The sequence below is a fragment of the Anomaloglossus baeobatrachus genome, unplaced genomic scaffold (genome assembly GCF_048569485.1).
Source record: "Anomaloglossus baeobatrachus isolate aAnoBae1 unplaced genomic scaffold, aAnoBae1.hap1 Scaffold_386, whole genome shotgun sequence".
In the NCBI taxonomy this organism is placed as follows: Eukaryota; Metazoa; Chordata; class Amphibia; order Anura; family Aromobatidae; genus Anomaloglossus; species Anomaloglossus baeobatrachus.
The window spans coordinates 1104-289461 of record NW_027443201.1 but is presented as its reverse complement, the minus strand read 5'-3'; the positions used below and the strand labels follow the sequence as shown (position 1 = coordinate 289461).

At 48.1% G+C, this 288358-nt stretch overlaps 5 protein-coding genes and 1 long non-coding RNA gene across 6 annotated transcripts; 2 read left to right on the top strand and 4 right to left on the bottom strand.

The window, feature by feature from the left end:
- Nucleotides 1-96770: 96770 nt before the first annotated feature.
- On the bottom strand, nt 96771-107231 carry LOC142275765 (uncharacterized). The gene is made up of 6 exons (XM_075332588.1): nt 107088-107231; nt 106779-106958; nt 106574-106697; nt 106393-106490; nt 106105-106195; nt 96771-99804 (listed from the first exon to the last, which is right to left on the bottom strand). The coding sequence occupies exons 1-6, from the start codon at nt 107163-107165 to the stop codon at nt 98732-98734; spliced, it is 1644 nt and encodes a 547-aa protein (XP_075188703.1). The 5' UTR covers nt 107166-107231; the 3' UTR covers nt 96771-98731.
- A 16519-nt stretch (nt 107232-123750) lies between these two features.
- LOC142275764 (uncharacterized) lies at nt 123751-133588 on the top strand. The gene is made up of 2 exons (XM_075332587.1): nt 123751-124750; nt 130049-133588. Exon 2 carries the CDS (start codon nt 130055-130057, stop codon nt 132698-132700), a length of 2646 nt encoding a protein of 881 aa, XP_075188702.1. The 5' UTR covers nt 123751-124750; nt 130049-130054; the 3' UTR covers nt 132701-133588.
- Nucleotides 133589-143848: 10260 nt separating this feature from the next.
- LOC142275767 (oocyte zinc finger protein XlCOF7.1-like) lies at nt 143849-287675 on the bottom strand. The gene is made up of 6 exons (XM_075332589.1): nt 287613-287675; nt 279208-279357; nt 278899-279078; nt 278694-278817; nt 150035-150148; nt 143849-146609 (listed from the first exon to the last, which is right to left on the bottom strand). The coding sequence occupies exons 2-6, from the start codon at nt 279283-279285 to the stop codon at nt 145669-145671; spliced, it is 1437 nt and encodes a 478-aa protein (XP_075188704.1). The 5' UTR covers nt 279286-279357; nt 287613-287675; the 3' UTR covers nt 143849-145668.
- LOC142275766 (uncharacterized) lies at nt 158884-159807 on the top strand. Its single transcript, XR_012739371.1, has 3 exons — nt 158884-159094; nt 159173-159329; nt 159456-159807. It is a non-coding gene; the product is annotated as an uncharacterized LOC142275766 (long non-coding RNA).
- Nucleotides 164298-183924, bottom strand: LOC142275762 (uncharacterized). The gene is made up of 9 exons (XM_075332586.1): nt 183781-183924; nt 183472-183651; nt 183267-183390; nt 183086-183183; nt 178619-178768; nt 178310-178489; nt 178105-178228; nt 177908-178021; nt 164298-167072 (listed from the first exon to the last, which is right to left on the bottom strand). The coding sequence occupies exons 1-9, from the start codon at nt 183856-183858 to the stop codon at nt 165205-165207; spliced, it is 2916 nt and encodes a 971-aa protein (XP_075188701.1). The 5' UTR covers nt 183859-183924; the 3' UTR covers nt 164298-165204.
- Nucleotides 255369-273946, bottom strand: LOC142275761 (uncharacterized). The gene is made up of 3 exons (XM_075332585.1): nt 273934-273946; nt 273158-273271; nt 255369-259258 (listed from the first exon to the last, which is right to left on the bottom strand). Exons 1-3 carry the CDS (start codon nt 273944-273946, stop codon nt 256734-256736), a joined length of 2652 nt encoding a protein of 883 aa, XP_075188700.1. The 3' UTR covers nt 255369-256733.
- Nucleotides 287676-288358: the final 683 nt, after the last annotated feature.

The window sequence follows — 288358 nt, the reverse complement described above, 5'->3', positions numbered from 1 at the left end:
AAGGGGCAAAACACGAGGGACTTCTTCAAAAAGAATGAGGGGCTATGTACAGTTCAGCTGCTTCTTACTTCTTTACATGTAGGGATTCTTCTCCAGCTCCCCACCTGGCAGCAGGTAGACAGCGGTCAGCACAGTCTGCGTCTGCTGGTCTTGGCGGGCCGCGCCTGGCATGGCGGCGGCCTGTATTGGAGTCACTGCTGTGACCGATTCTTGACGGGCCGCACCTGGCGTGGCTGCGGCCTGGGCTTGGCGTCGCTGCTGCGGTGTGGATGGGCGCCGCTCTGGCGGCGAAATCTTGGCGGGCCGCACCTGGCGTAGCTGCGGCCCGGATCGGCGTCGCCGTGCCGGGCGTCCCTCCAGGGACCGCGGGCATGGCAGCGGGGGTTGGGGCTCTCGCGCCGGCAGGGGCATTAAATGACTCACCCCTCAGTAGCATCTCCGGCGTTCTGGTGGTCGCTGTCCTGCTGCAGGGTGCTGGTATCGGAGCTGCGGTCGTGGCACGCGCGCCTGCAGGAGGACCGGGCAGGAACCCCACCTGGCAATCCGGGCTCCGCCGGCTGGGGGTGTCACTCTCTTTACCCGGCTCTGCAGCGGCTGCTGTATCTTCTCCGCTCTCCAGGACGCAGGACACAACCCGGTTCTGAGGTGCGTGTCCCAGCTCGGCCACTCCTCCTCTGGCCGCTCGTTGCTCGGCGTCCATCCTTTTAGCTTCTTCACGCGCCATCTTTTCTTCCTCCGCCTTCTATGGCGGGCACCGCTTCGCGCGCTTTTCTTGGACAAGGGGGCGGGGCTTCTCTTCGCGCCCTTTCTTCTGACACGCCCCCCTTCTTCCCGCTCTCAGCAGCGCTAATGGCGGCGGTTTCTCAATAAAATACACAGTCTGTCACACGGTTCTTCAGGCGCACAGTACCCGGTTAGACCGGGCACGAAATCCTGTTCGTGACGCCAAAATTGACTCGCCCACCCCAGGGCTGTGGGACACCCGGTGCCGGGCCGGACTAGTCCGGTGGTAGTCAGTGGTGGCTGGGCCCGGCTCCGTGGCCCTGGTGGGTGTCAGTAAAATATGTGGCTGATGACTTTAATGTTTGTGTTCGTAACGCCACCTGTGGTAAGCGGCTATTAAGCCGCCGCTGCGGTATGAGGCCTCCGGGAGATGATATGGCAGCAAGGGTGGTACTGCTCCCCACAGGTGGAGCGATGCCCGGGGCACAGTTGGTGCTTGTAAGTGTCTATGCAGATGAAATAACAGAGGCAACTCCAAGGGTGCAGTTCAAGTTCTTTACTCACAGTTCTTGTCACAATTGTAGGGACCCTCAGACTGCTGGGACCACTGTCAGGGACCTCCGCCGTTTCTGGATGATTCAGAGCGTGAAATCCGGTACCCTCCTCTTAGTGTCTCTTTCTCTGCTGTCTTCACTAGCCTTGCCTTAGTTAGGTGGACTTGGCTTGGCCTCCATTACAGCCTCCAGGCTGGGGGGTCACCTGTCGGCTGATTACCCCTTTTCTGAAGATCTGCTCTGGGTTCTGGCCCTGGGAGCTTACAACGTCCCTGGGCCTCGGTTTTTACTGTTTGGATATTGTCTTTGCACTCCTCCAGTCTCTAGGGACCGTCCCCTGTCGCAGCTAATCACTCCACCGATGTCACTGTGGACCAGGCCACCGCAGCCTGCAGCTACTCGTAGCGCCTCTGGGCCCTCGGCTTCGGTACCCAACAAGGACTGCTCGTGGTACCTACAGGACTACCCGCGGCCCTGCGACCCCTTCTGTCTCTGCGTGGTGTCACCTGGACCTCTGGGTCCCAGGTTCTTCACCAGAAAGCGTCTCCTTCAGTTCCTCTGCTCCTGACTGACTTGGAGCCTTTCTTTCCTTCTTTCTTTCTTTCCTCCTTGCCTGCCTCCAGCAGGCCTCCTCCTCCCTCCTTGCTCTCGTTCTTCTTCTCCAACTACATGCTGGCTCCTCACTCTTTCACTCCCTGAGGTAAACTGAAACTAACTTGACCTTCCTTTCTCTATCTGCTCTCTGGTGGCTCCTCCCACCTCCCCAGTTGCTAAGCTACCACCCTATGGGAGCAGGGATGGGTCTTACAGCCCCTCTCAGCATGCAGCATGGGAGGGTTGCCTGCCACTTTCCCTGGTCCTGTGTGTCCCTAGCAATGGGTGTAGTGTGGATTTACCAGGGGACCGGAGTTCACTCTCTTCCTCTCCCAGAATGGGGCATCACACCGCTGATGGGGTGCAATGACCTGTGGCGACGGAAGCCTCAGGGGCGCCACACTTGCGTATTAAAAAACAACCTACTTTTATGTTTGATTCAGAATTTTTGGTGTCATGGAATGCAATTCTATCAGAGTGCTCCACTAAATTAATGAAGCTCATAGTGGAGAAAGAACAATCCAGAATCATAACTCTGGAGGAGGAGATCAAAGAACTGGATGCATCGCTTGTGAAATATAAGGATGATTCCTCGTATACAAAGCTTAAAAAGGATGTTTTTGAACGACTTGAGAAATTAGAAAATGACATCACGGAAACTAAACGAAGAAAATTCACCCGTGATAGGAGAGACTATGACAATAATGAGGTGTACACATGGCGGGATATCAGAGCTATGAGAAATCCAAAGTCTATACTAAGGAACAGCTCGGATGACTACAGATTAAACCGGCGTGAATCACGGGTGAGTTTTTCTTCTACAGAATTAGACACCACTGAGGGAGAATCAGATCCTGAACCCCTGGCCGGGACGTCAGAACGTAACAGCAGTAATAATATTTTTTTAGGCCAAGGAGCCAAAAAAACCAGAAACCAACAAGGAGGTCGGGGAGGAAGCATAAACCAAATAAAAACCCATGGTTGTTCGTTCAGGAATCGCAAGTGAAAAATGGCAATGAATTCACAGTTCTCAATTTATCAGCTACTATTCTGTCTGAAGATGAAACCAATGTACTCAGGAGAGGCCTGAATTTTGTGCCAAGTAGGAACTTTGATTTATATTCCACCTTCAAAGACGTGAATAAATTCGTCAGGCAATTGACTATAAAGAAACATTTTTTTCAGCCAGAAACAGAAGATCATGATACTAGTGAGAGAAGGTTGTTCCCAAATCAATTTGAGAATTTAATGTTTATGAAGCAGGTTACTTTGCAGAATTTGGAATCATTGAGTACCAACAGTGGGGAAGATCTAGATTTAATAACTGACACTGATTTTTCCAGTAGAGTGCCAAATCCGCAGTTTTATCCTTTGGCTTCAAGATCTCCTGCCATGGATGATTATCAGCATGTGGTGTTCGAGGAGCTTAAAAAGCTGCATGCGGTTAATAGTGGAATCCTGGATAATGACAACATGACCATCCAGGAACGAACAGCCTTGAATAAATTAAAATCCAACGATAGAATCATTATTAAAAACTCAGATAAAGGCGGCTCAGTGGTAATCTTGGACCGTGGCCTCTATGAAGGACAATTACAGCTTATGTTAAATGATGAATGGACATACCGCAAAGTTGATAGTGATCCAACTATTGGAATACGGACGGGCTTACAACTATTACTGCAGAGAGGTGCAGACATGGGATTATTAACTGAGAAACAATTGGAGTATATGGTGCCTGAAACATCTAGGATCCCTTTATTCCATGCACTTCCAAAGACCCATAAGGGTGTCTTTCCTCCACCCTTTAGGCCAATCGTGTCTGGAATAGGGTCCCTGTTTGAAAACATCGGAACATGGCTGGATGAGAGACTCCAGCCCCTTATGAAGTCCTCTCCAGCATACATCAGGGACTCTAAACATGTTCTTACTGTAATGCAGGAAATTGAATGGCAAGAAGGCTACTCATGGATAAGTAGTGATGTTACTGCTTTGTATTCGTCTATACCCCACAATTTGGCTTTAATTGCATTACAGGAACAGATGCTGGTTTGTACAAGCTATTCGGAAGAATTACAAGAATTTATTTTGGATACAATTTCTTTTTTGCTTAAAAATAATTATTTTATTTTTTTGAATCAGTTTTACATCCAGATCTGTGGCTGCAGCATGGGGGCAAAATTCTCACCATCGCTAGCCAATATTTACATGAATTGGTGGGAGAAGCAGTTCATTTACAACTCTTGGAACCCTTTTCTTTCTGATATATTCTGGTATGGTCGCTTCATAGACGATATTTTGATAATATGGCGTGGATGTGAAGCGGCCATACCAGACTTTTTTAAGTACATTAATTCTAACATGTTCAATCTGAAATTTGTTTCTTGTAGCCAGCGGGAGTCTATTTCCTTCTTAGATCTCACTCTTGTTGGTGACTCAGTGAACAAACGAGTTAACTCTGAGCTCTACAGGAAAGATGTATCAGGGAACTCCCTCCTTTATGCGACTAGCCACCATCCTAAACATATAGTAAGGAATATACCTGTAGGGGAATACGTTAGGGCCAGGAGATCTTGCAGTACTGAGACAGCCTATATAAGAGAATGCGAGGTCATTGATGGTAGACTGCGGAATAGGGGTTATGATAGAGCAATGATTAATAGAGCCAAGACTAAAGTAAATCTTGAGTCCAGAGCACACTATTTGAAGCAGAAAATCCCTATGGAAAAAACAAATCAGAACAGTGTTCCAGTATTTTCTACCCAATATAGCAATAGCTTTTGGAAAATTACTGAGATTGTACGTAAGTTTTTGCCCATTTTATCTGTGGATAAAACTCTTAAAAATATTTTGGACATAGGTTGTAGATTTGTTTCTAGACGTGCCCCCACAATTGGCAGTCTTATCTCTCCTAGTGATGCATATCTGGCAAAACCTGCATGCAGTTCAATAAAAAACTGGTTACCTACATGTGGCTCCTATAAGTGCGGCAAAAAGCAGTGTGGGACATGCTCTCATATGTATAATACCAAAGAGAGTGTTAATTCCACTACTGGGAAACGCTATAAGATTAATTCTTTCATCAACTGCAGTTCAGATCACTGCCTTTATGTTATAACTTGCGAAAAATGTCGCAAACAGTATGTAGGCTCCACAAGCCGCACTTTAAGGAGACGCATTGGGGAACATTTATACGATATCATGAATCCCGCCTCAAGGAACTTGTCAGGGACTTCACAGCATTTTTTATATAATCACAATGGGGATGTTAGTTCCTTTAAAGTGAATGCTGTGGAACAGATTCCAGCCCCTAGAAGAGGTGGTGACCGTATTCAGATACTGCGGGACAGGGAAGCCAGGTGGATTTTGACATACAACACCTGCATGCCAATGGGCATGAATATCAAAAGTGATTTAATGTATATATATTAATATGTTGATTATTGTTCTGAATGCTTTCGGTATTTATTGCATACAGGTATATTTATGGTTGTAATCATTATTCATAATTGATCCATTTTTTTGAAAGGTGTATATTCATGGAGAGTAATGGATATGGATTTTTCCTGTATGGGATCTTATTGAAGTTAATGAATTATATTTGGCACATCCCAAAGGGTTAAATTGATTCGGGAAGATCTCCTTTTGCAATGTATTAGGCTGCTGCCTTGCTGACATAATTGGGTTAACCTGTGTATGTTTGACCGGATGTAGCATTCTGGGAAGTGAAGAGGTTTTTTTCTATATATTATGTGTTTCATTTGGATAACATATGTCTATGACTAAGGGCCACAATGGCCAGAAACGCGTAAGACGCTTTCTTTTTAAAGAAAACATTTTTTGGATGTCATTCTGATGATTGGTATTTTAATAATTTTTCAATAAAATGAATTTTTAATTCACATCTATCTCGGACGTGTTGCTGGATCAGGAAAGGAATTTCCACCACTTGCTGCTTTATATTCCTGAACACGGAATTTACATCCCTGCACCGCTCTGGGTCTTGGAGCCAGGTGAAATAATACTACGGGTGAGCTGAAAAAAAACTTTCCTTTCTTACACCAGTGACTATGCAAGGGGAAAAAAATCTCTTTGTTCATATGTTCATGACAGTAATGCAGGTTCCATTTTTCACATTTCATTCTCACATATAGCTATTGGATTTTTCATGTCAGTATTCACACAGCAGTTTCTGCTATTACATTTATTCCCCTTGCATAGCAATACCAATATTTGGAAATGTAGAATAGTTCTCCTGATTAGGCATGCCCTTACCTCATGAGCAGGGTATTGCAGCTTTGGTAGCAACAGTTACGACATGGACTCTGCTGCTGTGGACCCGGGGAGAGTGGGTGCAGATTCATGGCAACCACACTCCTCACATGGAGGGTCTGCACTCCTAGAAAATGGGGGATACGTTCCCTGAGCGTGTCCCCCCATATTCTAGACGGTCCAGAGTCGTCATGGGACCCCCTTATTTTTTTTCCTCACAATAAATTGGTGAAAGAGGGAGTGTTTTGGGGACTGTTTTTTCAAATACATTTTTTTTTGTCTATTTTTTGTTAGTACTGACAGTTTGTGATGTCGGGTATCTGATAGACGCCATGACATCATAAACTGCTGGGCTTGATGTCAGGTGACCTTACAGCTAGTATCAACCCCATTTATTACCCCGTTTGCCACTGCACCAGGGCAGTGAGCTGGGGTGAAGCGCCAGGATTGGCGCATCTAGTGGACGCGCCAATTCTGGGGCGCCTGCGGCCTGCTATTTTTAGGCTTTGAAGGACCAATAACTATGGACTTTCCCACCCTGAGAATACCAGACCACAGCTGTCCGCTTTACCTTGGCTGGTGATCCAATATGGGGGGACCCTACTTTTTTTTTGTAATTATTATTATTTATAAAATAATTATAAAAAAAGAGCCTGGGGTGACCTCCACATTGGATCCCCAACCACGGTAAAGCTGCCAGCTGTGTTTTTCAGGCTACAGCCATCTGCTTTACCCTAGCTGGCTATCAAAAATGGGGGCACCCCACGTCATTTTTTTTTTAACTATTTTTTTAAATAAAAAAAATTAATGGGCTTCCCTGTATTTTGATTGCCAGCCAAGGTAACGCCAGGCAGATGGGGGTGGCAATCCGAATCTGTCTGCTTTATCTGCGCTGAGAATCAGAAATACCGTGGAGCGCTACGTCATTTTTTTTAATGATTTATTTTTACAGCACTGTGATGTCAGGCAATCAAAATACAGGGAAGCTCTTTTTTTTTTTTAGTTATTTAAATAAATAATTAAAAAAAATATATATGGGCTCCTGCTGCATTTTTTGTATTGCTAGCTAAGAGTAATCCAAGCAGCTACTGGCTGCTAACCCCCACTGCTTGGTGTTACCTTCACTGGCAATGGAAAATCCAGGGAAGCATTTTTTATTTTTTTTGCCAAAAAACTACAAAAAAAAAATGACATGAGCTTCACCATATTTTTGTATGGTAGCCAGGTACAGCAGGCAGGTACGGCTGCCCCCAACCCCCAGCTGCCTATTTGTACCCGGCTGGGAACTAAAAATATAGGGAAGCCCTTTTTTTAATTATTTCATGAATTTCATGAAATAATTAACCGAACTCGAACGGAGCCTCCGTTCGACGAACCAACCGAACTCGAGTCTTCAGAGGCTTGCTCATCTCTACTAAACACCCTTTAGTGCCACATGAAAGTCACTAACTAAACGGTGCCAGCTTAGAATATGCAGGGGGGTGGGACACTCATATATGTGTGTTTTACCTCTGTCTATCTATCTATCTATCTATCCATCCATCCATCCATTCATACTAGCTTTTTAGGCTATGTGTCCATGATCAGTGTTTGCAGTGTTTTGGATGCAGAGTGTTTGACTGCGTCCAGAACGCTGCATTGTGTAGCACAAGTGCAGTGGAAGGATTTTTGGAAATCTCCTGCCCACTGAGCTTCTTTTCTCTGTAGCATAAACTGACTTGTGGCGTGGTTTCCTGAGCCTCAGCATGTTAATTGTTTGCTGTGGAGATAAGAGTGTTCTCTGCAGTGACAATATAGCTAAGGACCGCAGCGCACTGAACCCTGATTGTGGGCACGGGCAGCTGCGTTCTCCCGTGGACAACATTCATATCTCTGCAGGAGGGCTGGCACTGCGTCCTAGACACAGTGGCACCGGATCGTGGGCACATAGTCTAAAAGTGAGAAATTTGCTGCTTCAGCAACATTTTTATGAACTACTACTGGATTCAAAATGCTTACTATACCCCTGATTAAAATCCTTGAGGAGTCTAGTTTCCAAAATGGGGTCACTTGTGGGAGGTTTCTGCTGTTTAGGTACCTTAGGGGCCCTGCAAATGCGACATGGTGAAAAAACTAAAAAGCTAGCACTAAATGTGCACTACAGCACTAGAAAATTCCAACTGTACTTTTTATAAATTTGAGACTTTTGGCAAAAAATTGCAATTTCTTGAGCTGCCCTGCCACGTCACGGCAAATCTCTATTGGGGCAGTCGTACACTAAAATATTTTTATAAAATGTGCCAAACGGCCTCACATATGAAATAGCAGAACTGCTCTTAGCAGCACTCACCTGGTCTATTTCAATCCCGTACTCGTGACTGAGTCATGGCTGTGGGCGGGACAGGTCCAAGCAAATGCTGCATGAAGTAAATAGTCTGTGGACAGGGCCTGATGACTGAATGTGAACAGTCACCAACCGTCAAAATCTAGATAGGTGGGATATATATATATATATTTTTTGGGGTTTTTTTTTTTACAGGTTTTTAGCAACAAAAATAAAACCAATATAATACACTGCAGTGTGGAGCTAAGATGTGAATACACTGAAAAGCACCAACAAAAATGGTAAAACGTGGCATCGAAGGGCGTTACGGAAAGGGTTAATGACTCCACACTGTATTGTGATTGTTTTACATTTGTTGTTAAAACGGAAAAAATAAATACAAATAAGAAACCGACTTCAGCCCTGAATAAGAAACTGGACCAATAAGAAACCAACTTCAGCATCGAGTTTTTATTGCTGATATTGAGCGATACTGGTGAGAAAATAAGGGAAATGTCTGTTATTACCATATACCGTATTTTTCAGATTATAAGACACACTTTTCTTCTCAAAACTTTGGGAGAAAAATTAGGGGTGTTTTTTAAAATCTGAATATAGCATCTGTGTGGCCGGTGGTTGGCATCTTTGTGGCTTGCGGCGTGTATCTGTACGACCGCCATCCTTGTAGCAGGCAATGGCAGGCATCTGGGCAGCCAAGGACGGGGAGTACTTCAACTAATAGTGCTATTGGTGCCCAGAGTCGCCGCATGCACAGATGGAGATCTCAGCTCAAGCTGTCATTAGTGCAGGCGCCGCCATTTCTTTGAAGCCCCAGTGCAGAGAAGAGCAGAGCCCGATGCCCCAGGAAGAGCAGAACCCACAGTACCAGGATAGAGTAGTGCCACAGCCCGCAGTGAGTATCTGGGTCCTCCTCTGCACCACCCGCAGCATCGCCTACTCCAGCACTGCCCTTGCCTCCTGTGACCACCGCTGCCACACCCCTCCGGTAAAACACCACCGGGTTATAAAACGGACCCCATGTTTTTTTTCTTGTTTTTTTTCTCTAAATTTGGGGTGCGTCTTATAATCCGGTGCATATTAAAAAATGAAAAATACAGTATATACCCTGCCCCCCTAAAGTGACTAACAGCCGCTCAGCATTAGAACCTCCTGTCAGTTAGTACCGAGAGCACGTATACAACCACTGATCACTGTATACTGAGCAATAACTAAAACCTCATCGGGGCCATCCCTATGACTAAAAGCCGGACACTGTCATATTATATGTTTATTATATGTTTATGACCACATGTAAATATTTCTTAGCTATTTTGTAACACTTATTATTTTGTATATGTGAGGCAAACCCTGGGATATGAAGATGAATTATGACTTCCAGTCATAATCGCTCTCATCACTCCATGGCAGTGCCCCCTCCCTTCTTGTTCTCAATGTCCACCATCTGGGAAGGTGTCACATCCCACTTACACCTCCAACAGCCATCTCCTGTGATATGGAAATGAGATGATGTGGGAACAATGGACACAGGATGACTCCCTGCCGTGACCCTGTAGTAGGGGCTGCTATCTAATTAGCAAGGCTATGGAAGTATCCAGACAGAACGACTCCAGTAAAAAATGGTTCATATCTCGCAAGCCATATTTCCGATAAATATGGCAACCATAAAAATGGTGTCTCCGCATGCGGACGATGCTGGCACACCCTTTTTATGGGAGCAGGACCTGGGGAAATACCCCAGGCGTGATATCAGCCAATGGGGAACTAGTAGACAAGTCATGAGTCCTCTCGTTCCGTAGCTAAATTCATAGCTGTCACAATGAGAGCGTTGGCGTCCGCCTACGACGCTCCCAGGCAAAGTTATGGCCCATATTCCATGTTGGGATATTGTCCATAACTCAAGCCAGGGGTGGAGCAGTGCTCCCTCTGAGGTCACGAAGGTAGGAGGGGACCTGGATTTGCCCAGGTTGATAACCCTACTTCGGCCATTTTCCAGCGTTCTTTCGCTGGGGGTCACGTGCAGGAAACATCTGTGGGAGTTCCTAGAAACCTGGTCTACAGCGCCCCCCTGTGGCCAGACGCACAAGGTAACTGATTGAATTGCATACCTGTTTGTAAACCATGCTTTATCTGTAACTGTACTCTGACATGTATATTCTGTAGATTCCCTATTGTATATATTGTAGTTCTAGTGTGCTTTAGGCTGATTAAATTATATAATTAATCTTGGGCTGTTCTGTTATCTCGATCTTGAATCCCACGTCTGTGTGTTCGGCTAATAGTTACCGTGAAGCGGTTGGTGGCAGCGAGTTGTGCCAAGGATTATTGTGGGGAGGCCAGTGAGATCCGGGGAGGTTTTATATATTCCGCCCGCGGAGGTCGGGGGAATATATACCCTACTCTCACTGGGGACCCTTCAATAATCGGCATAAGTAGTATAGCGGCCTCCTTGCTTATTGTCGGGCAATTCCATAATTGGCCTGACTATAAGAGGGGCGCTAGAGAGCGCGTCACGTGCTCTGTCTGTCGGTCGGGAGGTATAAAGGAGGGGTGACCCCCACTTGTTACCCCCCGATTGTGACGTACTGGTAGCCAGCGCGGGGGATTTCTGAGTGACCCCCCCCGGTGGTTCGTGACAGTATATATGGCTGTTTTCTTTACCTGATTGGAGCTAATAAGATTTGGATTGACAGTGGTATCTTCCTATAGTTCACACATTTGGGGGGAGGGGGTTAGTTCTGTATTTAAATATTTGTTATTTTCATCTTCTTTTATAACTGGGGCTGATCTAATGACTCAGCAGTGATGACATAACCTCTGTGTATGGGGGAGAAGGCACCATCAGTTTTTTCTACACTGTTTCCATTAAATCCTGAAAATAAGCCCTAGTAGGATTTTTGGGGCTTTTTTGAGTATAAAGCCCTTGTTCTGTCCTCCCTACACGAGCCCTGAGGCGTGTGAAGCTTGACAGGCAGCTAAACCTTTATCTACTATAGGTTAATAAGGAGACTGTTGCTTGAAGTCTGTTTTTATTACACATTGCTAAATGTGTTTGGTGAAACTAGGACCTGAACTTGACTTAAACTTCATTTGAAGTCATTAATTGGGCAGTTCGCATCTCCACCCACATGCAGCCATAAACAGTTCACGTCCATAGGAGAGTTGGTTAGTTTATTTTCTATTTTTTTTTTTTTTTTTTTGGGTGGGTGCACACTACTTCCGATCATGCTGTTGTTACCCCCAGTGCAAGCCGATAAACACTGCAAGCTGCTCGCACCGGGATGAGCACCGAGCGTACCCGAGCACAGCGATAATCGCGAGAGTGGTTTGCATATGTAAAGCATCCACTCTGAGTTTGTACCGGACACTGAACTTCAGGTTCACTCATCTCTAGTGGTGAATAAAAATCACTTTTCTAGAAAAAAATCAGTTTGTGTCGCCATTTTCTGACATCGGTAACATTATTCTTTATGCGTCGATGGAGTTGAGTGAGGACTTGTTTTTTCCTTGATGAGCCAACATTTTCATTAATACCATTCTAGGTGCAATATGGATAATTCATCACTTTTCATTGTATTTATATTGCTATAAAATAATGTGCTACTTTTATCAGTCAGTTTTACTACTTATATAGCACATTTCATGTAGATATTTTTTTTCCTACTCAAGTGATATCTCACCTCCCTTATTATCTGCAGTATGTTACATATGGGCTCATCTCCTTCCCATTCAGGTCCTTATAATTTCAGATCTTCTCAGTGGTTTTAATCTATATAAGAGAATTCTCCTGATTTCCCCGTGAAGGATGGATATGGACAGGGACAAGATGGCGGAGAGGATATTACACCTCACCCTAGAGATCCTCTTCCGGCTTACTGGAGAGGTGAGAGATTCTGATGACGTCACATTACACTATTCTTATCTATGGGAATAACAGATGGACAGAACTGGAGAGGTGAGGACTCTGGAAATGTCTGGAGTGAGATTTATTACTGTGTCTCTCCATAACCAGGATTACACAGTAGTGAAGAAGACCTCTAGTGAGCGCTGTCAGGCCCCTGTGTCTGAGGGATGGGGAAGACCCCTGAGTCCAATCACGGGGCCTCCATCTCACCCCCCGATACATGAGGACATCAATGACCAGAAGATCCTAGAACTCACCTACAAGATGATTGAGCTGCTGACTGGAGAGGTGACACTGCTGGGAATGCTGGGACATTATACAGTAATGCTATGAAGGGATCAGGGGTGATGGTATCATTGTATGTGTCAGGTTCCTATAAGGTGTCAGGACGTCACCGTCTATTTCTCCATGGAGGAGTGGGAGTATTTAGAAGGACACAAAGATCTGTACAAGGACGTCATGATGGAGGTTCCCCAGCCCCTCACATCACCAGGTAATAGACAGGACTAAATACACACGGCCTATAAGTATCTGTATGTAAGGAATGAATTCAGTCCCTGTATGTGTCTCCTCCAGTTCTATCCAGTAAGAGGACAACACCAGAGAGATGTCCCCGTCCTCTTCTCCCACAGGACTGTAACCAAGAAGATCCCGATGTTCCTCAGGATGTGTTTCCTCCAGCTCTATCCTGTAAGAGATATCTACTCATGTACTTTCTGCACTTATTTTGTATTTACATTTTTAGACTTTGCTCTGTTTTTTTTCAGCTGTATTTTCTTTGCTTCTGATTCTTCTGCTGTTTGTTTCTAGTCCCTTCTCTATGTTGTTGTGAAGGCAACTCAAAGACCTGCAGAGGGTTCGTGAATACCCTATTTCCTTGAAAATAAGACCTACCCCAAAAATAAGCCCTAGTATGAATTTACGGGATTTGTGGAGAATACTTGAAAAATAAGCCCAACTCCAAAAATAAGCCCTAGTTACAGTCAGGGCCAGCTTTGGGAGCAATTTTTCAGGCACTCCACTGTCTTAGGAACCCCATCAGTGTTATTCTGGGACGTCTGATGACTTCAAACTCATGTGACATGATGTAACGAAAGGTCTACTAATTGCAGGAGTCCAAGGGGTACTTTGCACGTTGCGACATCGCTACTGCGATATCGTCGGGGTCAAATCGAAAGTGACGTACATCCGGCGCCGGTAACAACGTCGCAACGTGTAAAGCCTAGATGCGCCGATAAACGATCGCAAAAGCGTCTTAAATCGGTGATCTGTGTAGCGTCGGACATTTTCATAATGTCGCACCAATAAGAGATACGATGTTGTTTCTCGTTCCTGCGGCAGCACACATCGCTGTGTGTGAAGCCACAGGAGCGAGGAACATCTCCTTACCTGCCTCCACCGGTTATGCGGAAAAAAGGAGGTGGGCGGGATGTTTACGTCCCGCTCATCTCCGCCGCACGACCCGACCCCTTAGGAAAGAGGCGGGTCGCCGGCCAGAGCGACGTCGTAGGGCAGGTAAGTTCGTGTGAAGCTGCCGTAGCAATAATGTTCTCTACGGCAGCTATCACAAGATATCGCATGTGCGACGGGGGCGGGTACTATCGCGCTTGGCATCGCTAGCATCGGATAGCAATGTCGCAGTGTGCAAAGTACCCCTAAAGAACTGAAAAGAAGACAGGCTGGCATGCAGGACTGGCATTAGAGGAAAGGGAGAACAAAGTGGGCAATTTCACAGGGCTCCCATTCTCCTAGGTGCCCCAGTGTTTATATGCCGATTATAGGACTGCTTAAAAACCTTTTCGACATCACGTCATGTGACCAAAGGTCTTAATTGCAGGAGTATGAAGGTGAAGAGGAGACAGGCTGGTGTGTGTGTTCACGCCAATTTTAATCAGCTTTGCCAAAATGAGCAAAGCTCAGCCAGAACAAGGGTGTGATGCCACGGTTTCTCTAATTCATACCAAACTGGGACATTCCTATGCCAAAAATCTCACTCCAGTCCCTGACGTAATTTTCCAGTGTACATCGCCACAATCGTTGTCCCGGACAACCCCGTTAAATATCTGGTATCTGTCTGTAACTTTTATTTTCGAAAAAAAATCTCTGAAAATGTCTATGTTGTGGATCACTGTTGCAAGGAGATTTTTGCAGGTTTGCCAACTGTCATGGCGGTGTCAGGATCTATGGAAATTATAGCTTCTTATACATTGCATGTTAACTTCTCTGATGTCTGTGAGCAGCGCAGGGAGACACAGGCGTCGAACCACAGACTTAGGCAGGCTAACAAGAGTTATTCTCTGCGGGGCTGCTTGTTAATGTCTTTGATCACATGCTGTAGAGTAGAAAGTATCATTTGCTCCCCCTCCTGTATATGCTGGCTGGACTATTTGATTAATGCCAGCTATAGCTTACCTATACTGGTCTGGTCAAGTGTTGTGATCCAGACTTACGGGTGGTTGTTGTGCATTATTACTGTGAGCTGTTGTGGTGTTAACCCTTGTTGTCTTTTTATTGCTGCTTTCCTGCTGTTTCTTTTCTCCTTAGTCTTTCACTGTTTGTTTCTGTGAGTTTGCGATGTGTTTCATCTGTCTTAATCTGTGTTTCCCGTCTGTCTTATTCTGTTTCCATCATATTTCTGCCCCTTCCTTCCTCTGGGGATTACAGATTAGATCTCATCAGCAGAATAGTAAGGCACGAGACTCCAGCATCTCCATCTTCAGGGGTATTCCAGAGGTTAGGAATAGCTTAGGGTCCTCTAGCGTGAGGGACAGTATAGGAGCCCCCTGTCCCTCATTATCCTGCAGTCACATTGTGACAATCAGTCAGATTATTTACTGTAGCACATTCCAGAGAACTGGTGCTAGGAATGGGAGATCTGAATTAACGAAGAAGTAACAGATGTCAAAATTGGCCAACAGATTAAGAATACATTTTTTTCCTAATTTAATTTCTGATGTTATGGTTTAAAAAAATAAATGAACTTTCAAGATAATATGATTAAAAAATAATAACGTTCTGTTTATTTTTAGCACATGACTGTATTGGGAGTTCAGATGGATCTCTAATATCTTCAGAATTTATAACCGATAATGACAATATCACACATAATACATATGAAGAACATGATGTTGTCCCAAATTTACCTCCAGTCCTTCTTCGGAAAGCTCTGTCATCTGATCTTTTCAAACAAGACCAAAATTCCAATCATCAAAAAACTCTCACTGGGGAGAAGCCATATTCATGTTCAGAATATGGGAAATGTTTTATGCAGAAATCAAAACTTGTTGGGCATAAAAGATCTCACTCCGGGGAGAAGTCATTTTCATGTTCAGTGTGTGGGAAATGTTTTATTCAGAAATCAGATTTTGTTAGGCATCAGAAAATTCACACAGGGGAGAAGCCATTTTCATGTTCAGAGTGTGAAAAATGTTTTAGTCAGAAATCAAACCTTGTTACACATCAGAAAATTCACACACGGGAGAAGCCATTTTCATGTTCAGAGTGTGGGAAATGTTTTATTCGGAAATCAGAACTTGTTGGACATCAAAGATTTCACATCGGGGACAAGCCATTTTCATGTTCAGAGTGTGGAAAATGTTTTATTCAGAAATCAGACCTTGTTAGACATCACAAAATTCACACAGGGGAGAAGCCATTTTCATGTTCAGAGTGTGGGAAATGTTTTATTCAGAAAAAAGAACTTGTTTGGCATCAAAGATCTCACACAGGGGAGAAGCCATTTTCATGTTCAGAGTGTGGCAAATGTTTTATTCGAAAATCAGAACTTGTTAGACATCAGAAAATTCACACAGGGGAGAAGCCATTTTCATGTTCAGAGTGTGGGAAATGTTTTATTCAGAAATTAGAACTTGTTTGGCATCAAAGATCTCACACAGGGGAGAAGCCATTTTCATGTTCAGAGTGTGGGAAATGTTTTATTCGGAAATCAGAACTTGTTGAGCATCAAAAATTTCACACCGGGGACAAGCCATTTTCATGTTCAGAGTGTGGAAAATGTTTTATTCAGAAATCAGTCCTTGTTAGACATCACAAAATTTACACAGGGGAGAAGCCTGTGTGAAAAGGCTCCACCATGAGTGGTTCTAACCACACAAGGGGTTTTACCAACAGTAGATATAAGAAGACTAGGTTTCAGCAGTTCAGTAGCATTCTACGGATCCTAGTGTGTCATCTCCAATACTAGTCAGTGTTAAAGACAATAGTTCACAAAACATTGACCAAGCGATCCCTCCTGTACGGACCACTAACTACCCCCCTACAGTCCATGAGAAACACTCATATCTTCCTCCTTCTATTGAGGTTAATAAAATACACATTTCTTCTTCTATTGCTCCTATCAATACTAATACAACGCTTATGGGGACAAATACTCTGTCCTCGGATGGTAATAAGGTTTTTCATACCAATACAGACAAATTGAACACTGATACAGAACAGGATTTGGCTATCATTCAGACGCGAATTGATAAATTGAGGAAAGAGATCTGTGGTTTCTTTGATGGCAACTAATTCCAGCTCCTTTGAGGAGATTGGAATATTTGACTCTCTATCTAAAGGCCCCGTTACACGCAATGACATATCTAACGATATGTTGTCGGGGTCACGGAATTCGTGACGCATATCTGGCGTCGTTAGCGACGTCGTTGCGCGTCATAGCTCCGAACGAGTGTTAACGATCAAAAATACTCACCTTATCGTTGAGCGTTCATTTCCAAAATCTCGTTGGTCGTTATGGACGTAAGTTGTTCGTTGTTCCTGAGGCAGCACACATCGCTACGTGTGACACCCCGGGAACGACAAACAACAGCTTACCTGCGTCCTCCGGCAATGAGGTGGGCATGTCGTTAATGCGGCTGTTCTCCGCCCCTCCACTTCTATTGGTCGGCCACTGTGTGACGTCGCTATGACGGCGCACGAACTTCCACCTTAACGAAGAGGTTGTTCGCCGCCCACAGCAACGTCGCTAGGAAGGTAACTATGTGTGGGGCCTAGCGATATTGTGCGCCACGGGCAGCAATTTGCCCGTGACGCACAAACGACAGGGGCGGGTGCTTTCACGAGCGACAGCGCTAGCGATGTCGGTGCGTGTAAAGCACCCTTAAGCCTCTGGCATCTGATAGAAATATTAACCCTCTAGTATCTAATACATGTAGCAATACTTCATTTGATTTGCTTGATCTCACCATTCATGATAATACAGAGGATTTTACTGCAATCCCTGGTTCATCCTCTACTCTACCTGATCATAATAAACTTATCACTATTGATAATTGCACTAATGCTGCAACATTGGTGCTTTTTTTACCCAAGGCCACCCCCGGTCACAACAATGGGATAACCAATTATCTAACTCCCAAGTCGGTAAAAAAAAAAAAGCGTTACAGAGGGACCAGAACTGGAGCCAAAACAAAGATAAAAATGGAAAAAAGTTCATCTGCTGGATGCTTAAATAAGACAAATAATATATTTCATCTTTCAGATTATACACCTACTACTGCTGAAATTTCTTTACTTAATAAGGGCCTTTCTTTTTGTCCCACTTTTAATAAAAAATAATTTGATTTATTTACCGATCTACAGACATTTATTAGAAAATTGACTCTGCAGAGACACTATACCATTATGGCAGGTAGGGAGACATCCAATAGTGCACTTTCAGGTGATTTAGTCACCGATCAATTCTTACACACTGACCTTAGAAGGACCTCTCATTTTTATCCTACGGAAAGTAAAGGACACAATTTACACACATTCTGTGAAATTGTGCTTCAGGATTTCAACCTGTTAAAAACCCGATGCGGAAATATTCCTTATAACTTATCCAGATCTGAAAAGAGGGCATTAAACTCTCAAAAAGGGAATAATGATATCATCAGACCAGTTGTAAAATAATGAGTTTATTAAAAATGATTATTTGAACTCATTAAATACAGGCCTTTAGCTTGTATGAATGTATAGACCCCTCATCCCTAAGACGTGTGTTTGTGAGTTTGAAGAATTTCTAGCCAAAGCACCTGACATGATAAATCGCTAACTGGCTGACAGCCAGTGCTATTCTTCATCTGGTCTCTTAGCAACGGTCTGTGATTAGCCATGAACAGCTTATATACAGTTAGGTCCAGAAATATTTGGACAGTGACACAAGTTTTGTTATTTTAGCTGTTTACAAAAACATGTTCAGAAATACAATTATATATATAATATGGGCTGAAAGTGCACACTCCCAGCTGCAATATGAGAGTTTTCACATCCAAATCGGAGAAAGGGTTTAGGAATCATAGCTCTGTAATGCATAGCCTCCTCTTTTTCAAGGGACCAAAAGTAATTGGACAAGGGACTCTAAGGGCTACAATTAACTCTGAAGGCGTCTCCCTCGTTAACCTGTAATCAATGAAGTAGTTAAAAGGTCTGGGGTTGATTACAGGTGTGTGGTTTTGCATTTGGAAGCTGTTGCTGTGACCAGACAACATGCGGTCTAAGGAACTCTCAATTGAGGTGAAGCAGAACATCCTGAGGCTGAAAAAAAAGAAAAAATCCATCAGAGAGATAGCAGACATGCTTGGAGTAGCAAAATCAACAGTCGGGTACATTCTGAGAAAAAAGGAATTGACTGGTGAGCTTGGGAACTCAAAAAGGCCTGGGCGTCCACGGATGACAACAGTGGTGGGTGATCGCCGCATACTTTCTTTGGTGAAGAAGAACCCGTTCACAACATCAACTGAAGGCCAGAACACTCTCAGTGAAGTAGGTGTATCTGTCTCTAAGTCAACAGTAAAGAGAAGACTCCATGAAAGTAAATACAAAGAGTTCACATCTAGATGCAAACCATTCATCAATTCCAAAAATAGACAGGCCAGAGTTAAATTTGATGAAAAACACCTCATGAAGCCAGCTCAGTTCTGGAAAAGTATTCTATGGACAGATGAGACAAAGATCAACCTGTACCAGAATGATGGGAAGAAAAAAGTTTGGAGAAGAAAGGGAACGGCACATGATCCAAGGCACACCACATCCTCTGTAAAACATGGTGGAGGCAACGTGATGGCATGGGCATGCATGGCTTTCAATGGCACTGGGTCACTTGTGTTTATTGATGACATAACAGCAGACAAGAGTAGCCGGATGAATTCTGAAGTGTACCGGGATATACTTTCAGCCCAGATTCAGCCAAATGCCGCAAAGTTGATCGGACGGCGCTTCATAGTACAGATGGACAATGACCCCAAGCATACAGCCAAAGCTACCCAGGAGTTCATGAGTGCAAAAAAGTGGAACATTCTGCAATGGCCAAGTCAATCACCAGATCTTAACCCAATTGAGCATGCATTTCACTTGCTCAAATCCAGACTTAAGACGGAAAGACCCACAAACAAGCAAGACCTGAAGGCTGCGGCTGTAAAGGCCTGGCAAAGCATTAAGAAGGAGGAAACCCAGCGTTTGGTGATGTCCATGGGTTCCAGACTTAAGGCAGTGATTGCCTCCAAAGGATTCGCAACAAAATATTGAAAATAAAAATATTTTGTTTGGGTTTGGTTTATTTGTCCAATTACTTTTGACCTCCTAAAATGTGGAGTGTTTGTAAAGAAATGTGTACAATTCCTACAATTTCTATCAGATATTTTTGTTCAAACCTTCAAATTAAACGTTCCAATCTGCACTTGAATTCTGTTGTAGAGGTTTCATTTCAAATCCAATGTGGTGGCATGCAGAGCCCAACTCGCGAAAATTGTGTCACTGTCCAAATATTTCTGGACCTAACTGTACATTACATTAGGTTAAAGGTTAACTACCCTTGTTCTGGTAAACAAGTGCTGCGCATGACATATACATACAACTTAGAACTCATATTCGATGGTTACATCATGCAAAACCAAGAATGGGAATGAGGTGTATATTGGGTTCCGAAGACACTGCAGAACCATGTTTAGTCAGTGGAGTGAGTAGCGCTGTAGCAAAATAGTATATAAGCTGGGTCATATTCTATGGGTTCAGAATGCCCCCACCATTCTCAACCAAAGACTGATGGAAGATTGCCGTGACATCACAGCTATGTAAGATAAATGGACTCTTTCTTTTTCTTCTTATTACTCAATTTTAATTAAGCCAAGCATTCTTTTTCTGTAATGATTTTTAACTCTAAATAAACCCATATGTTTTGCACCTAATTTTCTCTCTAAACAATCATTATATACTGGCTAAGTATATATGCCAATCCTAATTTTTCCACATTTGGCGAGCTTCAGCCTGATTGATTGAGAGGCACAGGTGTCTTTCCCGTTTTGGCATGCGTGGTGAATTTTCACTTTCACGTTAGTTCTTGCTGTTTTTTTGTTTACGGGACTTTTCTTCCGTTACACTTCCCTGGCCTTTTGTCCAAAGAGGGGGGTGCAGTGAGGAGGAGTAATGTGTTTGTTCAAAAGACTGTAGGAAAAGACCCACACTGCGTCTAAATCAAAGGGAACCTTAGAAGAGTGACAAGAATTGACGTAATTCCACCGCAAGAAGGTCGTATGAGTCGTGCCCTGACGGACATCTGAGGATCCATCCAGGACCATCAATCCAGGAAATCCCCAGGAGAATCCTTCCAGGACACAAAGACCATCAATCCACAGACGGTTGGACCCATTCCAGGACAAACGCATCTACATCTACCTATAGGTGAGAAAATGGATTTTATTCATGATATTTCTAAGAAAAGTAATGTGGAGTATACATTTGATCATAAGCATAGTGATGCTCAATTATGGTCAAATCTGTGCCGGCAATGTGAAATTGAGAATACTAAGATAGATAAGAAGATCTTTACTGTGAAAAAACTGCAGAAAAAGATACAGAATGTATTAGGCATGGTTTATACTTATAACTCCATGGTGGGTGGGGCACAGCCAACACACACCATCTGCATGGTTACAGACATATCCAATACAACGGACACACACATAGCAGATGCAGAAACAACAGATTGTCCAAATTGTTCAATATTGGCTGAACATATTGAAAATTTGGAAGATCAATTGGAAACTAGAGCAGACTTAATATCAAAATTATGTAAAGATATAAAACATGTGTCTGCCAATACATGACAACAACAAAGGGATGCCTCAGCATCACCTGGCTCAGGTTCAGATGTTCCTGAACAGTTGAACACAACTGTGGATGAAGGTCTGAATGAGGAAGAAATACGTAAAAAGAAATTACATGAAAAAGCAGCCTGTCTTAATATTAAAATCCATGACCAATTAATAAAAATCATAAAAGACATACCCAAATATGATGATAAAATGGACGCCTTCCATAATGCGGACATTTTTGAATCGAACGCAGATGAATACAATCTTACGGATGATCAAAGGAATAAAATATTTAGGGTATGGCTTCCCTCTCATATGACAAAAAGGTTACAAGCCACACCTAGGACAAATGAACACAATGACCTGATCCATGATACAAAGGAAGATAGGCTGAAACAGTTAATTCTATTCACAACAGGAGAATGTACCCCAACTGTTGAAATTTTAGAAAATCTTAAAACACACATACAAGAGAATCCTTTTGTTTTTTTGGTCAAATTCGAACAAGCTTACCGAATGATAATGGAAATCGGATCTGAATAAGAACCGACTTCCATGGTCAAAGCTTTTGTTAAAAAAATTAAAAATTTTGACCCTGCTTCATTCGAAATCGCTTCTAGGATGGACAATCTACAGGAGGCCACGACATTTATTGATAGAATACGGAGACAAATGAAGCAAAATCAGGTAAAGTCAAAAATAGCCATGATAAAGGAGACAAATGATGACAAAACAGTATCACAGAAAAAACAAAATAATAAGAACAAGAGACCCATACTGAATTCTAAGAACAAGGCTTCAGGGGGGGCAAGCAAAAAAAGCAACATTCATTGCTTCTTCTGCAGCCTTCCTGGCCATCTTAAGTGGGAATGTAAGAAATTCCTAAGGGCGGGAGCTGAGGAAAAGCTGGGTAAAGAGAATGGACTGATGCCAATTACATCAAGCGCACCTCCCCCATCTTCAGCGCCTCCTCCTTCATACACACCCACTCATACTGACTACAGGAATAACCAATCACCATATGCACCACTGACCAAACAAATTAGGGAAATGACCATAAAGGAGTTGGATGCAAGGAACAAGACACCTGCTGTTCTTCTTCCTTCTCCATCTTCCTGACTAGCAAAGCCAGTCCCCAGACTTCATCCACTGGAATTTGTCACTCGAGTTTCAATGGATAGCTGTGGTCGACCATTTTTAAAGGTACATCTTAACGGCCAGGAAGTAATGTTTCTCCTTGATACAGGTGCGCAATTGAGCATAACAAATGTTGATCTACATTTAAAGCCAGATTCCCCTGTATGTGCAATTGTTGGTTTCAGTGGCAAAAATGCAACAACGGTAACTTTAGCTCAGGATGTTTTTCTGGAAATACCTGGTTCTGTGGAAACAAAAATGGATATCTGGTGTTGTCGGGATACTGAGAACATAATTGCCACTGATTTTATGGAAAAGCATGGCTGGATTATTGATTTGGGTAACAAAACAATTTGGAAAGACTCTAACGGTTGTTTGAACGATGTAGTGTCCTCTGATCATTTGTGGCCTGAAACTGGTGGTAATGAAGTATTGACTGAGATAGTACAACGGTTTCCTTCTCTATGGGCTCAGTACAGAAATCAAGTAGGAACTATGAAGGATTTAGTGGTGAAAGTGGAAGGGCGGGATGCGCCTCCACAGCGTCAGTATAAGTTGCCCCCAAAGTCAATTGCTCCGATGTCTAAAATTATTCAGGAATTGTTGGATCAAGGTGTCATACGTAAGGCAAATTCTGTTTGTAACAATCCATTGTGGTGTGTACTGAAAAGCGATGGTAGCTATCGGATGATATTGGACTTACGGATGTTTAATAAATTTACTCCCAATGTTGCACCGATTGTAGCTGATACACATAACATGATGTCAAGATTGAATGCAAAGGCAAAGTATTTCTCAGTATTGGATATCAATAATGTTTTTTTCAGTATACCGATTGAGAAAAGTTGTCAATATAAGCTTGCGTTCAACCATCTGGATCAACAATACATGTTCTGTAGGCTACCTCAGGGGGCGCATATGTCGCCAAGCATTTTTCATCAGGCGCTAGCAAAACTTTTGTCAAACTTTTCTCATCTGGAATGTATATTGCAATATGTGGCCGATATGTTGCTATGTACAGAGGATGAGGAATTGCATATTTCTCTATTGGCAGAGTTGTTTGAACTTCTGCATGATGCAGGATTGAAACTGAATACCAAAAAGGTCAAACTGATGCAGACTGAGGTCAGATTTTTAGGAGTTCTGCTAAGTCCAGCTAAAAGGCTACCCCTACAGGACAGAATAGAGGCAATAGCATCCCTTCCAATTCCAACATCACACAAGGCACTAAGACATTTTTTAGGACTTGTAAATTATTCAAGGGATTTCATTGAAAATTTTGCTGACAAATCCAGACCTATGTATGATCTTTTAAAAGGTGATAATGATGATTATTTTGGTCCCTGGAGTGTCGAACAGGAAAAAGCCTTCACACAATTGAAACATGATCTACAACACTCACCTGCGTTAACTATGGTGGAAAAGAATGCACCTTTTGCGCTCCAAGCACACACTTCAGAGACAAGTATCTCTGTGGTTTTGCTGCAGCTGCAAGGGGGGGAATAGAGAATCTTTGGTTACTTCTCTAAGCTTCTCTCACCTGTTGAGAGGGGGTTCAAGGTGCGCGCAAGACACCTGGTGGGAGTGTATTTCGCAATAAAAATAACAGAACATATACCGTATTTTTCGGATCATAAGACGCACTTTTTTCCCCCCAAATGTTGGGGGAAAGTGGGGGTGCGTCTTATGGTCTGAATGTAGGGCTGCGCGGAATGAGGGTGCTGCGGTGGAGCGGGTTATCGGGGGCATGAGCAGGCTGTAGCAGCGCCTGCCGTGACCACGTGGACCCGCTCATTTAATATGCACGCCCATCCTCCCGCCCATCGTCTCTCAGCGCAGACAGGTGGGCGGGTGGATGGGCGAGGGATAAACAGCAGGCCCACGTGATCACCCCTGGCAACTACAGCCTGGAGTGATCATGTCCGGTTGTATTCACTGCCCCCCGTGCATCATCATCAGCGCGGGATGCAGTGAATCAGTACACTCACCTGTCACCGTTCCCCTGCAGTACCGCGATCTCCTCCTGGCTGCCGGCGGCTGCTGAGTGGAGCCGTCCCCGTTCCCCTGCAGCACCGCGATGTCCTCCTGTCTGTGCGGTGGCCGCTGAGTGGAGACTAGCGGTGCGCACAGCGATGACGTCATCGCTGTGCGCACGTGTCCACATGCAGCCGCTCGCAACCAGGAGGACATCGCGGGGCTGCAGGGGAATGGGGACGGCTCCACTCAGCGGCCGCCGGCAGCCAGGAGGAGATCGTGGTACTGCAGGGGAACGGTGACAGGTGAGTGTACTGATTCACTGCACCCCGCACTGATGATGGTGCACGGGGGGCAGTGAATACAGCCGCACATGATCACTCCAGGCTGTAGTTGCCAGGGGTGATCATGTGGGCCTGCTGTTTAACGGGGACGGCTCCACTCAGCGGCGCTGCCGCTGACACAGGCGGGAGGAGGAGCGATGCTGCAGGGAGTGAGGTGAGGTAAGATGAGTATGAACGTTTATTTTTTTTATGTGCCACAGGATGCGGGCCGTATACCAGCATGGGGGTGTATAGCAGGATGTGGGTATGAGCAGGATGTGGGTATATTATGAGCAGGATGGGGTATATTATGAACAGAATGGGGGTATATTATGAGCAGAATGGGGGTATATTATGAGCAGAATGGGGGTATATTATGAGCAAAATGGGGGTATATTATGAGCAGGATGGGGGTATATGAGCAGGATGGGGGTATATGAGCAGGATGGGGGTATATACTGTATATACAAGGCAGGAGGATCATTACCAGGATGGGGTATCTTAGTAGAGAATTTGGGGATATTACCCCCATAAAAGTGTCAGCAGCAGATCCTCACCCCAGTGTGTCATGACTCCATTTTTTGCTTAAAATGTTATTTTTCTATTTTCCTGCTCTAAAACCAGGGTGCGTCATATGGTCAGGTGCATCTTATAAGAAGTAACAAGGCACTCCCAGGGTGTGATGAAAAAGTATATTTATTGTGCTTGAAGAGAAAGTGGATTCCGCGCCTGCAGTCCATACTACATTCCTCCTCACATTTGGTAAGCACCTCGGCGTTTTCACGTTTGATTCATGTCATGCTTCGGTTTCCTCTCAGCCTTCTCTTCTGACGGTTATTTACTTCTTTACAGATCATCCATTAAATCCTTTCCCTCTCCTTCACAATACTCATATCTAGTCTTCCACTTTCATTACACAATACTTACAATTCCTATAAACATTCTCCCACACACAGCGCTCACATCCATACTAATCCACCTTACTCTATAATCATACTATCACATCCTACACCCCTGATGGCTATACACATATGCTATCCACTGGTCTCTCCCTGTTACCATTCTCATCCACCCATATAGACATTTTACTACAGATCTTCCTCCCTCCCTCCATTAACCCTGTACAAACCAACATTTTCTTCTTTTTTCTTTTTCTTCTTTTTCTTTTCTCTATGGTTCTTCTTTTTCTTTTCTTTTACTCCCCTTTTCTTCATTTTATTTTCAAAAATTCTCTGAGTCAATATGAATCTGTTTATTACAGAATGATGTATATATTGTCACATATATGGAATGAATATATGTATGAGACCTTTTCCTGTCAAAGAATATGAATTTGAATATTATAATGTACACTGTCATTTATTTGAAACTATTTTGTTTGCCCTCAGTGTTATATACATCTTATGTATTTATGTTATTTATTACTGTATTTTATTTTTATGCTTAGTGCTACTGAGGAAGGTCCAATTTGGGCCGAAAACGTTCTCTTCAAGCACAATAAATATACTTTTTCATCACACCCTGGGAGTGCCTTGTTACTTCTTGTATTATGGCTTTGGAACCTGAAGTGCACCCCGGCATCTTTTGAAAATACATACGAAGGAAGTGCCGTTTTCTTCTTTATATCTAAGGTGCATCTTATAGTCCGAAAAATACGGTAATTGGGTTCAATCGAATTATTCTCCAAACGCCACATTCCACACTAAAGCTCCTCTTTGAGAAAAATATTCCAGGTGTGTCACATCAGAGATTTGCCCATTGGTTACTCTCATTGTCTCGAAATCAAATTGAGGTACAGTAGATTATAAGGCCAAATATGTTCTTCCTCAATTGATGCAATATGAAGTACAAACCCATGATTGCCTACAAACGTTCCAAGAACCAAGTCCATCTCTCTTCAGACGTCAGTCGGAAGACACAGATGAACCTTTGTTTGTAGACGGTTCTAGATTTTTCAAGAGGGACACTTTTACACAGGATATGGAATTTTCTATTCCAAAAGAGGACAAGTGGTAAAGCACAAATTACCAAGTCATTTCTCAGCTCAATGGGCAGAGCTAGAAGCGGTAAGAATGGTCCTACAGCTGAATGAAGCTGATGACCAGGTTCCAATGGTAATTTACAGCGATAGCTCCTATGTTGTCAGGTCCCTAATCGATTATCTGCCTATCTTGGAGAGAAGAGGTTATGTGGATTCTTCCAACAAGACCTTGGTGCACAGTGACACTTTAAAAACAATTTTTGAAATAGCATCTAGGGCCCCAAATAGGTTTGCTATAGTGAAAGTCGCTGCACATAAAAAATCTGATGAGTTATCTGTAGGAAATGCAACCGCAGATGCTTTAGCCAAAGAAGCTGCCCGGACTGGAAAAGAAGTGTTTGACTCTGAACCTTCTGAGATTTCAGCAGTTCAAAGAGCAGATACATACATACCTTCATTTGCAGAAGAACAGATGAAAGATCCTTCTCTTGTTACTTCTCAGGATGATCCAAAACCTCCTTTTATCTGTGAAAATGGGGTTTTGTGTCACAATTCAAATGGAGAATTGCGTCCCGTTGTACCAAAACATCTACAGGTAGAATTCACTCGATATAACCACGAGAGCTTAGGTCACTTGGGCCAACAAAAATTGTTAGTCATTCTCAAAGAGAAATTTTATTGGGAAAAAATAAACGAAACAGTTCAAAGTGTTGTACTATCATGTCTCATTCGTGCCCAAATAAATCCAAGACCTAAAGGACAGAAGCCACCACTTCTACAAATCGCACCTGCAGATGGTCCATGGTCTATATTACAAATAGACTACATTGGTCCTTTACCCTCAGGTAAACATGGTCTCAGGTATGCATTGATTGTGGTAGATGTGTTCTCAAAATGGGTAGAAATTTGACCTGTTAGGAAAGATGATGATTTGTCCACAGCAAGGGAATTGGTACAACATGTCTTTTGTACTTGGGGGATCCCAAGGATGATTACCTCTGATCGAGGAAGCCATTTCACAGGTAAAATCATGCAAACTGCTTGTGCTATTCTAGGGGCACGACAACAATTTCATGTCCCCTATCATCCACAATCTGCGGCAATTGTGGAAAGAATGAATAGGACAATCAAATCCAGAATTGCAAAGATGCTTTTGGATAAAGGTAACACCTGGGTTGATAAGGTACCCTTCATACTAATGAGTATAAGAGGTTCAATCTCCTCTACAACTCAATTCACTCCTTTTGAGTTGATGACAGGAAGAAAAATGCCATTGTGGTTTCCACATGAGCCATTTTTATACACTCCGCAAAAAGATTCCATCTCAAGGTCCCAATGGTTGAGAACGCTACAGGAGAACCTGAAAGCAATTCTGCCATATGCGGCATCAAGAATGCAAAACATGGAGCCACCCTATGAGTCCAAATTCAAGAAAGGTGCTCTAGTGATGATCAAAACCTTTCGCAAGAGTAGTCCATGGGAGTGTAATTGAAGTGAAGTCTTTGAGACTATGGGACAAGTCATGATTCTCGTGTAACGAGCATCCAATGTGGTAAAAATACCCGCAGACAACAGAAAGTGTGGGTCCACATTGACCAGTGCAAATTGTTTGTAACAAAATAATGATACTGCATTTCTTTACAGAAAGAAATGGATTCCGATAAGAACTGGAATAAGAAACCTAAAGACTTTGACGGAAAGATGACATCAAGCCTTCCGGAAAAAGAACATTTTCCCAAGCTCAAGAAAAGCTTCTATGTGATGGGAACTACTTTCCTGCTGCTTTGTCTTATTTCAATCATTATCTACAAGGAAGACATGTTACAAGGAACAATCACCAATGATGTGAATGAGCGGACCAGAGAGATTCAACATTCACGAAGACCAAGAGGATCAGTAACGCTGAACTTACTAAAAGAGAACATCATGGATGATTCTGTGGAGATAACAGGAAATATCTGCATGGGATATGGAACAAAATGTTGCATTGAATTGCATTTTATACACAACACAGATATAACATTAGATGCTATTGCAGGACCTAAAACTAGATTCACACAATTACAAGGAGAATATGTACATAATAATAAGACAGGTACATGGGAATGTTCTCCTACTGATGTACTATACTGGAACATAGAGATCAGAGGTGATGAACCTGCTGTATGGTCCGGTGATATTACAAATGATATGATTGCTAGGGGAAAGTTTGGAAGATCCAAAACAGAAATTTTGTTAAAAACACAGGTTTTTGGGAAAATTTTGGATCCTTCATTACTCTCCATTACAGAAGGAGATAAAGATTGGGTAAAAACATGGAATTTCCAGATAACACGGGACCCTGTACAAGTTCAGGTATCTGTAGTGTTTACCGTTACCAACACTATATGGTAGTTCCAGAAATAAGGGTTTCACCACAGACAGTACATAATAAAGAAAATACTTCCCCTATAATGTTAAAATGTAACACAAGGTTGACATTGCCTTCTGAGTCTCTGTTGACATGGACCAAAAATTCATCATTTTTGGGAAGTTTTTTAAATAGTCCAACTAATGTCATTCACAGAGGTCAGATTGGTAATATCAGATGGATGGATGATAACTTATTTTTTTCCATAGAAAATCCATCTTCCAAGGACTCTGGAATGTACCAGTGTTGCGTTGTAACAAGGACTCATTACAGACAATGTAAAGACGTTAGTGTTAATATTTGGTCAGCAGCAGATAATGCATGCACAAACACAAGGTTTATGCCATCTACTCCTCTCCAAATCAATCAGTTTCAGTCTAAGTCTTTATTAAGGGATGGAGAAGTTATGACAATGTTATGGACTTTCAATATGTCGCATTGGAAAATCTCTACCAGGTTTCCTCAGTGTCAATCACATCTTACTAACATGGAGATGGGGATAGAACAATGGTTTGGGAGAAGAACAACTCAGACTAGAAGTAAGACAGGAGTGTTAGAAGGAATTCTGGGAGGAATAGGGACAGTGGGAAGTCTGACTAATGCCATGAATATACAGACACTTAAGTCAGATTTGGATAATATTGGTTTTATTGGAGGAAAAGGTGTAAAGATTCAGAAGAGTTTGAATCAACTTCTTGAAAAGATGGTAATGAATACAGCTGCTGTACTAGGGTCTTCCGTGTCACATCTACAGGATGCTACATTAGCTCTCGTGGAAAGCACACACGAAACACAAGTAGCTAAAGCGTGCCTGGAGATACAGATCGAGTATTCCACCAATCTGAAAATGATTGCTCAAGCTTTACAGAGTGGAATTACTCCACTGGGAATACTGCGAAATTTACCTGTAGAGTATGATTTTGCATTGAATCATACGGATTTGTGGGTAAATAAGTGGTTAGGATGTGAACGAAACATTTGTGTTGGCACATCACTAATCCCGGTGATCGGAAGAGAGGGAACTATTGTTCCTGTTACAGTTTTGGGTATACCTGTGAGTAACACACAACAAGTGTTCTATCAACTGCAGTACACAGATTTTGCATTTGATGGAGTGAACACTGAACAATTAGACATTTCTTCATGTTTACATTTTGTTTCTAAAGTGATGTGTCTACCTGGACAGGATAAGGTAATCTATCATTCATGTTTTCATAATCATTCCTCTTGTCATGCGAGAATAGAGACTGTACAGACACTACATGATCTGGTGACTCCAGTAAGTCCAAATAAGATTTGTTTCCAGGTCATGTCTGAGACAGAGATGGTTTCTGCTTTCTATTCTACTTGTGTGCATAAGGAAAATCTACCTATGGGTTTGTATTGTATAGAAGGAAATGTGAGATCTCTTTCAAAGAAGGAAGGAAGTTTTAATATCACTTCTATAGGAAAGAGAAACTTAACGGCATTTCCCATACAATTCAATTTATCACAAATAAATGATTTTCCTTGGGATATGTGGACAAGTGAAATAAAGAAAGATAAGGGTTTGTTAGATTTATTAACGAAACAGTTAAAGGAAGCAGAAATCATATTCAGGCATGAACAACGTGAATTAAGTGATATTGAACACGAATGGAATGGAATGTCAGGTAGAACTTGGTGGAGAAGTTTTGGGAAATCGGTACATTCCTGGTCTCAGTCATCTTTTCAGTCAGCGGTTGGAAATGTTTTATTTAATCCCATCATAATCATATTTTTATTAGTTTTGATGTGCATTATTTATCAAGTTTTTGTGATGTGTAGAATTCAGAAGATATATAAGAATATAAAAATAGAAATGAAAAAGGAAGATAACATTCTTAGAGGAATGTTAAATCGTAAGATGACTTTTTGACAGAAAGTTTCAGATTGGTTTATCAAGTCAAATATTGGTCTAGAATTTTCAACAAGAATGTATGTGATACGAATGATGATGAATGAGTTAGGGTTTCCCGGGGATTCATCAAATCTTCAAAAGGAGGGACTGTAAAATAGTGAGTTTATGGAGATTTGATTCATAAACTTGAATACATACATTCATATAATGTGTGTATTTTGCCCATCCCTTTAAGAGAGTTTGTAAGTTGAAAATACTAACCAAGGTCTTTGACATGGTAGAACCAAAGCCATCTGCCATTGTTCATCAAAGCTTTCAACGTAGTGCTATATTCTATTTGGAATTTGTGCAAAGATCTGAAATTAGCTTTGAGAATCTTCTTACTGTTACACTAGGGTCAAGGGTCAGCGAGCTTCAAAGAGTTCTATATATTTTCTATGTCGAAGTGGTTTAGTCTTACAAGTCTCCACTGCGCAAGACACCTATTTTGCAGAAAATATGAATCACGTGATATGACATAAGCTAGAACTAAAAAAGATAGTTCTTGTAACAGCATGTAAAGAGATAAGGAGAATCAGGGGGTGGGGTTTGAATTATAAAAGAGGACCACACTTCAAAGGGTCAGAAGAAGAAGGGAGGAGAAGAGAACTCAGAGGTAGAATGGGAGCATTCGACCAGACGATCCACAGAGAGACGGCTTATCACAACATCAGAGCTATGTAAGATAAATGAACTCTGTTTTTTCTCTACTTATCTATCTACCCATCTATTAACTCAAGCCAAGACAGTAACTTTTCTGTAATGACTTTAACTTGAACTTTTACTGAATAAATCCATATATGTTTTTGCACCTATTTTGCTCCAATCATTAATATACTGGCTTAGCATATGTCACGTCAAACCGTATTTTTAACAGTTACCAACTGTGGTGGCGGCCTGCATCGACGCCCTATCCATGCCTACCTCTGGCTTAAAGCCGCAATGGGTTCAACACATGGAGGTGTGCTCTTTCGGAGCATAATAGAAGACTGCGCACCTCCTTGTTGGCTCCAGCCCCTTTTATAGCCTGGGTCCCCCCCAAACCAGGGTGGACCACAATGCACCTCCTGGAGACAAAAGCAGAGTGACACGTCATGAGTGGCATAACTAGCGTCCTATTCGGAACCGCCACTTCAATGATGACTTCATGGCAGCCACGACCCAAACACCTCTCCAGTTATCGTCTGACCAACAATAATGAGGTGACAAGTCATAGGGGCGGGCCTCTGCAAGCCAGTTGGGAGTTGCCTGGCCACATCATCAGGACACCTGATGCCCTGTGGTCTATATGGGCCCCCCACATCAGGGGCAGAGCCAAAGAGTTCATTACCGGACCTAGCCTCTGATGCAATAAGTGCCTGAGCATGCTCAGTAGCATGAAATACAGTCTCCGAAAAAAGACTATCAGCTTCAGCATGCTGTCTAGGCACAACACAGGACTTAGATCCGGCCAGAAGTCCAAGTACCTGTGCAAAGAGGCTTTTCGCACTAAGTGTGGGAGCATGCGCTGTAGCCCGAAATGAAGACTAAGCCTCAGGAATGGCACAGTCAGGCTGAGCATACTCACTAGGCGAAACACTGGAGTTAGGCTGCGGCTGGGGTAAATCGGCACACGCATGCACATTAGCCGCCTCTCCACACTTAGACGTGGAGGAGAAAGCAGCCAGCTGGACAACCCGAGGCAAAGCCCTAAATGGCAGCTGACACCTGGGCGCAACTGGAACCGCAGCAGGTTGCTTGCGTTTACGGCAGCACCAATTCATAACAACAAATAACAGCCAAAATAACAGGTGTACTTCTTCCCGTGGATAATCTGATATGATCCTTTTTTCAGGAACACGACCATCGCTAACAAATGTAGATGAGGCATCAAAACAGCAGCTGCTTCAATGGATCTCAAGTGCGCCATAAAGTGGCCTTTCCTCCACCTCAAGTTCAATAGCACAAATACTCCATTCCACTGTGGTGTCAACCCAATCGCACTTGCTTCATAACAGCTCTCAAGTTTCCACCAGCCCTGCTGAGTATGGGGTAACAGAGATGGTTGAGTCTGCAGAGCTGATCAGTCAGTCACACTATAGCCTGGGAATCAGAGGTCTGCTCCAAAGCTGCAGTGAGTACAGACAAAGAAATTATTATTATTATTTATTTATAGAGCACCATTGATTCCATGGTGCTGTACATGAGAAGGGGGTTACATACACAATAGATATACAAGTAACAATAGACAGACTGGTACAGAGGGAAGAGGGCCCAGTGTTATGATCCAGAACCATGGAAGACCACCACAAATCATTGGCAAAAGGTGACAAGAGCATTGGCAACTAATCTGGCCGCCATCTCCTTACTAACCATCACAACTAGAAGTAGCCGAGGGGTGAACTAACATCCTGTGCACCGCGAACCCAGCCGGAGAACTAACTATCCTAAAGGTAGGAAAGATGAATAACTCTCTGCCTCAGAAAATAGACAAGAATAGCAAGCCCCCCACATTAAAAGACTGCGGTGATATAGGAAAAACACAATACACAGGTAGATGACAGGATTAGCAAAAGGTGAGGCCCCCACTGACTAAAATAGGAAAGGACAGGAAAGGGACTGATGGTGGCCAGAGAAAAACACTGCAAAATACCAACTTCCTGATAGTACAAAAAGGCCCTCAGATTGCACAATCTGAACTCCGTCCTATACCAGGTGCCCTTGTCATACCAATGAACAGAAAACAAGAATCATAACAAATTCATTCGGGGGCGGAGCTGGACATGGCCGGGTAAAGACGTGTTTCTCTGGAGCTCCTGCTTATAATCCTCCATAACGCCAGCTATTATACATAAAATGGGCAAATCATCGGCCAAGAAGGGCAAGCCCTGCACCCCAGGACGGCCACCTGCTCCCCTGAATAATATTGGAGCCTACTTTACCCGCTCCAAAGAATCGGGGGCAACCTCGCAGCCGGAGCAGGAATCGCGGCCTGCAGAATCTGAAATGTATCCTGCCCCTGTCCGGATGCCTGAGGATACAGCAACTTCGGGGACCCGAGAGAAGGGTGACACAGCTGAGATCCCCCATGATGCGAGAGGGCCCACCGGGAGACCCACAGCAGCGGTGAGCAAGATACAAAGCCCTGCGGCGGGGGAACTAGTGAAGCTGCAGACGCCATTCCAAGATGGCGCTCACCTACCTGAACCGCAGCCCAAGGGTCCGGTGCTGGAAGACGGGACACTCGTAGCCGTGACCTCGCCTGCCTCACGCGCCGCTGCATCGCCGATGGGAGCGGTGAGTCCTCGCAGCCCACCCGCAGCTGGTGTCGGCGGGATCAGGGAGATATCGGCGTGCGGCCGTGGATTGCACGCGAGGTCAGGCTTAGGGGATGAGTCACCGCTCCAGCCTCAGACTCAGGGAGAGCAGGCTCCACGCAGAGCGGCTGAGGCCCAGACAGGAGCAGCAGATACCCCTAACAGACTGCCTGATCACAGGCCCCCAGTGCAGGGCTGGAGGGGGGACCTGCTGTCGAGGGCCCATATCAGTAGTGGCAACAACAACACAAGCCACACTTCCTGGCCAAGGGACACACAACCCCTGAGGGGTCCAGTGACTGGAGGGGGACTGCATGAATCCAGGGAGACGGCCACCGAGTTCTGGGGGACGCCCCAGATGGAAATACCCCCCACCTCACCCAATAGTTGGTGCACAGGATCCTCCTGGGCTGAGAGCCTGGGGGACACAGACGGGGTTCCGGAAGGGGGTGTACTGATGCCCATGAATAAAGGGCCCATGGTATCAGGGGCAGCCCCACTTCGTCTTGTAACCGTGTCACCATCATGGAGCGGCATAAATAATCCCCAAAGTACACAGCAAATGATATACGGTCCAGTTGTGCAGGACTCTTTCAGTGCACACCCCAATATATCCTACGCTGCAGCCTCAACAAGTGAGGACCGCCCGGCGTCCTTGGCAGACCTGCGATCACTGCTGCAAGCGATCCCCACCAAGAATGACATTGCAGCACTGGCTAATCAAGTGGTGGCGGAATGTAAGCAAGAATTTATCCAGCTGCGATCTGATCTTTCCTCACTCACCCATAGGGTTGATACCCTCACTGAGCAGCAATCAAATTCACAAGTCTCCATACAATCTATCCAAGAGACAGTACAAAATCAGTCTAAGCAGCTATTTGCCCTTCAACAACACGTTGATGATCAGGAGAACAGAAATAGAAGGAACAATTTAAGAATCAGAGGCCTTCCTGAGTCTATAGCTGCTCCGGACATCCCCGGCATCCTCCGTTCCATTTTTAATAACTTGTTAAAGAAACCGCCGGGTGCCCCTCTAGAGCTCGATAGAGCACATAGGGCTCTACGTCCCCCAGATCCGGATGATCCCCGCCCAAGAGATGTGGTCTGTAGGGTGCATTTCTTTGCAGCAAAGGAGGCTATTCTACAGGCAGCCAGGAAGAAACCAAACTTGTCATACAATGGATCTGCCATCCGCATAATGCCAGATCTCTCCAGGCACACTCTAGCCCAACGTGCTACTTTGAAGCCCCTTCTGGATGTTTTGAAAGAAAAGGGACTTCCGTTCCGGTGGGGGTTCCCATTCTCCTTGGCGGTGCAAAAAGACTCTCAATGGCGGGTCCTGCGCTCCCCGGAGGACCTCCCGGCGTTCATCAGGAGCCTGGGCCTACCTACAATCCCTATAGCGGCCTGGCCGACTACTCTGCTTCAGACCTGGACCCCCAGGGAAAGGATCACATCCACCAAACCAACCCCATTCCCGGGGCCCAATAGGGGCCTGCCTCCAAGAGGAGAACGGGGCCGTGGGGCAGGACGCTCTCGATACCCGACATAGAGAAGCCCTGAGGCCGTGTGCGCCTTTATGACTTATTCTACACACAGTTATTTACAGTTATTTACAACTAAGTGACTTTCATCTGCTGCGTTTAAACCTATTCATTGCCCGTATTACATTAGCCATCAATACCTTAGCCGGTGCTTATGGTTATCCTTAATATTTTTAGTATATCCGGAGTTCTGTTTTGCTTTGCTATGTCTGACATCCTTTTTCCCCAAATAGGTGGGGATCCCCTGTCCTGCCAAGCAAAGGCGGATATGTTCCCTAGGAACGTTTGTTCGAATCTAGTTTATTATACAAGGTTTTGTGCTCTGATGTTCTCTTTGTCTTCTTCTTCGCTATACTCTACTTCTTTCAACCCTCTCCCTCCTTCCTCTCCTGGCGGCCGGGCTGATCGTGTTCGATCCCCTCTCTCATGTATCTTTAATGTCACACTCTCTTATAGATGGCGGACCTGACTATTGCCTCTTTTAACGCCAGGGGCCTCAATGTTCCGGAGAAACGAACACAGATCCTGTACCACTTCCATAAACAGAAGGTGAGCATGGTGTGTTTCCAGGAGACCCACTTCAAACAAGGGCATGCCCCCATTTTCAAAAATAAGTATTATCAGACATGGGTATCCTCAGACAACCCGGATTCCCGATCTAAAGGGGTGGCGATAGCCATCCATAAATCCCTCCCACATCAAATCCTAAAATGTACGACTGATAGTCTTGGACGGTACATCATCCTCTCGCTGAAGGTAGGGGATCAAACACTCACAGTCATTAACGCATATGCCCCAAACCAAAAGCAAGATAGCTTTGTCACCCGCCTGGTAGACGTTGCGGTCCCTCTGATACAGGGTACAGTGGTTCTATGTGGCGACCTCAATGTCACCCTCGACCCCACATTGGACAACTCCAGGGGGAAATCTAACATTGCTTACAGCACAATCAAACGTATTAAAAAAGCTCTATTGCGTATTCAACTGTTCGACACCTGGAGACTGAAACATCCGTCCGACAGAGATTATAGTTTCTATTCCCACACTCAAGACTCATACAGTCGCATAGACTATATACTTTTACAACATAACGCTCTCCCCTGGATTCGACACACTGGGATGGACAACATACTATGGTCGGACCATGCTCCGGTCTATTGTACAATTGAGATACCCTCCCTCTCGACCCCCAGGGGTTCGTGGCGGCTTAATGAGTCGTTGCTGTTGGATGAGCTCTGTGTTTCCGACGTTCAGACCTCTATCACGGGGTTCGTAACAGACCACTTAACTGATGACACAGCCCCCACTTATAAGTGGGAAGCATTGAAATGTGTCATACGAGGTATTTTTATTAAGCATGGGTCCCGAATCAAAAAAGAACGGGCCCAGGATATAGTAACAGCCCTTCGTAGGGTCTCTGAACGTGAGCTTATCCACAAACGAGCACTATCGGCCGCGAACCTACAGGCCCTTTTACAGGCTAGGATGGAGGTCAAAAAGTTGTTGGATTCCTCATATAAGCGCCTGAAACAGGTAGGGAAAGGGAGGTTTTATGAGTTCGGAGATAAACCGGGCAGGTTACTGGCCAACGCGTTGAGAGAGGGAAGAGCCCACACCCTTATACCTTGCATCAAGAACTCACGTGACGAACTACTCTACGCCACCCCCGACATCTCCAACACGTTTCATGACTATTATTCCAAGCTATATAATTTACCTGTCGAACCCTCTGAGTCGAGTGCCGAGTGCCCCTCAATGCCCTCACCCGTTAAGCGCCTTGGTAGCTCCACAATTGAGGACCTGGAAAGTCCATTTTTATTGAATGAATTGTTGATGGTGATCCGTGATACACCGGGTAATAAGAGTCCTGGACCTGACGGATTCCCCGCTAAATTTTATAAAGCCTTCTCGGAACAGTTAGCACCCTTAATGCTCCTCTCTTTCAACTCAATCTCGGACTCGGTCCCTTTCCCGCCCCATTCAACCACGGCCCATATTTCTCTAATTCGTAAGGCTGGAAAGGACCCCACAATATGTAGCAGTTTCAGACCGATATCACTCCTTAATGTAGATTTAAAAATCTATGCCAAGCTTTTGGCAAATAGACTGGGCCCTTTGCTTCCTGACCTGATCCATCCAGACCAGGTCGGGTTTGTCCAGGGCAGAGAAGCTAGGGACAATACTATAAAGACCTTAGACCTAATCCAACATGCGCACACTAAAAAACTCTCCTTGATGTTGTTATCTTTGGATGCTGAGAAGGCCTTCGACAGAGTCTCATGGCAGTCACTCTCACAGACATTGGAGCATATGGGCCTGGGACCCATTTGCTCCTCTAAGATTATGGCTTTATATCACTCTCCGACTGCATACATTAAGATTAATGGCACTCTGTCGAGGCCCTTCTCCATCCGGAATGGGACCCGGCAAGGATGCCCCCTATCACCTTTATTATACGTATTAGTAATGGAACACTTACTGTCGGCCATTAGGGCTAACCCGGATATTCAGGGCATTCGGGTTGCCAATCGGGAACATAAATGTGCCGCGTTTGCCGATGATCTCCTTATTTATTTATGTAACCCTCTTACATCCCTCCCGTCCCTGCTAGTGGAGCTAAACCGCTTTAGTAAATGGTCCAACTTCAAAATCAATTTTGACAAGTCGGAGGCGCTGAATATCTCTCTGCCCCACACAATGGTAAACGCCCTAAAACCAAGCTTTCCCTTTAAATGGCCATCCCATGGTAGCATTGAATACCTGGGCATAAAGATTCCCTCCGACCTGAATAGGCTCTTTCAATTAAACTATCAAACTTTTCTGTCAAGACTCGAGGGAGACCTAGCCTCATGGCAAAAAGGCACTCTTTCGTGGTTTGGCAGGATTGGCGCTCTCAGGATGACCGCCCTGCCGCGATTACTGTACCTGGTCCAGACGGTTCCGGTATATATCCCGGCAACATACTGGGCCAAGATACAACGCATATTTAACCAATTTGTCTGGTCCAAAAAACGCGCTCGCTTGAGATGCAGCGTCTTAACCAGGACCAAAAACGCGGGGGGAGCAGGTCTGCCCGATTGTAGGCGATATTATATGGCAGCCGCTTATGCCAGGGTCTTGGACCTTTTGCACTGCTCTAGGTCTAAGCTCTGGGTCTGCCTGGCACAGGATCTGTGCCCTTTATCGACATCGACCTTGCCGTGGACCTGGCCCCTCCTCACCAAGCATAAAATTGAGATGTCCTATAGTACCAAACAAACACTACGAACGATACACTCTATATCATCACGCAACCTCATGATCCAGCCTAGGGGACCCCTTATGCCACTAACTGACAACCCGGAGTTTCTACCGGGAGCGTCGTCTAAAAACTTTCTGGGACGCACGAAGCTAAACCCCCTGAGGTTAAACCAGGTAGCTTCGGGAGGATCCCTCCTTCCGCTCCGGGAGATTGTAGAGAACCGCAACTTCAAACTGCGGTTCCACTTTGAATATGCCCAGCTCAAACATTTCTTAACCTCCCAGGACATTGATAGAGCCCACCACTTGCCCCAAACGCCTTTTGAAAACCTTTGTAGTGGGTCCTCTGATGCACGCCATGCAATCTCAAAGGTGTACAAATGTATGACGAACGCGGCGGAGACGTCTCCCCCCGCTTCTGTGCGGCATGGGAGGCGGAGCTCGGCCAGACTTTCCCTGAGAATCAGTGGAAACGTTGTTTCCGTTTGACCCACAGGTCCGTGGTGGCCACCAGGATGCAAGAAACCAGCTATAAAATACTTTCTAGATGGTATAGGGTCCCAGCATCTCTTCATGCATGGTATCCCGAAATTCCTGACACGTGCTGGCGCTGTGGAGCGCAGGGGGGCACTATGGCGCATATCTGGTGGTACTGCCCGAGCTTGTCGGCCTTTTGGAATAAAATACTGGCGGCCATTCATGAGGTTACCGGGGTTGCGGTCCCGAGTCGCCCAGAGGCGGTATTATTGTACATCTTTAATGTATCCGAAAAGGTCTATAAAAATTCTATCCTAGGCCATCTTCTCCATGCAGCCAAGACAGTGATTCCACGATGATGGAAGGACTCTGCTCCCCCTTCGTTGGAAGAGTGGGTAATGGAGGTTAATGTGATCCACCGTATGGAGGTGGTGATGGCCCAGTCACGCGGGCAGACAGTGGAGACAGCCACCAAATGGTCCCAGTGGGAATCTTTTCTGTCTAGTAAAAAATTCTTGGATCTAATGTAACTCCTGAGGAACAAGCACCCCGGCCCCCTCTCTTCTTCAGACGACACACATCATCTTTTCGAATGGCCTTGGTCCAGCGGACAGTGTATTAGCCCCGGTCACCGCGCTCTACTTTCTATTTTTCCTCCTTTCTCTCCGACTTACGCTATCTTTCCTACATCTCATGACTGCTACTCTCCCCTGTCTTTCCTCCCTGTGTTACTGGTTTCTACGGTTTAAAATGAGGATCCATGTGTTACCGTAATGACTTATAATCCATTATGACTCCTATGACAGTTTAATTTTGTCCAGATGTTTGATGAAAACTATCTATCATTACATGGTCCCATGCTCTTTTGCTGTATGCTTATGAAAATTCAATAAAAAAATTTTAAATTGGAAAAAAAAAAAAAGAATCATAACAAATTCAACAAGCCACAAACACATGGACTCAAAGGAGCTATACTCCACACAGAACTGCAGGGAGTTCCCCAACAAACCACTGAGGGGGAAAATCCCTGCATGCAAATAAACTGAAAACAACCACAGCAAATGACAAACCCAGATAAGCAAAAGAACCAGACAATAAATAAAGAGCAAGCACTTATCTGGGATAGATGTGGTGTAGAGCAGGATGAAGCAGGCTGGAGATACAAAGAACAACTGACATCCGGCAACAGCCTGCAATCAGACCAGAATTTAAATAAGCAGAGAGTTAGCAAAGGAAACACCCATTGCACAACACACCTGGTCCAAGTCCAAACCATTCCTGGCCACCAGAGGGAGCCTCCCAGCAGCCACAACATAACTAACATTCACAACAGCCCAGCCCTTGCGAGATTACATTATAAAGTATTTCGGGGAGGAGACAGTAGGTGTGGTGTAGGTTTGGCGGAAGCTACGCACGGTGGTGGTGTCATTGAAGGTTATAGTCATTTCTGAACAGATGATTTTTCCGGTTCCGTTTGAAGCTTGTGGGTGTAGCAGATAATCGGACGTGTTGAGGCAGCGAGTTCCAGGAGACAGGGGAAATGATCTGCACAGATGGCCAGAAGCTTTGTGAGTCAGATCCAGGCCCCGATGAAGAAGGTGCTGAGCATAATGTACACCCTCACTTCCAAAACGTACATCATCCTGGTGGAGATAATGGGGAACATGATGAGGAGACTCAGATACCTGATTGTAACTACAACTTTGCTATTCGGTCAGGGCAGGAAGAGGTTGTCACGGAGGACTCAGGATGAGGGGAATGAAAAACACAGGGTGATGATGAGGTTGGAGACCCCACTTACTGTCAAACCAAAGTCAGCCAGTCAATGACGTCAGCAGAGAAGGTGGAGGAGGATGCTACTGTTGACGAGTTTACGTTGTGTCTTCCTGGACAGAGACAAAGTACTGGAAACACGTCAACAACAGAATCCTCGGCCACAACTCTGCCTCTGAGCATAAGTCATGTTGGCTATGCAGGTCGCATGGGCTGTAAGCCTTGCCTAGCCTGGGACTTTTTGGACATCGCAAAGGATCACCCAAGTCATGTAATCTGTAAGATTTGTCAACAATCTCTAAGTAGAAGGCAAAAACTCACAATTTTGAGATCTTCCTCCATGAAGTGTCACATGGATATGAATTGATAGCATGAGGGTGTATTGCTCAGCTTTAGCCACTGTCAATGCTACATGCTTATTTGCCATTCATTGCATGCATTGTTGCAGACTACACACAAGGGGCTGCTGTTTTTTGGATCTGCCTTTGTCTGTTTGGTTACTATAGCAATAGCAAATTGGTCTTCGGGTGTGGACTTGGAGATGATGTCTATGAACAGAAGGAAAAGCTAAAGGTGTGTGTTACAGCAAGGAGCCCCCGCGGAAACATTTCGTTCAATTGTGAGGGGAGTCATGTTGGAGTTTGGTGAGGAGCACCGTAATGCCAGTGAGCAGCATCCTGTGCCACAGACCAACATTCTTCCGATGCTGTCTATACTGTTTACCGTGAGAGGAGCGTAAAGCCTGCATTTCTGGCAACTGGACATCACAGTACCCGGGTACGGTACACTGTGCCCAGACAGTAATGCGTGCACGCAACACTTTGTTTTATTAGCAAAACACATATCTGTTCTGGGTAGGCCAACTATATAGACAATAAGACTTGCTGCCTCTGCACTGTCAAATTGTCACTTACAGTTTAAATCATAGAGGGACAGCGATACATATTTGCATTGACTGTTGCTTTTCAAGATTTCCATGACTGTTTTGCAGAGCTGTGTGGTTTGCATTCACACTGTTATCATCTGCCTTATCTGTGAGGTTTCAGCTAACAAGGGGGGGTAATGTGTTTTGTCTATGTTTAGGTAGATAACTTTGAAGCTTTTGTGATGCGTCACTGGTAAGTCGTGTTCGCACACACACACACGCACAAACACACAATTACTGCTGCTACGCAGAGGGATTAGCAGGTAGTAGGCAGCTGAATAGGTTGTTCTATTATTTAAATTTTATGCATGGTTCTTATTGTTTGTTTTGGGAAAGTTAAACAATCATTTATCAAACTAACTGCCTAGAGTCCTTTTCCTGTTGCGTGGTTTTGCTGCATACTGGGGAGCCCACCAAGTACAAGACTTAAAATGAAGCACAAGTCGCAATGGGAATTTCACTGTGCTACAATGCGCTCTAGCGGGGCTGTGCAACCACCCTCTTCCCCATCAAGTGCATCTGCGAGCTCTTCATCCTCTGTGACTGTGGGGACAACAGTCACACATTTTTCACAATGAACTTACACCCCTTTACCCATAAGCGGGAGTGTGATTGGCAGGTCGTCACTTGTTTTGGAAGTGGAAACAGATGGTATTGTTCACCTGTCAGACATCGAGAGAACCACCATTGGATGAAGGCAACATTATATCCACGCCTGCACCTTCGTCACAGATTGGCTGGACTACCTGCAGTTAATAATTGCATTCCAGAAATGGAAAGGAGTGTAGAGTGCACATGTGTTTTACCTTGCTTGGCAGCAAAGGAACACTAACTTAGTATTCCAGACAATTTTAGGATTGCAGAAAAAGAGTCAGCTCTTTTGGCAAATAAAATAGCGTGGCAAAAGTGGGCAGGTGAGTACAGTGGCCGTGTTCTGTGGGTACCAGGACAGTAAAGGAAGCCTCACTTTTTATCCCTCCTAATGATGAAATGCAGCAAGGAATTCCCAGAGTTTGCTATAAAAATAGCGTAGCAAAATGTGAATGAGGGTTGAATGCAGAGGTGCTGGAAAATGCTTGGCACCAGTGGGACAGCAATGGAGTATAGCAGCCACTTTTTGGATGCCACTTATGTTCAGCACTGTTTGCTATAAAAATAGCGTAGCAAAATGTGCATGAGGGTTTAATGCAGAGGTGCTGGAAAATGCTTGTCACCAGTGGGACAGCAATGGAGCATAGCAGCCACTTTTTGGATGCCACTTATGTTCAGCACTGTTTGCTATAAAAATAGCGTAGCAAAAGTGGGCAGGTGGGTACAGTGGCGGGGTTCTCTGGGTCAGTGGACAGGAAAGGAAGCCTCACTTTCTATCCCTCCTAATGGTGAAATGCAGCAAGGAATTCCCTGAGCTTAGGTACAAAGACGCTGTTATCTGAAGCTGTATACAGCGTTTCCACGGACCTGACTGTCACCTATGGCTCTGAGCCCGAAGAAATGAGCCCTGAAAAGGGCTGAAATAAACTTCTGTCCCTAATCTGTAGAGCGCTGTGTGTATAGCGTACACAGCCAGAGCAGCGCCAGGAGCTGCGTGAGCGGTGACTGTCACCTACATGCAGAAAGCAGATAATGGCGCCGTGAGGGAAAATGGCCGTATTTATAATGCAAGGACATATGACATGGACAGCCTATGACACATGCCCTTGCTTGTCTGGCAAAAAAGACCACTTAGCTGTGGGTGTGTCTGGGATTGGCTGACATGCTGGCCCGCCCCACTGCACGCACGCTTAGGGAAAAAAAAAAATGGCGATCGCCATTATCCCAGCAGCACTGATCTAAACGCGCCGCCCCCGCACACTATACGCTGAAATTAGATAATAATGTGAATCACAGAGTGACTCACACTATTACAATGAAAAGCCAGCTAGTAACTAGCTACTCTTTTTGCTGATCGAATCGTTCTCGAACGTAACTCGAGCTATCGAGCTTTTAGCATAAAGCTCGCGTTCGAGTTCGATCTCGAGCAGCCCCAAAATCACTTGAACATGAAATTGGCGAACCTCGAACATCGCTCAACTCTAGTAGGGAGTGAAAGAGGGATGCTAAAAAGTAATAGCAAGTTTTAATAGAAATAGAAAAGAGGGAGGGAAGGGAAGGTACAGGAAAAATTAACCCTTCAAAACCTTCACCCCAGGCGATTTTCCGTTTTTCATTTTTGTTTTTTCCTCCCCTTCTTCAGAGAGCCTTAACTTTATTTTTCCAGAAATTTTGCCATTTGAGGGCTTATTTTTTTGTGGGACGAGTTGTGTATTTGAATGAAGTCATTAGTTTTACAATATAGTGAACTGGAAAACAGGAAAAAAATTCCAAGTGAGTTGAAATTGCAAAAACAGTGCAATTGCACAATGTTTTGGGGAAATTTTATTCAGTGTTCATTTTATGGTAAATCTGATACCTCATGTCGTTACGAGTTCGTGGATACTAAACATGTATATGTTTTATTTTTGTCTAAGGAGTTAACAAAAATTCTGAAGTTTGTCCTAATAAAAATTTTTCGCTTTTGGCAACATTTTCTGAGACCCATAGCGTTCTCATTTCTCGGGATCTGGGGCTCAGTGATGGGTTATTTTTTGCATCTTGAGCTGACGTTTTTAATTTTACTATTTTTCTGCAGTTGCTAAGTTATGATCGCCTGTTATTATATTTTTAAACAATATTGCAGTGACCAGAAAACTTAATTTTGGCGTTTGGAATAGTTTTCTTGCCACGCCGTGTACCGATCAGATTAATTGATTTTATATTTTGATAGGGCATTTCTGAAGGCGGCAATACCAAATGTGTATTTTTTTTATTGTTTTTAACAGTTTTATTTTCAATGTGGCTAATGGAATATGATTTGAACTTTTTAGATTTTTTTTATTTTTTGTTTCATATTTTTCAAAACTTTTTTTTTCCTTTTAATAGTTTCCCTAAGGGACTTATCTGCACACTGCGAGCACTTCTTCATTTCTGCTGATCAGAGCAACATCGCTGTGATCGGCAGAAATGCAGCGTTCCTGTGAGTGCCGCTGCTCTCTGGGCTCTCACAAGATAGGAGTTATGGTAGCGTCAGGGGTCATCAGCTGACCATGCACTACCATGTCAATACCAAGGCGCCTTGTGATCACGTCACGAGGCGCCGATGGCAGCGGGGAACAGCACGATCCCCATCGTGGCCATTTAAATTGTTCTGTCAGCGCAATCTAAAGGGTTAACAGGTGCGGGTGGATCAGATCAGCAGAGATGTGTGAGGATTACCACGGGCTTGCCGCCGGAGCCTGCGGTAACCAGGAGGAGGCGACCAAGGGCGTACCAGTACGTCCTTGGTCGTAAAGGGGTTAAGGAAAAAGGGAGGATATGACAAGCGCTATATATACTTGCAATGTCGCTTATTATTTACTTTTTAGTCCACGATAAACCCAATGTTTAGTCCAAGGTTAATGTTGTTTTTAATCTGTATTTTCCTAAATGAAAATAAAATTCCATAAAATGTTGCTTAGTCTTTAAAAACCTTCTGGATTTTTCTTCTTTCATCTTTTAAGGCAGGCACAAGAGGCATCTTTGTGAGTCGGGTGCCGCACTCCTGCTTCAATTCTATGACGTCACCTTGTCTCTGTCAACGGGGGTGTTTATTATTGGATAGGGCTTCCCCTGATGGTTCTTGGAATTATCTTTTCTTTCATGATACAGGTGCATCTCAATAAATTAGAATATCATGAAAAAGTTAATTTATTTCAGTAATTCTATACAAAAAGGTAAATGCATATATTATATAGTCATTACACACAGAGGGATCTATTTCAAGTGTTTATTTCTGTTAATGTTGATGTTACAGCCAATGAAAACCCAACAATCATCTCAGAAAATTATAATAATTGCCACAAAATACAGTCAAATGTTTCCACACACAGATGTATCCAGGACATGGGCTTCTACTGTCGCATTCCTTGTATCAAGCCCCTCATGACCAATAGACAACGCAAGAAGTGTCTTACCTGGGCCACGGAGAAAAAGAACTGGACTGTTCTCAGTGGTCCAAGTTGTTGTTTTCAGATTAAAGTGCATTTTGCATTTCATTGGGCAATCAAGGTCCCAGAGTCTGGAGGAAGAGTGGAGAGGCCACAATCCAAGCTGCTGGAGGTCTAGTGTGAAGTTTCCACAATCAGTGATGGTTTGGGGAGCCATGTCATCTGCTGATGTAGGTCCACTGTGTTTTATCAAGACCAAAGTCAGCGCAGCCGTCTACCAGGAAATTTTAGAGCAGTTCATGGTTTCCTCTGCCGACAAACTTTTTGGAGATGGAAATCTCATTTTCTAGCAAGACTTAGCACCTGTCCACACTGCCAAAAGTACCAACACCTGGCTTAACCCCTTCCCCCAGGGCCATTTTCCGTTTTGATGATTTTTTTGCCTCCCCTTCTTCCGAGAGCCGTAACTTTTTTTATTTTTCTGTCAATCTTGCCATATAAGGGCTTATTTTTTGCGGGACGAGTTGTATGTTTGAATAAAATTATTAGTTTTACGATATAGTATTGTAATGAACCAGCAGGGGGAGCTGGAACGTCAGGAGAATGCTAGGTAGGGATTCCCCACTAGATGGTACTAGACTTAACAAACCAGCAAGGGGAGCCAAAGTACCAGGAGAGTACTGACAGCAATCCTCCACTGGAGGGTACAAGTCTCCCCAGTGGAAGAAGTGGAAGGTCGGACGGGTCCAAGTCAGAACCAGGAGGTCAATGAGGTACCAGGGGTCAAACGGAGACAGTCTAAGGAGAGCTGAGTCAGGAAGCTAAGAGAAAATGGCAAAGACCGGGGAAGCGCGGAAACAGAGTTAATAGACAAGCCGAAGTTGGAAGCCAGGAGAGCAGGTAGTAGCAAGGAGGGCGGAACAACAGGGGAGGGAGGAAGGAGTCCGAAAGGAACGGAGGCGGTCAGGATGGAAAGCTTAGGGGACGAAAAGTCTGGACAGGAGGCAGGGAGTACGTACACAGTCAGAACAAGAGGCGTGGGGAGCAGACACAGTGTACGTGAGGCAGGGAGAAGGAATGTAGTAAGGACGGGATGCAAAATCAGAACTTACAGGGACAAGCGGTACAATGTGGAGCAGAATTATAACTGGCACCGCATAAAAGGAAGTGCCCTGAAGATAAAGGCACCGTGATTCCAGGAACGAGGAATGGAGGAGAGGCTCCTCCCCCTGGCCACACTTCCGGAAACACTGACAGCCGGGGTCATGACAGTACATCCTTCTCAAGGGGGGCCACCGGACTCAAAGGTTTCCCAGGAAACCCCCGATGAAAAGCCCTGATCAGTCGGTCGGCTCGCACAGAGTGCACCGACACCAAAGACCTATCTTCGGGCACGTAACCCCTCCAATGAATCAAATACTGGAGGGAAGTACGAACCCTCTGGGAGTCGACAATGCATTGAACTTCATACTCCGTCTCACGATTCACCAAAACAGGAGGAGGTGGAGACGGTAAGTCCAAAATGGAACGTACAAAAGGTTTGAGCAACGACTTGTGAAAAACATTGGGAATGCGTAGAGACTGAGGAAGATGCAACCGAAAAGCAACTGGGTTAACCACCTCAATAATCTCATAAGGATCAATAAACTTAAAGTCCCATCTGCCAAACTGGGTCCTAAGCTCGATGTTCCTGGTGGACAACCACACCTTATCCCCTACCTGAAAGACTGGCCCCACGGAACATCTCCTATCCACATATCCCTTCTGGCGACCCTGAGCCCAATTTTCTGCTGGACCTCCCTCCAAACTTCCCCAGATGCTGAATAACAGAATCAACCCCCGGACATCTAGAATCTACAGTACCTTGCGAAAGTAATTGGGCTCCCTTGAATTTTTCAACCTTTTCCCACATTTCAGGCTTCAAACATAAAGATAAAAATGTTAATGTTCTGGTGAAGAATCAACAAGAAGTGGGACACGATTGTGAAAGGTGAACAAAATGTATTGCTTATTTTAAACTTTTGTAAAAAAGAATAGACTGAAAATTGGAGTGTGCAATATTATTTGGCCCTTTTACTTTCAGTGCAGCAAACTCACTCCATAAGTTCATTGAGGAGCTCTGAATGATCCAATGTTGTCCTAAATGACTGATGATAAATATAAGCCCCCTGTGTGTAATCAAGTCTCCGTATAAATGCACCTGCTCTGTGATAGTCTCAGTGTTCTGTTTAATACACAGATAGCCTCATGAAGACCAAGGAACACAACAGGCAGGTCCATGATACTGTTGTGGAGAAATGTAAAGCCGAATTTGGTTACAAAAAGATTTCCACAACTTTAAACATCCCAAGAAGCACTGTGCAAGCGATCATATTGAAATGGAATTAATATCATACCACTGCAAATCTACCAAGACCCGGCCGTCCATCCAAGCTTTCATCTCAAACAAGGAGAAGACTGATCAGAGATGCAGCCAAGAGGCCCATGATTACTCTGGATGAACTGCAGAGATCTACAGCTGAGGTGGGAGAGTCTGTCCATAGGACAACAATCAGTCGTACACTGCACAAATCTGGCCTTTATGAAAGAGTGGCAAGAAGAAAGCCATTTCTCAAAGATATCCATAAAAAGTGACATTTAAAGTTTGCCACAAGCCACCTGGGAGACGCTCCAAATATGTGGAAGAAGGTGCTCTGGTCAGATGAAACTAAAATCGAACTATTTGGGCGCTGTTACGGTTGCTGTGGCACTGGAGACTATGTTCGGATTTCTTGCTACTGCACATGTGCAAGCACTGGAGACTATGTTCGGATTTCTTGCTACTGCACATGTGCAAACGCTGGAGACTATGTTCGGATTTCTTGCTACTGCACATGTGCAAGCGCTGGAGACTAAGGGCGGCTTTGCACGTTGCGACATTGCACGTGCGATGTCGATGGGGTCAAATCGAAAGTGACGCACATCCGGCGTCGCAGTCGATATCGCAACGTGTAAAACCTTTTTCATACGATGAACGAGCGCAAAAGCGTCGTTATCGTATCATCGCTGCAGCCTCCGACATTTCCATAATGCCGCTGGTGCGACAGGTACGATGTTGTTCCTCGTTCCTGCGGCAGCACACATCGCTGTGTATGAAGCCGCAGGAGCGAGGAACATCACCTTACCTGCCTCCCGGCTGCAATGAGGACGGAGGTGGGCGGGATGTTTACATCCTGCTCATCTCCGCCCCTCCGCTTCAATTGGCCGCCTGCTGTGTGACGTCGCTGTGACGCCGCACGACCCGCCCCCCTAAGGAAGGAGGCGGGTTGCCGGCCAGAGGGACATCGCACGGCAGGTATGTGCGTGTGAAGCTGCCGTAGCGATAATAATCGCTACGGCAGCTTTCACTAGATATCGCACGTGCGACGGGGGCGGGACTATCGCTGCAGCATCGGTAACACATTGTTACCGATGTCGCAATGTGCAAAGCCCGCCTAAGTCCTATCTTGGAGCCATTGCACATGTGCGGGTGACATCATCGCTAACATGAGGTCACATGTCTCTGACACCTTCTAAGCTGATTGGCCGCTGGTCATGTGCTTGTGACACGTGGTCACATGTCTCTGACACCTTCTATGCCGATTGGTCGCCGGTCATGTGTTTGTGACGCTTTGCTCGGTGATAGGCCAGCGTGACGTCATTGCTGTCGTTCTGGCAGCGGATTGGCTCTGGTGTCCTCCATCTTGGATGAGGCACAGAGTCTATATAAGACCCTGACGCACGCGCTCAGTCCTCTTGGTTCATGCATGAGAGTAGATGCTCTGTGCACGTACCTCTAAGCATCTCTCTGTCTATTCTAGGTGAGTGCTACCGGCAGGGTAGCGTTCTTGTACCTTACAGCTTCGGCTGCAGTCCGTATCCTTACATCTTAGTGGAGCGGACATAGGCAGGTGCCTGAGGCACATGGTCCGGCTGGGCCTTGTGATTCTACTCGTAGGTGGAAGTTACCGCTAGGGTAACGTTCCTTATACTGCGTCTGGCAGTTGTTCGTATCCTCGCACACTAGGGGAGCGAACATAGGTAGGAGCTTTGTGCGGCTTGTGCTGCTGTCCGTCTCTTTTGCACCACTAGTGGAGCGGACCTAGGCAGGTGCCATATCTAGTGGTTCGTGTCTTCGCACACTAGTGGAGCGAACACAGGTAGGAGCTTTATGCGGCTTACGCTACTGTCCGTCTCCTGGCACCACTAGAGGAACGGACCTAGGTAGGTGCCATTTCACACTCACTGCTTTTGTCTCTGTGATCATTAACAGAGACCATACCACACACCCTCCGAGTAAGGGAGGAATTGCTTTATTTCCTAACTATATGCCTCTGTGAGTTTAACAGAGGTATTGCACTCTGCACTTGTGCTACTACTATTTACAGCGGCACACTTATATACTCTTCCTCACTCATTAACCTATCCCTTTTTACGTTAATGCTAAATACGGTAGTCGCTGTGACTTTAACAGTACACGCCGTGATTGGCTCTAGTGTCACTGAGACGTATCAGTCTCAGTACTGCTTCCGTAGTACAAGATACCCCTTATTCTCTGCCATAGTCTGCAGCAGAGTCTTTGCACGGTGGACCCTGACTGTCTGATATCCCTTTGGTTTTTATAATCAGACAGCCCCCGTAACATTAGGACTGAGCCAAGGGTCTGGCAGTTATGGCAGAATATCAGCTGTTACACCGTTACATACAAGTACTTGAGTCGCGGCTCAAGAGTATAGAGGATAAACCTCAGACCATGGTGACATCTGCACATGATCCTCGACTTGCTCTGCCAAACAGATATTCTGGCGATGCCAGATCATGTCGTGGTTTCATTAGTCAGTGTCAGATACACCTAGAGGTCAACTCTTCTCGCTTCTCTACGGAGAGGTCCAGAGTAGGCTTTATCATCTCCTTACTTCAGGACAAAGCCTTAGGCGGGCTTTGCACGTTGCCACATCGCGAGCCGATGCTGCGATGTCGCACGCGATTATCCCCGCCCCCGTCGCAGGTACGATATCTTGTGATAGCTGGCGTAGCGAAAATTATCACTACGCCAGCTTCACATGCACTCACCTGCCCTGCGACCGTCGCTCTGGCCGGCGACCCACCTCCTTCCTAAGGGGGCGGGTCGTGCGGCGTCATAGCGACGTCACACGGCAGGCGGCCAATAGCGGCGGAGGGGCGGAGATGAGCAGGATGTAAACATCCCGCCCACCTCCTTCCTTCCGCATTGTGGCCGGCGGCAGGTAGGAGATGTTCCTCGCTCCTGCGGCTTCTCACACAGCGATGTGTGGTGCCGCAGGAACGAGGAACAACATCGTACCTGTCGCAGCACCGGCATTATGGAAATGTCGGAGCCTGCACCGATGATGCGATAACGACGCTTTTGTGCTCGTTCATCGTATCATCTAGGATTTACACACTACGACATCGCAAGTGACGCCGGATGTGCGTCACTTTCGATTTGACCCACCGACATCGCACCTGCGATGTCGTAGTGTGCAAAGCCGCCCTTAGAATGGGCGACTCCCCTATGGGAGCGCTCTGATGTGGTTACTCTGAGACATCAAGACTTTTTTTATGCTCTTAAAGCGGTATTCATGGGTTCGCAGGTTACCCATGATGCGGCCCTGAGACTGTTAGATCTATATCAGGGTTTGTTATCCACTAGTTCTTATGCCATTGCTTTTAGAACTCTAGTGGCAGAACTAGATTGGCCAGAGAAGGTGTTGATTCCTATCTTCTGGAGAGGGTTGGCAGGCTATGTCAAGGATGCTCTTGCTACTCGTGAGGTCCCTGCTTCTCTGGAGGACTTGATCACAGTAGCAACGAGGATCGACGTACGCCATAGGGAACGTAGACTCGAGGTCTCTTCCTCACGCCCTAAGCATCGGGCTATTCCAGTTGTTGAGGGTCCCCCACCATCTTCCTCAGCATCTGAAACATCTCCCATTCCTATGGAGTTAGGTCATACGTCCTCCAGACTACGCAAGTCTGATCCTCCTATGTTACGTATGTCGTCAGGCTGGGCACTATGCCAACAAGTGTCCTAGCCATCAGGGAAACTCCCAGGCCTCGTAACCATTAGAGGGGGGTTACTAGAGATGTCTTCTGCACCCTCTAAGTGTAGTATCCCAGGTCAGCTCTCATTCTCTGAAAATACATGGCCTATTATGGCTTTTGTGGATTCCGGAGCTGACGGGACTTTTGTGTCCTCAGGATTTGTAAAGAGGCACAATATTCCCTCTATCATGTTAGAGGCGCCTATTCCTGTCCGTGTTGTTAATGGGACTATGTTGTCTGACTCCATTACATTGAGGACAGTTTCCTTGCGCCTTTCCCTGTCTCAGGGTCACATAGAGGAGATTTCTTTTCTTGTTTTGCCTGAGGGTGTAGACGACGTCCTTCTGGGTCTCCCATGGCTTCGTACTCATGCCCCTCTAATTGACTGGGAGTCCGACAGCATTATTAGTTGGGGTTCGAAATGTCAGTCCCGATGTTTTCCCTTCCCACCTAAGGTCGTTGCGGTTGCATCAACTGATCTCTCTCCCATACCTACACCCTATTTGGATTTCGCTGACGTGTTCTCCAAACAGGGTGCTGAGGTTCTTCCACCCCATAGGCCGTATGACTGCGCCATAAACCTTATCCCAGGTTCGGTTCCACCTAAGGGCAGGGTTTACCCCCTGTCAATACCTGAGTCGGAGGCCATGTCGACCTATATAAGAGAGAGTTTAGAGAAGGGGTTCATTCGTAAGTCTGTCTCTCCCGCGGGAGCTGGTTTTTTCTTTGTTCGGAAGAAAGAGGGTGATATGCGTCCCTGCATAGATAACAGGGGTCTCAACGCAATCCCAATAAAGAACAAATACCCGTAACCTTTAATTTCGGAGCTCTTTGACAGACTGAGGGGAGCTCAGGTTTTTACGAAGTTGGATCTGTGGGGTACGTATAACTTGGTACGAATTTGAGAGGGTGACAAATGGAAGACCGCTTTTAACACCCGAGACGGTCACTATGAATACCTCGTCATGCCTTTTGGTTTATGTAATGCACCTGCAGTATTTCAGGACTTCGTAAACGATGTGTTCAGGGATTTACTGTTATCCTCCGTCGTGGTGTATCTGGACGACATCCTGATTTTTTCTCCTGATCTGGAAACTCATCGTCAGGATGTCGTTCGTGTCCTTTCCCGTTTAAGGGAGCACTCATTGTTTGCTAAACTCAAAAAGTGTGTATTTGAGCAATCATCCTTGCCTTTTTTGGGTTACATTATCTCACAAGAGGGTCTGGCTATGGATCCTGCGAAGCTCTCTGCTGTCCTGGAATGGTCCGAACCTCATTCCTTGAAGGCAGTGCAACGCTTCTTAGGATTCATAAATTATTACCGTCAGTTTATACCCCATTTCTCCACTTTGGTGTCCCCTTTGGTGGCCTTGACTAAGAAAGGTGCTAATCCAAAAGTCTGGTCGACTGAGATGTCGCGGGCGGGGAGGAGGGTGTCAGCACTGCGCTCACCCCTCTGCTCGGGTCCGGCTGCTGCTGCTCAGTGGTGGCTCGAGCGGTGGGCCGGATCCCGGGGGTCTCGAGTGGCGCTCCTCGCTCGTGAGTGAAAGGGGATTGGGTTTTGGGATATAGTCTATTGCAAACTTTCAAACACAAAAACTCAGTGGTGGTCCCAACGGGGACTGCTGCAGCGGACATCCGCTGCCCTTACTGCTGGTAATCAGCTTCGGCTTCATCTGAGGGAGGGGGTGCAGAACCCACACGGCTCTCCTGGCTGCCCCTCAGTTTTGCATCTAGGGCGAACCACCCCCTCTCTCCACAGTGCCGGGTGTACTGCACAATGTCGCCCAGCATTAGGTTACAGCCGGGATGCTCCTCAGGCAGGTGGGCATTCACATCCCGCCGGGCTACAAACACTTCGGCCTCCAGGCCCGGTTCATATATAAACCCGTAGCCCCGGCGGACATCAAACCGCCTCACCTGCCCCTCGTACAGCGGGCCCCGGACACGGAATGTGGCCTGGCGGAGATTCTCCTTCTCCCTTATTGCTCGGGCCACCAGCTCGGCCTTCTTCCTTTCTCTTTCACCGATCTCCAGGCCCAGCGGTACCAGCTCCCTGTCCCAATACGGCGCTGCTGCGAGCTCCGGCGCACGGGTCGGGCCCCGCGGGACATTCTGGACGCTGCCCACTGTCAGGGATCTGGGCGGCGGGCCCCACGGTGTCTTGGCCTTGGGCGCTGCCTTACAGCTACAACCCGGCGCTACCTCAGCCGAGGTGTGGGGAATGGGCACAGGGGCTTTTTGCGTCTGGGCCTCCGGCTCGGAACGGGTCATCAGCTCCGGCTCGGGGGACTTCTCGGGGGATGCCTCCGGTGCAGACTTCGGGGCCTTCCATGGCAACACCTCCGGTCGACTACGGGCTCCGGCTACAGGTCGGCCCGCCTGGGCGGGGACGCTTTGTATTGCTACCGGTTGCGGTGGTAGCAGGCCTAGTGGCAGGGTCACAGCCTCCGGGACGGGTGGCGAGGGAGGCAGCGGGGGGAGAGGGCTTGGACCGGGTCCCGCAGCCGCGATGACCGGCCCTTCAAGGGCATCGGGGCGTGGGTCACTCACCCTCCCTTCCTCCGTTTCCTCCTCGCGTCTCCGCACGGCTGCTATAACGTCCGCCATGTCGGTCTCCCACTCCTCCATGAGGAGCTGCATCCTGACCTGCAGCCGCTGGTAGAGCTGCGCGGTCCGGATCTCCACCCACGCCGCGGTTCCAGGCGCGGGGGCTAAGGTGTCGCGGGACGGCATCCACATGGTGACTTCTTCCAGGAACAGGGTGTCTGCAGAGTCCTGGCGTCCCTGCTTTTATAGCTGCGCTCACATGCAGCCTGCCGCCATCGCGACCCCCTTAGCTTCTTTTCCGGCCCCTCCTCTATTGGGGCGGGGTTTTGGCCTTCGCGCCTCTGCTACTCGAGAAGACGCTCGAGCGGGAACTTTTCGCGCCAAAGATGGCGACTTCTGAAATTTTTCAGCCGGATACCTCGGCGGTCACAAGGCGCACCTCTACCCAACGGCAGAGCGGTAAGATCCTGTTCGTGACGCCAAGTTTTTGCGGGCGGGGAGGAGGGTGTCAGCACTGCGCTCACCCCTCTGCTCGGGTCTGGCTGCTGCTGCTCAGTGGTGGCTTGAGCGGTGGGCCGGATCCCGGGGGTCTCGAGCGGCGCTCCTCGCCCGTGAGTGAAAGGGGATTGGGTTTTGGGATATAGTCTATTGTCCGTGACGCCACCCACGGTCGTGGTGATTTGTTGACACCACCGCTGCTCTGTATGGGGATCCCGGGAATGATGGTGTGGAGCAGCAAGTTGTTGCGTTGCCCCTCCGTGGGTAGGGGTTGGTGATCCCGGGGCCCAGTGATGTGGTGGGTGATGCAGGGCTTGGTGGGATGAGAAACATGAGGACAAGAGTAAAGTGCAAATATTGACAATTTTTATTGAATACACAACAAGACATATATTACATTAAAATGATGCACTACCAGTACATCCTGGGGATGCCAACATAGGATAGACCAGTGTATATAGCTAGGAAAGGTCAAAAAGACAAACTAGTCACAGTCTATACATATGTGGCTACAACTAGCCTAAACCCTTACCTAAAGTGCTGAAGTGCAGACTAAGCCAGTGCAGATCGGCCAGCCGTGGACGCAAACAGTTCCTATGGAGTGTGGGAAGGCATCCTCAGGTTTCAAAAGGTCTCCATCCAACGCGCGTTTCGCGGGGATAGCTTTTTCAAGGTGGAAAACCAAGGGAATACTTCCGATTTGCACACTTGTGTTATATGGTTGTTGCATGTTTATTCCCTGCTGTACTTTTATGGTTATTTGCAGCATAGCCAGCGACATCACCATGATTCCCCACCCTTTTATGGTGGGCAACCACGGTTTGATTTGACCTACAACAGTTCCCTTGTTACTGGGTATGTTCCCAATTATTGTGACCTGTTTAGGCTAGTTGTAGCCACATATGTATAGACTGTGACTAGTTTGTCTTTTTGACCTTTCCTAGCTATATACACTGGTCTATCCTATGTTGGCATCCCCAGGATGTACTGGTAGTGCATCATTTTAATGTAATATATGTCTTGTTGTGTATTCAATAAAAATTGTCAATATTTGCACTTTACTCTTGTCCTCATGTTTCTCATTCCTGTTATGAGTAGTGCTGGCACCTTTCCTGCCTAATTGAGGGAGGCTTGGTGCTCATTTTCATATGGCTCTTGATGTGAGTTATGTTATGTTAGGGCTTGGTGGGAGCAGGGATGCGGGGGCAGCGCCGTGCCTTGCGGCACTGTGGTACTCACTCATCCTGAGACGATGACACAGTTCTCGGTAAAACACACGGCTGGAAAGACGGTTCCCACGGACGGCTGCACTTGCTTTTCCCCAGTAGTTGACGGTGACGGTCTCTTTGTCCTGCACCTAAGATGGTTGTGGTTGCGATGGGTTCCCACCGGTAACCCGCTCCCCGGCTTGGATATGGGTCGGAGGAGCCCTACTTTGCCCGCAGGCGCTGGCCCTGAGAAACTGGTGCCCTGGCGGTGGCGGTGTCTCTCCGTTATGGTCGGACTGTTGCCTTCTATTGGGACTTGGTTGTTGGGAGACAGTCGTCCCCTCCATTAACGGATTTGGCAAATTATGGCGACTCCTAGCCTTGCCGGGATCCGAAAGGCCCCTGCCCTGGTGCTGACTGTTCCTTGTGTAGTGGGTGGGCCTACCCCCTACTAGTTTAACATAGTTACCCGGCATTGTGATTATTAAAAGTGTTGAATTTTATGTTTTTATGTGATGTGTAAGGGCACCCCCTAGTGGCCGGGTGGGACGGCTGTTGCCACCGGGGAGGAGGAGTCGGCCGGATATCTAGGCTAGGTCTGAATGTGTGTGGGAGAGAGAGATCCGGGTCAGCGGAGTGCGAGCATCTGCAGCGGCAAGTGCGAAAGTGTGAGCGGAACATCAAGGGACACCGGAGAGGAGGAGGTGGACGTAACCTCAGAGCCTATTCTGCCGGTGTGGGTCCGGTGTATGCTTGGCTGAATAGTGGGTGCCCGAAGGAAGTAGAGTACGGAGGGCATATCCCCACCCGAGGTGGCGTTTGGTCAGAGTGTCCCCAGCTCCACTAATATTGCCGTGATCCGCTGACCGGAGTGGTTTTTACCGGAGTGTCTGTCAAGCTGTGAGATCCGGGACAGCAGTGTGTGCACTTGGGCAGAGTGTGAGCGAAACAGCACGGGACACCGGAGATAAGGAGGTGGACGCAACCTCAGAGCCTATTCTGCCGGTGTGGGTCCGGTGTATGCTTGGCTGAATCGTGGGCGCCCGAAGGAAGTAGAGTACGGAGGGCATATCCCCACCCGAGGTGGCGTTTGGTCAGGGTGTCCCCAGCTTCACTGAAAGTCTACAACTGCCTGTTTCTTTACTGTCTGCTGTTCGGATTATTGGACTGTGCTGAATAAATGTTCTCTTTTATTGCATTCAACTACTGCCTGAAGTCTTTTTGTGTAAAGGAGAACGAAGACACTGACACACACTGTTTTAACTCTAAAGAAGTGATGAAGACAGGGATGGGCCTGCACCATAGTGCTGCCACAACTACACAGCCAGAGGCCTCCCTGCCTGGTCACTTCATGTGGCGTAGTCGGCAGGATCCGAGTCCCTTGCCGGAGAACCAGGAGTCTGAAGACCAAGTAGTGCCTGAAGCACGGAATTCGGACGATGAAAGAAGATTCCCAGTCCCAGGGTGGGAGGAAGAAGTGCCCAAGGCGTTGGACCGGGCACAAGATGGCGTCAGGATGGCCGACGTCTGTGAAGAAACAGAAAAGGCGCGGAAAATTGGCGCCAAAAGAAGAGCCTGGGGCTGGCCGGCGCCGAAGAAAAAGGACAGAGTACTCCGCCCAAAGAGGGGAGGCGCCAGCTCCAGGGCATTAAAGACGAAGAAAAAGGAAAAAAAGTACCTCAGCGGAGGAGTCGAGATGATGCGCAAGGCTGGGGGTGGAGTTTGTTCAAGAGCGGGAAACGAAGACCCGCCTCCACTTCCTCCAGTCTCAGCGTCGACACCACCGCCATTACCAGCGATTCCGTTGAGAACCGAGATGGAGAACTTTGGGCAACCTGCGGAGTTGGCGACGACTATGGCCCTCATCAGCCTTGGCCGAGGCCGACCCCGGTTCGCCCCTGCTAACGAGGCCGCGATAGCGGATCTCCCCATTGGGCCGGGAGGCTCTACAAGACCGGACAAGGTCTCTTGGAAGACCTCATGGGACGCTCAAACCGGGAGCACCATTACGGAAGTGAAGGCGACCTATGCTACCCCGCCCATGCCAAGCCGTCCGGGGGTTGCTGTTTTCCCTTGGGACACCCCGCAGCTTAACGCCGCCGCCACACCATTTGTCCCGGTGCCGGAGTCAGCCGAGGAGTTAGCCGGGCGTCTAGAGGAGGATCACCTGGGCTTCTTCTGGGACCCAGTCATCGCCCCGCCGGAGAGGGCGCGTCCCAGTGTTCCGCCCCCGAAGCCTGATCCCGTCCGGGAACGGCTCCTGGCTGAGACCATAGTCCGGGAAATGCTGTCCGGTCCCGGTGGAGAGGATCTGGCCCAGCAGTTCGTGACCGGGGTGGTTGTTAAATTCAACCAGCAGGAGGGGTATGGATTCATCCGTGAAGTAGAGACCGGGGATGACTACTTCTACAACCGAGTTCACCTGGATGTAGAAGGACTCCCCAAGCGACTCCATACCCTGTGGCCGGGCGAGAAAGTCAGCTTCTTGCCGGACAAAGGTAGCCGCGGTCTGTTTGCGGTGTGTGTTTCCCGCATGCCCACCACCCGGGAAGCGGAGCAGTGGCAGGAGGAGATTGCGTGGGAGGAGCAGCAAGAGCGACGACAGAGCCGTACCAGACCGGCCGCGCCTCCTCAACCCCGGCGCGTACCGACGGCTGCCCCGGAAGCAGAGGCAGAGCCAGCCCTCGATCCGGAGAGGCTTCCAACTGTGGTGGCGGTGACGCAAAATGTCAACAACAGGCCAGTTTTCATGCTGGACGCGTCGCCCGCCGCACCACCACCGTCCCGGGCAGAGACGCCATCACCACCAAGAGGTGCTGCAGCAGCTGTGCCGGAGGAGCCGTGCTACGCTCCGGTGTCTTTCAGGCGGATCCGCCGCCAGCCAGGACAAACTCTGGGGGCCTATATCCAGGCTCAAGCGGAAGAATGGAAGAGAGCCTGGCCCCCAGAGTAAGCTGTTCGCTCCAGCACCTGTGAAGACCGGAAATTGTTGTAAACCGGCAGAAAGTTGCTTTTGTTGAAAAGTTTTACGGGCCTGTTGCCCTTCAGCAAAGACCGGGAGCGCTATTGAAGCCTCCGGGCACCTCCAGCAAAGACCGGGAGCGCTCTTGAAGCCTCCGGGCACCTTCAGCAAAGACCGGGAGCGCTATTGAAGCCTCCGGGCGCACATCTAAGACCGGGAGCGCTATTGAAGCCTCCGGGCGCACATCTAAGACCGGGAGCGCTGTTGAGCCTCCGGGCGCTATCCAGAGACCGGGAGCGCTGTTGCGCCATCAAGCGCCCCTCAAGACCGGGAGCGCCGCTGAACTGGTGCCGCTGTTGAGGACTGAACCGAAAGGTTTTTATGTGTTTATGTTTTTAGGTGTTTAAGAGCCTTGCCGGGAGGCTCGGATTTTTAAGAGGGGAGGCATGTAGTGGGTGGGCCTACCCCCTACTAGTTTAACATAGTTACCCGGCATTGTGATTATTAAAAGTGTTGAATTTTATGTTTTTATGTGATGTGTAAGGGCACCCCCTAGTGGCCGGGTGGGACGGCTGTTGCCACCGGGGAGGAGGAGTCGGCCGGATATCTAGGCTAGGTCTGAATGTGTGTGGGAGAGAGAGATCCGGGTCAGCGGAGTGCGAGCATCTGCAGCGGCAAGTGCGATAGTGTGAGCGGAACATCAAGGGACACCGGAGAGGAGGAGGTGGACGTAACCTCAGAGCCTATTCTGCCGGTGTGGGTCCGGTGTATGCTTGGCTGAATAGTGGGTGCCCGAAGGAAGTAGAGTACGGAGGGCATATCCCCACCCGAGGTGGCGTTTGGTCAGAGTGTCCCCAGCTCCACTAATATTGCCGTGATCCGCTGACCGGAGTGGTTTTTACCGGAGTGTCTGTCAAGCTGTGAGATCCGGGACAGCAGTGTGTGCACTTGGGCAGAGTGTGAGCGAAACAGCACGGGACACCGGAGATAAGGAGGTGGACGCAACCTCAGAGCCTATTCTGCCGGTGTGGGTCCGGTGTATGCTTGGCTGAATCGTGGGCGCCCGAAGGAAGTAGAGTACGGAGGGCATATCCCCACCCGAGGTGGCGTTTGGTCAGGGTGTCCCCAGCTTCACTGAAAGTCTACAACTGCCTGTTTCTTTACTGTCTGCTGTTCGGATTATTGGACTGTGCTGAATAAATGTTCTCTTTTATTGCATTCAACTACTGCCTGAAGTCTTTTTGTGTAAAGGAGAACGAAGACACTGACACACACTGTTTTAACTCTAAAGAAGTGATGAAGACAGGGATGGGCCTGCACCATAGTGCTGCCACAACTACACAGCCAGAGGCCTCCCTGCCTGGTCACTTCACTTGTACACTGCTCCAGACCGCCGGGTCACCACCCGTCCGCGGTCCTTCCAGTAACCTCCGAGCAGTCACCTCTGCGGACAATCACCACCGTCTGGTGACCTTGCTGTCTCTCAGCCCGGGGCACACACCCGGACCAACTTCAGGCTTTACAAAACTGTCACTTTTCACTTTACTTCAGCTTAACTGCACTGTTTACTCCTTTCACTTTCACTGCCCTAGCTGGACTGCCTGGTTTTCCCGCCTCCAGAGCTGTGAACTCCTCGGTGGGTGGAGCCAACCGCCTGGCCCACCCCCTGGTGTGGACACCAGCTCCTGGAGGAAGGCAACAAGGATTTTGGGGTTAGCTTGGTGTTCCTAACTGGGGTGTAGGGTGTGGTGGTTCAATGACCTGTGACCCCTGGCTTGCCCAGGGCGTCACAGAGACATCCCAGGCTTTTGAGGAAGTAAAAAGACACTTTTCAACTGCTCCCGCTCTTCAAAGACTCGATGAGAATAAGCCCTTCCTCTTGGAAGTTGATGCCTCTTCAGTGGGTGCTGGTGCGGTCTTGTATCAAAAGAACGGTGTAGGTAGAAAAAGGCCGTGTTTCTTCTTTGCTAAAACCTTTTCACCAGCAGAGAGAAACTATACCATTGGGGATAGGGAACTGCTCGCCCTGAGATTAGCCTTGGAGGAGTGGCGTCACTTGCCAGAAGGAGCGAAACATCCTTTCCAGGTCTATACAGACCATAAGAATCTGACGTACTTACAAACAGCTCAGCGTCTGAATCCTCGCCAAGCCCGCTGGTGCTTGTTTTTCTCCCGCTTTCACTTCTCCATCAATTATCTGTCTGGGAGTAAGAATAACAGGGCAGATGCCCAATCTCGCTCTATGGTTTCTACCCAGGAAGAGATTGACGAACCTCGTCTTATCCTTCCCTCCAGGGTTTTTCATACGCTCTCCCCTGTGACGTTAGACCAAATCCCACCGGGCAAGACCCTTGTTCCGCCTGATCGACAGAATGATATACTGTCGTGGGCCCACACCTCAAAGGTGGGTGGGCATTTTGGTATTAGACGGACATGAGAGTTACTCGAGAGGTGGTATTGGTGGTCACACTTAACCAGCCACGTCAAGAGATATGTCGGTTCCTGCTACTCGTGTGCTTGCAACCGTCCGTTACGGCAGAGACCGGCTGGGCTCTTGCATCCTTTACCAGTGCCAGATAGACCATGGGAGGTAGTAGGCATGGACTTTGTGGGTGATCTTCCGTGTTCACAGGTACATAGATTTGTGTGGGTCATTACGGACCATTTCTCCCGGATGGTTCATCTCGTACCGTTATCGAGAATACCATCTTCCAAGGTACTAGCCAAACTATTCCTCAAGCATGTCTTTAGGCTTCACGGGATGCCAGATCATATCATTTGTGATAGAGGCCCGCAATTTGCTTCCCGTTTCTGGCGACATCTTTGTAGCCTTCTGCAAATTGAGTTGAATCTCTCTTCGGCATACCATCCGGAGACCAATGTTTTGGTTGAGCGTACCAATCAATCCATGATTATATACCTTCGACACTTTGTTGCTGAGAACCACGATAACTGGTCATCACTCCTACCCTGGGCAGAATTTGCCCTTAACAATTCGCTGGCTGAGGCCACTGGGCAGACACCGTTCGTACGCAATAATGGGCAACACCCTAGGGTACCGGTACCGTTTCCCGCTGCTGCACCTCCTCCTCTTGTGGCCGACTGGGCAACTAATGCCAGGGAGGTCTGGGATCGGACTCAAGAGTCGATCCAAGCAGCTAAGGACCGTATGAAGACAGTGTCCGATCGGTTTTGTCTTTTCTCCAGGGGATTTTGTGTGGCTCTCTGCAAAACACGTGAAACTTAGAGTGAGCTCTGTCAAATTTGCTCCTCGCTTCCTGGGTCCTTATGAGATTCTTCGACAGGTAAATCCTGTAGTCTACCAAGTGAAGTTACCCGTCCATCTTAGGATCCATGACAAATTCCATGTTTCACTGTTAAAGCCGGCTATTTTACCTCATGCTTGTGAAGTGCACTCTCCTGCTTTTGATTCCTCTCGCTCTAGCTATGAGGTACGAGCCATAGTTGGTTCTAAGATGGTTCGAGGGCGCATGTTCTTCTTGATAGATTGGGAGGGCTACGGCCCGGAACATCGCTCTTGGGAGCCTGAGGAGGCTGTCCATGCTCCTGACTTGTTGTCGATTACCTGCGTCGCCGGGAGGGGGGCCCTTGAGGGGGAGGTACTGTTACGGTTGCTGTGGCACTGGAGACTATGTTCGGATTTCTAGCCACTGCACATGTGCGAGCACTGGAGACTATGTTCGGATTTCTTGCTACTGCACATGTGCAAGCGCTGGAGACTAAGTCCTATCTTGGAGCCATTGCACATGTGCGGGTGACATCATCGCTGACACGAGGTCACATGTCTCTGACACCTTCTAAGCTGATTGGCCGCTGGTCATGTGCTTGTGACATGTGGTCACATGTTTCTGACACCTTCTATGCCGATTGGTCGCTGGTCATGTGTTTGTGACGCTTTGCTCGGTGATAGGCCAGCGTGACGTCATTGCTGTCGTTCTGGCAGCGGATTGGCTCTGGTGTCCTCCATCTTGGATGAGGCACAGAGTCTATATAAGACCCTGACGCACGCGCTCAGTCCTCTTGGTTCATGCATGAGAGTAGATGCTCTGTGCACGTACCTCTAAGCATCTCTCTGTCTATGCTAGGTGAGTGCTACCGGCAGGGTAGCGTTCTTGTACCTTACAGCTTCGGCTGCAGTCCGTATCCTTACATCTTAGTGGAGCGGACATAGGCAGGTGCCTGAGGCACATGGTCCGGCTGGGCCTTGTGATTCTACTCGTAGGTGGAAGTTACCGCTAGGGTAACGTTCCTTATACTGCGTCTGGCAGTTGTTCGTATCCTCGCACACTAGGGGAGCGAACATAGGTAGGAGCTTTGTGCGGCTTGTGCTGCTGTCCGTCTCTTTTGCACCACTAGTGGAGCAGACCTAGGCAGGTGCCATATCTAGTGGTTCGTGTCCTCGCACACTAGTGGAGCGAACACAGGTAGGAGCTTTATGCTGCTTACGCTACTGTCCGTCTCCTGGCACCACTAGAGGAACGGACCTAGGTAGGTGCCATTTCACACTCACTGCTTTTGTCTCTGTGATCATTAACAGAGACCATACCACACACCCTCCGAGTAAGGGAGGAATTGCTTTATTTCGTAACTATATGCCTCTGTGAGTTTAACAGAGGTATTGCACTCTGCACTTGTGCTACTACTATTTACAGCGGCACACTTATATACTCTTCCTCACTCATTAACCTATCCCTTTTTACGTTAATGCTAAATACGGTAGTCGCTGTGACTTTAACAGTACACGCCGTGATTGGCTCTAGTGTCACTGAGACGTATCAGTGTCAGTACTGCTTCCGTAGTGCAAGATACCCCTTATTCTCTGCCATAGTCTGCAGCAGAGTCTTTGCACGGTGGACCCTGACTGTCTGATATCCCTTTGGTTTTTATAATCAGACAGCCCCCGTAACATTAGGACTGAGCCAAGGGTCTGGCAGTTATGGCAGAATATCAGCTGTTACACCGTTACATACAAGTACTTGAGTCGCGGCTCAAGAGTATAGAGGATAAACCTCAGACCATGGTGACATCTGCACATGATCCTCGACTTGCTCTGCCAAACAGATATTCTGGCGATGCCAGATCATGTCGTGGTTTCATTAGTCAGTGTCAGATACACCTAGAGGTCAACTCTTCTCGCTTCTCTACGGAGAGGTCCAGAGTAGGCTTTATCATCTCCTTACTTCAGGACAAAGCCTTAGGCGGGCTTTGCACGTTGCCACATCGCGAGCCGATGCTGCGATGTCGCACGCGATTATCCCCGCCCCCGTCGCAGGTACGATATCTTGTGATAGCTGGCGTAGCGAAAATTATCACTACGCCAGCTTCACATGCACTCACCTGCCCTGCGACCGTCGCTCTGGCCGGCGACCCACCTCCTTCCTAAGGGGGCGGGTCGTGCGGCGTCATAGCGACGTCACACGGCAGGCGGCCAATAGCGGCGGAGGGGCGGAGATGAGCAGGATGTAAACATCCCGCCCACCTCCTTCCTTCCGCATTGTGGCCGGCGGCAGGTAGGAGATGTTCCTCGCTCCTGCGGCTTCTCACACAGCGATGTGTGCTGCCGCAGGAACGAGGAACAACATCGTACCTGTCGCAGCACCGGCATTATGGAAATGTCGGAGCCTGCACCGATGATACGATAACGACGCTTTTGTGCTCGTTCATCGTATCATCTAGGATTTACACACTACGACATCGCAAGTGACGCCGGATGTGCGTCACTTTCAATTTGACCCACCGACATCGCACCTGCGATGTCGTAGTGTGCAAAGCCGCCCTTAGAATGGGCGACTCCCCTATGGGAGCGCTCTGATGTGGTTACTCTGAGACATCAAGACTTTTTTTATGCTCTTAAAGCGGTATTCATGGGTTCGCAGGTTACCCATGATGCGGCCCTGAGACTGTTAGATCTATATCAGGGTTTGTTATCCACTAGTTCTTATGCCATTGCTTTTAGAACTCTAGTGGCAGAACTAGATTGGCCAGAGAAGGTGTTGATTCCTATCTTCTGGAGAGGGTTGGCAGGCTATGTCAAGGATGCTCTTGCTACTCGTGAGGTCCCTGCTTCTCTGGAGGACTTGATCACAGTAGCAACGAGGATCGACGTACGCCATAGGGAACGTAGACTCGAGGTCTCTTCCTCACGCCCTAAGCATCGGGCTATTCCAGTTGTTGAGGGTCCCCCACCATCTTCCTCAGCATCTGAAACATCTCCCATTCCTATGGAGTCAGGTCATACGTCCTCCAGACTACGCAAGTCTGATCCTCCTATATGTTACGTATGTCGTCAGGCTGGGCACTATGCCAACAAGTGTCCTAGCCATCAGGGAAACTCCCAGGCCTCGTAACCATTAGAGGGGGGTTACTAGAGATGTCTTCTGCACCCTCTAAGTGTAGTATCCCAGGTCAGCTCTCATTCTCTGAAAATACATGGCCTATTATGGCTTTTGTGGATTCCGGAGCTGACGGGACTTTTGTGTCCTCAGGATTTGTAAAGAGGCACAATATTCCCTCTATCATGTTAGAGGCGCCTATTCCTGTCCGTGTTGTTAATGGGACTATGTTGTCTGACTCCATTACATTGAGGACAGTTTCCTTGCGCCTTTCCCTGTCTCAGGGTCACATAGAGGAGATTTCTTTTCTTGTTTTGCCTGAGGGTGTAGACGACGTCCTTCTGGGTCTCCCATGGCTTCGTACTCATGCCCCTCTAATTGACTGGGAGTCCGACAGCATTATTAGTTGGGGTTCGAAATGTCAGTCCCGATGTTTTCCCTTCCCACCTAAGGTCGTTGCGGTTGCATCAACTGATCTCTCTCCCATACCTACACCCTATTTGGATTTCGCTGACGTGTTCTCCAAACAGGGTGCTGAGGTTCTTCCACCCCATAGGCCGTATGACTGCGCCATAAACCTTATCCCAGGTTCGGTTCCACCTAAGGGCAGGGTTTACCCCCTGTCAATACCTGAGTCGGAGGCCATGTCGACCTATATAAGAGAGAGTTTAGAGAAGGGGTTCATTCGTAAGTCTGTCTCTCCCGCGGGAGCTGGTTTTTTCTTTGTTCGGAAGAAAGAGGGTGATATGCGTCCCTGCATAGATAACAGGGGTCTCAACGCAATCCCAATAAAGAACAAATACCCGTAACCTTTAATTTCGGAGCTCTTTGACAGACTGAGGGGAGCTCAGGTTTTTACGAAGTTGGATCTGTGGGGTACGTATAACTTGGTACGAATTTAAGAGGGTGACAAATGGAAGACCGCTTTTAACACCCGAGACGGTCACTATGAATACCTCATCATGCCTTTTGGTTTATGTAATGCACCTGCAGTATTTCAGGACTTCGTAAACGATGTGTTCAGGGATTTACTGTTATCCTCCGTCGTGGTGTATCTGGACGACATCCTGATTTTTTCTCCTGATCTGGAAACTCATCGTCAGGATGTCGTTCGTGTCCTTTCCCGTTTAAGGGAGCACTCATTGTTTGCTAAACTCAAAAAGTGTGTATTTGAGCAATCATCCTTGCCTTTTTTGGGTTACATTATCTCACAAGAGGGTCTGGCTATGGATCCTGCGAAGCTCTCTGCTGTCCTGGAATGGTCCGAACCTCATTCCTTGAAGGCAGTGCAACGCTTCTTAGGATTCATAAATTATTACCGTCAGTTTATACCCCATTTCTCCACTTTGGTGTCCCCTTTGGTGGCCTTGACTAAGAAAGGTGCTAATCCAAAAGTCTGGTCGACTGAGATGTCGCGGGCGGGGAGGAGGGTGTCAGCACTGCGCTCACCCCTCTGCTCGGGTCCGGCTGCTGCTGCTCAGTGGTGGCTCGAGCGGTGGGCCGGATCCCGGGGGTCTCGAGTGGCGCTCCTCGCTCGTGAGTGAAAGGGGATTGGGTTTTGGGATATAGTCTATTGCAAACTTTCAAACACAAAAACTCAGTGGTGGTCCCAACGGGGACTGCTGCAGCGGACATCCGCTGCCCTTACTGCTGGTAATCAGCTTCGGCTTCATCTGAGGGAGGGGGTGCAGAACCCACACGGCTCTCCTGGCTGCCCCTCAGTTTTGCATCTAGGGCGAACCACCCCCTCTCTCCACAGTGCCGGGTGTACTGCACAATGTCGCCCAGCATTAGGTTACAGCCGGGATGCTCCTCAGGCAGGTGGGCATTCACATCCCGCCGGGCTACAAACACTTCGGCCTCCAGGCCCGGTTCATATATAAACCCGTAGCCCCGGCGGACATCAAACCGCCTCACCTGCCCCTCGTACAGCGGGCCCCGGACACGGAATGTGGCCTGGCGGAGATTCTCCTTCTCCCTTATTGCTCGGGCCACCAGCTCGGCCTTCTTCCTTTCTCTTTCACCGATCTCCAGGCCCAGCGGTACCGGCTCCCTGTCCCAATACGGCGCTGCTGCGAGCTCCGGCGCACGGGTCGGGCCCCGCGGGACATTCTGGACGCTGCCCACTGTCAGGGATCTGGGCGGCGGGCCCCACGGTGTCTTGGCCTTGGGCGCTGCCTTACAGCTACAACCCGGCGCTACCTCAGCCGAGGTGTGGGGAATGGGCACAGGGGCTTTTTGCGTCTGGGCCTCCGGCTCGGAACGGGTCATCAGCTCCGGCTCGGGGGACTTCTCGGGGGATGCCTCCGGTGCAGACTTCGGGGCCTTCCATGGCAACACCTCCGGTCGACTACGGGCTCCGGCTACAGGTCGGCCCGCCTGGGCGGGGACGCTTTGTATTGCTACCGGTTGCGGTGGTAGCAGGCCTAGTGGCAGGGTCACAGCCTCCGGGACGGGTGGCGAGGGAGGCAGCGGGGGGAGAGGGCTTGGACCGGGTCCCGCAGCCGCGATGACCGGCCCTTCAAGGGCATCGGGGCGTGGGTCACTCACCCTCCCTTCCTCCGTTTCCTCCTCACGTCTCCGCACGGCTGCTATAACGTCCGCCATGTCGGTCTCCCACTCCTCCATGAGGAGCTGCATCCTGACCTGCAGCCGCTGGTAGAGCTGCGCGGTCCGGATCTCCACCCACGCCGCGGTTCCAGGCGCGGGGGCTAAGGTGTCGCGGGACGGCATCCACATGGTGACTTCTTCCAGGAACAGGGTGTCTGCAGAGTCCTGGCGTCCCTGCTTTTATAGCTGCGCTCACATGCAGCCTGCCGCCATCGCGTCCCCCTTAGCTTCTTTTCTGGCCCCTCCTCTATTGGGGCGGGGTTTTGGCCTTCGCGCCTCTGCTACTCGAGAAGACGCTCGAGCGGGAACTTTTCGCGCCAAAGATGGCGACTTCTGAAATTTTTCAGCCGGATACCTCGGCGGTCACAAGGCGCACCTCTACCCAACGGCAGAGCGGTAAGATCCTGTTCGTGACGCCAAGTTTTCGCGGGCGGGGAGGAGGGTGTCAGCACTGCGCTCACCCCTCTGCTCGGGTCTGGCTGCTGCTGCTCAGTGGTGGCTCGAGCGGTGGGCCGGATCCCGGGGGTCTCGAGCGGCGCTCCTCGCCCGTGAGTGAAAGGGGATTGGGTTATGGGATATAGTCTATTGTCCGTGACGCCACCCACGGTCGTGGTGATTTGTTGACACCACCGCTGCTCTGTATGGGGATCCCGGGAATGATGGTGTGGAGCAGCAAGTTGTTGCGTTGCCCCTCCGTGGGTAGGGGTTGGTGATCCCGGGGCCCAGTGATGTGGTGGGTGATGCAGGGCTTGGTGGGAGCAGGGATGCGGGGGCAGCGCCGTGCCTTGCGGCACTGTGGTACTCACTCATCCTGAGACGATGACACAGTTCTCGGTAAAACACACGGCTGGAAAGACGGTTCCCACGGACAGCTGCACTTGCTTTTCCCCAGTAGTTGACGGTGACGGTCTCTTTGTCCTGCACCTAAGATGGTTGTGGTTGCGATGGGTTTCCATCGGTAACCCGCTCCCCGGCTTGGATATGGGTCGGAGGAGCCCTACTTTGCCCGCAGGCGCTGGCCCTGAGAAACTGGTGCCCTGGCGGTGGCGGTGTCTCTCCGTTATGGTCGGACTGTTGCCTTCTATTAGGACTTGGTTGTTGGGAGACAGTCATCCCCTCCATTAACGGATTTGGCAAATTATGGCGACTCCTAGCCTTGCCGGGATCCGAAAGGCCCCTGCCCTGGTGCTGACTGTTCCTTGTACACTGCTCCAGACCGCCGGGTCACCACCCGTCCGCGGTCCTTCCAGTAACCTCCGAGCAGTCACCTCTGCGGACAATCACCACCGTCTGGTGACCTTGCTGTCTCTCAGCCCGGGGCACACACCCGGACCAACTTCAGGCTTTACAAAACTGTCACTTTTCACTTTACTTCAGCTTAACTGCACTGTTTACTCCTTTCACTTTCACTGCCCTAGCTGGACTGCCTGGTTTTCCCGCCTCCAGAGCTGTGAACTCCTCGGTGGGTGGAGCCAACCGCCTGGCCCACCCCCTGGTGTGGACACCAGCTCCTGGAGGAAGGCAACAAGGATTTTGGGGTTAGCTTGGTGTTCCTAACTGGGGTGTAGGGTGTGGTGGTGCAATGACCTGTGACCCCTGGCTTGCCCAGGGCGTCACAGAGACATCCCAGGCTTTTGAGGAAGTAAAAAGACACTTTTCAACTGCTCCCGCTCTTCAAAGACTCGATGAGAATAAGCCCTTCCTCTTGGAAGTTGATGCCTCTTCAGTGGGTGCTGGTGCGGTCTTGTATCAAAAGAACGGTGTAGGTAGAAAAAGGCCGTGTTTCTTCTTTGCTAAAACCTTTTCACCAGCAGAGAGAAACTATACCATTGGGGATAGGGAACTGCTCGCCCTGAGATTAGCCTTGGAGGAGTGGCGTCACTTGCCAGAAGGAGCGAAACATCCTTTCCAGGTCTATACAGACCATAAGAATCTGACGTACTTACAAACAGCTCAGCGTCTGAATCCTCGCCAAGCCCGCTGGTGCTTGTTTTTCTCCCGCTTTCACTTCTCCCATCAATTATCTGTCTGAGAGTAAGAATAACAGGGCAGATGCCCAATCTCGCTTCATGGTTTCTACCCAGGAAGAGATTGACGAACCTCGTCTTATCCTTCCCTCCAGGGTTTTTCATACGCTCTCCCCTGTGACGTTAGACCAAATCCCACCGGGCAAGACCCTTGTTCCGCCTGATCGACAGAATGATATACTGTCGTGGGCCCACACCTCAAAGGTGGGTGGGCATTTTGGTATTAGACGGACATGAGAGTTACTCGAGAGGTGGTATTGGTGGCCACACTTAACCAGCCACGTCAAGAGATATGTCGGTTCCTGCTACTCGTGTGCTTGCAACCGTCCGTTACGGCAGAGACCGGCTGGGCTCTTGCATCCTTTACCAGTGCCAGATAGACCATGGGAGGTAGTAGGCATGGACTTTGTGGGTGATCTTCCGTGTTCACAGGTACATAGATTTGTGTGGGTCATTACGGACCATTTCTCCCGGATGGTTCATCTCGTACCGTTATCGAGAATACCATCTTCCAAGGTACTAGCCAAACTATTCCTCAAGCATGTCTTTAGGCTTCACGGGATGCCAGATCATATCATTTGTGATAGAGGCCCGCAATTTGCTTCCCGTTTCTGGCGACATCTTTGTAGCCTTCTGCAAATTGAGTTGAATCTCTCTTCGGCATACCATCCGGAGACCAATGTTTTGGTTGAGCGTACCAATCAATCCATGATTATATACCTTCGACACTTTGTTGCTGAGAACCACGATAACTGGTCATCACTCCTACCCTGGGCAGAATTTGCCCTTAACAATTCGCTGGCTGAGGCCACTGGGCAGACACCGTTCGTACGCAATAATGGGCAACACCCTAGGGTACTGGTACCGTTTCCCGCTGCTGCACCTCCTCCTCTTGTGGCTGACTGGGCAACTAATGCCAGGGAGGTCTGGGATCGGACTCAAGAGTCGATCCAAGCAGCTAAGGACCGTATGAAGACAGTGTCCGATCGGTTTTGTCTTTTCTCCAGGGGATTTTGTGTGGCTCTCTGCAAAACACGTGAAACTTAGAGTGAGCTCTGTCAAATTTGCTCCTCGCTTCCTGGGTCCTTATGAGATTCTTCGACAGGTAAATCCTGTAGTTTACCAAGTGAAGTTACCCGTCCATCTTAGGATCCATGACAAATTCCATGTTTCACTGTTAAAGCCGGCTATTTTACCTCATGCTTGTGAAGTGCACTCTCCTGCTTTTGCTTCCTCTCGCTCTAGCTATGAGGTACGAGCCATAGTTGGTTCTAAGATGGTTCGAGGGCGCATGTTCTTCTTGATAGATTGGGAGGGCTACGGCCCGGAACATCGCTCTTGGGAGCCTGAGGAGGCTGTCCATGCTCCTGACTTGTTGTCGATTACCTGCGTCGCCGGGAGGGGGGCCCTTGAGGGGGAGGTACTGTTACGGTTGCTGTGGCACTGGAGACTATGTTCGGATTTCTAGCCACTGCACATGTGCGAGCACTGGAGACTATGTTCGGATTTCTTGCTACTGCACATGTGCAAGCGCTGGAGACTAAGTCCTATCTTGGAGCCATTGCACATGTGCGGGTGACATCATCGCTGACACGAGGTCACATGTCTCTGACACCTTCTAAGCTGATTGGCCGCTGGTCATGTGCTTGTGACATGTGGTCACATGTTTCTGACACCTTCTATGCCGATTGGTCGCTGGTCATGTGTTTGTGACGCTTTGCTCGGTGATAGGCCAGCGTGACGTCATTGCTGTCGTTCTGGCAGCGGATTGGCTCTGGTGTCCTCCATCTTGGATGAGGCACAGAGTCTATATAAGACCCTGACGCACGCGCTCAGTCCTCTTGGTTCATGCATGAGAGTAGATGCTCTGTGCACGTCCCTCTAAGCATCTCTCTGTCTATGCTAGGTGAGTGCTACCGGCAGGGTAGCGTTCTTGTACCTTACAGCTTCGGCTGCAGTCCGTATCCTTACATCTTAGTGGAGCGGACATAGGCAGGTGCCTGAGGCACATGGTCCGGCTGGGCCTTGTGATTCTACTCGTAGGTGGAAGTTACCGCTAGGGTAACGTTCCTTATACTGCGTCTGGCAGTTGTTCGTATCCTCGCACACTAGGGGAGCGAACATAGGTAGGAGCTTTGTGCGGCTTGTGCTGCTGTCCGTCTCTTTTGCACCACTAGTGGAGCGGACCTAGGCAGGTGCCATATCTAGTGGTTCGTGTCCTCGCACACTAGTGGAGCGAACACAGGTAGGAGCTTTATGCGGCTTACGCTACTGTCCGTCTCCTGGCACCACTAGAGGAACGGACCTAGGTAGGTGCCATTTCACACTCACTGCTTTTGTCTCTGTGATCATTAACAGAGACCATACCACACACCCTCCGAGTAAGGGAGGAATTGCTTTATTTCCTAACTATATGCCTCTGTGAGTTTAACAGAGGTATTGCACTCTGCACTTGTGCTACTACTATTTACAGCGGCACACTTATATACTCTTCCTCACTCATTAACCTATCCCTTTTTACGTTAATGCTAAATACGGTAGTCGCTGTGACTTTAACAGTACACGCCGTGATTGGCTCTAGTGTCACTGAGACGTATCAGTGTCAGTACTGCTTCCGTAGTACAAGATACCCCTTATTCTCTGCCATAGTCTGCAGCAGAGTCTTTGCACGGTGGACCCTGACTGTCTGATATCCCTTTGGTTTTTATAATCAGACAGCCCCCGTAACATTAGGACTGAGCCAAGGGTCTGGCAGTTATGGCAGAATATCAGCTGTTACACCGTTACATACAAGTACTTGAGTCGCGGCTCAAGAGTATAGAGGATAAACCTCAGACCATGGTGACATCTGCACATGATCCTCGATTTGCTCTGCCAAACAGATATTCTGGCGATGCCAGATCATGTCGTGGTTTCATTAGTCAGTGTCAGATACACCTAGAGGTCAACTCTTCTCGCTTCTCTACGGAGAGGTCCAGAGTAGGCTTTATCATCTCCTTACTTCAGGACAAAGCCTTAGGCGGGCTTTGCACGTTGCCACATCGCAAGCCGATGCTGCGATGTCGCACGCGATTATCCCCGCCCCCGTCGCAGGTACGATATCTTGTGATAGCTGGCGTAGCGAAAATTATCACTACGCCAGCTTCACATGCACTCACCTGCCCTGCGACCGTCGCTCTGGCCGGCGACCCACCTCCTTCCTAAGCGGGCGGGTCGTGCGGCGTCATAGCGACGTCACACGGCAGGCGGCCAATAGCGGCGGAGGGGCGGAGATGAGCAGGATGTAAACATCCCGCCCACCTCCTTCCTTCTGCATTGTGGCCGGCGGCAGGTAGGAGATGTTCCTCGCTCCTGCGGCTTCTCACACAGCGATGTGTGCTGCCGCAGGAACGAGGAACAACATCGTACCTGTCGCAGCACCGGCATTATGGAAATGTCGGAGCCTGCACCGATGATACGATAACGACGCTTTTGTGCTCGTTCATCGTATCATCTAGGATTTACACACTACGACATCACAAGTGACGCCGGATGTGCGTCACTTTCGATTTGACCCACCGACATCGCACCTGCGATGTCGTAGTGTGCAAAGCCGCCCTTAGAATGGGCGACTCCCCTATGGGAGCGCTCTGATGTGGTTACTCTGAGACATCAAGACTTTTTTTATGCTCTTAAAGCGGTATTCATGGGTTCGCAGGTTACCCATGATGCGGCCCTGAGACTGTTAGATCTATATCAGGGTTTGTTATCCACTAGTTCTTATGCCATTGCTTTTAGAACTCTAGTGGCAGAACTAGATTGGCCAGAGAAGGTGTTGATTCCTATCTTCTGGAGAGGGTTGGCAGGCTATGTCAAGGATGCTCTTGCTACTCGTGAGGTCCCTGCTTCTCTGGAGGACTTGATCACAGTAGCAACGAGGATCGACGTACGCCATAGGGAACGTAGACTCGAGGTCTCTTCCTCACGCCCTAAGCATCGGGCTATTCCAGTTGTTGAGGGTCCCCCACCATCTTCCTCAGCATCTGAAACATCTCCCATTCCTATGGAGTTAGGTCATACGTCCTCCAGACTACGCAAGTCTGATCCTCCTATATGTTACGTATGTCGTCAGGCTGGGCACTATGCCAACAAGTGTCCTAGCCATCAGGGAAACTCCCAGGCCTCGTAACCATTAGAGGGGGGTTACTAGAGATGTCTTCTGCACCCTCTAAGTGTAGTATCCCAGGTCAGCTCTCATTCTCTGAAAATACATGGCCTATTATGGCTTTTGTGGATTCCGGAGCTGACGGGACTTTTGTGTCCTCAGGATTTGTAAAGAGGCACAATATTCCCTCTATCATGTTAGAGGCGCCTATTCCTGTCCGTGTTGTTAATGGGACTATGTTGTCTGACTCCATTACACTGAGGACAGTTTCCTTGCGCCTTTCCCTGTCTCAGGGTCACATAGAGGAGATTTCTTTTCTTGTTTTGCCTGAGGGTGTAGACGACGTCCTTCTGGGTCTCCCATGGCTTCGTACTCATGCCCCTCTAATTGACTGGGAGTCCGACAGCATTATTAGTTGGGGTTCGAAATGTCAGTCCCGATGTTTTCCCTTCCCACCTAAGGTCGTTGCGGTTGCATCAACTGATCTCTCTCCCATACCTACACCCTATTTGGATTTCGCTGACGTGTTCTCCAAACAGGGTGCTGAGGTTCTTCCACCCCATAGGCCGTATGACTGCGCCATAAACCTTATCCCAGGTTCGGTTCCACCTAAGGGCAGGGTTTACCCCCTGTCAATACCTGAGTCGGAGGCCATGTCGACCTATATAAGAGAGAGTTTAGAGAAGGGGCTCATTCGTAAGTCTGTCTCTCCCGCGGGAGCTGGTTTTTTCTTTGTTCGGAAGAAAGAGGGTGATATGCGTCCCTGCCTAGATAACAGGGGTCTCAACGCAATCACAATAAAGAACAAATACCCGTAACCTTTAATTTCGGAGCTCTTTGACAGACTGAGGGGAGCTCAGGTTTTTACGAAGTTGGATCTGTGGGGTACGTATAACTTGGTACGAATTTGAGAGGGTGACAAATGGAAGACCGCTTTTAACACCCGAGACGGTCACTATGAATACCTCGTCATGCCTTTTGGTTTATGTAATGCACCTGCAGTATTTCAGGACTTCGTAAACGATGTGTTCAGGGATTTACTGTTATCCTCCGTCGTGGTGTATCTGGACGACATCCTGATTTTTTCTCCTGATCTGGAAACTCATCGTCAGGATGTCGTTCGTGTCCTTTCCCGTTTAAGGGAGCACTCATTGTTTGCTAAACTCAAAAAGTGTGTATTTGAGCAATCATCCTTGCCTTTTTTGGGTTACATTATCTCACAAGAGGGTCTGGCTATGGATCCTGCAAAGCTCTCTGCTGTCCTGGAATGGTCCGAACCTCATTACTTGAAGGCAGTGCAACGCTTCTTAGGATTCATAAATTATTACCGTCAGTTTATACCCCATTTCTCCACTTTGGTGTCCCCTTTGGTGGCCTTGACTAAGAAAGGTGCTAATCCAAAAGTCTGGTCGACTGAGATGTCGCGGGCGGGGAGGAGGGTGTCAGCACTGCGCTCACCCCTCTGCTCGGGTCCGGCTGCTGCTGCTCAGTGGTGGCTCGAGCGGTGGGCCGGATCCCGGGGGTCTCGAGTGGCGCTCCTCACTCGTGAGTGAAAAGGGATTGGGTTTTGGGATATAGTCTATTGCAAACTTTCAAACACAAAAACTCAGTGGTGGTCCCAACGGGGACTGCTGCAGCGGACATCCGCTGCCCTTACTGCTGGTAATCAGCTTCGGCTTCATCTGAGGGAGGGGGTGCAGAACCCACACGGCTCTCCTGGCTGCCCCTCAGTTTTGCATCTAGGGCGAACCACCCCCTCTCTCCACAGTGCCGGGTGTACTGCACAATGTCGCCCAGCATTAGGTTACAGCCGGGATGCTCCTCAGGCAGGTGGGCATTCACATCCCGCCGGGCTACAAACACTTCGGCCTCCAGGCCCGGTTCATATATAAACCCGTAGCCCCGGCGGACATCAAACCGCCTCACCTGCCCCTCGTACAGCGGGCCCCGGACACGGAATGTGGCCTGGCGGAGATTCTCCTTCTCCCTTATTGCTCGGGCCACCAGCTCGGCCTTCTTCCTTTCTCTTTCACCGATCTCCAGGCCCAGCGGTATCGGCTCCCTGTCCCAATACGGCGCTGCTGCGAGCTCCGGCGCACGGGTCGGGCCCCGCGGGACATTCTGGACGCTGCCCACTGTCAGGGATCTGGGCGGCGGGCCCCACGGTGTCTTGGCCTTGGGCGCTGCCTTACAGCTACAACCCGGCGCTACCTCAGCCGAGGTGTGGGGAATGGGCACAGGGGCTTTTTGCGTCTGGGCCTCCGGCTCGGAACGGGTCATCAGCTCCGGCTCGGGGGACTTCTCGGGGGATGCCTCCGGTGCAGACTTCGGGGCCTTCCATGGCAACACCTCCGGTCGACTACGGGCTCCGGCTACAGGTCGGCCCGCCTGGGCGGGGACGCTTTGTATTGCTACCGGTTGCGGTGGTAGCAGGCCTAGTGGCAGGGTCACAGCCTCCGGGACGGGTGGCGAGGGAGGCAGCGGGGGGAGAGGGCTTGGACCGGGTCCCGCAGCCGCGATGACCGGCCCTTCAAGGGCATCGGGGCGTGGGTCACTCACCCTCCCTTCCTCCGTTTCCTCCTCGCGTCTCCGCACGGCTGCTATAACGTCCGCCATGTCGGTCTCCCACTCCTCCATGAGGAGCTGCATCCTGACCTGCAGCCGCTGGTAGAGCTGCGCGGTCCGGATCTCCACCCACGCCGCGGTTCCAGGCGCGGGGGCTAAGGTGTCGCGGGACGGCATCCACATGGTGACTTCTTCCAGGAACAGGGTGTCTGCAGAGTCCTGGCGTCCCTGCTTTTATAGCTGCGCTCACATGCAGCCTGCCGCCATCGCGTCCCCCTTAGCTTCTTTTCCGGCCCCTCCTCTATTGGGGCGGGGTTTTGGCCTTCGCGCCTCTGCTACTCGAGAAGACGCTCGAGCGGGAACTTTTCGCGCCAAAGATGGCGACTTCTGAAATTTTTCAGCCGGATACCTCGGCGGTCACAAGGCGCACCTCTACCCAACGGCAGAGCGGTAAGATCCTGTTCGTGACGCCAAGTTTTCACGGGCGGGGAGGAGGGTGTCAGCACTGCGCTCACCCCTCTGCTCGGGTCTGGCTGCTGCTGCTCAGTGGTGGCTCGAGCGGTGGGCCGGATCCCGGGGGTCTCGAGCGGCGCTCCTCGCCCGTGAGTGAAAGGGGATTGGGTTTTGGGATATAGTCTATTGTCCGTGACGCCACCCACGGTCGTGGTGATTTGTTGACACCACCGCTGCTCTGTATGGGGATCCCGGGAATGATGGTGTGGAGCAGCAAGTTGTTGTGTTGCCCCTCCGTGGGTAGGGGTTGGTGATCCCGGGGCCCAGTGATGTGGTGGGTGATGCAGGGCTTGGTGGGAGCAGGGATGCGGGGGCAGCGCCGTGCCTTGCGGCACTGTGGTACTCACTCATCCTGAGGCGATGACACAGTTCTCGGTAAAACACACGGCTGGAAAGACGGTTCCCACGGACGGCTGCACTTGCTTTTCCCCAGTAGTTGACGGTGACGGTCTCTTTGTCCTGCACCTAAGATGGTTGTGGTTGCGATGGGTTCCCACCGGTAACCCGCTCCCCGGCTTGGATATGGGTCGGAGGAGCCCTACTTTGCCCTCAGGCGCTGGCCCTGAGAAACTGGTGCCCTGGCGGTGGCGGTGTCTCTCCGTTATGGTCGGACTGTTGCCTTCTATTGGGACTTGGTTGTTGGGAGACAGTCGTCCCCTCCATTAACGGATTTGGCAAATTATGGCGACTCCTAGCCTTGCCGGGATCCGAAAGGCCCCTGCCCTGGTGCTGACTGTTCCTTGTACACTGCTCCAGACCGCCGGGTCACCACCCGTCCGCGGTCCTTCCAGTAACCTCCGAGCAGTCACCTCTGCGGACAATCACCACCGTCTGGTGACCTTGCTGTCTCTCAGCCCGGGGCACACACCCGGACCAACTTCAGGCTTTACAAAACTGTCACTTTTCACTTTACTTCAGCTTAACTGCACTGTTTACTCCTTTCACTTTCACTGCCCTAGCTGGACTGCCTGGTTTTCCCGCCTCCAGAGCTGTGAACTCCTCGGTGGGTGGAGCCAACCGCCTGGCCCACCCCCTGGTGTGGACACCAGCTCCTGGAGGAAGGCAACAAGGATTTTGGGGTTAGCTTGGTGTTCCTAACTGGGGTGTAGGGTGTGGTGGTGCAATGACCTGTGACCTCTGGCTTGCCCAGGGCGTCACAGAGACCTCCCAGGCTTTTGAGGAAGTAAAAAGACACTTTTCAACTGCTCCCGCTCTTCAAAGACTCGATGAGAATAAGCCCTTCCTCTTGGAAGTTGATGCCTCTTCAGTGGGTGCTGGTGCGGTCTTGTATCAAAAGAACGGTGTAGGTAGAAAAAGGCCGTGTTTCTTCTTTGCTAAAACCTTTTCACCAGCAGAGAGAAACTATACCATTGGGGATAGGGAACTGCTCGCCCTGAGATTAGCCTTGGAGGAGTGGCGTCACTTGCCAGAAGGAGCGAAACATCCTTTCCAGGTCTATACAGACCATAAGAATCTGACGTACTTACAAACAGCTCAGCGTCTGAATCCTCGCCAAGCCCGCTGGTGCTTGTTTTTCTCCCGCTTTCACTTCTCCATCAATTATCTGTCTGGGAGTAAGAATAACAGGGCAGATGCCCAATCTCGCTCTATGGTTTCTACCCAGGAAGAGATTGACGAACCTCGTCTTATCCTTCCCTCCAGGGTTTTTCATACGCTCTCCCCTGTGACGTTAGACCAAATCCCACCGGGCAAGACCCTTGTTCCGCCTGATCGACAGAATGATATACTGTCGTGGGCCCACACCTCAAAGGTGGGTGGGCATTTTGGTATTAGACGGACATGAGAGTTACTCGAGAGGTGGTATTGGTGGCCACACTTAACCAGCCACGTCAAGAGATATGTCGGTTCCTGCTACTCGTGTGCTTGCAACCGTCCGTTACGGCAGAGACCGGCTGGGCTCTTGCATCCTTTACCAGTGCCAGATAGACCATGGGAGGTAGTTGGCATGGACTTTGTGGGTGATCTTCCGTGTTCACAGGTACATAGATTTGTGTGGGTCATTACGGACCATTTCTCCCGGATGGTTCATCTCGTACCGTTATCGAGAATACCATCTTCCAAGGTACTAGCCAAACTATTCCTCAAGCATGTCTTTAGGCTTCACGGGATGCCAGATCATATCATTTGTGATAGAGGCCCGCAATTTGCTTCCCGTTTCTGGCGACATCTTTGTAGCCTTCTGCAAATTGAGTTGAATCTCTCTTCGGCATACCATCCGGAGACCAATGTTTTGGTTGAGCGTACCAATCAATCCATGATTATATACCTTCGACACTTTGTTGCTGAGAACCACGATAACTGGTCATCACTCCTACCCTGGGCAGAATTTGCCCTTAACAATTCGCTGGCTGAGGCCACTGGGCAGACACCGTTCGTACGCAATAATGGGCAACACCCTAGGGTACCGGTACCGTTTCCCGCTGCTGCACCTCCTCCTCTTGTGGCCGACTGGGCAACTAATGCCAGGGAGGTCTGGGATCGGACTCAAGAGTCGATCCAAGCAGCTAAGGACCGTATGAAGACAGTGTCCGATCGGTTTTGTCTTTTCTCCAGGGGATTTTGTGTGGCTCTCTGCAAAACACGTGAAACTTAGAGTGAGCTCTGTCAAATTTGCTCCTCGCTTCCTGGGTCCTTATGAGATTCTTCGACAGGTAAATCCTGTAGTCTACCAAGTGAAGTTACCCGTCCATCTTAGGATCCATGACAAATTCCATGTTTCACTGTTAAAGCCGGCTATTTTACCTCATGCTTGTGAAGTGCACTCTCCTGCTTTTGATTCCTCTCGCTCTAGCTATGAGGTACGAGCCATAGTTGGTTCTAAGATGGTTCGAGGGCGCATGTTCTTCTTGATAGATTGGGAGGGCTACGGCCCGGAACATCGCTCTTGGGAGCCTGAGGAGGCTGTCCATGCTCCTGACTTGTTGTCGATTACCTGCGTCGCCGGGAGGGGGGCCCTTGAGGGGGAGGTACTGTTACGGTTGCTGTGGCACTGGAGACTATGTTCGGATTTCTAGCCACTGCACATGTGCGAGCACTGGAGACTATGTTCGGATTTCTTGCTACTGCACATGTGCAAGCGCTGGAGACTAAGTCCTATCTTGGAGCCATTGCACATGTGCGGGTGACATCATCGCTGACACGAGGTCACATGTCTCTGACACCTTCTAAGCTGATTGGCCGCTGGTCATGTGCTTGTGACATGTGGTCACATGTTTCTGACACCTTCTATGCCGATTGGTCGCTGGTCATGTGTTTGTGACGCTTTGCTCGGTGATAGGCCAGCGTGACGTCATTGCTGTCGTTCTGGCAGCGCATTGGCTCTGGTGTCCTCCATCTTGGATGAGGCACAGAGTCTATATAAGACCCTGACGCACGCCGCCCGGCGCTCAGTTCTCTTGATTCATGCATGAGAGTAGACGCTCTGTGCACGTCCCTCTAAGCATCTCTCTGTCTATGCTAGGTGAGCGCTACCGGCAGGGTAGCGTCCTTGTACCTTACAGCTTCGGCTGCGGTCCATATCCTTACATCTTAGTGGAGCGGACATAGGCAGGTGCCTGAGGCACATGATCCGGCTGGGCCTTGTGATTCTACTCGTAGGTGGACGTTGCCGCTAGGGTAACGTTCCTTATACTGCGTCTGGCAGTTGTTCGTATCCTCGCACACTAGGGGAGCGAACATAGGTAGGAGCTTTGTGCGGCTTGTGCTGCTGTCCGTCTCTTTTGCACCACTAGTGGAGCGGACCTAGGCAGGTGCCATATCTAGTGGTTCGTGTCCTCGCACACTAGTGGAGCGAACGCAGGTAGGAGCTTTGTGCGGCTTACGCTGCTGTCCGTCTCCTGGCACCACTAGAGGAACGGACCTAGGTAGGTGCCATTTCACACTCACTGCTTTTGTCTCTGTGATCATTAACAGAGACCATACCACACACCCTCCGAGTAAGGGAGGAATTGCTTTATTTCGTAACTATATGCCTCTGTGAGTTTAACAGAGGTATTGCACTCTGCACTTGTGCTACTACTATTTACAGCAGCACACTTATATACTCTTCCTCACTCATTAACCTATCCCTTTTACGTTAATCCTAAATACGGTAGTCGCTGTGACTTTAACAGTACACGCCGTGATTGGCTCTAGTGTCACTGAGACGTATCAGTGTCAGTACTGCTTCCGTAGTACAAGATACCCCTTATTCTCTGCCATAGTCTGCAGCAGAGACTTTGCACGGTGGACCCTGACTGTCTGATATCCCTTTGGTTTTTTTAATCAGACAGCCCCCGTAACAGGCGCAATGCCAAACGATATGTTTGGCATAAAAGCAACACAGCTCATCACCCTGAACACACCATCCCCACTGTCAAACATGGGGGTGGCAGCATCATGGTCTGGGCCTGCTTTTCTTCAGCAGGGACAGGGAAGATGGTTAAAATTGATGGAAAGATGGATGGAGCCAAATACAGGACCATTCTTGAAGAAAATCTGTTGGAGTCTGCAAAAGACCTGAGACTGGGACGGAGATTTGTCTTTCAAGAAGACAATGATCCCAAACATAAAGCAAAATATACAATGGAATGGTTCACAAATAAACATATCCAGATGTTAAAATGGCCAAGTCACAGCCCAGACCTGAACCCAATCGAGAATCTGTGGAAAGAGCTGAAAACTGCTGTTCACAAATGCTCTCCATCCAACCTCACTCAGCTCCAGCTGTTTACAAAGAATGGGCGAGAATTTCAGCCTCTCCATGTGCAAAACTGATAGAGACATACCCCAAGCGACTGCAGCTGTAATCGCAGCAAAAGGTGGCACTACAAAGTATTAACTTAAAGGGGATGAATAATATTGCACGCCCCAATTTTCAGTTATTTATTTATTATAAAAGTTTAAAATATGCAATTAATATCGGTCACCTTCACAATTGTGTCCCACTTGTTGTTGATTCTTCACCCCATAACATTAACATTTTTCTCTTTATGTTTGAAGCCTGAAATGTGGGAAAAGGTTGAAAAAATTAAAAGGGGCTGAATACTTTTGCCATGCGCTGTATATGTTAACATAACAGGTGCACTAAATACATTAATTAGACAGGAGGTGCACAAAATATAATTTCAGTGTAACATATCACATTAATGCGGATTATTAATGGTGGACACAGATTTATTCATGTTTTATTATTTAATGTCAATTACAGATAAAAGTAATGAACTAGTGGAATTATCATCATTGTTTTTATATCAGTTTTAATAATAATATGATAAGAATAATAATAATCTTTATTTCTGTAGCGCCAAAATATTCCGCAGCGCTTTACAATTCTGGAGGATCATATACAAACAACTAAGAGTTATAGAAAATACAATATTTAAATGGAAAAAAGACAACCCTGCTCGTGAGAGCTTACAATCTACAATGAGATGGGGGGGGCAAGGTACAAGTGCTTATTTACAATGACAATCCAGCCATATCAAGAAAATGGGGGATAGATAATGGGTTCCTGGACCAGTTGGCCAGGGCTTTGAGATGCATTTGGGTGCCATGGAGTTTGACGTGGGGTTATTTTCTGAGACGTTGTGGAGGGATTAGGTGAAATTAGTTTGGCTAGGAAGTTTGATAGGCCGCCCTAAAAAGATGCGTTTTTAGGGTGCGTCTGAAGCTGAGTAAGTTGTGATTCGTCCTAACTTCTTGGGATAGAGCGTTCCAGAGGATTGGTGCAGCTCAGAAGAAGTCTTGGATCCAGGAGTGGGAGGTTCGAATTAGTGTGGATGTTAGTCGAAAGTCTTTTGCAGAGCGTAGGGAATTGGTGGGATGATAGACAGAGAGGAGGGTGCTGCACTGTGGAGAGCTTTGTGGTGATAGACAGAGAGGAGGGTGGCGATGTAGGGGGTGCCGCACTGTGGAGAGCTTTGTGGTGATAGACAGAGAGGAGGGTGGCGATGTAGGGGGGTGCCGCACTGTGGAGAGCTTTGTGGTGATAGACAGAGAGGAGGGTGGCGATGTAGGGGGTGCCGCACTGTGGAGAGCTTTGTGGGTGATAGACAGAGAGGAGGGTGGCGATGTAGGGGGGTGCCGCACTGTGGAGAGCTTTGTGGTGATAGACAGAGAGGAGGGTGGCGATGTAGGGGGTGCCGCACTGTGGAGAGCTTTGTGGTGATAGACAGAGAGGAGGGTGGCGATGTAGGGGGGAGCCGCACTGTGGAGAGCTTTGTGGTGATAGACAGAGAGGAGGGTGGCGATGTAGGGGGGAGCCACACTGTGGAGAGCTTTGTGGGTGAGAACAGTTTTGACATGGTTATTTCTCCATATGTATTTACTCAGGTGGCGTATGTATAGGCATTAGAGAAAGTATTTTTTCATTGTACTATTGCTATCCATAAACACGTTCTGGAAATTAAAAGGTTAAATTGAAATGTGTTTCACTGAAATTACATTTTGTGCACCTCCTGTCTAATTAATGTATAGATAGAGATAGGAACTTTTTCTTTTTTATATAGGTGATTAGCAAAATATTTACCCGCTAGGAGTCTGATTGTTCTAACAGGAGAGACTCCAAAATGGTTACTGGTTCTTTCTCTCGAGTTGTATTGACGATTTCATTACTCTCAGACTTCTAGTGGCTCCTCTTTAAAAGCAATTTTCTGCGGAAAGAATGGACATCTGTTATGGCTGTCAACGTGTCTAAGGTTTTGGAAGGAGAGAATGTCCGACCTTTAGAGAAAAAGCTGATCTGAGGTGCAGGTAATATATGCATGGAAAGGTTTACTACCTGGAGATGGGCTTCCAGTCTAATGTTCTGAAGACAGGTCTCTACAACATGGTGTTTATGTTTCCCAACTGATCTTGTTGTAATCACATCAGTTCGTCTGTCCTTATTCTGATGTCAATTTTAGATGATCCACTTTCAAGAGAAAAAGTGACGCTATGGATGAACTTCTAGATGGGGGGGGGCATCAGAAGACCTTATGAGTTTCATAGTTATTGTGATCTCTTTGAAATGTTTTTTTGTTTTTATGGAACTTATTTCCTTTTCCCAGTTTTCAAAAATGTACCCTCATGACACTTCCACTATTTGGCTGCCGGCCATGTGACTTACCCTTATGACGCTTCCACTGATAATCGGTTGCCGGCCACTAGCAGGTCTACGTATACCAAACCAATTCCCTTTTTTGACACAACCCTTTAACAAAGAAAGGGTGAAACGCTCGTTAGGGTGTGGTGATGCACAACTATCACTCTGCCTTACATGTGAGTGTTACTATAGGGATTACCACTATGGCCCCATATAGTGCAGTGATCTTTCCATGTTCTTTGGTGCAATGTATGGTTATATCTACTTCTATGGACTCTATACATTAGTATATTGTACGCTCCTCTCTATTCCTCCTGGTTACTCTATACATACTCTAATACTTAGTGGATACTTATACACATGTATGTCTCCATAACTTGCATCCTATCACTGCTGTATATATTGCACTCTGCTTGTACCTTTCCTTCATTTATTGTGGTGTATATATGTGCACATTATGATGAGTCTATATTGCTTTGTCCCATGGTAGACATTATTACTCTGATGTTTGCCTGTCCCCGTCTCTTCTTCATACAGACCTTGTGTTACACGCTAACCTTTGTATGTTATATTTGTATTCCATATATTTATACCTCCTGAGATATTTCTTCTGCCTCCTTTTCCTTTGGAGACTTGAACCTGAAACGGTTGTTACAAAAGTGTAAAGAAAAAATCATTGTGTGAAAGAAATTGTGTTTAACCCCTTCACCGCTATTTTTTTTTGCTCCCCTTCTTCCGAGAGCCGGTACTTTTTCATTTTTCTGCCAATCTTGCCATATAAGGGGTTATTTTTTGCGGGACAAGTTCTATTTTTAAATGAAACCGTAAGTTTTACCATATAATGTACTGGAAAGCAGCAAAAATCTCCAAGTGCAAAAAACTTGAGATTGCGAATAAACTATCCCAAAAACAATCATGCAGTGTTCACTATATGGTAAAACTGATGTGTCGGTGTGATGCCTCAGGTCGGTACGAGTTTGTAGACACCAAACATGTATAGGTTTATTTTTATCTGATGTCTTAAAAAAACTTCAGACATTTGTCCCAAAAAAGGCGCACTTCTTGCGCCATTTTCCATGATCCATAGCGTTCTCATTTTTCGGGATCTATGGCTCAGTGACGGCTTATTTTTTGCATCTTGAGCTTATGTTTTTAACGGTACAATTTTTGCGCCGAAGCGCAGTTTTGATCACATTTTGTGCAAAATTTGCGCAAATGTAATTTTGTCGTTTAGAATTATTTTGCCGCTACACCGTTTACCGATCAGATTAATTGATTTTATATTTTGATAGATCTGGCATTTCTGAACGCGGCGATACCAAATATGTGTATGTTTTTATTTTTTTAACCCTTTAATTTTCAATGGGGCGAATAGGGGGTGATTACAATTTTTAGGTTTTTTTTATTTATTTTTAATTTTTTAAAACTTTTTTTTATTTTACTAGTCCCCCTAGAAGACTGTAAAGATCAGCTGTCTGATCGCTGATTGTTTCTTGTAGATCAGAGCAGCATTGCTCTGATCTGCACAAAAGCTGCTCTCCCCTCTGCCGGCTGTAAAAGGAACTGACCCATGATAGCTACAGGAGTCATCACATGACCCTGTGCTACCATGGCAACCATCGGATCCACGTGATCACATTACGTGACTTCTAATGGCGCCGTGTATGTGAATGTTTACCATGGCAAGCATATACAGCGCGCTGTAAGGGGTTAACAGGCATAACAGGGTAGCGAATCCACACGTTCCTCATACCCGCACATGTCAGCTGTTCAAATCAGCTGACATGTGCAGCGATCACTGCCAGTGGCAGATGGCAGAGATGAACCTGACTTCATCTATCTCTACCCAGTACATCATATGTCGTGAAAAGGTTGAATGTGATCTAAAATAAAACCCTAAGGAGATAAAGGCCGCACTTTTTATACATCTGTGGGGAACAATCCGACCCTTCCTGAATCCCTACATCTAGATGGGTGAGAAATGGATTTCATCAGGTATTACGAGAATCAGCCGCCTATTGTCCAATAATGATTTCTGCTCGTTTCAGCAATTAGAAGAATTTATCCTCCTCATAGATGTTGTTATCGATATATTCAGGTCTGATCCAGTAACAAGCGTTTATTACACAAAATACAATTAAAGAACTTGGACAGCGGTCAGACATGATGCTGAGCACAAAATCTAATTCACGGAGAACGTCTGGTGAGATTTCTGTAAATTATTATAATTGTAAAATCCTAATCCGCAGGTTTGTTCGGAGACACCAAGGTTTTATATAAGGGAATATAGAAGAACTTACACTGGACATGCAGCGCCCCATGGGGCAAGTGTTTTTAATCTACTCGTTGGCCGGTCGGGGGTGCAGATCCTCTGCGTCGTCACGGGGTGGCCTGGTCCGGTTCCGTTTCCCCCGAGGCGTACAGAAAGGGAGGGTGGTAGGAAGGATGGAGGTGGTAGTTGGTGGATGAGGGTGGGGGTGACGGGTGAGGAAAGTCTCTAGATGATCGTGATGCCACCTGCGGTACGCAGCCACGGAAGGGCCGCCGCTGCGAGTGCTGCTCTCTGGGGCTGTTGTTCAATGTCGCAGCCAGGATGGTGTTGCTGCCTGCAGGTGGAGTGGGATTACCCCGGGAAAATGATGGAGGACAGGGATGGTGGTGGTAGTCCCCGTTGGCGCCACAGCGCTTAGCGCCGGCAAAATGAGAGGCAGAGGCAGGGGCTTCGGTTCCAGATATTTTACTCACAGTTTGTCTTAGTGCTGCCCCAGAGTACTGGTCCCTGCCACAATGGGCTCCAGACGATTCTGGATCGATAGGTAGAAGGTCGATACCAGTGTCACAGCCAGTGAGCCCTTCCTCCTTTGATGCTCTAAGTATTGGATCCCCATGGCGTGAAGCACTTGGGGATCCCAGTGTCAGTTAAAGGGGTTGTCCGACATAACAAAAATGTTTGAGTTTAAGCTAATCTGTGCTGTATTGTCATATAAATCACCCCTACATTGTTATTTTTTGTTTTCTAACTTTTGTTCCTCTTGAATTCACCCTTTATTCTCTGCAGCTTCTTGTTTACATTCAGCTCCAGCAAACATGACCACTTCCTGTGCAAAACCTCCCAGTCACAGCTGCCACCGCCCGGCCTCAGTGTCCAGCCCCACCCCAGTGTCCAGCCGCACCCTCTGCCCACCCCCTGCCCACCCCCTGCACACACATTCCGTCAGTATATTCTGCCCCAGCACTGACCTCTCATCACTACACGGCAGGACACTACACGGCAGATCACTACAGGGCAGGACACTGCAGGGCAGCACATTACAGGACAGGACACTACAGGGCAGCACATTACAGGACACTACAGGACAGGACACTACAGGGCAGCACATTACAGGACACTACAGGGCAGGACACTACAGGGCAGGACACTACAGGGCAATGTGGCGCCCCTGACCTGGTCAGGCACCACTGAGTACTGCACCCATGCTGGGGACAGTACAATACAGGTAATCCAGAAGGCTGACTGGGGTGTGGAACACAGGCGCATAGTGATCAGGTCTCACACATGTACCCATGAGAGGACCCCTGGGGATCCCAGGAGGGGGAAAAGCCTTCACCTTCACTGGAATAGTGGAGGGGGCCAAAAGCCTCCATCTCCTCTCAAGGGGTGTGGTAAGAGAATCTGGTTGCTAGGTGGCGTAGGCAGGCACAAAAGGGAAAAGAGAAGGAGGAGTAAACAGTCTAGAGTCTGCAGCAGAGTGTGGAGGAGTGAGGAGCAGGAAAGTGAAGCTCAGACAGGAGCAGCAGTGAAGGTCCCAGATGTGAGCCGGTTCAGAGCAGAGTCCAGGGAGCTCCGAGGAGAGCTGACCCCTTCCCCTGGGCTGCTGTAGTCTGACAGCGTCCGCGCAGTGGCTACCGATGGGGGAGAACGGTCAACTAGGAGTGCTACCCGAAACCCATCTCAGCTAGAGAGAAGAGCACGGAGTGGGAAGTAAGGAGACTGCTGGAGAGTACCAGGCCCAAACGGGCGGCAGATCCCGAAGCGGAGATAGATCCAGCTTTCTTTTGCTAAACCTGCCGGTGTGGGGCTCTCAAAGCCCACGCCACAACACCACAAAAGCCGCAGCCACGTAGCCACAGTTAGGGCCCATAGGTCACAGGAGGCAAGCAGCTGGAGTGGCCTGGCCCAGGCAACAAGCACACGGCAAACGAAGGGGAGTGAGGCTTCAGCAACTTCCCTGGGTGACCCCCATAGGGACTCAAAGTCGGGGTCACCCCAAACCACCAAGGGCTAAGGAAGGCGAGTTAGTAGTCACCCTCACAAGTCAGCCTGAAGGATACCTGGTTCCCGCCTGGTTCATCCCAGCTACGCCCGGGTTACTCACCCTGCCACCTGAAGTGAGTAAAAACCCTGAAAGACATTCTGCCTGTGTGGAGTTATTCTGCGCCTTGTGGTTCTACGCACCTACACAGGGCCCTGGGGCTTGCCTCACTCTCAGGAGGCTATTCCAACTAACTGCACTCACCATCAGCCCCAGGCGTCCCTCAACCTGCAGTGGCGGTCCCCACTGACCGCAATACTGAGAGTGGCGTCACGACAAGAAGAAGATCTCCTACCTGTGACCAGATCCAGCCGAGTGGAGTCCCTGAAGGTAATGCACCGACACTACACCGGTGGGGCTTCACATCTGGCGTCACGAACAGGATAAGGACTAGACCTGTTCAGACAGGTGACCATGTGCCTGGGCGGTCCGCTTGAAAAATTGGAAGCGCCGCCATATTGCCACCATGAAAAGCGCGCTGAAAAACAACAGCAGCCCGCGCTGGAAGAAGTTACCGCCCACGAAGAGGTGTGGCTACCCAGAGATCCCCTGCAGAGTTCTGACCTCGCTTGTGAAGAAAGCGGGAGCGTCCAGAGACGTCGGGACAGAAAGGGAGCCACAAGCCTGCTGCTGGGAGAGGAGCTGCTGAAAGAGGCAGAGCGGAAACTGAACAGCTTGCTACTAGAGGCAACGGCGAGTCCACTGCTGGGAAATCGTACAGAAGAGGGCGCAGAAGAAATGGCGTCTGACCGCAGAAACCCAGAACCGGGCTCCGCTGCCTGGTGGTATCGGGAGCTGGCCCAGTTCTGCGACCGACTGGAGACCCGGGTCGTGGAGCAGATCAGGGAAGAACGCATGGAACTTCTGGAGATGGCTGCCGCGGTTCAGGCCTATGAGAGGGGAGCCGCACGACGAGTGCCAGACCGGACGGCGACGACTCAGACCCCGATGCTGCCACCGATGGGTGAGTCCAGTATTACCCCTGCCGGCCCGGATGCCCCGACCCCTGCTGCCACGCCCGCGGTCCCTGAAGAGGCGCCCGGCGACGCTGAGCCAGGCCGCAGCCACGCCAGGTGCGGCCCGCCAAGCCCAGGCCGCCGCAGCGATGCCCTGCTCGGCCCGCCAAGACCCGGCCGCCGCAGCGATGCCCTGCTCGGCCCGCCAAGACCCGGCCGCCGCAGCGATGCCCTGCTCGGCCCGCCAAGACCCGGCCGCCGCAGCGATGCCCTGCTCGGCCCGCCAAGCCCCGGCCGCCGCAGCGATGCCCTGCTCGGCCCACCAAGACCCGGTCCCTGCAGCGACGCCCAGCCCAGCCTGCACAGATCCCATCGCAGCTGCGACGCCGATCCAGGCCGCCGCCATACAGGGCGCGGCCCGCCAAGACCAGGCCGCCGCCATACAGGGCGCGGCCCGCCAAGACCAGGCCGCCGCCATACAGGGCGCGGCCCGCCAAGACCAGGCCGTCGCCATACAGGGCGCGGCCCGCCAAGACCAGGCCGCCGCCATGCCAGGCGCGGCCCGCCAAGACCAGGCCGCCGCCATACAGGGCGCGGCCCGCCAAGAGATTGCATCACCATTTTCCCCGGCCTGCAAGGCCAGAGCAGACACCGCTCCCCAGTCCAAAGAGGTCCCTGCTGGAAAGCCCACGCTGGGGGAGGACCCCGCATACTGGCAGCTAAAGGCTGACATGGAGGCCAAGTTTCCACAATGGTTGGTGGACCGGTACATGCTCCCTCCGCATACCCCCAAGAGGATTCCAGCAACCCCTGCAGCAACCACGCCAAAGAGTCCCCCGCCTGGGCCTGCTGAAGAAAGCCCATCCCCAGCACTGCCACCAAAGGAGTGCCAAGAAGAACTAAGGGGGAGAGGAGGCCAGGAAACTGAGGAGCTGACTCAGGAGCCAGCAGCAGTGCTAGTCCCAGAGCCGGAGATGCTGCCATATTCCCACTGGGACGAGGAAGACCTGACACCTCCTGCTGAAGAAGACCTGCCCAACCGCCCTACCTGGGAGCTTGTAAGCTGCACTTCGCAGAATCCAGCCCGCAAGATACAGCGCCGCAGCAGAACCCAGTTTTCCCCTGCACCGCCATCCCCAGAGCAGAGAGAAGTCACGGCCAGAGACCTACAAGAAAAACGGTTCCTGAGAAGAGCCAAAGCACAGGTCAGAGGACCCCTTTGCAGAGGAGTAGTGGAGGACTTCAGCCTCAAGTCAGGATATGGGTTCATCGTAGCACCTGGTATAAAAGAAGGTATTTTTGTCAATAGAAGAGATGTGAGAGCTCATCTGCCCAGAGGACACCCTGGCAGAAACTTAAAGATGGGAGACTCCGTACAGTTCACCATGCACCAAGGAGAAAGAGGGTGGTATGCGCTAGATGTAGTGCCATGTCCCAAAGAAGAAAGGAAAGACAGCCATAAGGAAAGAAAAGACAAAGAACCTACTGAAGAGACAACTACAGATGAAGAAAAAGGTCAAGAAAGCAACAGGTGCCGCAGCCCTACAGGCCCAAGCCCTGGTGAAGAGGAATCTGCCTAAGTTTAAGTAAAATACAGCAAGTTACCAGTTTGGAAAGTTTGTTTTGCAACGTTTTAAAAGTTCAAGATGTGCCCACATAAACTAATGTGAGAAATAAACCTTAAGGCTATGAACTGGCTATAGCCACAAACTCTCGCAGTGTAAATAGTTACACCAGAGGGCACCACCACCACCAAAGTCAGCCTGTTTAGGGGCTTGGCTCGTCTGCAACCAGGAGGAGCCCGTCCGTATATAGGGCCTTGGCTCACCTGCGACCAGAGAGCATGCCTGTTTATGGGGCCTGGCTCTCCACCACAAAGAGGGTACCTGGTCAGCACCAACTGTGGAGGCCGCCTCTACATCCTGCCAGAAGAGGCTGAAGGCGCGGATCCACCAGGCCAGGTATACCCTGAAACCACCAGCCCATGTAAGCCGCCTCTACATCCTGCCAGAAGTGGCTGAAGCCGCGGCCAACGTGAAAGGGTTTTGGGTGGGTTAACGGACTTGTGGGTGGAGGGTGGTGATGTATGGTACCTGGTGCTTTTAAATGTTTTACATGTTTTAATGTTTTATGCATTTTAAAATGTTGTCTTGCAGCCCGAGGACGTGCTGGTGATAACTAAGGGGGAATGTGGCGCCCCTGACCTGGTCAGGCACCACTGAGTACTGCACCCATGCTGGGGACAGTACAATACAGGTAATCCAGAAGGCTGACTGGGGTGTGGAACACAGGCGCATAGTGATCAGGTCTCACACATGTACCCATGAGAGGACCCCTGGGGATCCCAGGAGGGGGAAAAGCCTTCACCTTCACTGGAATAGTGGAGGGGGCCAAAAGCCTCCATCTCCTCTCAAGGGGTGTGGTAAGAGAATCTGGTTGCTAGGTGGCGTAGGCAGGCACAAAAGGGAAAAGAGAAGGAGGAGTAAACAGTCTAGAGTCTGCAGCAGAGTGTGGAGGAGTGAGGAGCAGGAAAGTGAAGCTCAGACAGGAGCAGCAGTGAAGGTCCCAGATGTGAGCCGGTTCAGAGCAGAGTCCAGGGAGCTCCGAGGAGAGCTGACCCCTTCCCCTGGGCTGCTGTAGTCTGACAGCGTCCGCGCAGTGGCTACCGACGGGGGAGAACGGTCAACTAGGAGTGCTACCCGAAACCCATCTCAGCTAGAGAGAAGAGCACGGAGTGGGAAGTAAGGAGACTGCTGGAGAGTACCAGGCCCAAACGGGCGGCAGATCCCGAAGCGGAGATAGATCCAGCTTTCTTTTGCTAAACCTGCCGGTGTGGGGCTCTCAAAGCCCACGCCACAACACCACACAAGCCGCAGCCACGTAGCCACAGTTAGGGCCCATAGGTCACAGGAGGCAAGCAGCTGGAGTGGCCTGGCCCAGGCAACAAGCACACGGCAAACGAAGGGGAGTGAGGCTTCAGCAACTTCCCTGGGTGACCCCCATAGGGACTCAAAGTCGGGGTCACCCCAAACCACCAAGGGCTAAGGAAGGCGAGTTAGTAGTCACCCTCACAAGTCAGCCTGAAAGATACCTGGTTCCCGCCTGGTTCATCCCAGCTACGCCCGGGTTACTCACCCTGCCACCTGAAGTGAGTAAAAACCCTGAAAGACATTCTGCCTGTGTGGAGTTATTCTGCGCCTTGTGGTTCTACGCACCTACACAGGGCCCTGGGGCTTGCCTCACTCTCAGGAGGCTATTCCAACTAACTGCACTCACCATCAGCCCCAGGCGTCCCTCAACCTGCAGTGGCGGTCCCCACTGACCGCAATACTGAGAGTGGCGTCACGACAAGAAGAAGATCTCCTACCTGTGACCAGATCCAGCCGAGTGGAGTCCCTGAAGGTAATGCACCGACACTACACCGGTGGGGCTTCACAGCAGCACATTACAGGACACTACAGGACACTACAGGGCAGCACATTACAGGACACTACAGGACAGGACACTACAGGGCAGCACATTACAGGACACTACAGGACAGGACACTACAGGGCAGCACATTACAGGACAGTACAGGACAGGACACTACAGGGCAGCATATTACAGGACACTACAGGACAGGACACTACAGGGCAGCACATTACAGGACACTACAGGGCAGGACACTACAGGGCAGCATATTACAGGGCACTACAGGACAGGACACTACAGGGCAGCACATTACAGGACACTACAGGACAGGACACTACAGGGCAGCACATTACAGGACACTACAGGGCAGGACACTACAGGGCAGGACACTACAGGGCAGCACATTACAGGGCACTACAGGGCAGCACATTACAGGGCACTACAGGACAGGACACTACAGGGCAGCACATTACAGGACACTACAGGGCAGGACACTACAGGGCAGGACACTACAGGACACTACAGGGCAGCACACTACAGGGCAGGACACTACAGGGCAGCACATTACAGGGCAGCACATTACAGGACACTACAGGACAGGACACTACAGGGCAGGACACTACAGGGCAGCACATTACAGGACACTACAGGGCAGCACATTACAGGACACTACAGGGCAGCACATTACAGGACACTACAGGACAGGACACTACTGGGCAGCACATTACAGGACACTACAGGGCAGGACACTACAGGGCAGCACACTGCAGGGCCCTACAGGGCAGGACACTACAGGGCAGCACATTACAGGGCAGCACATTACAGGACACTACAGGACAGGACACTACAGGGCAGCACATTACAGGACACTACAGGGCAGGACACTACAGGGCAGGACACTACAGGGCAGCGCACTACAGGGCAGCACACTACACGGCAGCGCACTGCACGGCAGCGCACTGCAGGGCAGCGCACTACAGGGCAGGGCACTACAGGGCAGCGCACTACACTACAGCATTGCAAATAACAGCCCCACATCGGGCTCTGCACCCCACACCACATCGGGCTCTGCACCCCACACCACATCAGGCTCTGCACCGCATACACACACATCAGTCTGTGCACCGCATACACAAACATACATACACACACATCGGGCTGTGCAACACACACACACACACACACACACACACATAGGGAGTACATACTCACCCGTCATCGGTCCCCGCCGCTCCTGCACGTTCGCGCGCTGTCTGTGCTCTAGACATATCAGCACAGTGGTGACGTCACCGCTGTGCTGAAGAGAGCTCAGACAGCGTGCAAGATGAGAAGCTGCGCTGCTTCTCATCAGCACTTTCAAATGTACCGGCATCGGTGATCTGTGATGCCGGTATATTTGAATGTGTGATCCTGAGCAGGGGGGCCGGTGCTGGAGCTGACACCGCCGCCAGGTCACGGACCCCCACAGCAGTGCAGGGGGAGCTGCGGGGGAATGTGTGGGAGGGTGCAGGGAAGGGGGTGGGGCTCATCGCACTGTACAGCCCAGCAGGGAGGCGACATGCTGTTTCCACATTTGCGTGTCAACATGGCCCTGCCCATGTAGACATGAAATGACCGGAAGCAGCAAAATCGCGGCAGGAGCGGTCACATGACCACTCTGAGCCGGGGGAGAGGGGCTGACAGCAGGGCAGGTAAGTGGTCTCTATCTACTTACCTGCCCCAATGTAGCCCAATAGGGAAATAATAAAAAAAAGCAAATTAAGCCGGATAACCCCTTTAAGTGTCCCGTCCTGTATGCTGATAGCGCGGTTCCGATGTGGGGCTAGCCGAAGACTTTGGCCCCGGATTCTATGTGCTATTTGGCTCCAGGAAAATGTGACAGGTCTGGTGGCTTTCAAGCCAGTTCCTGTGACCCTTGCAAAATTGGTAGATAACTTAAAGTATATCTGCCCTGGGGTCTGTACCCCGAAGAGTCGGTCCTGTGGAAGCAGCCGCCTGCTTCACCCCAGTGACCGTGTGTAGACTCCTTGGTTCATGGAGCTGCTGTCCAGCACGTCCACTCAGCTGTGTCTGCAGCTACACTCCCCATTGCGTGTGTTGTCGGTTCAGGAAGCTGTTGCCCCCAGCCGCTGCCACCATTGCGTGTGTTGTCAGTTCAGGAAGCTGTTGCCCCCAGCCGCTGCCACCGGCTGGTTCACTACTCTCACTAGGTCAACCTGTTTCCCTCCCGTGTGCTCCTAACTTCCCCTGATGGCTGCCTATCCCTGACCTTGGGTCCCGGTTCAGTGGATCCGGGGAGCCCCTGGTGCGGAGGCATCCTATAAACCCAAACTGTAAAATCGGGGATGAAAGAAGACGAGTTTTTCAGCCGCGCTATGAACCACACCATTGGAGATTACTTAAGAAATTTTTATTGAGCCATTCCAAATAAAAAAAAAATTTCTTAAGGAATCTCCAATGGTGTGGTTCATAGCGCGGCTGAAAAACCTGTCTTCTTTCATCCCCGATTTTACAGTAACCACTTCTGACGGGGCCGCTGCTGAACCAGCTCAGCACTCCCATACGCTGTTATAGGGGTTGTGACTATCACAACCATACCAGGTGAGTGCATCTCTTTACTTTCTTTTACCCAAATATCGGGTAAGACCCTATTGCGCCCTTGTTTTCCCTACCACAGATTCTATAAACCCAAACTGACATAGTGACCCCCTACTTTAACCCGACCCTTGCCCAGTCCCCACTGGGGAGAGCAACCTTACCGTGTAAGTGTGTGTTTTTGTGGTGTAACTGGCATCGACCTTCGTTAGACCCAGGATAGGTACTACACCCTAAGTAAGGTGCAGTACCCTGTGGCGCCTGAAGCCGCAGGGGCTCCACAAACACACATGGGAAAACTGCTGTAGGACGATTATTGTTTCTTACACATAAATTGATAACATTTAGATGGATTCAGACGGCCCTACGACAAAACGTGATTAACAAAGTCATTACTACAGGAAGGTATGAGAAGGAGATTTATTCTAAAAGAAACTCTGGAGCCAAAAATGAGAGAATCTGGGCCCTGGGGCTGGAGACTTCGGGCTTCCAGCGTGTCAGTATGAGACGGGGTCTTTGTCCCTGGAGCTTCTCTACTCGGTATAATGAGACTCACTGATCTTATTCATATAAAAAGCGTCTGAGTAAAATAGAAACTGCCTAAATATGAGGAGCTTGTCTGATCTAGAAGTCATTGTATAAAGAGCTATGGAGACAGCGCTATTCTTCTGTATAACATATGTGATGTCGCTGTAGCCCTAGTATTTCTGTACATGTTGTCTCTGTATATTCTTACACAAGCATTATGGATTGGGAAACCGTGGAAATGGAAGAGGGGCATTTTACTGTAATTTTTGTTAAAAAAATCATTAATATGATACTTCATCCCACCATTTTTGTTGTGCACTCAAAATAAAATTTGGAGTTTAAAAAAGAATTAAAAATCATAGAAAATGTAATCAAGGACCTCGTGTGGAGAAATAAACAGCCGAGGAAAGGAAAGAAAAGGACAAAGAGGTCATACTGTCTACATTAAAAATAAAAAAAAAACAGAAGATAAGCTTAAATTGTTATGTCAGGCCTTACAGAGTTATAATGGATATACAGCACTTTTGGGGAAAACATAGCAAACAGTTAAAGCTTTGTTTGTGAGAAATTGCAGTAATAAGAGTATTGTATCCAAGATATTTAAGGCCATAATAAGGGAACAGGTTGGGCGACCTCTGCTCCTATTCCTCCTTATTACTCCTATGATTCCTGTGATACGGTCAAGGCCTCCAGTACTAGACGCAGCAAAGCAACCCCATAGCATTATGGATCCTCCACCATGCTTAGAGGTTGTTAGGGTGTTATTTTCCTTAAAAGCTTCATTGCACCATCTACAAACAAACTGCTGCTTTGCAATGCCTAAAAGGTCTATTTTTGTATCATATGTCCAACATTTTCCCGGAAGGAGTGCAGTTTCTCAATATACTTTTGGCAAAGATCAGTCTTTCCTTTTTATGTTTTTTCTTCAGCAATGGTTCCTTCCTTGGCTTTGCCCAAAAAGCTCTGCTTGGTTTAGTATGTGGCGTATGGTACTTGTTGAAACCATTATCCCAGAATGTTCCAAGTTGTCCTTCAGGTCTTTGAATGTTTGACAAGGTGGTTTTTCCTCTATTTGCACCAACCTTCAAATACATCTCTTGTAAATTTTCCTCTCTTCCCCATGCCCAGGGAGGCTCTTGATGGTCTCATGCTTGGCAATCTTCTTAATAACATTGCACACTGTTGAAACTGGGATACCAAGGTCTTTGGAGATGGCCTTACACCCTTTGGAAGTCTTGTGTTTGCAATTAATAGCAGTTTTGATGTCCTCAGACAGCTCCTTTGTCTTCACCATTGTGAGAAAAGAACAGGGCCTAATATGTGGCTTTTTAAAATACTAAAGTCATTATTCATTGTCTAATTCATGTCACACAGGCACTGACAATTTATCACAGGTGATTCTCATTTGAAATTGACCACATGTGAGTCAAAATGTGTTTCCATACTAATTTAATGTAAAGGGTGCCGATACCAGTGTCACAACAGCTTTATGTTTTTTAACTTTTCCTTCCCATTGTTTTATGTTTTAAATTGTTGTTTATCATTTTCTCTTTTGTATTTAACATGAGTGCTCTATACAAAAAAGCTGTTTCACTTGATTTATTTTTTTCAGGAGATATTCCACATTATGTACTTCAACTTCTTGGGTGTCAATAATGATGAGCAAGACTGAATATGATTTCTCCCCATGTGAATTTTTTTTAGTGGTAAATTATTAATTTCAATTAAACCATTTCTCACCTTCTAGGTATGATAATGGCTTCAACCATTGTGAGTTTTGTGATGTTTAAAATGATGCACTTGTGTAAAGTATTTCCTTCATTCTAATCACAAGGGTTTCGCCCCTGTATGATGTCTTTGGTGTTTAGCAAAATTTTATTGATCTGCAAAACATTTCTCACATTCTGAACATGAAAATGGCTTCACCTGTGTGTGATTTCTATGATGTATAACAAAATTTGATTTATTTGCAAAATATTTCCCGCATTCTGAACATGAAAAGGGTTTCTCCCCTGTGTGAATTCTTTTGTGTTTAGCAAGAGTTGATTGACCTGCAAAACGTTTCCCGCATTCTGAACATGAAAAGGGTTTCTCCCCTGTGTGAATTCTTTTGTGTTTAGCAAGAGTTGTTTGACCAGCAAAACGTTTCCCACATTCTGAACATGAAAAAGGTTTCTCTCCTGTGTGAGTTCTCTGATGCATAACAAGATTGGATTTATGTACAAAACATGTCCCACATTCTGCACATGAAAAAGGCTTCTCCCCTGTGTGAATTCTTTTATGTTTAGCAAGAGTTGATTGAACTGCAAAATGTTTCCCACATTCTGAACATGAAAAAGGTTTCTCTCCTGTGTGAGTTCTCTGATGCATAATAAGATTGGATTTACGTGCAAAACATGTCCCACATTCCGCACATGAAAATGGCTTCTCCCCTGTGTGAGTTCTCTGGTGTCTAACAAGATGTGATTTAAGTGCAAAACATTTCCCACATTCTGAACATGAAAAAGGCTTTTCCCCTGTGTGAGTTCTCTGATGTGTAACAAGATGTGATTTTTGGTTAAAACATTTCCCACATTCTGAACATAAATATGGCTTCTTTTCTGTGTGAGTTCTCTGGAACATAACAGACTCTGAAGAAAATCTTTTCTCCCCTCTGTGAATTTTTTTATGGATTTTTCCATATTCTGAAGTTGAAAACAGCTTCTTTGCTGTAAGAGCACTTTGATTTGTAATGCCTCTTTTGTGACTTTTATTTTTCTTAATAGACTGTGATAAATCAGAAGATTGGACTTGTTTAAAAGAATCAAATGATAGATCTTTGCTGTGAAGGGATGATGGTGTATCTGGAATAGAGGCATTCACTTCAGTTATATCTTGTGTGATATCAAGGTCATCTGATTTAAAAATTGAAGATGTCAGTTGTGCCTCTAATCTCCTCGTACAGACATCTGCCAAGAACAAAAATTATTTTTAATAATATATTCAAAGTTAAGGATATAAATTTATAAAATAGCTTGTAATGCCGTTACTGGCATCCCCGCAGTTTTACCTTCCCGGCCGTCCAATGGTGGCTTCCATGTCCACAGTCCCTGCCACAGTCTTTCCGGACCTACAATATGCCAGGCAGGTCTCCTGGGAGTGTGCTTAAATCATTTGTGCTCCTCTTACTAAAGGGTCAGTGTACCCTAACCCAGCCTCTCAACTTATGTCTAAGAGGCACTAGGAATTTAAGGCATCCTCCCTCTATGAGAGGTGCTTGGGCAACGTGGTCTATCCTTAGATACGGGTTGCTAGTTGTCAGTTTCTGTTCTATTAGCTGAGTCTTAGGCTATATGCGCATGCTGATGTTTTTGCATATCTCAAAAAATCTTAATTACTTACCAGTAATGGGATTTTCAGAAGCCCATGACAGCACCACCTGAGAGATAGGTTCCGCCCACATCAGGACAGGAAACCCACTGATAAAAAGGCGGTACCTCTCCTCCACATCAGTAGGTTTACAGAGCCAGAGAGGACCAACAAAACACAAACAAAAATGTTAATCACACCACCACCAAAGGAATACACCATTAACTCTAACACTCCCCGAAGGGTGCCCATAACCAGTGAATAGGGGGGGAACTAAGGGTGCTGTCATGGGCTTCTGAAAATCCCATTACCGGTAAGTAATTAAGATTTTTCCCTTTCGCCCATGACAGCACCACCTGAGAGATTCTAGAGACCAATCACCTTAGGGAGGGACCACCGCCTGTAATACCCGTCTACCAAGAAGGGTCGGCCGTGGAGAACAAGTCAAGTCTATAGTGACAGAAAAAGGTAGAGGAAGAGGACCAAGTGGCGGCCCTGCATATATGATCAATAGACATTAGTTTCCATCAGGACAGGAAACCAAACTGATGTGGAGGAGAGGTACCGCCTTTTATCAGTGGGTTTCCTGTCCTGATGTGGGCGGAACCTATCTCTCAGGTGGTGCTGTCATGGGCGAAAGGGAAAACGCTGCGTTTCTGGACACAAAAAACACAAAAAAACGCACCCGCGGCAAAAACGCATCGGTAAAAACGCTGCGTTTTTTATTGCGTTTTTGGCTGTGTTTTGCTGCGTTTTTGATCATTGCGTTTTGCTGCGTTTTTCCAATGCATTGCATGGGTGGAAAACGCAGAAAAGAATTGACATATTCAGGTGTTTTTTCACCTTAAAAACACGGCTTAAAAAAAGCAGGTTGCGGACAGCAAAAAGAAAAAGTCATAGACTTTGCTGGGGAAGCAAAGTCATGCAGTTTTAAGCTCAAAAACACACCACAAAAACACGGTAAAAAACACAACGTGCGCACATAGCCTTATGCTGTGTGTTCGAACAGGTGTCTGTATCCTGGCATCCGCTGTGCCCAGGAAATATGCTGCATGTATCTATATCAGCTGTGCCTGCCGTATCTGCTGTACCTGTCGTTTCAGCTGTCAAATCTGCTTAGGCCAGATGTCAAATCTGCACCCAACCACATCAGTGACTGTCAGTATCCAATCCCCGCTGCTGCAGTACCAGGACTACCCGGAGTAGCACCTGGCATCTACCTTCCAACAAAAGCCTAATCTCACCATCAAAGGCTCTAGTGAAGCTGAGGTAGCCGCTTAGATACACCCCTCCTGGTTGAGACGATACTGCGGTCCATTGGGCCCACTCCCATTTGCACCGGCAAGCATAACAGTTTGCCCAGGCCATGGCTCCCACTGGCTCCAGAACTCCTCAGCTCGCAGGTATGCAGCAAGAGAACGTCCATCAATGGGAACAAAAAGACCGGATCCTGATCAGTGGCTATGTCAGTGGACACCCGTTTGCAAGCCTTCTGTCCAGCACAAACCTATCCTCATCATCAGAGGCTCTACTGAAGATGAGGTAGTTGCTTAGTTATGCACTTTCTGGTTGATTCAGTGCTGTGGCCTAGTGGGTCACTCTCGCTTGCACACGTGTGTATAACATAGCTAAAGAAATTACAAGTTATATAAATTGTAATTACCGTATTTTTAGGACTATAAGACGCACCAGACCATAAGACGCACCCTGGTTTTAGAGGAGGAAAATAAGAAAATAAAATTTTACGCAAAAAATGTGGTCATGACACACTGTTATGGGGCGATAATCTGCTGCTGACACTGTTATGGGGGTAATGTCCCCAAATTTTCTACTAGGGTACCCCATCCTGGTAATGATCCTCCTGCCTTGTATATATATATAGGTCCCTCATACTGGTATAGCCCCATCTTGCTATATACTGCCATCCTGGTATGTGCCCCCATCCTGGTATGTGCTCCCATCCTGCTATATACGCCATCATCCTGCTATATACGCCATCATCTGCTAATATACCCCCCATCATCCTGCTATATACGCCATCATCCTGCTCATATACCCCCAATCATCCTGCTCATATATCCGCCATCATCGTGCTCATATATCCCCCATCATCCTGCTCATATACCCCCCATCATCCTCCTGATATACCCCCCATCATCCTCCTGATATACCCCCATCATCCTGCTATATGTCCTGCATCCTGTGGCACACAGAAAAAAAATAAACGTTCATACTCCCCTTTCCTCGCTCCACGCAGCATCGCTCCTCCTCCTGTCTGTGCCGGCAGTGCTGTTGGAGCCGGCCACGATCCCTGCAGCATCGAGATGTCCTCCTGTCTGTGCCGGCGCGGCTGTGGGGACACGTGCGCACAGCGATGACGTCATCGCGGTGAGCACCGCTAGTCTCCACACAGCGCGGCCGGCAGACAGGAGGACATCGCGATGCTGCAGGGATTGTGGCCGGCTCCCACAGCGCTGTCAGCAGACAGGAGGACATCGTGCTACTGCAGGGGAACGGTGAGTACACTGATTCACTGCACCTCGTGCTGATGATGACGCGCGGAGGGCAGTGAATACAGCCGCACATGATCACTCCAGGCTGTAGTTGCCAGGGGTGATCACGGCCGGCTCTTTACTATGCGCGCACCTCTCGCCCATCACCCCGCCCACCTGTCAACACCGGCTTAAGCGCTGAGAGATGGGCGGGAGGATGGGCGTGCATATGTAAGGAGCGGGCCCACGTGATCACGGCAGACGCTGCTGCTGCCTGCTCGTGCCCCCGATGACCCGCTCCATCACAGCACCCTCATTCCCAGCAGCCATGCCCTACATTCAGACCATAAGACGCACCCCCCACTATCCCCCAACATTTGGGGGGAAAAAAAGTGCGTCTTATAGTCCAAAAAATACGGTATTTATACAAGAAAACCATTTACAATCTCACAGTAGTCCTCAGAGCAGGAACCAGTAGGCCATGATGTTCAACCCTCTATATTCATTTTGCTTCTCGTATATTGGAATAATAAGCCATCAAATAATATTTGGTAGGATAAAATTATACCAAACTGCTTCTCTATCTGTGGAAAAATGGAGGATTTCCACAATGGTTGTAGCTGAAAGACTCTTGATAAAGAGATATGGCTTCCTAATCCAATCCAGCAAATCCCAGAGCCAAATATCCTTGATGCTTCTCAGCCTTGCAGTGCACCCAGACACTGTCACTATCCACATGTTTGGCATTGCCACAGGGAAGAACCCACATAAATATTCACAGTTTGTCTCGTGGAGCACAAGCCGGGCATTATGTGTTGGCCACTAAAATGGTAGATTTGCAATTTTCACTCTGCAACATCCACTCCATGCTAATTTCCAGAGTCATTTAGTCTAAAGCAGAATATGGTAAATGCTATTTACTGACTATATGTTGTGGCTTCACTATTTGTTTTAAGAGCATCAAATGCAATGTTTGATCACTTCTAATTCTTTTACATTTTTGGAGAATTTCAGTTGTTTTTAAATAAATACAAAACAAATGAATCTTACATTACAGCTAAGATAAAGTAGAGTATGCCACAGAAAAAATCTCAGAAACACTGGGATCAGATTCAGCATTATAAAGGTGTTATCATGTAAAGTGATAGATGTCAGATTGGAGAAATGGGGCCTGGATAGGAGCAGAAAACTGGCTGCAGTGGAAAGCCACGAAATAAGAGCGGCTTTGGTACTAACTACTATAGAGGGAGGGGAGCCAGCACGATCTCAAAATGGCATGCATCATATAAAAAGTGCTAATTCACGGATTTATTCCAACTGTACTATAATAAAAAAATGAGATTTTTATCAAATAATTGATCAATTTTTTGAGCCACTCCTGCCAACGTCACGGCAAAGCTCAATAGGGGGATCCTACACTATATTATGTATTTCATGTGCCATGCGGCCTCCTAGATAAAATTAAAAGCAGAACCTAATGGAGCACACATACCTGTAAACTGTATATAACCGCTTCCATGTTGCAAAAGAGGTAATAATGGATAAAGGGCAGCCCAGGTCCCAGCATGTGGAGCAAGCTCTACACATACCAGGACTATATCAGAACTGACCTTCCCAGTGCCAGAGAGCAACCATTGATAAAGGCGGAAATTAAATACATAATATAGAGTAGAACCCCCCCTATTGAGATTTGCTGTGACGTTGGCAGGGGTAGCTCAAAAAATTGATCAGTTATTTGCTAAAAATCTCATTTTATTATAGTACAGTTGGAATAAATCCGTGAATTAGCAATTTTTACATGATGCATGGATTTCAGATCATGCTGGCTCCCCTTTCTCTGTTACAACCACTATAGGAGATAACTGTGACTATAGAAAATAACATATTTACTAAAATGACCGCCCTCCACCCCGACAGCCTTCACCGTCAGTGATTTAGTAACTAGAGGTGACACATCTGGAGTAATTACAGTATGTGGCTCGGGGGCTCTCGGCAATCCAGACTATTGTAGGGACCAATATTTTCTGATAGATGCGATTCCTGAAGACATATTAGACATGCTCCAGTACAATAGTGACAGAACTAAAATATATAAATAAAATATCACATTTTTATTGAAAAGTACATAAAAAAAACATTCATGCAAAGAATATAAAATCAGGACAGGGATACACCCTAATAGCAGCAATACAGGGGACAGTACAAGTAAAACCATATATAATACTATGAAAAAACAATATAGTGCATGGAATAGTAAAATACAGGGCCTATGGAGAACTGAAACTGTATTAAGTGTGCCAGTGCAAAAAGAATCCCCAAAATACACTGTGAATATCAACATATGTAAGGTCTAAGGGACAATCGTAAAATAAGCGCAATGATATAATAGCAAGTGGGTATTAAATGAATACCTTAGTAGATGGTCAAAATATTCTGCAAGCTGCTGACCCCGACGTATGTTTCGTCTGCAAGTAACTTGCTCGGGGGGTGCTATTTCTTTTTTTATGTAATTTTCAATAAAAATGTGATATTTTATTCATATATTTTGGTTGTATCACTATTTTCGTTTTGGTGGTTCTGCCTACACCTCTTGGGGAATTTTTGATTTGCACATTCACTTACTGTGACTAAAAACAGAGTTTTTGATTTTTGATGCTTGAGTACAAGTTTTTTTTATAGTGAACATTTGTGGAATTCTAAACAAACAAAATATCTTTCAGTTTCTTGAAGGTAAAAATATCAGAACTTTGTGTTAATTACTTTCCTTTTTTTCATTCTAATTATATTGTGGAAATCACGTGGGTGGACTGACCGGCCTCCATGTACCCTCTATGGGATAATTCAACCCTATCAGCACATTCAGAAGAAGGGACAGAAGAAAGATCCATCAATAAGATGCCAAAATACTAGGAAGATGGATTCATTGTTCTAAGTGTGAGAAACAATAGGAATCTTGTATTTATGATACTTATTAATGGCGAATAAAAATATAATAAATGATATTACAAAGCAAGCTTTCCAGTCCACTGAGGTCTGTTCATCAACTACAAGATTATTATTTTGTTTCTCCCACTGAGAGCAATCAATGTTTATTCATCTGGTGAACACGGCACCAAACTAAGAATCTAGGATGTCACCAGCATCATTACCCTCCGCTTTCTCTTAGGTGTCCACCATACTGATTAGATTCTTCTTCCCATGATTTCTAAGTTGTCTGCACATTCTACGTACGCTGTCATTTGGCTTTACAGATAGGAAATCTGGGCAGCTTGGGTGGAGGAGCATGTGGTGGTCTAGCAGCAGAATGGTGACCATTTGATATGGCCGGACTACAACCCTGATAAAGCAGCCACAGCCGGTGACTGAGAAGAATCTGTGACATCTGTGCATTTAGTGGTCACTACTCACCTGGGCGGTTATCTGTAGGAATCTCCTCTTTACTCCGCTCATCACCCCTCACACATGTCTCTGTAGTATTAATATGGTGCAGATCTTCCCCCTGAAACAAATATTGTAAAAGGCACAGACAGATGGAGAAGTCCCATCTATGATCAGCTCTAATCCTGCCATCTCCACCACTCTCATTACACAAGTATAACACATATAATACTGGAGGATAAAACAAGACTGAGCACAAGACCTTCACAGCCGTCTACACATCATAGGGGGATTTCATGGCACCTTCTCTCCATCTACCTGATGATCCTGAGGAACATCGGGATCTTCTTGTTTACAGTCCTGTGGGAGAAGAGGACGGGGACATCTCTCTGGTGTTGTCCTCTTACTGGATAGAGCTGGAGGAGACACATACAGGGACTGAATTCATTCCTTACATACAGATAATTATAGGCCGTGTGTATTTAGTCCTGTCTATTACCTGGTGATGTGAGGGGCTGGGGAACCTCCATCATGACGTCCTTGTACAGATCTTTGTGTCCTTCTAAATACTCCCACTCCTCCATGGAGAAATAGACGGTGACATCCTGACACCTTATAGGAACCTGACACATACAATGATACCGTCACCCCCGATCCCTTCATAGCGTTACTGTATAATGTCCCAGCATTCCCAGCAGTGTCACCTCTCCAGTCAGCAGCTCAGTCATCTTGTAGGTGAGTTCTAGGATCTTATGGTCATTGATGTCCTCATGTATCGGGGAGTGAGGTGGAGGCCTCGTGATTGGGCTCAGGGGTCTTCCCCATCCCTCAGACACAGGGGCCTGACAGCGCTCACTAGAGGTCTTCTTCACTACTGTGTAATCCTGGTTATGGAGAGACACAGTAATAAATCTCACTCCAGACATTTCCAGAGTCCTCACCTCTCCAGTTCTGTCCATCTGTTATTCCCATAGATAAGAATGATGTAATGTGACGTCATCAGAATCTCTCACCTCTCCAGTAAGCCGGAAGAGGATCTCTAGGGTGAGGTGTAAGATCCTCTCCGCCATCTTGTCCCTGTCCATATCCATCCTTCACGGGGCAATCAGGAGAATTCTCTTCTATAGAAGATCTCCACTGAGAGGATCCGATATTGTAGGGACCTGAATGGGGAGAAGATGACGATGGAACATCATGAAGAATCCGCTGTAATAATACAATTACTGGAGAGAATAAGGGGAAACATATAATGGGAACATTCCGGGGGAACATTACACTGTGTAGGGGCAGAAAGGGGCCGAGGACCGAGGGCAGAAAGGGGCCGAGGACCGAGGGCAGAAAGGGGCCGAGGACCGAGGGGAGAAAGGGGCCGAGGACCGAGGGCAGAAAGGGGCCGAGGACCGAGGGGAGAAAGGGGCCGAGGACTGAGGGGAGAAAGGGGCCGAGGACTGAGGGGAGAAAGGGGCCGAGGACCGAAAGGGGCCGAGCACCGAGGGCAGAAAGGGGCCGAGGACCGAGGGCAGAAAGGGGCCGAGGACTGAAGGCAGAAAGGGGCCGAGGGCAAAAAGGGGCGAGGACTGAGGGCAGAAAGGGGCTGAGGACCGAGGGCAGAAAGGGGCTGAGGACTGAGGGCAGAAAGGGGCTGAGGACTGAGGGCAGAAAGGGGCCGAGGACTGAGTGCAGAAAGGGGCTGAGGACTGAGGGCAGAAAGGGGCTGAGGACCGAGGGCAGAAAGGGGCCGAGGACTGAGGGCAGAAAGGGGCCGAGGACTGAGGGCAGAAAGGGGCTGAGGACTGAGGGCAGAAAGGAGCCGAGGACTGAGGGCAGAAAGGGGCCGAGGACTGAGGGCAGAAAGGGGCCGAGGACTGAGGGCAGAAAGGGGCCGAGGACTGAGGGCAGAAAGGGGCCGAGGACTGAGGGCAGAAAGGGGCCGAGGACTGAGGGCAGAAAGGGGCTGAGGACTGAGGGCAGAAAGGAGCCGAGGACTGAGGGCAGAAAGGGGCCGAGGACTGAGGGCAGAAAGGGGCCGAGGACTGAGGGCAGATGGGTTTCCTCACTTCCGGCCTCTCATAGTTGGGGCGTTTGTATCTATCAGAGGAAAAGGAACAAAAACCTCACGATTCATAGAAATCAGCGATAGAAAGACACCAAGAAAGTCTCAGAGCTGAAGGGGTTCATGCCGCCTGCCCCAGTAATGGGGAATCTCCACACACCTCCACCTGCAGAGCCGCACACTAGATATATAATACCCTGCACCTACCTCCACCTGCAGAGCCGCACACTAGATATATAATACCCTGCACCTACCTCCACCTGCAGAGCCGCACACTAGATATATAATACCCTGCACCTACCTCCACCTGCAGAGCCGCACACTAGATATATAATACCCTGCACCTACCTCCACCTGCAGAGCCGCACACTAGATATATGATACCCTGCACCTACCTCCACCTGCAGAGCCGCACACTAGATATATAATACCCTGCACCTACCTCCACCTGCAGAGCCAAACACTAGATATATAATACCCTGCACCTACCTCCACCTGCAGAGCCGCACACTAGATATATAATACCCTGCACCTACCTCCACCTGCAGAGCCGCACACTAGATATATAATACCCTGCACCTACCTCCACCTGCAGAGCCGCACACTAGATATATAATACCCTGCACCTACCTCCACCTGCAGAGCCGCACACTAGATATATAATACCCTGCACCTACCTCCACCTGCAGAGCCGCACACTAGATATATAATACCCTGCACCTACCTCCACCTGCAGAGCCGCACACTAGATATATAATACCCTGCACCTACCTCCTCCTGCAGAGCCGCACACTAGATATATAATACCCTGCACCTACCTCCACCTGCAGAGCCGCACACTAGATATATAATACCCTGCACCTACCTCCACCTGCAGAGCCGCACACTAGATATATAATACCCTGCACCTACCTCCACCTGCAGAGCCGCACACTAGATATATAATACCCTGCACCTACCTCCACCTGCAGAGCCGCACACTAGATATATAATACCCTGCACCTACCTCCTCCTGCAGAGCCGCACACTAGATATATAATACCCTGCAGCTACCTCCACCTGCAGAGCCGCACACTAGATATATAATACCCTGCACCTACCTCCACCTGCAGAGCCGCACACTAGATATATAATACCCTGCACCTACCTCCACCTGCAGAGCCGCACACTAGATATATAATACCCTGCACCTACCTCCACCTGCAGAGCCGCACACTAGATATATAATACCCTGCACCTACCTCCACCTGCAGAGCCGCACACTAGATATATAATACCCTGCACCTACCTCCACCTGCAGAGCCGCACACTAGATATATAATACCCTGCACCTACCTCCACCTGCAGAGCCGCACACTAGATATATAATACCCTGCACCTACCTCCTCCTGCAGAGCCGCACACTAGATATATAATACCCTGCACCTACCTCCACCTGCAGAGCCGCACACTAGATATATAATACCCTGCACCTACCTCCACCTGCAGAGCCGCACACTAGATATATAATACCCTGCACCTACCTCCACCTGCAGAGCCGCACACTAGATATATAATACCCTGCACCTACCTCCACCTGCAGAGCCGCACACTAGATATATAATACCCTGCACCTACCTCCACCTGCAGAGCCGCACACTAGATATATAATACCCTGCACCTACCTCCACCTGCAGAGCCGCACACTAGATATATAATACCCTGCACCTACCTCCACCTGCAGTGCCGCACACTAGATATATAATACCCTGCACCTACCTCCACCTGCAGAGCCGCACACTAGATATATAATACCCTGCACCTACCTCCACCTGCAGAGCCGCACACTAGATATATAATACCCTGCACCTACCTCCACCTGCAGAGCCGCACACTAGATATATAATACCCTGCACCTACCTCCACCTGCAGAGCCGCACACTAGATATATAATACCCTGCACCTACCTCCACCTGCAGAGCCGCACACTAGATATATAATACCCTGCACCTACCTCCACCTGCAGAGCCGCACACTAGATATATAATACCCTGCACCTACCTCCTCCTGCAGAGCCGCACACTAGATATATAATACCCTGCAGCTACCTCCACCTGCAGAGCCGCACACTAGATATATAATACCCTGCACCTACCTCCACCTGCAGAGCCGCACACTAGATATATAATACCCTGCACCTACCTCCACCTGCAGAGCCGCACACTAGATATATAATACCCTGCACCTACCTCCACCTGCAGAGCCGCACACTAGATATATAATACCCTGCACCTACCTCCACCTGCAGAGCCGCACACTAGATATATAATACCCTGCACCTACCTCCACCTGCAGAGCCGCACACTAGATATATAATACCCTGCACCTACCTCCACCTGCAGAGCCGCACACTAGATATATAATAACCTGCACCTACCTCCACCTGCAGAGCCGCACACTAGATATATAATACCCTGCACCTACCTCCACCTGCAGAGCCGCACACTAGATATATAATACCCTGCACCTACCTCCACCTGCAGAGCCGCGCACTAGATATATAATACCCTGCACCTACCTCCACCTGCAGAGCCGCGCACTAGATATATAATACCCTGCACCTACCTCCACCTGCAGAGCCGCACACTAGATATATAATACCCTGCACCTACCTCCTCCTGCAGAGCCGCACACTAGATATATAATACCCTGCACCTACCTCCACCTGCAGAGCCGCACACTAGATATATAATACCCTGCACCTACCTCCACCTGCAGAGCCGCACACTAGATATATAATACCCTGCGCCTACCTCCACCTGCAGAGCCGCACACTAGATATATAATACCCTGCGCCTACCTCCACCTGCAGAGCCGCACACTAGATATATAATACCCTGCGCCTACCTCCACCTGCAGAGCCGCACACTAGATATATAATACCCTGCACCTACCTCCACCTGCAGAGCCGCACACTAGATATATAATACCCTGCACCTACCTCCACCTGCAGAGCCGCACACTAGATATATAATACCCTGCACCTACCTCCACCTGCAGAGCCGCACACTAGATATATAATACCCTGCACCTACCTCCTCCTGCAGAGCCGCACACTAGATATATAATACCCTGCACCTACCTCCACCTGCAGAGCCGCACACTAGATATATAATACCCTGCACCTACCTCCACCTGCAGAGCCGCACACTAGATATATAATACCCTGCACCTACCTCCACCTGCAGAGCCGCACACTAGATATATAATACCCTGCACCTACCTCCACCTGCAGAGCCGCACACTAGATATATAATACCCTGCACCTACCTCCACCTGCAGAGCCGCACACTAGATATATAATACCCTGCACCTACCTCCACCTGCAGAGCCGCACACTAGATATATAATACCCTGCACCTACCTCCACCTGCAGTGCCGCACACTAGATATATAATACCCTGCACCTACCTCCACCTGCAGAGCCGCACACTAGATATATAATACCCTGCACCTACCTCCACCTGCAGAGCCGCACACTAGATATATAATACCCTGCACCTACCTCCACCTGCAGAGCCGCACACTAGATATATAATACCCTGCACCTACCTCCACCTGCAGAGCCGCACACTAGATATATAATACCCTGCACCTACCTCCACCTGCAGAGCCGCGCACTAGATATATAATACCCTGCACCTACCTCCACCTGCAGAGCCGCGCACTAGATATATAATACCCTGCACCTACCTCCACCTGCAGAGCCGCGCACTAGATATATAATACCCTGCACCTACCTCCACCTGCAGAGCCGCACACTAGATATATAATACCCTGCACCTACCTCCACCTGCAGAGCCGCACACTAGATATATAATACCCTGCACCTACCTCCACCTGCAGAGCCGCACACTAGATATATAATACCCTGCACCTACCTCCACCTGCAGAGCCGCACACTAGATATATAATACCCTGCACCTACCTCCACCTGCAGAGCCGCACACTAGATATATAATACCCTGCACCTACCTCCACCTGCAGAGCCGCACACAGATATATAATACCCTGCACCTACCTCCACCTGCAGAGCCGCACACAGATATATAATACCCTGCACCTACCTCCACCTGCAGAGCCGCACACTAGATATATAATACCCTGCACCTACCTCCACCTGCAGAGCCGCACACTAGATATATAATACCCTGCACCTACCTCCACCTGCAGAGCCGCACACTAGATATATAATACCCTGCACCTACCTCCACCTGCAGAGCCGCACACTAGATATATAATACCCTGCACCTACCTCCACCTGCAGAGCCGCACACTAGATATATAATACCCTGCACCTACCTCCACCTGCAGAGCCGCACACTAGATATATAATACCCTGCACCTACCTCCACCTGCAGAGCCGCACACTAGATATATAATACCCTGCACCTACCTCCACCTGCAGAGCCGCACACTAGATATATAATACCCTGCACCTACCTCCACCTGCAGAGCCGCACACTAGATATATAATACCCTGCACCTACCTCCACCTGCAGAGCCGCACACTAGATATATAATACCCTGCACCTACCTCCACCTGCAGAGCCGTACACTAGATATATAATACCCTGCACCTACCTCCACCTGCAGAGCCGCACACTAGATATATAATACCCTGCACCTACCTCCACCTGCAGAGCCGCACACTAGATATATAATACCCTGCACCTACCTCCACCTGCAGAGCCGCACACTAGATATATAATACCCTGCACCTACCTCCACCTGCAGAGCCGCACACTAGATATATAATACCCTGCACCTACCTCCACCTGCAGAGCCGCACACTAGATATATAATACCCTGCACCTACCTCCACCTGCAGAGCCGCACACTAGATATATAATACCCTGCACCTACCTCCACCTGCAGAGCCGCACACTAGATATATAATACCCTGCACCTACCTCCACCTGCAGAGCCGCACACTAGATATATAATAACCTGCACCTACCTCCACCTGCAGAGCCGCACACTAGATATATAATACCCTGCACCTACCTCCACCTGCAGAGCCGCACACTAGATATATAATACCCTGCACCTACCTCCTCCTGCAGAGCCGCACACTAGATATATAATACCCTGCACCTACCTCCACCTGCAGAGCCGCACACTAGATATATAATACCCTGCACCTACCTCCACCTGCAGAGCCGCACACTAGATATATAATACCCTGCACCTACCTCCTCCTGCAGAGCCGCACACTAGATATATAATACCCTGCACCTACCTCCACCTGCAGAGCCGCACACTAGATATATAATACCCTGCACCTACCTCCACCTGCAGAGCCGCACACTAGATATATAATACCCTGCACCTACCTCCACCTGCAGAGCCGCACACTAGATATATAATACCCTGCACCTACCTCCTCCTGCAGAGCCGCACACTAGATATATAATACCCTGCACCTACCTCCACCTGCAGAGCCGCACACTAGATATATAATACCCTGCACCTACCTCCACCTGCAGAGCCGCACACTAGATATATAATAACCTGCACCTGCCTCCACCTGCAGAGCCGCACACTAGATATATAATACCCTGCACCTACCTCCACCTGCAGAGCCGCACACTAGATATATAATACCCTGCACCTACCTCCACCTGCAGAGCCGCACACTAGATATATAATACCCTGCACCTACCTCCACCTGCAGAGCCGCACACTAGATATATAATACCCTGCACCTACCTCCACCTGCAGAGCCGCACACTAGATATATAATACCCTGCACCTACCTCCACCTGCAGAGCCGCACACTAGATATATAATACCCTGCACCTACCTCCACCTGCAGAGCCGCACACTAGATATATAATACCCTGCACCTACCTCCTCCTGCAGAGCCGCACACTAGATATATAATACCCTGCACCTACCTCCACCTGCAGAGCCGCACACTAGATATATAATACCCTGCACCTACCTCCACCTGCAGAGCCGCACACTAGATATATAATACCCTGCACCTACCTCCTCCTGCAGAGCCGCACACTAGATATATAATACCCTGCACCTACCTCCACCTGCAGAGCCGCACACTAGATATATAATACCCTGCACCTACCTCCACCTGCAGAGCCGCACACTAGATATATAATACCCTGCACCTACCTCCACCTGCAGAGCCGCACACTAGATATATAATACCCTGCACCTACCTCCACCTGCAGAGCCGCACACTAGATATATAATACCCTGCACCTACCTCCACCTGCAGAGCCGCACACTAGATATATAATACCCTGCACCTACCTCCACCTGCAGAGCCGCACACTAGATATATAATACCCTGCACCTACCTCCACCTGCAGAGCCGCACACTAGATATATAATACCCTGCACCTACCTCCTCCTGCAGAGCCGCACACAGATATATAATAACCTGCACCTACCTCCACCTGCAGAGCCGCACACTAGATATATAATACCCTGCACCTACCTCCTCCTGCAGAGCCGCACACTAGATATATAATACCCTGCACCTACCTCCTCCTGCAGAGCCGCACACTAGATATATAATACCCTGCACCTACCTCCACCTGCAGAGCCGCACACTAGATATATAATACCCTGCACCTACCTCCACCTGCAGAGCCGCACACTAGATATATAATACCCTGCACCTACCTCCACCTGCAGAGCCGCACACTAGATATATAATACCCTGCACCTACCTCCACCTGCAGAGCCGCACACTAGATATATGGCTGCTCTGTGCTTCCAGGACCTGTGATGATGTCACATGGAGGGGAGGAGTCAGGGTCACATGAGCAGCTCCTCAGTAGTGATGGGTAAACTGCGGTTTTTTGGTGAGCCGGGGCTTTTGGCTCTGAAAACGGCTCTTCATTTCCTATTACCTTTGGCTTTAAATTTGAAGCCCAATTCTGGTATGTTTTAACCCATGATTGTACCTTTCAGTAAAAATCTACACATGTGCCAATTTATGACATAAAACAGAATAGTTTCCAGAATATCCAGATTTTATATTATTTGCTGTAAAAACTTTGACAAACACAATGTTTGATAAAAAAAAAGTGCAGAAATCAAACAAGTGCAATTCAATGAGCTCAACACTACTGGCAATTGTATGCAGAATGGGATGTGATGTGAGAGGCTGCACTGCCTTGTATAGGACTAGTTCTGTGCATGGAGGTGGTCCCTCAGATTGGCACTGCTATCATGTAACAGGGGCTGCTGGGAGGTCATTCACCAGAAACAACAGAACCATTCCAAGCTGCACTAGCTAATGGTGCATTTACACAGTCGCTGCAGCACCCGAGCCTGCGATCCAGTGATGCTCAATCCAGCATCGCGGATCATTTGTTCTCTTCCATTCAAGTGAATGGGAGAGAACAAGGGACGCACATTTCCATCCGCTGTTTCTCGCTCAGCGAGGATTTACAAGCTGGCGGGAAATAACTATAATCAGGCTAAATCCAGATGTCAGTGTTCTTTTAATAAAGTGCCTGACTGCTGCTTGTCACAGATTGGAGGGAGCGGGGCTGTGAGTCAGTGCTATGTGCGGCAGCAGGAGGAGCATGCATTCTCAGTCTCCTGGATAAGATCAGAGTGACTACTGCCGGGAGGGAGGGGCCGAGAGGGGCGGGGCAAGAGGGGACTGACTGTGGAAGGGAACTGGCAAAGAGCTGTTTACATTTCAATTGGCTCCCTGCCAGGAGCCGACTCATATGATTCACTATGAAGAGCCGGCTCGTTCAGGAGCTACCCATCACTACAGTGTATGCAGGACTCTGCTGTGCTGGTTGTCATGGTGCTGGATGAGGGGAAGTTTATGTGTGGGGTCAGGAGGGGTTTACAGTGTGGATGTAGCAGAGCCGTGTGTGTACGAGGTGTACGGAGCGGAGCCGTGTGTGTACGAGGTGTACGGAGCGGAGCCGTGTGTGTACGAGGTGTACGGAGCGGAGCCGTGTGTGTACGAGGTGTACAGAGCGGAGCCGTGTGTGTACGAGGTGTACGGAGCGGAGCCGTGTGTGTACGAGGTGTACGGAGCGGAGCCGTGTGTGTACGAGGTGTACGGAGTGGAGCCGTGTGTGTACGAGGTGTACGGAGCGGAGCCGTGTGTGTATGAGGTGTACGGAGCGGAGCCGTGTATGTACGAGGTGTACGGAGCAGAGCCGTGTGTGTACGGTATGTATGGAGCAGAGCAGTGTGTGTACAATGTGTACTGAGTGGAGCCACGTGTGTATGATGTGTATTGAGTGGAGCTGCGTGTTTATGATGTGTAGTGAGTGGGGCTGTGAGTGTATGACGTGTAGTGAGTGGGGCTGTGTGTGTATGATGTGTATGGAGCAGAGCCATGTGTGTATGACGTGTAGTGAGTGGAGCTGCGTGTGTATGACGTGTAGTGAGTGGGGCTGTGAGTGTGCAGTGACCCAGAGTAGACACTACTAGAATGTCCCCTGATGGGCCGTGTGTTTCTCTATAATGTTGCGCATTATCTGTGCCTTCTGAAGCCTTGCTCTGAGAGTTGGAGCATCTACACTGACCTCTGCTGGCCGTTCTCAAAACTACCTTTGCCTTATATGGTAAAAGGAAGTGACGCAGCAGAGAGGAAATTTCTGGGTCCTTTTCTGACAGGAAAAAGAGAAAGATGTCTGTGTCTGAGGACTCAGGAGGTGAGGACTGAGTATTGGGGGGAGAGGTGTATGACGCTGGAGGCGGTGGGGCTATTTTCAGTCACTTCTATCCTCTATTTACAGTGTTTGGTAAGAAGGAAACTCTCTGTGGAAAGGAAAATCCAGGCTGCCATTTATCCTAAATCAATGAAGGCCCCTAACATAGCGAGAGCCAGAAAGCCACAAACTGCTCAAAGCCAAGACGGTTATAGAGGCCAAGATGCTACCTACTCCCAGGAGGAGCTTGCACCCAGCTCCACCTGTTTTATGTACATCTTTTTATATTAATTAATCCATTTTTACGGGCCTTGGAGTGGAGCCACTTTTTCTTCTTCTCTCGATAATACTTCGGACATTTTATTTCTCATCTGAGTGTGCTCCTCGTGGCTCATTTTGTTACAAGGACTGGAGCAGCTTTCCTTCAGCCACGAAACTGAAGCTAAACCCTGGTGGTGCAGGATCAATTTATTTTTTAAATTTGAAGCCCACTAGAGGTCACTAGCATCCGCAGAAGGATGCAATAGAATGGTCGATCAAGCCGTAATTCAGTACCGGGAAGTCACGTAGGTACAGAGGGATAAGTGGAGCTGGAGTCAAGTGAGAGCCGAGGGTCGGAAAGCCAGGAAGTATCGTCAGGAGCCGGAGGGGAGCAGAGCTGTAGTCAGATAGCAAACCAGGGTCGTAAACCGAGAGGACAAGGAAGTATAGAGGGAGTGGAGACGGGATAACAAAGCAGAGGACGGGTTAGGGAGACAGAGAGGTAAGACAAGACAGGAAGGACGGAGGTCAGGGAAAGGAGTACTAGGTAGCGGGCAGTATCAGAACAGACTCACAGGAACCAGAAGCGCACACTGCAGAGCAGGAACTATTCACTCGTGGCGTACCAAGGAAAACAGTTCCAAGATAAGGCAGGGTGACCCAACGAGGCACGACAGAATAGGGTCCTCCCATTGGACCTAACCCTGGAGAATGCAGACAGCAGGAAACCAAACACCTACAATGGCTCTCCACAAGCAAAGTCAGACAAGAATCATGACAGTAATATTTCTGATTTTATTGAACTCTGCAAGCACTAAGTCCAGGAAAGTGTCCAAAAAAATGACCCTGGCTTTCAAGGGGTTAACAGCTCAATTTTGGAAAAAGATGTATTAATGTCTTGTCCTGTATCATATACAAATTAAAATAACCATAAAGACTCCTATAAAGGGGGTCAGCTATGAAGCTGACCCTGTCCTTTGGAAACAAGTAACTAAAGAGATTCCTCTACCAGATGTAAGGCCAATCTCATCGTAAATGCACAAGAATGCAGAAAAGGACAGATTTATGACCGATAGAGATAAGAGCAGCAGTGGAACGGAAAAATAGCAAATAAATTCAAATCCTTTGTATCGCCTTACAGAAAATATGAATTGAGGTTTTATGAACTGCATTGTTAAATAGAAAAGTCATATTTTCAAATTTGTGATAAAACGGAGAATGCAAAGAATTGTTTTGCATCATTGGGTGATGGCCAGGGTCTCACCAAATGGATACTGGCCAAAGAGATGAAAATATCTATGCAATGTTTCCTATTTTTGAACAGATAAAATCATGAGAGGAAAGATGACAGTAATATCTTCCGCCTAGAACCTCCAGTGGCAAAGATATTGTAAAAGTTGGTAATCTCATAATTTTCTAAAGGGTGCTTTACACGCTGCGACATCGCTAGCGATAACTAGCGATGTCGTACGCGATAGCACCTGCCCCCATTGTTCGTGCGACATGTGGTGATCGCTGCCGTAGCGAACATTATCTCTACGGCAGCGTCACACGCACATACCTGCTTCGCGACGTTGCTGGAGACACCGAACAAGCTCTCCTTTAAGGGGGAGGGGCGTTCGGCGCCACTGTGATGTCACACGGCAGCCGTCCAATAGCAGAGGAGGGGCGGAGATGAGCGGCCGTAACCTGCCGCCCACCTACTTCCTAACTCATTGCCGGTGGACGCAGGTAAGGAGATGTTCCTCGTTCCTGCGGTGTCACACATAGCGATGTGTGATGCCGCAGGAAAGAGGAACAACCAGCGGCATGCAACAGCAACGACATTTGGAAAAGGAGCGACGTGTCAACGATCAACGATTTTTTCCGTCTTTTTGATCGTTGATCGTCGCTCCTAGCTGTCACACGCTGCGATGTAGCTAACGGCGCCGGATGTGCGTCACAACCACCGTGACCCCGACGATATATCGTTAGCGATGTCGCAGCGTGTAAAGCACCCTTAAGACTTAGACACATTCTGTAGTTATCTGAAGTCCAGCCGTGTTATGTGTCACCAGAAGGGAAGTATGTGGGTGTAACTTGTGTTAATAAAATGCTAATGCCAAATATGATCCTCATTCAATGAACGCAACATTGCTGTATAGGATTGTTCCACGTTCCATTGGCGTCCTTCCCTCTATAAATCAGAATCTATGTTCGTGATCCAGGTTCATTTATTTTCTCTCGTTATTCCCTTTTATTTTATGTAATTGTATATGCTGTAATGTTTTGTTCCCCTTTGTAATATCTTTTGTGTATTTTTATAAATACAGCCTACTTTTCAGATGAAATATATAAAATTTAATAGCTTATGAATTTGGGATGTTGTTTATGGAGTAAGAGGAACAAAGCTACTTGTAATGTGTGTCCAATTAACCTGCATAAGCAAAGACCCTGATTCCAGCGATGTGTCACTTACTTGGCTGCTTGCTGAAGTTTTGAAAATCAGTTTTCTTTGTTTAAAATCTACCAGTTCTTGAACTACTGCTCTGTGTATAACCCTCCCACACCACTGATTGGCAGCTGTGTACAATGAGCATAGACAGAAAGCTGCTAATCAGGGTGGAGTTATACAAAGCTTATGGAGATAGAGGATACATAGCAGCAGGTTTACTAGTTCTCTAGTGATAATCCCCTAGTGATAACACAGTGAATTTATCAAAACTACAGCAAGCAGCCCAGTAAATCAGAGTCCCTCTCTGTCAGGTGTGTCACGGGTGACTGTAAAATAGTGAGTTTATGGAGATTGATTCATAGACTGGATTACATATATTCATAAATATATGTATATTTCCCCATCCCTTTAAGGATGCCTGTGAGTTGGAAAATGCTAACCAAGGGTTTTGACATTGTAGAACCACAGTCATCTGCTAGTTGTTCATCAAAGCCATCTGACATTGTTTGTCAAAGTTGTCAAAGTAGTGCTATATTCTGTTTGGAATGTTGGGCTAAGAGCTGAAATAGCGATGAGAACCTTCTTACTGTTTCTTTAAGGTCAAAGTTCAGCGAGCCTCAAAGGGTTTCTATATATAAGTTGAAGTAGGTTTTGTTACAAGTCTCTAGTGCGCAAGTACACTTATTTCGCGGGTAAAATGTACCACGTGACATGATGTAATGCTCAACCTAAAATAAGGATAGTTAGTTTTTGTGTTACCATGTAAAGCAGGGGTGGGCAATTAATTTTCCCATGGGGCCGCATGAGAAATTGGGATTGGTTTAGAGGGCCGGACTAATATAATTACCTCAGTTCTACCCAATATACTACATCACTACACCCCCTCCATATACTACACCTGTAATATACTACACCACTACACCCCTATATACTACACCTGTATTATACTACACTCCCTCCATATACCTGTAATATACTACACCCCCATATACACCTGTATTATACTACACCACTATATAATACACCTCCGATATACTACATCATTACACCCCTATATACTACACCTGTAATATAGTACACCTCCATATAGCACACCTGTAATATACTACATCACTACACCCCATATACTACACCTGTAATATACTACACCTCTATATAGCACACCTGTAATATACTACATCACTACACCACTATATAGCACACCTGTAATATACTACACCTCCATATAGCACACCTATAATATACACCTCCATATAGCACACCTGTAATATACTACGCCTCCATATAGTACACCTGTAATATACTACACCTCCATATAGCACACCTGTAATATACTACACCTCTATATAGTACACCTGTAATATACTACATCACTACACCCCATATACTACACCTGTAATATAGTACACCCCCATATAGCACACCTGTAATATACTACACCTCCATATAGCACACCTGTAATATACTACACCTCCATATAGCACACCTGTAATATACTACACCTCCATATAGCACACCTGTAATATACTACACCTCCATATAGCACACCTGTAATATACTACACCTCCATATAGCACACCTATAATATACTACATCACTACACCTCCATATAGCACACCTGTAATATACTACACCTCTATATAGTACACCTGTAATATACTACACCTCCATATAGCACACCTGTAATATACTACACCTCTATATAGTACACCTGTAATATACTACATCACTACACCCCATATACTACACCTGTAATATAGTACACCCCCATATAGCACACCTGTAATATACTACAACTCCATATAGCACACCTGTAATATACTACACCTCCATATAGCACACCTGTAATATACTACACCTCCATATAGCACACCTGTAATATACTACACCTCCATATAGCACACCTATAATATACTACATCACTACACCTCCATATAGCACACCTGTAATATACTACACCTCTATATAGTACACCTGTAATATACTACACCTCCATATAGCACACCTGTAATATACTACACCTCTATATAGTACACCTGTAATATACTACATCACTACACCCCATATACTACACCTGTAATATAGTACACCCCCATATAGCACACCTGTAATATACTACAACTCCATATAGCACACCTGTAATATACTACACCTCCATATAGCACACCTGTAATATACTACACCTCCATATAGCACACCTGTAATATACTACACCTCCATATAGCACACCTGTAATATACTACACCTCCATATAGCACACCTATAATATACTACATCACTACACCTCCATATAGCACACCTGTAATATACTACACCTCTATATAGTACACCTGTAATATACTACACCTCCATATAGCACACCTGTAATATACTACACCTCTATATAGTACACCTGTAATATACTACACCTCCATATAGCACACCTGTAATATACTACACCTCCATATAGCACACCTGTAATATACTACACCTCCATATAGCACACCTGTAATATACTACACCTCTATATAGTACACCTGTAATATACTACACCTCCATATAGCACACCTGTAATATACTACACCTCCATATAGCACACCTGTAATATACTACACCTCCATATAGCACACCTGTAATATACTACACCTCCATATAGCACACCTGTAATATACTACACCTCCATATAGCACACCTGTAATATACTACACCTCCACATAGCACACCTGTAATATACTACACCTCCATATAGCACACCTGTAATATACTACACCTCCATATAGCACACCTGTAATATACTACACCTCCATATAGTACACCTGTAATATACTACACCTCCATATAGTACACCTGTAATATACTACACCTCCATAGAGCACACCTGTAATATACTACATCACTATACCCCCATATACTACACCACTATATACACCTCCATATAGCACACCTGTAATATACTACACCTCCATATAGCACACCTGTAATATACTACACCTCCATATAGCACACCTGTAATATACTACACCTCCATATAGCACACCTGTAATATACTACACCTGTAATATACTACACCTCCATATAGCACACCTGTAATATACTACATCACTACACCCCTATATAGCACACCTGTAATATACTACGCCTCCATATAGTACACCTGTAATATACTACGCCTCCATATAGTACACCTGTAATATACTACACCTCCATATAGCACACCTGTAATATACTACACCTCCATATAGCACACCTGTAATATACTACACCTCCATATAGCACACCTGTAATTTACTACACCTCCATATAGCACACCTGTAATATAGTACACCCCCATATAGCACACCTGTAATATACTACACCTCCATATAGTACACCTGTAATATACTACACCTCCATATAGTACACCTGTAATATACTACACCTCCATATAGTACACCTGTAATATACTACACCTCCATATAGCACACCTGTAATATACTACACCTCCATATAGCACACCTGTAATATACACCTCCATACAGCACACCTGTAATATACACCCCCATATAGCACACCTGTAATATACTACACCTCCATATAGCACACCTGTAATATACACCTCCATATAGCACACCTGTAATATACACCCCCATATAGCACACCTGTAATATACTACACCCCCATATAGCACACCTGTAATATACTACACCTCCATATAGTACACCTGTAATATACTACACCTCCATATAGTACACCTGTAATATACTACACCTCCATATAGTACACCTGTAATATACTACACCTCCATAGAGCACACCTGTAATATACTACATCACTATACCCCCATATACTACACCACTAGCCTGCACCCCCATATCACACACACTACACCCCCTTATGTCACACACCATGCCCACATATCTCACCCTGCCTGTACCCCAACTTACCCCTCTCAAACACTCTGCACCCCTTCACATCCTTCTGTCAGTCTGCAGCCCTCATATGCCACTCACCCTGCAACTCCATCTTCCCTCATATGCACTCACCCTGCAGCCCCCTTCCCCCTCATGTCCCCTCTTTTCTCATTACCGGTCATCATGTGTCCACATCTCCTTCAGGATTCAGCATGTCTTGCTTTCTGCCCGGCATCCTGTGTCTCCTCCCACACAGTCACATGGGCGTGACATCATCGCAGGTCCTGCAAAATGAATTATTCCGTCTGCTGTGCTGCTCCTTCTCCTGCAGGGCGGGCGGGAACTTTTGAAATGACACACGCAGCGCAGTACTGACAACGTCGGAGCGCGCGTGTGTCACTGACAATTAGTGCCGGCAGGGAACAGAGGAAAGACTCCTGCGTTCCGCTGCCTGCACTGACTGTGCGGACCTGCACAGGATCTCCCCCTGCTCGGCACGCTGCAGCCCGGCTCCACTGCACCGGCTGAAGACGGGCGGGCCGGTCACAGAGAGCAGGCGGGCCGGATGTGGCCCGCGGGCCGCCCCTTGCCCAGGTCTGATGTAAAGAGATAAGGGCAATCAGGAGGAGGGGTTTTGGGTTATAAAAGAAGCCCACACTTCAAAGGTAGTGGAGAAGGAGGGAGAGGCAGAAGGTGACAGGAGAAAGACGGACCCATCCGACCAGATCATCTACAGACCATCCCGAGACGACTTACACACTACAGCGATGTAAGACATATGAACTGTTATTTTTTTCTATCTGTCTCCATCTATTAACTCAAGCCAAGACAGTTATTTTTCTCTAATGACTGTAACCCTCCAACTCTTATCTGAATAAATTCATAATATGTTTTTGACCTATCTTCGCTCCAATCATTATATACTGGCTATGCAGTTGTCGCCGTAAACCCATTATTTAACATTTGGCGAGCACCAGCCTGAATGATTGTGAAACACAGCTGTTTTCTGTGCGAGGTGATTTTTTTCACGCTGCCTATTCTTGCAGAAGGACTTTTTTTTTTTTTTTTTTTTTCTCACGTCATTCCCTGCCCTTTGTCCGAGAAGGGGGGTCTGTGGGTCTGTGAGTAATTTCTGTCCAAGTAATGCAGGCAAAGACGATACACTGTGTCCACATCAGAACCTAAGAGAGGGTTAACGTGACAAGCTGCACGGAGGTCGTATGTGTCAAAGCCATTCCAGGACCATCCTTCCAAAAGACGGTTGGAGACATCTCAGGACCATCCATCCAGTCGGTTGGAGCCATCCGAGGACCATCCATCCATAAGACGGTTGAAGCCATTCCAGGACAAGCATCACATATTGGTGAGATATGGATTTCATTCATCATTATTCTAATAATTGTCATGTAGAGTATACATTTGACCAGAGGCACACTGACGCACAGTTATGGTCAAATTTGTACCGGCAATGTGAACTTGAGAATACTAAGTTAGATAAAAAGTTTTTTACTGTGAATCGGTTACAGAAAAAGATACAGAATGTATTGGGTATGGTATACACTTACAACTCCATGGTGGGTGGGGCACAGCCATATGCACACACTATCTGCATGGTGACTGACACACCCATAACAACAGGCACGCCCAATACAACAGACACACACGTCACAGATTCAGAAGCAACAGATTGTCCAAATTGTTCGATATTAGCAGAACATATCGAACATCTGGAGGATCAGTTGGAAACAAGAGCAGATTTAATATCAAAACTACGGAAAGATATTAAATATGTATCTGTTAATACGAGACAGAACACGACAGGTGCTTCCCAGTCACCTGCATCAGGTTCAGGTTCAGACATGCCGGACAGGCTGGATACGGCCGAGGACGAGAGTCTGAATGAGGGGGAACTTCGGAAAAAGAAGTTACATGATAAGGCCGCCCGTCTTAACATTAAAATCCATGACCAGTTAATGAAAATCATTAAAGACATACCGAAATATGATGATAAAATGGACGCCTTCCATAATGCGGACATTTTTGAGTCACATTCCGATAAATATAATCTAACAAATGAACAGAGAAACAAGATTTATAGGGTATGGCTTCCCTCCCACATGGCAAAAAGGTTACAAGCAACACCTAGGACTGACGAACACAATGACCTGATCCATGACACAAAGGAAGATAGGCTGAGACAGTTAATTCTTTTTACCACAGGAGAGTCTATCCCAACAGTCGAATTGTTAGAAAACCTTAAGACACACATACAGGAGGATCCGTTTGTCTTCTTAGTGAAATTCGAGCAAGGATATCGTTTGATAATGGAAATCGGATCTGATCAAGAACCGCCTTCCATGATCAAGGCCTTTGTTAAAAAGTTTAAATATTTGGACCCTGCTTCATTCGAAATAGCTTCTAGAATGGAAAGTCTACAAGAAGCCACATCATTTATTGATAGAATACGTAGACGAATGAAGCAAAATCAGGTAAAATCAAAAATAGCCATGATAGAAGGGAACACTGACACATTAGTATCCCAGGAAAAACAGATCAAAAACAACAAAAGACCGGTGTTGAATTCTAAAAACAAGAATTCAGGGGGGGTAACAGGAAAAGCACAATTCACTGCTTTTTTTGCGGCCAACCCGGACACCTGAAGTGGGAATGCAAGAAATTCCTGAGGGCGGGAGCTGAGGAAAGGCTGGGTAAGGAAAATGGACTGATGCCAAACACATCCAGTGCACCTCCCCCATCTTCAGCACCCCCACCATTATACACGCCCACTCATACTGACAACAGAAATAACCAATCACCATACACGCCCACTCATACTGACAACAGAAATAACCAATCACCATACACGCCCACTCATACTGACAACAGAAATAACCAATCACCATATGCACCACTGACCAGACAGATAAGGGAAATGTCCATACAGGGATTGGATGGAAGGGGCAAGACACCTGCTGCTCTTCTCCCTTCTCCATCCTCCTGACTCGCAAAGCCGGTCCCCAGGCTGCATCCACTGGAATTCGTCACTCGAGTTTCAATGGATAGCTGTGGTCGACCATTTTTAAAGGTAAATCTTGAAGGTCAGGAAGTAACATTTCTCCTTGATACAGGTGCGCAATTGAGTGTCACAAATGTTGATTTACATTTAAAGCCAGATTCCCCTGTATGCACAATTGTTGGTTTCAGTGGTAAAAATGGAACAAAGGTGACATTAGCGCAGGATGTTTCTTTGGAAATACCTGGTTTTTTGAAAACGAAAATGGATATTTGGTGTTGTCAGGATACTGAGAATATAATTGGCACTGATTTTATGGAAAAGCATGGCTGGATTATTGATTTGGGTAACAAAACAGTTTGGAAAGATTCTAACGGTTGTAAGGCGGTAGTTATTGATCCAGATGAATATAGTCATGTCGGGACCATTTGTTTGACCGATGTAGTGTCAGCAGATCATTTGTGGCCTGAAACTGGTGGTGATGAAGTATTGACTGAGTTAGTACAGCGGTTTCCTTCTTTATGGGCTCAGTACAGGAATGAGGTTGGAACAATGAAGGATGTAGTTGTCAAAATTGAAGGCCGAGACCCGCCTCCACAGCGTCAGTATAAGTTGCCTCCGGAGTCAGTTGCTCCGATGTCGAAGATTATACAGGAATTGTTGGCTCAAGGTGTCATACGTAAGGCAAATTCGGTTTGTAACAATCCATTGTGGTGTGTTCTGAAAAGCGATGGTAGCTATAGGATGTTGTTGGACTTGAGGATGTTCAATAAGTGTACTCCCAATGTAGCACCGATTGTAGCTGATACACATGACATGATGTCGAGATTGGATGCTAAGGCAAGGTATTTCTCAGTATTGGATATCAGTAATGGTTTTTTCAGTATACCGATTGAGCAAAGTTGCCAATATCGATTTGCATTCAACCACCTCGATCAGCAATATGTATGCTGTAGGCTTCCTCAGGGGGCAAGTATGTCGCCAAGCATTTTTCATCAGGCGCTAGCGAACGTTTTGTCGAAATTTTCTCGTCCGGAATGTTTATTGCAATATGTGGACGATATCTTGTTGAGCACGGAGGATGAGGAGATGCACGTGATCTTGCTTGCAGAATTGTTTGAGCTGCTGCATGATGCAGGTTTAAAACTGAATACCAAAAAGGTCAAGCTGATGCAGACTGAGGTCAGGTTTTTAGGAGTTCTGCTAAGTCCAGGTACACGGCGACCCCTACAGGACAGAATAGAGGCAATTGCATCTCTTCCAATTCCAACATCACACAAGGCACTAAGACATTTTTTAGGGCTTGTAAATTACTCAAGGGATTTCATTGAAAATTTTGCTGACAAAGCCAGACCTTTGTATGATCTTTTAAAAGGTGACAATGATGATTATTTTGGTCCCTGGAGTGTTGAACAGGAAAAAGCCTTCACACAATTGAAACATGATCTACAACACGCACCTGCGTTAAGTATGGTGGAAAAGAACGCACCTTTTGCGCTTCAAGCACACACTTCAGAGACAAGTATCTCTGTGGTTTTGCTGCAGCTGCAAGGGGGGGAATGGAGAATCTTGGGTTACTTCTCTAAGCTTCTCTCACCTGTTGAGAGGGGGTTTGAGGTGTGCGCAAGACACCTGGTGGGAGTGTATTTTGCGATAAAAATCACTCAACACATCATCGGGTTCCAAAAGGTTATTCTCCAAACGCCACATTCCACACTGAAACTTCTCTTTGAGAAAAATATCCCAGGTGTGTCAAATCAGAGATTTGCCCATTGGTTGCTCTCATTGTCTCCAAATCAAATTGAGGTAGATTATAAGGCCAAGTATGTTCTTCCTCAATTGATGCAGTATGAAGGACAAACCCATGATTGCATAGAAACGTTCCATGAACCAAGTCCATCTCTCTTCAGACGACAGTCGGAAGACGCAGATGAACCTGTGTTTGTAGACGGTTCTAGATTTTTTCTGGAAGGACACTATCACACAGGATATGGCATTTTCTATTCCAAGCGAGGACAAGTGGTAAAACACAAGTTACCGAGTCATTTCTCAGCTCAAAGGGCAGAGATAGAAGCGGTAAGAATGGTCCTACAGCTGAATGAAGCTGATGATCAAACTCCAATGGTAATCTACAGTGATAGCTCCTATGTTGTCAGATCCCTAACCGATTACCTGCCTGTTTGGGAAAGGAGAGGCTACGTGGACTCGTCCAACAAAGCCTTGTTGCACCGCAAAACTCTAGAATCAATTTTTGAGATGGCATCTAGGGCCCCAAATAGATTTGCTATAGTGAAAGTCGCTGCACATCAAAGATCTGATGATGAGTTATATGTAGGAAATGCAACCGCAGATGCTCTAGCCAAAGAAGCTGCCCTGACAGGAGAGGAAGTGTTTGACTCTGAACCTTCTGAGATTTCAGCGGTTCAAAGAGCAGACACGTACATACCTTCATTTGCAGAGGAACAGAGAAAAGATCCTTCTCTTGTTATTTTTCTGGATGATCCAAAACCTCCTTTCATTTGTGAAAATGGGGTTTTGTGTCACAGTTCAAATGAAGAATTGCGTCCAGTTGTACCAAAACATCTACAGGTAGAATTCACTCGATACAACCATGAGAGTTTAGGTCACTTGGGACAACAGAAATTGTTAGTCATTCTCAAGGAGAAATTTTATTGGGAAAAAATGGACGAAACAGTTCAAAGTGTTGTACTATCATGTCTCATTTGTGCCCAAATAAATCCAAGACCTAAAGGACAGAAGCCACCACTTCTACGGATCGCACCTGCAGATGGTCCATGGTCTACACTGCAGATAGACTATATTGGTCCTTTACCCTCAGGTAAACATGGTCTCAGGTATGCATTGATTGTGGTAGATGTGTTCTCAAAATGGGTAGAAATATTACCTGTTAGGAAAGATGATGCTTTGTCCACAGCGAGGGAATTGGTACAACATGTCTTTTGTACTTGGGGGATCCCAAGGATGATTACCTCCGATCGAGGTAGCCACTTCACAGGTAAAATCATGCAAACTGCTTGTGCTATTCTAGGGGCGCGACAGCAATTTCATGTCCCCTATCATCCACAATCTGCGGGAATTGTGGAAAGAATGAATAGGACAATCAAGTCCAGAATTGCAAAGATGCTTTTGGACAAAGGTAATACTTGGGTTGACAAGGTTCCTTTCATACTGATGAGTATAAGAGGTTCAATCTCTTCTACAACTCAATTCACTCCGTTTGAGTTGATGACGGGAAGAAAAATGCCATTGTGGTTCCCACATGAGCCATTTTTATCCACTCCACAAAAAGATGCTATCTCAAGGTCCCAATGGTTGAGATCGCTGCAGGAGAACCTGAAAGCGATTCTGCCATATGCGGCATCAAGAATGCAGAAAATGGAGCCACCCTATGAGTCCAAATTCAAGAAAGGTGCTCTAGTGATGATCAAAACCTTTCGCAAGAGTGGTCCATGGGAGTGTAATTGGGAAGGTCCTTTTGAAGTCCTTGAGACTATGGGACAAGTCATGATTCTTGTGCACCGAGTGTCAAATGTGGTAAAAAAGACCCGGAAAACACAAAAAGTGTGGGTTCACGTTGACCAGTGCAAAATATTTGTGACAAAATAATGATACTGCATTTCTTTCCAGGAAGAAATGGATTCCTATACAAACTGGAATAAAGAACCTAAAGACTGTGAAGGAAAGATGACATCAAGCCTTCTGGAGAAAGAACATCTTCCCAAGCTCAAGTCAAGCTTCTACGTGATGGGATCTACTTTCCTGCTGCTTTGCTTTATTTTCGTCATTGTTTACATGTTACATCAAGGAACAATCGCCAATGATGTGAATGAACGGACTAGAGAGATTCAACATTCTCGAAGACCAAGAGGATCAGATACACGGAACTTACTGACAGAGAACATCACGGACGATTCTGTGGAGATAACAGGAAATATCTGCATGGGATATGGAACAAAATGTTGCATTGAATTACATTTCATACACGACACAGACATAATATTACATGCGATTGCAGGACCTAAAACTAGATTCACACAATTACAAGGAGAATATGTACACAATAATAAAACTGGTACATGGGAATGTTCTCCTACAGATGTACTATACTGGAACATAGAGATCAGAGGTGATGAACCTGCTGTATGGTCCGGTGATATTACAAATGACATGATTGCAAAGGGAAAGTTTGGAAGATCCAAAACAGAAATTTTGTTAAAAACTCAGGTTTTTGGGAAAATTCTGGATCCTTCTTTACTCTCCATCACAGAAGGAGATAAAGATTGGGTCAAAACATGGAATTTCCAGATAACACGGGAACCTGTGCAAGTTCAGGTATCTGTAGTGTTTACCGTTACTAACACTATAGTTCCGGAAATAAGGGTTTCACCACAGACAGTACATGATAAAGTAAATACATTACCCATAATGTTAAAATGTAACACAAGGTTGAAATTGCCTTCTGAGTCTTTGTTGACATGGACCAAGAATTCATCATTTTTGGGAAGTTTTTTAAACAGTCCAACTAATGTCATTCACAGAGGTCAGATTGGTAATATCAGGTGGATGGATGATACGTTCATTTTTTCCATAGAAAATCCATCTTCCAGGGACTCTGGAATTTACCAGTGTTGCGTTGAAACAAAGACACATTACAGACATTGTAAAGACGTTAGTGTGAATATTTGGTCAGCAGCAGATAGTGCATGCACAGACACGAGGTTCATGCCGTCTACTCCTTTCCAAATTAATCAATTTCAGTCCAAGTCCTTATTAAGGGATGGAGAATTTATGACAATGGTGTGGACTTTCAATATGTCTCATTGGAAGATCTCTACCAGGTTTCCTCAGTGTCAATCACATCTCATAAACATGGAGATGGGGATAGAACAATGGTTTGGGAAAAGAACAGCTCAGACTAGGAGTAAGAGAGGAGTGTTAGAAGGAATTCTGGGAGGAATTGGGACAGTGGGAAGTCTGACTAATGCCATGAATATACAGACACTTAAGTCAGATTTGGATAATATTGGTTTTATTGGAGGAAAAGGTGTAAAGGTTCAGAAGAGTCTGAATCAACTTCTTGAAAAGATGGTAATGAATACAGCTGCTGTACTAGGCTCTTCCGTGTCACATCTACAGGATGCTACATTAGCTCTCGTGGAAAGCACACACGAAACACAAGTGGCTAAAGCGTGCCTGGAGATACAGGTAGAGTACTCTTCTAATTTGAAGTTGATTGCACAAGCTTTACAGAGTGGAGTTACTCCACTGGGAATACTGCGAAATTTACCTGTAGAGTATGATTTTGCATTGAATCATACGGATTTGTGGGTAAATAAGTGGTTAGGATGTGAACGAAACATTTGTGTTGGCACATCGCTAATCCCGGTGATTGGAAGAGAAGGAACTATTGTTCCTGTTACAGTTTTGGGTATACCTGTGAGCAACACACAACAAGTGTTCTATCAACTGCAGTACACAGATTTTGCATTTGATGGAGTGAACACTGAACAAGTAGACATTTCTTCATGTTTGCATTTTGTTTCTAAGGTGATGTGTTTACCTGGACAGGATAAGGTGATTTATCATTCATGTTTTCATAATCATTCTTCTTGTCATGCGAGAATAGAGACTGTACAGACACTACATGATCTGGTGACTCCAGTAAGTCCAACTAAGATATGTTTTCAGGTCATGTCTGAGACAGAGAAGGTTTCTGTTTTCTATTCTGCTTGTGTACATAAGGAAAACCTACCTATGGGTTTGTATTGTATAGAAGGAAATGTGAGATCTCTTTCAAAGAAGGAAGGAAGTTTTAATATCACTTCTATAGGAAAGAGAAACTTAACGGCATTTCCGATACAATTCAATTTATCACAAATAAATGATTTTCCTTGGGATATGTGGACAAGTGAAATAAAGAAAGATAAGGGTTTGTTAGATTTATTAACAAAACAGTTAAAGGAAGCAGAAATTATATTCAGACATGAACAAGGTGAATTAAGTGATATTGAACACGAATGGAATGGAATGTCAGGTAGAACTTGGTGGAAGAGTTTTAGTAAATCTGTACATTCCTGGTCTCAGTCATCTTTTCAGTCAGCGGTTGGTAATGTTTTATTTAATCCCATCATAATCATATTTTTATTAGTTTTGATGTGTATTATATATCAAGTTTTTGTGATGTGTAGAATTCAGAAGATATATAGGAACATAAAAATAGAAATGAAAAAGGAAGATAACATTCTTAGAGGAATGTTAAATCGCAAGATGACTTTTTGACAGAAAGTTGCAGATTGGTTTATCAAGTCAAATATTGGTCTAGAATTTCCAACAAGAATGTATGTGATACGAATGATGACACGATTGAGTTAGGGTTTCCCGGGGTTCATCAAACTTCCATATAAGGGGGGACTGTAAAATAGTGAGTTTATGGAGATTGATTCATAGACTGGATTACATATATTCATAAATATATGTATATTTCCCCATCCCTTTAAGGATGCCTGTGAGTTGGAAAATGCTAACCAAGGGTTTTGACATTGTAGAACCACAGTCATCTGCTAGTTGTTCATCAAAGCCATCTGACATTGTTTGTCAAAGTTGTCAAAGTAGTGCTATATTCTGTTTGGAATGTTGGGCTAAGAGCTGAAATAGCGATGAGAACCTTCTTACTGTTTCTTTAAGGTCAAAGTTCAGCGAGCCTCAAAGGGTTTCTATATATAAGTTGAAGTAGGTTTTGTTACAAGTCTCTAGTGCGCAAGTACACTTATTTCGCGGGTAAAATGTACCACGTGACATGATGTAATGCTCAACCTAAAATAAGGATAGTTAGTTTTTGTGTTACCATGTAAAGAGATAAGGGCAATCAGGAGGAGGGGTTTTGGGTTATAAAAGAAGCCCACACTTCAAAGGTAGTGGAGAAGGAGGGAGAGGCAGAAGGTGACAGGAGAAAGACGGACCCATCCGACCAGATCATCTACAGACCATCCCGAGACGACTTACACACTACAGCGATGTAAGACATATGAACTGTTATTTTTTTCTATCTGTCTCCATCTATTAACTCAAGCCAAGACAGTTATTTTTCTCTAATGACTGTAACCCTCCAACTCTTATCTGAATAAATTCATAATATGTTTTTGACCTATCTTCGCTCCAATCATTATATACTGGCTATGCAGTTGTCGCCGTAAACCCATTATTTAACAGTGACAGACAGTAATGTGGTATCTGGCAATAGAAGGTCACAGCGTTTGGCTGTGCAAAATGTTCCCCGATTTTCTATTTTTCCAGCTGTTAGTATTCTGTGTACTAGGTATCTCCTCTGCTGGGTTTTCATCCTTTTACTTTAGGACACTGGGGAGCTCCTGTTTCGTTCAGTTGATAATCATCTGTATTTCCTCTTGGGTTAAAATATTCTCATTTTTCCTGGCCTTGTGATGGAGATATTCAGTTCCTTCACAAGCTCTGGATGCAACCAGGTGGCTTGCACACACCAGTAGGATCGTTGTTGCTCTTTACTGAACTTCTTACTGAGTCGTCTAGCAGTACGTTGTTTGTTGTTTCCCTTGTTTGTTATTCGTGTGTGTCCTTTAGTACTTAGTGAGGTTGATGAAGAGCTTATCCCAGCCGTTCCCTATTTAGGGCTCAGTTCAGGGTCAGCCTAGGGTCAGGTATCTGGCTCGGCGCATAGGTGTGGAATCTATATAGGGTGGTGAAGCAACTCAGGGGCCCAGCGGTAGGCTTGGTCAGGGCTCTCATATCCCCTTACCCTAGGCACAGGGTTTCCCTTCCCTTTCGCTTGGTACCTAGAGTGACACTGTCTACATTATTCTGATTTTTAATTAAGTGACCGAATCCCATTGAATTCACAGAACCCCAGCATAAGTATCATAAATGTTACTTCCTCTCCACCAAGAGATAGACCCCTTTCAGTTCTGGCTTCTTTTACACCCATAATCTAAACTGGAATAAACCTTTGTGGGCAGAGACGAGTGAACCTAAATAGTATAGTTCAGTGTTTGTACCAAATACAGACTTTATACAAAAAAATCAGTGTTAGAGTTCGGAGTTTTGGTGCTTTATGTTTCCTAACCGCTCGATCTATCAGTGCTTGGCCAGGTGTGAGCTGCTTGTAGTGTTTGAATGGCTTTCACGGGGAGGTAAAAACATTGTTATAAGATGTATTGTGTACAAGGAAAAAACCCCGCCATCCGTCCCCCGGTAATAAATGGCTGGATGCATGTGGGCGGAGACCCGAACTACCCAATCAGTGACTTCCAACAGCGTTTAGGACCAGTCCGGTTTCCGAACTTAACTTTATCTAAAGTCCAACTGAGAAAGCTGAACCCAAACTTCAACAGGTCTGTTCATCTCTATTTGTGGGTAGCCCTACAAAAAAATAATCCATTGGATATCAGACAGATAAAATCCTTTAGTTTTTTAATTACAATAATTATCCTTTGTAAAGGGCTCGTTCTTATAACATAAAGGGCTCAATTTATGCGGGGGCCACTACTGATTCATGAAATGGTGCTTGCCTCTTCATGAATTTGGAGCGTTTGACGAGTGGTATGTGCCTCCTAGTGCAATGCAAGAAATATTACTCCCATCAGGGACTGGAGTGAGATTTCTGTATGAAGGAAAAAGTTCTGCTACAACCATGTAATATGCTGGTGCTCAGAATTTTTTTTACATTAATACTAATATTTCTGGCACGCACAGGAAAAAGATGTCAATATGGTTTTGAAGAATATTTTATTTTCATAATCTGCAAAAGGAGTCAACCAAAATGCCAATGTTTCGGCTCACATTTGAGCCTTTTTCAAGGCATGTATATGTGTCGCTCCCATGTCAGCAGACGGGCTGCTCGGATCTGGGTGCTCGGTGGCTCGAGGATCTCCGGACCCGGGGGTCGTGCGGCCACTCAAATGAAGGGGGATATTTACAGGGGGTAGTTAAAGGGTTTGTGACGGCACCCGTGGTATGTGGTAATTCGGAGTACCACCGCTGCAGTTGGGAGTACCCGGGGGTGATGGAAGGGGGCAGCCAGGTGTTAGTACCCTCTACGGGTAGGGGGAATGCCCCAGGACTCGGTGATGGTGTTGGGGAGTGCCGTGGGGAGAAAAGGGGGTCACAGTCGTACTCAGTCCAAAAAGCTGACACCGACAACTGGATAAACCAAAGTTCTGGACACTGCTGCCACTGAGGGCAGCTAGTTTGGGTTCCGTCCCTGATGGTGCTGTCTGGTGTTCTGTGACCTTCCTCCTGGCACTTAGTTCTCTTCTCGGTTGGCCCCGGTAGCATAAAACTAGTCGGGTCCCGCTCCCCAGTATGGCTAACTGAGGGAGCTTGCTCTCAGGGTTCACGCTTGAGATTTTCTGGACCGTATTAATGGAAAGTCCTATCCCCCTCGTTGTGCTAGTACCCCAATTCTGGAGCAGGTGGAGAGCGGATCTTGAAGGCTTCGTTCTTGTCGGGGAAATTGTCAGGTTGCCTGAAGCTACTCCCTGACCTAGGGTCCACGTACCCAGTCGTTCCCTGAGCCCAGCCCGGTGATGGTACAAGGCCGCCAGCTGTCCTCCTCGACAGTTCCGTGCCCCTTGTCATGATCCCCTGCGACCAGGAGTCCAGCTCCTACTAGGCCCAGACCACCGTCTGTCACCTAGTTACTACCAAGGAGCCCAGCTCCTGACCTCCTCTCTCCTTCACCTCTAACGCAACACTGACCTACTCCTGACCTCCCCTTACCAACCCCCCAAGTGGGAGACCCTATTCCACTAAGGCCATCCACTGGTGTGTCTGGTGGGTGTGGTGCAGAGTGTACCTAGGACTTTAATTGACTGATGTTGGCAACACCATACAGTTGGGGACCCATAACCAAGGAGGAGATGGATATTGCACAGAAGGGCTGATTTCACAATACCCTGTGACGCCCTGATAATCCAGGGGTGTCACATATATCTAATAACCAAAGTAAATATAAAGACAATGTCAGTCAAAGGAAAAAAATGAAAAATAAATAAAAAGAAAACAAAAGTATGTACAGATATGTGCATGGGTTACATAGTGCACTTTAACCATAAACATATTGAATATAATAATTGACGATATGTCATACAGGAATCCATAAGGAAGAAGAATTAAATTATGACATAGAATATATTTTACATCATATGGATGACTAGCATACAGTCTTAATGGCAAATGGAAATTGAGGAACGAGATATATAAGCACGAAATAGTAATACCAAGAACATGGGTCATGTATCTCAATGAGGAAAAGGCTAGTTGCATAAAATTTGGTAATATATGAGTAACGCAGCATGAGGCACCCATACCATGAGGCAGGTAAGCGCAAGTATAGGTGCTCGGCAGAATAGGCTTAAGCGGGCTTTACACGCTACGATATCGTTAATGATTTATCGTCGGGGTCACGTTGTTTGTGACCCACATCCGGCGTTATTAACGATATCGCAGTGTGTGAAACGTACGAGCAACCTTTAACGATCGCAAAAGAGGGCAAAATCGTTTGCCGTGGAGAGGTCGTCCTGAAACAAAAAATCGTTATCTGCTTTTTAGCGATGTGGTTCGTCGCTTCTGCGGCATCACACATCGCTGTGTGTGACACCGCAGGAACGACAATCATCACCTTACCTCCATTCACCGGAAAAGGAGGAAGGAAGAAGGTGGGCGGCATGTTCCGGCCGCTCATCTCCTCCCCTCCTTTTCTATTGGGCGGCGGTTCAGTGACGCTGCTGTGACGCTGAATGAACCGCCCCCTTAGAAAGGAGGCGGGTCGCTGGCCAGAGCGACGTCGCTGACCAGGTATGTGCGTGTGACGCTGCCGTAGCGGTAATGTTCGCTATGGTAGCAATCACACAATATCGCATGTACGACGGGGGCGGGTGCTAACGCACTCGACATCGCTATCCGATGCTAGCGATGTCGCAGCGTGTAAAGTCCACTACTAGCAAATACCTAGGGAAGATAGAGATGACATGAGTATATAGCAGAGTATAAAATCAACAGTATGAAAGGGTAGAAACATACTAGAGGATGGGGGGAGGCAGAGGTGAGTCATAGGAGACCAGGGTAAGTAGGTGATAGTGCCTGAAAAAGTAATGGTATATTTGTAAAGCTTAATCGTACAGTCTACACAAGTGAAAGGGGGAGAGCGGTGAGATGGAAAGTTACCTGGAATGAAAGCATGCTGGGTGCAGAAGGAACTATGTCCGGTGAACTGGCTGTCTGGTGGCAAGGTGGTGAATGGATGGCACCAGAAACTTTTATAGAAGTCAGGAGGAGGTAGTGTTTCCCGGGTGACTGTGTGGATGTGCGCGAAAGTGCAGACAGGAGGAGATAGGGAAGGTAGAGAGTGTGCATGTGCGGAGATACGCCGGGACATACGCAAAAGGTGTAAGGACGGCGTAAATATGAGGAAATGGAGTAAAGAATGAAAGTAAGAGCCTGATAGGTACGCGCATGCGTGAATCAGCGTGAAACTGTGTGAATGGAGTGTAAGAGCAGCATGTGTGTAGGAGAAAGATGTGATTGGTTTAGGAAGGCAGTAGAGAGTGCTTGAGAGTATTAGAACGGTCCTGTGGTGGGTGGATGGAGATGCCCAGGTACAAAAGCATGGTAGTATAAATTGCATATAAATAGGAATAACACTATGGATGAATAGAATATCATCACGTGATCCATATACATATCAAGACAAGTTACACAAAAACTTCGTATTCCCTGTTTAGACAAAGTGGTTCCAGGGGCTGTAGTGTGTGAATTCAAAAGGATTCACGTAGTCGTAGTCTCTGGATCTTGTTACCACCTCTGCGAGGTACAGGGATATGTTCCAGAACCTGGAACTTAAGCTGTGAAATAGACTGACCTTTGGAAATGAAGTGTGCTGGAATGGGTAGTAATGTTTGCTTGCAATGGATTGTAGACTTGTGCTTGCTAATGCGATCTCAGATATGTTGGGATGTTTCACCCACATATCCGAGACCGCACGCGCATTTAATAAAGTAGATCACATAAGATGAGTCGCAGGTGAAGAAACCACGGATCAGGATTCCCTTATCAGTCCTAGGATGGAACACAAGATCTCCTTTCAATATGTTAGAGCATTGGACACAACCTAGACAGGGAAAAGTGCCATTGCGGCTTGTGGTGAGAGTAGTCTGCCGTAGAAAAAGTCTAGAGGGCCCAATATTAGCCCGAATAAGGATATCTTTGAGATTGCGGTCACGTTTATGACAAAATAATAGTTGTGTTTGAAATTCAGGAATGTGAGGGTAGGAATTGGTTAGGAGGGGCCAGTGGTCCAATATGGTGTTACGTATCAATGTTGAGAAGGGGTGAGACGTGTTCACAAAGGCCACCCTTTTTGTTTCCTTGTTTGTTCGAGTAGAGTGAGCTGTCGATGGTTTTGCAATATTGGGTGGGTAACCTCTTGCCAAAAAACGTTCGTTCATCTCTGTATGTGTGCTTTGTCGTGCATGATGTTCCGATACGATCCGCTCAACACGAACCTGTCGAGATTTAGGTAGAGATTTCTTTACAAGCATGGGATGGCTGCTTTTAAAGTGTAAGAGACTATTCTTGTCTGTGGATTTGGTGTAAAGGTCGGTGATAAGGTGATGAACCTCATCTATAATGACCATCGTATCCAGGAAATTAATACGTCTGGAATCATGATGTAAGGTAAATGTAATCCGTGCTGGGGTGTTTAGATGAGCAAAGAATTGTGTAAGGTCATCTAGGCAGCCATCCCAAATACAGAACATGTCATCAATGAAGCGCTTCCAGGTTTTGGCATGTGACATGAAGAGGGGGTAAGGATAGATGTATAGGTCTTCAAAATGGGCCATAAAGATATTTGCATAAGGTGGTGCAACGTTACTATCCATAGCGGTCCCTTTCTTCTGAAGGTAGAAGTCATCCTCAAATAAGAAGAAGTTTTTGGTTATTAACCTGCTCATCTTGCTCATCTAAACAACACCTATAATATTACTAATTCGTGCTTATATATCTCGTTCCTCAATTTCCATTTGCCATTAAGACTGTATGCTAGTCATCCATATGATGTAAAATATATTCTATGTCATAATTTAATTCTTCTTCCTTATGGATTCCTGTATGACATATCGTCAATTATTATATTCAATATGTTCATGGTTAAATTGCACTATGTAACCTGTGCACATATCTGTACATAATTTTGTTTTGTTTTTATATAATTTTATTTTTTCCTTTGACTGACATTGCCTTTATATTTATTTTTGTTATTAGATATACATGCCTTGAAAAAGGCTCAAATGTGAGCCGAAACGATGGCATTTTGGTTGACTCCTTATGCAGAATATGAAAATAAAATATTCTTAGAAACCATATTGACATCTTTTTCCTGTGCATGCCAGAAATATTAGTATTAATGGAGTGAGATTTCTGGCATATGGAACACCACAGCTCGTCATGAATTTAAGGAGTTGTGGTGTCACGCCCCCGTCCCACCCAAACCCTGCCAATATTAGAGTGAAAATGGCAAGAGCCCCCAAAATTTGGCACAATTATGAATTGATCCAAATTTTTGTGACTTTTCAAAGCTTTTGTGACATTTTTTTGGCATAAAAGCTTCGATAAATTGGGACCAGAATGTCTTAACAACTTCCACATATCCAGGACGCAGAATGCGATTCACTTCTCCCCTATCACGGCTGAGGATAGAAGCTATACTATCCGTATAGTACAATACAAAGGGAAGGCAAAAAGAATGCCCTATCACTAGGGAAAGAGGGAAGTGGTGACCCCTGACAATACAGCTCACCCTCACCAACCCTATATAGGTTCTGCACTTGTCGCCGAGCAGCAATACCTCACCCTAGGCAAACCCTGATCTGGGACTAAGTAAGAATGGCAGGTATGAGTTCTTAGTCAACACCACTAATGCTAAGGGAGACAAAAGGAAACAATACAGGGGAGACATAAATGCTACCACCTGAGCCCAGGTACATAGCAAAATTCAAACACTTATCTTAGGAGCAGCTACCACAAACGTCTCTGGAACAACAAGAGGAGACAACCGCTGCAAACAGCAGCCAAAATCAACTATAAACCTCACACAAGGCACCCCAGGGTGAGGTTTATAAAGGAAGTCAGAGGCTGGCAACTGAGAGGAAAAACTGACAGTTTTCCAGAGTCATAGAGTCCGCTGCTGCAAAAACAAAGAACTGTCAGTTAACAACACATTCTGCAAATCTCTGGGATTTTTCAAAACTTCTGCCACTGGATTGTCAGCCGGCCGTGACACCTCTGTGACATCCCCTCACTATTTTTGTGCTAAATGTCTACAGATCTGCCTCAACCCCAGAGGTTCTGAGGCAAAATCATCACATCTAAACAATAGAGAAAGACAGGCAAGAATAATATATTGTATATTGTACAAGCATTTATTAACAAAACAAGTTTTGAAATGCAATTATATACAGTGTGATATACTTAAGAGTTCCTATCTCCAATCTGGGGCTGCACTTTTTAGTAAATAAAGCAGTGGGCAACCTGAGATTACTGAATTATCTAAATATAATCCAGTATCAAAACATTTCACAAATGTTCCTAAATGCTCTTGAAATACCCAACTTACTAGCAAAGTGGAGCTCGAATTTCCATTTTGTGGGATCTTAGTGTGCAGCGTGGGATCCCACAAATCTCTGCAGCTGCTCTAAGCACAAGTAATTGCTCTCTCAACTAATCCAGCGTTGTCACATACTGTTTAAAGGGGTGGTTCACCCATTTATTTTTTTTGTTCTACTTACCTTTCTAGGAGTTTTCTCCATTGTCTTCTGTTTCCAGTTCTGGCACTGAGCGGCGCTATCCTGCACGCTCAGTGCCTGTCACATGACCCCCTGGAGCTGTGGCCTCCAGCATCCTCTGACGTCCCGGCATTTCCGGGCTCTCAAACAAGACGGGTACGTCAGAGGAGGCTGGCACCACTCAGATTGAGTGACAGGGCTGTGGGCGGTAACTACCGCACATCACAGCCCAGTATCGAGGGGAGGAGCCGGAGGACTTCACTGTGGAGCCGGCAAAGCGTCCTGCAGATGGTGAGGCACGGGGCGCCAGTGTGCAGTACAGGAGGGGGTGTCTTCAGCTGAATCCCCCCCTGCACGTAAGTATGTGATCACACTCTCCACCCGACCACTCTGCTGCGATGTCAGGAGAGCGGCCGGTGTCGGGCAGTGTGATCATCTGCTCCTCCCAGCAGCAAAACACTGACAGGCATGTCACCGCTGTGCTCTGCCATCTGTCCTGCTGCATGGGACCAACTGTCTGCACTCTGTCACCTGCACCACAAGTCACAGAGTGGAGACAGTTGGTGACAGAGCACCTCTGCCCCCCCCCCGTTCTTTCACCACTCTCTTCTCTCCCCCCACTCTTCTCCCCCTCCCCTCTCTTCTCTGCCCCCTCTTATCCCTCTCTCCTCTCTTTTCCCTCGCTCTCTTCCCCCCCTCGCTCTCTTTTCCTCCCCACCGTGCTCTCTTTTCCTCCCCACCGTGCTCTCTTTTCCTCCCCCCCCCGCACTCTTTCCTTCCCCCCTCACTATCTTTTCCTCCCCCACTCGCTCTCTTTTCCTCCCCCCGCGCTCTCTTTTCCTCCCCCCCTCGCTCTCTTTTCCTCCCCCCGCGCTCTCTTTTCCTCCCCCCCGCGCTCTCTTTTCCTCCCCCTCGCTCTCTTTTCCTCCCCCCTCGCTCTCTTTTCCTCCCCCCTCGCTCTCTTTTCCTCCCCCCCCCGCGCTCTCTTTTCCTCCCCCCCCGCGCTCTCTTTTCCTCCCCCCCGCGCTCTCTTTTCCTCCCCCCGCGTGCTCTCTTTTCCTCCCCCCGCGTGCTCTCTTTTCCTCCCTCCCCTCGCTCTCTTTTCCTCCCCCTCGCTCTCTTTTCCTCCCTCCCTCGCTCTCTTTTCCTCCCTCCCTCGCTCTCTTTTCCTCCCCCCCCTCGCTCTCTCTCTCTTTTCCCTCGCTCTCTCCTGGCATGGTCAGTACAGAAATCTCTCCATCGTGGAGGGGTGAGAGGGAGTAATAAACATGGAGTCCCTACTGTGTCTGTGTATTTATTTCGAATAAAGTATTTTTCTCTATGTGGTCTTTTTTTTTTTTTTTTTTTAAACCCTTTATTGGAGATTCTTAATGGCCAGGTCAAACTTGGCCTGACATTAAGAATCTCGGGCTTTATACCAGCTGGTAAAACATAGCTGGTATTAACCCCTTATTACCCAGCGTGCCACCTGCCACCAGGGCCACTGGAAGAGTTGGATACAGCGCCAGAAGATGGCGCTTCTATAAAAGCGCCATTTTCTGGGGCGGCTGTGGACTGCAATTCGCAGCGGGGGGCCCAGAAAGTTTGGGTACCCTTCACTGCGGATTCCAATCCCCAGCTGCCTAGTTGTACCTGGCTGGACTCAAAAATTCGGCGAAGCCCATGTCATTTTTTTTTTTTAATTATTTCATGAAATAAAAAAAAAAAAAAAAAGGGCTTCTCTATATTTTTGGTTTCCAGCCGGGTACAAATAGGCAGCTGGGGGTTGGGGGCAGCCCGTAGCTGCCTGCTGTACCTGACTAGCATACAAAAATATGGCGAAGCCCACGTCATTTTTTTAAAAATGTTTTCAGGCAAAAACCTTTATAAAAAAAAAAATGCTTCCCTGGATTTCTATTGCCAGTGAAAGTAACACCAAGCAGCGGTGGTTAGCAGCCAGTAGCTGCTTGGGTTACCCTTAACAATAGAAAATGCAGCGGGAGCCCACAAACAATGTGATTTTTTTTTTTATTTTTAATGAATTTTTTAAAAAAAAAAAAAATCGACATGGGCTTCGCCCATCGAGCACCAGAGCATTTTACTGCTCAATTCATCCCAAGTAATCAGATGACTCCAGTGTCGGCCGATTACTTGTTCTGTGTCCCCCTGCATCCATTGCAGCGTGTACGGGCTGTGAGGTCAACGGAGTTCACTCCAGCACTGGAGTCAGCTGATCTGAACTCAGCTGAACTCCAGCCTGCACACGCTGCGATGGATGCAGGGGGACATAGAACAAGTAAGGTCTAAGCCACATGGCGAGAAAAACAGTGCGAGTGGAGTGCGATAAAACATCGCATTCCACTTGGACCAATATTAGCCTGTGTGTCAGCACACATGAGCGATTATTTTCTCCGCCCTAATTGGACCGAGAAAACAATTGCAGCATGCTACAACTGTAATGCAAGACTCTCTCTTTTACCCATTCAAGTGTATGTGGTGAGAGAAAAAAAATCGCACTGCACTTGCGGTACATCGGTGGATTACGGAGGAGAGAGTGAGAGAAATCCCTCCCACCCCTCCTCAGTGCTGGCCCACCCCTCGAGTGCTGGACCGCCCCCCCCGCAGCTGAGGTCTGCTCGCACAGTCGGACCTCAGTCACAGGGACACACGCATGACACTCAGCTCTGCTGTACTGAGCGTGAGCCGAGTGTAATGCGAGGGGATCGCAGTAATCCCCGTGTGGCCCCAGCCTGATCGGCCGACACTTGAGTCAGCTGATCTGAACTCAGCTGAACTCCTGTAAACACAGCCCGCACACACAGCCCGCACACGGTCACATGTGACCGGCAGCAGGCAGCGACTGCTGTTAAGGCTACATTCACATGCCTGTTCCGTTTTTGCGGGCCACAAAAAAACGGTCCTTTTTTTCACGGATGCATCCTAGTGGCATCCGTGTGACATCTGCGTGCCTTCAGTTTTTTTTGCGGACCGCAAAAAACGGAAGCAGCAAGAAAGATAAATAGATGAGTAGATATAGAGATGAATAGATAAATATAGAGACAGAGGGATAGAGGGATGAATGAATGAATGGATAGATAGATAGATAAGAAATACATATATAATGTCTTACCCCCTGCATATTCTAAGCTGGCACCCTTTTGTGACTTTCATGTGGCACTAAGGGGTGCTTAGCCTTGTATTTAGCCAAAAAATAAATAAATAATAAAAAAAAAAATGACATGCGGTCCCCCTATCTTTTGTAGCCAGCTAGGGTAAAGCAAACGGCTGCAGCCTGCAAACCACAGCTGGCAGCTTCACCTTGGCTGTTAATCCAGAACAGAGGGCACCCCACGCTGTTATTTTAAATTAAATAAATAATTTAAAACAAAAAACACGGGGTCCCCCAAAATTGGATCATCAGCCAAGGTAAAGCGGACACATACACACACACTGTATATACGCGCACACACACTTTCTTCCCCTGGCTGTGCAGAGCTGCTGCTGTCTCTGTGATTTCTCTCAGTGCACATCCACTGGGAAGAGGCAGGGAGGAGGGTTTGGGTGGAGAGCAGAGTGGGTGTATTAGACACAATGGGTGTGTTAGATAAGCTAGACACCGTTCTAGAGCCACAAAGAATTCTAGGACTTGTAGGAACTGAACACAGGAAGTCAGAGGAGAGATTACCCCATCAGAGCTGGAGCCAGCAATGACCGTGTGCTGCTAGTGCACAATAAAAGGTAATTTTGCTGAAAAAACATAATAGATGTGTTGAGGGGCACATATTAGCAAGATTTATCAGAAAAAAAAAAAAATCAATTTTGGTAACTGGACAACTTCTTTAAGGTTTTACTGAACTGCTTAAGAAGGATGCTGCAGAGCTGGGGTCGTAGAGTTCACTCTTCCACTGTGATTGATCACTGATGGTTGTGGGATCTAACAACCTGGAAGTTCCTTTTGGAGACATTAGGGACAGTTCCAAAAGTTTTAGTACTGGATTATATTAAAAAAAAAAAACACTAATCTGCGGCTCTTCACTGTTTTAGGAAATAATAAAGGCAGCCACAGATTTGTTATAAGCACTATTTAAAGGGAAAGTCATCAAACACATAGAAACTGGGGGATATTACCCTCATAAAGTGTCAGCAGCAAATCCCCCCATAACAGTGCGTCATGACCACATTCTTATGGTCTGAAAAATACGATAAGTTTAAAAAGAGAGAAAATGGTTCTTTCCCTCACCAATTCTTACTTGAGCAATTGTAGCTGATTTTTAAATAAAACCAGTTGAATTCTAGTACATCATGATGGCTTCTCCCATGCGACTCATCTGACAACAAGACCTGATTAATGATAAAAAAACATTTCGCAAATTCTCCAAGCAAGAATGGCTGCTCTGATCTGTTGGTTTTCTGATGTCGGCAAGACTTGATTTGCCAGTTGAACAATTCAATTATTCACAACATGAAAAAGGTTCCTTCCCTGTGCGGCTTCTTCACATGTTTAACAAGATCTGATTTCCTAGTAAAACATTTACCACATTCTGGGCATGAAAACGGCTTCTCCCCTGTGTGATTTGTCTGATGTCTAACAAGGTGTGATTTCTGAAAAAAACATTTCCCACATTCGGAACATGAAAACGGCTTCTCCCCGTTGTGATTTATCTGATGTCTAACAAGGTGTGATTTGTGAATAAAACATTTCCCACACTCTGAACATGAAAATGGCTTCTCCCCTGTGTGACTTTTCTGATGTCTAACAAGGTGTGATTTCCGAATAAAACATTCCCCACACTCTGAACATGAAAATGGCTTCTCCCCTGTGTGAATTTTCTGATGTGTAACAAGGTCTGCTTTCCGAATAAAACATTTCCCACACTCTGAACATGAAAATGGCTTCTCCCCTGTGTGAGTTCTTTGATGCCAAACAAGATCAGATTTCCAAATAAAACCTTTCCCACACTCTGAACATGAAAATGGCTTCTCCCCTGTGTGAATTTTCTGATGTGTAACAAGGTTTATTTTCTGAATAAAACCTTTCCCACATTCTGAACATGAAAATGGCTTCTCCCCTGTGTGAATTTTCTGATGTCTAACAAAGTCTGCTTTCCGAATAAAACATTTCCCACACTCTGAACATGAAAATGGTTTCTCCCTTGTAGGAGCCGTTTCATGTTCCACATCCCTTCTGTAACTTTTATTTTGCTTACAATTCTGTGATAAATGGGAATTTTGGACTTGTTTGAAAAGATCTGATGATAGAGTTTTCCATGAAAGGACTGAAGGTATATCTGGGACAACAGCATGCTCCTCATATGTATAATGTGTAATACTTTCATCATCTGTTTTAAATTCTGAAGATATTAGAGGTCCATCTGAACTCCTGATACAGTCATCGGCTACAAATAAAAACACAATATTATTATTTTTTAATTATATAATTTTGAAAGTAGATTTATATTTTAAACCATAACATCAGAAATTAAATTAGGAAACAAATTATTCTGAATCTGTTTTCCAATTTCGAGATCTAAGAGTTACATCTTCGTTAATTCTGATCTCCCATTCCTAGCACCAGTTCTCTGGAATGTGCTACAGTAAATAATCTGATTGATTGTCGCAATGTGACTGTAGGATAATGAGTAATGAGGGACAGGGGGCTACTATACTTTCCGTCATGCTAGGAGACTTTAGGCTATCCCTAACCTCTGGATTACCCTGAACGTGGAAGAAAGGGGCAGGAGTATGGTGGAAATACAGATTAAGACAGATGGGAAAACCAAAATTCAGACACACTGCAAACTCCCAGAAATAAACAGTGAGATACTAAGGAGAAAAGCAAGAGAAGGAAGGCAGAAACAAAAAGACAACAATGGTTAACACCACAACTGCTCACAGCAATAATGCACAACAACCACTAGTTTGTATCACAACACCTCACCAGACCTGTATAGGTAAACTATAGCTGGCATTAATGGAATTATCCAGCCAGCATATACAGAAGGGAAGCGAATGATACTGGCTCCCCTACAGCATGTGATCAAAGACACTAACAAGGAGCCCAGCAGAGAATAACTCTTGCTAGTCTTACTAAGTATGTGGTTCGATGCCTGCGTCTCCCTGCGCTGATCACAGATAACAGAGAAGTTAGCAAGCAAGAGTGCCAGAATGTGTAATTTCCACAGATCCTGATGCTGCCATGACAGTTGGCATGCCCTGCAAGCATCTCGTTGTGACATTGATCCACAACATAGACAATTTCAAAAAGGTTTTTTTTCGAAGATGAAAATATAATAGAGACAGAAGCCAAATATTTAATGGGCTTGTTCGGGACTGTAAGATTGATGGCCAATCCTTAGGCTTTGGAACCAAGCAGGTAGCATGGTCTTGCTATCTGTGCAGGTATACATTAGGGCTCCAATTCATCAAGACCGGCGATGTACAATGAAAATTGATGTCAGGGACTGGCGTGAGATTTCTGGCATAGGGAACGCCACAGTTTGTTATGAATTAGAGAAGCGGTGACATCACACCCGTCTTCTGGCCAAGCACTGTCCATTTTTGCGTAGCTGGTTAAAATTGGCGTGAAACCTCCAAAAGTCACACAATTTATTTTTATTTACATTTATTTTTTATTGACTGTAGAATGGCTATGATGTATCAATGTTTGGAATCAGCGGTACAAAAGGATGTTGATGAAATAGAGAATCATGACTGTAAGGCACTCGGTGTTAATAAGTGCTGAGGAAACCATGCAATGTAAAAACAACAACGGTCATTGTAATCAAAACAAACAAGAGACTATAAAAATATAGCTCTGCAGAGCAGCCAGGCAACCATCTGTCTTTATAAAATCCTTCTCCAGTCTTCTTTCGAAGCTTATTGAGTAATTCACGGGGGGCAAAAAATGGGTTTTCAGGTTCCATCTGGTACCAACCATCAATGGTGTATTTACTAGTGTCAAGACCAACATAATACAAAAGCTCAAAAGGACCCATTTGGTAACGGACTTCCAATTTCATTGCAACATCCATGTCTTCCTTAGATGCATGACCTCGTTCATGAAGATGCACAAATTCCATTAGGTATGGTACCACAAGACGGCTAGCAATGAATCCTGGGGTGTCTTTACATGACACAGGCATCTTTCCCAGTGCTTTACTGAAGTCCATGAGAGAGTCAGAAGTCGTTTGGCTAGTCATTGGTGTCTTAATGACCTCCACCAGCTTCATCATTGGTACTGTATTAAAGAAATACAGCCCTACAAACTGATCCTGCCTAGTTGTAGAGTTGGCTATGTCAATAAGAATGTGTTGCTGGCAAATATGGTGTGTTCTGGTGCAAATTTGTCCAGTGTCTTGATTAGTGCATTTTTCCACTTCCAAGTTTTCTATTATGGCTTCCACCACCAGATCATTGCTGTGCACTACGGCCGCTGGGTCTGTGCTTGTGCTGAAGTTTGAGAGGGTTTTGCTGATGAACTGTGCAGCAGCCTCAGACTTGTCCGCAAACATCTTCTTAGTGACCCTTTTCAAGCTGTCTTCAATACTTTTTGCAGACTTTTTCAAGATGTCATCAGTCTGGTCCACTAAAACAACAGTGTGTCTGGTTGCTGCAGTTACCTGCGCTATCCCAGCACCTATCAGACCTCCTCCGATCACAGTCACGTGCTTGATAGTCAGATTATTCGCAGTGGCGAAGGCCATGGCGAGGCCATGTCTGCTTGTACTTCTGGGAGCTGAAGGACATGCGAGTGATGTCAGCACAGCGCGCCATGATGATTTAGTCGCACAATCTTTTTTCACAACTCTGTGTTGCACAAAAAATTGATTGATAAGTGATCTCTGTCAGAATTCTGGCATTATTGCTTTGAAGAATCAGGGTCTAGGTGTCAAATCTCCTTCTGTAGGGGTCTCCATTCCTCCCAGGGTAGTTTGCCAGTAGTTCACATTCTCTAAAGCAATAATTTTATTAGCTATTTTTAGGTAGTTTAAAAATGTGGTATTTCAGTGTGCGGCTGTAGTCTTTTTTTCTATTATCTAGCTATACACACACACACACACACACACACACACACACGCCAGCCTGTCTCCTCTTCAGCTTTAGACTCCTGCAATTAAGAGACCTTTGGTCACATGACGTGATGTCAAAAAGGTTCTTAAGCAGTCCTAATCGGCATATAAACACTGGGGCCGCTGGGAAAATGGGGGCCCTGTGAAATTGCCCAGTTTTCTCTCCCTTTTCCCTAATGTCAGTCCTGTATGCCAGCCTGTCCTCTGTTCAATTATTTTAGACTCCTGCAATTAAGAGACCTTTGGTTACATCATGTCACATGACTTCATCAGAGGTCCTTAAACAATCAACTTCTGAATACAACTGATGGTGACCGTAAACGCCACTTTACACACACAGATAAATCTGCGGCAGATCTGTGGTTGCAGTGAAATTGTGGACAATCAGTGCCAGATTTGTGGCTGTGTACAAATGGAACAATATGTCCATGATTTCACTGCAACCACAGATCTGCCAAAGATTTATCTGTATGTGTAAAGTGGCCTTAAGAGACTGGGGTTCCTAAGAAATTGCACAGTTTGACTCCTCCCAATGCTGGCCCTGACTGTAACGAGGGCATATTTTTAGGGAAACAGGGTATTCATGAACCCTCTGCAGGTCTCTCAGTTGCCTTCACAACAACATAGAGAAGGGACTAGAAACAAACAGCAGAAGAAGCAGAAGCAAAGAAAATACAGCTGAAAAAGAACAGAGCAGAAAGTCTAAAAATGTAACACGCAAATTAGTGCAGAAAGTACATGATATCTCTTACTGGATAGAGCTGGAGGAATCACATCCTGAGGAACATCGGGGTCTTCTTCTTTACAGTCCTGTGGGGGAAGAGGACGGGGACATCTCTCTGGTGTTGTCCTCTTACTGGATAGAACTGGAGGAGACACATACAGGGACTGAATTCATTCCTTACATACAGATAATTATAGGCCGTGTGTATTTAGTCCTGTCTATTACCTGGTGATGTGAGGGGCTGGGGAACCTCCATCATGACGTCCTTGTACAGATCTTTGTGTCCTTCTAAATACTCCCACTCCTCCATGGAGAAATAGACGGTGACGTCCTGACACCTTATAGGAACCTGACACATACAATGATACCGTCACCCCCGATCCCTCCATAGCGTTACTGTATAATGTCCCAGCATTCCCAGCAGTGTCACCTCTCCAGTCAGCAGCTCAATCATCTTGTAGGTGAGTTCTAGGATCTTCTGGTCATTGATGTTCTCATGTATCGGGGAGTGAGGTGGAGGCCCCGTGATTGGGCTCAGGGGTCTTCCCCATCCCTCAGACACAGGGGCCTGACAGCGCTCACTAGAGGTCTTCTTCACTACTGTGTAATCCTGGTTATGGAGAGACACAGTAATAAATCTCACTCCAGACATTTCCAGAGTCCTCACCTCTCCAGTTCTGTCCATCTGTTATTCCCATAGATAAGAATGATGTAATGTGACGTCATCAGAATCTCTCACCTCTCCAGTAAGCCGGAAGAGGATCTCTAGGGTGAGGTGGAATATCCTCTCCGCCATCTTGTCCCTGTCCATATCCATCCTTGATGGGGCAATCAGGAGAATTCTCTTCTATAGAAGATCTCCACTGAGAAGATCTGACATTGTAGGGACCTGAATGGGGAGAAAAAAGGGGCTGGGGACCGAGGGTAGAAAGGGGCCGAAGACTGAGGGGAGAAAGGGGCCGAGGACTGAGGGGAGAAATGGGCCGAGGACTGAGGGCAGACGGGTTTCCTCACTTCCGGCCTCTCATAGTTGGGGCGCTTGTATCTATCAGAGGAAAAAGAACAAAAACCTCATTATTCATAGAAATCAGCGAGAGAAAAACATCAATAAAGCCTCAGAGCTGAAGGGGTTAATGCCGCCTGCCCCAGTAATGGGGAATCTCCACACACCTCCACCTGCAGAGCCGCACACTAGATATATAATACCCTGCACCTACCTCCACCTGCAGAGCCGCACACTAGATATATAATACCCTGCACCTACCTCCACCTGCAGAGCCGCACACTAGATATATAATACCCTGCACCTACCTCCACCTGCAGAGCCGCACACTAGATATATAATACCCTGCACCTACCTCCACCTGCAGAGCCGCACACTAGATATATAATAACCTGCACCTACCTCCACCTGCAGAGCCGCACACTAGATATATAATACCCTGCACCTACCTCCACCTGCAGAGCCGCACACTAGATATATAATACCCTGCACCTACCTCCACCTGCAGAGCCGCACACTAGATATATAATACCCTGCACCTACCTCCACCTGCAGAGCCGCACACTAGATATATAATACCCTGCACCTACCTCCACCTGCAGAGCCGCACACTAGATATATAATACCCTGCACCTACCTCCACCTGCAGAGCCGCACACTAGATATATAATACCCTGCACCTACCTCCTCCTGCAGAGCCGCACACTAGATATATAATACCCTGCACCTACCTCCACCTGCAGAGCCGCACACTAGATATATAATACCCTGCACCTACCTCCACCTGCAGAGCCGCACACTAGATATATAATACCCTGCACCTACCTCCACCTGCAGAGCCGCACACTATATATATAATAACCTGCACCTACCTCCACCTGCAGAGCCGCACACTAGATATATAATAACCTGCACCTACAGAGCCGCACACTAGATATATAATACCCTGCACCTACCTCCACCTGCAGAGCCGCACACTAGATATATAATACCCTGCACCTACCTCCTCCTGCAGAGCCGCACACTAGATATATAATACCCTGCACCTACCTCCACCTGCAGAGCCGCACACTAGATATATAATACCCTGCCCCTATCTCCACCTGCAGAGCCGCACACTAGATATATAATACCCTGCACCTACCTCCACCTGCAGAGCCGCACACTAGATATATAATACCCTGCACCTACCTCCACCTGCAGAGCCGCACACTAGATATATAATACCCTGCACCTACCTCCACCTGCAGAGCCGCACACTAGATATATAATACCCTGCACCTACCTCCACCTGCAGAGCCGCACACTAGATATATAATACCCTGCACCTACCTCCACCTGCAGAGCCGCACACTAGATATATAATACCCTGCACCTACCTCCACCTGCAGAGCCGCACACTAGATATATAATACCCTGCACCTACCTCCACCTGCAGAGCCGCACACTAGATATATAATACCCTGCACCTACCTCCACCTGCAGAGCCGCACACTAGATATATAATACCCTGCACCTACCTCCACCTGCAGAGCCGCACACTAGATATATAATACCCTGCACCTACCTCCACCTGCAGAGCCGCACACTAGATATATAATACCCTGCACCTACCGCCACCTGCAGAGCCGCACACTAGATATATAATACCCTGCACCTACCTCCACCTGCAGAGCCGCACACTAGATATATAATACCCTGCACCTACCTCCACCTGCAGAGCCGCACACTAGATATATAATACCCTGCACCTGCCTCCACCTGCAGAGCCGCACACTAGATATATAATAACCTGCACCTGCCTCCACCTGCAGAGCCGCACACTAGATATATAATAACCTGCACCTGCCTCCACCTGCAGAGCCGCACACTAGATATATAATAACCTGCACCTGCCTCCACCTGCAGAGCCGCACACTAGATATATAATACCCTGCACCTGCCTCCACCTGCAGAGCCGCACACTAGATATATAATAACCTGCACCTACCTCCACCTGCAGAGCCGCACACTAGATATATAATACCCTGCACCTGCCTCCACCTGCAGAGCCGCACACTAGATATATAATAACCTGCACCTGCCTCCACCTGCAGAGCCGCACACTAGATATATAATACCCTGCACCTGCCTCCACCTGCAGAGCCGCACACTAGATATATAATACCCTGCACCTGCCTCCACCTGCAGAGCCGCACACTAGATATATAATACCCTGCACCTACCTCCACCTGCAGAGCCGCACACTAGATATATAATACCCTGCACCTACCTCCACCTGCAGAGCCGCACACTAGATATATAATACCCTGCACCTACCTCCACCTGCAGAGCCGCACACTAGATATATAATACCCTGCACCTACCTCCACCTGCAGAGCCGCACACTAGATATATAATACCCTGCACCTACCTCCACCTGCAGAGCCGCACACTAGATATATAATACCCTGCACCTACCTCCACCTGCAGAGCCGCACACTAGATATATAATAACCTGCACCTACCTCCGCCTGCAGAGCCGCACACTAGATATATAATACCCTGCACCTACCTCCGCCTGCAGAGCCGCACACTAGATATATAATACCCTGCACCTACCTCCGCCTGCAGAGCCGCACACTAGATATATAATACCCTGCACCTACGTCCTCCTGCAGAGCCGCACACTAGATATATAATACCCTGCACCTACCTCCACCTGCAGAGCCGCACACTAGATATATAATACCCTGCACCTACCTCCACCTGCAGAGCCGCACACTAGATATATAATACCCTGCACCTACCTCCACCTGCAGAGCCGCACACTAGATATATAATACCCTGCACCTACCTCCACCTGCAGAGCCGCACACTAGATATATAATACCCTGCACCTACCTCCACCTGCAGAGCCGCACACTAGATATATAATACCCTGCACCTACCTCCACCTGCAGAGCCGCACACTAGATATATAATACCCTGCCCCTACCTCCACCTGCAGAGCCGCACACTAGATATATAATACCCTGCACCTACCTCCACCTGCAGAGCCGCACACTAGATATATAATACCCTGCACCTACCTCCACCTGCAGAGCCGCACACTAGATATATAATACCCTGCACCTACCTCCTCCTGCAGAGCCGCACACTAGATATATAATACCCTGCACCTACCTCCACCTGCAGAGCCGCACACTAGATATATAATACCCTGCACCTACCTCCTCCTGCAGAGCCGCACACTAGATATATAATACCCTGCACCTACCTCCTCCTGCAGAGCCGCACACTAGATATATAATACCCTGCCCCTACCTCCACCTGCAGAGCCGCACACTAGATATATAATACCCTGCACCTACCTCCACCTGCAGAGCCGCACACTAGATATATAATACCCTGCACCTACCTCCACCTGCAGAGCCGCACACTAGATATATAATACCCTGCACCTACCTCCACCTGCAGAGCCGCACACTAGATATATAATACCCTGCACCTACCTCCACCTGCAGAGCCGCACACTAGATATATAATACCCTGCACCTACCTCCACCTGCAGAGCCGCGCACTAGATATATAATACCCTGCACCTACCTCCACCTGCAGAGCCGCGCACTAGATATATAATACCCTGCACCTACCTCCTCCTGCAGAGCCGCACACTAGATATATAATACCCTGCACCTACCTCCACCTGCAGAGCCGCACACTAGATATATAATACCCTGCACCTACCTCCACCTGCAGAGCCGCACACTAGATATATAATACCCTGCACCTACCTCCACCTGCAGAGCCGCACACTAGATATATAATACCCTGCACCTACCTCCACCTGCAGAGCCGCACACTAGATATATAATACCCTGCACCTACCTCCTCCTGCAGAGCCGCACACTAGATATATAATACCCTGCACCTACCTCCTCCTGCAGAGCCGCACACTAGATATATAATACCCTGCACCTACCTCCTCCTGCAGAGCCGCACACTAGATATATAATACCCTGCCCCTACCTCCACCTGCAGAGCCGCACACTAGATATATAATACCCTGCACCTACCTCCACCTGCAGAGCCGCACACTAGATATATGGCTGCTCTGTGCTTACAGGACCTGTGATGATGTCACATGGAGGGGAGGAGTCAGGGTCACATGGTCAGCTCCTCAGTGTATGCAGGGCTCTGCTGTGCTGGGTGTCATGGTGCTGGGTGAGGGGAGGTTATGTCAGGGGGTCACAGTGAGGTAATGGAGGCTGTATGTAGACAGGACACATCCTGGAAGCCGTGGACGGACATGGAGCAGATATCCTGGAAATCCAGGGATGAGCAGTGAAGTCTGAGGGGGCAGTGGCCACAGCTGTTTCTAGATTGTTCCAGAACTATTTACCCCGGCCACAGTAAGGCTGCTTTCACACATCCATTTTTCGCCGTGCGGCACAATCCAGCACTTTGCGGGGAAAAACGCATCTGGGGTTTTTTTTCCCGCCAGATGTGCTTTTTCCTCATTGACTTTTATTAGCGCCCGATTGTGCCGCATGTATTCGCGTTTGATCTGGTTTTTGCCGGATGCAGCAAAAATCGTCACTCCGGCGGCCGTACAGGACGCAAAGAGGAACTTTTTTTGCCAGCGGCAAAAAACTGCATAGTGCTGGATGCGGCGCTGTGCGGCATGGTACATAATGAAAGTCTATGGGCGCCGGATCCGGAGGCATGCGTCAAACGCCGCAAGCATGTACCGGTTTTTACTTCTGAGCATGCCCAGAAGTGATATAAATTCATTGCTGGTCAGAAAATCACTCACTCACTCACTGACTGCTCTGGCAGCTTCTACTGATTTGAAAATGCCGGCCGCTCATTATTCCATCTTGTATTCACTGCTTCCCCCGCCCACCAGCGCCTATGATTGGTTGCAGGCAGACACGCCCCCACGCGGAGTGCCAGCTGTCTCACTGCAACCAATCACAGCTGCCGGTGGGCAGGTCTATATCTTGCAGTAAAATAAATAAATAAATAATAAACAAAAAACAGCGTGTGGTCCCCCCAATTTTGATACCAGCCAAGGTAAAGCCACACGGCTGAAGGCTGGTATTCTCAGGACTGAGGAGCCTCACGTTATGGGGAGCCCACCAGCTTAAAAATATCAGCCAACAGCCGCCCGAAAATGCCGCATCCATCAGATGCGACAGTCTCGGGGCTCTACCCGGCTCTTCCTGAATTGCCCTGGTGCGGTGGTATTCGGGGTAATAAGGAGTTAATGGCAGCCCATAGCTGCCATTAAGTCCTAAGTTAATCATGGTAGGTGTCTATGAGACACCCCCAATGATTAACCTGTAAGTGAAAGTAAATAAAACACATACACCCGAAAAAATACTTTATGTGAAATAAAAGACAAAAAAAACCCTCTTTCACCACTTTATTAAAATCTCAAAATACCCCTCTAGGTCTGGCGTAATCCACAGAGGTCCCACAATGCTTTCAGCTCTGTTACATGAAGCTGACAGGAGCGGCCACAGACCATGACCACTCTCTGTCAGCTCCACGCAGCAACTGAAGTGAATCGCTCTGTGAGCGGGATTGTCACTGAAGAAGTGCCAGTGTATGTGCAGTGATGATGGGGGCGGTAGTGCCGTAGTGTGTGCGGTGATGATGGGGGAGGTAGTGCCGGTGTATGTGCGGTGATGATGGGTGCGGTAGTGCCGGAGTGTGTGCGGTGATGATGGGGCGGTAGTGCCGGTGTATGTGTGGTGATGATGGGTGCTGAAGTGCCGGAGTGTGTGCGGTGATGATGGGGGCGGTAGTGCTGGTGTGTGCGGTGATGATGGGGGCGATAGTGCTGGTGTGTGCAGTGATGATGAGGGCGGTAGTGCCGGTGTGTGCAGTGATGATGGGGGCGGTAGTGCCGGTGTGTGCGGTGATGATGGAGTCTCTCTCTCTCTCCTCATTTGGCATTGAAAATAAAAACAAATAAAAAAAAATCCGTTTTTCTACCGGATCCGTCACATCAGTTTTTACACAATATAAGGCTGCTTTCACATATCAGTTTTTTGCAATCAGGCACAATTCGGCGCTTTGCAGAAAAAACTCATCCGGTTTTTTTGCCGCCGGATGCGTTTTTTCATCATTGGATTGTGCCGTATGGCTTTGCGTTGCATCCGTTTTTTGCCAGATGCGGCATGTTTAGCTGCTGCGGCGGCCGGATGGAAAGTTGCTTGCAGCGTTCTTTGTCTGCGGTGAAAAAACGCATCGCACCGGATCCGGCGCCATACAGCATGATTTATAATGGAAGCCTAAGGACGCCGGATCCGGCCCAATGCAGAAAAAAATGGATACGGTCGCCGGATGGTTTTTTTTTTTAACTGAGCATGCCTATTGTCCCTGACTACTTCTTGCCAACACGGCAAGACTTTCTGCCACAGAGAGCCCACTGCAGAGAGTCAGCCCGCACGCCGCAGAGAGCCAGCTCGCCCGCTGGAGAGAACCAGGCCGCCCGCCAGAGAGAACCAGCTCGCCCGCCCGCCTGAGAGAAACAGCCTGCCCGCCGCAGAGTTCCAGGCTGCCCGCCGCAGAGTTCCAGGCTGCCCGCCCGCCCGCCACCGAGAGCCAGGCCGCACAGACCGCCTACCAATGCCAGGCCACCAACTGCCAGGCAACCAACTGACAGGCCAGCCACCAACTGAGTGGCCAGCCACCAACTGCCAAGCCAGCCACCAACTGAGTGCCAGCCACCAACTGCCGGGCCAACCACCAACTGCCGGGCCAGCCACCAACTGAGTGCCAGCCGCCGCAGAGAGCCAGCCAGCCAGCATGTCTTCTTCTGGGAACCCTCCTGCTCCTTCTCAGCAAAATGAGGTTTGTTTTTTTTAATTTATTTTTTTTTTTTTAACCCATTTACGACCCACGACAGATATATTCGTCATGGATTGTGTAAGGTTAATCTCCGCCCCCTGCCGTGGGCAGGTCGCGAAGATCCGCGCACATATCAGCTGTTTTTATCAGCTGACATGTGTGCCTGCTAGTTGAGTGGAATCGCATTATTCCACCCGCAACTTTTAACCCCTTATATCTCGCAGCCAAAGTCTGGCAGCGAGTTGTATGTGCGCGTGGCATTTTTTTATACACCGTACATACAAGTAAAACTATACATGTTTGGTGTCTACAAACTCGCACCGACCTCAGGCATCACAACAACATATTAGTTTTACGATATAGTGAACATGGTGAATTAAATATCCAACAAAATGTTGTGCATTAACACTTTTTTTGCAGCTTTTCCATACTTGGAATTTTTTGGTTGTTTTCCAGTACACTATATGGTAAATCTTATGGTTTGTTTCATTTAAAAGTACAACTTGTCCCGCAAAAAAAACAAGCCCTCGTAGGAGGAAAAATAAAAAAAGGGAAAATGCGCTGGGCCTGAAGAGGTTAACAATCAAAATAAATTACAAATCGATTTACCTTTTTTTTAACAGGAATATGAACAACGTGAGGCGCTTCCAGAAGGGGACGCGAGGGGTGGAGAGATACAAGGAGTGGGCGCACAGAGTGTAAGTTTATTTTACATGCATCACAGAAAGATCACAGTACACCCAACACATCCACAGTGCACCCAACACATCCACAGTACACCCAACAGATCCACAGTACACCCAACAGATCCACAGTATACCCAACACATCCAAGCTTATTTTATTTTTTTTTTTGTTTTTTTCAGGCTTCCAATTCTGGGGCTCGTGGTAGAGTTGCTCCCAACCCCTCCTCCCATGGTCGTCGGCATAATCGTCGCGGCGGTCACAGTGTAAGTTGTTTTTTTGTTTTTATCTATTTCATTGTCATTTTTGTGTCATTTTTTTTTGTTTATCTGTTTTCAACAGGCTTCACAGCGGGATCCTGACTCGGACGGTGAGGAGGCAGGATGTATCAACAACATCGACCTCCTCATCGATGAAGTTCGAGAGCGGGAGCCGCTGTGGAATATGGGTGACCGCCGCCACGCTGATTCGGTTGTAACCCGTCGGCTATGGGAGGAGGTTTGCCGTTAAGTGGTGACAGGTTGGGAGGACCTCAATCCTAGAGCCCAGAATCGAGCAAGTAAGTATTCACAGTTCAGTAGGTTATGTTGCAGGATGTAATGTTTTGTATACTAACCATTGTGTTTTCACTTTTCAGGGGAAAAAGTTCAGAACCGGTGGCGGTCCATCAGGGATCGCTTCAAGAAGGAGTTGAACAAAGAGATGCTGGCCCCGAGTGGATCCGGAGGACGCGTCTTAAGATATAAGTATTTCAGAGTGTTGGCATTCCTCCGGACAACAATGGTGTGCAGAAGGTAAATATTTCACACAACATCTACAAAGTTAAACTGTTTACATGTGTAACCTTTTTTGAGTTTCAGCAAGAGACAGGCAATAGCAATATAATTAATTTATTTTTTTTTGTTTCCGTTCTTCCACAGCATTGTCTGCAGCACCCGGGAGCCAGCATCAAACCGTCCTGAAGCGATCCCAACACAGTCATCCACCGGAGAACACTTGGACAGACCCCACCCTTCTGCACCTTCCCTATCTTCTGGTCCCTCTGTCCCATCCACCAGCGCTGGAGCATCTGGTGAGGCTTCATTACATGAAGCTGCTGCTGACGAGGTAGTTTTTCCCCTACCCCACCCCTCTGACACTGCTGCCCTCAGTAGAACACCTTTGGGTTCTAGGCGGCAGCGTCAGAGGGCTCTGGATAGGAGCTATGCGCCCGAGTTCTTGCTTCTAAATGCAGCCTTCCAGAACGCAATCAAATTGCTCTCCGAGCAAACCAGTGCTGCATTCAGCCTGGTTCAAAACACTATTCAAAATAATACGCACTAATGGTGCACGCGTCTGGACAGGCTGCATTTAGATGTTAGAAAGTCGACCACTCATTGTTTTTTCCAAGCAGTGCTCGAGCGCATGGAAAACCCTTTTCCTGAGCAGCAGATGCATGTAATGCAAGCCACCCAGTATGCTCTGGCGCAGGTTACCTCCCAACCACCTCCAACCACCCTAATTCCTGCCGCACCTGCCCCCCCTCCAGCCACTGTCCCTCCTCCCCCTCCTATACAATACCAGCATCCTGTCCCGTTCCAGCATCCAGCCCCGTACCAGTTCCCAACATCTGTGCGTCCACTCCCTGCCCCACCTGTACTCCCTGCCCAGTACCACCCGTCTCCTTCCATACCCATCCTGCCCCAACTACGACACTCTTCTTCAACCACCACCTCTTCTGTCCCCCAATCCCTCCACCCCTCAAATCCTTACCAAATCCCATCCCATCTCCTGTTTTTCCTCTTTGTTTCTCCACCACCACTACTTTACCTTTTCTTTCTTGTTTTCCTTCACCCTCACCAAAATCCACCCTCCATACTCCCACTGTCCAAGTGTTCCCATCTGACAGCCCCAGCCCCTCCAGTACTATCTCCACTCAAGAATTTTTAAATTTATAATTTTTCCATTAAAAAAATTAAGTTATATAATAAATAATACTTTATTGGTTTAATGATTTATTGTGGTTTTTTTTTTTTAATCATAAGCAAAAATGTTATGTTATGAAGGTAAAATGTGGTTTAACAATAAAACAAATTTTAAAAAAAAGGTACAAGGTATTATAAAAGGAAGTAAACTTTAAAACAGTAATCAGAAATATTACGAATCTAAGGGGTACTTCTCACATAGCGAGATCGCTGCTGAGTAATGGTTTGTGTGACGCACCAGTGACCTCATCAGCGATCTCGCTGTGTGTGACACTGAGTAGCGATCTGGCCCCTGCTGTGAAATCGCTGCTTGTTACACACAGCTATGGTTCTTTTTGTTGCTCGTTGCTCTTCTGCTGTGAAGCACACATCGCTGTGTTTGACAGCGAATGAGCAACGATCTTAACGTGCAGGGAGCAGGGACCCAGCGTCTGGAAGCTGCGGACGCTGGTAACCAAGGTACACATCGGGTAACTAAGCAAAGTGGTTTGCTTGGTTACCCGCTATTTACCTTGGTTACGAGCGTCCGCAGCTGCCAGAAGCCGGGCTGCCTGCTTCATGCACACGTAACCAAGGTACACATCGGGTAACTAAGAAACCCGATATTTACCTTGGTTATAAGCGTACGCCGCTCTCAGGCTGCCATTGCCTGTGCCCTGCACACGTAGCCAGAGTACACATCGGGTAACTATGCTTTGCTTAGTAACCCGATGTGTACCCTGGCTATGAGTGCAGGGAGCCAGCGCTAAGTGGTGTACGCTGGTAACCAAGGTAAACATTGGGTAACAAAGCACAGCATTTTGCTTAGTTACCTGATATTTACACAAATGATAACTTGAAAAAAAGGGTTGGTCTCACCCATTTACGGATCCGGGTCAGTCGTTGGAGGGGGTCAATATTCCCATAGGGTCGGAAAGCTGTCCACAACCGGGCATACGATCTCTCCCTAGGTGAACTCTATATACCCTCAAAAAACCCATAGACTCCAACCCTTACTAGGGCAGTACCAATCTGACTCTATTTAAGCTGGCCCTGTCATAGCTTCAACTGGGAGGCTGTTGAAGCTATGAAAGGGCCAGCTTAAATAGGGTCAGATTGAATTAAATAACAATTCTAATGTAATGCATTTTTATATAACTATGAGAGGGTACTCTTGTATGATACTAACAATGTACCATCATGCAGCATTAATATAAGTCTGGGAGAGTACTATCATTTTTTGTTCCCACTGGAGCATATTGGTTGAACTAGCACATTAACGGGTATAGGTTTCTTTGGCCTAGCAATCAGATCATATCAATTAATTAGGAGCATCTGTAAACCTTGGATACCTTTTGAATATTTGAACCTATGGAGCTTGTCCGAAGTATACTTATACATTATTGACAGTAATCACTCCTAATCGGTGTGCTAGCTCCTGCATTAGTTCATTGTGATTTGGTCCAGACGGATTTGAATTGGGTTTTTTGTTTGCACAAATTGTATAGTTGCATCACTGAGCAAGGTTTTAACTAATACTTTATTAAAGGTTATGTATTAAATTCCTCTTTTCAACTTTGCTGAGAATTAACCTTGATCCAGAGGTACCATTGGTGGCAATCAATTATCCCCATTACTTTTAGCAGGATACATCATGGAATATGGCACTTGTAAGCCGAGCAGGCGTTTCTTAATCTCAATAAATTGCGCCCTTTTACGTTGTACCTCCATGGAAAAATCAGGGAAAATAGAGATCTTCCTCCCATTAATAGCAAGTTCCTTAATATCTCTGGATCTGCGCAGAATAGCATCCCTGTCTTTAAAATGCAGAAGTTTGAGCAAAATAGGACGTGGGGGTGCTCCTGGCTGGGGGGCACGAGTAGGGACCTTGTGCGCTCTCTCAATAGTAAAGAATGGGGATAGAACATCTTTGCCAAAGGTGTCCATTAGCCATTTTTCAAAAAAACCCAGTGAGTCATTGGAATCCCACCAGGCACAGATTACTGCTACGGCAACGGTTCTCTAAGTCGTCCACCTTGTTCAGCAGTGTTGTGATATTTTGCGCAGCTTTTCCCAGCTCCCGTGTCATTGGTGGCAATTTATCCTCTGCTGCACTCACAAGTTCCTCCAGCTCTCCCACTCTGGCAGTCACCCCCTGCAGCTCATGTTTGATACAGGCTATATTCAAGGTGACAGTTCCCATTTGATTACTTAGAGTGGACAGTGTGGTATTGCAAGTGTTAACTGCTGCCAGGATTTCTCTTAGTGTGGGTTCAGCGGGGACAGTCTCTGGTTGTTCCACATCTCCCCCTCCCCCACCCTCTATTACAGGCCCTGGCGTCTGCATTTGCTGGGCTGCTAAGCACACAGAGTTCAAGTTACTCACGGCCCCCTCCCTGGGTGCACGATCTTCCAGCTCCAAGGTGTGATCAGCGCTTTCCTCAGACTTTGCACCGGAGGACAGATCATTAGCAAGAGGCACCCTAGCATAACGCTCCAGCCTGCTCGCGACTCTCGCTGCTCCACTACAGGACAACGTGGTTTTGGCCGGCGCCATCCTGGCTGCTGCAGGGACACGCTCCAATGCTTCCTTATCTTTCTTGCTGACACGAATCGGCATAATGCGAGGATCCTCTGTTTCCCAGATGCCCAGGGGGATTGTTACAGGGGGCTGTCTGATAATAACCTAAAGGAGTATCAGACAGTCAGGGTCCACCGTGCAAAGACTCTGCTGCAGACTATGGAAGAGTGCAATACCTCTGTTAACTCACAGAAAGATATAATAAGTAAAGCAATTCCTCCCTTACTTGGAGGGTGTGTGGAATGATCTCTGTTAATAATCACAGAGACAAAGGCAATGTGTGCGAAATGGCACCTACCTAGGTCCGCTCTTCTAGTGGTGCAAAAGAGACGAACAGCAGCGTAAGCTGCACAAAGCTCCTACCTGCGTTCGCTCCACTAGTGTGCGAGGACACGAACCACTAGATATGGCACCTGCCTAGGTCTGCTCTTCTAGTGGTGCAAAAGAGACGAACAGCAGCGTAAGCCGCACAAAGCTCCTACCTCTGTTCGCTCCCCTAGTGTGCGAGGATACGAACAACTGCCAGACGCAGTATAAGGAACGTTACCCTAGCGGCAACGTCCACCTACGAGTCGAACCACAAGGCCCAGCCAGACCATGTGCCTCAGGCACCTGCCTATGTCCGCTCCCCTAAGAGGCAAGGATACGGACAGCAGCCGAAGCTGTAAGGTATAAGAACGCTACCCTGCCGGTAGCGCTCACCTAGCATAGACAGAGGAATGCCTAGAGGAACGCGCACAGAGAGTCTACTCTTATGCATGAACCAAGAGGACTGAGCGCCATGCGGCGTGTGTCAGGGTCTTATATAGACTCTGTGCCTCATCCAAGATGGAGGACACCAGAGCCAATCCGCTGCCAGAACGACAGGAGTGACGTCATGCTGGCCTATCACCGAGCAAGGCATCACAAGCACATGACCAGTGACCAATCGGCATAGAAGGTGTCAGAGACATGTGACCTCGTGTCAGCGATGATGTCACCCGCACATGTGCAATGGCTCCAAGATAGGACTTAGTCTCCGGCGCTCGCACATGTGCAGTAGCAAGAAATCTGGACTTAGTCTCCAGCGCTCGCACATGTGCAGTAGCAAGAAATCTGGACATAGTCTCCAGTGCTCGCAGCAACCATAACAGGGATATTGCAGCTGTCCAGGTCAGTTATGGCCGTCAACAGGGCCAGTAATCAGGATTTTTTATCGGATCCAGGCAGGAGCTCCCCCGTGCTGCTTCCTCCCTACATGAGGTTCAGGCCACGCCCCTACAGGGACATATATACTAGGACAAGAGCCATATATACCAAGATGGGGATCATATATTCCAGGATGGGATAAAGATGGGCAACATATATACCAAGATGAAAGACCTATATACGAGTATGGGAGACACATATACCTGGAAGGGCCCAGTATGGGGGACATTAGTACAGAATTGGGGGATTTTATCCCTGTAACAGTGTCAGCAGCAGATCCTACCCATAACAGTGCTTGATGACCACATTTTTTGCGTTAATTTTTTCACTATATTCCTCCTTTAAAACCTAGGTGTGTCTTATGGTTCAAAAAATACAATAATTTCTAAAAAGAAAGAAAATGGTTCTTTTCCTCACAAATTCTTAAGGAATTGCAGCCGATTTTAGGATAAAACCCTTTGAATTATGATACATCATGATGGCTTCTCCCGTGTGACTCATCTGACAACAGGACCTGATTAATGATAAAAACATTTGGCAAATTCTGAAACCAATATTGGCTGCTCCGCTCTGTTGGTTTTCTGATGTGGGCAAGACTTGATTTACCAGTTATACATTTCAATTATTCACAACATGAAAAAGGTTCCTTCCCTGTGTGGCTTCTTCACATGTTTAACAAGATGTGATTTATGAAAATTACATTTACCACATTCAGAACATAAAAATTATTTATTTTGTGTGATTTTTTTTATGGTAAACAAGACCTGATTTCCTAGTAAAACATTTCCCACATTCTGAACATGAAAATGGCTTCTCCCCGGTGTGAGATCTTTGATGCACAACAAGTTCTGATTTCCTAGTAAAACATTTCCCACATTCTGAACATGAAAATGGCTTCTCCCCAGTGTGAGATTTTTGATGCTGAACAAGTTTTGATTTTTGAATAAAACATTTCCCTCACTCTGAACATGAAAATGGCTTCTCCCCTGTGTGAAGTTTTCCATGGTCAACAAGACTTGATTTACTAGTAAAACATTTACCACATTCCAAGCATAAACATTTCTTTGTCCCTGTGTGATTTTTCTTATGCCTAACAAGATTTGATTTCCGAATAAAACATTTCCCACATTCTGAACATGAAAATGGCTTCTCCCCGGTGTGAGATCTTTGATGCACAACAAGTTCTGATTTCCTAGTAAAACATTTCCCACATTCTGAACATGAAAATGGCTTCTCCCCGGTGTGAGATCTTTGATGCTGAACAAGATTTGATTTCTGAATAAAACATTTCCCACATTCTGAACATGAAAATGGCTTCTCCCCACTGTGACATCTTTGATGTACAACAAGATCTGATTTTTGAATAAAACATTTCCCACATTCTGAACATGAAAATGGCTTCTCCCCGGTGTGAGATCTTTGATGCTGAACAAGAATTGATTTCCGAAAAAAACATTTCCCACAGTCTGAACATGAAAATGGCTTCTCCCCTGTGTGAATTCTTTGATGCACAACAAGTTCTGATTTCCAATTAAAACGTTTCCCACATTCTGAACATGAAAATGGCTTCTCCCCGGTGTGAGATCTTTGATGCTGAACAAGTTTTGATTTCTGGATAAAACATTTCTCACATTCTAAACATGAAAATGGCTTCTCCCCGGTGTGACATCTTTGATGCCTAACAAGATCTGATTTTTGAATAAAACATTTCCCACATTCTGAACATGAAAATGGCTTCTCCCCGGTGTGAGATTTTTGATGCTGAACAAGTTTTGATTTTTGAATAAAACATTTCCCACATTCTAAACATGAAAATGGCTTCTCCCCAGTGTGACATCTTTGATGCCTAACAAGATCTGATTTCCGAATAAAACATTTCCCACACTCTGAACATGAAAATGGCTTCTCCCCTGTGTGAAGTTTTCCATGTTCAACAAGACTTGATTTACTAGTAAAACATTTTCCACATTCCAAGCATAAAAATTTCTTTGCCCCTGTGTGATTTTTCTTATGCCTAACAAGATTTGATTTCCGAATAAAACATTTCCCACATTCTGAACATGAAAATGGCTTCTCCCCACTGTGACATCTTTGATGCACAACAAGATTTGATTTCTCAATAAAACATTTCCCACATTCTAAACATGAAAATGGCTTCTCCCCTGTGTGACATCTTTGATGCCTAACAATATCTGATTTCTGAATAAAACATTTCCCACACTCTGAACATGAAAATGGTTTCTCCCCTGTGTGAAGTTTTCCATGGTCAACAAGACTTGATTTACTAGTAAAGCATTTACCACATTCCAAGCATAAAAATATCTTCGCCCCTGTGTGATTGTTCTTATGCATAACAAGATTTGATTTCTGAGTAAAACATTTCCCACATTCTGAACATGAAAATGGCTTCTCCCCTGTGTGATATTTTTGATGGTTAGCAAGGGTTATTCTCTGAGTAAAACCTTTTCCACATTCTGAGCATGAAAATGGCTTCTTCCCTGTGTGAGTTTTTTGATGGATATTAAGATGTGATTTCCTGGTAAAACATTTCCCACATTTTGAACATGAAAATGGTTTCACCCTTGTAGGAGCCGTTTCATGTTCCACATCCCTTCTGTAACTTTTATTTTGCTTACAATTCTGTGATAAATCGGAATTTTGGACTTGCTTGAAAAGATCTGATGATGAAGCTTTCCGAGGAAGGACTGGAGGTATATTTGGGGCAATAGCATGCTCTTCATATGTATCATGTGTGATACTTTGATCTTCTGTTTTAAATTCTGAAGATGATAGATTTCCATCTGAACTCCCAATACAGTCATCTGCTAAAAATAAACACAATGTTATTATTTTTTATGATATTATCTTGAAAGTACATTTTTTTTTAAACCATAACATCAGAAATTAAATTAGAAATAAATGTATCCTGAATCTGTTGTCCAATTTCGATCTAAAGCGGGCTTTACACGCTACGATATATCAAACGATATATCTTCAGGGTCACGTCGTAAGTGACGTACATCCGGCGCCGTTTGACATATCGTAGCGTGTGACAGCTACGAGCGTCTGTTAACGAGCAAAATTACTCACCTTATCGTTGCTCGTTGACACGTCGCTCATTTTATTTAAAAAAAAAAAAAAAAAAAAAAAAAAAAAAAAAAAAAAATCGCACGTCCTACTGCGCGCCGGTTGCTCATCGTTCTCGGGGCAGCACACATCGCTCTGTGTGACACCCCGGGAACGCTGAACTGCAGCTTACCTGCGTCCCGCCGCCAATGCGCAAGGAAGGAGGTGGGCGGGATGTTTACTTCCCGCTCATCTCCGCCCCTCCGCTTCTATTGGCCAGCCGCTGTGTGACGTCGCTGTGACGCCGAACGTCCCTCCCCCTTCAGGAAGAGGATGTTCGCCGCCCACAGCGAGGTCGTTTTGAAGGAAAGTACGTGTGACGGAGGTTTACGACTTTGTGCGACACGGGCAACAAATTGCCCATATCGCACAAACGAAGGGGGCGGGTGCGATCGCAAATGCGATCGCACGAGAAATTGATACATGTAAAGCAGGCTTAAGAGTAGTGATGAGTGATCCCCCCCGATGGTCGGGATCGGGGAGACTCATCGAATCATTTTGTGAAGTTCGAGATCGGGATCGAGATAACATGATCGTGCATCCAATCACCGATCTTGGACTTTACAGTTATGGGATGGGGCGGGGGGCTGTAAAATAAAGAATACAGTTAATAATAAACATTATCATTATACTTACAGGTCCCGCGACGTATCCTGCACTCTGTCTCCCGCTGCTTCTGCTTCCGAGTACGATCATCGCGGTGTCCTCCCGGTAACCAAAGGACCTTCCGTGACGTCATAGCCATATGATCAGTCACATGGGAATGTTGTATTATCCCATTGGCTACAGACTGGGTCACATGATTATGACATCGTGCAAAGGTCCTGTAGTGTCAGCATGCTCGCCGGTACACGGTGCTTTCCCAAGCAGCTCAGTACTCTGTAAACTCAGCGACCGCAGTGTACCAGCGAGATGCTCAGGCACATGCTCGGCTCCCCCTCCCTGCATGTTGGCGCTCTTTACACAATCAGCCAACATGCAGGGATTGGCTGCCACAGCCGGTGATGAATAGCGGCGCCAGAATCAGGTGATCGGAGATCACCGTTACTATAGTATAGTAACCCGTTCGTTAGGCTACTGTGGCAAAGGTGGCAGCAGTGAAATCCCCGCTTACCAACCCAAAGCCTCTGATCACTCATTGAGTGATTAGACAGTGCGGGAGCAGCAGCAGCAGCGCTCTTCCTCCCCCTCGTGCATTCTGATATAGCAGAGCTAGATGAGTGACAGAAGACCAGGATCGTGGAGGGGTGAGAGGGAGTAATAAAGATGGACTCCCTAAGTGTGTCTGTGTATTTATTTCTAATAAAGAGAAACCAAGGAAAAAATTGTGAAAACATACCCTGCTGTAACTAAATAAAAGCATAGTGCATATAAACATAGGGTACTTAGTAAACACTGTTTTTGATCAAAAAAAGCATAAAGCTATCCCACCAAACGTCAAGGTGTACCCAGTTGGGATAGTACCTACACTCTCTAATATTAAAACCTTACCATAGGTCTAAAATAGGCCTCAATGTGGCTAAGGGCTGAGAGTGACCGGGTCCCAACAGGTCACACAGTCCGGGGATGCACAGAATGAAATGCCCAGCTCACTGAGAAAGGGGCCACTCCCTGTTTGTACTGAACTCAAAAAAAATACATAAAAACAAAAAAGTGAGCACAATATATAATTTTATGAAAATAAATGATTTTAAAAAATGATGATGTAGCGCTCCGCTATATTTTTGATACTCGGCGCAGATGAAAGCGGACAGCTACTGGCTGCCACCTTCACCCCATCTGCCTGGCTTTGCCTGACTGGCAATCAAAATACAGGGAAGCCCATTATTATTATTTTTTTAATTATTTAAAAAAAATAATAATAAATAAAAAAAAAAAAAGGTGTGGGCTCCCGCTGTATTTTGATCGCCAGTCAAGTTCAGCCAGTCAGCTGGGGGCTGGGATTCTCGGCAGTCCGCACCCGCCCCTGGAAATGGCTCATTGTTCCTTAGCGCCTTTTCCAGGCGCTTTACCCGGATCATCCAGTGGCCCTAGTGGTGGTGGCACGCTGGGTAATAAAGGGGTTAATACCAGCTTTGTATTCTCAGATGGTACTAAGTCCGAAATTCATGGTTTCACGCCAAATTAGACATGGCCACCATGAGTTTCTAGTAAACAGAAAAAAAATACAACAGAGAATTTTTTTTTTTATTAGAAATATAACCAAAAAAAAACCATTTAGAGAATCCATCTTTATAATAAAAAATCCTTAGTCCGAAGTAATCCACAGGTAGAGCATTGTCAGCTTCATCACTCTTTACAGACACAGTCTATACACAGTGAGAAGCAGAGAGCATTGCCAGCTCTGCTAAATCGCTCTGTACAGAGCAAGAAGCAGGCTGACAGTGAGGGGATGAGTGCACTTGCGTCTCGCATGGGCATAACCCCGCATGGACTGATCTCAGGACAGGAGCGCTTCAGCTGCATGGAAACACAAGCAGCAGACCCGCTGCTGTCTTGAGATTGAGTGCCGTGATGCGATGCGACACTCACACAGTCACAGTCAAAGTTCAATCGAGTCTATGAGCCATGGACTCGGGTGAACCCTGACATCACCGCGAACATGGCCGAAAACAGCCAAGTGACGAGCAGTGCAGTGAATACCCTCGGAAGTTAAGAGGACCTTTGAAAACGTCATAGTCATGTGACCAGTAAGTATGATCATAAAGTTTTTTATTTTAATAATGTGCTTTCTTTTTACAGCCCCTGGTCCCGATCTGGACCAATCTGTAACACGAGCTTTCCAGGAAAGCTCGTGATTGGGATCGTGCACACGATCACTATGTGATCGGTACGATCTCCGATCTTTACAAATCGGGATCTCCCATCCCTATCTAAGAGTTACATCTTCGTTAATTCGAATCTCCCATTACTAGCACCAGTTCTCTGGAATGTGCTACAGTAAATAATCTGATTGATTGTCACAATGTGACTGCAGGATAATGAGGGACAGGGGGCTACTATACTGTCCCTCACGCTAGGGGACCCTAAACTGTTTCTAACCTCTTGATTACCCCTGAATATGGAGATGCCTGAGTCCCGTGCCTTACTATTCTCCTGACTAGATCTAATCTGTTATCCCCCGGGGAAGGAAGGGGCAGGAATATAATGGAAACAAATATTAAGACAGACAGGACACATTGCAAACTCACAGAAATAAACAGTGAGAGACTAAGGAGAAAAGCAAGAGCAGAAAGGCAGCAACAAAAACACAACAAGGGTTAAAACCACAACAGCTCACAGCAATAATACAAAACAACCACCCATAAGTCTGGATCTCAACACCTCACCAGACCAGTATAGGTAACCAATAGCTGGCATTAATAAAATAGTCCAGCCAGCATATACAAAAAGGGATTGATAGATACTTTCTCCTCTACAGCATGTGATCAAAGACATTAACAAGCAGCCCAGCAGAGAATAACTCTTGCTAGCCTGCCCAAGCCTGTAGTTTAAAGCCTGCGTCTTCCCTGTGCTGCTCACAGACATCACAGCAAACATGCAGAGTACCAGAATCTATCATTTCCACAGATCCTGACGCCACCATGACAGTTGGCAAAACCTGCAAAAATCTCCTTGGAACATTGATCCACAACATAGACAATTTCAAAGAAATTCTTTTTCAAAGACTAACATAAAATAGTTAGAGACAGATGGACAGATACCGGATATTTAACGGGATTGTCCGGGACTATAACGTTGATGGCCTAACCTTAGGCTTTGTAACCAAAGCAAGTAGCAGGGTCTTGCAGATAAACATTAGTGCTCCAATTCATCAATACCGGCAATGGACACTGACAAATGACACCAGGGACTGGAGTGAGATTTCTGGCATAGGGAACGCTGCAGTTTGTTATGAATTAGAGAAGCGGTGGCATCACACCCTTCTTCTGGCCAAGCTCTACCCATTTTGGCAAAGCTGGTTAAAATTGGCGTGAACATGCGCACACACACACACACACACACACACACACACACACACACACACACACACCCCCACACACACACACAGACCCACCTACCAGCCTTTGGTCACATGACGGTATGTCAAAAAGGTCCTTAAGCAGTCCTATAATTGGCATATAAACACTGGGGCCGCTAGGAGAATGGGGGTTCTGTGAAATTGTCCAGTTTGCGCTCCCTTTCCCCTAATGCCAGTCCTGCATGCCAGCCTGTCTTCTGGTCAGTTCATTTAGACTCCTGCAATTAAGATACCTTTGGTTACATCATGTCACATGACTTTGAAGCCAACAAAGGTCCTTAAACAATAAACCTCAGAATACAACTGATGGGGACCCTAAGAGAGTGGATTTCCTAAGAAATTGCACAGCTTGACTCTCGCAACGCTGGCCCTGACTGTAACTAGGGCTTATTTTTGGAGTAGGGCTTATATTTCAAGTATTCTCTTAAAATCCCATAAAAAAGAGAATTTTGTTTACTTACCGTAAATTCTTTTTCTTATAGTTCCGTATTGGGAGACCCAGACATTGGGTGTATAGCTTCTGCCTCCGGAGGACACACAAAGTACTACACTCAAAAGTGTAGCTCCTCCCTCTGAGCTTATACACCCCCTGGAGAAACCAGATCTAGCCAGTTTAGTGCAAAAGCTGAAGGAGACTAGCCACCCATAAGTAAAAACAGAGCAAGAACCGGAACAACCGGAGCCTCTGTCTACAACAACAGCCGGTGATAACACGCGGAACAAGGAAACTGCCAACAGGCAACAGGGAGGGTGCTGGGTCTCCCAATACGGAACTATAAGAAAAAGAATTTACGGTAAGTAAACAAAATTCTCTTTTTCTTTATCGTTCCTATGGGAGACCCAGACAATGGGACGTCTCAAATCAGTCCATGGGTGGGAATAAACAGAAAAACTGAGAAGTAGGCAGAGCCTAACTTCACAAGTGGGCGACAGCCGCCTGAAGGATGCGTCTGCCTAAGCTCGCATCTGCCGAAGCATGAGCATGCACTTGGTAGTGCTTTGAAAAGGTATGCAGGCTAGTCCAAGTGGCAGCCTGACAGACTTGCTGAGCCGTAGCCTGGTGCCTGAAAGCCCAAGAGGCACCGACAGCTCTGGTCAAGTGTGCCTTGATCCCCGGCGGGGGAGGCACCTGAGGACCCAGGTAGGCATCCGAAATGGTGGACCTAATCCAACGGGCTAAGGTCGGCTTAGAAGCAGAGAGGCCCTTGCGCCGACCTGTGGTTAGCACAAAAAGAGAGGTGCACCGCCTAAGGGCAGCGGTGCGAGACACATAGATCCGGAGCGCCCGCACCAGATCCAGAGTATGCAACGCTTTTTCAAAGCGATGAACAGGAGCCGGACAAAAGGAAGGTAGGGTAATGTCCTGGTTAAGGTGGAAAGGAGAAACCACCTTAGGGAGAAAGTCCGGAGTCGGACGGAGAACCACCTTGTCTTGATGAAAAACGAAAAAAGGGGACTCCGAAGAGAGCGCAGCTAAATCAGATACTCTCCTGAGGGAAGTTATGGCCACTAGAAAGACCACTTTTTGTGAAAGACGAAACAAAGAAACCTCCCTAAGAGGTTCAAAGGGGGGTTTCTGCAAAGCCGTGAGAACCAAATTGAGGTCCCAGGGATCCAAGGGCCGCCGGTAAGGCGGAATGATGTGAGACGCACCTTGCATGAAGGTGCGGACCTGAGCCAGCCGGGCGATACGCCGCTGGAACAGCACTGACAGAGCCGAGACTTGTCCCTTGAGAGAGTTGAGGGACAGTCCCAGCTGCAGACCGGACTGTAGAGACGACAGAAGGGTCGGCAAGGAAAAAGGCCAAGGAGAATGGCCAGAAGAGCGACACCAGGACAGGAAAATTTTCCAAGTCCTGTGATAGATCTTGGCAGAGGAAGACTTACGGGCCCGAGTCATCGTGGAGATGACTTCAGGTGGGATACCAGTAGCCGTCAAGATCCAGGACTCAAGAGCCACGCCGTCAATCTGAGAGCCGCAGAATTCTGGCGGAAAAACGGACCTTGTGAGAGAAGGTCTGGACGGTCCGGAAGATGCCACGGCACCTCTACGGACAGATGGAGCAGGTCTGGGTACCAAGCTCGCCTGGGCCAGTCCGGGGCAATGAGAATGACTCGACGGCCCTCCATTCTGATCTTGCGCAGAACTCTGGGCAAGAGAGCTAGAGGGGGAAACACGTAGGACAGACGAAACTGGGACCAGTCTTGAACCAGATCGTCCGCGGCGAAGGCCTGAGGATCGTGGGAGCGAGCCACGTAAACCGGAACCTTGTTGTTGTGACGGGATGCCATTAGGTCCACTTCCGGAGTGCCCCACTTGCGGCAGATTGACTGAAACACTGCCGGGTGCAGGGACCACTCGCCACTGTCCACGGTTTGACGGCTGAGATAATCTGCTTCCCAGTTTTCCACGCCTGGGATGTGGACTGCGGATATGGTGGACTTGGAGTCCATTGAAGAATGCGTTGTACCTCCAACATTGCCAGGCGGCTGCGTGTCCCGCCTTGGTGATTGATGTAGGCAACCGCTGTCGCATTGTCTGACTGGACTCGGATGTGCTTGCCCGCCAACAGGTGGTGAAAGGCTAGGAGAGCTAGAAGCACAGCTCTGGTTTCCAGCACATTGATCGAGAGGGCTGACTCGGACGGAGTCCAAGTGCCCTGCGCTCGGTGGTGGAGACATACCGCTTCCCAGCCGGATAGACTGGCATCCGTGGTGAGAATCACCCAGGACGGAGTCAGGAAGCAGCGCCCCTGAGACAGAGAGAGAGGCCGAAGCCACCACTGAAGAGAGCTCCTGGTCTGTGGCGACAGAGCCACTAACCTGTGCAAGGAGGAAGGCCGCTTGTCCCAACAGCGGAGAATGTCCAGCTGCAGAGGACGCAGATGGAACTGGGCAAAGGGAACAGCCTCCATTGACGCCACCATCTGACCAAGCACCTGCATCAGGTGCCTGATGGAATAACGGCGGGGCCTCAGCAGAGAGCGCACCGCCAGTTGGAGGGATTGCTATTTGATCAAGGGCAACTTCACAAGTGCCGGAAGAGTCTCGAACTGCATCCCTAGGTACGTGAGACTCTGGGTCGGAGTCAGAGTGGATTTGGGCAGATTGACCAGCCACCCGAATTGGGCTAGAGTGGCGAGAGTGAGCGAGACACTCCGCTGACAGTCTGCGCTGGATGAAGCCTTGACTAGAAGGTCGTCCAGGTAAGGAATCACTGCCAACCCCTGTAGGTGCAGGACCGCAATCACTGCTGCCATGACCTTGGTGAATACCCGAGGGGCCGTGGCTAACCCGAAGGGGAGAGCCACGAATTGGAAATGTTCCTCTCCGATTGCAAAACGTAGCCAACGCTGGTGAGAAACTGCAATTGGCACATGCAGATAGGCATCTCTGATGTCGATGGATGCCAGGAAATCCCCTTGGGTCATTGAGGCAATGACTGACCGCAGAGATTCCATGCGAAAATGCCGCACCTGAACATGCTTGTTGAGAAGCTTGAGATCCAGGATGGACCGGAAGGAACCGTCCTTTTTGGGGACTAGGAAGAGATTTGAGTAGAAACCTCTGAACCGTTCCCGGGTGGGAACCGGTACAATTACTCCGTTGGCCTGCAAGGATGCCACGACCTGAGAGAAGGCGGCGGCCTTGGAACAGGGGGGAGTTGACAGAAAAAATCTGTTTGGCGGGCTGGAAGAGAATTCTATCCTGCAGCCGTGGGAGATGACATCCCGCACCCACTGATCGGAGACGTGTTGAAACCACGCGTCGACAAAGTGGGAGAGCCTGCCACCGACTAAGGACGTTGCTGGCGCGGACAGATAGTCAAGAGGAGGCTGTCTTAGTGGCAGCAGCTCCTTGCGGTCTTCTGTGGACGCGCCTTTGTGCGCCAGTTGGATTTTTGGTCCTTGGCTGAGTTAGTGGACGAGGCCGAGGGCTTAGAGGACGACCAGTTGAAGTAACGAAAGGAACGAAACCTCGACTGGTTCCTACCCTGGACAGGTTTCCTGGTTTTGATTTGTGGCATGGAAGTACTCTTCCCGCCAGTAGCTTCCTTAATAATTTCATCCAGTTGTTCACTGAATAGCCTGGACCCAGCAAAAGGGAGCCCAGCAAGGTACTTCTTTGAAGAAGCATCTGCCTTCCACTGTCGAAGCCACAAGATCCTGCGGATAGCGAGGGAATTAGCCGAAGCCACCGCAGTGCGGTGAGAAGCCTCCAGCATGGCAGACATGGCATAGGATGAAAAAGCGGAAGCTTGGGAAGTTAAGGCAACCATCTCGGGCATAGATTCCCTGGCGAGGGAATGCATCTCCTCCAGAGAAGCAGAGATGGCTTTGAGAGCCCATACTGCTGCAAAAGATGGGGAGAACGAGGCCCCTGCCGCCTCATATACAGATTTGGCCAGAAGGTCAACCTAACGGTCAGTGGAATCCTTAAGAGAGGTGCCAATCAGCCACAGAGACCACGGTCCGGGCTGAGAGTCTAGACACCGGAGGGTCTACCTTTGGTGAATGAGCCCACTCCTTGACCACCTCCGGTGGAAAGGGAAAACGGTCATCAGAACCACGCTTTGGGAAGCGTTTGTCAGGACAGGCCCTAGGCTTGGTCACAGCGGCCTGAAAACTGGAGTGGTTGAAGAACACACTCTTTGTCCTCTTAGGCAAGGTAAACTGGTGCTTTTCTGCCAGAGAGGGTTGCTCCTCTGATACTGGTGGATTGAGGTCCAGTACAGAATTAATGGACGCAATCAAATCACTAACATCTGAGTCACTTTCGGACAGATCAATGGGGCACATGGAGGTAGCATCCGAGCCCCCTGTATAGGCATCCTCCTCGTCCCGCGAGTCAGCCTCTGAAACAGAGCCGCGGGATGAGGAAGGGGAGGGAGCCCTACGTCTCCTCTTAGGAGGATGGGGCCTGGGACCAGATGAAGAATCCTCTGTGAGCTCCGCTGAGAGAGCCCTAGCAGCAGAGGCACCCTGTGAAGGGGGCTGATGCATGTTCAGCAAAGTCCGGGACAGCTGTCCCATGGAGTCTGCGAAAGACTGGGTAATAGACCTAGATAAGGATTCTACCCAAGCCGGGGGTTCAGCCACAGGAGCCGGAGCAGCCGGAGATACCCCTGGGGGTACGATTCCAGGCTGAGGTATCGTCAGGTTAGAGCAGGCAGCACAATGGAGATTGGTGCTCTGTTCAGCAGTAGGAGCTTACATGCAGTGCATATTGAATCCAGCTTTGGAGCCTTGCTCCTCGTGTGAGACATGCTGCTGAAGTGGGGGCTCTGCCAGTGTGACCTCAGAGAGTATATACAGAGGCCCACAACCAGAGGTTGTGGCTTACCAGACCGCTGGAGCGGTGTTGTGTGCCCTCCAGATCCCAAAGCCCGGACCCCCAAGCACCTCAGCAGGGATGCTGCAGCCAGTGATGATCGCAGAGAAAAACGCTGATAAAATGGCGCCGGAGCGAGGAGAGGGGTAGGGACCAACTTTGAGAGCGGGATCTGAAGGGCCAAAGAGACTTACAGGGGAGGAGACACGTACTCAGTGAGGAGTGTCTCTTCCCTGTGCAAAACAGCCGCTGGGTGGAGCCGCACTGTCCTTCTGCATGAATGACATGCGAGGGCAGTGAAACCGAAAGTAGGCCTCCGGCAAAGCCGGGGCCTAAATTTGAGCGGTGCGGCCGGCGCGCAGGCACCATCGGCGTGGTTCTCAGGCGACAGCCAGAGAACCGGCCGGAAATGTCAGAAAACTCACTCAGCACACTCTCCCACCATAATAAAGTACAGGGACCCCCCGAATATAAACGTCTCAGGTACTTAGCTTGCTGAGACGCAGGGCCAGGTCCCTGGGGATGAGTGCTCCGTCCAGCAGGATCCAGAAGGGCTGCGGATGGAGACCGGTCTCCTGCAAAGCATGGAGAACCGTGCTGGCTCCCACTTCAAGCCAGAGCCCGAGGGATGGTGAAGGAGCGCGGCATGTAAGGCTCCAGCCTTGGAATCAACCTTAACAGCACCGCCGACACAGTGGGGTGAGAAGGGACATGCCGGGGGTCCACACTTGGACCCGCTTTTCTTCAAACTCTTTCCAAAATTAAAAAATCAGATGAGAATGCATGTGTGGATGTATGCCTCCTGAACACAAAGCAATGAACTGGCTAGATCTGGTTTCTCCAGGGGGTGTATAAGCTCAGAGGGAGGAGCTACACTTTTGAGTGTAGTACTTTGTGTGTCCTCCGGAGGCAGAAGCTATACACCCAATGTCTGGGTCTCCCATAGGAACGATAAAGAAATCATGCTAGGTCTTATTTTCAGTGCAGGTCGTATTTTCGGGGAAACAGGGTATTCATGAACCCTCTGCAGGTCTTTGAGTTGCCTTCATAACGACATAAAGAAGGCACTAGAAACAAACAGCAGAAGCAAAGAAAATACAGCTGAAAAAAAAAACAGAGCAGAAAGCCTAAAAATGTAAACAGAAAATTAGTGCAGAAAGTACATGAGTAGATATCTCTTACTGGATAGAGCTGGAGGAAACACATCCTGAGGAACATCGGGATCTTCTTGTTTACAGTCCTGTGGGAGAAGAGGACGAGGACATCTCTCTGGTGTTGTCCTCTTACTGGATAGAACTGGAGGAGACACATACAGGGACTGAATTCATTCCTTACATACAGATAATTATAGGCCGTGTGTATTTAGTCCTGTCTATTACCTGGTAATGTGAGGGGCTGGGGAACCTCCATCATGACGTCCTTGTACAGATATTTGTGTCCTTCTAAATACTCCCACTCCTCCATGGAGAAATAGACGGTGACGTCCTGACACCTTATAGGAACCTGACACATACAATGATACCGTCACCCCCGATCCCTTCATAGCATTACTGTATAATGTCCCAGCATTCCCAGCAGTGTCACCTCTCCAGTCAGCAGCTCAATCATCTTGTAGGTGAGTTCTAGGATCTTCTGGTCATTGATGTCCTCATGTATCGGGGGGTGAGGTGGAGGCCCCGTGATTGGGCTCAGGGGTCTTCCCCATCCCTCAGACACAGGGGCCTGACAGCGCTCACTAGAGGTCTTCTTCACTACTGTGTAATCCTGGTTATGGAGAGACACAGTAATAAATCTCACTCCAGACATTTCCAGAGTCCTAACCTCTCCAGTTCTGTCCATCTGTTATTCCCATAGATAAGAATGATGTAATGTGACGTCATCAGAATCTCTCACCTCTCCAGTAAGCCGGAAGAGGATCTCTAGGGTGAGGTGTAATATCCTCTCCGCCATCTTGTCCCTGTCCATATCCATCCCTGATGGGTCAATCAGGAGAATTCTCTTATATAGAAGATCTCCACTGAGAGAATCCGATATTGTAAGGACCTGAATGGGGAGAAAAGGATGATGTAACATCATAAAGAATCCGCTGTAATAATACAATTACTGGAGATAACCATTCACTAGATAGGGATGATTGCCGCGCTGCCATGAGGAGTCCAGACTAAAGGGGGCTTTACACGCTGTGACATCGCTAATGCGGAGTCGTTGGGGTCACGGAATTTGTGACGCACATCCGGCCGCATTAGCGATGTTGCTGCGTGTGACACCGATGAGCGATTTTGCATCGTTGCAAAAACGTGCAAAATCGCTCATCGGTGACATGGGGGTCCATTCTCGATTATCGTTTCTGCAGCAGTAACGATGTAGTTCGTCGCTCCTGCAGCAGCACACATCGCTATGTGTGACGCCGCAGGAACGAGGAACCTCTTCTTACCTGCCTCCCGGCCACAATGCGGAAGGAAGGAGGTGGGCGGGATGTTCCGGCCACTCATCTCCGCCCCTCCGCTTTTATTGGGCGGCCGCTCAGTGACGTCGCTGTGACGCCGCACGGACCACCCCCTTAGAAAGGAGGCGGTTCGCCGGTCACAGCGACGTCGCCGGGCAGGTAAGTATGTGTGACGGGTCTGTGCGATGTTGTGCGCCACGGGCAGCGTTTTGCCCGTGTCGCACAACAGATGGGGGCGGGTACCCACGCTAGCGATATCGGGACCGATATCGCAGCGTGTAAAGTAGCCTTAACTCTGCTGCCTCATTACAGTGAATGGAGCCTTTGAGAGTTTCTTCTGAATCATGTCATTTGAAGAATTACATGTAAACCTGTCATGCTAATAGGTTTAGGAGAAGGGCGTTACATCACTGCACTCTGAACCAGGCTTACCCAGATGGACATGATTAAATGCCTACCCAGTCATCACCAGAGCCTCTGAGGTTGGACTTTGCTGACAGTAGGTACGAGGTACCAATACAGGGCAGTCCCTGGTTGTTGTGTTCCACCAAGAGGCTGAGTGGTGTATCATGAGAAAGAGGGGGTGGGAGCCACTGCCTCTAGGGAAAAACAGGAAGAATAAACCATGTCACTTACTCTGTGCAACCCTGAGCTCCACGATGTCCCAAGACTGGTTCTTTCCCCTTGTGCAGCAATCACGTGTCTATCCCTGTCTTACCCTAATCACAACCGTGTCTAGTGAGCAGGGCAGGAGGAACATTAGTCCTGCTTTATGATAATGACACAAAAGGAATACGACAGACAAAGGAAAAAGAAACTGCATTCCCAAACAGGTGGTAAAAAAGGGGGATGGAAAGAGAAATGAATAAAAAGTGAGATGATCAATAGGAAAACACCAAAGAAAACTTCCAAGCAGCAATCTCCAGGATCAAATTCAAAACTATTTTTCTTTCCATGGCTCTCACCTCCATGCCAGGCCATGGAAAAGCAAGTTATCACTGGTAACTACCGAGGTAAAGTGGTGAGTACTTATAACGGGGGAGTGCAGAAATCAAAACAGCTGAGACAACTCAGGTTTAGTTTTGAGCGGACCCGGACCGTAAACATCAGGATCCGCACGGTTTCAACTTCAACTATCTTCGGGCCGGACCCGGGCGCGGGATTCCGGGTGCACGATCCGGAATTGACAAGTAATAAAAATGAAAAAAAAAAAACAATAAATAAATGAGCGTTTCATACTTACCTAGACTCGGTGTCATGGCGGCACACTGCTTCCGGGTCGCGCTTTCACTTCCTGTGCACCCAATCGCAGAGCTTTCCGTGTTTTCCTTGCCCACCGGCCGTCTTCTCAGCTGTGATTGGTTGCAGGCTGACGCGCCCACCAGCCTGTGACAGCTCTGCTGCGGTCATCGCTTATCGCGGCTCAGTAATAGGCTGCACTCAGAGCGGGCAGTCTTCTCTATAGCTGCTCGCTCTGAGATGTAGCAGCGCTGGATGTGTCGGCGTGGGACTTTTCCTGTGGATTACGTCGGAGCTGCAGGGTGTTTGGGCTTAATAAAGAGGTGAAGCAGGGTGTGTTTTGTACTTTATTTAAAATAAAGGATTGTTCTCTGTGTCTGTGTTTATTTACTGTCATTTACAGGTTTGTGTGATGCAGGTATCTGATAGACATCTCTGCCATCATACAAAGCTAGGGTTTAGCAGCAGCTGTGCGCCGCTATTAACCCCTGCTATTACCCCGACTGGCACCGCATCACGCCTCCGGGAAGAGCCGGTATCGCACACCGGTATTGTCACATCTAATAGATGCGGCAATACCGGACGGCTGCGGGCTCAGGATATACCAGCTACCAGCCGGCGTTATCATGTCTGGGGATGAAAACTGGGGGGACCGCACGTCGTTTTTAATTATTTATTTTAAAAAAAAAGCAAGCGTTTTTTTCTACGCCGCAGTCACACTTGTGAGGAACTCCCGCGAGTCTGACATCGCAGAACAGCTGCAAACTTCTGACAGGAGCGTGCATGTGTTTCTAGGCACATGCACGCTCATGTTCAGACAGCAGCAGGCTGAGATTATGCCAGCCCCCAGCCGGCGTTATCATGGCTGGGGATGAAAAAAAAATAATTCTACCAGCAGGTGGAAATTTGGTGCTGAAAGCTGGTGCAGACGCTTTCAGCACCAAATGTGCACCTCCTGGCAAAAATACACGGCAAAAATCGCCTAAAAATAACTGTGGCAAAAAAATTCCGCCAAAATACCGCAGGAAGTGTAGATTGGATGCAGGAATATGGTATAAATATTTCAGCACAAAATCTGCATCTCTTGGCCAAAAAAACTGCGATTTTTCTGCTAGGAGATGCAGCTCTGTGAACTCAGTGACCTCCACCTGAGGTCAGGTTACCTGCAATCACAGATGAAGGACCGTGGGAATCTCTAGCTGTGACCGCAAATGACCTGAGTGACATCAGCGCTCAATGCGCAGCTCATTCCTTCTCTGGAGCTCACAGAAAGCGGTCGGTCGTGCCACTCTCTGTGATATTCAGATGTAGCAGAGCTGAAGCGGCGTGGGACTTCTCCTGTGGATTACGTCAGAGATGCAGGGTGTTTGGGCTTAATAAAGTGGTGAAGCAGGGGATGTTTGTATTTTATTCCAAATAAAGGATTGTTCTCTGTGTTTATTTACTGTCACTTACAGGTTTGTGTGATGCAGGTATCTGATAGACGGCTGTGCCATCGAACAAAGCTAGGGTTTAGTAGCAGCCGTGTGCTGCTATTAACCCCTGCTATTACCCCGACTGGCACCGCATCATGGCTGCGGGAAGAGCCAGTAGCGCACACCAGTATGGTCACATCAAATAGATGCGGCAATACCGGGCGGCTGCGGGCTGGGGATATACCAGCCCCCAGCCGGCGTTATCTTGACTGGTGATGTAAATAGGGGGAACCACACGTCGATTTTTTTTTTTTACTTTCACCGGAATCACACATGTGAGGGGCTCATGCGAGTCTGCCATGGCAGCACCCGGCAAAGCCTTGCACGCGTGACTCTGGGCACTGTATACACAGCAGCACAGATACAGCGCGACAGCTGGGGCTGCAGCCGCGCGCTATAACTGTGCTGCCGAGTGTTTATCTTTACCACCGTGAACTGACCGACAGTGCACTGCTTTCCCCGCCCACCGGCCGTCCTGGCGCCTGTGATTGGTTGCAGTTAGCTGACACGCTGCCACTCAAGGTGGGGGGCGCATCTAGCTGCAACCAACACGCGCCGGTGGGCGGGGAAAACAATGAATATTGAAGTATCGGCTCCGGAAGGTAACACCGTGACCCGGAAGGAGTGTGCCGCCATGACAGTGTCTCGGTGAGTATGCTGCGCTTGCTCCTAGCCCCCTAGCCCCTCCACAAACGTTTTTATCCTCCGGCACCGGATTCCGGAGCGGATCGGACTCTTTTTTTTAAATCTGGCAGTGATCCGCCGGTACCGGATTATTGTCCGTCCGATCAACTCTACTCAGGATGGTAAGCCAAGAAAGACACAAGGGTCTGCTTAACCCTAGAAGCGCCAGCACAAGGACAGTCTGAACAGCTACGTGGAAGGCAAAGCAGATCCAACTAGTGCTGGCGTGCGCTGTGACCTTCTGACCCATGGAATAGGGGCGCTCTCTCTCTCTCTGATAACGTGGTGTCGAAACCCTGATGTAAGTGTTCAGTGTAGAGAACAGGATAAATGTGATCCAAAAGTCACAGCCAGATGGAGAAGTCCCATCTAATCAGCTCTAATCCTGCCATCTCCACCGCTCTCATTACACAAGTATAAAACATAATACTGGATGATAAAACAAGACTGAGCACAAGACCTTCACAGCCGTCTACACATCATAGGGAGATTTCATGGCACCCTCTCTCCATCTACCTGATGATCCTGAGGAACATCGGGATCTTCTTGTTTACAGTCCTGTGGGAGAAGAGGACGGGGACATCTCGCTGGTGTTGTCCTCTTACTGGATAGAACTGGAGGAGACACATACAGGGACTGAATTCATTCCTTACATACAGATAATAATAGGCCGTGTGTATTTAGTCATGTCTATTACCTGGTGATGTGAGGGGCTGGGGAACCTCCTTCATGACGTGCTTGTACAGATCTTTGTGTCCTTCTAAATACTCCCACTCCTCCATGGAGAAATAGACGGTGACGTCCTGACACCTTATAGGAACCTGACACATACAATGATACCGTCACCCTCGATCCCTTCATAGCGTTACTATATAATTTCCCAGCATTCCCAGCAGTGTCACCTCTCCAGTCAGCAGCTCAATCATCTTGTAGGTGAGTTCTAGGATCTTCTGGTCATTGATGTCCTCATGTATCGGGGGGTGAGGTGGAGGCCCCATGATTGGGCTCAGGGGTCTTCCCCATCCCTCAGACACAGGGGCCTGACAGCGCTCACTAGAGGTCTTCTTCACTACTGTGTAATCCTGGTTATGGAGAGACACAGTAATAAATCTCACTCCAGACATTTCCAGAGTCCTCACCTCTCCAGTTCTGTCCATCTGTTATTCCCATAGATAAGAATGGTGTAATGTGACGTCATCAGAATCTCTCACCTCTCCAGTAAGCCGGAAGAGGATCTCTAGGGTGAGGTGTAATATCCTCTCCGCCATCTTGTCCCTGTCCATATCCATCCTTCACGGGGCAATCAGGAGAATTCTCTTCTATAGAAGATCTCCACTGAGAGGATCCGATATTATAAGGACCTGAATGGGAAGGAGATGAGGCGATATGTAAAATTAATGGAGATAAGGGAGGTGAGATATCATTTGGGTACTAAAAAATAGTCAACATGAAATGTGCGATGTAATTAGTACAACCGTAAAAGTAGCACATTATCGTTATAACAAAAAACAATCCTTCATACGAAAATGTTAATGGAAAAATAAAAGAGTAATTGCTTCCATAATAAGAGTAGGAAAATAAAAAAGTGCAAAAACAAATAATTTCCCAGTTTTTCGGTTAAGAACAGGGCAATGGGATTAGGATTCGATGTATTCTTGTCTCTAACGGAAGAAGAGGGGCCACACATGGTGTACAGATCTGTGCACTCGCTGACGCACAATTTGCCACCCATTTCTTGTATGAAGGCAGCAAAATAGTGAATATTATCCTAATTACAAAATGTGCCCACATTATATTTCCCTTCTAAACTAGAAAAATTATGTAAATAAAAAAGTTTAGATATTCTAAACTGGTTTCGGAGATTTTAACCCCTTAACCCCTTCACCCCCGGCCACTAAAACACCCTAATGACCGGGCCATTTTTTGCAATTCTGACCAGTGTCACTTTGACAGGTTATAACTCTGGAACGCTTCAACGGATCCTGGCGATTCTGAGATTGTTTTTTCGTGACATATTGTACTTCATGTCAGTGGTAAATTTAGGCCGATATTTTTTGCGTTTATTTGTGAAAATTTAGGAAATTTGGCGAAAATTTTGAAAATTTCGCAATTTTCAAACTTTGAAAATTTATGCCCATAAATCTGAGAAATATGTCACACAAAATAGTTACTAAATAACATTTCCCACTTGTCTACTTTACATCAGCGCAATTTTCGAAACAAATTTTTTTTTCGTTAGGAAGTTAGAAGGGGTCAAAGTTCATCAGCAATTTCTCATTTTTCCAACAAAATTTAGAAAATAATTTTTTTTAGGGACCACATCACATTTGAGGTGACTTTGAGAGACCGAGGTGACAGAAAATACCCAAAAGTGACCCCATTCTAAAAACTGCACCCCTCACTCTGCTCAAAACCACATCCAAAAAGTTTATTAACCCTTTAGGTGCTTCACAGGAACCAAAGCAATGTGGAAGGAAAAAATGAAAATTTTACTTTTTAACACAAAAATGTTACTTTAGCCATAAAATTTTCATTTTCACAAGGGAGAAAAGAGAAAGTGCACCCTACAATTTATTGTGCATTTTCTCCTGAGTACGCCGATACCCCATATGTGGTAAAAATCAATTGTTTGGGTGCACAGCGGAGCTCGGAAGGGAAGGAGCGCCATTTGAATTTTTGAACGCAAAATTAGCTGCACTCATTAGCGGACGCCATGTCGGGTTTGAAGACCCCCTGAGGTGCCTAAACAATGGAGCTCCCCCACAAGTGACCCCATTTTGGAAACTAGAGCCCTCAAATATTTTTTCTAGATGTTTGATGAGCACTTTGAACACCTGGGGGCTTCACAGAAGTTTATAACGTTGAGCCGTGAAAAGAAAAAAATTTTTTTTTACCACAAAACTGTTGCTTCAACTAGGTAGCTTTTTTTTTCACAAGGGTATTGGGAAAAAATGCAACATAAAATATATTGTCCATTTTCTCCTGAGTACGCAGATACCTCATATGTGGTGGAAATCAAATGTTTGGACACACGGCAGTGCTCGGAAGGCAAGGAGCGCCATTTAAATGCAAAATTAGCTGCACTCATTAGCGGACGCCATGTCAGGTTTGAAGACCCCCTGAGGTGCCTAAACAATGGATCTCCCCCACAAGTGACCCCATTTTGGAAACTAGAGCCCTCAAATAATTTTTCTAGATGTTTGGTGAGCACTTTGAACACCTGGGGGCTTCACAGAAGTTTATAGCGTTGAGCCGTGAAAAGAAAAAAAAAATTTTTTACCACAAAACGGTTGCTTCAATTAGGTAGCTTTTTTTTTCACAAGGGTAACAGGAAAAAATGCACCATAAAATGTATTGTGCATTTTCTCCTGAGTACGCAGATACATCATATGTGGTGGAAAGTAATTGTTTGGGCGCATGGCGGGGCTCAGAAGAGAAGGAGCGCCATTTGACAGCAAAATTGGTTGGAATCATTAGCGGACGCCATGTCACGTTTGGAGACCCCCTATGGTGCCTAAACAGTGGAGCTCCCCCACAAGTGACACCATTTTGGAAACTAGAGCCCTCAAATAATTTTTCTAGATGTTTGGTGAGCACTTTGAACACCTGGGGGCTTCACAGAAGTTTATAGCGTTGAGCCGTGAAAAGAAAAAAATTTTTTTTACCACAAAACGGTTGCTTCAACTAGGTAGCTTTTTTTTTCACAAGGCTATCAGGAAAAAATGCACCATAAAACGTATTGTGCATTTTCTCCTGAGTACGCAGATACCTCATATGTGGTGGAAAGTAATTGTTTGGGCGCATGGCGGGGCTCAGAAGAGAAGGAGCGCCATTTGACTTTTCAAACGCACAGACGCAGTGCACTGATCGGTCGCTGCAGGACGCACGGTCGGATGCGATAAAAAAAGCGTCGGGGATACATAAAAAAAAAAGTCACGCCAAAAATTGACCATGGATGCAGATATGTTATGTGCATCCCTGATCAGCGCTCGGCGGGACGCACAGACGGATGCCATACAAAAATTGTCGCGAATACGGAAAAAAGTCACGCCAAAAATTGAGCAGGGATGCCGATCCGTTATCTGCATCCCTGATCAGCGCTCGGCGGGACGCACGGACGGATGCGATACAAAAAGCGTCGGGAATACGGAAAAAAGTCACGCCAAAAATTGAGCAGGGATGCCGATCCGTTATCTGCATCCCTGATCAGCGCTCGGCGGGACGCACGGACGGATGCCATACAAAAATTGTCGCGAATACGGAAAAAAGTCACGCCAAAAATTGAGCAGGGATGCCGATCCGTTATCTGCATCCCTGATCAGCGCTCGGCGGGACGCACGGACGGACGCGATACAAAAAGCGTCGCGAATACGGAAAAAAGTCATGCCAAAAACTGACCACGGATGCAGATCCGTTATCTGCATCCCTGATCAGCGCTTGGCGGGACGCACGGACAGATGAAGTGTAAAAATGGACAAGATACAATAAAAAAAAAAAAAAAAAGTTATACTCACAGTACCAAGAGGATCACTGACCAGAAGAGTTGCAGAGGAACAAGAAGGCAGTGAGATAGACAGCTTTACACCAGCAGCAGGCAGGACGTTGGACAGATCAGCAGAAGGACCCAGATGGAGGCAGATGTGATCGGGCCAGTGAAGACCTCGGACGACCCGTGAAGGCAGGTAAGAGGACGTCGGGGGGGGCAGGGGGGGGGGGGGATGGGGAGAGGGGGGGGCAGATGGGGGGGGTTAGAGGGAGAGCAGAGGGGGCGGAGAAGCAAAGGCAGAAGGAAGGAACCTTGGAAGCAGATGACAGAGGAGGCAGGCAGATCGCGTGGGGAGCAGATCGGGATGCCGGGGGGCAGATCGGGGCGTAGGGGGGCAGATCGGGGCGTAGGGGGGCAGATCTGGGGGGGCACGGGCAGGGGCCTTCACGGGAGCGCGCAGGGGCCTTCACGGGAGCGCGCAGGGGCCATCGCCGGAGCACAATACTTACCTTTGGAGCTGGCGCGGTGACAGCAGAGGCGGCGTCTGCGGCGGCAGCAGCGGTGGCGTGGTACCAAAAGTACCAGCCACTCCACGCTGCAGCCATGTTGGGGGAGGGTCCCCAGAGCAGTACAGGCCTGGGGAGGGCGGCCACCGGCAGATCAGACCGCCCCACTGCACACTGATTGGAGCGATTGCGCGTCATAGCACGATCGCTCCAATCAGTGCTGCAGGGGCTGGGGGCGGCATGTTTGAGGTCCACCTATGATATGCTGCAGCAGCTGCGGCATCTCATAGCTGGATCTCACAGGATCGCACTAATTCGGGCATTATTTTTGCCGAAATTAGTGCGATCGATGTGGTTGGCGGTTCAGATTTGAACAGCCAATCACATCGATCGTCGATAGGGGGTGGCGATGCCACCCCCCCTGGGGTCAAGCAAAGGTCCCCTGCTGTAAGAAACAGCAGGGGACATCATTTGAAAGCCGTTGCTATGGCCACGGCAATCAAATGAAGTTTAGGCAGTAAAATTACGTCCCTGGTCGTTAAGTCACGTTAAAATAGGACGTAATTTTACTGCCCGTGGTCATGAAGGGGTTAATGACCGCGGGCAGTAAAATTATGTCCAAGTGGTCATAGTGTTAATCTACTCCCGCTGTTGCCAGCAAACAATAAAGAAAGCAAGTGTATACTGCCCCCCAGCAGAAAATTTCAGTGGTTTCAGCCACAGAGGGTAGCTCAGACCCTGGAGATCATGATTAGGGCAGAAAAAAATGATTCATCTCCCACCTGGCATGATTAATCATGTCAGAAGGGAGATAAGTCGCCTCCCCCGGTCCCCAAATGTGGCCAAAATGCACCCCCCCACCCAATCAACTAAAATGGATCATCCTCCTCCTCTGAGTTCTGTCGTATCTGACATGTCAGATGCAACATCAAAGTTCTCCCCTGGTTCAGCCAGGTCACCCCCTGTCAATCCCCGGTCTCCCGTTACCTCCTGCAACGACGATCCCCCATAATCCCTCCTCTTCCTTCTCAGAAGATCTTGGCCACATTAGCAGAGCGGCTCTCAGCCGGCTCCCTGCTAGTAGACACTGAGCTTACTCCAGCTCACACTACCATGCTGTGGACCCGGGGAGTGTGAATGCAGTATCACTGCACCCACACTCCTCCCATGGAGGGTTTGCACTTCCAGAAAATGGGGGATACGTTTTCAAAGTGTACCACCCATATTCTGGAAGGTACAAAATCGTCGTAGGACCTCCAAAATGGATTACGGCAGACCGGATTTTTTTTTTCTTTTCAAAATATTACTGAAAGCGGGAATGTGTTGGGGAGTGTTTTTTCAAATAAAAAAATTTTTTTGTCTTTTTTTATTACTGACTAGGTTAGTAATGTCAAGTATCTGATAGATGCCGTGACATCATTAACCTTAACCCCAACAACCCCATTTATTTCCCCATTTGCCACCGCATTAGGGCAAGGGGAAGAGTCAGGGCAAAGAGCCAGGATTAGCGCATCCAATGGATGCGCCACTTCAGGGTGGCTGCAGCCTGCTATTTTTAGGCTGGGAAGGGCCAAATAACCATGGGTCTTTCCACCCTGAGAATACCAGACCACAGCTGTCCACTTTACCTTGCCTGGAAATCCAATTTGGGGGGTGTGATGGTGTGATATTGTGGGTTATGTACCATTTTGTGTGGGTTCATGGTTTGGGCGTGGTGGTCTGTCTATTCGATATATTGTTTGTCCTGTTAAGTCCTGTTATATTCCCTTGAAGTGCTTCTGTGCCTAGGTCTGGGGGAGGGGGCCTGGAATACACCTAAACTCGGTTTACCTGCGAGATTAGTGATTCTGGGGAGACGCCGAGGCTGCAGACAGCACCCCAAAGACGCTGTGAGAAACCCCGATTTCCCTGGAGAAGAACTGTTGGAAGAGTGTGACTGAACTCCGGGACATTTATGCCATTTCTGGACTCGTTTTACCCTCTGTGTGGTTTATTATTTGATGGTCATTCTATATTGCATGGAATAAATATGCTTTGGATTGTTCACTCATCTCTCGCTCTGTAAATTGTGTGATATGGGAGACAGACCCCTTCACAGGAGGACTCCACTTTTCTTTTAATTATTTATATATTAAAAAAATTGCATGGGGAGACCATCATTTTGGAATACCAGCCAAGGTGAAGCTGCCAGCTGTGGTCTGCAGACGTCTGCTTTACCCTAGCTGTTTGTTTTTTTTGTTTTGTTGTTTTTTTAATTATTTAATTTTTAATTTTTTTTTAGCTAAATACAAGGCTAAACACCCTTTATGAAAGTCACTAAATGGTGCCAGCTTAGAATATGCAGGGGGGTGGGATATTATATATGTGTTTGACATCTATTTATCTATCCATCCATCCATCCATCCTAGATTATTAGACTATGTGCCCACGATCAGGATTTGCAGTGGTTTGGACGCAGAGTGTTTTGACTGCAATTTTGTGCAGTACAAGCGCAGTAGCGGGATGTTTAGAAATCTCCTGCCCACTGTGCTGCTTTTATCTGTAGCATAAACTGACCAGCGGCGCGGCTTCCTGAGACCCAGGATGTCAGTTTATGCTGTGGAGATGAGTGTGTTCTTCGCAGCCTAGAGAATAAAGTCCGCAGCGGCCTGAACCCGGATCGTGGGCACGGGCAGCTGCATTCTCGTGTGGAAAACAATGGCATCTGCACAGAAAATCTGACACTGCGTCCTAGATTCAGTGTCGCCGGATTGTGAGCACACAGCCTAAGTGAGAAATTTGGCACTACAGCAAAATTTTTGTAAACTACCTGTGGTGTTAAAATGCTCACTGTAATCCTGAATAAAATTTTTGAGTGGTCTAGTGTCCAAAATGGGGTCACTTGTGGGGGTTTCTGCTGTATAGGTACCTTAGGGCCCCTGCAAATGCACCATGGTGCCCGCCATTTATTTCAACTTTTCCAAAATTCACAGGGTGCTCCTTCCGTTCCAAGCCCTCCCGTTTGTCCAAACAGGGATTTTTGGCCACATGTAGGGCATCAAACTGTGGGGTTTACTTTTGTCGTGTTTCCTCTTGAAAAAGTGAGAAATTTGGTGCTAAAGCAACATTTTTGTTAAAAAAAAAATGAACATTTTCATTATGACGACCTAATGTTATCAAATTCTGTGAAGTATCTGTGGGTTCAAATGCTCAATATACCCCTGGATAAAATCCTTGAGGGGTCTAGTTTCTAAAAGGGGATCACTTGTGGGGGAGCTCCACTGTTTAGGCACCTTAGGGGCTCTCTAAATGCGGCTTGGCATTCGCTAATGATTCCAGCTAATTTTACAGTCAAATGGTGCTCCTTCCCTTTCAAGCCCTGCCGTGTGCCCAAACAGTTGATTACCACCACATATGAGGTATCTGCGCACTCAGGAGACATTGCACAATAAATTTTATGGTGCATATTTTCCTGTTACCCTTGTGAATAAAAGCTATTAGACCTTAGTTCCCATGGGCCTTTAATTTACATCACTCCTGCTGGGTTGTCTCCCGTGCCCGCGATTTACACTAGCTGCGGTTTTGTACCGCGTGCGGTTTGCTTAAACGCTGTCGTTCTGTGTGCATGCTGTTGTCCACAATAAAATTGACATAGTGCTTGCCATGAACCTTGATCTGTGGTGATTGCTGCCCTACCCTTGCACTTTATTCTTCTCCTCCTCCCCCCCTTTTCCCTTCCCCTGTTCCTGATTATTTAATGTATGAAATATTAACTATGTCTAATAAAATTTATTTGTATTTTTGGAATATGACTCCATTTTTCTTGAATTTCTCTGAATGTAAATGAGCCAGTCAGGAATAGCGGGAAACTGGTCCTGAACTGGTTAAAGGTGAAAATAGCTGAGACATGAAGGGGTTAATGATAATGATGACCCCCCCAAGATATTAGGGACCCTGCACCTACCTCCTCCTGCAGAGCCGCACACTAGATATATAATACCCTGCACCTACCTCCACCTGCAGAGCCGCACACTAGATATATAATACCCTGCACCTACCTCCACCTGCAGAGCCGCACACTAGATATATAATAACCTGCACCTACCTCCACCTGCAGAGCCGCACACTAGATATATAATACCCTGCACCTACCTCCACCTGCAGAGCCGCACACTAGATATATAATACCCTGCACCTACCTCCACCTGCAGAGCCGCACACTAGATATATAATACCCTGCACCTACCTCCACCTGCAGAGCCGCACACTAGATATATAATACCCTGCACCTACCTCCACCTGCAGAGCCGCACACTAGATATATAATACCCTGCACCTACCTCCACCTGCAGAGCCGCACACTAGATATATAATACCCTGCACCTACCTCCACCTGCAGAGCCGCACACTAGATATATAATACCCTGCACCTACCTCCACCTGCAGAGCCGCACACTAGATATATAATACCCTGCACCTACCTCCACCTGCAGAGCCGCACACTAGATATATAATACCCTGCACCTACCTCCACCTGCAGAGCCGCACACTAGATATATAATACCCTGCACCTACCTCCACCTGCAGAGCCGCACACTAGATATATAATAACCTGCACCTACCTCCACCTGCAGAGCCGCACACTAGATATATAATACCCTGCACCTACCTCCACCTGCAGAGCCGCACACTAGATATATAATACCCTGCACCTACCTCCACCTGCAGAGCCGCACACTAGATATATAATACCCTGCACCTACCTCCACCTGCAGAGCCGCACACTAGATATATAATAACCTGCACCTACCTCCACCTGCAGAGCCGCACACTAGATATATAATACCCTGCACCTACCTCCACCTGCAGAGCCGCACACTAGATATATAATACCCTGCACCTACCTCCACCTGCAGAGCCGCACACTAGATATATAATAACCTGCACCTACCTCCACCTGCAGAGCCGCACACTAGATATATAATACCCTGCACCTACCTCCACCTGCAGAGCCGCACACTAGATATATAATACCCTGCACCTACCTCCACCTGCAGAGCCGCACACTAGATATATAATACCCTGCACCTACCTCCACCTGCAGAGCCGCACACTAGATATATAATACCCTGCACCTACCTCCACCTGCAGAGCCGCACACTAGATATATAATACCCTGCACCTACCTCCACCTGCAGAGCCGCACACTAGATATATAATACCCTGCACCTACCTCCACCTGCAGAGCCGCACACTAGATATATAATACCCTGCACCTACCTCCACCTGCAGAGCCGCACACTAGATATATAATACCCTGCACCTACCTCCACCTGCAGAGCCGCACACTAGATATATAATACCCTGCACCTACCTCCACCTGCAGAGCCGCACACTAGATATATAATACCCTGCACCTACCTCCACCTGCAGAGCCGCACACTAGATATATAACACCCTGCACCTACCTCCACCTGCAGAGCCGCACACTAGATATATAATACCCTGCACCTACCTCCTCCTGCAGAGCCGCACACTAGATATATAATACCCCGCACCTACCTCCACCTGCAGAGCCGCACACTAGATATATAATACCCTGCACCTACCTCCTCCTGCAGAGCCGCACACTAGATATATAATACCCTGCACCTACCTCCACCTGCAGAGCCGCACACTAGATATATAATACCCTGCACCTACCTCCTCCTGCAGAGCCGCACACTAGATATATAATACCCTGCACCTACCTCCTCCTGCAGAGCCGCACACTAGATATATAATACCCTGCACCTACCTCCTCCTGCAGAGCCGCATACTAGATATATAATACCCTGCACCTACCTCCACCTGCAGAGCCGCACACTAGATATATAATACCCTGCACCTACCTCCTCCTGCAGAGCCGCACACTAGATATATAATACCCTGCACCTACCTCCACCTGCAGAGCCGCACACTAGATATATAATACCCTGCACCTACCTCCACCTGCAGAGCCGCACACTAGATATATAATACCCTGCACCTACCTCCACCTGCAGAGCCGCACACTAGATATATAATACCCTGCACCTACCTCCACCTGCAGAGCCGCACACTAGATATATAATACCCTGCACCTACCTCCACCTGCAGAGCCGCACACTAGATATATAATACCCTGCACCTACCTCCACCTGCAGAGCCGCACACTAGATATATAATACCCTGCACCTACCTCCACCTGCAGAGCCGCACACTAGATATATAATACCCTGCACCTACCTCCACCTGCAGAGCCGCACACTAGATATATAATACCCTGCACCTACCTCCACCTGCAGAGCCGCACACTAGATATATAATACCCTGCACCTACCTCCTCCTGCAGAGCCGCACACTAGATAGATAATACCCTGCACCTACCTCCACCTGCAGAGCCGCACACTAGATATATAATACCCTGCACCTACCTCCACCTGCAGAGCCGCACACTAGATATATAATACCCTGCACCTACCTCCACCTGCAGAGCCGCACACTAGATATATAATACCCTGCACCTACCTCCACCTGCAGAGCCGCACACTAGATATATAATACCCTGCACCTACCTCCACCTGCAGAGCCGCACACAGATATATAATACCCTGCACCTACCTCCACCTGCAGAGCCGCACACTAGATATATAATACCCTGCACCTACCTCCACCTGCAGAGCCGCACACTAGATATATAATACCCTGCACCTACCTCCACCTGCAGAGCCGCACACTAGATATATAATACCCTGCACCTACCTCCACCTGCAGAGCCGCACACAGATATATAATACCCTGCACCTACCTCCACCTGCAGAGCCGCACACTAGATATATAATACCCTGCACCTACCTCCACCTGCAGAGCCGCACACTAGATATATGGCTGCTCTGTGCTTCCAGGACCTGTGATGATGTCACATGGAGGGGAGGAGTCAGGGGTCACATGATCAGCTCCTCAGTGTATGCAGGACTCTGCTGTGCTGGTTGTCATGGTGCTGGATGAGGGGAAGTTTATGTGTGGGGTCAGGAGGGGTTTACAGTGTGGATGTAGCAGAGCCGTGTGTACGAGGTGTACGGAGAGGAGCCGTGTGTGTACGAGGTGTACGGAGCAGAGCCGTGTGTGTACGAGATGTACGGAGCGGAACCGTGTGTGTACGAGGTGTGCGGAGCAGAGCCGTGTGTGTACGAGGTGTACGGAGAGGAGCCGTGTGTGTACGAGGTGTACGGAGCAGAGCCGTGTGTGTACGAGATGTACGGAGCGGAACCGTGTGTGTACGAGGTGTGCGGAGCAGAGTCGTGTGTGTACGAGGTGTACGGAGAGGAGCAGTGTGTGTACGAGGTGTACGGAGCGGAGCCGTGTGTGTACGAGGTGTACGGAGCGGAGCCGTGTGTGTACGAGGTGTGCGGAGCAGAGTCGTGTGTGTACGAGGTGTACGGAGCGTAGCCGTGTGTGTACGAGGTGTACGGAGCGGAGCCGTGTGTGTACGAGGTGTGCGGAGCAGAGTCGTGTGTGTACGAGGTGTACGGATCAGAGCCGCGTGTGTACGAGGTGTACGGATCAGAGCCGCGTGTGTACGAGGTGTACGGAGCAGAGCCGTGTGTGTACGAGGTGTACGGAGCGGAACCGTGTGTGTACGAGGTGTGCGGAGCAGAGTCGTGTGTGTACGAGGTGTACGGAGCAGAGCCGCGTGTGTACGAGGTGTACGGAGCAGAGCCGCGTGTGTACGAGGTGTACGGAGCGGAGCCGCGTGTGTACGAGGTGAGCGGAGCCGTGTGTGTACGAGTGTACGGAGCGGAGCCGCGTGTGTACGAGGTGTACGGAGCGGGAGCCGCGTGTGTACGAGGTGTACGGAACGGTAGCCGCGTGTGTACGAGGTGTACGGAACGGAGCCGCGTGTGTACGAGGTGTACGGAACGGAGCCGCGTGTGTACGAGGTGTACGGAGCGGAGCCGCGTGTGTACGAGGTGTACGGAGCGGAGCCGCGTGTGTACGAGGTGTACGGAGCGGAGCCGCGTGTGTACGAGGTGTACGGAGCGGAGCCGCGTGAGTACGAGGTGTACGGAGCGGAGCCGCGTGTTTACGAGGTGTACGGAGCGGGAGCCGCGTGTGTACGAGGTGTACGGAGCGGAGCCGCGAGTGTGTACAAGGTGTACGGAGCGGAGCCGCGTGTGTACGAGGTGTACGGAGTGGAGCCATGTGTGTACGATGTGTGCGGAGCTGAGTCGTGTAGGGACTTTTCCAAAAAAGTTTGTAACTGCTCCATTGGGACCCATGGTCTTGGTCTTGTGGCGCCCTGGACTAGCCAGGTCGTCACAGGTACTGCAACAACACACCCCGCACCCCGAGATAGGCACACCAGTCATACACAAATCCTTGTTGCCTCCCTCTAGGGGCTGATGTCCACACCAGGTGGGGTGGAGCCAGGTGGTTGGCCCCACCCACTGAGGAGTTCACAGTCCTGGAGGCGGGAAAGGAAGTCAGAACAGTTAGGGAGAGTGAAGGAGAAGGAGAGAAGTAGCAGTTGAGGAGCAATCTGACCGTGTCCGGGTACGTGGCCCGGGCACCAAGAGCAAGGTTGGCAGACGGTGGTGGCCGTCTGCAGGAGAGGCCGATTGACGCCGGTACCGAACCGGGGAGCGAAGAGAAGCCAGCACAAACCGGCAGGGCCTACGGACCCCGACCAGTCACCATTAAACCGGTCAAATCCGTTAGCGACCGGAACCTCTGGGGTTTCCTAGCAGCAAAGACCCGATTGAAGGCAACCGTCCAAACCGAGAAAGGGAAATACAGCTACCGCCACAGCTAGAATTCCCAGGGCCAGAGCCTGCGGGCAAAAGGGGCTCCTCCGGCACCTATCCAAGCTGGGGACCGGGTTACCGGTGGGAAGCCATCGGGACCGAAGATACACAACAGGTGCAGGGAAAGGCAGCCACCACCAACCTTCTGGGGGTAACCCGCGACCCCTGCACCCTCACCAACCCTGCCTCCCCGTCACCTCACCGGGACCACCAACCCCCTACCCCACGGAGGGGAGAGAACCATTTCGGCTGCTCCCTGTCATCACTCACGGGATCCCCGTCCAGAGCAGCGGTGGTGTCCCCAACCTCACCACAAACCGTGGGTGGCGTCACGGACCAACTCCCCAAACTACCCCCCTTTCACTCACGGGCGAGGAGCGCCGCTCGAGTCCCCGGATCCGGCCCACCGCTCGAGCCACCGAGTAGCAGCAGCGCCGGACCCGAGCATGGTGAGCGCAGCGCGCCCTCCTCCGCCCCGCGACAACTTGGAGTCACGAACAGGATCTTACCGTTCTGCCGGCTGGCAGAAGTGCGCCTTGTGTCCCGCCGGTGGTGTACGGCCGAAAAATTTCAGAAGCCGCCATCTTGGTGTTTCTCGAGCAGTGGAGGCGCGAAAGCCGAAGCTCGCCTATGAAGAGGAGGTGGTGAGAAAAGATCAAGGGGGGCGGAAACAAGATGTCTGCGCCCGACATGGCCGCCGGAGGAGCGGCGGTCGCAGCCGCAGCGGCGCTTGCGAAAGAGAATGGGCCTGGACGTGCTCCGGGCGCACGAGCAGGGGAGGTCGCGGCCCCCCGCCATTGCTCAGGTGATGCCGTTCTCCTTGCCCTATGTGCCCGGAGCTTACCTGGTTGCCGTAGTACGACGGGAAACCTGATGCTTTACAGGTCTTCCGGAAGAAGCTTAACCCGGTCCTAGAATTGTACCCCCTGAACCGATAAGCAACGTGCAGCGGTAGTGCTGGGGCAGCTAACCGGCGCGGCTGAGCAGGAGGCGGAGACCTGGGCTTAGGGGGACCGGTCCTCTGTGGCCGCCATCTTTGAGAAGCTGCAGATTGCCTTCGAGACCCGCACCGAGGTCGAGCTGCGGATGCGGTTCTATCAATGACGACAGCGGCCTGCAGATAGTATTAGAGACTATGCCTTGCGCCTGCAAACGCCCTTCGCACATTGAAGCGAGTGGATACCATTAATGATGCGGACAGCAACAAAATGCTAGTCGAACAGTTCGTGCAGGGGATGGGATCCCCGGAAGACCGCAGGCAGCTCCGGCTGTGGGCCCTAGAGCACCCTAACGTGGACTTTGCCGTGCTGAAAGAACAGGCCATCAAAGCTTTGCAACCCCCAGCATCTGACGTCCCTGAAGTAGCCCCATGGCCAGCTGAAACGGCTCCCATCGTGGTGGCCCCTTCTCTCCCAGCTCCCGCAGTGCCTGCAGCCACTGGCGGAATGATGGAAGAGCTGGCGGCCCAGGTCCGCCGCATAGATGGGGACCTCGCCAAGATCCTCGCCGCACTCCAGCCTCCGACAAGACCCCAGCCCCCGGGGAGGACTCAGCTCGCCGACCGCCCGGAGGACGTCCCCTGGATGCAGCGGAGAAGGGCCAATGACTCACGGTATGGACCTCCAATTTGTTACAGGTGCAGCAAGCCCGGCCACTACTCCCGATGGTGTCCGTTAAACGAGCAACCCCTGGGGCCACGGGCCAATCCTCAGGAGTGGAACCCAGTGGCCCCCCTGACTGGCGGGACCGGTACATCGGGGCCCGGCCCATCATCCCCCTGGCCATGGACGGCGTCCCGCTGATGGCACTCCTGGACACTGGATCCCAGGTAATTACGATACCTTACACACTGTATCAGCGGTATTGGGGAACTGATGAACTTGCCCCTCCAGACAGTAGCATGACACTGGTCGCAGCCAATGGACTCCCCTTGACCCAAGTGGGGTACAAACAAGTGTCCCATGACCGTGGGACGGGCTGAACTGTAGCACCAGGGAATGATTGTGATAATGAACGAACCCAGCGATCATAACCCGTAGGTAGTTGCTAGGGACTAATGTGATGGAGCACTGCATGAGGTGTTGACCCTACTGCGGCAGCTAGCTGCCACCGCAGTGGGAGGCCGACAGAGGGCTGTGCAGCGTGAGATCCGGGCCTTGATGTATCGGCAGCAAATTAACTCAACAGGAGGGGAGATTGGGGGAGTGAGAGTGATGGATGCAGCCCCTTTGATTGTGCCTCCCAGGAGCGAGATGATGATTTGGTGTAGGGCAGCGGTAAGTCCCCAGGGGCGAGACTACCCCGCCATGGTAGAGCCCATGCCCTCTGAACACTGGCCCACAGTAATGGCCGCCCGAGGGGGTGGTAGACTTCAAGAAAGGGAGGGTGCCCCTAAGGGTGTTAAACTGCGGGGAGGAGGAGGTTAGGCTTCCCCGGTACGCTACCCTCGCCACGTTGCTCACTTTAGACACACACACCATGCAGGAGGCCGTTCCTCCCGACCCCACGGCCTACTGCCAGTCCTCACCCATCTCCGGGGTGGTTAGATGAGTGGTGTCAAGAGTTGCACATAGGCACTGATGATACCCCTACACATCACAAAGAAGGGGTATACAGGGTTGTACAGGAGTATGAGCGAGTTTTCAGCAAACATTCATTAGATTTTGGGCGGATTAAAGGGGTCCAACACCATATCCCCACTGGTGAACATCCCCCTATTAAAGAGAGATATAGACCTATTCCCCCTGCACACTACCAATGCGCCAAGGACATGTTGAGGAACATGAAGGAGGCGGGGGTTATTAGGGATAGCTATAGTCCCTGGGCCACCCCGTTGGTGCTTGTCAAGAAGAAGGATGGCACCATGAGGATGTGTGTGGATTACCGGAAGATTAACCAGATAACACATAAGGATGCCTACCCTCTGCCCCGTATTGAGAGTCCCTGGCCGCACTGAGAACCGTTAACTACTTCTCTACCCTTGACCTCACCAGTGGGTACTGGCAGGTGGCCGTGGCACCTGAAGACCGTGAGAAGACCGCCTTCGCTACCCCCATGGGACTCTGTGAGTTCAACGCTGTGCAATGCCCCTGGAACTTTCCAACGGCTGATGGAATGCTGTCTGGGACATCTGAATTTTGAGACCGTCTTGTTATATCTGGACGATGTAATTGTGTACTCACAGACGTATGAAGTCCACCTGGAGCACCTAGCGGAGGTGTTCACATCCCTTGCCAAGTATGGGATGAAACTGAAGCCCTCAAAGTGTCATCTATTGAAGCCCAGGGTGCAGTACCTCGGACATGTGGTGGGCGCGGAAGGCGTCGCCCCAGACCCCGAAAAGATCACTGCCATTCAAGACTGGCCGAGGCCGACCACGGTGAGAGAGGTGAGACAGTTCCTGGGTCTGGTGGGCTACTACCGCCGCTTCATTAAGGGATACACGAAAATGGCTGCCCCCATGCAAACCTCCTCGTGCGACAGACCAAGGGTGGCAGGTCCCCTGGAACCCCATTGGTGTGGGAAGAAAAGCATGAAGAGTCCTTCCATCAGCTGAAGACGGCTTTGACTGGGGAAGAAATCCTGGCGTACCCAGACTACAGTCTCCCATTCATCCTTTACACCGATGCCAGTAATGTAGGCTTGGGAGCAGTCTTGTCCCAGATCCAGGACGGAAGAGAGAAGGTGATCGCTTATGCTAGCAGGAAACTCCGGCTTACGGAAAGGAATCCCGAGAACTATAGCTCCTTCAAGCTTGAGCTCTTAGCACTGGTGTGGGCCATCACCGAGCGATTCCGCCATTACCTCGCAGCGGCCAAGTTCACCGCTTATACTGACAACAACCGGTTAACCCATCTGGACACAGCCAAGCTGGGTGCATTGGAGCAACGGTGGGTGGCCAGGTTGGCTAATTATGATTTCACCATCAAATACCAAGCCGGCCGTAAGAATGCTAATGCAGACGCACTCTCCCGGATGCCCCACCTGTGGGGAGAAGGGCCGGATGATGATGACCTTGAAGAGATCGAGTTGCCTGCGTTCCACCGGCCGCCAGCCGAGAAGTTACATGTCCATCAACAACAGGTGAACTTAGACCCGCTGCCTAGCCAAGGGTGGCAAGAAGCCCAGGATCGGGCACCTGCCGTCTGCTTGGTCAAGACCCTGGTGGAACAGGGCTCCGCCGGGATCGACCCTGCTGCCCCCGCCGAGGCCCAACGACTGTGGAAGGAACGAGCCCGGCTGTACCTGCACCAGGGAAAGCTGTACTGGGAATTTATCAACACGAAGACCCACGAGAAGGTTCACCAGCTGGTGATTCCCCAGACTAACCTGCCCACTGTCCTGCAGGCATACCATAGCGGTGCTGGGCACTTTGGGTGGAAGAAGCTGGAGATGTTGCTCAGGGAGCGGTTCTATTGGAGTGGGATGCGAGAGTCTGTGGAGGCCTGATGCCGAGAATGTGGCCCCTGTGCACTGAGAAGAAGGGACGAGGCCAGCCAGAAAGCCCCGCTGCACCCAATCATTACGCATCAATCGCTGGAGCTGGTTGCCCTCGACCACGTGAAACTCACCCCTAGCCGAAGTGGGTATACCTACGCTCTGACCATTGTGGACCACTATTCAAGATTTATGGTGGTTGTCCCAGTTAAGGACCTGACCGGCCGTACCGCCGCTAGAGCATTCCAGGCTTATTTCTCTCGACCGAAAGGGTACCCGGAGAGGGTACTTACCGACCGGGGCCCAGCTTTTGAAGCGGAGGTGTTTCAGGAGTTCTGCCAGTTGTACGGCTGCAAGAAGATTTGGACCACGCCTTACCATGCCCAGACATGGCATGTGTGAAAAGATGAACCACCTGGTCCTGGGCCTCCTCAAGACATTACCGCTGGAAGAGCGGAGCCTGTGGCCAGAAAAGCTACCTGACTTGGTCGATATGTACAACAACATCCCCTCCAGTTCTACGAAGTGCACACCGGCGTACCTGATGAGAGCTCGGCCCGGTCGGCTGCCAGTGGACCTGGAAATGGGTCTGGAAGCCCCAGAAGCCCTCCCTTCGACTGCTAGATGGGATGCTCAGCGAAGGGCGCAGTACCGACAGGTTCAAGAATACGTAGAGAAGAACTTGTGCCGGAGTCGAGAGCAGCAGGAGCAGTGCTTCAACAGGAAGGCCCCTGCAGGCCCCTTCCAGCCTGGGAATGTAGTGCTGAAGCGGAAGAGAAGAATCCATAAGCTGGATGATCAATGGGAGAAGACCCCGTATGTTATCCAACCCACCGAGTGGGAGAATGGGAAGGCCTAACAGATCAGTCGTGACCAGGGGAAGACCTTGGCCACGGTTTCCAGGGACCACCTGAAGAGGTGCCCGCCACCATTGAGGGTAGCACCTGCAGCTCCGGTCCCCAGACCGGCTGAAGAGAAAGAAAAAGGAGTAATCCACACCATGATGGGCGATTTCCCAGCAGATTGGCCTACGCAGAACGGCGCAGTGATTCTTCCAGTAATACTGTTCCCACAACCCGTGGATGAGAAAGTGTTGGAAGTGGTCGACGATGAGCCAGCGCCCAAGGACGCACCTGTACCCAGCTCCCCTATGCCTCCGCCTGCCCCACACGATAGACGGGAAGAGGAACCAGTTGTTCCCTCTGTTCCACTGTCTGTCACCACTGACATGGGGCCCCGTAGGTCCACACGTTCCAACCTAGGTAGGCCCCCGCTTAGGTACAGGGAAACCAACATTTAGGGGTGCAGTCCACTGATTGTATAAATGAGTAAATGAATGAAAGTAATCAACCGAGATGTTAACCTGATCATCCACCGTGATTGAACCGGCCGTTGCCGACAAGTTGTCCCCGTAGGGACCCTTTGCACCGTGCGTAAGGAACTACTTACGGACAAGCCCGAGAACTTGCAGGGCAACCACAAACTTGTGGAATGTAAATAATTGGCTTAGTTCCGTAGCCGCCTCCGGAGAGGCAGATTGGAGGAAGGGCCCGCAGCAGAGTAGGCTGGGGCCCGGCCACCACCTGGACCGGTGGCCATCCTCCGGGGGTCAGGGGTCCCCCATGGACGCGGGTCCCCTGAAGTGACCGTAGGGTATGAAATATCATACCCGTACCCGCTCGGGCAGCCTGGATGTGGACTGGGGTCAAGGGGAGCTGCCCACTTCTTAGGGGCAGCATCTGGGCCAGGTTGTTTGGGCGGGAGAGAGCGGAAGCCGACTGTTAATAAAATATGTTGCAACGTTAAAAGTACCGTGCCTCCCGTTATGGGAAGATTTATAAAAATACTTGTGTTTACTGTTTACATGTTTTCTACCTCTTTTACAGTTTTACAAAAATAAAACCGGTGATGGACGGGCAGCCCGCGGACGGTCTGCATTTAACCAAAGGGGAATGTGGCGCCCTGAACTAGCCAGGTCGTCACAGGTACTGCAACAACACACCCCACACCCCGAGATAGGCACAACAGTCACACACAAATCCTTGTTGCCTCCCTCCAGGGGCTGATGTCCACACATCTTCCGGGGGTAACCGCCGGCTGCGGGACCCGTCCATCCAGCCGTTTGTTTTACTGGAGACTCTGTATCCATTCTTGGCTGAGTGAGTACCACCGTGCCGTCTGGCACCGCGCTGCCCCCGCGACCCTGCACCTCACCAACCCTGCCTCCCCATCACCTCACCGGGCCCCGGGACCACCAACCCCCCTACCCACGGAGGGGAGAGAACCATCTCAGCTGCTCCCTGTCATCGCTCCCGGGATCCCTGTCCAGAGCAGCGGTGATGTCCCAACCTCACCACAAACCGAGGGTGGCGTCACGGACCAACTCCGCAAACCCAAACTACCCCCCTTTCACTCACGGGCAAGGAGCGCCGCTCGAGTCCCCGTATCCGGCCCACCGCTCGAGCCACCGAACAGCAGCAGCAGCGCCGGACCGGAGCGTGGTGAGCGCAGTGCGCCCTCCTCCGCCCGCGACAGTTTTCTGTCAGGGGGGTCACAAAGTGAGGTAATGGAGGCTGTAGGCAGACAGGAGACTGAAAGCCGTGGACGGACATGTAGCAGATATCCTGGAAAACCTGGGATGAGTAGCAGAGGCACTACCAGTCACAGGCATACAGCAGAAGTTCTAAAGACTGCAGACAGGCTGCAGAGGTACTGACACCCACAGGCAGACAGGTAACTGAGGTATTGGAAGGCGCAGAGGTCCTGGAGACCTCAGACAGGTGCAGACATACTGGAAGCCACAGACAGATTGGTAGCTGAGGTACTGGAAGCCACAGACAGATTGGTAGCTGAGGTGCTGGAGGCCACAGATAGTCTGGAGATGTTCTGGAGACTGCAGACAGGTCGCTATGCACACACAAACTAATAGTCTTAATACCAGGACACAGGTGTGTATCTTGGTAGCCTTATATAGGCCAGTTAAGCTCAACACATGGAGCGTGTCCGGCTACTTGCAAGCACAGGAAAGTTTAGCAGAGCGGGGGAAGGAGCAGATCCCAGAGACAGGACAGGCGTGTAACAAGTGGATGTTGTCAGCCAAATATCCAGCAATGATCCATAAAACTGTGACAACTCTGAATTTTTCTTCCCCTTACATCTATTGATTAATTCTCTATTGATCTATTCTCCCCTTTATCAGTGAATACCATTTATTTTTATCCTTTATCAAGTAAAATAATAATTGCAGATAGTGAAAGTCATTCTTCTGTGTTACCCAAATCTTTGCTTAACATTACACAATGTACATATTACATTCCTCTAAATAATGGGGACAATCTAGTTATACCTTTATCAATCCATTCTGTGACATTCCCAAAGTGCTCACAATTCCTGTTCTTCCAGATCAGAGCACAACATAAGTAATAACCTATACTAAAATGGATTATATTTCTGTCCAACACTGAGCAAACATTTTTCCAACTCCAAATTTGTCCCCTGTTTGTCCCAGGAGTCCCACTTCTAGGGGGAGATCGATTGCCGCCTTTCTCTGCACCGTGATAGACGTTTGGGTCATAGCACAATGTCGGGCAAACACCTTCTTTCACAAAAGTAAATCTTAAAGAAAATTCCTCCTAACAACTATTGCACGAACGCTGCAAAAATCTACAGAACTGGAATCTTTAGACTGTAATCCTGAAAAATGTAAGTGATTATCAAAGGGAAAATGTTCATTCTAATACGTCATTCAGAGAATTTTGGAATTCAGAAAATGAAAGGGAGGAAGGAGAACCAATAAGAAGGATATGAGATGTCCAATACAGAACAAGAAAAAATGAACTTGAATATGAATGAATTTATGGATAATGTGTCATGAGTGTGTCCCGCTCTGAGGAGACCTCTGGCGAGTCTGGGATCAGAAGGTCACAGCACCTTATTGTTCATAGGTCTACAACTTGACTTCAGTGAATCTACTTTTTTTTAGTACTGTAGGAGTTAAGGACTCTTTCCATTCTGGCTGTCCTTTGTAGCCTTAATCTCAGGTTAATCTCTTTTGTGACCACTCCCCTTTGTTAGAAAAATGCATGCATCTTACCATCTGACACCGGTTATAGCTTCTCATTTTATGTTGACCTTTATGGAAGGAGCCTGTCTCTGGATGAAGCTGAGGAGTTCTGACTATTGCAGCTGTGATGTTTAGCTGCATTGGAAGAGTTTGAAGTGTTTTTCCTTTTTGTGTCTATTTTCCCTTTGTCTCCTTTACCTTGTGTTGTATTAGTGCAGTGGTGAGACTACTGTTTTCGTCGGCCCTCTCACTAGCCATGGTGAGATCAGGGCGAGCGAAGGGCTAGGCACGTGATGAAGTCAGGTGGGGGAGGACCCGTATATAGATGTTAGGGAGTGTAGGGTACAGACTCATGCGAGTTGCAGGAGGTCCCCTCTCCTCATCATCAGGGCCTTCCTTTTTTACCATTTCCGTTGTTACCCTTTTGTTATGCTGCACACCGAGCATCTGTAGGCTTTGACGTGACGTAATATTTTGGTTTTGACACCCACAGTTTTATCAGTTGAGCAGATTAATGTCTTGGCCAGGGGCTTAAATTTTGTCCCTGGCATTTTTTTGATAAGGATAGAAATCTTTCAGGTCATAATTACTCTACTAGTATATTTACAATGTTTAATGGATCTGAAGGATTCTTCTCTGAACAGAAGGCCATTGCAATGTTAAACTAAATGGATAAGGATCGTAATTTGGAAGAACAGACTCAAGAGCATGGAGCTAGGCAGACCTAGAAAAAAGACAAGCTTGGAAGCACAAGAAAGTGGATCTTCTCCGAATGTTTATCTCCCATGCATAATTCCACTTGCTCAGGAATAAGCATCTGGGTTCGGACAGGATCATTCCATCCACGCATGACACCAACAAGGCCTTCAGAAGGTGTTGAATTGGTATCTGCTAACGCTCCACCACAGTTCACTGAACAAAATTCCCAATAAAACTGGAGTCCAGATGAGCCGTCTAAAGGAGCTGGACGTCTCCAAACGATGCAGACATGGACTGGAACAAGGAATAGGAAGAAGGCTTGCTTTTGCCGAGGGTAATCCCTCCTTCCAATTCCAGGTAATAGGGTTCCGGCTTCAAAGGACAGGTTTGGACAAGGTGCTCTACTGCTAAACACAGGACCATGATTTGGAAATTTTCACATTGTAGATCAGATGTTTTGTATTCTGATTACTTTTGTAGGCTCAGGAACAGGAGCAGAAACAGTAACCTGGGAATCAAATGGCCTTTGGAAGGATGGAGCCAGGCGGATAGGTTTCTTTACACAGAAGACTTCCTTGGAACATTCCTGGAATGTATGGCATAGGAGATAAGATCATCCAGGGTAGTAGGTATATCAAGACCAGCCAGTACATCATTGGTTCTCTAAGGCTAGTTTCACACTTGCGTTGTGTGAAATCCGCTGGTTCCATTGCTGCATTTTTTTAACGCATCCGTTTTTTTGCGGTGTCAAGTGAAGCAACGGACCTGTTATTTCACAGGAATCCGTTAGCGGATTCCTGTGTAATAACGGGTCCGTTGCTTCCATTGCGTCCGTTATGCGTCCGTTAAACGGAATCCGTCGGATCCGTTATATATTTTAAATTTTTTTTAATTGGGGACAGCCCAATGGGAGTGCCTGGCATTTTTGAGAGATATATATATATATATATGTGTGTTCCGACCAGCTATCTATAGAGGCTGCCAGAGAAAGAGGAGAGATGGATGTTATTACTGGGAGGATCGTCCAAGCGTACATTGATTATTCTCATCAAGCAAATGCTTTGGCATTTTACATTGCTGAAAAGGAGGGGCAACGTAGGAGGCGTCGCCTTCGCCGCTTCTGGGTCCACCCCATCAACGATGTCCATCTTTCTCGTGGCGTTTTTACAACCCTTTATTTAAAGCTAAGGAGCCATCCGGACCAGTTTTTCCGATACGTTCGAATGTCAGCGGCAATGTTTGACACCTTGGTGGAGCGGGTGGAGCCTCTCATCCGTCGCCACGACACCTTTTGCCGGCTGGCAATAACTCCTGCAGAGCGTCTCATGATCACTCTCAGGTAAGGCCAAAAAATGTATTGTACTACCTGTCATGTGATGTTAAGCGCATAAAATGTATTGTGCTACCCATCATGTGATGTTAAGGCCAAAAAATGTATTGTGCTACCCGTCATGTGATGGGTAGCACAATACATTTTTTGGGCTTTACATCATGTGATGTAATGGGTTTTTTTTTGTGACCGTTAACTAATTTTTTTTTTTAATTTTTCAGATTTTTGGCTACTGGGTAGTCTTACTCTTCACTGCATTATCAGTTCCGGGTAGGCATCTCTACTATTAGCGGCATCGTAAGCAGCACTTGCAGTGCATTATGGAATTCCTTAAATGCAGAATAAATTCCTCAACCTACGCAAGAACTCTGGATGTCCACAGCAGCACATTTTTATGAAATATGTGACTTCCCCAATTGCTGCGAAGCGGTGGATGGCAAGCATGTTCGGATAGTGAAGCCAGCAAACACCGGATCCGAACACTTTAATTATAAAAAATATTTTTCCGTAGTCCTGATGGCTATTGCCAATGCAAGTTATAAATTCCTGGCAGTGGACATAGGAGCCTATGGAAGAAGCAATGACTCACAGGTTTTTAAAACCTCTATCATGGGCCGTAATCTTTATGGAGACAGATTCAGCTTCCCACCACCAAGCCCACTTCCCCAAACGTCTGGTCCACCACTGCCTTTTGTCTGCCTTGGTGACGAGGCATTCCAACTGGACACACACCTACTCAAACCTTATTCAAGTCGTGGGTTGACATACGAACAAAAAATATTTAATTATCGTTTGAGTCGCGCACGGCGCATGGTTGAGTGCGCGTTTGGCATCCTAACGGCAAAGTGGAGAGTTCTAACCACTGCCATCAATGTAAAAGTTGACACCGTGGATGACATCATTAAAGCATGTGTTGTCTTACATAACTATCTGTTAAGCAATGGAGTTACCCCAGTAGAAGAGGAACTGTCAGATTGTAATCTGCAAGACTACAGCAACATTACCTTCCGCAGCGCTAGGGAAGTAATAGCAATCCGCGACCAATTTGCTGCCTATTTTGTTACTGAAGCAGGGCGACTGGAGTGGCAGGACAGAATGATTTGATTTTATTTTCTTTGTCCTTGTTTCATGTGAATACTTTCACTGAGAGATTGTATTATAATTGCAATATTGTATTTTCTAAAACCTTTTTTTTTTTTATACAGTTATGTAATGCAAACCACCTGTTATGTTTTTCGTAATTTTATCAAAATTTGTTATTTTATTAAAAAACAGACAATATATAAGTTGAATAAAAAAAGATTTTTATTGAATAATATACATTCCATTGTTTGTTTAATCCTTAAAGTAGCAAAATTTTTTATTTATAAATTTAAGTATCTATGTGGGGTGGAGATATCGCTGGTGTTGCTCGCAGGACTGACCCCTTCAACATGCGGTGTATTCAGAGAGGATGGGGAGGGAGAAGGTTGGACAGTTGAAGAAGGTGAGGGTGTTGAAAAAGAAATGGAAGTTGGTGGAAAAAATGGTGTAGCAACAGGAGATGGCTGAGGGCTGGGAGATGGCTGAGAGCTGGGAGATGGGTGATGTACGGAAGGTGTATAGGTGGGCATTGCAAAAGATGGCTGAGGGCTTGGAGATGACTGAGGGCTGGGAGATGGGTGATGTACGGAAGGTGTATAGGTGGGTATTGAAAAAGATGGTTGGGTTTGGATTAAGAGTGGTGAAGAATGAGAATGATGGTATGGGGAATGGAGTGTAGTTGTAGAAGACAGTGATGAAGGACATGGACTTGGGACAGGCATGACATGTGGAGACAGGGAATGAAGTGATGTTTGGACAGGGTAATTATGCTGGGAAGTGATTGTGTGCTGGGTGGGTAGTGAAGAGTGGTAATAATGGGGAGGGGGCTGGTAATGGGCAGGGGGCTGCATCGGGGCGGGGGCTGCATCGGGGCAGGGGGCTGAGGAGGGGCAGGGGGCTGAGAAGGGGCAGGGGGCTGAGAAGGGGCAGTGGTGTTAGGGGGTAGTGGATTCAGTAGCATAATAGCATTCTGGAAAGCCCTCATTACATGTATTTGCTGTTCAGACGGTAGGTTTTCCAGCTGACCAATTACTGAATGAAAATAATGCTGGCTAGGAGTCTGTCTTACAGCTGAAAGCACCTGATCCATCTTGCTGGTCAACTCCTGTAAACTATGGTTTATCAGGTTGAAGCCAGCAATAATTTGGTCAGATAATACTTTAATAAAACTGTGGATGGATGCATTCAGATGTAAGAATTCGGCGCTGCCCCTATACTGTCCCCTCTGTCGCTGTCGCCCAGAACCTAACACGGTTCTAGTGTCGAGAGCGTCAGAGGGGTGGGATAAGGGAACACCTACTCGCTGACCAGCCTCATGTAATGAGGTCTGCCAGTATGCTGATGGGCAGGGTGGGTAAGATGGGAAAGATGGGAGGGTAGATTGTGAGGGATCAGAGGTAGAGGTGGACGGGATGGAGGGATCAGAAGTAGAGGTGGAAGGGAGGGAGGGAGGGATCGGAAGGAGAGGTGGAAGGGAGGGAGAGAGCAGAAGAGGGATCACCAGACATGTTGGAGGGGTCACCGGTAACGGTCACTTGTGGGATCGCTCCAGGAGGGTGTTGGCCGGATGCAGGCTCCAATGTGTTCGTGAATATTCTGTGTGAATGAAAACAAAAAGGAAAAAAACAATTAAAATTTGGTTAGGAAATTTTCAATGACATGCTGTGGGAGACAAATTTTGGACAATTAAAAACATTACAAAATCAAACAAAAACAGTTTACTTACCGTCTTGGCAGCATAGTGCTTCTAAGGAACGCAAGGGCTCTGGCATATCGGTATTGGGAGCCCTTGCGTCCTGCCGATCCACTTGGAGCCTGCATCTCCAAGTTGTAGTGTCGCGGGCGGAGGAGGGGACGCTGCGCTCTCCCACTGCTCGGGTCCGGCTGCGGCTACTGCTGCTCGGTGGTGGCTCGATCGGTGGGCCGGATCCCGGGGACTCGAGCGGCGTTCCTCGCCCGTGAGTGAAAAGGGGATTGATTTTGGGGATGTATTGTCCGTGACGCCACCCACGGTTGTGGTGATTTAGGTGACACCACCGCTGCTCTGTACGGGGATCCCGGGAGCGGTGACAGGGAGCAGCTGAGTTGTTAGTTCTCCCCTCCGTGGGTAGGGGGTTGGTTGTCCCGGGGCCCGGGGATGGGGTAGGGTTGGATGATGGATGGCAGGCGGGTTGCAGGGCCTGGTGAGGTGCAGGGTCGCAGGGGCAGCGCTGTGCCGCACGGCACGGTGGTACTCACTCAGCCTTAGACGATGACACAGTTCTCGGTAAAACACACGGCTGGAAAGACGGGTCCCACGGACGGCTGCTGTTGCTTTTTTGCCTGGCAGGTTGACGGTGACTGCCTTTCCCTGCACCTATGTACTTCTGACGGTTCCAATGGGTTCCCACCGGTAACCCGCTCCCCAGCTTGGATATGGGTCGGAGGAGCCCCTTTTTGCCCGCAGGCGCTGGCCCTGAGAAACTGTTGCCCTTGGCGGTGGCGGTGTCTCTCTCACTGGGTTGGACTGTTGCCTTCTGTCGGGACTTGACTGTTTGGAAACCCAGGAGGTCCCCTTCACTAACGGATTCGGCAAATTCACGGCGACTCCTAGCCTTGCCGGGGTCCGAAAAGCCCCTGCCTATGGTGCTGGCTTCTCCTTGTGTACCGGTCCGGTACCACTGGGCCACCGCCCGTCCACGGTCCTTACGGCAACTCCGATAGGCCACTCCTGCAGACGGTCACCACCGTCTGCCAACCTTGCTGTCTCTGTCCGGGCCACACACCCGGACGCTGTCAGATAGTTGCTCTACTACCACTTTGCTCCTCACACTTTCACTGTCCAAACTAATCTGCTCTCTTTTCCCGCCTCCAGGACTGTGAACTCCTCGGTGGGCGGGACCAACCGCCTGGCCCACCCCCTGGTGTGGACATCAGCCCCTGGAGGAAGGCAACAAGGGTTTTGTGTCTGGCTTAGATGTGCCTAACCGGGGTGTAGGGTGTGGTGGTGTAATTACCTGTGGCCCCTGGCTTGTCCAGGGCGTCACATTCCCCCTTAGCAAAATGCAGACCGTCCGCGGGCTGCCCGTCCATCACCGGTTTTATTTTTCTTTTTAACTGTAAAAATATAAAAACAACGGTAACACACATTACAATTAAAATAACTTCTTCCCACATCGGGAGGTACTCTTACTTAAACGGTTTCAAACGGTTTCAAGCGGTTACGGCTTCCGCTCTCTCCCACCCAAGCAACCTGGCCCTGATGCTGCCCCTAGCAAACAGGCAGCACCCCTTGACCCCAGTCCTGCACAAATTGCCCGAGCGGGTTCTGTCCTTTTCAGGGGACCCACGTCCATGGGGAGCCCCTGAAACCCCCAGAGGATTGCCACCGGGTCCGGTGGTGGCTGGGTCCCAGCCTGCTCCACTGCGGGCCCTTCCTCCAATCTGCCTCTCCGGAGGCGGCAACGGTGGAAGCTGCAACAAAACATTATTTACATTCCACTAACGTTTGTGGTTGCCCTGCAAGTTCTCGGGCCTGTTCATAAAGAGTCTTTATGCAACTTTTTGGAACGGTCCCCACGGGGACAACGGTGCCGGCAACGACCGGTTTCAAATCACAGCTTCAAATCAGGTATATGTTCGGTTAATCATTCCTTATCATTTTGCAGAAACTTTCAAACTTTTTAACTTTACAACTCACACGCACTCTCCCCCCCCCCCTCTTAAAGAACAGTTTCCCTGTACCTAAGTGGGGGTCTACCTAGGTTGGGACGATTGGACCTCCGGGGTCCAGTGTCAGTGGTGACAGGCAGTGGGGGAGAGGGAACAATCAGTTCCTCTTCCCTGTCATCGTGTGAGGCAGGTGGAGGCATAGGGGAGCTGGGCACAGGTTCATCCCTGGGCACTGGCACTGGCTCACGGTTGACCGCCTCCATCACTTCTTCATCCACGGGTTGTGGGAACAGTATCACTGGAAGAATCACCGCGCCGTTCTGTGTAGGCCAGTCCGCTGGGAAGTCACCCATCACAGTGTGGATTACCTCTTTTGCCTTCTCTGCCGGTTTAGGAATCGGAACTTCAGCCGCCCTCAATGCTGGTGGGCACCTCTTTAGATGGTCCCGGGAAACCGTGGCCAACGTGCCCCCTTGGTCTCGACTGATCTGGTAGGCCTTCCCATCTTCCCATCCCGTGGGCTGTATGACATATGGGGTTTGCGCCCATTGATCATCCAGCTTGTGGGTCCTCCTCTTCCGCTTCAACACTACATCTCCGGACTGGAAAGGGCCAGCAGACGCCTTCTGGTTGAAGCGCCGCTCCTGTTGTTCCTGACTCCGACTCAAGTTCTTCTCCACATATTCCTGAATCTGTCGGTACTGCACCCTCCGCCGGGTGTCCCACTCAGCTGTCGAAGGGAGTGCTTCTGGGGCTTCCAACCCCATTTCCAGGTCCACCGGCAGTCGGCCGGGGCGAGCCCTCATCAGGTATGCTGGGGTGCACTTTGTTGAGCTGAAAGGGAGATATTGTTGTACATATCGACCAGGTCAGGTAGCTTCTCCGGCCTCAGGTTCCGCTCTTCTAGCGGCAACGTCTTGAGGAGGCCAAGGACCAAGTGGTTCATCTTCTCACACATGCCGTTGGTTTGGGCATGGTAAGGCGTGGTCCGGATCTTCTTACAGCCGTACAGCTGACAAAACTCATGGAACACCTCCGCTTCAAAGGCCGGGCCTTGGTCAGTAAGCACCTTCTCAGGGTATCCATGTGGTCGACAGAAATAAGCCTGAAACGCTCTAGCGGCGGTACGGCCAGTTAGGTCTTTGACTGCAACAACCACCATGAATCTTGAATAATGATCTACTATGGTGAGAGCGTAGGTGTACCCACTTCGGCTGGGGGTGAGCTTTACATGGTCCAGGGCGACCAGCTCCAGTGGTTGATGTGTGACGATCGGGTGTAGGGGCGCCTTTTGGCTGGCCTCGTCCTTCCTTCTCAGCGTGCACGGGCCGCACTCTCGGCACCAGGCCTCTACAGACTCCCGCATCCCGCTCCAATAGAACCGCTCTCTCAACAGCATTTCCAGTTTCTTCCATCCGAAGTGTCCGGCACCATCATGGTACGCTTGTAGAACGGTGGGCACATTAGCTTGGGGAATCACCAACTGGCGGATTTTCTCATGAGTCTTTGGGTTAATCAGCTCACGGTACAACTTCCCTTGGTGTAGATACAGCCGGGTCCGTTCTTTCCACAGGCGTTGGGCTTCAGTTGGGGCGGCAGGGTCTCTTCCAGCAGCGCCTTGCTCCTCCAGGATCTTGACTAGGCGGACAGCGGGCGCCTGGTTTTGAGCTTCCTGCCACTCCTGACTGTGCAGCGGGTCCAGGTTCACCCGTTGTTGGTGGACATGCACCTTCTTAGTTGGTGGCTGGTGAAATGCAGGCAACTCGATCTCTTCGAGGTCGTCATCCTTGCACCCTTCTTCCGACAAATGGGGCATCCGAGAGAGTGCATCAGCATTAACGTTGGCACGACCGGCCCTGTATTTGATGGTGAAGTCGTAGTTGGCTAGCCTGGCCACCCACCGCTGTTCTAATGCACCCAACTTGGCTGTGTCCAGGTGGGTCAGCGAATTATTATCCGTGAAAGCGGTGAATTTTGCTGCGGCCAGGTAATGGCGGAACCGCTCAGTGATAGCCCACACCAGCGCCAGGAGCTCAAGCTTGAAAGAGCTGTAATTCTCAGGATTCCTTTCAGTCAGTCGGAGCTTTCGGCTGGCATAAGCAATCACTTTTTCCTTCCCGTCTTGGACCTGGGATGAGACTGCCCCCAAGCCCACATTGCTGGCATCGGTGTAGAGGATGAACGGGTGGCTGTAATCAGGATACGCTAGGATCTCCTCTCCGGTCAAGGCCGCTTTCAGCTGGCGGAAGGATTCCTCATGCCTCTCTTCCCACACCAGCGGGGCTCCGAGGGGGTCTACCACCTTTGGTCTGTCCCACGAGAAGGTCTTGCACGGGGGCAGCCATCTTCGTGTATCCCTTGATGAAGCGACGGTAGTGCCCCACCAGTCCCAGAAACTGCCTTACCTCCCTCACTGTGGTTGGTCTCGGCCAGTCTTGGATGGCAGTGATCTTTTCGGGGTCGGGGGCGACACCTTCTGCACCCACCACATGCCCCAAGTACTGCACTCTGGGTTTCAGCAGATGACACTTGGAGGGCTTCAACTTCATCCCGTATTTGGCAAGGGACGCGAACACCTCGGCCAGGTGCTCCAGATGGGCTTCATATGTCTGGGAGTACACAATCACATCATCCAGGTATAACAGGACGGTCTCGAAATTTAGATGCCCCAGACACCATTCCATCAGCCGTTGGAAGGTTCCAGGGGCGTTGCACAGCCCAAACGGCATACTATTAAATTCACAGAGCCCCATTGGGGTGGTAAAGGCAGTTTTCTCCCGGTCCTCGGGTGCCACGGCCACTTGCCAGTACCCACTGGAGAGGTGGAGAGTAGAGAAGTAGTTCGCGGTTCTCAGTGCGGCCAAGGACTCTTCAATACGGGGCAGTGGGTAAGCATCTTTATGCGTTATCTGGTTAATCTTCCGGTAATCCACACACATCCGCATGGTGCCGTCCTTCTTCTTAACCAGTACCAATGGGGCGGCCCAGGGACTACAGCTGTCCCTGATAACCCCTGCCTCCTTCATGTTCCTCAACATGTCCTTGGCACATTGGTAGTGTGCAGGGGGAATAGGCCTGTACCTCTCTTTGATAGGGGGGTGCTCACCGGTGGGGATATGGTGTTGGACCCCTTTAATCTGCCCAAAGTCTAAGGGGGGGGGTTTGATAAAAACTTGCTCATACTCCCGTACCACCCGGTATACCCCTTCTTTGTGATGTGTAGGGGTATCGTCAGTGCCTACATGTAACTGTCGGTGCCACTCATCTGACTCCCCTTGGGGCGGGTGAGTGCTGGCCGTCGGTGGTGAAGTTGGGGGAACTGTCTCGTGGATGGCGTGGGGATCCAGAGTGAGCAACTTGGCAAGTGTAGCATACCGGGGAAGCCTGACTTCTTCCTCCCCACAGTTCAGCACCCTCACAGGCACTCTCCCCTTCTTTACATCTACCACCCCTCGGGCGGCCATTACTGTGGGCCAGTGCTCGGAGGGCATGGGCTCTATCATGGCGGGGTAGTCACGCCCCTGGGGCCCTACTGCTGCCCTACACCAAATCATCATCTCACTCCTGGGAGGCACAATCAACGGGGCAACATCCATCACTCTCACCCCACCAATCTCTCCTCCTGTCGAGTTCACATGTTGGCGGTACATCAAGGCTCGGATCTCACGCTGCACAGCTCTCTGTCGACTCCCTGCCGCCGTGGCGGCCAGCTGCTGCAGTAGGGTCAACACATCACGCATACAGTGCTCCATCACATTGGTTCCTAGCACTAACTTCGGGTTATGATCACTGGGTTCATTCATTATTACAATCATACCCTGGTGTTGCAGTTCAGCTCGCCCCACGGTCATGGCCACTTGTTTGTATCCCACTTGGGTCAATGGGAGTCCATCAGCAGCAATCAGTGTTATACTAGTATCTGGGGGAGCCAACTCGTCTGTCCCCCAATACCGTTGGTACAATGTGTATGGTATGGTGGTTACCTGTGATCCAGTGTCCAAGAGAGCCATCACCGGTATGCCGTCCAAGGCCACGGGGATGATGGGCCGGGCCCCGATATACCGGTCCCGCCAGTCTGGGGGGCCATGGGGTTCTACTCCTGAGGATTGGCCCGTGGCCCCAGGGGTTGCTCGTTTAACGGGCACTGTGGAAAGTAATGGCCGGGCTTGCTGCACTTGTAACAGATCGGGGGGTCTGTTCCGCGAATCATTAGCCCTTCTCCACTGCATCCAGGGAACATCCTCAGGGCTGTCGGCGAGCTGCATCTTCACCGGGGCCTGGGATCTGGTGGGAGGCTGGAGTGCGGCGAGGACCTTAGCGAGGTCCCCATCCATGCGGTGAACTTGAGCAGCAAGCTCTTCCATCATTCCGCTTGGGGTGGCAGGCACTGGAGGTGCTGAGGGGGTAGGGGCCAACACAACGGGAACAGTCTCCACCGGCCACGGGGCTGGTTCAGGAGCTTCGAGTGCGGGGGGTTGCAAAGCTTTGATGGCCCGTTCCTTCAATACGGCAAAGTCCACATCAGGGTGTTCTAGGGCCCACAGCCGAAGCTGTTTGCGGTCCTCGGAGGACCTCATCCCCTGCACAAACTGCTCACTTAACATTTTGTTACTGTCCATACTGTTGATGGCGTCCACCCGCTTCAGTGTGCGGAGTGCGGTTTGCAGGCGCAGGGCATAGTCCCGAATGCTATCTGCGGGCCGTTGCCGGCATTGGTAGAACTGCATCCGCAACTCCGCCCCGGTACGGGTCTCAAACGCGGTCTGCAGCTTCTCAAAGATGGTGGCTACAGAGGACCGGTCCCCCTCGGCCCAGGTCTCCGCCTCCTGCTCAGCCACGCCGGTTAGCTGCCCCAGCACTAGCGCTGCACGTTGCTTATCAGTCAGGGGGTACAATTCCAGTAGCAGACTAAGCTTCTTCCGGAAAACCTGCAAGGCATCAGGTTTCCCATCGTACTGCGGTAGCCAGGCAGCTACGGGCACATAGGGCAAAGAGAACGGCATCACCTGAGTGAGAGCTGGGGCCGTGGCGCCCCCCGCCAACGCGGCCGGGACCTGGGCAGGCCCATTCCCATTTACGGGTGCTCCTGCAGCTGCGTCCGCCGCTCCTCCAGCGGCTTCGTTGGGCGCAGACATCTTGTTTCCGTCCCCCTTAGCCTCTTTCCGGCTCCTCCTCTATCGGGGCGGGGTTTTGGCCTTCGCGCCTCCACTACTCGAGGAGACGCTCAAGCGGGAATTTTTCGCGCCAAAGATGGCGGCTTCTGAAATTTTTCGGCCGGACACCTCCGGCGGTAACAAGGCGCCCCTCTACCAGGCGGCAGAGCGGTAAGATCCTGTTCGTGACATCAAGTTGTCACAGGCGGAGGGGACGCTGTGCTCTCCCACTGCTCGGGTCCGGCTGCGGCTGCTGCTGCTCGGTGGTGGCTCGAGCGGTGGGCCGGATCCCGGGGACTCGAGCGGCGTTCCTCGCCCGTGAGTGAAAAGGGGATTGATTTTGGGGATGTATTGTCCGTGACGCCACCCACGGTTGTGGTGATTTAGGTGACACCACCGCTGCTCTGTACGGGGATCCCGGGAGCGGTGACAGGGAGCAGCTGAGTTGTTAGTTCTCCCCTCCGTGGGTAGGGGGTTGGTTGTCCCGGGGCCCGGGGATGGGGTAGGGTTGGATGATGGATGGCAGGCGGGTTGCGGGGCCTGGTGAGGTGCAGGGTCGCAGGGGCAGCGCTGTGCCGCACGGCACGGTGGTACTCACTCAGCCTTAGACGATGACACAGTTCTCGGTAAAGCACACGGCTGGAAAGACTGGTCCCACGGACGGCTGCTGTTGCTTTTTCCCCGGCAGGTTGACAGTGACTGCCTTTCCCTGCACCTATGTACTTCTGACGGTTCCAATGGGTTCCCACCGGTAACCCGCTCCCCGGCTTGGATATGGGCCGGAGGAGCCCCTTTTTTGCCCGCAGGTGCTGGCCCTGAGAAACTGTTGCCCTTGGCGGTGGCGGTGTCTCTCTCACTGGGTTGGACTGTTGCCTTCTGTCGGGACTTGACTGTTTGGAAACCCAGGAGGTCCCCTTCACTAACGGATTCGGCAAATTCACGGCGACTCCTAGCCTTGCCGGGGTCCGAAAAGCCCCTGCCAATGATGCTGGCTTCTCCTTGTGTACCGGTCCGGTACCGCCGGGCCACCGCCCGTCCACGGTCCTTACTGCAACTCCGATAGGCCACTCCTGCAGACGGTCACCACCGTCTGCCAACCTTGCTGTCTCTGTCCGGGCCACACACCCGGACGCTGTCAGATAGTTGCTCTACTACCACTTTGCTCCTCACACTTTCACTGTCCAAACTAATCTGCTCTCTTTTCCCGACTCCAGGACTGTGAACTCCTCGGTGGGCGGGACCAACCGTCTGGCCCACCCCCTGGTGTGGAAATCAGCCCCTGGAGGAAGGCATCAAGGGTTTTGTGCCTAACCGGGGTGTAGGGTGTGGTGGTGTAATTACCTGTGGCCCCTGGCTTGTCCAGGGCGTCACAGTAGTCCCTCCTGAAGCGATCACGTAGTGACCGCCACCGTATTATCAGACGTCGCACTGAAAATAAAATAGAAACACAAGGTTAGCCTTTGAATAGGGAATTTGACAACATTGATTTCTGAAGTAGACTACTTACCTGCTTTTGATTTTGTCCTTTCATTGAGATTCTCCCATCCATCTATGACTTCGGAGGCAACCTGTTCCCAGAGCCGTCGGGTGATGACAGAATCAGCATGGCGGTGGTCTTGCATGTCCCACAACGGCTGCCGGGCATGGACGAGGTTGATGAGGAGCTCCACGTCTATACCCGGTTCCCCCCCATCAGATTCCTCGTCCTGCTGCCGTTGTGAAACCTGTGGCAAGGAAAAAAAAAAAAATATATATTAAAAACCTGTATTAGTTAGAATGCATTGTAAAAATTTTATTTACCCAAAAATGTTCTACAAAAATACTCACAAGCCGTCGACCACCGCCGTACCCTCGACGACCCCGGGAGCCCCTAGGAGGAACTCTAGGACGGACAGGCAGTGCAACCTGAAAAAAAAAGAAAAAATACATTACTGATATGTCTAGTTTTAAGGCCCTGTCACACACAGAGATAAATCTGTGGCAGTTCTGTGGTAGTTCTGTGGTTGCAGTGAAATTGTGGACAATCAGTGCCAGGTTTGTGGCTGTGTACAAATGGAACAATATGTCCATGATTTCACTGCAACCACAGATCAGCCAAAGATTTATCTCTGTGTGTGACGGGGCCTTAACTTTTAAATATGTCAGGCATGATATGGTAATGATAGCAACTTTTATGATTTTTGTGTAAATTTGTCGTGCATGTCTGGTGTAATGGTTATGATGTCATTGTTGTGGATACACTTACATCCTGCGAGCCTTCACCACTATTTTCTCCACCCCGTCCTGCTTCTGGCGCCCCCGCTTCGGCTGCAGCTTCCTCCTATATCCAAAATAAAAAATTGTTAGTACTAGTTGATTAATTAAACATATTCCTAAAAAAAAAAAATACTTGAACATTTCACCTCCACTTGCTGACACCTCTCTGGGGGGCTGTCATCAGAAGACATTCTTGCTGGCTGGGTTGCTGGCGCTGGTTGGTGCTGGCTGGGTTGCTGGCGCTGGTTGGTGCTGGCTGGGTTGCTGCCGCTGGTTGGTGCTGGCTGGGTTGCTGCCGCTGGTTAGTGCTGGCTGGGTTGCTGCCGCTGGTTAGTGCTGGCTGGGTTGCTGCCGCTGGTTAGTGCTGGCTGGGTTGCTGCCGCTGGTTGGTGCTGGCTGGGTTGCTGCCGCTGGTTGTTAGATCTATTTGAGAAAAAAACAACACATTAAAAAATTAAACAGCTTTGGAACACTCACCTGTTCAGTTGGGATGAAGATATACTTACATGGGTAAATATAAAGTTGGGCGTCTGCCTGGGTTGCTGCCGCTGGTTGGTGCTGACTGGGTTGCTGCCGCTTGTTGGTGCTGCCTGGGTTGCTGCCGCTGGTTGGTGCTGGCTGGGTTGCTGCCGCTGGTTGGTGCTGGCTGGGTTGCTGCCGCTGGTTGGTGCTGGCTGGGTTGCTGCCGCTGGTTGGTGCTGGCTGGGTTGCTGCCGCTGGTTGGTGCTGGCTGGGTTGCTGCCGCTGGTTGGTGCTGGCTGGGTTGCTGCCGCTGGTTGGTGCTGGCTGGGTTGCTGCCGCTGGTTGGTGCTGGCTGGGTTGCTGCCGCTGGTTGGTGCTGGCTGGGTTGCTGCCGCTGGTTGTTAGATCTATTTGAGAAAAAAACAACACATTAAAAAATTAAACAGCTTTGGAACACTCACCTGTTCAGTTGGGATGAAGATATACTTACATGGGTAAATATAAAGTTGGGCGTCTGCCTGGGTTGCTGCCGCTGGTTGGTGCTGGCTGGGTTGCTGCCGCTTGTTGGTGCTGCCTGGGTTGCTGCCGCTGGTTGGTGCTGGCTGGGTTGCTGCCGCTGGTTGGTGCTGGCTGGGTTGCTGCCGCTGGTTGGTGCTGGCTGGGTTGCTGCCGCTGGTTGGTGCTGGCTGGGTTGCTGCCGCTTGTTGGTGCTGGCTGGGTTGCTGCCGCTGGTTGGTACTGGCTGGGTTGCTGCCGCTGGTTGGTGCTGGCTGGGTTGCTGCCGCTGGTTGGTGCTGGCTGGGTTGCTGCCGCTGGTTGGTGCTGGCTGGGTTGCTGCCGCTGGTTGGTGCTGGCTGGGTTGCTGCCGCTGGTTGTTAGATCTATTTGAGAAAAAAACAACACATTAAAAAATTAAACAGCTTTGGAACACTCACCTGTTCAGTTGGGATGAAGATATACTTACATGGGTAAATATAAAGTTGGGCGTCTGCCTGGGTTGCTGCCGCTGGTTGGTGCTGGCTGGGTTGCTGCCGCTTGTTGGTGCTGCCTGGGTTGCTGCCGCTGGTTGGTGCTGGCTGGGTTGCTGCCGCTGGTTGGTGCTGGCTGGGTTGCTGCCGCTGGTTGGTGCTGGCTGGGTTGCTGCCGCTTGTTGGTGCTGCCTGGGTTGCTGCCACTGGTTGGTACTGGCTGGGTTGCTGCCGCTGGTTGGTGCTGGCTGGGTTGCTGCCGCTGGTTGGTGCTGGCTGGGTTGCTGCCGCTGGTTGGTGCTGGCTGGGTTGCTGCCGCTGGTTGGTGCTGGCTGGGTTGCTGCCGCTGGTTGGTGCTGGCTGGGTTGCTGCCGCTGGTTGGTGCTGGCTGGGTTGCTGCCGCTGGTTGGTGCTGCCTGGGTTGCTGCCGCTGGTTGGTACTGGCTGGGTTGCTGCCGCTGGTTGGTGCTGGCTGGGTTGCTGCCGCTGGTTGGTGCTGGCTGGGTTGCTGCCGCTGGTTGGTGCTGGCTGGGTTGCTGCCGCTGGTTGGTGCTGGCTGGGTTGCTGCCGCTGGTTGGTGCTGGCTGGGTTGCTGCCGCTGGTTGGTGCTGGCTGGGTTGCTGCCGCTTGTTGGTGCTGCCTGGGTTGCTGCCGCTGGTTGGTACTGGCTGGGTTGCTGCCGCTGGTTGGTGCTGGCTGGGTTGCTGCCGCTGGTTGGTGCTGGCTGGGTTGCTGCCGCTGGTTGGTGCTGGCTGGGTTGCTGCCGCTGGTTGGTGCTGGCTGGGTTGCTGCCGCTGGTTGGTGCTGGCTGGGTTGCTGCCGCTGGTTGTTAGATCTATTTGAGAAAAAAACAACACATTAAAAAATTAAACAGCTTTGGAACACTCACCTGTTCAGTTGGGATGAAGATATACTTACATGGGTAAATATAAAGTTGGGCGTCTGCCTGGGTTGCTGCCGCTGGTTGGTGCTGGCTGGGTTGCTGCCGCTTGTTGGTGCTGCCTGGGTTGCTGCCGCTGGTTGGTGCTGGCTGGGTTGCTGCCGCTGGTTGGTGCTGGCTGGGTTGCTGCCGCTGGTTGGTGCTGGCTGGGTTGCTGCCGCTTGTTGGTGCTGGCTGGGTTGCTGCCGCTGGTTGGTGCTGGCTGGGTTGCTGCCGCTGGTTGGTGCTGGCTGGGTTGCTGCCGCTGGTTGGTGCTGGCTGGGTTGCTGCCGCTGGTTGGTGCTGGCTGGGTTGCTGCCGCTGGTTGGTGCTGGCTGGGTTGCTGCCGCTGGTTGGTGCTGCCTGGGTTGCTGCCGCTGGTTGGTACTGGCTGGGTTGCTGCCGCTGGTTGGTACTGGCTGGGTTGCTGCCGCTGGTTGGTGCTGGCTGGGTTGCTGCCGCTGGTTGGTGCTGGCTGGGTTGCTGCCGCTGGTTGGTGCTGGCTGGGTTGCTGCCGCTGGTTGGTGCTGGCTGGGTTGCTGCCGCTGGTTGGTGCTGGCTGGGTTGCTGCCGCTGGTTGGTGCTGGCTGGGTTGCTGCCGCTTGTTGGTGCTGCCTGGGTTGCTGCCGCTGGTTGGTACTGGCTGGGTTGCTGCCGCTGGTTGGTGCTGGCTGGGTTGCTGCCGCTGGTTGGTGCTGGCTGGGTTGCTGCCGCTGGTTGGTGCTGGCTGGGTTGCTGCCGCTGGTTGGTGCTGGCTGGGTTGCTGCCGCTGGTTGGTGCTGGCTGGGTTGCTGCCGCTGGTTGTTAGATCTATTTGAGAAAAAAACAACACATTAAAAAATTAAACAGCTTTGGAACACTCACCTGTTCAGTTGGGATGAAGATATACTTACATGGGTAAATATAAAGTTGGGCGTCTGCCTGGGTTGCTGCCGCTGGTTGGTGCTGGCTGGGTTGCTGCCGCTTGTTGGTGCTGCCTGGGTTGCTGCCGCTGGTTGGTGCTGGCTGGGTTGCTGCCGCTGGTTGGTGCTGGCTGGGTTGCTGCCGCTGGTTGGTGCTGGCTGGGTTGCTGCCGCTGGTTGGTGCTGGCTGGGTTGCTGCCGCTTGTTGGTGCTGCCTGGGTTGCTGCCGCTGGTTGGTACTGGCTGGGTTGCTGCCGCTGGTTGGTGCTGGCTGGGTTGCTGCCGCTGGTTGGTGCTGGCTGGGTTGCTGCCGCTGGTTGGTGCTGGCTGGGTTGCTGCCGCTGGTTGGTGCTGGCTGGGTTGCTGCCGCTGGTTGGTGCTGCCTGGGTTGCTGCCGCTGGTTGGTACTGGCTGGGTTGCTGCCGCTGGTTGGTGCTGGCTGGGTTGCTGCCGCTGGTTGGTGCTGGCTGGGTTGCTGCCGCTGGTTGGTGCTGGCTGGGTTGCTGCCGCTGGTTGGTGCTGGCTGGGTTGCTGCCGCTGGTTGGTGCTGGCTGGGTTGCTGCCGCTGGTTGGTGCTGGCTGGGTTGCTGCCGCTTGTTGGTGCTGCCTGGGTTGCTGCCGCTGGTTGGTACTGGCTGGGTTGCTGCCGCTGGTTGGTGCTGGCTGGGTTGCTGCCGCTGGTTGGTGCTGGCTGGGTTGCTGCCGCTGGTTGGTGCTGGCTGGGTTGCTGCCGCTGGTTGGTGCTGGCTGGGTTGCTGCCGCTGGTTGTTAGATCTATTTGAGAAAAAAACAACACATTAAAAAATTAAACAGCTTTGGAACACTCACCTGTTCAGTTGGGATGAAGATATACTTACATGGGTAAATATAAAGTTGGACGTCTGCCTGGGTTGCTGCCGCTGGTTGGTGCTGGCTGGGTTGCTGCCGCTGGTTGATGCTGCCTGGGTTGCTGCCGCTGGTTGGTGCTGGCTGGGTTGTTGCGTTTAGTCTATTGGAGAAAAAAAAAATTAAATTTGTATGAGTTTTGCCAAATAAAAAAAAATTGGTTGCTTAAGCAAACGCACAAAACCCCCCCCCCCCAAACCACACTAATTAAAATTATTACCACACCCTAACCCACCTCCCCCATGACCAAACAATACACCGACCTCCAATGACCAAATAGCCCCCACCTCCCATGACCAAACAGCCTCCACGCTAACCCACCTCCCATGACCAAACAATAGCCCCCACCTCCCATGACCAAACAGCCCCCACCCTAACCCACCTCCCATGACCAAACAATAGCCCCCACCTCCCATGACCAAACAGCCCCCACCCTAACCCACCTCCCATAACCAAATAGCCCCCACCTCCCATGACCAAACAACAGCCCCCAACCCACCTCCCATGACCAAACAATAGCCCCCACCCTAACCCACCTCCCATAACCAAATAGCCCCCACCTCCCATGACCAAACAACAGCCCCCAACCCACCTCCCATGACCGAACAATAGTGCATCCTCCCAATACCAATAAATATTCCCAACATAAAACCCACCTGACACTTCCAATTACCACATTTGAATTTTTTTTTTACCAAACACAAATTGAACCAACCATTTTTAACCCCAATTATAAAAATAAAAATTAGCTAAAAAGGCGCAAAATTAATCAACAAAACCAAAATTAAAGGAGTTGTCCGACATTAGCTTAACAAAAATGTTTGAGTTTATCTGTGCTGTATTGTCATATAAATCACACCTACATTGTTATTTTTTGTTTACTAACTTTTGTTCCTGTTGAATTATCCCTTTATTCTCGGCAGCTTCTTGTTTACATTCAGCTCCAGCAAACTGACCACTTCCTGTGCTGAACCTCCCAGTCACAGCTGGCACCACCCACCCCAGTGTCCAGCCCCACCCCAGTGTCCAGCCTCGCCCTCTGCCCGCCCCCAGCACACACATTCCCTGTCAGTATTCTTCCCCAGCACCTGACCTGATATCACTACAGCATTGCAAATAACAGCCCCACATCGGGCTCTGCACTGCACACGCACACATGTCTGCACCGCACACGCACACATATGTCTCTGCACCGCACACGTATGCTCTACACCGCACACATATGGCTCTGTACCGCACACGCACACATATGGCTCTGCACCGCACACATATAGCTCTGTACCGCACACGCACACATATGGCTCTGTTTCGCACACATATGGCTCTGCACCGCACACACACACATATGGCTCTGCACCGCACACGCACACATATGGCTCTGTTTCGCACACGCACATATATTGCTCTGCACCTCACACGCACACATATGGCTCTGTACCGCACACATATGGCTCTGTACCGCACACGCACACATATGGCTTTTTCGCACACGCACACATATGGCTCTGCACCGCACACACACACATATGGCTCTGCACCGCACACGCACACATATGGCTCTGCACACGCACACATATGGCTCTGCACACGCACACATATGGCTCTGTACCGCACACGCACACATATGGCTCTGCACACGCACACATATGGCTCTGCACACGCACACATATGGCTCTGTACCGCACACGCACACATATGGCTCTGCACCGCACACGCACACATATGGCTCTGCACAAGCACACATATGGCTCTGCACCCGCACACATATGGCTCTGCACAAGCACACATATGGCTCTACACACGCACACATATGGCTCTACACACGCACACATATGGTTCTGCACCCCCCCCCCCCATAGGGAACACACAGGGCCGGATTATAGGCAGGGCAGGCGGGGCTGCCGCCCAGGGGCCCCCACCATAAGAGCCTCCAAGGGGGCCCCCACCACCATCTGTCTTCGGCTCCCTGTGTTGGCGGCCCCCATGATTATAGCTGGCTTTATCTATATGTGAGTAGTGCAGTTGCACAGGGTGCCGTCCGCCAGGCTCCAGAGGGGGGCGGTGCAGGGAGACAGATGTCATTTTGATTTGCAGCTCCCTCACTGCGTGTTTCCTCTCTGCCGCTGTTATCTGCCCGAGAGGATTGCGGGGGCGGGAAATTCATTGTCTCTGATGTGTCACGGCCATCCTGCTGCTGTGGATGCAGCTAGAGCCTGCACCGTCCATGAGAGATGCAGGCTGTGATAGAAGGACGCGCGGGAGGTCAGCTGTGAGAGTAAGGTCACTCAGCAGGGCAGGGGGAGGGGGGTGTAGAGGGGGCCACAGTGCTCTCCAAGTAACTCCAAAACAGAGCTATCAGTAAGGGGGAATAACTGTATATAGCTGTGCATGAAAGGTGGAGACAGGGACATTTTATTGCAAGTGGTGTATATTTTGTTCCTGGAGTTTGGGGGGGGGGGGGGTCATTTTACTGCAAGAGGTGAAGTGTGTATGATATAGTCACTGCCACCCATCATTGTTTAAACCTACCTACACCTCCTTAATTACACTATTCCCTTTTCATATAATCAGAATTTAAGCCCCTTCCCTAGATTGTAATCATATAATAATGCCCCCTCCCCCACTGGAGTATAATTATACAATAACACCCTCCCCACACTAATACGGTATATAATCATAGCATAACGCCCCCACAGAGATTATAATCATATAATAATGCCCCCCACGTAGATTATAATCATATAATAATGCCCCCTCCCCCACTGGAGTATAATCATAGGATAACACTCCCCTCACCTGTAGAGCAATCATAAAATAATGCCCCCCCCCCTTCCCCTGGAATATAATAGAGTAAAACACCTCACTAATGGAGTATAATCATGAAATAACGCCCCCTCCCTAGAGTGGAGTATAATCATAGAATAATGTCCCCCATCCCTTTGACTACTGTATAATCATTATCCCCTTTTTGAGTATATTCATACACTACCTTATTGTGAAATAACCGCCTCCTGGAGTATAATTACACACACCCCTTGCAGTAAAATGATGCCCCCCCGGAGTTTAATGTGTTCTTTCCGTGTACATGTGCCAGACGTATTGCTGAGTGCCATTCACTGACAGCTATCAGTTTTGTTATTCATATTGACTTCATAAACTTTTGTCATAGTATTATAGTACTCAAAATTTAACTCCTTCACCCCGATTTTCCGTTTTTTTTTCTTTGTTTTTTTTTCTCCCCTTCTTCTGAGAGCCGTAACTTTTTTTATTTTTCCATCAATCTTGCCATATAAGGGCTTATTTTTTGCGTGACAAATTGTACTTTTGAGTGAAATCATCAGTTTTACCATATATTGTACTAGGAAACGGAAAAAAAATCCAAGTGCGATAAAATTGCAAAAAAAGTGCAATTGCACGATTGGTTTTGGGTTATTTTATTCACCATGTTCACTATATTGTAAAACTACCATGTCAGTATGATGCCGAGTTCACAGATACCAAACAGGTATACTCTTACTTTTATCTAAGGGGTTAAAAAAAATTCAGAAGTTTGTTACAAAAAAGAATTGTGCTTTTGGTGCCATTTTTGGAAACCCGTAGTGTTGTAATTTTTTGGGATGTGAGGCTCAGTGACTGCTATTTCTTTTGCGTCTTGAGCTGGTGTTTTCAATTATACAATTTTTATGAAGTTGCTACTTTTTGATCGCCCGTTATTGGATCTTTTTAAAAAATTTTGTGGCGACCCAAAAACGTAATTTTGGCATTTGGGTTTTTTTCTCGCTACACCATTTACCGATCTGATTAATTGATTTTATATTTTTATTGATCGGGCACTTCTGAACTCTGAGATATCAAATATGTGTATATTTTTTTAACTGTTTTATTTTCAGTGGGGCGAATGAGGCATGATTTGAACTTTTTATTTATTTTTTTACATTTTGTATTTATTTTACTAGTCCCCTTGAGAGCTATAAGGATCAGCAGTCTGATCGCTTGTGCATCCCTGTTGATCAGAGCTGTACAGCTCTGATTAGCAGAAATACAGCATTCCTGTGTGAGTCGGCGCTCTATCGACTGTGACAGAAAATATGTCATGATAGCAACAGGGGTCATTACATGGCCCGCCGCTACCATAGCAACCATCGACTTCCCGTGATCGTGTCAAGGGGCCACCGATGGCGGCAGGGAACAGCGCGATCCTCGATCTTTCTGTGTGTAAGTAGACAGCTGTGAGTGATCCTGGACTGTGTCTGTATTGTAGTACTGGAAATCTGAATGTGGCAGAACAGGATAAGACACATGCTCATTGGATTTATATCTAAATGCTACAGTTCGCGCTCTACTGTTATGGCTAAAAATGTTAACGTTTATGGGGCCCCCACCAGATTTTCTGCCCAGGGGCCACCACCAACCTTAATCCGGCCCTGGCAGCAAGGTATTTAACCCCTCCGTGGGTAGGGGGTTGTGCCCCGGGTCCATGTGAAGGTGGCAAAGGGGTGCCGTTGGGGAGGAAAGGGTTTCTGCATACTCACTCAGTCAAAGAATACTGACACCGACAGCTTGTAAACCAGAATTCTGAGCACCGCTGCAGTAAGGAGGGAGCACGCGTCTATCCGTGCCCTTGGTGTTGCTTGTTAGCCTGTGACTTTTTCGTGGCACCTTCTTCACTGATTGGACGCTGTAGGTTGGAACTAGTCGGGTACCGCTCACCCGTATGGCTAACGGAGTGGGCTTGCTCACAGGGTTCACGCTTGGGATTTGATGGACTGTGTTTTGGGAAAAGTCCTATCCCCTCGTTGCGCTAGTACCCGATTTTGGAGTGGGTGAGGGATGAATCTTGAAGTCTTCACCCCCGTCGGGTAAATTACCAGGACGCTTGAAGCTACTTCCCGGCCTAGGGTCCACTTACCCCGTCGTGCCCTGGCCCCTGCCCGGAGATGGCTCAAGGCCGCCGGCTGCCCTCCTCGGCAGATCCTTGCCCCTTGACACGATCCCCTGCGACCGGGGTTCCAGCTCCTACCAGGCCCAGACCAACATCTGCCACCTAGTAGTCTCAAGGAGCCCTGCTCCCAAACGGTGACCTCTCCCTTCGAGAGTCACCACTCCACACTCCTGCTCTTTCACTTCCTTTCTTCCTTCTCCCTTTTCACTTTCCCCTACCAACCCCCCAAGTGAGCGGCCCTATTCCCTTCAGGCCCCCCAATGGTGTGTCTGGTGGGTGTGGTGAAAAGTGTTCCTAGGATTTTGACAGGCTCTGATCTTAGCAACACCAAAGAACAGGGATCCGTAACCAAGGAGGATTGGATACTGTGCCGAAGGGCAGATTGCACAATACCCTTTTACGACCTGATAGGCCAGGGCGTCACAGTGACCTTTGTTGAGCAACATGCTCATAGTTTTTATGTCTAGTTTGGTTGGTTTTGCAGCTGGTTGGGATATGAACATCAAGTGTAAGCCCAACCAGGTATGATTGCAAAATGTTTAGACTCAGACCCGTGGGGGTGTGGACTTAAGAGAAAACAAATTGTTTTTCAAACTTTCAACAGCGTATTAAATACAACATAAAGAAAATCAAGAAAAATTGAGTGTACAAACTCCCGGTGAGTCCTTATTGAGTGAGTAAATTTAATTACACAGTGCAAAGTCCCATTCTAGATCAGGGCAAGGGGTCTGGTCCGACTGTGCATATGTCACGCTCCCCGGGTCCCGGCTCCGACTGTCACTCACCGCTCCGGTCTTCGGTCCTCCTGCCCGCGGCGGTCCCTCTCACTCCCCTTCCTGTGCGTCCTCCGTGCCTTCTGTCCGCCGGTCCCGGCGTCTCCCTGCGACCCAGGACTCTCTGCCTGGCTCCCCTGCATCTCCTTCAGCTTCCTCCTTGCTTCCTGCACTGGTCTCCAGCACTCGGGCCTCGCACATGCGCATTAGGGCGCGGGTGCGCTCACTCACCTCGTCTTAAAGGGCCAGCATCCCGGGAACAGGAAATGGCTGATACAGGTACAGGGTATATAAGACTTCCCTTTTCAGGTGGGCGGTGCTTGTTCAACGTACTTCCATAGCTAGGTGTTCAGGTCCCTCTGTGCCTTGTCCCGCCATCTTCCGCCAGCTTGATCCCATCACCGGTCCCCGATTCCATCTCGTAACTTCAGCCTGCACATCTCGCTGGATCTGGACCCCGTCTGCTGTTCCTACTCGGCACCTGAACCCGGTTCCAGACATCCGTCCTGCTTACGGTTCCTTTTGGACTAATAGACATTTCCTGTGCAGACCTCTGAAGGACTCAGACTCCATACCCCTAGTGTTCCGGCTACCGTGCATCTATGCCCTCTGGTGGGGTGATCGGACAGTCCCTGTATAGGGGTTAGGTCCGGGTTGCTTCTCTGGGGGAGTCTGGTGCACGGTCCCGTGAATCCACCTCCAGGACGTTACAGTATATGACCATTTGCACTGTGCCCAGACTTCTCTTGTACCCTAATCCCACACATGAGGGAAGGGGAAGGGGAGAGGAAGGGAGGTATATTGTGCATAATTGAATATACACACCTCCGATGCAATTGGCTTGTAAATCAAAATAAATCTTTTTTTTTTTTTTTTTTTTTCATTCAAACCAATTGAGACAAATGTATTAATAACTGCAAGGAAAATGAATAATCACAGATTACTTTTGAAGATCCGTTCATCTGATGCCTTCTTCTTCTCTGGGATCTTTGAGAGGTGTTTTCTCGTGGTCTGCCTTCAGCTTCCTTTTCTTCTTTTGTTTAGAGGGAGTAGCTGTAGACCAATTCTCAATTCCTGGCAGTGGAGGTAGGTTTAAGAAAGCTTCCGCTGTTGACCAATCTGGAACCTGGAGATCCGTCAGATCTAGTTTTTTGAGAACGAATGGCAATTCATCAGGGGTTCTGATTATCAGGGATTAGCTGTTGAATGGGATTGCTAGGCCCAACAGAGCCATTTATAGGTAGTGCCTTTATTTCTTAAAGCTCTTGTTAGCGGTTGGAGCTGTCTTCTGAGATCAAGGGTCAATTTCATGAGATCCTGGTAAATCTGCATTTGTTGTTTTCAAATTCAATCTTTTCTGCGTTTCTCGCTTTCTGATATATTTCTTCTTTTCTTCTAAAGCTTTGAAAGCAGCATAAGGCCCCCTTCACACGTCCGTGAAAATACATGCACGTGTGTTACAGCCGTGTTTCGGGTCCGTGTTCCGTTTTTGTGTCCGTTTTTATGGTCCGTGTGGCATCTGTGTGAATTGCGTATGCTAGCCGTGTGTGCGTGTGAAACGTAAATGACATGTGAGTGTAATGTCCGTGTGAAATGTCCGTGTGTGATGTAACATGTCGTTGATATATACCCGCTGACAGCAGACAGAGTCGTGCGCTGAGAATGAACTCGGGTGAACTTCACCCGACTTCATTGTCATGCTGCGGCTCTGTCTGTGTCGTGTCCCTGAGTGACTGAAGTGAGCAGCTCTCTCTCATATACTCACCGATCACCAGCGCGGCGCTGCACGGCGTTCACACTGCTCCGGCGGCTTTTACTATTTTGAAAAAGCCGGCCACTCATTATTCAATCTCGTATTCCCTGCTTTCCCCGCCCACCGGCGCCTATGATTGGTTGCATTGAGACATGCCCCCACGCTGAGTGACAGGTGTCTCACTGCACCCAATCACAGCAGTCGGTGGGCGTGTCTATACTGTGCAGTGAAATAAATAATTAAATAATTAAAAAAAACGGCGTGCGGTCCCCCCCAATTTTAATACCAGCCAGATAAAGCCATACGGCTGAAGGCTGGTATTCTCAGGATGGGGAGCTCTACTCACCTCAGTTGCTGCGTGGAGCTGACAGGAGCGGCGGTGACTGCTGCTGCTCTGGTCACCTTCATGCAGCAGAGCTGGAAGCGATGCTGGACCATCCTGGATTATGCTGGACATGGAGGGCTTTTTCGGGATAGAATTAAGGGGGCTTTACACGCTACGATATCGTTAATGTTTGATCGTCGGGGTCACATTGTTAGTGACGCACATCCGGCGTCATTAACAATATCGCAGCGTGTGATACTTACCAGCGACCTTAGGCGACCTCAAAAATGGTGAAAATCGTTCACCATGGAGAGGTCGTCCCAAACTCAAAAATCGGTAAGGGTTGTTTAGCGTTGTGATTCATCGCTCATGCGGCAGCACACATCGCTATGTGTGACACCGCATGAGCGAGGAACGTCTCCTTACCTGCCGCCGGCCCCAATGCGGAAGGAAGAGGTGGGCAGGATGTTTACATCATGCTCAGCTCCGTCCCTCCGCTTTGATTGGCCGGCCGCTTAGTGACGTTGCGGTGACGTCGCTGTGATGCCGAACGTCCCTCCCCCTTGAAGGAGGGATTGTTCGGCAGTCACAGCGACGATGACGACCAGGTAAGTATGTGTGACGCTGCGTAGCGATAATGTTCGCTACGGCAGCGATCACAAACAATCGCATGCGCGACGGGGGCGGGTACTTACACGCTCGCTATCGCTACAAATTGCTAGCGATATCGCTAACGTGTAAAGCCCCCTTTAGAGTCTTCGTCGCTGTCTGACCACTGGCTGAGTGTGAGTGAGCTTCGTGTCATCTTCTGTGAGTGACTGCCAGGTTTGTCTGCAAGCTGCTGGTCGCTTTTGTGGTTTACTTTCTTCTTGATTCTTTTTGGGTGTTTTGTGTAATTTATTAGTCTCATCAACAGGTGTTTTATTGGGTTTCCCCATTTCTGCCTGGTTTAATGTAACTGCAGCGGCAGTACAGATCTGGGGTAATTAGGTCATTCAACCCTCTGTGTGGTCTTCTTTAAAGTGAAGGAAACCTCCAATGTGAGGGGAGATATTTGTGAGTGTAGATGGAGAGTCACTTGGCTGCAGTAATATATAGGGCATATACCAGAGAAATTACACTAATTGGTACAAACACTTCTGCTTGAAAGTGGCAGTATTGTCCCCGGTGTGTCACTATAGTGATATTGGCAGTTGTAAGTTTAACCCCTTCACGACCGGCCGATTTTTCGCTTTCCTTTTTTTTTCTTCGCAATACTTCTTCCAAGACGTAACTTTTTTATTTTTCGGTCAATATGGTCATATGAAGGATCGTTTTTTTGAGGAACGAGCTGCACTTTTAAATGAAATCAAAATTTTTACTATATAGTGTGCTGGAAAACGGCAACAAAAATTCCAAATGCGGAAAAATTACAAAAATAAGTACGATAGCATTATTGTTTTTGATATATTTTATTCACTGTTTTCATTATATGGTAAAACTGATCTGTCGGTGTGATGCCACAGGTCAGTGTGAGTTCATAGACACCAAACTTGAATAGGTTTACTTTTATCTAAGGAGTTAAAAAAAAAAAGAGAAGTTTGTCCGAAAAAAGTGGTGTATGTTTTACGCCATATTCCATGACCTGTAGCGTTCTCATGTTTCGTGATCTATGGCTCAGTGATGGCATATTTTTTGCGTCTCAGGCTGACATTTTTTAACGGTACCGTTTTTGCGCAGATGCTACGTTTTGATCGGCTGTTATTGCATTTAGCGCAAAATTTGTGGCAAGCAAAAAACTTAATTTTGGCGTTTAGAATTTTTTTGTCGCTACTAGAGATGAGCCACTCCCCTAGAGTTCGAGTTCAGTTCGCAGAACGGTGCCCCGTTCGACGAACCGTTCGTCGAACTCTCAAACCCCATAGGAAACAATGGGAGGCAATCACAAACACATAAAAACACATTATAAATGTACACATACAGTTAATAAACATTGCCGTAACACTTACCTGTCCCCGCGATCCGTCCTACACTCTGTCTCCCGCAGCTTTTCCATCGGTAATCACTGCGTCCTCCCGGTAACCAGCAGTGATGACAGGACCTATCGTGACGTCAAAATAGCCATGTGACCAGTCACGTGTCTATTATCTCATTGGCTACAGACAGGTTAAATGGCTTTGATGTCATGCTAGGTCCTGTCATTGCATCTCTCCGGTACACGGTGCACGTTTGTGTATCGCCGTGTACCGGCGACATGCTCTGGCACATGGTCGACTCCCCGTTCTGCTTCCCCATTCCGTTATTGACCGGCTGATACAGCTGGTCAATAACGGAGATCACCGTTGCCATAGCAACGCGCCTGTTAGCGGTGACATCACCGCTAACAGCACGCATCGACCTCGGGAATCACGTGATCGGAGCACCGTTGCTATGGTAACCCCTCTGTCAGCGGTAACGTTACCGCTAACAGCCAGCAGCACTGATCACTCACGGAGTGAAAAGCCTGCACGGGGAGCAGCAGCGTCTTTCTCCCATGCAGTGCTGCTGATGGAGCAGAGCTGCATGGGCTGAAGGAGAAAGAAGACAGAAGACCATGGATCGTGGAGGGATAAGAGGGAGTAATAAACATGGAGCCTCTAAGTGTGTCTGTCTATTTATTTCTATTAAAGTATTTTTCCTCTGTGTGGTGTCTTTTTTTTAACCCTTTATTGGAGATTCTTAATAGCTGGGTCAAACTTGCCTGACATTAACAATCTCTGACTTAATACTAGCTAGTAAAACTAGTATTAACTCATTATTACCGAGCAAGCCACCATCACCAGGGCAGCTGGAAGAGTTGGATACAGCGCCAGATGATGGTGCGTCTATAAAAGCGCCATTTTCTGGGGCGGCTGCAGATTGCAATTCGCAGCAGAGGCGCCCAGAAACCTCAGGCTAACCTGTGCTGCGGATTCCATCCCCAGCTGCCTAGTTGTACCTGGCTGGACACAAAAATGGGGCAAAGCCCACGTCATTTGTTTTTTAATTATTTCATGAAATAAGTGAAATAATTAAAAAAAAACAGGCTTCCCTATATTTTTGGTTCCCAGCCAGATACAAATAGGCAGCTGGGGGTTGGGGGCAGCCCGTAGGTGCCTGCTGTACCCGGCTAGCATACAAAAATATGGCGAAGTCCACGTCATTTTTTTTGGTGGGCAAAAAACTCCTGCTTACAGTCCTGGATGGAGTATGCTGAGCCTTGTAGTTCTGCAGCTGCTGTCTCCTCCTCCTCCTCCACAATGTCTCCTCCATACAGACAGACAGCGAGCCACCGGCATCAGGGCAGCTGGAAGAGTTGGACATCACAAACTGTCAGTACTAATAAAAAAATAGACAAAAAAAAATATTTGAAAAAACACTCCCCAAAACATTCCCTCTTTCACCAATTTATTGTAAGGAATAAATAAGGGGGTCCCATGATGACTCTGGACCGTCTAGAATATGGGAGGACTCGCTTAGGGAACGTACCCCCATTTTCTAGGAGTGCAGACCCTCCATGTGAGGAGTGTGGGTGCAATGAATCTGCACCCACTCTCCGCGGGTCCACAGCAGCAGAGTCCATGTCATAACTGTTGCTACCAAAGCTGCAATGCCCTGCTCATGAGGTAAGGGCATGCCTAATCAGGAGAACTATTCTACATTTCCAAATATTGGTATTTGCTGATATTATTGCTATTCCACCTACTATATATTGGGGATAGGATCTTGGAGATGGAATACCCCCTTAAGTCCAGTTTGTGAGATGGAGTCCAGCGCAGGAAAGAAGGCACTCTTCAATATAAATTTCCATATGGTTTATTCCATGTGCACAAATGTAGAGGTAGGTACAGACAGCCCCTGGGCAGGAGAAGAATGACTAGCGACGCGTTTCGACCGTATTACACAGTCTTAGTCATGACTAAGACTGTGTAATACGGTCGAAACGTGTCGCTAGTCATTCTTCCCCTGCCCAGGGGCTGTCTGTACCTACCTCTACATTTGTGCACATGGAATAAACCATATGGAAATTTATATTGAAGAGTGCCTTCTTTCCTGCGCTGGACTTCATCTCACATGCTTGCAGCTGCCCGGCCAATTGTCCGTGCTGCAGAGAGAGGGCCTGGAAACTTGGAGTGGGTGAGCTGAATTCTTTTGTCATTCATTACTTAAGTCCAGTTATCCAGCTGAATGAATACTAAACAACAGAGCTTGCTATTTAGACATGTTTTCTTGTGGCGTATAACAGACTCTCATGTTTGGTAGTCATTCAGCAGGGCAACTATAAAATCAAATACCTCCATTTGTAAATGTAGTATAGCTCTTCTGATCAACTATATTCCTTACCTCATGAGCAGGGCATTGCAGTAGCTTACAGATGCATGGTTACCACCACTCACTGTGTCTGAACACAGGAAGCTGAGCTGACAGCCGTTCTGTGCATGCGGCAGCGTCTATTGAGAAGGAGGGGGCCACGGGGGATCAACGCTGCACATGTACCGTGGGACACCGGGGAACACCGGTGGGGTTATAGGGGGTGACCTGAAAGGGCCTGGGGAGGAGTTTTCTGTTGCATGTGTCATGGCACATGCGACAGAAATCAGAGGAGTAGGGTGAATGCGGCCGGCGTGCTGCTGTGCGCGCGGCCATCTTGGATTTCAGATTCCATTTTTCATATTTTCATTCCTACATATAGCTATTGGATTTTTCATGTCAGTATTCACACAGCAGTTTCTGCTTTCCATATATTCCCCTCACATAGTCACTGGTGTGCATACCTTCTCTCCAAATAGTGTATTTTTTTAGGTTTTTGCACCCAATTCAGACTCCGAATGGAGTTCCAGACGTTATTTCTTGATTGATTTGTAGTCTTTCATTTGTGAACCCGGCCCCACTCACACCTGCCACATTATATGCATATATAGCCTGGGTCTCTGCTTCCCATACACGGTAAGTTTTTTTAACTGCATGAGAGGACACACACTAGCTAGGGACCCCAATGTAGAGAAATACTTTGGCGTAGTGTTGGGGCTCTGTTATATTGATCAATTCAGTAGCTAAATTTCTCTTGATTCATATGTTCATGGCAGTAATGCAGATTCCATTTTTCATATTTTCATTCCTACATATAGCTATTGGATTTTTCATGTCAGTATTCACACAGCAGTTTCTGCGTTCCATATTTTCCCCTCACATAGTCACTAGTGTGCATACCTTCTCTCCAAATATTGTGAAGGAGGGAGCCACGGGGGATCAACGCTGCACAAGTACCGTGGGACACCGGGGAATACCGGTGGGGTTATAGGGGGTGACCTGGAAGGGCCTGGGGAGGAGTTTTCTGTCGCATGTGTCATGGCACATGCGACAGAAATCAGAGGAGTAGGGTGAATGCGGCCGGCGTGCTGCTGTGCGCGCGGCCATCTTGGATTTCCGGGAGAGGGGAGGGGGCGGGGGCATTTTGGCGACACCGGAGGGGACCGGGGAGGAGATTTATCTCCCATCTGACATGTTTGTTCATGCCAGATGGGAGATAAATATTTTATTACCGGCCCTGTCATTTACTGTAACGTGATCATTAGTATACAGTGTATACCGGTGATCACGTGTGCAAGGATCGGAAAAACCATCCGGAATCATGATCTCCAGGGTCTCAGCTACCCCTGAAACCCCGGAGATTTTCTGACGCTGGGGGGGCGCTATTCACTTATTTCTGCCTGCTGTTTATAAACGGCAGATCAGAATAAGGCTACATTCACACGACCGATCCGTTTTTGTGGTCCACAAAAAAAGGTCCATTTTTTTCACGGGTGCATCTGTGTGGCATCCGTTTCCGTTCCGTATATGGTCCGTATGTCAACCGATTGTCATCCGTGTGCCTTCTGTTTTTTTGCGTACTGCAAAAAAACTGAAGGAGGGAAAATACATAAATTTACCCAGGATCCATAGCTTCAACCTACATGAGGCGGTCACATGTTCACTCCAGTGCCATTTTCTACTGCCTTTCACAGCGTAGAGCGCTCTGGTGATTTTCCTGTGCTTGTACACTTCATATCTGTCTTTTCTGTCATTATAATGGCAGAAAGACACATAATGTCCCACTCTCCTGCATTTTGTAATTTGCACCCTTTGGTGCCTTTCATGTGGCACTAAGGGGTGCTTAGCCTTGTATTTACCAAAAAAAAAATGACGTGGGGTTCCCCCTATTTTTGATAGCCAGCTAGGGTAAAGCCGACGGCTGCAGCCTGCAGACCACAGCTGGCAGCTTCACCTTGGCTGGTAATCCAAAACTGAGGGCACTCCACGCTGTTATTTTAAATTAAATAAATAATTAAAAAAAAAAAAACACGTGGGGGTCCCCCCAAAATTGGATCACCAGCCAAGGTAAAGCAGACAGCTGGGGTCTGATATTCTCAGACTAGGGAGGTCCATGGTTATTGGACTCTCCCCAGCCTAAAAATAGCAGGCCGCAGCCGCCCCAGAAGTGGCGCATCCATTAGATGCGCCAATCCTGGTGCTTTGCCCCAGCTCATCCTGTGCCCTGGTGCGGTGGCAAACGGGGTAATATATGGGGTTAATACCAGATGTGTAATGTCACCTGGCATCAAGCCCTGGGGTTCGTGATGTCAGGCGTCTATCAGATACCCGACATCACCAACCCAGTCAATAATAAAAAAAAAAATAGACGACAAACACATTTTTATTTGAAAAAATACTCCCCAAAACATTCCCTCTTTCACCAATTTATTAGAAAGGAAAACAAATCCAGGTCTGCTGTAATCCAAGGGGTTCCCACGGCGATCCATACCATAGTCACTGTCCCAGTCAATGAAGAACAGAATGTTCCCCATTGGCTGGGAGAGCAATGCAGTGACCTGAGCTAACATTAATAGGTCAGCCCAGGTCACTGCAGGGGATGACAAGTGCTGCTGTCAGCGAGGTACAATACCTGCAGTGACGATCTCCTGCACTGCTGTCACTGATTTCAATGACCGCCGACTTCACAGCCAAGTATCGCGGGAGTCTGTGATGTCACCGCTAGTCACAGTCTCGGCTCCGCAGCGAGAGGAAATGTGAAGCGGCGGCCATGGAAGACAGTGACAGCGCTGAGGTCGGGAGGGCAGGACTTCATCACTGCAGGTAAGCCGAGCAGGGTAATGTGTGCAGAGTGTGAGGTGGGTGGAGCCAAGCGGGGCCATGTGTGCGGACTGCGAGGTGGGTGGAGCCAAGCAGGGCCATGTGTGCGGAGTGCGAGGTGGGTGGAGCCAAGCGGGGTAATGTGTGCGGAGTGCGAGGTGGGTGGAGCCAAGCGGGGTAATGTGTGTGGAGTGCGAGGTGGGTGGAGCCAAGCATGGTAATGTGTGTGGAGTGCAAGGTGGGTGGAGCCAAGCGGAGTAATGTGTGCAGAGTGTGAAGTGGGTGGAGCCTAGCGGGGCAATGTGGCGCTGAGGACGTCAGTGCCGGGGACTGCATGGCTGGGGACAGGTGAGTGTGAGTGTGTGTGTGTGTGTACATGCCGAGTGCAAAAGAGGGCGGAGCCGAGCGAGGAAGTGTCGGCTCCCTGCACATGTAACCAGGGTAAATATCGGGTTACCAAGCAAAGCGCTTTGCTTGGATACCCGATATTTATCTTGATTACCAGCTTACCGCAGACTGCCAGCGATGGCTCCGTGCACACTGTAGCTGTAATAAGCCACGCTTTTGGTGATCGAGCCATTTTTGAACGTAACTCGAACTGTCGAGCTTTTAGCAAAAAGCTCGAGTTCGAGATCGAGCACCCCCCAAAATCACTCAAACATGAAATTGGCGAACCTCGAACATCGCTCATCTCTAGTCGTAAGCCGTTTACCGACCAGATTAATTGATTTTATATTTTGATAGGTCGGGCATTTCTGAACACGGTAATACCAAATGTATGTATATTTTTTTTATTTTTTTAACTCTTTGCTTTTCAATGGGGTGAATGGGGGGTGATTTGAACTTTTAGGTTTTTTATTTTTTGTTAATTTTTTAAAACTTTTTTATTTTTTTATTTTACTAGGTACCCTAGGGGACTATATGGATCAGCAATCTGATCGCTCTTCCATATCTGCTGATCACAGCTACACAGCTGTGAACAGCAGATATGCTGCTAATCTGTCTCACCCAGCACTCGGCTGTGTGAGGCAGGTAGTGAGTCATGTGAGTTACAGGAGTCATCACATGACTCTGTACTACCATTACAACTACTGGAAGTCATGTGATCACGTCACATGACTTCCGATATTGGCCGGTGAGTAACATTATAGCGCAATCACTATTATAATGGCGCTGTCACATATTGACAGCGTCATTTAAGGGGTTAAAAGGCACAGGCAGATAACGATTCCGCAGGCACACATAGCTGTAAAAATCAGCTGAGATGTGCGCCGATCACTGCAAGCTGCCGGCAACAGACCACGGGCAGTAACACCGCTAGGACGTAAGATTACTGCCCGCAGTCGTGAAGGGGATTCAGCTGTCTTTTCTTCTTTGCTTTATTTCTTCTTTCCTCTGGAATCCCTAATGTTACATGATTTTACTGACCCTCAACATGGTATCACAGATCTGGCACACAGTGGGACAAAGGTGTCAAATCTCCTCATCTAATGTGAAGTCACACAGGAGGGAGGGGGGGCGCTGTGTAGCCCACCGCTGGTCTTCAGGGGGGTTCAGTGGAATTGATAACCCTTCTATTGTAGGAGGGAAAGATTTTGTGGTTTGTGCCTGGCCCCCAGTCACTCATTTTAACCAACTTCCTGCAGTTTATTTTCAACATACAACCCCTGGCAAAAATTATGGACTCACCTGGCTCTGAGGATGTTCATTCAGTTGTTTACTTTTGTTTGAAAAAAGCAGATCACAGACATGACACAAAACTAAAGTCATTTCAAATGGCAACTTTCTGGCTTTAGAAACACTAAAAAAATCATGAAAATATAATGTGTTACTGTTAATTTTCAAGACCAAACAGGAGGAAAAATTATGGAATCACTCAATTATGAGGAAAAAATTATGGAATCACCCTGTAAGTTTTCATTTCCAAAACTAACATCTGCATCAAATAAGATCTGCTCATTAGTCTGCATCTAAAAAGGAGTGATCACAGTTTGGAGAGCTGTAGCACCAAGTGGACTGACATGACTCATGGTTCCAACAGGAGAGATGTCAATTGAAACAAAGGAGAGGATTATCAAACTCTTAAAAGAGGGTAAATCCTCACACAATGTTGCAAAAGATGTTGGTTGTTCACAGCTGTGTCTAAAATCTGGACTAAATACAAACAACATGGGAAGCTTGTTAAAAGCAAACATACTGATAGACCAAAGAAGACATCAAAGCGTCAAGACAGGAAACTTAAAGCAATATGTCTCCAAATAAGAAAATGCACAACAAAACAAATGAGTAACGAATGGGAGGAAACTGGAGTCAATGTCTGTGACTGAACTGTAAAAAAATGCCTAAAGGAAATGGGATTTACATATAGAAAAGCTAAACAATAAAAAGATGACTGCCTGAAGAGAACATGTAAATTTCCACAATCATTGATGATATGGGGCTGCATGTCAGGTAAAGGCACTGGGGAGATGGCTGTCATTACATCTTCAATAAATGCCCAGTTTACATTGAAATTTTTGACACTTTTCTTATCCCATCAATTGAAAGGATGTTTGGGGATGAGGAAATAATTTATCAAGATGATAATGCATTCTGCCATAGAGCAAAAACTGTGAAAACATTCCTCAATAAGGTCAATGTCATGGCCTGCAAATAATCCGGATCTCAATCCAATTGAAAATCTTTGGTGGAAGTTGAAGAAAATGGTCCATAACAAGGCTCCAACCTGCAAAGCTGAACTGCAACAGCAATCAGAGAAAGTTGGAGCCAGATTGATGAAGAGTACTGTTTGTCACTCATTAAGTCCATGCCTCAGATACTGCAAGCTGTTATAAAAGCCTGAGGTGGTGCAATAAAATACTAGTGATGTATTGGATGGTTCTTTTGTTTGTTTGTTTTTCATGATTCCATAATTTTTTCCTCATAGTTGATTGATTCCATAATTGTTTCCCCCCCTGTTTGTTCTTCAAAATTAACCGTTATTGGCTGCACATTCTGTTTTCATGATTTTTTGTTAGTGTTTCTTAAAGCCAGAAAGTTGCCATTTGAAATGACTTTAGTTTGGTACCATGTCTGTGATCTGCTTTTTTTTTGTAACAAATTTTTTATTGGTATTTTTCAAACAATAGTAAGTACATGCTGTTACATTTCCTTTTACACGCTTCTTTTGACATATTTATAATGATTAAAGAAACCAATATATATGGTAAGATTTAACAGGTATAAAAAAGTATAACCAATACATTGAATTGCGCCTAACTGGATGAATGAACGTGTGCACCCAGACCCCACAAACACCATGAACATGGTTTATTCACATTCGAAAACGCAATATATGTGAATAACTCCCCCTCCTCCACACTTGATATTCCATTCTCTTATACCTGGTCCAATTCTTCTGGAGCCACTCTTCCATTTTAATATGCATCACACTAAACATTAATCTAGTTTAGAAATTACTCATCTTAACAGCTGTTATTGGCACGATAGTCTAGAAAAGTCTAACCATTTTCCCCAGGACACTTCAAACTGGAAACCTTTATTCTCCCTGCTCGCAATCATATGTTCCATAATACAGTTGTGCTGCATTTTTGTTATAATTTCTTGAATGGACGGTACAGACTGTTGTTTCCATTTATTTGCAATGCTAGCTCTAGCTACTGTCAAGAGACGGGCGGTAATAACTGCATCATCATAGGTCATAGTTTCTAATCCTAAAGACAGCAGAGCTGTTCCCGGACCCAAGTCAAAGGCATACCCCAAAACTTTACTCAGTAATTGTTGCACCTCTTTTTAAACTTGTTGGATTATTCCACATTCCTACCACACGTGAATTAACGAGCCTGGAGAGTTCTCACACCTCCAGCATGTATCTGAGGAATGCGGGAAGATTTTGTTTAATCTTACTGGTGTATAATACCACCTATAAAGAAGCTTTCTGGAGGTCTCTAGATGATTAATGCAATGCGACATCTTTATTATGCAATTGGAACGTGTGTCGCCCCCGTGCCAGAAGTCGGCGCTGCTCGGATCCGGGCAATCAGGGGTAGTGGCTCAAGGGTCTCTGGAACTGGGGGCCTCGCGGACACGCCAAATAAAAAGGGGGGACGTAGATGTACGGGCTAGGCCATATTAAGTTCGTGACGCCACCCATGGTGTGTGGTGAGGTGGGACACCACTGCTGCAGTTGTGGGGCACTCGGGGGAGATGTTGCGGCAGCTAGTTGTTAACCCCTCCGTGGGTAGGGATGGTGGCCCCGGGGTCTCAGAGCAGGGTATAGCGACCGCATGGAGTGTTTATGTACTCACTGTTAATAAACCACACAAGTCTTTTGTAAACCAAGGTGCTGGTGGCCGGTGCCGCGGCCGGTTGCATTCGGGTCCCCCACCCGGTGGTCTCTATCCTTTTCTCTGCACTTTTTTGTGTAAGGTGGACTTCCTAGTGTGAAACTCAGGAGTCCGCTCCCGGCTGTATGTGGCCTATGAAGCCGTGCCCGCAGACGCTGGCCCATGGTATCTATGGGCCCTGGTGGTGACCTTCTATCCCTATCGGTGGACTGTTGTCTTCTATAAGGGACTTTGGGTGGGACAGGACCTCTAGTCCTGGCCTCAATCGGTAAATTAGCCAGTCCGCTTGTTTCTGGTTCTGGCTTCAGGGTCCGAGTACCCCCCTTTGTGCTACGGTTTCCGGGCCGGTTCCCCGTGTCGGTACCGGCGGGCTACAACCCTGTCCCGGTCCACCTCTGTTCTGCCGAGCCGGCTTTCCGTCTCCTGCTGACGGAGCCCATGTCTGCCTCTGGCCAGAGGCACCAGGGCTCCTACCCTGGTACCGTTCAACTTGAACTTTCCTGCTGGAGCTACACTTAGCTCCAGCCCACACTCCTCTCCAAACTGAACTCTCAGCTTATCTGCTTGTTTTCCCGCCCCTGGCTGTCTAGACGCCTGGGTGGACATGTCCTAACCGCTTGGTCAAGCTAGCTGGTGTGTCTGTCTGTCCCTAAGGGGGGTGACTAGGGTTTCTGGTCGGCAGTGTGTTTCCTAGTGAGGGAAGTTGTTATGCGGGGGCCTAACTGTGACTACCTGGTTTTGCCAGGGCATCACATTCCCCCTTGGTTTAATACAGACCATCCATGGCCTGTCCGACCACCACCATTTATTGAACTGGAAAAGATAAAAGAGTAAAACAGCTTACAATTATAATAACATATTTACAATCAAGTATATTTTGTTTTCTTCCCTTACGGGAGGCATGTTACTTAAACGTTGCACATATAAAACCGGGACGAGACGGACCGGGTCCTTCTCACCTCACCCACCAAAAATAACCTAGCCCTGATGCTACCTCTAAAACACAGGTTGGCACCCCTTGCCCAAGTCCAGGATAGGTCCGGGTGTTGCCCAAACGGGCCGGGTAAAAAGTTCCTTACCCGGCAGTCTTTTTCAGGGACCCCGCATCCAGGGGACCCCTGAAACAGAAGTTAGTCACCGGTTTTGCTGGTGACAGGGCCTCGACCGACTCTACCGCAGGCCCATCCTCCAATCAGCCTCTCCAGAGACTGCGGCATGGTGAGAAGGTTGGTCTGGGGCTATTTACAAAACCCAAAAGTTTATGGGTTAGCCTGCAAGTTCACGGCCATTGTCTTTTTAACTGAAACATGGGAACTGTAACGGGATCAACAGATGGTCCCAACGGGGACTTTGCAGGGAAGGTATCCGGGAACCACTACCTATTCCATTCTCCACCACGGGTCTCCAGTACCACCTTCACATGTTACACTGCTCCGGACCCTGGTGGTAGCTTGCCGCAGGTAACCTTTCTCCGTATAAATGCGAGCATGCACATCCGTTTTACCCTTTCCTCGGGCAGCGATCTCCCTACGCAGCTGCTGTTACTGCCGCTCCCAGTCTGGGGCACGGGTTCCGTGTCTCGCCTCCTGCTCAGGAGCCAGGCCCACTCGGGTGCCCTCGGCTCCGGCTACAACCGGCCTCTCATACTGCTGTGGGCCCCACTGATCAGTGGCCTGCTCCGCCTCTCCGCAGGTGTACTTGGGAGCGGCCGGCACCGCGGCCGGGGTAGACCTCCGGTCGGGTGCTGCCTCCGTTGCGGCCGGGCGGACTGCCGGGGCCGACGTCATATCTGCTGCGGGTGGGCGGACTGCCGGAGCCGACGTCATCACTGGTGCAGCCAGGCTCGGGGCCGGAAGGGATGTCGTCAGCGGTGCCGGAGCGATGGTGACGGTAAGGCCTGAGGGCCCAGCAGCTGGGTCCTCCCCCATAGATGGTACGGTCCCCGCTGCCACGGACTGGGGCAGCGGGTTGGTCGGGGCGTTGGCTGCGGACACGGGCGACGAGGGAAACAACGTGGTGGACAGGAGCAGGCCGGAACCCTCAGCCGGGACGGCCGGTTCCTGGGGAACATAGGGGCGTGGATCACTGCTTACCCGCTCCTCCGAGATCATTTCCACTTCGCGCGCCCGGACAGCTGCAGCCAGGCCCTTCATCTCCGACGCCCACTTCGCCAGCATGAAGTGGACTTGAGCCTGGATCGTCTGACACATCCTGCCGCGTTGGTGTCCAGGAACGGGTTTCTGCAGAGTCCTGGCGTCACTGCACTTCACATCACTAGTTACAAGCTGCTCCGTCCTCCCCCTTGGTCTTTTGCAAGCACTCCTTTTTGCGGCCTGTTAGTTTCGTTTTACGACCTCGGGGTTCACCTTCCGGCCGTGTTCCCAGGGGGCGGGGCTTCGGCTTTCACGCCCTTTTCTCGGGGAAGAAGACGCTGGGCTGTAGTTTTCGTGCCCAAAATGGCGGCAAAAATGGTGACTTCTGAAAATTTTGCAACGGATCACCGCTGACTGTCCAATACAAGGCACACTTCCACAAGGTAAGGATGGGTAAGTATCCTGTTCGTGACGCCAAGTTTTCGTGGTGTGCCGCCCTTGTGCCAGCAGCCGGCGCTGCTCAGATCCGGGCCTTCAGGGGTGGTGGCTCGAGGGTCTCCGGACCCGGGGGTCTCGCGGACATGCCGAATAAAAAGGGGGGACGTAGATGTATGGGCTAGGCCGTATTAAGATTGTGACGCCACTCACGGTGTGTGGTGAGGTGGGACACTACCGCTGTAGTTGTGGGGCACCCAGGGGAGATGTTGCGGCAGCTAGCTGTTAACCCCTCCGTGGGTAGGGATGGTGGCCCCGCCCGGGACCCGGGGTCTCAGTGCAGGGTATAGTGACCGCAGGGAGTATGTTTGTGTTCTCTCTGTTAATAAACCACACAAGTCTCCGGTAAACCAAGGTGCTGGAGGCCGGTTCCGCGGCCGGTTGCATTCGGGTCCCCCACCCGGCTGGTGGTCTCTATCCTTTTCTCTGCACTTTTTTGTGTAAGGTGGACTTCCTAGTGTGAAACTCAGGAGTCTGCTGCCGGCTGTATGTGGCCTAAGGAGCCGTGCCCGCAGACGCTGGCCCATGGGATCTATGGGCCCTGGCGGTGACCTTCTATCCCTATCGGTGGGTTGTTGTCTTCTATGAGGGACTTTGGGTGGGACAGGACCTCTAGTCCTGGCCTCAATCGGTGAATTAACCAGTCCTCTTGTTTCCTGTTCTGGCTTCAGGGTCCGAGTACCAGGTGGCACCAAAGCAATGCAGAAAGTGTCCAGTAATTTATACTATCAGAATGTTGCTGCAAAAAACGGTTTCCTTGGCAAGAAGTATGTAGACAAGTAATAAATGTATATCAAAGTTTCAAGAGCAGAAGTTTAGTGGGTGTAAGGCACTTAGTTGTGTTATTGCTTTTTTTTTTCTTTCTTTTTACGGTTCTGCACTTTTATTTTTTCCCCCTTTGGCCCTCCACTTATATCAGGCTAACCAAGGACCTTGGATCTTCACTAGCGCTGATTGAACGCCCCAAAAAACGGTACCGGCAGATCACTGACAGATTTAAAAATAAGTCCCATCCGCTTCAGAATCCAGTGCCCAGAATCTGGAGATTTGGAGATTAAAACGTCTGTGGAGGGCATAGGGGGGTAGGAGCACGCGCGGTGTACTCACTGCGGCGTTGTCATGGCAGCATACTCCTTCTGTGTCATGCTTTTACCTTCCGAAGCCAACAACTCAATATTCACTACTTTGCCTGCCCACCGGCGCGTGTAATTGGTTGCAGTTAGACGCGCCCCCACCCTGAGTAGCAGCAACAAATCACAGGCGGCAGGACAGCCGTTGGGCGGGAAAAGTGTCTGCCAGTCAGTATCGTGGTAAAAAATAAATAAATAAATAAAACAATCGGCAGGACAGTTATAGAGCGCTGCTGCAGCCCCAGCTGTCCGGCTGTATCTGTGCTGTGTATCCAGTGCCCACAGTCACACGTGCGAGGCTTTGCCGGGTGATGCCATGGCAGACTCTCGCGAGGCATAACCCTCAAGCATCACCCTGAGAGGCATCACCCTGAGAGGCATGACATCACCCGGCACAGCCTGCCGTTCTCCGAACATGAGTGTGCAGGTACCTAGAAACACATACACGCTCCTGTCAGAAGAGTGCTGCTGTGCCGGTGATGCGCTGTTAGACTCCTGGGGGTCTGCCAGGCATAACATCACTCGGCACAGCCTGACGTTCTCCGAGTATGAGCGTGCATGTACCTAGAAACAAATGCATTCAATTGTCAGACTCGCGAGAGTCCCTCGCAAGTGTTACTGCAGCTTAAGAGAAAACGCATGCGGCTTTTTTTTTTTTTAAATTAAATAAATAATTAAAAAAAAAAACCCCGACGTGTGGTCACACCTAATTTTCATCCCCAGCTATGATAATGCCGGCTGGGGGCTGGTATTCTCAGCCCACAGCTGCCCGGTATTGCCACATCTATTAGATGTTACAATCCTGGTACATTACTGGCCCTTCCCATTGCCCTGGTACGGTGGCAATCATGGTAATGAGAGGTTAATAGCAGCGCACAGCTGCTACTAAGCCCTAGGTTTGTGATGGCACAGGCATCTATGAGATACCTGCATCACAAACCTGTAAATAACAGTAAATAAACACACACAAAGAGAAAAATCCTTTATTTGGAATAAAATACAAAACACGCACTCTCCTTCACCACTTTATTAACCCCCAACACAGGCCTCCAGCTCCGGTGTAATCCACACGAGGTCCACGATGACACACCCAGCTCCGTTACATCTCAGAGCAAGCAGCCATAGAGAAGACTGCCAGCCCTGAGTGTAGCCTATTACTGAGCCGCGATAAGCGATGACTGTCACAGGCTGGGAGGCGCGGTCAGCCTGGAACCAATCACAGATGAGAGGATGGCCGGTGGGCGGGGCAAACATGGAAAGTTGCGTGTATGCGATGCACAGTGCAGGAATGCGTGACCTGGAAGCAGTGTGCCGCCATGACACCGAGTCTCGGTAAGTATGAAACTCTCACTTATTTCTTCTTTTCTTTATTTTTACTTAATTGCCGCATCCGGATCGTGCACCCAGAATCCCGTGCCTGGTTCCGGCACCCTAATATCGTTGAAACCGCGCAGATCCGCTCAGCCCTACTCAGGAGGTGAAGACTGAGTATTGGTGGGAGAGGTGTATGAATGCTGGAGGCGGTGGGCTACTTCTATCCTTTAGTGACTGTGTCTGGTAAGGAGAAGGAAACTCTCTGTGGAAAGGTAAAATCCAAGCTGCCATCTATCCTAAATCAAGCGAGGCCCCAAGCACAGCGAGATCAAGAAAGCCACAAACTGCTCAAAGCCAAGATGGTTTTAGATGCCAACATGCTACCTACCCTCAGGAGGAGTTTGTACCCAGCTCCACCACTGCCTTTTTTATGTACATCTTTTTGTATTAATAAATCCATTTTTAAGGACCTTGGAGTGGAGCCACTTTTTCTTCTTCTGTGGATAATCCTTCGGACATTTGCTCTTATCTGAATGTGCTCCTCCTTGCTCGTTTTGTTACAAGGACAGGAGCAGCTTTTCTTCGGCACTAAACTTTGTAACTTTTGTATTTCTTTTTCATATTTGAAGCCCACTAGAGGTCACTAGCATCCGCAGAAAGATGCAATAGAATGGTCGAGCAAGCCGTAAGTCAGTCCTGGGCAGTCACGTAGGTAGAGAAGGATAAGTGGAGCCGGAGTCAAGTGAGAGCGGAGGGTCAGAAAGTCAGGAGGTATCGTCAGGAGCCAGAGGGGAGCAGAGCAGTAGTGAGATAGCAAGCTAGGTCGTAAACCGAGAAGACAAGTAAGTATAGAGGGAGTGGAGACAGGATAACAAAGCAGAGAGCGGGTTAGGGAGACAGGGAGGTAAGACAAGACGGAAAGGACAGAGGTCAGGGAAAGGAGTACTAGGTAGCGGGCAGCATCAGAACAGACTCACAGGGACCAGAAGTGCACACTGCAGAGCAGAAACTATTCACTGGTGGCGTACCAAAGAAAACAGTTCCAAGATAAGGCAGCGTGACTCCTGGAACGAGGCACAACAGAATAGGGTCCTTCCATTGGGCCTAACCCTGGAGAATGCAGACAGCAGGAAACTAAACACATACAATGGCTCTTCACAAGCAAAGTCATACGAGAATCATAACAGTAATATTTCTGATTTTATTAAACTGTTTAAGCACCAAGTCCAGGAAAGTGTCAAAAAAATGACCCTGGCTTTCAAAGGGTTAAAAGCTCAATTTTGGAAAAAGATGTATTAACATGTAGTCCTGTGTCATATAGAAATGATAAAATCCATAAAGTATCCTATAAATGGGGCCAGCTATAAAGCTGACCCCCTCCTTTGGAAACAAGTAATTAAAGAGAATCCTCTAGCAGATGTGAGGCCAATCTCAGCTTGAATGCACAAGAATGCAGAAAAGGACAGATTTATGATCGGTAGAGATAAGAGCACCACTTGAACAGAAAAATAGCAGATAAATTAAAATCCTTTGTTTCACATTATAGAAAATATGAATGAAGGTTTTATGAACTGCATTGATATAATAGAAAAGTCATTAATTACAAATTTGTGATAAAACAGAGAATGCAAAGCATTGTTCTGCATCATTGGGTGATGACCAGGGTCCCACCAAATGGAGATTGGCCAGAGAGATGAAAATATCTATGCAATGTCTCCTATATATGAACAGATAAAATCATGATAGGAAAGATGACAGTAATATCTTCTGCCTGGGACATTCAGTGGCAACAATATTGTAAAAGTTGGGAATCTCATAATTTTCTAAGACTTATGCCTGCTTTACACCAGACGATCTATCGTGCGATAGATCGTCGGGGTCACGGTTTTTGTGACGCCCCTCCGGTATCGCTTGAGACGTCGGCCTGTGTGACACCTCCTAGCGACGCAGTATCGCTCACAAATTGTGAGTCGTGTACTGGTCGCTAGGTTTCATAAAATCGTTTATTTTACTTTGCGCCGGTTGTTCATCGTTCCCGTGGCAGCACACGTCGCTCCGTGTGACACCACGGGAACGATGAATAGCAGCTTACCTGCGTCCCGCGGCTCCCGTCGGCTATGCGGAAGGAAGGAGGTGGGCGGGATGTTTACATCCCGCTCATCTCCGCCCCTCCGCTTCTATTGGCCGGCGGCCATGTGACGTCGCAGTGAAGCCGAACATCCCTCCCACTCCAGGAAGTGGATGTTCGCCGCCCTCAGTGACGTCGCACAGGAGGTAAGTACGTGTAACGGGGGGGTTAACGACTTTGTGCGCCACGGGCAATCAATTGCCCTTTGCGCACAAACGACGGGGGCGGGTACTATCGATCGTGAAATTGCATGATCGGTCGTCCCGTGTAAAGCAAGCATTAGACACATCCTGCCATCCAGCTGTGTTATGTGTCACCAGAGGGGAAGGATGTGGGTGTAACTTGTGTTAATAAAATGCCAATAATGATCCTCATACAACATTGCTGTATAGGATTGTTCCACATTCCATTGGAGTCCTTCCTTCTATAAATCTGAATCTACAGTTATATGAAAAGTTTGGGCACACCTATTAATGTTAACCTTTTTTCTTTATAACAATTTGGGTTTTTGCAACAGCTAATTCAGTTTCATATATCTAATAAATGATAGACTCAGTAATATTATTGAATTGAAATAAGGTTTATTCTACTAACAGAAAATGTGCCATCTGCATTTAAACGAAATTTGACAGGTGCATAAGTATGGGCACCTCAACATAAAAGTGACATTAATATTTTGTAGATCCTCCTTTTGCAAAAATAACAGCCTCTAGTCGCTTCATGTAGCTTTTAATGAGTTCCTGGATCCTGGATGAAGGTATATTTGACCATTCCTGTTTACAAAACAATTCCAGTTCAGTTAAGTTTGATGGTCGCCGAGCATGGACAGCACGCTTCACATCATCCCACAGATTTTCAATGATATTCAGGTCTGGGGACTGGGATGGCCATTCCAGAACATTGTAATTGTTCCTCTGCATGAATGCCTGAGTAGATTTGGAGCGGTGTTTTGGATCATTGTCTTGCTGAAATATCCATCCCCTGCGTAACTTCAACTTCGTCACTGATTCTTCCACATTATTGTCAAGAATCTGCTGATACTGAGTTGAATCCATGCGACCCTCAACTTTAACAAGATTCCCAGTGCCGACATTGGCCACACAGCCACAAAGCATGATGGAACCTCCACCAAATTTTACTGTGGGTAGCAAGTGCTTTTCTTGGAATGCCGTGTTTTTTTGCCTCCATGCATAACGCCTTTTTGTATGACCAAACAACTCAATCTTTGTTTCATCAGTCCACAGGACCTTCGTCCAAAATGAAACTGGCTTGTCCAAATGTGGTTTTGCATACCTTGGGCATCTCTGTTTGTGGCGTGCTTGCATTCGCATCACTCTCCCATACAGCTTCTCCTTGTGCAACATGCGCTGTATTGTTGACCAATGTACAGTAACACCATCTGCAGCAAGATGATGCTGCAGGTCTTTGGAGGTGGTCTGTGGATTGTCCTTGACTGTTCTCACCATTCTTCTTCTCTGCCTTTCTGATATTTTTCTTGGCCTGACACTTCTGGGCTTAACAAGAACTGTACCTGTGTTCTTCCATTTCCTTACTATGTTCCTCACAGTGGAAACTGACAGTTTAAATCTCTGAGACAACTTTTTGTATCCTTCCCCTGAACAACTATGTTGAATAATCTTTGTTTTCAGATCATTTGAGAGTTGTTTTGAGGAGCCCATGATGCCACTCTTCATAGGAGATTCAAATAGGAGAACAACTTACAAGTGGCCACCTTAAATACCTTTTCTCATGATTGGATACACCTGCCTATGAAGTTCAAAGCTCAATGAGGTTACAAAACCTATTTAGTGCTTCAGTAAGTCAGTAAAAAGTACTTAGGAGTGTTCAAAACAAAAAATTGATAAGGGTGCCCATACTTATGCACCTGTCAAATTTAGTTTAAATGCAGATTGCACATTTTCTGTTAGTACAATAAACCACATTTCAATTCAGAAATATTACTCAGTCCATCAGTTATTAGATATATGAAACTGATATAGCTGTTTCAAAACCCCAAATTGTTATAAAGAAAAAAGGTTAACATTAATCGGAGTGCCCAAACTTTTTCATATGACTGTATGTGTGTGATCCAGGTTCATTTATTTGCTCTCGTTATTCCCTTTCATGTAATTGTATATGCTGTATTGTTTTGTTTCCCTTTGTAACATCTTTTATGTTTATAAACACTGCCTACTTTTCAGATTAAATATCTAAAATTAATAGTGTATGGCTTCGGGATGTGGTTTTTAGATTAAGAGGAATAAAGCTACCTCTAACATGTGTCCAATCGACCTGTATAAGCAAAAGACCCAGATTCCAGCAATGTGTCACTTACTTGGCTGCTTTCTGAAGTTTTGATAAATAGTTTTATCTGCATAAGATCTACCAGTTCTCAAAATGCTCCTGTGTATAACCCCACCCACACCACTGATTTGCAGCTGTGTAGAATGAGCATTGAGAACAAGCTGGCAATCAGGGGTGGGAATGGGGTTATACAGAGCTAATGGAGATGGAGGGTACATGGCAGCAGTTTTACTAGCTCTGTAGTGATAATCTCCTAGCGATAATACAGTAATTTTATCAAAACTGCAGCAAGCAGTAAATGACACATCATTGGAATCAGAGTCACAGTCTGTCACGAGTAACAGACAGTCCTGCGGTGTCCACCAATAGAAGGTCACAGCATTTGGCTGCGCAAAATACTCCCTGACTTTCTATTATTTCTACTGTTAGTATTCAGTTTACTGGTATCTCCTCTGCTGGTTTTTCATCCTTTTTTCTTTAAGACCCAGGGGAGCTCCAGTATTTAAACCCAATTGGAAATCAAGATTATAATCTTTATTTCCAATTGGGTTTAAATACTCTCATTTTCCCTGAACTTGTGCTGGTGATACTCAGTTCTTTCACAAGCTCTGGATGCAAGCAGGCGGCTTGTACATAACAGTAGGAGCGTTGTTGCTCTTTACCGAGCTTCTGAGTCATCTAGAGATAAGTTGTATATTGTTTCCCCTTGTTTGTTATCCCTGTGTGTCCTTTAGTGCCTTGTGGGGTTGACGAAGAGCTCATCCCATCCGATCCCTACCTAGGGTCCAGATCATGGTCAGCCTAGGGTCAGGTATCCAGCTCTGCTCATAGATGTGGAACCTATCTAAGGTGGTGAGGGAACCCAGGGCCCAGCGGTAGGCTTGGTCAGAGGTCACCATCTCCCCATTTGCTACACACAGGGTTTCCCTTTCGCCATTCACTTGGTACTTCCCTGTACCTAATATGACACTGTCTTTATATTATTCTGATTTTTAATTAGGGGGTAAACACTTAGTGACAGAATCCCAGAAAATTCACAAATCCCCAGCATAGGTATCATAAATGTTACTTGCTTTTCACAAAGAGATAGACCCCTTTTAGTTCTGGTCTCTTCTATACCCATAATTTAAACTGTGATAAAGGTTTGTGGGCAGAGACGAGTGAACCTAAATAGTAAAGTTCAGTGTTTGTACCAAATACAGACTTTATAAAAAAAAAAATCAGTTTTAGAGTTCGGAGTTCGGGTGCTTCATTTATCCTAACCACTCGATCTAGCATCGGTGTGCTCGGGTACACTCAGTGCTCGGCCCAGTGCGAGCCGCTTGCAGTGTGTGAATGGCTTTCACGGGGAGGTAAAAACATTGCTATAGAATGTATTGTGCACAAGGAAAAAACTCTGTCCTCCCTCCCAAGATACTAAATGCTCTGTTTATTGCCGGTTGAATGTGGGCGTAGACCCGAGCTGCCCAAGTCCGGTTCCCGATTTGAACGTTATATAAAGTCCAACTGAAAGCTGAACCCGAACTTCAATGGGTGCACTTATCTCTATTTGTGGGTAGCCCCACAAAAAAATAATCCCTTGGATATCAGACATATAAAATCCTTTAGTTTTTTTATTACAACAATTATCCTTTATAAAAAGATCATTTTTATAACATTAACACTAGAAGTCCCAGAGAGGGGTCATTTAACATTTCTACCTTTGGAATCCAGAGACTGGTCGAATGACCTGAAGGATTTTAGCTAACACCCTATAATCACCATTTTTTGTTCTGTAATTAAGGCCATTAGGGGTACTTCTCGCATAGCGAGATCGCTGCTGAGTCACGGTTTTTGTGACGCAGCAGTGACCTCATTAGCGATCTCGCTCTGTGTGACACTGAGCAGCGATCTGGCCCCTGCTGTGAGATCGCTGCTTGTTACACACAGTGCTGGTTCATTTTTTTTGACGTTGCTCTCCCGCTGTGAAGCACACATCGCTGTGTGTGACAGTGAGAGAGCAACGATCTGAATGTGCAGGGAGCCGGCGTCTGGCAGCCTGCGGTAAGCTGTAACCAAGGTAAATATCGGGTAACCAAGAGAAGCCCTTTCTTGGCTACCCGATATTTACCTTGGTTACTAGCGTCCGCCGCTCTCAGGCTGCCAGTGCCGACTCCCTGCACACGTAGCTGGAGTACAGATTGGGTAAATAAGCACAGAGGTTTGCTTATTAACCCGATGTGTACTCTAGATAGGAGTGCAGGGAGTACAAAGGTAAATATTGGGTAACCAAGCACTTCATTACCCGATATTTACTTAGTTACCAAGTGCAGCGTCGCTTCCACGCGTCGCTGCTGGCTGGGGGCTGGTCACTGGTCGCTGGTGAGATCTGCCTGATTGACAGCTCACCAGCGACCATGTAGTGACGTACCAGCGATCCAGACCAGGTCATATCGCTGGTGGGATCACTAGAGCAGCGCTAAAGTGTGACGGTACCCTTACTGTCGCACCACAGGAGGTTGTTGTTTTCCATTGAGTTTAGCCATTTAGTTTCTGCTTAGTTCTATTCAGTTTGGACTAAGGGTCAATTGACCCTCTTTCGGGACTTCAGGGGGGAGCTCAAAATTTTTAGGACTTCGTGTTAAGAGCCCAATTTATCCGGGAGCCACTCTTGATTGATTAAGTGGTGCATGCCTCTTCATGAATCCGGAGCGTTTGACGAGTGGCATGTGCCTTCTTGTACCATGCTAGAAATATTACTTCCTTCAGGGACTGGAGTGAGATTTCTGGCAAAGGGAACGCCACAGCTTGTCATGAATTAAAGTAGCTGTGCTGTCACGCCCCCGTCCCACCCAAGTTCTGCCAATTTTTGAAAATGCCAAAAGCCACCAAATGTTGACTCAACTTTCTGAATTTTTGAGACTTTTCAGAGCTTTTGTGACAATTTTTTTTACATAAATGCTTTGATGATTTGGGACCAGAGTGTCTTAAGGCTATGTGCCCACGCTGCGTAAAATGCGCGGATTTTGCCGCGGATTTTTCAGAAATCTGCAGCACAGCTACTCCCCAGCCATTTCTATGGCATTTGGGAATTGCTGTGTCCACACTGCGGATTTTTCCGCAGCGGAAATACTGCGGATTTCACTGCGGAAAAATCTGCAGCATGTCAATTATTCTTGCGAATTTACCTGCAGATTTTGTCCATTCAATTGAATGTCAAAAAACGCAAAATCCGTAATGAAATCCGCACCAATGGAAAGGTGCGGATTCCGGGGGAATGCTGCGGATTTAGCTGCAGAAAAATCCGCGGATACAGAGTCCCGTGGGCACGTAGCCTTATAACTTCCACATATTTAGGATGCAGTGTGATTCAAGTCTCCCCTCACTATTTTTGTGTGAAATGCCTACAGGTCTGCGCCAACTCAAGAGGTTTACAGGCAAAATCATCACATCTAGACACTAGAGAAAGCCAGGCATGAACAATATACAGTATATTTTACAAGCATTTATTTACAAAACAACAAGATTTGAAATGCAATTATATACAATGTCATATACTTCAGAGTTCCTATCTCCAATCTGGGGCTGCACTTTTTAGTAAATAAAGCAGTGGGAAACCTGAGATTAGTGAATTATCTAAATATAATCCAGTATCAAAACTATTCAAAAATATTCCTAAAGGCTCTCAAAAGGGCTATCAGTGTGTCAGATAAAAAAGAAAATGAATATTCACTGCTCCCCACACCATAATCCCGCCCACATCTAGGCAATGAAGGCAGCGCTAACCAAGAGGTCGGCGGTATTATTTGCGTGGGGAGCAGTGAATATTCATTCTCTTTAATATTGGGTACACATGACTACCCAGCCGCTGGCTTACTGCTGTAGCTGGGCGATCACGTGTGTTTATTAGAGAATGAATATTGACTGCTCCCCAAGCCCAAAATCCCGGCTGTGGGGAGCAATGAATATTCTGGGAGCTGATGTCTGCGTGTAACTGGGGGCACATGGCAGCAATGTCATGCGCTGCGCCGTTTACATGCTAAAGTCACTTGCCAGCATCAGAAAAGAACACCATGCACCGGGCGAGCGGAGGGATGGTGAGTATAATCATTTATTTTCTTATGTGTGCAGCGTGATGGGGAAATATATACACGAATGGGCCTGAGATGAGGGTCATATATACAAGGATGGGGACATATGTACTAGAAAAAGAGCCATATATACCAGGATGGGGATCATATATACTAGTATGTGATAAAGATAGGCAACATATATACCAGGATGAAAGACATATATACGAGTATGGGAGACACATATACCTTGAAGGGGCCCAGTATGGGGGGACATTAGTACAGAATTGGGGGATTTTATCTCCGTAACAGTGTCAGCAGCAGATCCTACCCATAAAAGTGCTTCATGACCACATTTTTTGCGTTAATTATTTCCCTATATTCCTCCTTCAAAACCTAGGTATGTCTTATGGTCAAAAAAATACAATAATTTCTAAAAAGAAAGAAAATGGTTCTTTTCCTCACAAATTCTTACTTAAGGAACTGTAGCTGATTTTAGGATAAAACCCTTTAAATTAGGATACATCATGATGGCTTCTCTGTGTGACTCATCTGACAACAGGACCTAATTAATGATAAAAACATTTGGCAAATTCTGAAAGCAAAAATGGCTGCTACGCTCTGTTGGTTTTCTGATGTAGGCAAGACTTCATTTACCAGTTAAACATTTCAATTTTTCACAACATGAAAAAGGTTCCTTCCCTGTGCGGCTTCTTCACATGTTTAACAAGATGTGATTTCTGAGAATTACATTTTCCACATTCAGAACATAAAAATGGTTTATTTTGTGTGATTTTTTTGATGGTGAACAAGACCTGATTTCCAATTAAAACATTTTCCACATTCTGGGCATGAAAATGGCTTCTCCCCTGTGTGACATCTTTGATGCACAACAAGTTCTGATTTCCAATTAAAACATTTCCCACACTCTGAACATGAAAATGGCTTCTGCCCGGTGTGACATCTTTGATGCTGAACAAGTTTTGATTTCCGAATAAAACATTTCCCACACTCCGAACATGAAAATGGCTTCTCACCGGTGTGACATCTTTGATGCACAACAAGATCTGATTTCCGAATAAAACATTTCCCACATTCTGAACATGAAAATGGCTTCTCCCCTATGTGACTTCTTTGATGCATAACAAGTTCTGATTTCCAATTAAAACGTTTCCCACACTCTGAACATGAAAATGGCTTCTCCCCAGTGTGAGATCTTTGATGCTGAACAAGTTGTGATTTCCGAATAAAACATTTCCCACACTCTGAACATGAAAATGGCTTCTCCCCGGTGTGATATCTTTGATGCACAAGAAGTTCTGATTTCCAATTAAAACATTTCCCACACTCTGAACATGAAAATGGCTTCTCCCCGGTGTGACATCTTTGATGCTGAACAAGTTTTGATTTCCGAATAAAACATTTCCCACACTCCGAACATGAAAATGGCTTCTCACCGGTGTGACATCTTTGATGCACAACAAGATCTGATTTCCGAATAAAACATTTCCCACATTCTGAACATGAAAATGGCTTCTCCCCTATGTGACTTCTTTGATGCATAACAAGTTCTGATTTCCAATTAAAACGTTTCCCACACTCTGAACATGAAAATGGCTTCTCCCCAGTGTGAGATCTTTGATGCTGAACAAGTTGTGATTTCCGAATAAAACATTTCCTACACTCTGAACATGAAAATGGCTTCTCCCCGGTGTGACATCTTTGATGCACAACAAGTTCTGATTTCGAATTAAAACATTTCCCACACTCTGAACATGAAAATGGCTTCTCCCCAGTGTGAGATCTTTGATGCTGAACAAGTTTTGATTTCCGAATAAAACATTTCCCACACTCCGAACATGAAAATGGCTTCTCACCGGTGTGACATCTTTGATGCACAACAAGATCTGATTTCCGAATAAAACATTTCCCACATTCTGAACATGAAAATGGCTTCTCCCCAGTGTGAGATCTTTGATGCTGAACAAGTTGTGATTTCCGAATAAAACATTTCCTACACTCTGAACATGAAAATGGCTTCTCACCGGTGTGACATCTTTGATGCACAAGAAGTTCTGATTTCCAATTAAAACATTTTCCACACTCTGAACATGAAAATGGCTTCTCCCCGGTGTGAGATCTTTGATGCACAACAAGATCTGATTTCTGAATAAAACCTTTCCCACACTCTGAACATGAAAATGGCTTCTCCCCAGTGTGACATCTTTGATGCACAACAAGATCTGATTTCCGAATAAAACATTTACCACATTCTGAACATGAAAATGGCTTTTCCCCGGTGTGAGATCTTTGATGCTGAACAAGTTTTGATTTCCGAATAAAACATTTCCCACAGTCTGAACATGAAAACAGCTTCTCCCCTGTGTGAGATCTTTGATGCACAACAAGATCTGATTTCCGAATAAAACATTTCCCACATTCTGAACATGAAAATGGTTTCTCCCCTGTATGAGATCTTTGATGCTTAACAAGGTGTGATTTCTGAATAAAACATTTCCCACATTCTGAACATGAAAATGGCTTCTCCCCTGTGTGATATCTTTGATGCCTAACAAGGTGTGATTTCTGAATAAAACATTTTCCACATTCTGAACATAAAAATGGTTTCTCCCCTGTATGAGATCTTTGATGCATAACAAAAGCTGATTTCTGAATAAAACATTTCCCACATTCTGAACATAAAAATGGCTTCTCCCCTGTGTGACATCTTTGATGCCTAACAAGATCTGATTTGAAATGAAAACATTTCCCACACTCTGAACATGAAAATGGCTTCTCCCCTGTGTGACGTTTTCCATGGTCAACAAGATTTGATTTCCTAGTAAAACATTTACCACATTCCAAGCATAAAAATGGGTTCGCCCCTGTATGATTTTTTTTATGCATAACAAAATTTGATTTCTGAATAAAACATTTCTCACATTCTGAACATGAAAATGGCTTCTCCCCTGTGTGAATTCTTTGATGCTCAATAAGATTCTGATTGAGTATCTTCTGAGTAAAACATTTTTTACATTCTGGGCATGAAAATGGTTTCTCCCTTGTAGAAGCAGTTTCATGTTCCACATCCCTTCTGTAACTTTTATTTTGCTTACAAATCTGTGATAAATCGGAATTTTGGTCTTGTTTGAAAAGATCAGATGTTAAAACTTTCCGAGGAAGGACTGGAGGTATATCTGGGACAACAGTATGCTCTTCATATGTATCATGTGTGATACTTTCATCATCTGTTTTACATTCTGAAGATAATAGATTTCCATCTGAACTCCCAATACAGTCATCTGCTAAAAATAAACACAATGTTTTAATGATATTATCTTGAAAGTACATTTTTTTTTAACCATAATATCAGAAATTAAATTAGGAAAAAATGTATTCTGAATCTGTTGTCCAATTTCGACATATCTAATGATATGTCGTCAGGGTCACAGAATTCGTGAGGCACATCCGGCATCGTTAGCGACGTTGTTGCGTGTGACACCTACGAACGCGCATTAACGATCAGAAATACTCACCTAATCATTGATCGTTGACACGTCGTTCATTTTCAAAAGATCATTGCTCGTTCTGAAAGCAGGTTGTTCGTCGTTCCTGAGGCAGCACACATCGCTATGTGTGACACCCCGGGAACAATGAACAACAGGATTCCTGTGTCTTTCGGCAACAAGGTGGGCGTGACGTTCATTCGGCTGCTCTCCACCCCTAAGCTTCTATTGGTGGCCCGCTGTGTGATGTTGCTGTAACTCTGCACGAACCTCCCCCTTAGAAAAGAGGTTGTTCGCCGGCCACAGCGAAGTCGTTAGGACGGTAAGTTTAACGCATCCGAGCGATAATGTGCGCCACGGGCAACGATTTGCCCGTGACGCACAAACGACGGGGGCGGGTGCAAACGCTAGCGACATCGCTAGCGATGTCGCTGCGTGTAAAGCAGTCTTAAGAGTAGTCATGGGCGATCCTCCCGATGGTCGGGATTGGGAAGACTCGTCCGATTATTTTGTAAAGATCGAGATCGGGATCAAGATAACACGATCTTGCGTCCGATCACCGATATTGGTCTTTACAGTTATGGGATGGGGCGGGAAAGGGGGGCTGTAAAATAAAGAATACACTCAACAATAAACAGTCATTATACCTACAGGTTCCGCGACGCGTCCTGCACTCTGTCTCCCACCGCTTCCGAGTACGATCATCGCTGTGTCCTCCCGGTAACCAAAGGACCTTTTGTGACGTCATAGCCATGTGATCAGTCACGTGGGCATGTTGTATTATCTCATTGGCTACAGACTGGGTCACATGGCTATGACGTCATGCAAAGGTCCTGTAGTGTCAGCATGCTTGCCGGTAGACGGTGCTCGCCCGAGCTTCCAGTACTCGGTATATTTGGCGACCGCCGTATACCGGCGAGATGCTCGGGCACATGCCTGGCCCCCCTCCCTGCATGTTGGCGCTCTTTACAGAGTCAGCCCACATGCAGTGATTGGCTGCCACAGCCGGTGATAAATAGCGGCGCCGGGAATCAGGTGATCGGAGATCACCATTATTATTATTATTATTATTATTATTATTATTTATTATTATAGCGCCATTTATTCCATGGCGCTTTACAAGTGAAAGAGGGTATACTATGAGGGTATACCCGCTCGTTAGGTTACTATGGCAACAGTGGCAGCGGTGATGGCAACAGTGGCAGCGGTGAGGTCACCGTTTACCAACCCGCAGCGTCTGATCACTAATTGAGTGATTAGACAGCGCGGGGAGCAGCAGCAGCATTTTTCCACCCCCCCTGTGCATTCTGATATAGCAGAGCTAGATCAGTGACAGAAGACTAGAATCGTGGAGGAGTGAGAGGGAGTAAAAAAGATGGAGTCCCTAAGTGTGTCTGTGTATTTAATTCTATTAAAGTATTTTTTCTCTGTGTGATGTCTTTTTTTGAACCCTTTATTGGAGATTCTTAATGGCCGGGTCAAACTTTCCTGACATTAAGAATCTCGGGCTTAATACCAGCTGTTAAAACAAAGCTGGTATTAACCCCTTATTACCCAGCGTGCCACCCGCTACCAGGGCGACTGGAAGAGTTGGATACAGCACCAGAAGACGGCACCTCTTTAAAAGCGCCATTTTATGGGGCAACTGCGGACTGCAATTCGCAGTGCAGGGGGGCCCAGAAAGCTTGGGCCACCCTGCGCTGTGGATTCCAATCCCCAGCTGCCTAGTTGTACCTGGCTGGACACAAAAATTGGGCAAAGCCCACGTCGTTTTTTTTAAATTTTTTCATGAAATTCATGAAATAATTAAAAAAAAAAAAGGCTTCCCTATATTTTTGATTCTCAGCCGGGTACAAATAGGCAGCTGGGAGTTGGGGGCAGCCCATACCTGCCTGCTGTACCTGGCTAGCATAAAAAAATATGGCGAAGTCTAAGACACTTTTTAGTTATTTTTGGCAAAAAACGTTTTTTTGAAAAAAGGGCCTCCCCGTATTTTGATTGCCAGCCAAGATAAAGCCAGGCAGATGGGGGTGGCAGCCCGTAGCCATCTGCTTTATGTGTGCTGAGAATCAAAAATACTGTGGCGTGCTTCATCATTTTTTAAAATTATTTATTTACTCTTATACAACTGTATATTGTGTACAATATATAGAGTACAGACCAAAAGTTTGGACACACTTTCTCATCGCTAGAACAATTGTTAAGAGGAGACTTTGTGCAGCAGGCCTTCATGATAAAATAGCTGCTAGGAAACCACTGATAAGGACAGGCAACAAGCAGAAGAGACTTGTTTGGGCTAAAGAACACAAGGAATGGACATTAGACCAGTAGAAATCTGTGCTTTGGTCTGATGAGTCCAGATTTGAGATCTTTCAATCCAACCACCGTGTCTTTGTAGAAAAGGTGAACGGATGGAGTCTACATGGCTGGTTCCCACCGTGAAGCATGGAGGAGGAGGTGTGATGGTGTGGGGGTGCTTTGCTGGTGACACTGTTGGGGATTTATTCAAAATTGAAGACATACAGAACCAGCATGGCTACCACAGCATCTTGCAGCGGCATGCTATTCCATCCTGTTTACGTTTAGTTGGACCATCATTTATTTTTCAACAGGACAATGATCCCAAACACACCTTCAGGCTGTGTAAGGGCTATTTGACTAAGAAAAAGAGTGATGGGGTGCTACGCCAGATGACCTGGTCTCCACAGTCACCAGACCTGAACCCAATCGAGATGGTTTGGGGTGAGCTGGACCGCAGAGTGAAGGCAAAAGGGCCAACAAGTGCGAAGCATCTCTGGGACCTCCTTCAGGACTGTTGGAAGACCATTTCCGGTGACTACTTCTTGAAGCTCATCAAGAGAATGCCAAGAGTGTGTAAAGCAGTAATCAAAGCAAAACGTGGCTACTTTGAAGAACCTAGAATATAAGACATATTTTCAGTAGTTTCACACTTTTTTAAGTATTTCATTCCATATGTTTTAATTCATAGTTTTGATGCCTTCAATGTGAATCTACAATTTTTAGAGTCCTAAAAATAAAGCAAACTCTTTGAATGAAAAGGTGTGTCCAAACATTTGGTCTGTACTGTATGTGTGTATATATATATATATATATATATATATATATATAATATATAATATATATATACACACATAAATATACACACATAAATATTATATATTATATATATATTATATATACAGTGCCTACAAGTAGTATTCAACCCCCTGCAGATTTAGCAGGTTTGATAAGATGCAAATAAGTTAGAGCCTGCAAACTTCAAACAAGAGCAGGATTTATTAACAGATGCATAAATCTTACAAACCAACAAGTTATGTTGCTCAGTTAAATTTTAATAAATTTTCAACATAAAAGTGTGGGTCAATTATTATTCAACCCCTAGGTTTAATATTTTGTGGAATAACCCTTGTTTGCAATTACAGCTAATAATCGTCTTTTATAAGACCTGATCAGGCCGGCACAGGTCTCTGGAGTTATCTTGGCCCACTCCTCCATGCACATCTTCTCCAAGTTATCTAGGTTCTTTGGGTGTCTCATGTGGACTTTAATCTTGAGCTCCTTCCACAAGTTTTCAATTGGGTTAAGGTCAGGAGACTGACTAGGCCACTGCAACACCTTGATTTTTTCCCTCTTGAACCAGGCCTTGGTTTTCTTGGCTGTGTGCTTTGGGTCGTTGTCTTGTTGGAAGATGAAATGACGACCCATCTTAAGATCCTTGATGGAGGAGCGGAGGTTCTTGGCCAAAATCTCCAGGTAGGCCGTGCTATCCATCTTCCCATGGATGCGGACCAGATGGCCAGGCCCCTTGGCTGAGAAACAGCCCCACAGCATAATGCTGCCACCACCATGCTTGACTGTAGGGATGGTATTCTTGGGGTCGTATGCAGTGCCATCCAGTATCCAAACGTCACGTGTGTGGTTGGCACCAAAGATCTCGATCTTGGTCTCATCAGACCAGAGAACCTTGAACCAGTCTGTCACAGAGTCCTCCAAATGATCATGAGCAAACTGTAGACGAGCCTTGACATGACGCTTTGAAAGTAAAGGTACCTTACGGGCTCGTCTGGAACGGAGACCATTGCGGTGGAGTACGTTACTTATGGTATTGACTGAAACCAATGTCCCCACTGCCATGAGATCTTCCCGGAGCTCCTTCCTTGTTGTCCTTGGGTTAGCCTTGACTCTTCGGACAAGCCTGGCCTCGGCACGGGAGGAAACTTTCAAAGGCTGTCCAGGCCGTGGAAGGCTAACAGTAGTTCCATAAGCCTTCCACTTCCGGATGATGCTCCCAACAGTGGAGACAGGTAGGCCCAACTCCTTTGATAGGGTTTTGTACCCCTTGTCAGCCTTGTGACCCTCCACGATCTTGTCTCTGATGGCCTTGGAATGCTTCTTTGTCTTTCCCATGTTGACCATGTATGAGTGCTGTTCACAAGTTTGGGGAGGGTCTTAATTAGTCAAAAAAGGCTGGAAAAAGAGATAATTAATCCAAACATGTGAAGCTCATTGTTCTTTGTGCCTGAAATACTTCTTAATACTTTAGGGGAACCAAACAGAATTCTGGTGGTTTGAGGGGTTGAATAATAAATGACCCTCTGAATAAACTTTTCTCAATTTAAAAAAAATAAATAAAAAGAAATAACATTCTTTTTTGCTGCAGTGCATTTCACACTTCCAGGCTGATCTACAGTCCAAATGTCACAATGCCAAGTTAATTCCGAATGTGTAAACCTGCTAAATCTGCAGGGGGTTGAATACTACTTGTAGGCACTGTATATATATACCTCATTTAACTTCAGAAATATTACTCAGTCCATCAGTTATTAGTTATATGAAACTGAAATAGCTGTTGCAAAAACCCAAATTGTTATAAAGAAAAAAGGTTAACATTAATAGCGGTGCCCAAACTTTTTCTTATGACTGTAATTATATATATATATTACAGTCATATGAAAAAGTTTGGGCACCGCTATTAATGTTAACCTTTTTTCTTAATAACAATTTGGGTTTTTGCAACAGCTATTTCAGTTTCATATATCTAATAACTGATGGACTGAGTAATATTTCTGAATTTAAATGAGGTTTTTATTGTACTAACAGAAAATGTGCGATCTGCATTTAAACGAAATTTGACCGGTGCAAAAGTATGGGCACCACAACATAAAAGTGACATTAATATTTTGTAGATCCTCCTTTTGCAGAAATAACAGCCTCTAGTGGCTTCCTGTAGCTTTTAATGAGTTCCTGGATCCTGGATGAAGGTAGATTTGACCATTCCGGTTTACAAAACAATTCCAGTTCAGTTAAGTTTGATGGTCGCTGAGCATGGACCGCCGCTTCACATTATCCCACAGATGTTCAATGATATTCAGGTCTGGGGACTGGGATGGCCATTCCAGAACATTGTAATTGTTCCTCTGCATGAATGCCTGAGTAGATTTGGAGCGGTGTTTTGGATCATTGTCTTGCTGAAATATCCATCCCCTGCGTAACTTCAACTTCGTCACTGATTCTTGCACATTATTGTCAAAAATCTGCTGATACTGAGTTGAATCCATGCGACCCTCAACTTTAACAAGATTCCTGGTGCCGGCATTGGCCACACAGCCCCAAAGCATGATGGAACCTCCACCAAATTTTACTGTGGGTAGCAAGTGCTTTTCTTGGAATGCCGTGTTTTTTTGCCTACATGCATAACGCCTTTTTGTATGACCAAACAACTCAATCTTTGTTTCATCAGTCTACAGGACCTTCGTCCAAAATGTTACTGGCTTGTCCAAATGTGCTTTTGCATACCTCAGGCAACTCTGTTTGTGGCGTGCTTGCAGAAACGACTTCTTTCGCATCACTCTCCCATACAGCTTCTCCTTGTGCAAAGTGCGCTGTAGACCAAATGTTTGGACACAGCTTCTCATCTCTAGAATAACTGTTAAGAGGAGACTTTGTGCAGCAGGCCTTCATGGTAAAATAGCTGCTAGGAAACCACTGCTAAGGACAGGCAACAAGCAGAAGAGACTTGGTTGGGCTAAAGAACACAAGGAATGGACATTAGACCAGTGGAAATCTGTGTTTGGTCTGATGAGTCCAAATTTCAGATCTTTGGATCCAACCACGTCTTTGTAGAAAAGGTGATCGGATGGACTCCACATGGCTGGTTCCCACCGTGAAGCATGGAGGAGGAGGAGGTGTGATGGTGTGGGGGTGCTTTGCTGGTAACACTGTTGGGGATTTATTCAAGATTGAAGGCATACTGAACCAGCATGGCTACCACAGCATCTTGCAGCAGCATGCTATTCCATCCTGTTTGCGATTAGTTGGACCATCATTTATTTTTCAACAGGACAATGACCCCAAACACACGTCCAGGCTGTGTAAGGGCTATTTGACTAAGAAGGAGAGTGATGGGGTGCTACGCCAGATAACCTGGCCTCCACAGTCACCAGACCTGAAACCAATCGAGATGGTTTGGGGTGAGCTGGACCGCAGAGTGAAGGCAAAAAGGTGAACAAGTGCTAAGCATCTCTGGGAACTCCTTCAAGACTGTTGGAAGACCATTTCCGGTGACTACCTCTTGAAGCTCATCAAGAGAATGCCAAGAGTGTGCAAAGTAGTAATGAAAGCAAAAGGTGGCTACTTTGAAGAACCTAGAATATAAGACATATTTTCAGTTGTTTCACACTTTAAAGGGGTGGTTCACCCATTTTTTTTATTTTCTCTAGGAGTTACACTTACTATTATCGGCGTTTTCTGCATTGGCTTCTATTTCCAATTCTGGCACTGAGCGGCGCTATCATGCACGCTCAGTGCCTGTCACATGACCCCCTGGAGCTGTGGCCGCCAGTATCCTCTTACGTCCCGACAAGTTCCGGGCTCTAAAACTTGACAGGTACGTCAGAGGAGGCTGGAGCCACTCAGATTTAGTGACAGGGCTGTGGGCGGTGACTACCGCACGTCACAGCCCAGCATCGAGGGGAGGATCCGGAGGACGTCAGTATGGAGCGCTGAAGACGGCTGAGCGTCGGGCAGATGGTGAGGCACGGGGCGCCAGGGTGGAGTACAGGGAGGGGGGTTCTTCAGCTGAAATCCCCCCCTGTCACGTAAGTATCTGATCACACTCTCCACCCGCCCGCTCTGCTGCGATGTCAGGAGAGCGGGCGGTGTCGGGCTGTGTGATCATGTGCTCCTCCAAGCAGCACTACAGGATGCAGCAAGACACTGACAGGCTGGTCCCATGCAGCACCGCATGTGTTAGAGCAGCGCATGTCACCGCTCTGCCACCTGTCCTGCTGCATGGGACCAACTGTCTGCACTCTGTCACCTGCACCACAAGTCACAGAGTGGAGACAGTTGGTAACAGAGCACCTCTCTCCCCCCTCTCTTCTTTCCCCACTCTCTTCTCTCCACCCCTCTCTTCTCTCCCCCCACTCTCTCCCCCCCCACTCTCTTCCCCCACCCCTCTTTTCTCTCCCTCCCCTCTTCACTGCCCCCCTCTTATCCCTCTCTCCTCTCCCCCCTCTTTTCCCTCCCTCTCTCTTTTCCCTCTCTCTCTTTTCCCTCTCTCTCTCTTTTCCCTCTCTCTCTCTCTTTTTTCCCTCTCTCTCTCTCTCTTTTTTCCCTCTCTCTCTCTCTTTTCCCTCTCTCTCTCTCTCTCTTTTCCCTCTCTCTCTCTTTTTTCCCTCTCTCTCTCTTTTCCCTCTCTCTCTCCTGGCATGGTCAGTACAGAAATCTCTAGATCGTGGAAGAGTGAGAGGGAGTAATAAACATGGAGTCCCTACTGTGTCTGTGTATTTATTTCTAATAAAGTATTTTTCGCTGTGTGATGTCTTTTTTTTTTTAACCCTTTATTGGAGATTCTTAATGGCCAGGTCAAACTTGGCCTGACATTAAGAATCTAGGGCTTTATACCAGCTGGTAAAACATAGCTGGTATTAACCCCTTATTACCCAGCGTGCCACCTGCCACCAGGGCCACTGGAAGAGTTGGATACAGCGCCAGAAGATGGCGCTTCTATGAAAGCGCCATTTTCGGGGGCGGCTGTGGACTGCAATTCGCAGCGGGGGGCCCAGAAAGCTTGGGCCAACCTGTGCTGCGGATTCCAATCCCCAGCTGCCTAGTTGTGCCTGGCTGAACACAAAAAAATGAGCGAAGGCCACGTCATTTTTTTTTAAAATTACTTCATGAAATAATTTAAAAAAAATGGGCTTCCCTATATTTTTGGTTCCCAGCCGGGTACAAATAGGCAGCTGGGGGTTGGGGGCAGCCCGTAGCTGCCTGCTGTACCTGGCTAGCGCACAAAAAAAAAAAAAGCCCACGTCATTTTTTTAAAAAAGTTTTTAGGCAAAAACCTTTATAAAAATAAAAAAAAAAAAAAAAAAGGCCTCCCTGGATTTCCATTGCCAGTGAAGGTAACACCAAGCAGTGGGGGTTAGCAGCCAGTAGCTGCTTGGGTTATCCTTAGCAGTAGAAAATGCAGCGGGAGCCCACACTTCATTTTTTTACCCCTAACCCTAGGGTTAGGGTTATGTGATTGGTTTTTTTATTATTATTTTTAATGAATTTTAAAAAAAAAAAAAAAAATTCGACACGGGCTTCGCCCATCGAGCACCAGAGCATTTTGCTGCTCATTCATCCCTACTCCTGACCACAGCGCCAGCAGAACAAGTAATCAGATGACTCCAGTGTCGGCCGATTACTTGTTCTGTGTCCCCCTGCATCCATCGCAGCGTATACGGGCTGTGAGGTCACCTGAGTTCAGTCCAGCACTGGAGTCAACTGATCTGAACTCAGCTGAACTCCAGCCTGCACACGCTGCGATGGATGCAGGAGGACACAGAACAAGTAAGGTCTAAGCCACACGGTGAGAAAAACAGTGCAAGTGGAGTGCGATAAAACATTGCATTCCATTCGGACCAATATTAGCCTGTGTGTCAGCGCACATGAGCAATTATTTTCTCAGCCCTAATTGGACCGAGAAAATAATCGCAGCATGCTGCAATTGTAATGCAAGACTCTTTCTCTTTTACCCATTCTAGTGTATGGGGTGAGAGAAAAATCGCACTGCGCTTGCGGTACATCGGTGTACCGTAAGCGAAGAGCGAGAATCGCAATAGCCGACTACGGAGGAGAGAGGGAGAGAAATCCCCTCCCACCCCTCCTCAGTGCTGGCCCGCCCCTCTTGAGTGCCGGACCTCCCCCCGCAGCTGAGCGTACCATAGTCAATGTCCCAGTCAATGAAGAACAGAATGTTCTCTATTGGCTGGGAGAGCCGTGCAGTGACCTGAACCAACATCAATAGGTCAGCCCAGGTCACTGCAGGGCATGATGAGTGCTGCTGTCAGGAGGTTAGTGAGGTACATTACCTGAGATGATCGCTGCACTCCTGACAGCAGCGCTGTCACTGAGTTCAATGACCGCCGCCTTCACAAACCAAGTATCACGAGCGGCCCGTAATGTCACCACTAGTCACAGTCTCGGGTCGACAGCGAGAGGTGATGTGACAAGCGGTGGGCAAAGAAGGCAGTGACGACCGCTGACGTCAGGAGTGCAGGACTTCATCACCGCAGGTAATGAACTTACTAACCTCCTGACGGTAGCGCTTGTCATCCCCGCGGCTGCTGACACTGCAGTGCGGGCAGCTGCTGACACTGCTGTGCGGGCAGCCACGGGGCTGGGGCGGAACACAGACTGCATGGGCACCCGACGGAAGTCACACGGAAGTGCTTCCGTGTTGCTTCCGGGAATTTTGCGGACCCATTGACTTGTATTGAGTCACGGTTCCTTATTACGGAACAGAATAGGACATGTTCCATAATAACGGAGCGGACATACAGCATCCGATGTGTTTTTTTTTGTGTAGGATCGGATGCACATGAAAGTGCTACCGTGTGCCATCCGATCCTACACAAAAGACATTGAAAAGATGGTCCTGTCCGTGGGTCCGCAAAAGAACAGGAACTGACCAGGACAAACGGAACGGTCATGTGAATGCAGCGTGTGCGGGCTGGGAGATCAGGAGTCAACTGACTCCAGCGCCGGCCGATAAATTCTGTGTCCCGCTGCAGAAGGATCCAGTAAAATAACGGTTGCATGCGCTGCCCATTTAATCCACAGGATCCGGTCATATGCGGTTTGCGGTTTTTTGCCTACAGGCAAAAAAAACGCTGATGTGAAACTAGCCTGCAAAATGCATGCCACACGGATGATATGGACGACACACAGACTAGGCAAGAGGGAAAAAAGCAATCTCATGACCCCTTCACTTTTTTTTTCCCCAATTATTTTTTTCACATGTTGCGCCGGCTAATAATCATAATTTCTGTACACACACACACACACACGCACACACACGCGCACACACACAGACTATGAACTATATGAGAACAAGCAGAAGATGGCCGCTTTCTTCCCCTGGTTGTGCAGAGCTGGCAGCTTCTGCTGTCTCTGTGTGATTTCTCTCAGTGCACCCACACTGGGAAGAGGCAGGGAGGAGACTTTGAGTGGAGAGGAGAGTGGGCCCTAGAGCCACAAAGAATTATGGGAGTTGTAGGAACTGAACCTAGGAAGTCAGAAGAGAGATTAACCCCATCAGAGCTGGAGCCAGCAATGAGCATGTGCTGCTAGAGCACGATAAAAGGTAATATTGCTGAAAAAACATAATAGATGTGTTGAGAGGCACATATTAGCAAGATTTATCAGAAAAAAAATCAGTTTTGGTAACTGGACAACCTCTTTAAAGTATTTAATTCCATATGTTTTAATTCATAGATTTGATGACTTCAATGTGAATCTACAATTTTTAGAGTCATGAAAACAAAGAAAACTCTTTGAATGAGGTGTGTCCAAACTATTGGTCTGTATATATATATACATATACATATACATTGTACACAATATATAGTTGTATAAAGATAAATAATTTACGCACCCACCCGTCTGCCTGACAATAAAAATACAGGGAAGCCCATTATTTTTTATTTTTTAATTATTTAAAAATATAATAAAAAAAAATGTGTGGGCTCCCGCTGTATTTTGATAGCCAGTCAGGTAGAGCCAGGCAGCTGGGGGCTGGGATTCCCCTGCAAATGGCGCATTGTTTCTTAGCGCCATTTCCAGGTGCTTTACCTGGCTCATCCAGTGGCCCTGATGGCGGTGTTACACTGGGTAACAATTGGGTTAATACCAGCTTTGTATTCTCAGATGGTACTAAGCCCGAAATTTATGGTGTCACGCCAAATTAGACATGGCCACCATGAATTTCTAGTAAACAGTAAAAAAAATACAAGACAGAGAAAAAATTTATTAGAAATAAAACAAAAAAAAACATTTAGAGACTCCATCTTTATAATAAAAAAATCCTTAGTCCGACGTAATCCACAGGTAGAGCATTGTCAGCTTCATCACTCTGTACAGACACAGTCTAAACACAGAGAGAAGCAGAGAGCATTGTCAGCTCTGCTACATCGCTCTGAATAGAGCAAGAAGCAGGCTGACAGTGAGGGGATGATTGCACTGGCGTCTTGTATGGGCATCATCCCGCACGGACTGATCTCAGGACAGGAGCGCATCAGCTGCATAGAAACACATGCAGCCGACCCGCTGCTGTCTGGAGATTGAGCGCCGTGATACGACACTCGCATAGTGACAGTCAAAGTTCAATCGAGTTTATGAGCCATGGGCTTGGGTGAACCCTGACATCACCGCGAACACAGCTGAAAACAGCCGATGACTGCCGAGTGACGAACAGTGCAGTAAATACCCCCGGAAGTTAAGAGGACCTTTGAAAACGTCATAGTCATGTGGCCAGTAAGTATGATCATAAAGTTTTTTATTTTAATAATGTGCTTTCTTTTTACAGCCCCTGGACCCGATCTGGACCGATTTGTAACACGAGCTTTCCAGGAAAGCTCGTGATCGATATCATGCACACGATCACTATGTGATCGGTATGATCCCCGATCTTTACAAATTGGGATCTCCCATCCCTATTTAAGAGTTACATCTTCGTTAATTTGAATCTCCCATTACTAGCACCAGTTCTCTGGAATGTGCTACAGTAAATAATCTGATTGATTGTCACAATGTGACTGCAGGATAATGAGGGACAGAAGGCTACTATACTGTCCCTCACGCTAGGGGACCCTAAACTGTTCCTAATCTCTTGATTACCCCTGAATATGGAGATGCCAGAGTCCCGTGCCTTACTATTCTCGTGACCAGATCTAATCTGTTATCCCCCGGGGAAGGAAGAGACAGGAATATGATGGAAACAAATATTAACACAGACAGACAGGACACATTGCAAACTCACAGAAATAAACAGTGAGAGACTATAGAGAAAAGCAAGAGCAGAAAGGCAGCAACAAAAAGACAACAAGAGTTAAAACCACAACAGCTCACAGCAATAATACAAAACAACCACCCGTAAGTCTGGATCTCAACACCTCACCAGACCAACAGCTGGCATTAATGAAATAGTCCAGCCAGCATATACAGAAGGGAAGTGATAGATACTTTCTCCTCTACAGCATGTGATCAAAGACATTAACAAGCAACCCAGCAGAGAATAACTCTTGCTAGCCTGTCCAAGCCTGAAGTTTAAAGCCTGCGTCTCCCTGCGCTGCTCACAGACATAACAGCAGTTAACATGCAGAGTACCAGAATCTATAATTTCCACAGATCCTGACGCCGCCATGACAGTTGGCAAAACCTGCAAAAATCTCCTTATAACATTGATCCACAACATAGACAATTTCAAAGAATATTTTTTCAAAGACGAACATAAAATAGTTAGACAGATGCCGGATATTTAACGGGATTGTCCGGGACTATAACGTTGATGGCCTAACCTTAGGCTTTGTAACCAAAGCAGGTAGCAGGGTCTTGCAGTCTGTGCAGATAAACATTAGGGCTCAAATTAATCAAGATCGGCAATGGACACTGACAAATGACATCAGGGACTGGAGTGAGATTTCTGGCATAGGGAACCCTGCAGTTTGATATGAATTAGAGAAGCGGTGGCATCACACCCTTGTTCTGGCCAAGCTCTGCCCATTTGGCAAAGCTGGTTAAAATTGGCACACACACCAGCCTTTGGTCACGTGACGTTATATCAAAAAGGTCCTTAAGCAGTCCTATAATTGGCATATAAACACTGGGGCCGCTAGGAGAATTGGAGCCCTGTGAAATTGTCCAGTTTGCTCTCCCTTTCCCCTAATGCCAGTCCTGCATGCCAGCCTGTGTCCTGTTAAGTTCATTTAGACTCCTGCAATTAAGAGACCTTTGGTTACATCATGTCACATGACTTTGAAGCCATCAAAGGTCCTTAAAAAAATCAACCTCAGAATACAACTGATGGGGACCGTAAGAGAGTGGATTTCGACTCTCCCAACGCTGGCCCTGACTGTAACTACCACTTATTTTTGGAGTAGGGCTTATGATTCAAGTATTCTCTAAAAATCCCATAAAATCATGCTAGGTCGTATCTTCTGGGAAACAGGGTATTCATGAACCCTCTGCAGGTCTTTGAGTTGCCTTCATAACGACATAAAGAAGGCACTAGAAGCAAACAGCAGAAGAAGCAGAAGCAAAGAAAATACAGCTAAAAAAAAAACACAGCAGAAAACCTAAAAATGTAAACACAAAATTAGTGCAGAAAGTACATGAGTAGATATCTCTTACTGGATAGAGCTGGAGGAAACACATCCTGAGGAACATCGGGATCTTCTTGTTTACAGTCCTGTGGGAGAAGAGGACGGGGACATCTCTCTGGCGTTGTCCTCTTACTGGATAGAACTGGAGGAGACACATACAGGGACTGAATTCATTCCTTACATACAGATAATTATAGGCCGTGTGTATTTAGTCCTGTCTATTACCTGGTGATGTGAGGGGCTGGGGAACCTCCATCATGACGTCCTTGTACAGATCTTTGTGTCCTTCTAAATACTCCCACTCCTCCATGGAGAAATAGACGGTGACGTCCTGACACCTTATAGGAACCTGACACATACAATGATACCGTCACCCCCGATCCCGTCATAGCGTTACTGTATAATGTCCCAGCATTCCCAGCAGTGTCACCTCTCCAGTCAGCAGCTCAATCATCTTGTAGGTGAGTTCTAGGATCTTCTGGTCATTGATGTCCTCATGTATCGGGGAGTGAGGTGGAGGCCCCGTGATTGGGCTCAGGGGTCTTCCCCATCCCTCAGACACAGGGGTCTGACAGCGCTCACTAGAGGTCTTCTTCACTACTGTGTAATCCTGGTTATGGAGAGACACAGTAATAAATCTCACTACAGACATTTCCAGAGTCCTCACCTCTCCAGTTCTGTCCATCTGTTATTCCCATAGATAAGAATGATGTAATGTGACGTCATCAGAATCTCTCACCTCTCCAGTAAGCCGGAAGAGGATCTCTAGGGTGAGGTGTAATATCCTCTCCGCCATCTTGTTACTGTCTCTATCCATCCTTGATGGGGCAATCAGGAGAATTCTCTTATATAGAAGATCTCCACTGAGAGGATCCGATATTGTAGGGACCTGAATGGGGAGAAGATGACGATGTAACATCATAAAGAATCCGCTGTAATAATACAATTACTGGAGATAACCATTCACTAGATAGGGATAATTGCCGCGCTGCCATGAGGAGTCCAGACTAACTCTGCTGCCTTATTACAGTGAATGGATCCTTTGGGGGTTTCATCTGAATCATGTCATTTGAAGAATTACATGTAAGCCTGACATGCTAATAGGTTTAAGAGAAGGGTGTAGCCTCACTGCGCCCTGAACCAGGCTTACCCGGAGGGGCATGATTAAGTGCCTACCCAGTCATCACCAGAGCCTCTGAGGTTGGACTTTGCTGACCGTAGGCACCAGGTACCAATACAGGGCAGTCCCTGGTTGTTGTGTTCCACCAAGAGGCTGAGCGGTGTATCATGAGAAAGATGGGGTGGGAACCACTGCCTCTAGGGAAGAACAGGCAGGATAAACCCTGTCACTTACTCTGAGCAACCCTGAGCTCCCCGATGTCCCAAGACAGGTTCTTTTCCCTTGTGCGGCAATCACGTGTCTATCCTTGTCTTACCCTAATCACAACCGTGTCTAGTGAGCAGGGGAGGAGGAACACTAGTCCTGCTTTATGATAATGACACAAAAGGAAAACAACAGAGAAAGGAAAAAGAAACTGCATTCCCAAACAACAAGTGGTAAAAAAGGGGGATGGAAAGAGAAATGAATAAAAAGGGAGATGATCAATAGGAAGACACCAAAGAAAACTTCCAGGCAGCAATCTCTAGGATCAAATTCAAAACAATTTCTCCTCCCATGGCTCTCACCTCTATGCCAGGACCATGGAAAAGCAAGTTATCACTGGCAACTACTGAGGTAAAGTGGTGAGAACTTATAACGGGGGAGTGCAGAAATCAGAACAGCTCAGACAACTCAGGATTAGTGTTGAGTGGACCCGGACTATAAACGTCCAGATCCGCACGGTTTCAGCTCAATCCGCAGGCCGGACCCGGGCGTGGACGTGGGATTCCGGGCGCACGATCCGGAATCGGCAATTAATAAAAATGAAAAAAAAAAAAACAATAAATAAATGAGCGTTTCATACTTACCGAGACTCGGTGTCATGGCGGCACATTGCTTCCGGGTCCGCTTTCACTTCCTGTGCTGTGCACCCAATCACACAGCTTTCGGTGTTTTCCCCGCCCACTGGCCATCCTCTCAGCTGTGATTGGTTGCAGGCTGACGCGCCCCCCAGCCTGTGACAAACAGCTCTTCCGCGGTCATCATTCCTGCTTCTCAGGGAAGTAATTCATCTTTTCTCCCTGTTATACTATATTATATAGAATATGATTGGAGCAACCTTTTCTATTTTGCAGTAATTTGCAGGGGTGTCTGTATCCCATTTTTCTTTCAGCTCCTGGGGTATAATGGGGAGATTATCTGAGCCCCTTGTGATATGACTCTAGGTGACTGTAATATACTTTTGGGGTATACCACCCTGTAACATATGTGGTTGTAAATAACTCTTATGGATCACTACCTTGCATAAAGATAATTTATTAGGAATAAAAGTCTATACGTCTTGTACAGTGCTAGTATCATGAATAGGAATTCCTGGTTATAGATCAGTAAATTGATACCTTCTTGATCTAAGGAAAACAATACAGGGAGGAGTATTACCATTTGGGAACTCCTATATATTGTACTGTGCAAGCACCACTATAGGGCTTTCCATCCCATCCCTATATCAGGGTCAGGGAGAGGGAGAGCCGACGTGGAACGGGGGCGCCCGGTAACTTATGGTGTCATACCCTCCGTTGTTAGGTAGGGATACACTACCCTTATAGGGCTATATTAGTTTCCCTTCCCTTTTCTAAAGTGAGTGTGTATATAAAACTTCTTGGTTATTTACAAGGATAACGTTATCCATTCTCATTTATATGTTTGTGTGTCTGTTTGTGGGTACATTTTAATGAATATTAATAAAAATTGTACATTTTAAAATAGGGTTGAGATTACATGTTAACCCCTGCTATTACCCCGACTGGCACCGCATCACGCCTCCGGGAAGAGCCGGTATTGCACACCGGTATTGTCACATCTAATAGATGCGGCAATACCGGGCGGCTGCGGGCTGAAGATATACCAGCCCCCAGCTGGCGTTATCATGGCTGGGGATGAAAACTGGGGGGAACCGCACGTCGTTTTTTTTTTAAATTATTTATTTTAAAAAAAAAGAAAGCGTTTTTTTTCTATGCCACAGTCACACTTGTGAGGAACTACCGCGAGTCTGACATCGCAGAACAGCTGCAAACTTCTGACAGGAGCGTGCATGTGTTTCTAGGTACATGCACGCTCATGTTCAGACAGCAGCAGGCTGAGATTATGCCAGCCCCCAGTAGGTGTTATCATGGCTGGGGATAAAAAAAAAAAAAAAAAATACTGCCAGCAGGTGGAAATTTGGTGCTGAAAGCTGGTGCAGACGATTTCAGCACCAAATGTGCACCTCCTGGCAAAAAAACACAGCAAAAATCGTGGAAAAATAACCGCAGCAAAAACTGCGGCAAAAAAAATTGGGGCAAAACACCGGGTTTTTTCCCAGGAGGTGTAGATTGGATGCAGGAATATGGTGTAAAAATCTCAGCATCCGATTTGCATCCCTTGGCCCCCAAAAATAAAAAAAAATAAATAAATTCTGCCAGCAGGTGGAAATTTGGAAATTTGGTGCTGAAAGCTGGTGCAGACGATTTCAGCACAAAATGTGCACCTCCTGGCAAAAAAATTGCGGCAAAAATCACGGAAAAATAACCGCGGCAAAACAATTCCGCCAAAACACAGTGTTTTTTTGCCAGGAGGTGTAGATTGGATGCAGGAATATGGTATAAAAATTTCGGCACAAAATCTGCATCTCTTGGCTAAAAAAACTGCGATTTTTCTGCTAGGAGATGCAGGTCTGTCAACTCAGTGACCTCCACCTGAGGTCAGGTTACCTGCGATCACAGATCAAGGACCGTGGGAATCTCCAGCTGTGACCGCAAATGACCTGATTGACGTCAGTGCTCAATGCACAGCTCATTCATTCTCTGGAGCTCACAGAGAGCGGTCAGTCGTGCCGCTCTCTGTGATATTCAGATGTAGCAGAGCTGAAACGGCGTGGGACTTCTGTGGATTACGTCGGAGCTGCTGGGTGTTTGGGCTTAATAAAGTGGTGAAGCAGGGGATGTTTGTATTTTATTCCAAATAAAGGATTGTTCTCTGTGTCTGTGTTTATTTACTGTCACTTACAGGTTTGTGTCATGAAGGTATCTGATAGACGCCTGTGCCATCACACAAAGCTAGGGTTTAGTAGCAGACGTGCGCCGCTATTAACCCCTGCTATTACCCCGACTGGCACCGCATCACAACTGCGGGAAGAGGTAGTAGCGCACACCGGTATGGTCACATCCAATAGATGCGGCAATACCGAGCGGCTGCGGGCTGAGGATATAACAGCCCCCAACCGGCGTTAATTGACTGAGGAAGAAAATAGGAGGAACCGCACGTCGTTTTTTTTTTTTTTTTTTTACTTTCACCGGAATCACACATGCGAGGGCCTCACGTGAGTCTGCCATGGCAGCACCCGGCAAAGCCTCGCACGTGTGACTCTGGGCACTGTAGTCACAGCACAGATACAGCGCGACAGCTGGGGCTGCAGCCGAGCGCTATAACTGTGCTGCCGAGTGTTTACCACCGTGAACTGAACTGACCGACAGTGCACTGCTTTCCCCGCCCACCGGCCGACCTGGCGCCTGTGATTGGTTGCAGTTAGCTGACACGCTGCCACTCAGGGTGGGGGCGCGTCTAGCTGCAACCAACACGCGCCGGTGGGCAGGGAAAACAATGAATATTGAATTGTCGGCTTCGGAAAGTAACAGCGTGACCCGAAAGGAGTGTGCCGCAATGACAGCGCCTCGGTGAGTATGCTGTGCTGGCTCCTAGCCCCTCCACAAACGTTTTTAACCTCTGGATTCCGGTCCCCATTGACTTACATGGGCACCGGATTCCGGAGCGGATCAGACTCTTTTTTAAATCTGGCAGTGATCCGCCGGTACCGGATTATTGGCCGTCCGATAAACTCTACTCAGGATGGTAAGCCAAGAAAGACACAAGGGTCTGCTTAACCCTAGCAGCGCCAGCACAAGGATAGTCTGCACAGCTACGTGGAAGGCAAAGCAGATCCAACTAGTGCTGGCGTGTGCTGTGACCTTCTGACCCATGAGATAGGAGCGACCTCTCTCTCTGATACATCAGGGTTTTGACACCATGTTAAGTGTTCAGTGTAGAGAACGGGATAAATGTGATCCAAAAGGCACAGACAGATGGAGAAGTCCCATCTATGATCAGCTCTAATCCTGCCATCTCCACCGCTCTCATTACACAGGTATAAAACATATAATACTGGAGGATAAAACAAGACTGAGCACAAGACCTTCACAGCCGTCTACACATCATAGGGAGATTTCATGGCCCCTTCTCTCCATCTACCTGATGATCCTGAGGAACATCTGTATCTTCTTGTTTACAGTCCTGTGGGAGAAGAGGACGGGGACATCTCTCTGGTGTTGTCCTCTTACTGGATAGACCTGGAGGAGACACATACAGGGACTGAATTCATTCCTTACATACAGATAATTATAGGCCGTGTGTATTTAGTCCTGACTATTACCTGGTGATGTGAGGGGCTGGGGAACCTCCACCATGACGTCCTTGTACAGATCTTTGTGTCCTTCTAAATACTCCCACTCCTCCCTGGAGAAATAGACGGTGACGTCCTGACACCTTATAGGAACCTGACACATACAATGATACCGTCACCCCCGATCCCTTCATAGCGTTACTGTATAATGTCCCAGCATTCCCAGCAGTGTCACCTCTCCAGTCAGCAGCTCAATCATCTTGTAGGTGAGTTCTAGGATCTTCTGGTCATTGATGTCCTCATGTATCGGGGGGTGAGGTGGAGGCCCCGTGATTGGGCTCAGGGGTCTTCCCCATCCCTCAGACACAGGGGCCTGACAGCGCTCACTAGAGGTCTTCTTCACTACTGTGTAATCCTGGTTATGGAGAGACACAGCAATAAATCTCACTCCAGACATTTCCAGAGTCCTCACCTCTCCAGTTCTGTCCATCTGTTATTCCCATAGATAAGAATGATGTAATGTGACGTCATCAGAATCTCTCACCTCTCCAGTAAGCCGGAAGAGGATCTCTAGGGTGAGGTGTAATATCCTCTCCACCATCTTGTCCCTGTCCATATCCATCCTTCACGGGGTAATCAGGAGAATTCTCTTCTATAGAAGATCTCCACTGAGAGTATCCGATATTATAAGGACCTGAATGGGAAGGAGATGAGCCGATATGTAAAATTAATGGAGATAAGGGAGGTGAGCAGGGCTGTATTTGGCCTTCATGCTGCCCTAGGCACTTTAAGTGGTCGCGCCCCTTATTGACAATGTAAAACTGAGCTTTCACACACGACATCTGTTTAAGGTAGATCTACTTTGTAAAACACTTGAAAAAGTATCAATGAGAAACGAAGGGCACTAACCCCCCCCCCCCAATGGGGATCACCACAGGCACATCAAAACATAGCATGAGTATAAAATATTCCCACCACACCGTCCCCACTTATATACTGTGACTGTCACACTGCCCCTAATAAACTACACACTACCCTCCCTTATAAATTATATCCACCAGACCTTCCTCGATTATGAAATATGATCTGCACATTGTCCTCACATCATGCTTCCCCCTCCTCACAATGTCCCATGCATGCTGCCCCCTCCTCACAATGTCCCATGCATGCTTCCCACTCCTCAGTGTCCCATGCATGCTGCCCCTCTCCATGAGCTCCTAATGCTGCCTTCCTCTTTTCCATAATGACATCTCCATGCTGCCCCACTCATCATACTAAGACCACCACACTAGCGCTTATGCTGAGACACACACACACACACACACACACTACCCCACTCTTGATATTGACTCCCCGACATTGTTCCACTCCATACTGAGCCCACACATGCTGCCCCTTCTCCATAATGAGCTCCCAATGCTGCCCCCCTCTTATTCTGAGTCCTTACACTCCCCCCCATCGATATTGTCATTGCTCTATCCCTCAACCCTTGTCCTCTGTCTCTAGCATTGGCCCCTCTCTTCCATTCCCACAGCAGCAGCCTCTCTCCCCCCGCCTCCAGCAGCAGCCTCTCCCCCAGCATCAGCCTCTCTCCCCCCAGCCTCCCTCAGCATCAGCCTCCCTGCTCCCAGCTTACCCCAGCATCAGCCTCTCTCCTCCCATCCTCCCCCAGCATGAGCCTCCTCCAGCATCAGCCTCTCTCCTCCCAGCCTCCCCCAGCATGAGCCTCCTCCAGCATCAGCCTCTCTCCTCCCAGCCTCCCCCAGCATCAGCCTCCCTGCTCCCAGCTTCCCCCCAGCATCAGCCTCCCTCCTCCCAGCCTCCCTCCTCCCAGCCTCCCCCAGCATCAGCCTCCCTCCTCCCAGCCCCCCTCCACCAAGCCTCCCCCAGCATCAGCCTCCCAGAGCATCAGCCTCCCTCCTCCCCCTCCCAGCCTCCCCCAGCATCAGCCTCTCTCCTCCCAGCCTCCCCCAGCATCAGCCTCCCTGCTCCCAGCTTCCCCCAGTATCAGCCTCCCTCCTCCCAGCCTCCCCCAGCATCAGCCTCCCTTTTCCCAGCCTCCCCCAGCATCAGCCTCCCTCTTCCCAGCCTCCCCCAGCATCAGCCTCCCTATTCCCAGCCTCCCCCAGCATCAGCCTCCCTCTTCCCAGCCTCCCCCAGCATCAGCCTCCCTCTTCCCAGCCTCCCCCAGCATCAGCCTCTCTCTTCCCAGCCTCCCCCAGCGTCAGCCACCCTCTTCCCAGCCTCCCCCAGCATCAGCTACCCTCCTCCTAGCCTCCCCCAGCATCAGCTACCCTCCTCCTAGCCTCCCCCAGCATCAACCACCCTCCTCCCAGCCTCCCCCAGCATCAGCCTCCCAGCCTCCCCCAGCATCAGCCTCCCAGCCTCCCCCAGCATCAGCCTCCCGCCTCCCCCAGCATCAGCCTCTCTCCTCCCAGCCTCCCCCAGCATCAGCCTCCCTCCTCCCAGCCTCCCCCAGCATCAGCCTCCCTCCTCCCAGCCCCCCCTCCTCCAAGCCTCCCCCAGCATCAGCCTCCTAGAGCATCAGCCTCCCTCCTCCCCCTCCCAGCCTCCCCCAGCATCAGCCTCTCTCCTCCCAGCCTCCCCCAGCATCAGCCTCCCTGCTCCCAGCTTCCCCCAGCATCAGCTTCCCAGAGCATCAGCCTCCCAGCCTCCCCCAGCATCAGCCTCTCTCCTCCCAGCCTCCCCCAGCATCAGCCTCCCTGCTCCCAGCTTCCCCCAGTATCAGCCTCCCTCCTCCCAGCCTCCCCCAGCATCAGCCTCCCTCTTCCCAGCCTCCCTCAGCATCAGCCTCACCCAGCATCAGCCTCCCTCCTCCCAGCCTCCCCCAGCATCAGCCTCCCTCCTCCCAGGCTCCCCCAGCATCAGCCTCCTTCCTCCCAGCCTCCCCCAGCATCAGCCTCCCTCAGCATCAGCCTCCCTCAGCATCAGCCTCCCTCCTCCAAGCCTCACCCTCCCAGCTTCCCCCAGCATCAGCCTCCCTCCTCCCAGCCTCCCTCAGCATCAGCCTCCCTCCTCCAAGCCTCACCTTCCCCCTCCCAGCCTCCCCCAGCATCAGCCTCTCTCCTCCCAGCCTCCCCCAGCATCAGCCTCCCCCAGCCTCAGCCTCCATCCTCCCAGCGTCCCTCAGCCTCCCTCCTCCCAGCCTCCCCCAGCATCAGCCTCCCTCCTCCATCAGCCTCCCTCCTCCAAGTCTCCCTCAGCATCAGCTTCCCTCCTCCAACCCTCCCCCTCCCCCTCCCAGCCTCCCCCAGCATCAGCCTCCCTCAGCATCAGCCTCCCTCAGCATCAGCCTCCCCCAGCCTCTCTCCTCCCAGCCTCCCCCAGCATCTGCCTCTCTCCTCCCAGCCTCAGCCTCTCAGCCTCTCTCTCTCCCCCCCAGCCTCAGCCTCTCTCTCTCCCCAGCCTCCCCCCCAGCCTCAGCTTCTCTCTCCCCCAGCCTCCCTCTCCCCCCAGCCTCCCCCAGCATCAGCCTCTCTCCTCTCAGCCTCTCTCTCCCCCCAGCCTCCCCCCCAGCTTCAGCCTCTCTCTCCCCCCAGCCTCAGCCTCTCTCCCCCCAGCCTCTCCCCCAGCCTTAGTCTCTCTCTCCCCCCAGCCTCCCCCCCCCCAGCCTCAGCCTCTCTCCCCCCAGCCTCAGCCTCTCTCTCCTCCCAGCCTCAGCGTCTCTTTCCCCCCAGCCTCCCTCTCCCCCAGCCTCAGCCTCTCTCCCCCAGCCTCTCTTCCCAGCCTCCCCCCAGCCTCAGCCTCTCTCTCTTCCCAGCCTCCCCCCAGCCTAAGCCTCTCTCTCTTCCCAGCCTCAGCCTCTCTCTCTCTTCCCAGCCTCCCCCCAGCCTCAGCTTCTCTCTCTTCCCAGCCTCATCCTCTCTCTCTCTTCCCAGCCTCCCACCAGCATCAGCCTCTCTCTCTTCCCAGCCTCAGCCTCTCTCTCTCTTCCCAGCCTCCCCCCAGCCTCAGCCTCTTTCTCTTCCCAGCCTCTCTCTCTTCCCAGCCTCCCCCAGCCTCAGCCTCTCTCCCCCAAGCCTCCCCTTGCATGATTATAGTGGACAAAAAGAGGCATCGCAACGATCATCAACTAACCTGTAAGGAGCCCATACATTCTAGGCTCTGCCTCTGCCTTACCTGCTCCGGTGCCCGCCGCCCTGCTCTGGCTGGCTCCTCTTCTGGCTGGCTCCAGCTTCAGACGTGTCCTCCTCCGCGGCGTGTGTCGTCTGCAGCATTGGATGCTGCAGCACGGGGCAGTCAGCTGATTGTCGCGCCTGCGCGCCTCTGACCCCGGAAGTGCAGGCGATGGAACTTCCGGGGTTAATCAGCTGACTATGCCTGGCGCCCGCCATGTATTTAAATAGACAGAAGTGCGCCTCTCCTCCCTCTCAACCCCCCCCCCCCCCGAACACAGCCGAGTGTAACGGAGGGAGGGACGGGGGGCGGGGATGTAAGAAAAATAAAAAAAAATTTATATATATTTATTTATTTTTCGCCCCCCGCAACGTGCCGCCCTAGGCACGGGACCACGGGTGCCTAGTGGCAAATACGGCCCTGGAGGTGAGATATCATTTGGGTACTAAAAAATATTCAACATGAAATGTGCTATGTAAATAGTACAACCGTAAAAGTAGCACATTATCTTTATAAACCACAATCCTTCACACGGAAATGTGAGCAGAAAAATAAAAGAGTAATTGCTTCTGTAATAAGAGTAGGAAAATACAAAAGAGCAAAAACAAATAATTTCCCAGTTTTTCGGTTAAGAATAGGGCAATGGAATTAGGATTCGATGTATTCTTGTTTCTACGGAAAAAGAGGGGCCACACATGGTGTACGGATCTGTGAACTCGCTGATGCGCACAATTTACCACCCATTTCTCGTATGAATGCAGCAAAATAGTGAAAATTAACCCCATTACAAAATGTGCCCACATTATATTTCACTCCCAAACTAGAATAATTATGTAAATAAAAAAGTTTAGATATTCTAAACTAGTGTCGGAGCTTGTAGACTTTAACCCCTTAATGACCGTGGGCAGTAAAAATATGTCCTAGCGGTCATAGTGTTAATTCCCTCCCGCTGCTGCCAGCAAGCAATAAAGAGATTAAGTGTATACCGCCCCCCATCATCAGATAATTTCTGTGGTTTCAGTTACCGAGTGTAGCTCAGACCGTGGAGATCATGATTTGGGCAGAAAAAAATATTTATCTCCCACCTGGCATGATCAATCATGTCAAATAGGGACATAAGGTGCTTATCCCGGTCCCCCGATATGGCCAAAGTGCCCCCCCCCCCAGTTCTATGCCCCAACTGATCATCTAAAATGGCCGGCGCACACGCTGCACTCATCCTCCTCCTCAAAGTTCTCCCCAGGTCCAGCCAGGTCACCCTGTCAATCCCCGGTCTCCCGTTACCTCCTGCAGTGACGATCCCCCACGATCCCTCCTCTTCCTTCTCAGAAGACCCTGGCCACAAGTGCAGAGCGGCTCTCAGCCGGCTCCCTGCTAGTAGTGACACTAAGTTTACTGCAGCTCACACTACCATGCTGTGGACCCGGGGAGAGTGAGTGCAGTATCACTGCACCCACACTCCTCACATGGAGGGTTTGCACTTTCAGAAAATGGGGGATATGTTCTCAAAGTGTGCCACCCATATTCTGGAAGGTCCAAAGTCGTCGTATAACCTCCAAAATGGATTATGGCAGACCGGATTTTTTTTTTCTTTTTAATAAATTGGTGAAAGAGGGAATGTGTTGGGGAGTGTTTTTTCAAATTTTTTTTTGCCTTTTTTTTATTACTGACTAGGTTAGTGCTGTCAGGTATCTGATAGACGCCGTGACATCATTAACCCTAACCCAAAACAATCCTATTTATTTCCCCATTTGCCACCGCACCAGAGCTATACAAAGAGCTGGGGCGAAACGCCAGGATTTGCGCATCTAATGAATGCGCCACTTCTGGGTGGCTGCGGCCTGCTATTTTTAGGCTGGGAAGGGCCAAATAACCATGGATCTTTCCACCCTGAGAATACCAGACCACAGCTGTCCATTTTTCCTTGGCTGGAAATCCAATTTGGGGGGTGTCATGATGTGATATTGTGGGTTATGTACTATTTTGTGTGGGTTCATGTTTTGGGCATGGTGGTCTGTCTATTCGATATATTGTTTGTCCTGTTAAGTCAGGTTATATCCCCTTGAAGTGCTTCTGTGCCTAGGTCTGGGGGAGGGGGCCTGGAATCCACTTAAACTCTCTGTTTACCTGAGAGATTAGTGATTCTGGGTGCGACTTAAGGGTACTTGTCACATAGCGAGATCGCTAGCGTGATCGCTGCTGAGTCACAGATTTTGTGACGTACCAGTGATCTCGCTGTGTGTCACACTAAGCAGCGACCTGGCCCCTGCTGTGAAATCGCTGATCGTTAAACACTGTTCTGGTTCATTTTTTGGTATTCGGGCTCCCGCAGGGCAGCACGCATCGGTGTGTTTGACACCTTACCCAACGACCTTGTTCGCCTATGTTACTAATCAAGATTTGAATTGTGCTATGTAACAGGGTCCCTGCGACTGCCGATATCGTTGCTGCGTCGTTGGGAAGATCTGTTTGACAGCTCACTAGTGACCCTGTAGCGACGTACCAGCGATCCTGAGCAGGTCATATCGTGGTCGGAATCGCTGGTACATCGTTTAGTGTGACGGTACCCTTACAAGAGAGAAGAAACAAGATTGAACCTCTGAGGGAGATGATGAGGCTGCAGACAGCACCCCAAAGACACTGTGAGAAACCCCGATTTTCCTGGAGAAGGACTGCTGGAGGAGTGTGACTGAAGTCCGGGAAATTTATTCCATTTCTGGACTAGTTTTACCCTCCGTGTGGTGGATTATTTGATGGTCATTCTATATTGCATGGAATAAATATGCTTTGGATTGTTCACTCATCTCTCGCTCTGTTAATTGTGTGATATGGGAGAAGGACCCCTTCACAGGGGGCACCCCCCTTTTTTTTTTAATTATTTATGAATTAAAAAAACAGCATGGGGAGACCTTCATTTTGGAATACCAGCCAAGGTGAAGCTGCCAGCTGTGGTCTGCAGCCATCTGCTTTACTCTAGCTGTTGTTTTTTTTTTTATTATTATTATTATTATTATTTAATTTATATTTTTTTTGGGGGGGCGGGGGCAAATTCAAAGTTAAACACAATTTAGTGCCCCATGAAACTTACTAAAGGGTGCTAGCTTAGAATATGCAGGGGGGTGGGACATGATATATGTGTTTGACATCTATCCATCCATCCTAGCTTATTAGGCTGTGTGCCCACTATCAGGATTTGCAGTGCTTTGGACGCAGAATGTTTTGACTGCGATGTTGTGCAGTACAAGCGCAGTAGCGGGATGTTTAGAAATCTACTGCCCACTGTGCTTCTTTTCTCTGCAGCATAAACTGACCAGCGGCGCGGCTTCCTGAGGTGCAGGCTGTCAGTTTATGCTGTGGAGATGACAGTGTTTTTCGCAGGGAGAATAAAGTCTGCAGCGGCCTGAACCTGGATCGTGGGCACGGGCAGCTGCATTCTCGTGTGGACAACACTGGCATCTGCACAGAAGGGCTGACACTGCGTCCTAGACGCAGTATCGCCGGATTGTGGGCACCCAGCCTAAAAGTGAGAAATTTGGCATTACAGTAACATTTTTGTGAACTACCTCTGGAGTCAAAATGCTCACTGTAACCCTGAATAACATTTTTGAGTGGTCTAGTGTCCAAAATGGGGTCACTTGTGGGGGGGTTTCTGCTGTATAGGTACCTTAGGAGCCCTGCAAATGTGACATGGTGCCCGCCATTTATTTGAACTTTTACAAAATTCACATGGTGCTCCTTCCGTTCCGAGCCCTCCCGTTTGTCCAAACAGGAATTTTTGGCCACATTGGGGTATCAAAGTGTGGGGTTTACTTTTTCGTGTTTCCTCTTGAAAAAGTGAGAAATTCGGTGCTAAAGCAACATTTTTGTTAAAAAAAAATTAACATTTTCAATATGACGACCTAATGTTATCAAATTCTGTGAAGTACGTATGGGTTCAAAATGCTCAATATACCCCTGGATAAAATTCTTGAGGGGTCTAGTTTTAAAATGGGATCACTTGTGGGGGAGCTCCACTGTTTAGGCACCTTAAGGGCTCTCTAAATGCGACTTGGCATTCGCTAATAATTCCAGCTAATTTTACAGTCAAATGGTGCTCCTTCCCTTTCAAGCCCTGCCGTGCGCCCCAAACAGTTGATTTCCACCACATATGAGGTATCTGCGTACTCAGGAGACATTGCACAATAAATTTTATGGTGCATATTTTCCTGTTACCCTTGTGAATAAAAGCTATCTGGTTAAAGTAATAATTTTGTGGTAAAAATGTTTTGTTTTTTTAAATTTTCATGGCTTAATGTTATAAATTCTGTGAAGCCTCCGGGGGTTCCAGGTGCTCACCAAACATCTAGATAAAATCCTTGAGGGGGTCTAGTTATCAAAATGGAGTAACTTGTGGGGGGTTTCTGCTGTTTAGGTACCTTGGGGGCCCTGCAAATGCTACATGGGGCCTGCAATCTATTTCAGCCATATTTCCTTTCCAAAATTCACATATAGCTCCTTCTGTTCCGGCTCCTCCCATTTGTCCAAACAGAGGGGTACCAGCACGCTCATAAGAAAGTGGGTAATAAACTGTGGGGTCCACTTTTTGGCGTTACCTCTCGAAACCTGTCAAAGTGACACTGCTCAGAATTGTAGAAAATGGCCGAGTCATGAAGTACAAAACTGGCTCCGTCCTTAACGGGTTAAACTGAATATAAATGAGCCGGTCAGGAATAGCGGAAAACTGGTCCTGAACTGGTTAAAGGTGAAAATAGCTGAGACATGAAAAGGTTAATGAGAATGATGACCCCAAAATAACAGACACCCTGCACCTACCTCCGGTAGAGTCTAGATCCCAGTGGCCAGAAGGACCTCTGCTGACGTCACGCCCATGTGACCGGCCTCTTGTGTGGGAGGAGCCTGTAGTTCCCGGCAGTCAGTGCGCAGTTGCTGTACAAGCAGCAGGATGTTTCCCCTCTTCCCTGTTTCTGCTGTTTCCAGCCCTGGGTGTGATATAACAGGAGGTAATATCTGATGGAGCTTATCATGTATGAGCCTCAGGGGGAAATAAAAAGGGATTGTAGGTCACCGTCTCTGGGTGCAATAGTGTGCAGGAGTAAGTGCGATGCTCTGACCGTGGGGAGAGGGTGCGATGCTCTGCCTGTGGGAAGGGGAGGAGAGAGAGAGAGGGTGCGATGCTCTGCCTGTGGGAAGGGGGGGAGAGAGAGAGGGTGCGATGCTCTGCCTGTGGGAAGGGGAGGAGAGAGAGAGAGGGTGCGATGCTCTGCCTGTGGGAAGGGGGGGAGAGAGAGAGGGTGCGATGCTCTGCCTGTGGGAAGGGGAGGAGAGAGAGAGAGGGTGCGATGCTCTGCCTGTGGGAAGGGGAGGAGAGAGAGAGAGGGTGCGATGCTCTGCCTGGGGGAAGGGGGGGGGAAGAGAGGGTGCGATGCTCTGCCTGGGGGAAGGGGGGGGGGAGAGAGGGTGCGATGCTCTGCCTGGGGGAAGGGGGGGGAGAGAGAGGGTGCGATGCTCTGCCTGGGGGAAGGGGGGGGGGGGGGAGAGGGTGCGATGCTCTGCCTGGG

Coding starts and splice junctions, on each gene's coding strand:
- LOC142275765 (XM_075332588.1), bottom strand. CDS start 107,165: ATGGATATGGACAGGGACAAGATGGCGGAGAGGATCTTACACCTCACC. Junction 106,959..107,087: donor TCTTCCGGCTTACTGGAGAG/GTGAGAGATTCT, acceptor CTCCATAACCAG/GATTACACAGTAGTGAAGAA. Junction 106,196..106,392: donor ATGTTCCTCAGGATCATCAG/GTAGATGGAGAG, acceptor TATTTGTTTCAG/GGGGAAGATCTGCACCATAT.
- LOC142275764 (XM_075332587.1), top strand. CDS start 130,055: ATGGATTCCTATACAAACTGGAATAAAGAACCTAAAGACTGTGAAGGA.
- LOC142275762 (XM_075332586.1), bottom strand. CDS start 183,858: ATGGATATGGACAGGGACAAGATGGCGGAGAGGATATTACACCTCACC. Junction 178,490..178,618: donor TCTTCCGGCTTACTGGAGAG/GTGAGAGATTCT, acceptor CTCCATAACCAG/GATTACACAGTAGTGAAGAA. Junction 178,022..178,104: donor CCAGCCCCTCACATTACCAG/GTAATAGACAGG, acceptor TGTCTCCTCCAG/TTCTATCCAGTAAGAGGACA.
- LOC142275761 (XM_075332585.1), bottom strand. Junction 259,259..273,157: donor GTTTCCTCCAGCTCTATCCA/GTAAGAGATATC, acceptor GTTTATTTTTAG/CAGATGACTGTATTGGGAGT.
- LOC142275767 (XM_075332589.1), bottom strand. CDS start 279,285: ATGGATATGGACAGGGACAAGATGGTGGAGAGGATATTACACCTCACC. Junction 279,079..279,207: donor TCTTCCGGCTTACTGGAGAG/GTGAGAGATTCT, acceptor CTCCATAACCAG/GATTACACAGTAGTGAAGAA. Junction 278,818..278,898: donor TTGAGCTGCTGACTGGAGAG/GTGACACTGCTG, acceptor TGTATGTGTCAG/GTTCCTATAAGGTGTCAGGA.